Source organism: Trachurus japonicus, chromosome 19 (assembly GCF_045865225.1).
Source record: "Trachurus japonicus isolate A0001 chromosome 19, Traja_1.0".
Lineage (NCBI taxonomy): Eukaryota > Metazoa > Chordata > Actinopteri > Carangiformes > Carangidae > Trachurus > Trachurus japonicus.
Genome location: NC_140925.1, coordinates 7,206,794 through 7,495,151, shown reverse-complemented (window position 1 = coordinate 7,495,151; position 288,358 = coordinate 7,206,794). Strand labels below are relative to the sequence as shown.

The following is a 288,358-nucleotide window of genomic DNA, read 5'->3' as shown; positions in this document are numbered from 1 at the left end:
GGCACAGGAATGCTGTTGCTAAGCATCAGTCCAAAACCTATCAACCCTTTAAGGACTTTACTATTTTTGAGAGGGGGGTGGGCAGGTTACTAGAGGCCAGAAACTCCAGTGTGACACCAGTGTGAGAATTTATAAATCCTCGAAAACAATGAAGATATAAATCAGATACCAGATGGATTTTAATGCAACGTAGACTGGAATCGTTTAGCCTTCTTAGCGGGGTAGTTTGTTTCTACCCAACAGGGGTTTAACATCTTCGAGACTTGATTCATAAATAAGTAACTACTTGCTGTCTATAAACTTCCTCTGCCCTTTTAGGAAGAACGTCCACGTTGGATATGCCTCGCCGCATAAAAAGGCTATGAGTCAGTGCTAGCCACCACCTTCCTGTGCATAAATTCAATTCCCCTCATCTTGCCCTGGGTGAGGTACTAAATCACTGGCGGCGTTTGGGAGCAGCGGGGTGTCACTGAATGGCTGGGTAGTCAGCCTGTTATAATTCTGTCCATCAACCTAATTCATTATTTCAGCAGCTGCAGATTTCTACTCTGAATTTGAGAAAGTGACAAAGGAGGAAGCTTTCAAGTCAGACTTTGGTAAATGATCTGGAGCAGCATGTCGACTACACCCCTGTCATTCACCGCTTTGACGTGATGTAAAGTTTTTTTTTTTTTGGAGCAGTCAGGGTGAGGGAATGTACTGAAGCACCACGAGTCTCACTTGTAGGAAATAGAAGCGATAGGTGACCTCTCACTAACTTGTAATCCACAGAGTATTAGTCATAACAACAGTGGATAAATCCCCTTGAAAGAGTTGAGCCGTCTAAGCATGGCATGGGGCTGCCTGACCAGCAAATCTCCTTTTTCTCCCCTTTTTTTTCTATCTCGTCGTTGAGATGAAAGAGAAATGGTGCTGCAGATTACAGAGAACAATCATGCATTATTAGCAATAAAAAAAAGAAAAACACAGAATCGGCTTTGCGAGGGGCCACTCATTACCAATTACCCACTATTTCTGACAGCCTGGAAAAATTACCCACCAGTGCCTCAGACAGATTCCATCAGTGTTCACAAATAGCTACAACAATGTATCTGTTCTAGTTAGATTCACATCTTGTTCACAAAATGCAACAAATTAGAGTAATTTGTCTCGCTGACTTTGATGCTGTCAACAACATAGAAACTTTTGGGGTTTTTTGGTGCAGATTTATATTTTCTCCTCCAGAACACTAGTGCTCAGAGTGAGACTGGCTCGTTGTTGCGACAAGTCTTTTGATTCTCAATTAATCATTTGTCATTAATAGCAATAAGATTGAGTGTCTACGCCCACGCTGGCAGCTGTGAGATGCTATACTTAGACGCGGCAGTGCTTTTGTTTTCGATTCAGTCAGTATGCTAACATGCTGTACGCTAACACTGTTAATGCTGAAATGCATGTAATGACCCTGTTGTCCATCTTTGTTAAGGAGGTTAACAAAATATTCATTAACCAAGTGCAGCTAATGAGAATATAATTTGTTTTTCAGGTATTTGGTCATAAACAGTATAGGCTAAATTATTATTTTACTTTAAATAATATCAACTCCATATTAGCACCAATGTAGCTAAATAGCGTAGCGCTTGATGTTAGCTTTACAAACCAAATTTCTATATGTGAAAGGTTATTGTATATAGATCTGTTTTATAAACTACTGCACAATGTTGCTTATTGAAATCATTAGAGCACAAGCAGATAAAAAGCATTTCATTTCATTCTTTGCTTATTTACCGACTCGCTCACATCGTGGCATTCAGTGGGTAGAAGCGTCTCCCTTTATTGTAATCAGCTTTCATTCCAGCCCTTTTGATCCTTTGCTTTCTTTTGTGCGACACACCTCATCACCTTTATTTTCTGCCATAATTGCATGGGAAAGATCTCCCCTTTGATACTGTCTGCATGCCAAATCACTATCGGGGAAAGAGTGTCGAAAAGTGCCATGTGCGCTGTCTGCCGGGAGAGGAGAAAAAAAGAGCTCATACACCTGTGGAAGACAAACAGGGTTTTCAGAGATATGACATATCTATCATCGCGGCGCAGGATATGAACTGTTCTGTCATCTTAATGGTGAAGGGGGCTTTGCATAGTGGAACAGTAGGTGCTGAGAGACATGTGTTGCACACGGTGAACTGTCTGGCAGCTGGCATTCCCAGGTCACCATCACCCCCACCCTCCACCCCCCCAGGCCCCTGTCTCATCTCCTGGCTCTAATCTGCAGACACAGTCCTCTCCTGCAGGCTCATCACCGGGCTGCTGAGTGGAGCTGAACAGGATCCTCTGCTCCCCCTCAGGCCTCCTCCTTGTCCCCTTTACCACCACTACAACGTCAACACCCGACCCTCCGCCCCCATCACACAAGTGTCAGGTGAGATTGTCTACCGTCTCCTGTTAACACAGCTGCAAACTAAAGAAATCTCAGGCTTTAATCAGCTTCCACGGAAATATATAAATCAGACAATCCCTGAAAAAAAGATGAAGCTTTCAAAGCAGGAACATGTAACAAAAAGGGAACGTGTCATAGTCACTGGAAGAAAAAAAAGAAAAAAAGTTGGGGCTTTTACAGTTTTTGGCTCTTCAACAAAAAGCACAGACACACTGATTGCTTACTATCAGGGGATGGAAATGCAATTAAATTAGAAAATAAACAGCAGCACGGAGACTATAGGAAGGATTTTGAAAGTCTCTAACTTCATCACCTGACATAGTAATTGCTGAGTGATTGTTACTGATCAATAACTTGAAGGCTTATTAGGGTAGGTTTGTGCAGTGAGATGTTATAATTGTGTTTTTTGCACACTATATTTTCCGTCCAGCTCACTTTGAAATAAGATTTTGTCTTTTTTTTCCCTCCCTCCATCAGTCTCACTGTACTTGAGTAGACTAAATAATTCAGACTTGTTGCTTACCAAGAAAAACAAAATCTGTAAACATGCTTTAAATTATACACTGAACCAAGTCTCAAAAGCCTGCAAAAAAAGAAAAAAAAATGCCTGCACTGCATCTCCCCACACAGAAAGGCAGCCGCAGCCTTACAACATAGCAGCAAGATAAGCAGGGTGGATTCTACTGAGAGAATCTGTTATCAGGGATGGTGCTATGCACTGACATTAAGGATAATCATATCTATCAGCACACTGCCAAACATCCCCAAGTGAGCCTGGCGGAGAACAAAGCCTGCATCGTCTCTCCAAGCTAAGGTTACAGGCGGATGATGATGTACTTGTCACAGGGGTGCAAATGATCCTCTGCCCGGCCAGCTCCGAGTGCAACGAATAGAATCCACACAAAGATACGGGTATCAGCTGAACAGTTTAGATATCTGCTCATTCCTCTGCTTGATAGCTACAGCTGGCTTACTTGTTACAGTTCTCAACCAGGAAGCTGTATGGACACTCCAGTTGCATATAATGAGCTGTCTTAGATAAAATACAGCAAGAAGTGTTGGAGGTAACAACGGAAGCTGGATAATGCAGTCCTTCATCGCCTCAGCAGACACACCTGTCTGGGCGAGGTCTCCTCAAAGTCGCTGTTTGTCCTGGATTATCATTCTCTTATTTCACACACGATTTGAATATTATCTTTTGTGTACGCTTAGAGCAATGCCTTTGTTATTCACACTCACCTTAAAAAGGAAGGAGTGCTGGAAATTCAGTTGCACAAAGGAAAATCTATTTTGCACGAGTTCTATGAAAATAGCAAGTGTCAGGAAGGAAAGAGAAATGAGAGTCTTTGGTGAAACTCGCACACACACAATGCTGAGGATTATCTATTTTTTTTAGACCTATTATACCAATAAGACCACGGGTTAGCTATTATAGTCACACTCTGGGTATCTCATTACTGATGAGGCACAAAAACCAAAGCAAAACAAAAGCAAGATGAGCAGCGTGTTTTGGCAGCCGTGTCAATTGCTGCAAGTAAGTGCATATCCCACATTATGTTCAAGGCCATGAGAAAACCAAAACAAAAAGAGTTGGCAGGACAATTTGAGACTGACAAAGTAGTGGAGGATGAGTCAGTGAATGAATCACTCTCAATATCACAGACCAAAGCACAGCATTTGCAGAGTAGCAGGGAAGTGCTCCATCGGCAGTGATAAATTGCCTTTCTCCGCAGCGTCTTCCGCATGGTTCACATCAATATCCCATTCATTATGATGCATTGACTCCCATCACAGGTATCGGTAATGTATATTTTACAACATTTCCGGCTGATTAAACTGGTTCAGAAAACAAACTGTACAGGCGACCATACAGTGTACACATTCTGTAAACATTTACATCTTAATCTGTTTTGAATCCATCATGCTTCGAATGACTTCAAAAGGGGGCTGTTTGAAAGTTTTCTCTGCCACTGGATGGATTCTTGATGGGAGAGGGTGGTGTTGATTGTAGTTTTACAAAAACATAGGTCAATGTTGTCTTTATAAAACAAAAGGTCATAATACGCTCTCTGAGCAGCGCTATGTCTTCAGGGCAGACTGGAGGCCACAGTGAGTCGGGATGGGCTAGAGCTAGTTAGCATGCTAACTTCAGCAAAAACAATGATGTAATGGAGACAAGAGTTAAAGAGTAACTATGCATGATTTTTTAGCTTATCTATGCTACATAATAAAACCACTTTGGAGTAATTGTGATGTTTTAATAAATGACATGTAACTTGTTACGAGGGAGAATGGAGGCTCTCTGCCTTCCACATAGAGTCTCTTGGTTGAAAAACAAAAGCGCTGCTGCCCCGGTGTCCTAGCTCTCGTCTCTGCATACCATGACACAAACGCACCCCGCAATGCGCAATTTCTTGTTTATGACAGGTAACACAAATATACTCATCGTTACATTGTGTATGATAGGTATATAACGTTATGTACTGCTCTATTGATTGATTTCTCGCTGGTAAATGCACATGGCCAGGAGGAGGGTTAGCAAAACAGCAGAAAAGCGACCGGACATGCATAGTTCCCCTTTAACGTTAGTGTTGCTGTCCACTGCTAGATAAAGCTATTGGCAAATAAACAAATACAACGTTTTTTCTACAGTGATCAGTAAACAGTCGTTAGTGAAAATTAACATAACAATAGCAACCTACAGCTCCTTTCTGACAGCATTAGTGATTTCTAACCACCGTAGGCAACAATGCAACAAACCAAACAAGGAGACAGCTACGAGATAACATGGAGTTGTTAAAGCCAACATGTTAGCCAAAATGTTCTATTTATATTATTAGCAAAATCATCATTCCACTAAAGCCTGTTTTCTGTCTGATGAATTCTAGCATTCACTCTCCCTTTAACTTTGTTTGGTCCCCAAAACTCCACCAATAAGAACACCTAGCTTTTTAGCAACTTTATTTTTTTAGCCAAGTGTATGTGTTGCCAGATTTTTGTTATGTTGGTGTAATCTGGATTCTGCCTGAACTTGCTGCCTGCGGGGGTTGATGAGAGATTTAGTAAAAGCCTTGTTTTATAGCCTACATATTTCTTGTTTTATTTGTCATGTTGTAGGTGCTTCATCAATAATTGCCGTGGGATTAGTAGATCAGTTCATCCTGTTATTGTTTTTGTCTTTTAAAAGAGAGGTAGCTAGGTGTGCTCCTTGGCAACACTGATGTCCGTGTGGTTTTTCTCTTTAATTTTGTAGTCTTTCAAAACCATAACAATATCACTGGGATTAAAGGGATTTTATTTTATTTATTTTTTTACATTTTGGGAAAATACATTGTTTTTCTTTCTTTTGGGGAATAAGATCAGAAGATCAAGATGAATACAATGCCTATGGGAAGTGTACAGAGCAAGAGTAAGTAGGCTACATGGCACAGTTAGCTTAGCATTAAGGTAGCTTGTTCCAAATGGGTTAAAGAAACAAGATACATCATGTAAAAAGAAAAAGTTAGTTTTAGAGATGGTTGTATGTTAATTCTCAGTAGGTACACTAAGATGAGTAATCTGATTACATGCCTGTATCAAAAGTATCCCTCGGTGGTACATGAAAACTAATCACAGTAACTGATATGTCCCTGTATAAACACTGCTGTATTTTGTCTTCGTCACCTGCCACTACAGAGCCAGACACACAACCAGAACAACCTCACATGGCCCCTTTGGGTCACTACACACACACACACACACACACACACACACACACACACGCACACACACACACACGTGTACACACACACGTCAAGGTGTGGGCAGACAGAATGGGTGTGGAGTGCTTAGAGCCAGACGAGGCAGCTCGTCTTGCTCGCAGAGAGAAACAACTATCAATAGGATCACTCCACTTCACTCCACATGCTGGAGTCTAAACAAGTCTCTGTTTTCATTTCCATAAAGCCGCGCTCTGTCTTTTGTTCTGACAGAGATAAGATGTATAAATTATGAGCAGCTGACAAAGTATACTGGGGCGCCTCGGGCAGCTCATCAGTCATGCTCGGCCTGTCAGCAGGTAACTGATGGGGGCCCTACAGGCATAAAGCCCCCTTTTAAGCAAAGGAGGGGGAGGCAGAGGAATTAAAGCTGTTGTTGGAGTCCCAAGCACAACAGCTGACTCATATTTAAAGGAGTGAGGCAGACGCCAAAAGCTTCAAGCTTCAGAGTGTGTTTTGCGGCTCTCTCCTCAGGAGTGTGTGTCTTGCTGTTGTGCTCCGCCGGCATTACACAATGGCCGTCAAGCAGGAGGTAGGCACACAGAGAAAGTCGCCTTGAGAGACCACCCAAGAGGAGCCGGAGAAGGGTCTCTGCTAAGAAAGCTGTATGACTGTGATAATCTTGAGCTTAATCAAAACTACCAAATACATATAATCCTCTCCAGGCAACAGCAAAGCTCCCTGACACTGTACCCCATTTCTATAATGGATCATTGAGTTTCATTACAGTACTAAAGCCCAACCAGTAAAAGAATCTGATTGAGGATCTGATTTACTGGAGCTTTATGCACTGTGTGTATTTGAGAGATAATTGTAATGAGACAGTGTACTGGGGAAAAGATGACAGGGAAGAATTGATGTCTCTTCCTGCAGCCATGTGGGTGGGAATGAGTTGGCTTTATTTCAGTCGGCACTGCAGCTCTTATCTCCCCCGGTCACTGTCGCTTTCTGTCTTGTGGACTCTAATCTAACTAGGTGGATGTGCTGAACATAACATGAAAGAGAGAAAGTCAACTTTCTGTCCAGCACTTGCCTGAAGTAAAACAACAGAAGTGCCTGTCTGTGCCCAATGTGAGGGCCGATTAACACTGCTCCGTTGGCAGTTATTTCTGGATTACTGCTAAAAAAGAAAAAAAAAAGTAATTTGGCAATGAGATTTCACATAGTTCAAGAATACATAATATCCCTATATAAAAGTGGACTGATGTTCAGCTATAGGACAAAAAGCTCTTTTGTAAGAAAAGGGCAGCAAGTTCAACTGGTTTATGTGCTCTCATCATATTTCTGCAAACCAATCTCCACAGCTATGTGACGTCTGGAAGGACATAAAGTATCACACCTTCATTTGGGTCAGACAGGTACTTTACTGTATCAAATGATTGGGAGTATAAAATTCTCTGAATAGAGTCTTGATACCAGAAAAGGAAAGACAGCCCTGCAGCTCAGGAGATGTAAAATAATACAGCTTATCTCTGATGCCCAGGAGGAAGAGACTTGTCCACCGTTGCCAAATAATGGCATATTTCCATATGAGTCATTCAACATGACTGTTAAAGCTTAAAAAACATCTTTGGATCTGCTCAGAGCTAAAATAAAAATACCAAAAATATTTGACAAGTCCTTGTTTCAGTGAAAATGCGAATATATTTGCAATTCCAAGAATCAAAAATCAACCCGAATTCACCATCTCTGCAAGATCCTTGAGTTTTTTCTTTTTGATCCACATGCAATTGAGCTTCATGATTTCACCAAACCCCAAGTTTTCAACATGAAATATTCAAAGACCAAACTTCAAAGAGCCAAAGTCCAATAAAGGTCAAGCCTTGAGCTCAACTCAACCAGCTTCAGGAGCAGGACTTTGTTTCCCTATGACTTGTCTTCTAAGGCAGCAGTTGACTCCAAGCTGTACAGTATCGCTCAGCCCAGACTCTTCCAACTGACCTTTGTTCAAGTTAAAAACACGGTTCATGGAGTTTTCTGTCAGTACTTCAAGGTAGGGCTGACCCGATTATCATATTTTGATAATCGAAGCTTTGCGGACATAAAATCGGAAGCGGAAATAATGGCAAACAAACACTGCATATCTCCAAAATCAGGCAGGTTTCCAGGATGCCAAGTAGCCTACTAATTTCAATGTAACAACTGCCAATGAGAACCGGTGTCAAAAAGGAAGACAAAAAAAAAACAATCGATCACGGACTTCATGATCGATTTTCCATGGCAACGAACGAAGCTTCGAAGCTTCAATTTTTTTGGGTCAGCCCTACTTCAAGGCATCAAGAGGAGCATGAAGTTTACCCCATGGTCTCAATTCAGGGGATAGAAGACTGCCATTAGAAGTGTCCATGTATGAGAAGTTCATGAGATACTAAACCAATGCTAAACGTTCACGCTCACTGGAATTCAATGTATATTGTTTTTTTTTACAACTGACTTACAAAGGTGAATACATTCTTAATAACAAAAATAACACAAAAATAAACATATTGTTTTAAAAGTCATTTAAATTTGATGATTTTGAGCCATGATAAAACAATCACACAATCACAATCCCTATCAACAAAAATCTGACCAATATGTTGACTGTGTGATTTGCACCTGACCAGAGCATGACCCTGGGAGGCCACTCGTCATCTGTATAGGTATGAGTGTACGGTATGTGTTTGTGTGTACAGTACACATCTGTGAACATGCGGTCATCCAGGTAGACAGCCCAGATTAAGGAGGAAAGTGTGAGACGGATGGCCAATGGGAAACCTCCAATAACAAAGAACTTCAGTACAAATGGTCAATACATCAATCTGGAATGGCTAATTATAACTCACGGGCTGATTTTGATTGATCTCTCCAGAGAACAATTACCAACCTGTCCACATTAAACTGATGTATGAGTGTTTTAGGTATTATGGCTCCTGAAAGTTTAACACATTTCTCATTAGAACAGTGTTGGTACTGTACGGTGCACGTCCTGATTTAGGGGTGACATGAAAGTGAGAGAACACTTGGACAATGATAAGAGCGTGTCCACTTCAGCACATGCCCTTGCTTTGAAGGCTGCAGGGAAGGATTAAAGGTCATTTGTGTCCTTTCTTCACCAAAGGTGGAAAAAAAAAACAGTCTACATGCTGTCTGACAGGTACAGTCACAGCGGCATCATTAAAACAACCTTGTAGAACGATGTGTAACTTTTATGGTTGTTTCACAGTGTGTTATAATGACATGGGGTGCGACATTTTGATATTGAAAGAGCGTGAATATGCTGAATATACTGAATTTTGGATGCAACGGTGCGATTTAAATGTACAGCAGGTGCTGGGGTTGGGTGTCATGTAAGCAATAATACACACAACAATGTATTCTGAGTTCTGACTTATTAAAATATCAAATCATATCATTCATTTTCAAAAGTTTGCTTGTCATCCATTTGATTGATGTCAGTGAGAGTTTGTACAGTATTGTTGCCATGGTTTTCCTGTTAAAGCGATCTGAATTGGCCAAAAACAGGAATTTCCATCTTCAGAGTAATTTTTTTTTCACTCAAGAGAATAATGACAGTTGTGCAAATGACTAAAAATGGCATATGTTTAACTGACAAAGATCAAGATCTTGAGCTGTTATGACAGGGCTATAAGACGCTAAAGTATCACAATGTTAACATCGAGCTGAAGGAAGAAGGTGTGGGTGGATGGATGGATGAGTTAACAATGCATTTGGCCGTCAATATGGGAGACCGCTGTTCATTTCTCGTGTTCAAACAACAATCACTGTTGATTTTTAATTTAACACGGCAATAGAAGTCTTCTTAACTTAACCAGCTAGTTATTAATTTTAAACCAAAACTACAATCTGTAGGTAACCTTAGCCTTTTGGGCCTAAACCACAGCAGTGTTTAACCAGAATAATTTGCAGTGCTGACTTTTATTTCTCAATTGATTTACAGTAACATATAATTTACTGTCTATGCATATATTACAACATGATGTAATGTTTGCAATAAAATGGTAGACTTAATGCATGTCTACAGTGTTTTACAGGGAAATACAGAGTGTAAAAAGAAGGGAACTACTATGGATACAGAAAGGGAAAGCAAATGAGTGGGTGCTTGTGTGTGTGCGAGTTTGTACCAAAGCACCCACTCTATTCAGATCCAGCCCAAAAGAGTTGTCTCAGGAACAACAATGGTGGGTAACATGATCTTTCATTACACATTGTGTAAACAGTGTAACCTATCAGTGCTGTCAATCAAGATGATTGATTGTGGCCTGTCACAGGAGAAGAGTGACACGTCAGGAGAAAAAAGTTTTTCTCCAACAAAGCGCAGTGCATTCAGGCTGCCACAGAAAGTGGTGATTAATGTGTTCTCACTGGGTAATCCCACACCCCTGGCTAATGAAGGAGGAATCTATCATCTGCACCGCGGTGGCAGATGTCGCGAGGACAGCAATCCAAGTGCCTGGGAACAATTTACTTTCTTTTCTCTAATTGTTCCTGAAAAGTGTGACAGGTTTGGAGAAAAACACTCGAGTCGACAGCTCCTGGGGGCGAACACAACAACGCACAACAGCCACCGCTTCTCCCACCTTAAACTATCATTTACTGTGTGGTGGAAACACTGAAAGATAAGAGAAGCCATCAGACAATTTTCCACAGTATTTTTTGCTCTGTGCTGCCTAAAATGGTCTCAAAGGCAGTGAAAGAAGCGAGCTACTAGAACAAAAAAATCGCCTACACTGTATTTCTCTGTATAAACTAACCTCCGTGCTAGCAAGACAAAGTGCACGGGGTTCGTAAACAACTCATCTGTGCTTCATTAAGCTGGCTACACCTTATAATCAAAGCAAGAAATTAAACAGCAATTAGAGAAAAAGGGTTGAAGCTGAGGGATCATCATTCATGTCCCTGAAGGATACCATGTATTACAAAACAGCCAGTGGTGCAACATCAGCCAGAGGAGAAAAAAAACAGCCTTGGTTTTACTGTTGTTTGTAGAGCTGTTGTTTCCATTGGTTATTTAACTTTTATGATTTATGTCAGACATCAGGGAAAAAAAGTGGACAAACGCTCTCCACGGCTCCTCTTGGCATGTCGTTTTAGCACACTGATTAAAAACTGTTAGGTAGAGCAGAGCAGAGCGCCGTTTGTTGTTTGGGAACACGAGCTGCTATTTGCACAAAATGAGGGGAAAACAGCAAATCCAAATGTGTCACAGCTGTCTGTCCTCACATCATTTAATTTAATCTGGTTTCATGCCTGTTCACATTACAGGCCTGATAAAACAGCAACACTTGCAAACATCTGCTTGCTCGGGGAGCCTGTTGATTATTCATTCAGCTGGAGGTCAGATGGCACTCGGCTCACACAGCCTCACACCCGAGCTAATAAATCAATTTCTGGAGCAATTATGAGTAATCACATGTGCTTTAAAGTTTAACAGTCTGGTTTATGAGGTGCTGTTTTGAATGAATTATGCGAACAAGTTGAGTCATCGCCGTAATTGTGCTTGTTTTTTTCAATGATGACCTAAGTATGACCTCAGTACATACAGTTGCACCCCTCCCTCTGGCACTGTAGGTTACAACACATGGGGGCAAGATTAAAAGCCGGAGCTGCAGCGTGAACCTAAACCCTCACACATTCACTAAAGAGGAGACACATCAGTTATTCTGCTGACTCGATAAAAAAGAGAAATTTAATAAGCGCAGATGTTCTGTTCTGCACGTGTCTGGGGTGTTATCCTGACTAACGAAGGCCCAAAGTAGCTCCAAGGACTGTGAGCACTTTTAATAGTTGTTTATTTAAAGTAAACATGCTGTAGTTAGTTCTATGTTTTTCTAGCTTAAAACAGTACTTGCATGTCTATAAATTAATTGAAAGAGTCACAACAGTTGTTCCTCCTTTCTGCGCTGGGAGTGAAGTAATCCAATCCTCTGCTAATGTAGTGTCAGTGGAAGTTATTAAATGATCTACACAGTTCTTGTTCTGTGGGAAATTACATACAAAGGTTCAGCAGAATTAGTGTGAGGATTCAACAGTCTAAATGAGACAAATTATAGATCAAGTTTATAGTTCTTTTTAGAACCAAATTACTTGCAAGGAAACACTGTCCGCAGAGACATGAAGAAGGAACGATGTGCGTGTCTTTGGATAGTGGGAGGAAAAGCATCAGGTTAAATGAAGCGATGGTAGAAAAGTACATACCATTTAATAATGATGTATAAAATATTCATAAGTCATAATTAAAACTGCCACCCAAGAGCTGCGATGGTTAGCAGATGGTTTAGCCCATGTACAGCGTTCCTACTATACTTTGGTGAAACGACTGTAATGGCAGCGCCTGGTGCGAGCAGAGAAGAAGTGAAAAAAAAAACGTATTCACTTTAATCAAAGATCTAAATAAAACAAATTAGTTAAGGACAGAAGGAATGTTGAAGCTTCAATAAATGAGACCACACAACTGTATTTAAACTTATGTAAACTGTTTTGTAAGGGAAAATTAGTTTGTGAACACAGTTTACCTCAGAGCTGTTACACAGGAAAATAACTGTAAGCAGTTTAATTACAGCCACAACAAAGGAAGGAAAATCCTTCAGTGCCAGTGCCGACAAAGATAAGTCCTAAAGAAAGTGTCAGAGACAATACGTGCTGCTGTAGCAGTAAAGAGAGCATAAAGAAGATGATGTAGTCCTTTGACTGTGAACAGAGCTAACACCCAGCTGTTATCATAAGCAAAACAACTGGACACGCTGTCCTGATGATCTCATGGACGTCCAGTCAGATAAACACCAGTGTTTAGATTAAGCATCAAAGAGCTGCCACAAAGACTGAGTACCTGGCAGAGGTGCTGAACTGTGGGCTTGTTGTTTGAACAGAGAGAGCAGAGTGAGGTCAATAACTAACTTCAAATAGCTGAAAAATGTGCCCGCAGAGCTGGCAGGTGGTGCTCACAGCATTTCAGGTTAGATAGAGCCTGAAACGCTGCCAGTCCTAGACATGTGTTGTGATGTGAGTCCCATTTATATCACAGTCTTAGCCTTTAGTCACATTGAAGGCATTTAGAAACACTGACCGATGATCATTCACTGTTCAAATACAGCGAGATTGCAACAGTTTTAGATCAGTGTTATTGCCTCTGCAGCAAAACTTTGTCCAAGTTCTTTGTTAGAACAAGTGATGCATTTCTAATAGTTAAATATCATTGTGTCCTCTCTGCATATACAGCTGATTGTCAGTGTATTATGCAACAGCAATGTATATCCCTCGAAATATAGCCACTTTCAGTGTAGATCAAGCTTCAAGTTGCTAAAACACCAGAATTCATTGAGCTCAACAAATCACTAAAACCCATTGACTAGCGTTGTTTTTAGCCAAACAAGCAGCTCCATCCTGATGTTCACATTTGTGTTACTAGTTCAGTTCAGTGATCATTAGAAATGGTTTGCATGCTACACTACTGTTGCTACGTAGTGCTAACATTTCTGTTGACTCAGTCAGTCTTGTTGTTTGCAGAATGCTAATGCTAATGTAGCTAAATAAAAAAGATATCAGAAAACAATGCTACAAAGAAAAACAATAACATAGATGGTAGGTTAAAACTCCCTACATCAGCTGATCTATGACATCACCATAATGATAAATGACTGAGGCAGGAACTTATGAGCTCACTTTGCCTAAATGATAAAGCAGAAATGAAATATTTCCACCAGTCTGTGTTTATTCCAGATTCAGCTTGGTCTCCCACTGAAAACCAAATTGGATTTTTCCTTAAAGCAAAAGGGAAAATTTGTCAAGACAAGGTCAAAGAAAGTCACAGAGCAAAAAGATGGATTGGAAATAATTAAGATTTCAAAATTAGACTTGACCCTTGATTCAGACTTGCTAAATTGTTATAATAATATAATTTGTTACTTCTCGAAGCAGTGGAGAAAGTTGAAATAGACAATCCAATGAGCAAATTAAGACACAGATGTCAGATCCCTGAGAGGTGCCCTTTAGCGTCTAATAATGACTGATGAAAAAGAAAATGGTAATGTAAATCAATCAAATCATAAGTTACTTTGAGGGGAACAGTGTCCCTCCTTCATACAAGGTCAACCCAAGGTAAAAGTGAAAGGCCTGAACCTAATTAAGCAATTACAAGCTCTGTGTATGTGCTTTGTCGCTCCAATGTGAAAGACTGTCAAGTGGAAGAACGCTGCGCAGACTGGACGGATGCTGTCTACTTTGATGTGGGCTTATGCATATGAAATGAGGTCAGATCCTGGTCATTAAAAAGAACTCCTTTACACGGGATATCACGCTACGAGAGGCTATGTCTTCAAAGGCCTTTTACTTTGGAGATTTGTAAGGGATTATGACAGGGAGGCATGTATAAACAAAGCAATGTGAGAAGAAAAGGAAAATGGGTCAGATAATGCCCTCTGTCACAGTTATTACACATCTCAATTACTCAGGCCGTGGAGAACACTAGGAGTTATGGGGATCATTTGCCTGAGTAAAGAACGAAGGACCAGTCCTGCAGCCCGTCTGCTACAATGCCATTTTGTTTTGCTCTTCAGGATATTTGAACTTAGTTGATGTTGTTTTGCTTGCTTGTTTATTTTCTGTGGCCAACAAAGAAGCAGCCCTTTAGTCCCTATAAGGATCAAAACTCTGTGGCTATATAAAGTGCAGTGGAAACACAATGAGAGATATGAACTGGAAACCAGCGAGTTGAGCATCTGAGAGTACAGTATGTTCATTTCTCTCTAATAGCCAGTTGTCATTGCATGTGTTCATTCTACAATTGGAAAAGTACAGCACTTATATCCTTGGACCAAACCACTGCTTGTTGTTTACTAGTCTAATCATTAAGAACATTTTGAGCATCCCGTAGCATGTGATCTATCCATACCAGTTACAATGTACAGGTTAAGCAAACTGCAACATGAACTTATCTAAAGAAAAAGGTCGTCTCAGTTAACCACCTCAAGAAGTTGCTTGAAATATACTAAGTTGGCACCACTGCAGGCTGTAACACCCCACTACAACAGTTTCTGTCATAGATCAAACCCAACAGTGTATAAAGATTACCTGGACAAGGCCTTCTGCATGATTAATACTATACTTTTAATGTCAATAACTGCATATATTTTGTTGATGATTCTTAAATCCTTGTAGCTGGTCTTTGACTTGAATTGTATTTCACTGGTGCAATTAACAATATTTCCCTCTATTGAATCAATCTCTTTTTTTCAATACAATGAAAGATCATTTCATCAATAAAACTCAACTAATGAATTAATGGACTAATTGTTCCAACACTGGTATTATAGTAAGCACTAGATCCTTCTACCATTAGTGTAATTAGATCATTTATAATCTGGGATTTATGTTTTTATGTGTTTGCATTGTGCAGTGACTACAGATTAATATTTGCGTTGGCTTCACTACCCCTGACTTGCCTCTGCCCATCCATTGTCATCCTCTTGCATAATATAGAAACAATGGCCCATTCTTGGCCTAATGCGCAGCTATGTGACACATAATAAATATTGCATCAGAGGAGCCCGCAACACTGTCATTCAGGAGATAATGCTTTTCGTCAGCATCAAACCAACCACAAACGTCTCCAAAGCAAATGATTCCTTTAAGGTATTCCTGTATGGTAAATGATTCATAGTGCCTGCATTGTTAAAAACAGCACTTAAGGGGGGGACTGGTTAAAGTAAATATAAGTCATGGTGAAAAGGCTTGTAGCATTATCCAGGGCTGTCTGAAAGCATATTAATGCCCAGGGTTGTTAATGGATACAAAGGGCTCAGGAGTGTTTTGTTTGAATAGATCCATCCTGGCACCCTTCAGAAACTTTGAAAGGTCAATTAACATGACAGAGTAAGTCATTCTATATTTTTAATGGAATTATTCCTTCGTCAAGTATTCACTGATGGAGTTTTTTTGGGGAAAAAAGATCTTACAGTCAAGAATAAATTAATTCTTGTAATTGCTTGAAGGGTAACACGTGCGTTCTGTGCTTTGTTTGAAATACAATCAATGCTTCGGTGTTACAGTTAATTTAACTTTTACATCACTATTTCAGACAGGAAATCAATACTCTTCTCCAAAGAAACAGGAAATACATTTAAGAAGTACAATACGCCTTGACTGCTGATGACGCAGTTTCATGAAGTCAATAGCATCAATTTTCATTAATGTTGTGAGTGTATCAAAGTATGTGACATAATATCAATTTAATATAACTGTCATGTTGCATGTAGTCATCTGTCTTTGAAACAAAGGAGCGATGACTGGACATCTATCTGAACAACAACAGCCTTTGGTGTGGTGTTAGCTTGAATAGTAACTTGAATAACACTGTGAACCCCAGACACATACATTGTTCAACCCATAACCCATTTCCTGCCATTCAAAATTCACAAATCCTCTCAAAATGGTGGTCACGGACAAAAGGAGGGAGGTACAAGATAGGCTGAAAATTTGGCATGTTGTGAAAGCAACCAACTGCTTTGTCTGTGTTACTTTCCTCTCTGGGCCGAGGTTGTATAGGTCCAAAACATTAGGGTGTTGACAAAATGATGGATGAGGCATGGTAAAGTGGTTAGCGGTTGTAAAGGCTCTGAAAACTTCTTCCAAAGCACAAACAAATGACCGCTTCACATTGTATCCATCACTGATACATTGTCCTAATTGGAAAATGAGACCCTTGTTATCAAAACACAAAACCACAGACACAATGCATTGGAATACAAATTTCCCCTGACTACATTACTAAATCAACCCTTTAGCCATTGAACCCCAACATATTCAATGTTAGTAGGTAATATATCATCACATGACATAATTCTTAAAATATATGAATTAAACAATACATTGTGGAATAATTTAGGAAAAATATTATCTCGTTATAGTCTTGTTTTCATTATATCTGAGTTCCACCTGCTTTCTTACGATGTCACAAACTCAACAATCGCTACCAAATTTAGCCAAGGTTAGCATCTCCTAGCCAAGACAGCAACAGTTTTTTTTTCCAATTTATTGTTTCACTCTATCTATGTTTAGCATGTGGCATATTAATCAATAGCCCCAGTGCCAGTGACAACAGTAGGCTACTACTCCGACAGACTACTAGAATTGACAAGGGTTCACACAGGCGTTATGTTTGCTATTATCTGACCAATTCACGAAATTCCTAATGTTAATTACGGTTACAAAAATGTAATTTAATTAAATTAAGGTACAAAAACTGTACATGGTAGAAAATGTAAGATAATCAATAGCTGTATATCATGTTTAGTAGTACAGTAACAGGACTGTTACAGCATGCAAATGAATACTGAATGTACAAATCATTGAAATTCATTGCTGTATTCACTTCATTAGCTCTGAATGTATCAGTTTTTTTTAGATTATAAGAGATGTTGTTTACAGACAGTTACTGACAGACACACTATACACTGTACAAAGTATAATAGATTACTTGTCAACCCTCATATGGCATCTTCAATCTCCACTAGAGGTCTCTGTGGTTCACCCCCCTTCTCTCTATAGCATAACCCCATACAGGCACATGTAAACACAGACTGCTGCATCTATACTTTAAACACCAAGGATGATGCAGGAAAAATACAACACTGAATTTGATTAAAAGATACATACACCTACTAGGACACCATAGAGCAACTCAGAGAAATGCAAGAAGATAAACAGAGAAAATATTTCTGAGGCTCTTTTGTAACTTTGAAAAATCAAATTAACCCAGTGACCCAGAATCATACCCCAAACAAACATGGTTCAAAATGAGTCAAAGATTTAGGCCTCACAGAAGAATGAACTACAAGCATCAGCAGTAGTAGGATGCCTGGCATGGCAGGGCATTCTTCACACATTGGCAGCATGAGCGATGTGGGTCACTTAGCGAGTGGCCAGGATTCAAAACAAAGAAAAGGCCCAAGCAATGGGGTCCACTGGATAAATTTGTCAATGTCTTGTGCCTTAAGGCGCCCAGCCTCGCCTGACCCCAACCTCCATTCTCAAGATAAATACCTCTGTCACCATTCACCTTCAGTCCCTGGACACAAATTTAACTTGTCATCCATCATCCTTGTGCGAAGGTATAATTCCTCCCCCCACCACCAGTAATGAGTTTAAGACCTCCGAACAGGCCAGGGATAGGGCCGTGCCACTGCATATGACAAAGCATTTTGGAACCCTGATTTTTTTTTTGTGGTTATTATTTGTATAAAATGACTTGATCTCACACTCCACCAGAAAGCTTGCCAACTGGATAAATGATTGACTGTGACATTCATTGCAACTGTGGGTCCATACAAAGTTCAAGCCGTGGAAGGTGTAAAGCTCCGGGTATTTGTTTCCCTCAAATGGCCACAGCTGACAACCTTGTATGATAATGTGCCCACTGTACATCAACTTAATTGACACTTAAATCTGTCAGTAGCCTTACAAATGCCGACCTTCTTTGGGGAACAAATCCTTTTTAATGTGCATTCTTTGTGAGTGATTGGGTGCGTGCGTGTGTGTGTTGGGGAGGGATGGGCTTCAGGGGGGGTGGGGGAATGAGGGAGTGAGGATAGGAATAAGATAAAGACAGAAAGCTGTCAAGATAAACAGTGGAGTCAGTAAAGACAGAACTCTAATCTCTAGTGCAAGTAAAGCAAGCCACCTCCTTAGCACAAGATATACTACAACATGGAGCTAAATGGTGAATATTCCTCAAAATAAAGTCCTTAAATATTGATGGCCGTGAAGGTACACACTAAGAAAGAAAATCAAATTGCTTCCAAATCCCTTTTCACCGGTCTGATTAGGATATTTTTGCCATGTAATGTTATTAGCAGCCTGGTTAAAATGGAGCCGCTGTGCACTGGGGGTTGGCTTATTAATTGTTGTTTTCGTGTCACCACTGCTGTGTGCACCCATTGATTTAATCAGCTAAATTCACTGCCATGGGAGCTGAGGCCCGAGCCAGGTTTAACGCTATAGGTGTAATAATAATATATTGGCAATGAACCTGTCATTACGATTCATTTCTTGGAATGATTTACATATAGTATGTGCACTGAATAACACTGATTAGCCAAATGGGATGGAGTTATTGTCTCGCGCCTTCATTGCATTAATAGTGCTGTTTCATTAATTCAATTTTTCACTTCCTCCTTGTAGCCCCTAAATGTCTGCTCATCACGTGAGATTGCTTTGACTGGCTGACAGTTTAGGGCACAATAGTAACCCTATTATCCCCTGGACATTGATAAGCACTGAGTTGTGTGTGTGTGTGTGTGCCTTCTGCCTTCTGCTCTAAGGGCAATAATGACCTGAGGGCAGCAGCTTCTCTCTCCCTCACAGGTACAATCTTGTTTACCTCAATCCCCCGTAGACTCGCACCGTTTTTCTCCCCAGAGACCTGATCTGGCTTCTTTATCCTCACCCCAGTCACCTACCCAGTCCCTTTCTCTAATCACAAAGCATCTCACAGCTCTAAAGATCCGCGTTATCTGGAGGAGGCAAGACCTCTGGTACTCGTCGCAATTAACCTGGGGCCTTGTTACCAAAACACTCACTACAGCAAGTTGGTCTCCACGGGCAAATAGTGCAAACAAGGCCTGGCTACCTCGCACCCATTAATGATGTTAACGGCGATGACAAAGACTCAAGATAACACAAGTGCAGCTCACACCATGCACTTGCATGTTTCCTACAAGGTGCTAAAAGTGTGAAGCTGCGGCTTAAATAATAAAAAAAAAAACATAAATCAGATTTTCTGCCACCAAAACCACAAGGTCAGGTGAGATTTCGACACGATGTTGTGAAATGACGCCGCCATTATTCTAAATCCCCTTCCCAAGGTGGAGGATTGCAAATGTAGGCTCCTGCAGCCATCTCTCCTCACAGCCAATCCACTGAATGACAACAGACAGCTACAGTGATGCAGAGACGGGCGGACAGAGATGGATGGATCGATACACGACTGCATATGCAGACGTGTCTATTGATAAACTCCTGCTGACAACGGGCGAACACTTTGGGCTCATCGGTGGAAATGTCAGTCATGCTGGCCATTAGTTTGCATGCATTTCAGGTCGGATGTCCTCAACCTGTGACCGTGGGGTACTAAGGCCAGCCCACAAGGCCCGTAACATGCCAAAACACTTTTTTATCACTTGTCAGCTTGGCTTTCACTTGGTGTCAGTCCAGACTTCTCCGCCACTGTATGTGACAAGGAATAAGGCAGTCTTGATATTTGACAGTGATGAATAGATAATGTATGTGAGCAAGTTTAAAGGGCCCCATGTTGCTCCTCAATGGAGTCACTGTATGACAAAATGCTGCCGATTTTTTATATCACTTAATCTACAGTGGGGTTTGCTTCAGTTTTTTGATTAAGAAGATCTTTTTGATAATTAAGTGTAAAATGGAAAACAAAATAGATACATAAAATGGTAAATATGGCAACTCTGTTTGCAAGCTTTCTTTTACCAATAGTCCCAAAGCCTAAATCTATTAAATTTACAGTCATATAAGATCTTTAAAAAATAATTACACCATAATATTTCAGAGGAAAAGGCCAACAAATGTTTGATGTATTGGCCTTCATAACTGGTGCAATAACAATTGATTAAATGGTTTATATGCTAGGGATTGCTCTTGGTGATGAGTCCATAGAGACTCGTCACCCGACTCAGCAGCTCCCCTCACGTCTTGCAGCTCATTGGTTTGGTTCTCCACTCGACATTACTGTTCTGGTTCACTCTCATCAGTGTTATTGTAAGACACAGCAAGTGGCTCAGTTTTGTTGGAACCGAAATAGCAGAAAAAATCTATTATTCTAGGTTTAAATGAATAATTGAAATCAACGCATTGTACACTGGCAGCACAAATTCATGGTTTTACTGTAAATGCACAATCCAATAGTGGCCTTGCCTTTTTTTATGCCTCAAGTAATGCAAGATGCATTTCTAGTCGAGACTGTGTTGTACCTGACAAATCAGTGTAAAGTCTGGGCCATGCTCGAACCGCTGACAGGTAATGCCTCATCACTGTAAGGGCTCCCAACTAGCTTCAGAGTGGAGAAGTCATGTTTGTATTCTAACAAGGCCGTTCTGTGTTGGGAATGGCAGTCAAATCTAAATTCTGCTCAGGGAGCAGAGAGAAAAATGCCTGATGAATTTGTCAATACTGCAGGAGTGATGGGCCTCATATGTGTGTAATGGACTGGATGCTTCTCGGTACAGATTGCCTGTCGAGATAGGAAACTATAATGAATGGCGTGGGGGAGCATGGTTGTAAAAAGATAAGGATTTTTACCTTAATTTAAAAGACATGACATTGTTGATTAAATTCCCAACTCTTGTTGTTTTTCCATGGGAATTATGATTAACATATGATTCAAGATTAGTGCGCTAATGTTGGAGGATTAGATAATGATTGAAAATATAAATGTGTTTGTGTAAAAATGACGCACATACACATATAGGACTCGTATGAATGGAGTGTTGGTTGCTTATCCTGATGTACACCTCCACAGAAATGTAACCGCGCATTTTGCCAATGTAGACAACCGTAGCAACAAATATGATTGGTCCAATTGGTGGGATGTCATGTCCATGTCTCTCAGTGGCAGGACAAGCATAGAAAACTCACCCTCCTTCCGCCTCAGTCAGTTCAATGGTGACACAGCTTCACTGTCCTCAAACATCCTCCCTCTTCTCTGTGTTGCTGTTATTTCAGTTAACGGAAATGTTGTCCAACATTTCTCCAAATCCAACATGATCCACTCAATTTTGGTCTCAAAGAGTGGCAAATACACTTCACATCCAACTAGCACAATACTAATAATTATGTGGTCTACTTGCATAGCCTAGGTTATGCCTACACAGGAGAATAAGCTTTGCTCCTTGAGTGCAATTGAGACTTCATTGCATTCTTATTTTTTGAATTCAGAATCACCATTTTGTTCAAACTGAAAATACAGGTTGTACCCGTGAAGTCATGTTTTTTACTTGGATGAGGTAGATTTTAAAAAAAAAGAAAAAAAAAAGACTTGAATCAAGTCCTCACAAAAAGTAGATGTGGATTAATATCAGAGCTGAGCAGTGGATGCCCCCATGGTACAGTTTTTGTAGGAGGGTATAACAGAGAGAGCGGTCTGTGAAAAAGGGTTCGAGTAAAACCTTGGATGAATAATAGACTGCTTCCCAAGCAGCAGCACTCTTGGTGGTAGGAGGTTAATATTCTCACATGTCATTAGGTCTGCTGGCTCGACTGATGGCTCATTGAATCAGGCAGCAAATGATTTCCTCATGCTGCAGAGGACAGAGCACTTCAAAGGGAAGGGGTTGAGGTCAGGACAGCACTCCGCTTTGATTAATGACCGGGGCTCAGCAGAGGTTGCCTGTAGGTAAGAATGTGACGGTGAATTGGATGTGAAGGGGACCGACTTTCAGCTGGATTTGACCCACCTCCAGAAAAACTTGCAGATACCATCACACGGGTTGGGTTGATGGGTTGTGACTGAAAAGCCTCCTGACCCTCTGGCTCATACAATCATAAAAATGAAACTTGCTGGCTGACAGGCTTACCTGACATCGTAGCAGTATTCATTATTTCATATTTGAATAATGAATACAGAAACACCAGCTATCACCTTTTAAATGTAAATCTTAATGTGAATTTTTCGGCTTTTTAGAGAGTTTAGTTTCACTCTTGGTTGAGTAATTTGAACACCGTTAGATACAGCCATCCTTCATCTTCATGTCTTATTAAAGATATTAATCTAAAAGTTGATTCTTTAAAAAAAAAGAACTGAAAATTGAACCATCTGATTGCGTAAGTGGAATTAGTCTTGAGTGAGGATTAAACGCACCACCACCTGGGTTGTCACTCTCCTGGGCCCCATTATCACCCTCCTTATTAGTTTTTGACTCAGCAGAACAAAACGTGACCGCCTCAATCTTTGATCTCTCACACGCTGACACAAATCCTTTCAAGCCTCCCGACGTTCCTCAGCTAAGGTAATTAGCACTAATTAAAAGGTTTCCAGCTGCCTTGTGTGCATTTTTTTTGTTCCCCCACAACACATTGTCCTCACAGGTGCATTTCCTATGTTTACTGTGGGCATGTCACTCGCATTCCTCCCCACTTGTTCACAGAGCATGATCAAGGAGATTAAAAACTATTGTTTGGGGATGATAAAGGAGAGAAATGCTCAATTTATTACCAATGGGAAGTCATTATAATAGTTTAACAAATGAAAAAAGGTTGGGGTTTTCTATGACTCAGCCTCAGGCAAAGGTCAAGCGTGACAGGAGTGAGCTTGACAGGAATTTTAATTTTATATGTATATATTCTGGTCTGTTAATGTCTTATTGTAGTAACCGATTGTGGCTTTGTAGGTTGTTTTAAACAAATAAAACACCCTGAGTGGCCGAGACGTTTCCTGTTTCCTTGCCTCTGTGTTATTTACAAAGAACCAGCTAGCCCCATGATGGCCACTCTTGTAAATTCACTCACAAGTCAAGGAGCCCATGAACATCATTAACCATGATTTCCCAGCCCACTTCAGTTACATGAGAAGTGTTCTTTATTGTGTAATGAGCCAAGAATCTGAAAAGATTGCCACTTCAAAGCCTCTCTTGAAAGCTGTCGCCCATGCAGCCTGCTGACATGTCAAGCTGGGATTAAACGTACCCCCATAATCATTTCTTTGTTTTCAAATGAGTCCATTGTTTATCTGCACCTTGGGTGACAGCCATCAAGGGGGAGCACAGAGCCTTCGCAGGCAGGGGAAGTGGCGAAACAGACACTTCACGTGCTTGCAGGGGATTCTCTTCAGCCTATGCTTCAAGTTTTTTTTTCTTCATTGGTTTGGAGATGTTCATAGCTCTTGGGAATTCTGAATTAGATTTGTAACACTGCCAAGATTTCCTGCCAAAGAAAAGGCAATTTAGGAGATTTAGGAGAAAGAAATTTTGATATACATACAATTTTAGCCTGGATGTAGCACTTGTTGTATTTATGAATACATCCCCTTCTTTATCCTTCGGTTATAGCTCTGAAGTCTCCGAAAAAAGAGAGGGATAAAAGTCCTCATGCTTGCGATCAATCATCTTTTTTTCTTTCCTTTCTTTTACGAAACGTTTTAAGTTTGATTTAGAGCCCACAAGAGTAACTGTAAGTCTCATTCAAGTCTTGCCTCAATTGTTATGCGGGGAGATGCTCCCTCCATCTTGTGTAAGAAAAACAGGCCTTTGTCCAAGACCAGCAGTGTGTCATCAGCGCTGGGCCTCCAGTGGGGCAGAGACATTGAGCTCAGGCAGCAGGGGGACACTTCTCAGGGCCTTTAAGAACTACAGTAAATCTTCAAACAATTTATCCAAACAAAGGCCACTGTGTAGGGAGGGAGAAAAGACACAGGAAACAGATGAATAAGCAACATCAATTACCAGGGCCTGACCTTGAGAGCCCTGGACCAAGGCGCACATTTCACACCAAATGACTGCAGATTGGGGCTGACAAGCCCGGAGTGGAGGTTACTCAAAATGCAGTTGTTGGGGGGCCAGGGCAAGTCGTAGGGGAGAGAGGGAAGTAGAGTGCACAGAGAGGTGGAGGTGAGAGGTTAGGGAGCTAAGAATAAAAATAATCATAATAGGTGTCTTTTTTTTTCTTTCTTTTTACAGTGAAACAAAATGACCACTCGAGAAACACAGAAGCGGACGACCCAAATAAGTCTCTTGATAAGAAGAAGGCTGTGAAGACAAATGTCCAAATGGAAAAATTATTGGATCCAATCAGGACCAAATGAGCCTCTTTGAACTGTGACCTTTTTTAATAGCTTAAACCAGATTTAGATTTGTCATGAAGTTAAATATTTAAGTGAGCCTATATTGTTTCTTCCTATCTGGTTAAACCTACTGCTAGAAAGATATAACACAATAAAAAACAAAAAAAGTAATAAAAGATTAATTTCCTGGTTGGGAATGGAGGTTACAATCACCCCGCAATCTCCAGTCCTCCCCAAATTCATCATAGTGTCCCTATCATATCTATCCCTCCTTTAGATCCATGACACACAAACATCCGACCTATTGAAAAAGGCTGTCATCACTATCAGAGCTGAAACAACAAGCTGACATTGAACCACTGTAATGGGGGAATGGCCACTTGACCTCCTAACGCGCTCCCTGCGAACACTGTACTAATTAATTGCCCAACAGCATACCCTGCATGATGACACACAAAGTCATCCTGGACAAAACAATAGATTCATGCTTTCTGCATACCAAACACTAAATTAATTCAATCTGACTTGCCTCCAATTAGCTGGTGAAACGAGAGGCGCAAAGCCAAAGACGACTACAAACCGCTCACAGTTACACAAACCAACAGAGAGAGGTGCAGTGAAAAGATCACACACCTGGATGGCATGCACACTGTCGGTGTGACCATTACCAGAGGACAAGCACTTGAGCAATTTGTCCAATAACTGCTGACGTACGCTGAACATTTTGCAGGTTCCACCTTCTTAAATGGGAAGATTTGCTACTTTTCTGTTTCATATCATCACCGTCATGACTGAGATTGTGCGTCATTAACAGAGTATTTAACCCTGAGAGCTGTGATGGTCTTTTTTTCACATTTTATAAACAACTAATAGACTAATGGAAAAAAATAAGTGACAAATTAATTCAGCCGTAACTGCCTTATGAGCACTTTAATTAAATGAATTGAAGGAATAATCAATAGATGAACTATCTGTCTTGTGGTATGCATTGCTGACTAGTCTCCATATTGATTGTTTTTGAGCCATAGTAGTAAGGCTCAATGAACAAGTGAGGTGCTAATAAAGTACCTGAGCATTGCAGCTAAACTTGAAGCCATTAACAGAGTCTTTGCTCCCCGGGAGCGTAACTGAAGCCCTGACTGAATTAGTGCACCCTTTAATTACGAAGCAAGCACCTTAAATCAGAGTCTTGGATCTCAGTGAACTTTTTATGCGCCACATGCCCTCTCTCAGCAACTTGTAGTGAAAAACTGGATTAACAACCTGCCTGTTTCTGCATTGATTGTCACAACATTAACGGCATCACCCGGACTTTCTACCGCTGGAGGCGACCGAAGTGCAAGGCATTACTCACAATAATGCATATGTTATAATCACAGAGAACTTACTTAAAATTCAATCCACTTTGGCATCATTATCATGTATCAACATAATGAATGACTCCTTCAGAGTATGGTAATTATAATTTGATAAATCATCAGCAGAAAATTAACTAGATGTCAAAACATTCATTGGGAAGGGTGATGAATCGAGGATGATTGTGGTGATGAATTGTGTTAATCTGCGCAGTATGTATCCAGTGAAATGGCTAAACAGCCCAAGATGGATGGGGCACAGAAGCTGCAAGGTCAGACCACAAAGCTGCAGGAAGGGAGGGAATAAAAAAAGGGGCTGCGCCTGTGTGTGCATGTTTTACACTGGTCATTTCTTTTCCTGCCTTTGCTTCATACACACCAATTTCTCAAGGGAAGCCCGGAAATAATCAGTGGAGTGATCCATTGGTGGACTGACAGAAATATAATCAACACTGAATTTTAATAATTAAGTAATCCTAACTAATTTATCGGCCAAAATAAACATTATCTCGTTCCATTTTGTCAAACATTAGGATTTGTTGTTCTGAAATTAACATGTTTGGATATTAGGCCGCTTGTTTGGATGGAAACACCAAATCCAAAATGTTTACTGGGCTCTTGGAGCTTCCTATATGACTTATGACTATCTTTGGTGGGATACATTAAGTGGGGGCTCTGGAAGCTCTCCCGTAGAAAATGTTGAGCTTCAATTTATTATGGAGATGTTTTATTTATAGAAATGTAACCTCAAATCAGTCTTAAGGTGACAACTCAGAATATAATGGAATAAAATGGAGTAAGACTCGCAAATTCAATGTCCCATATTGCCAACAGATTACGTACTGCTGTTCCTTTGGCTGGATTAGCATTAGCCTACTTGCTATCTTATCTTAGCTAGTATGTCTTTATTCATAGGCAACTTTACATTATTAGTTACCAAACTAGTGAACAATACCTCTAAAAGTAAACTAAAAACATTAGCAAGTGGCTCAACACTTATTTGGTTTTGAGACCTTCTCTTCCCTTCATGGTTATCAACTTGCTGGTGTGGGCGCCAGTGGAGAGGAGACGCTGTGCCCCTGCTGGCTGAGATCACAACAGTGTGTGTGTGTGCTGGGGATAATTGCATTTGCCAGAAAAGATTCAGTGGTTGTATGAACTCTTAATTCATATTCATATTTCAGGAGTTTAAAAAAAAAAGAAAAAAAAAGATCCAGCACTGAGCAATAAAGACCCGGCCCTGTCTGAGGCATTACTGCGTCCATGAGCGACATCAGAGAGGTTTTTATTGGGCAGGACAAATGTGCGTGTTTTAAATCTACATTTATGAACTAACCAATAATAGACTAATTTACTAAGTAAATTATAGTACGGCTTACTGTTGTGCACTTGTTTTTGCTGCAGTAATACCTCAGGATACAGAAGAATTACTGCTCCTGCATCCTCCCCTCCACATACCCGTAATTGTGACTCCCTCTTGGATGTTCCTGATGTGAAAGATGTGTCTGCTAAGTGAGAGAGGTCAAACATGCGTCCAGATATTTATTACATGTGCTGAAACCAGATGGAGGCAACACATTCATCACGGCACCGTGTCACTGAAGTAACACCCGTTCCCCATAAAAAGCAGTTCCCTCTTCCCAGCATGGGCACCGACTGGCCTCGACTGGTGTTTACAGCGACCAACCCTGGGTTAGTCCGGCAGTCGGTCGCCTTAATCATCCTCCTCCTCCATCCGCCTCGCTCTGGCCGGCCCTCAACGGCCCTGGTTATTTTTAAAACTTTTTTTTTTTTTGCTTTTTATCAATACTTGCTGCTCCATAGCTGGGGGAGATATTAAAGCCGCAGCAGGGCAAAGAAGGGCGTTTCTGACACTTGCTCCCTCATTTATCAGTCCCCTTCATAGGCCCCATCAGTGACAATGAAAAGATTTCACAATACCGCCAGGCAGAAACTCATTCCACCAGTCATCCATCATGCTCAGCCCAGCGGCCGTTCCAATGACCTAATCGGTAATGCCTGGCTGCATGCTGGAGACTTCTTAAAGCCCCCCTTCATTAGGCCTAGTTAGAATGAGGCAAGTCATAGGGCTAAATCCTGTTACTAGGTGGGACTTGCATGCCTTGCAAGCACTTCCCACTTGGACAATGTGAACTACATCATTGTTTTAAAAAGCCTCGTGTCCACGGACCTCGACTCGAGCCCAGGAGAGACTGAAATATTTCCATCTGTGCATCAAGACGCTCTTGGAGCAACAATAAGAATTTCATATTTTCATGAGTAAAGAGATTTATCCCTTTATGTGTCCTTGGACAAAAAAAATAAAGCGTGCAACAAACGGGTGGAAAATACACACCATTAACTATCCAATACACAAACAGCACATAAAACCACACCGACTGAAACAACAGCAATAAATATTTCACTGCACTCCCAACAGAGATAATTTGTGTTTCATTTCAAAGTTGTATTTTTGCTGGGAGTGAGGTAAATCTGTCTAAATCTGCCTCTTACTGGCTCAGAGGACTTCTTCAGCAGCCTCCGCTTACCCCCCTCCCCTCCTCCTCCTCCTCCTCCCCCTCACCTCCGCCACCGCAGAGGGGTGGTAGGTGGAGGTTCAGCCAGGTCGCAGAGCTGCTGAGAATTTGGATCCCACTCCACGGCTCTGCCAGTCCTGAGTTCAGGCAGCACTCTGGTGAGCATTAGTTAACACACAGGAGGACAGCGAGGGGGTCCGGGAGCACTCTCTGACCCAACACTGGCTATTATAGAGACATTATTCCCTAACCCCCACAGCTGAGTTTTTCTGGCACGTTTCCCTTATCTGCACCACTCTTTTTTTTGCTGCTCCATCTATTATGACTGTCTAATGTGACCTGTCTCTGTAGTAAGTCACTCATCTTGCCAACATTTGGGTCAAATTAAGTCTCAACAAAGATCCTCATTGTCTTATATTTGAAAAGAATGTAAAACACACAACACTTCATCCTCCCATTGTGGTGCCAATACCATTAGAAAGGAAAATCAAGAAGCACTAGGGGCAAGAGCAGAACTTCACATAAAACGCTCAACTTCAGAGTTTTCATTCCAGCTAATTGGGCTAAAAGGTTTTAAAGACGTCCAAATTAGCCCTGAGACAGAGCATTTAAAGACCCCAGATGAACTCTCAGACCAGCTACTACAGTATGTGGAAATGTGAGGATTGTGGAAATTATGTCAATAGGAGACCCTGGACTAGCCAAATCTCTAGAAAGATCGCGCACACTGACTGCTGCGCTTTAGAGGTTACAGCTGGCACTGGTTGAGGATCAACCAAGAAATAATGAGAGAAAAATAACCTTTGACTTAAACTGGGAGGAGGAGGAGGAGGAGGAGGTGGGGGGTGACTGTAACTCCTTTTGAGTTTGAAATGGTTTGTATTGTGCTGCAATGTGTCTCGCCTTGTTTGTAGCCACGGGCAGAGTTGTTGTTTGTGGATGCTGTTTGGCAGAGGTGTTGAGGCTGTGTGAGACCTGCTGATGGGCCAGAGGGTTCTTGCCTGACCCTGTGGATGACACACAGGAAGATACAAGAGTGTGTGGCACTGTCGATGCCTGGCATACCAGTGCCAGTTTAACTGTGAGTTTTAACATGCTTAAAGAGATAGTTCAACATTTTGGCAAATTCGCCAATCGCTATACTCCCTATAGTCTTAGGGGTAGGTACATTACCTTTAGTTGTCGGTGCAAGCTGTTTTTAGCTACGGAGGCGAACTGTACAGTAGTTTCGCCTTTCCCTCATCAAACTCATCAAATATACAATCCAACAACTCCAAAACACTCTCATGGACAAGTTGTGACCTGCACATTCACCACGCTATAAGATAACAATGTAATATTACGAGACAGAGTTGTTTTCTAGGTAAATGCAAAGCCAGAATACATTCCAGACACGGCTGCTGGGCGGAGTGTCTTTGTTGTGTTTTCTTTGGGTTTGGTTGTGTCTCTCTGGCCAGCTGTAGGTGAGAAGCGGTGCATGAGAGCATACAGAGAAAACACAAACACTCACAATTCATTTCAAGTTTATTTTTTTCCCCCACTGTTCCAAAAGCTGAAAGCAAAAACACTGGTATAAATAATAACAATAAATCAGCTTAAAGTCTTAACATAATAACTGATGTGTCAGGAGTGTAATGAAAAAAACAAAAAAACATCTTGCATCCTCTGTTGATATGTCAGTTGTTTCACATTGATTAGGTCAAATTATCTGTGTAAATTATCAAACCGTCAATACTGAAACGATGTGGGGAGAATGTGTTCTGGAGTGTGAGCAACAAATATTCACTAAACCCTGTGAGGCTGGTAATGCTCATATCCTATTATTCTGCTAACTATCAGCAATTATCTCCCTGTCAAAGCTGCAGGTGACAAATTCTCCCCATATCCCGCCTGGCAGTATCATCAACCGGACATGAGCTTCATGTGATGGAAACTAAATCACTGGCTCTGCTCACAGCCCTGACAGACAAATGGGGTGCCTTGGAAAAGCTAGGCCCATCACTCTGGGCCGGGGAAGGAGAAAAAAAAGACTCTCCCTCCCAGCTGACCTTTTTTTTATTCGCTGAGAGAGGAGATTAAATACCACAGATTCTGTATGTATGGTCTGTTTCCAAAATATGAGAATTATTAATGGCTTTTGCGGAGGGCCCGTTTAATCTTCTGCCAAGTTGCAGTCATCGTTTTTACCTTGGGCTGGTTTTTTCTTACAGATGGTCCCAGAAAAACAGGAACTGCGCTTTATCCTCACAGCAAAGGCAAAGGAAGTGTGTGGGCAGCGTCTGGGCGGCAATAATATGACAAAATAATCATCCCTCTTGAGGCGACGTATCACATTATGATGCTAACAGTTCTTTAAAAAAAATTTACAACTCTGTGTGAATGGATGTGAACATTCTATGTACCCGGTAAGGATGCCAAACACACTTCAACAAATGAGCTCCCGTGGCCGCTTAATTGTTTCACACCTCCACCGAAGGTCTTTTCTCTTTGCGGCATGATCATTTTCACCAGCCGAGGATTAATATCTTGTGTTGTTGTTAGCGGTGTGCTAGTTTGGACCAGAGATGCGAGAAAGCTCACCTCCCCTGGAGAGCACATAGTTACGGCCACATGCCACTTTTCACATGCAGACCACAAATCAAGTCCCAAAGCCAGAATGACGACTCAATCGCAGGAGTATGACACAACTAGTAAATAATTCTCTTGTCTTTTTGACCCTGTGACCTATTGAACCTTGGCTGAACAAGTGACCTGACAAAAAAAGTCCATTTGTAACCGTTTTACAGTGTTTGCATCTCAAAGAAATGAGCTCTGGTGCCTGTGTCAGCAACTCCTTTGACTGCTTTACAGTTTACCCCCCTTTCATTCTAAGGAGGACATTGATGTTATGCAACTTGCTAAGCCTAAATGAAAAGAGAGCTAAGTCTAATGATGCAACTATAAGGGGCCCTACTCCCAACCATGAAACAAGTCATTAACTTCATTACAGGTAATGACTCTATGATGCTGTGACCAGGGTCACCTTGTGTATAAGATGAACAACTTAACCGAGTTTGCAGAAAAAGTTGCGTTGGTTGATTTTAGCATCTTGGCATGTAGCGTTGCAATAAAATGGAAAATCAAAATTATCAGAACCAGTTCAGCAGATCCAGATATCAAGTATTTTTCATTAAATGCATTTTTTTTTCTTCTTGTCAAAACTTGGCTGCAACAACTACCCACAATGCAACCAAACAGTAGTCTCGAGCCACTAGCCTGAAGCAGAAACCAGAAGCGGACCACAGGGGTCTGGTAAGCTCACTGATCTCCAACTCTAAACACCCTTCTCAGTTTTTTCATAGCGTGGCGAATGTGCAGGTCACAACTTCCCAACTAGAGTGTTTTGGAGTTGTTGGAGTGTGTATTTAGGGAAAACTGAAAGTTCTGTGTGCTACGTCTCTGCGCCCCTCTCTCAGAACAACATGCACTGACATATAAAGGTAATTAATGTACTCCTATGACGGGATTATGGCAATGGGCGTATTTGCCAAACATGTTGAACTATCCCTTTAAGACCTTCAGTCTTCAGACCCAGCTGACCTTCATGAGATTCATGCAGCTCCCTCTGGAGCCACAAAAGGCTGGATACAACTTTTTTTTTTCCATGTATGTAGTAGTAGTAGTACTCAGCAAGACCTGTAAACAAACTTTGATGTATAAAATCAATGGAGTGGGTTTGGTAACAATAATATCTTCACTGTCTTTATCTGACCAGTGATCTGTAGTGGTTTGCAAAAGTTCAGTGGGGCCAGAATGAAGACTAACACCTCTAAGGCTGAAACCAGCAGGGGCAGCTGCCTCGGGCAGAGGGATCATGGGTATTTGTTGAGTTACAATATAATGGTAAAAAAGTTTAGCTTTAAAGCAAAGCTTGGTCTGTGAATTTACAGGAAAATCAGTCACAGAGAGACTGAGATGCTGAGAGAAACAAACAGCTTAGGTGAAGCTGCCCCATTGGGTAGCTGCTAGTTCTTCTTGAGCTAGACTTCAGATCTGGAAAGACTTGGTCTTTGGAGTTAAAGTAGATTGGGTACAAAGTTAGAACACCTTTATGGAGGTCAAACCCAGCACACTGGATATACTACAACGCCCAGTTGGCCTGAAAGTTAAAGATCCTGTTGCTGGAAAAAGTTGCACACTGGGCGGCTTTGGTTGCCACGGCCAAAAAAAAAAATTTGGATGAATGAATAGGTAAATCCCTCTAGCTTGAGCTCACGTCAGCATTGACCTGTCATGAAACGTGATGCTACTAATGCCACAGTCTTCTTTAGGTTTCCTTTGAAAAGAGATTGAGTTATCGATACAGTAAATCCATCCACCAGCTCCCATGTGAGGGATCAAAGCCACTAGAAACTGCCTGTTACATAATGGTCTCTTTGCCCTTGGCATTCAGTAAGCTCTGGCAAGGAATCCATACTGAGGGACATTCGTGTCCCAGTGGGATCCAAAACTTAATTAATAACTTCTACCTCGCTTTCGAAGCTGCTCCTCCTATCTTTACCAATATATCACCTGGCAGCGTCCACATACAAAGAGAACTTCAGTAGCCTTTTCTCTCTGACCTTGGCATTTCTTCTCAGCCGCCGATTATTGATAATTTTCTGGCTGTGGTGCCTCTCCTCATTTGTCATGATTATTGCTGAATTTTTAAGCTGTCATCCATGAGCATGGATCAATGGTTGTCGACTTCCCCTTTGTCATATTGGCAGCACAAACAGCCCTTCCTCTCTAAATGAGGCTCTTCTTGCTTCTCTATCTATTAGCTGTCTGTCTTACTGGGCACTTGATCCTTTGTTAGGTCAGTCTATACATCATCCCACCAATCAAAGCCTGACACTTTTATATCATGCATGAGCAGGGACCAAGCAGATGAACACGAGCAGCGTATTGTTCGTGTTTTTTATTTTCTAAAAGGTTTTTATATGTATATTCACTAATAACGCCTAAATTTAAGCATATATAGTACTTGCTTCCCAAGGTCAATGCAGGACTCCTTAAAGATAACAGGAGATGCAAAATTCACACTGAATTGCATTTATAATAGGATGTATTTGACAATCCAATTGCTGAAGTGTCAAATATTCCATGTAATAAGACCAGATCTGTCAAACTGATTAATGAATTGTCACAGCAAAAGGAACCAGTTGTAACTGGTAGGAGCCACATAGCGGCTGACGGTGCGTCTCATTCGACTGCGTGATTTGTACCTGTGGCCGGCCCAGTGGCCCGCCGGCTTCACCCAGCTCCGCCACATCTGCACCTATTCCACCATATTCGTTCTTCCTCCCTCGACTGGCTGAACAGGTCTGACAGGCGGATTCCTTTTCTTTTCAATGTATTAAAGGCACTTTCCTGCTCTGACAGCATGCTCTGTTCTGCCACCTTCTAGCTGGGGCTTCACACTACTCTGGGCAGCCCCTGCGTCTTGACAGACCACTGTCACTTCCCATCATCCTCTCTGTAGATCCTGCTCTCCCCCCTCTAAGCACGCAGACCCACTTTCCAACCAGTGCAATTATTTTTTTTGACAAGCCATCCATCAGCTTTAACTTTAAAGCACTTTCCACTGATACCCATTGTTACAGTTCTGTGCCTTTTTATGCAGGCGGCAGGAGAGAATATGATACCAGACATTCAGACTACCCGACCATGTAAATCTACTTTGTTCTCTTCTTTATTTCCAATTTTCTGTTCCATTTTTGCCAAATTATGCATATTTGTTGTGCATAATATGCCCTTGTCAAATCCAATTAACATGTCCTCGCTTGCACAGTGAGAAAAGGTTATAATTTGGCAGTTGGTTGAGAAGCGGGGGCTAAAGTCAGACTTAAATGAGCAGCTTAACTGTTACTGTGAGGCATGACACAATACTCTTAGCGGGGTTATAATTTGTTTGCTACGAGCTGTGAGATACAACTGATAACAGCTGAACGTCTTCGGCTTAAAAAAAAGTTGGTGTAAACATTTCGGGGCGTCATCAGATCTAGTGCAAACTTATTGTCTTTTTGTACCTTCACATGGACACACAGCAGAGAGTCTTGTGGCTTGGGGCCGAGTCGCCATGATTAGCCGACATCAATACTACCACATGGCCAAGCTGATCCATCTTGCCCTGGCCTATATAATTAGAATGACAGCTTAGAAAATTTGGTCTGATGCAGAATCTGTCTTATGCCGCGAGGAGCCCTAATTACTATCTCAGTGTGAGAGTTAATGATGAGAGGTGGGAGCAGCATCTGGGGGACTCGAGGGGACGCTCTCTCCCTCAGCCTGTGACATTTGCTGTGTCCTAACAACTGGGCCACCTATGGCCCTCAGTGGTGCATCCTGCTGACACACACTGTGAACGGAGAGACAGTGATGTTTGGATGCCAGACCAGGTTGTAGCCCCCCCGCTTGTATCTTGATTGTCTGCTGCATGGAGTAGTTGTCTTGGCTGGAAGTTTGCACGCAGATCATGGGTCGGAAGAATTTACATGAAGGATGGAACCGTTAACAAGTGACATTTAAAATTCAAGTGTCCTGTTTGTCTTTTAAGATCATATGCGATCACAAGAGCTCTAGTTATAATCCAATATTACAGTGGGATATGAAGAGTCTAAGGGCAAGAAATTGATCAGTAGACTCAATTTTGATCATGACATAAATTATATTTGTTTAATTAAGATTTACAATACTGGAAATATGAGAAATGCTTCCAGACCTCAGGGCGACAGAGAGACAGCAAAGATTCATTTTGAAAAGTATCAAATTCACACTTTATACATAAAGCCAATTAGAATTAGTCCAATTAAGTATGAAGGTTAACTCTCTGCTGATCAACGAATCCATTAAGTGACTAATTGTTTCAGCACTAATGCACCCTCCTTCATACCAGCAGCGACTTGTGCCAAAAAAAAAAAAAAAAAGCTGCGTAACCACGGAGCTCTAACAAACAAACTGTTTTCCTGAACCTGTGCAAGAATAACAAAGTAGGAACATATGGCTCTGAATGACCCAGATGGCGCGATCACTCCTGAAGACTGTTAACTTATCTCTTCTATCATGAGATTTCTGAGATGTTCAGCGATTAAGCAGGTGTTGATAAGATCTAACGAGAAAATCCTCATTCAGCCTGGAGTCTATGATTTGCTGTTTATTGGCTATTATAAGCATTAAGTGCGCTGTGTAATCTCGCCCTACAGACGATGACATGTTCGCTATGTGCGTCTGCATAATCAGCCGGGGAGCTAATAACACGCAGGTTGTCACAGCTGTTAAAAACAGAGAGACACGCTGCCCTAAGTGACAATATGTCAGTGATTGTCTAGCAGATGAACCCGTGGATATTAATAAATCAAAGTGACCCCTACCTGAAGCCAAACAGATGCAACACCTGGACATGTAAATTCTTGAGTAATGGATGCCATAAATTTAAATCGGAAGACCTCCAATTTAATAACCGTGCAGACAGCTGCAAGTGGGAGCAACCATTTGGTTTAATGTAAAAGACAGTTTTGGAATACCAAGTATCATCTGCTCCCATCAATCAAGTCTAAAGTGTACAATGGTGGGCAAGCAAGTGAAATCCTGCACTATCATTTCTCTCCTTTGATTATACACTGTATATATCAAAGTGCAGTGTGGTGTTGTTAGGTATGTAAGGTGAGTAGTGTGTGTTTGTCAGTAACAGTAGCTGGCTGGCAGCAGGGGGTTAACCTCCTGGCTGCTGTCAGTGTATTAATCACCACTGATGTGTGTTGTAAAAGGATTGCTGCAGGAAATAAAGACACCATGGTGTCAGCTGCAGTGCCCTGATGTGACTCCATCAGACAAGAGGATGCTTATTGACAGGGTGAGAAGGGGGGACGGACAGAGAGAAGGAGAGAGAGAGACAGAGGGAGCAATCAGTCCTCCAGTCAGTCACCTTGGCACTGACGCAATGTCATGAAAGTCCACACCATTATTCCTCCGACCGCACAGGAGCATTATTTAAACTCAAACATATACCAGGGGCTGAATGTCAGCGGAAGGGCACCCACCCACACACCACACACATCTGTTTTTGTACAACTATACACACACGCACCCACATACACCCACACATATTAGTGCTGAGGCAATTAGATGATTCACACAAAATGAACACATAACAATATTAGGAATCAATTCATCCTTCTAGCCATTTACGTAGCAAGCGAAAAGGTCAGGCGCTCTCTGAATCCAGCTGCTCTGATGTCAACATTTTCTCTGTTAGAGCTGCAACCACATTCAGCTCATTAATTGATTAGGTGATCAACAGAAGATTAATTTAAAGGAGACATATTATGGAAATATCACTTTTTGAAGGCTCTTTAACATGTATTTAGGTGTTTGTCTTGCCTTCTGGCCCCCAAAATGTGAGAACTGACAAATGAAATCTGTAATTTTCAGGCTCCTGAGGTTAAAACCCATGTGGTTTTACAAGCTATTCCCTAAGTTGTCTGGCAATGATGTAACTAGTTTTCAAATTTGCATAATACCACCCCTACCTGGTACCAAGGGGCGGGGCGGGGCAAGCAGTGGTTCATTTGCACTTAAAGGGACAGGCACTGAAACCAGCCGTTCTGAACAGGGCTGCTTTGAACGGATGAAAAAAGTGCTGTGATGTTTGATCCTTGGGGTATTTTGATAGTAAACTAAACACTTTTTCAGACAAAAGAATCAACTATGAATTCATTAATTCATTTCACATCATGTTGAACTGAATTAAGTCTGGATTTGGATTTGTTGTTCAGATTAAATTGTCAAACTATTTTCATCCATAATTTCATAATCTGGCAATCACAAAAACAATCACATATCCCACCACACCAATTTTCGCAAATGAATATGATTTTTGTTTTTTAATTGCCTGTCCTACTGTATATCACTACTGTTTGTTCCAATGTAAAAATGCCAGAAAACCTTTTTCATAACCCCTGTTCTATGACAATGCTTGCCCCCAGGGACATGTCAGTACTGATGGTTAAGTTATTAAGTCTAAACTGACATTAGACTAACCATTTACTGTAGCACATGGTGAATTTTACAGTGCTACGTAGCATGATAGAAAACACCATGGTTATCTCACGCTTGGGTTAAGAAAAACAGAGAAGAGTGTCCTACTTTCTGGCTAGCTAGCTAGTCTGTAGCATAGCAGCTAACAGAAACTCATAGGTCCACAATTCTTACATATGACGATCACTAAGCTTCTCTATTTATTTTATAGCTACCAGTTTTTGTATTCATCATTTTTTCACTGACAATCAGAAAACCTGTGGAATTCTGGGACTGACAAGTCACTTGGTGATTGATGAATTGAACGTCCAATAACTGCCCTACAACACATACACACATATTTTCCACAGCAGAACTGTCAGTGGATCAAAGCGCTCAAAGCACCGAAGCCCTTCATCACTTATATACTGACAGCCGACACGGGCGCAAAGCCATGCACTGACATCGCATGACCACTGGCATTTCAGGCAGCACACGCAATTTAACTTAACTACAGGTTCCTTTTAAATACTCTGGAAACTCTACATTTCATGCTAGACAATGCCCACTGCTCAACAAATACAGATTAGGTTCCTGCATGGGCCAAATTCACAGTTTTATAGTTGCTTGTAGTTTAATGAGCAATAGCTCATGACTGCCTCAGTGTTCACATTAATTACATGCTCCTCAGAGGTCTGATTGTCATTACATGCCTCAAAAGCTAAAGTAATTTAATTTAATCCATTTGATTTCATTTGGCCACCAAAAAAAAGCAGTTGTGGGGAAATATTACACAAGAGGGATGAAAATAAAAGATACGACTCTGGTGGACTCACATAAAAGCAAGTTATAAAACAGCGTTGGCACGTGGTTCTGAAGCTCATAAGAAGAGGGAAAGACGTAAATTACCTAAGTAAATGTGCAATCTACTAAATTCAGAACACTGACGTTTGTCCAGATTTTTATACCATTGTAATTCTTAACGATTTCAATGAGTCAAACCAAAAACTGATACGAAAGACACAGTCATGGACTAATAATGCTAAGTGAGTTTTTTAAATGGGTTAATGTATTGGTTCAAGTTAGTCAGGGACGAGAATGCTATTTCAAAGTAAGAAATTGAAAAGATAAACAAGAATGTAATGAGGTCTAGTCCATAATTTCATGTGTATGTATATTTATACACATTTATGCAATATAGCCTACCTTTTATGAAATACATTTTTAATTTCCTTATACTCGAATTGCTAATTTTCAACATTACGTTTTTCTGTGTTTTGTATGTTGCGTTGTTGTCTGTTGTGTTATACAGTGGAGAAAGAGAGATGGTTAGATGATGTTATTCCAGACAGGCGGCAGCTCCAACTTACTTGACCCTTCTTGGTAGACTACCTTTCCAACCTGCCTCAAAAAGGTGGGTTATTTAAGAAACAATTAGGAGCATACACAAAGCAATTTGCAGGCAGTCTTACTCCTCAGGCTCAGCCAGTGAAGGGCCTTTCAGCGCTGATTTATCACGCTGTCGCCTTCACAAGGCAACATAATTAATAGGAGCATGGACTTCTAATTCCACCCGCTTCCACGGCCAGTGGATTCCATTTGATTTATGATGGCCGAGGACTTTGCATTTTATCAGTTCATTCGCTCGTTATTTATGCTGATGACCAATTTCAGTGGGTCGCCATCATCTAACTCACTACTAATCAAAGAGAATTAGGGTTCACTGCATTATTTAGAAGCTGCTAATTTATCTTCGGAACAAGGGGGAGAAACGTTGGCGCAGAGGTTCAACACTTGCAGAAACAGTACAGCTCTGCTCAACACTGCAGCCTTTATGTAAACATCTTCACATTCACTCCAATCAGAAAGTTTAAATGATCTCAGTGAAATAACATAATTATAAATGGTGTTTGATGGATGATGGATGGTTTGATTATACACATACACAAACTGGTATTTTAAAGTTGTCTCTGTGTAAGGTCATGTAGTACTGATAACGTCTTGTACGCGTGTTTTCCAAAAAGCCATCAGAAGCCTTCAACAGAAATCACAGAGAGCAATCAATTCAACAAACTCACATTTTCAAGAGACTGAATCACAAGAGCCCATTTCATTCCCCATAACCTATAATGGTTCATGGGTTCTTGTGCAAAAAGCTTCAAAGCCAAACTCCCCCAGATCTCACACAACAGCTGCAAGGTGGAACACGAAAACACAACTGGACTAGAAAGATTTTCTTCAGTAGCAAGGCTGAACAATAAGAGTGAATTATTGTACCGCTGAAATAATGGGTCATGAATGGCCCACAGATTAATACAATGCATTATAAAGAAACATAGATAAATAGGGTCACATTGCAGCGCCGTTTGTTAGAAAAATTACACCTGTTCCAAGTGTTATGAACCTGCAAATGCTATTCTGAAGGTTAAATTGTGTATTACTATAAAACAAATTGAGATGGAGAAAGCGGTTGGCAGTGGGACATTATTTAACGTCCTTGCAGGCAGTGCTACAAAAGGGTGGGATTAAGATGCAATAAACCTCACGGAGTCAAAGAAAAATAGCCCTTGTAAACAACGCAGTAAAGAAACGAGTTGCTTCACAGCACATGCAGTGGGTTTAAGGCTTTACATAAGTCATTTTAATGCTACAGCAAACTTTCCAGACAAGGATATTAGATTCAAAAAAATACCTTTAGATTAAGACTTGACCTTCCTACAGTAGCTGCAGCACACAGCTGAATGAAAGCCTGTAGTCAGTCTTATTTCACAGCGGGCGCGCTTGGCAGAGAGACGTTATCTCGCGTCAGTCTTATTATGTTTAATTATTCAGCACAGTGACTGATAAGGTGTTTTCTGACAGAATGAATCACGCTGTTCAGCAGTGACATCCACCACTGTAGGAGATGCTCAGACAGCGCCATCGACTGAGCTACATCCTCCCCGTTCACAAGGTGTATCATTTATATCGGAGCGGGGGGAGGGGGTAATAAGATGCAGAATTTACACAGGCCTGTCAATAGGCATGTCGATAGAAAGACACTTAGCATCTATCATCCGGAGGATCAATGCCATTTTTCAGCGATGAATCCCAGGAAATGATAGCTTTCAAATAAATGGTGGAAAGAGAAACACGACACTCCTTGGGGATAGATGTAGAGTGGTTCAATTTCCCTCTCTCGCTCTCTCCCTCTTGCTTGTTCGCTCGCTCTCCTCACAGCTCTCTGCACAGTTCAATGCAAAAGGTAAGACGACATTGCAATGAACAATCTTAGAAACAAGATGTAAAGAATCCCCTGGAGGATGTGAAGAACAAGACAGACAGCTAACTGTTAGCAGAGACTGACATCTCTGTCAATGTCTGAGATTAAAAGCGGTAAATAACAAGCAAGGATGAGACAGTGTCCATTTACAATTCAGCACTTGCTGGCATGTGTAAAAAAAAAAAGAAAAAAAAAGAAGAAGAAGTTGGAGACTATGAATATTATAGTAGGTCTGGCACTTTAGGGCCACATTAGGACTTATTAGGTCTTTCACTCTGTGATCCAACCAGTTGAATTCACCTTGTGTGGTTTCAAGTCCAAACTGCCCAAACTCAGATCCAGAAAAGTAGCGTGACACCAGATGTTCTCAGTTGTGTATTTCAAAATAAAAGAATGAAAGCAGTAGACGGTGACAGCTGAAAGTGATTTCACAGACATGGAAACAGAATGAAGAGAATAAAATGTTTGATAAATTGATGATAACTTGTAGAATAAGCTTTTGATAGTTAGTACGTAGTCAATGCTTTTTCCTGTCCTGGCTGCCCGTGAAATTTTGAATGAGAATTATATATTATTTTTGCAATTCTATGTGACACTTTTTATACTTCACTTCATTTTCCTTATCTGTCCACCGATCTACAGTACTGTCTTTGTCTAATGATACATGAGAAAATGAAATGTAATGCAAAAACAAAATTTGAATTTGGTTTTCTAGCTAGAATAGACCAAATGATTTTGTAAATTCAGTTTTTGGTTTCAAACATAATATGAAAGGAATCACCAAAAATATATATATATGATTTTTCTGTTTTGGTTACAGATAACCCAGTAATAACCAAACTAATGCTCCTATAACCTCTGATCTAAGTAAAAAGTAACAAGACACTCTTCTAAACTGGTGCTACAGCAAAATGCTAAGCTGCATGATATACTAATGTGAATCAATAGTTCCAATATGAAATTATCCATGATGATTTTGCAGAAACGAGGGATTTGGGAGTTGCACAGTGCCCTGAGGCTGATTGGCAACTTGCTAAATCAACACCAGAACTACAGGACATTAATGACATGATGACACAACTGATTTTTATCCTCGGTATCATCAGTCTAGACATGGTTTGAACCCATGCTCCTCTTAGTGACAGTTGGGAATGCTGTGGCAGCTCATTAATCACCAGGACAGCCTAGAGGAGCTATACTTAATCCCATGATGGTATCCTCACCATCCTGCACCGCTACTGATGCTCGTAAAGGAGAGGGACAGAGCAAAAAAGAAAATGATTTATACAAATCAATCATCCTGTACTAGCGCTCATCGGCTGTAACGCTGGCAGCCTGTCTTTACAGCTCCATTTTAAAGGGCGCCTGCCGACAGCCACACTGTCTGGCTCCCTAACCTTTCATGTTAAGAAAGACTGTCACTGACTGACACCAACTTTTTTCTTTTTTTTTTTTTGCTTCTCCCCTTTTCAGGTCGGTGCAAGGCGAGGATATTGGCATTCAAATTTGTGGCCGCTACTGTGAACAGATGTCACCTCTGGCGAGTAAGGGTAATGACACCAGCATGCCCACTCTGACTCCTGGGGCTAAACAACATACCACCACGGGGCTTCAGAGGGGGCAGGGGGCTGCAGGGACAGCCTCAACAAGTGAGCGCTTTACGAGCCCGCCGTCCACACTCCTTTTCCCTTCTCTGCAATTATCATCAAAGAACATCTGTTTGTTGTTCCTCAGGCACCCTCCCCCCCTCACAAGTGTCCTAGCCTCACCTTGACCCATACTTTCAATTGTAGTGGATGTTATGACTAAAAATAAACAGTGCGAAGGAGTGAGGCTACCCTTTGTGTGAGCAGGGCGTTCTCCCACGCCGCTGCAGAGAGGAAGGATATCCCCCGACGAACACGGCCATGTGCTCCTTCCACTCATTTGCCGCTGACAGGTACGTGAACGCCATCCAGGGCGATCTGCGGCGGATCAGATGCAAGAGGCAAGAGTCGCCGCATTTACTTTGTTTCCCAGCTTTAAAGCTGATCCCACTGTCCTTTCGCTGCTGTCACAGTCTGAATGACCTGTCGAAGGAAAGTTCAATAGTTCCTGGCAAGCAACCTGATACACACCGAGGTTGCGGTTTGTCCCATTTCTGTTCCCTCGACTGCAATCCATATCACAAGGCCATAGATGTCATCCAAGTAAAGACTGAACATGCTCGCTCACAACGATTAAATGCAACGTCACACAGCTGAATCAATTGTGGGGGCGGGGGGGAAGGTGTGGATTACTTAGTTTGTTCATAGTCCTTCACAAGATTCCTTAAACTGCTATGTAACAAGTGAGCATTCGCTGTGGATGTTATAATTCACCCGGCTCTCATCGGTTACTTTGGTCAATTAGCAGAGTTATGTGAAAGATGGCACTTCCTCGCCAAAGGGAACATCCAAAGTGCATCGTGATTTACTGCTTCTGATGTGCAGTGTGTGCAGACATACACACACTGCACACAAAAAGGCCCCATTGAATTATTGGAGATTAAGCATTTGGCCACTTTGTATGCTTTTTGTCTTCAACAATAAAAAAAAAAGTACGAGTAATAACTGTGCTGAAGGGGCTTCGACCTGCTCTGAAATTGTCACCTGAAATTATTGGCTGCTCTACAGAATGTCTGCAATGGTTTCTTCTTGCTCCCTGAGGATGTTTGTGCTGATTTGTGCATTCTTTCCGCCAAATTGTATTAGAGCTAAAAAATAAAATAAAAAAACAATTCCTCCCTTGTAGTTTCACTAAAGCAGCACGTCCTAATTTCTAATTTGAAATCTAAGAGCACTCCAGGATATTTCTGCTGTGTATGGTGCAGTTGATATACCCAAAGGGACTCGAAACATTTAATTTATAAAGACTCTTTGTAATGACGGATGATAACACATAAATGCGTCCCGAGGGAGGGCGCCAGCTGTGATCCTCGGAAATCAACTGTGACCTGTGAGGCAGATGTGATGACTTGTCTTCCAGGAAAGCTGAGAAAATCATCAGATGTCGGCGTGTACTTCGGTGATTATCTGTGGCTCAGAGTACATCCCATCAGACAGGCCATAACAGGGCTACTCCGGCGATCGCACACGATTTAAATGTAAACGCATTACTGTCACTAATTTCTGTCACACAGGTTTTGCACGCGAGACTTTTGCATTTCAGCTCCGTGCCACGCAACAAAGGTGGAGTCACGGTGACAGCATTACTGATGACTGCAATTAAATAATGCGTAAGACTATTGTGCTTTGTGCTGCACTTTTGGAAACTGGACGGGCTCCAAACCATCTGTGTTTATCAAACGTCAATGCGTTGCTAATGTGTAAAAACAAATACAGATATCCTGAACATCAGATATGCTTGTGTTATGGCTCTTTGTTTGAAAATCCCTGGAGAAATTTGATGGTTGTTCTAAGATTATTTCAAACCACACAACGCAAGACGGATGTATGTGTCAGGCCGCCCAAACACAGTCAGTCATGAGGGTTTATCAGTGTCAGTCAATGACCTGGAACCTACTGAACTCCAATCAGTTATCGGTACCCTCTCACAAATTTGGATTTGTGCTTGGAAAAAGTACAAGGCATCGGGGGTGACGAAGGTCTGACTAACAATGGCAAAAAAAACACAAGGCAGGAAGCAAATCCAATCTCTAAATACCTGTGTAAACTGAATGCTATGGCGTTGTTGTTTGGTTTTTCGAAAGAAAAAAAAAACAATATGGATGGTTATTGAGGGGAGGGATGAAAGGATGGTCAGCCAGCTAGTATGTGCTTCCTGATGCCCCATAAATCTTCCACTATCTTCACCGTGGCGATGGCAGAAAGGGATGAGTCGCTGCTCCCCACACCCACCTACCTCTCTCCATCTCATTCACATGTCTATCTGCCTGTTATCCATGCCCTTGAGCTGAGATTACTGATGCCCTGTCTTTTATATATGACACACCATGGGCCACAACGTTTCATCTAATGAATTAACCCAAAGGAAAAAAAAAAGAAGCAGTGTGTTCATCTTCACTGATATTGTGACTGTGTGTGGACGTCACGGTTCACCTGGTTCACGGGTGAAGTGTTATCTGACCTCTGCAGGACTCTGCGTTGTGTTATCTGGTGTGTGTCTCCTCATATGTCACACCTCACAGGACATTTTGAATTTGACTCCCAGTGGGTGGCTGTAAATATACATTTTTGTGAGATAATACTTTTATCATATTAAATATTAATCTTAATATTAATAAAAATGATACATAATTTGTTTGTTCATTGTTTTAAGGAAGCAGATCAACTGGAAGAATCATTACTTCAAATATTTATAATCGTGAATAACTGATTTCATGTTCTTTATGGGGAGATACTACACTACACAACCAATGAAGGGATGATGTGTTACTATTAGGAACCAACTGTAACCTTGATGAATTCAAAATAAAATTTACAGCTCAATATTTTGACAGCCATGATATAGGGAGATGAGTAAATGCATGTATCATCTGGCTCCAAACAAGAACCGAGTGGTTGCATCTCCCTTCATTCATAAAATGGCTCCATTAACAAGAAGTGAGGGTGATAAACCAATCACATGCTGTAGTGCAACTGGTGAACCAGTGACTTGCCGCATTTATTACAAGCTGCTCCATTTGACATAGGAGATTTGCCTTAAATATGAATAACTGCTCTTCATATCTCACAAACAAGAGGAACAAGCACGTGGAGGTATGTGATAGGCTACCTCAGCAGAAGATATGTTTTCTTTCTTTTTTGATTTACAACTGACACATTTATGCACAAACTGTCCTTAAATAATAAAAGATGTAAATTCACAAGTGACAAGTACAGATGTTCACCAAGAACACGTGTATGAGAATTTATGGCACCCTTCAACTTTACTGCATTGATTTACACTGTAAAAAAGTTACCTGTTAGCTCAAGGTAGCTAGTTCATTTGTTAATTTAAATATTTGTTGTAGTTGTAGCATCTTTCCAGCCTAATCATATTGTTTCAGGTTTTGGTGTGATGTTAGCAAATACTTTTGTAAGTGCCATTGCTGTATCATTTTGAGATGAACATCCTCATCTAAAAGATTAGCATATTGAATTAGCCAAACTTCACCTCGACCATTTTACTTTTTATCTGTATAAACAAATGTTGCGAAATGAGATAAACACTGTCTGTGGATCAAAAGAACAAGCAGAGGAAGAAAGTTTAAACCCAGAGACAATGCATGCTGGGAAGTTTGCTTAACAGTGATTTGTAAACATGATTTCATGGAGTTGGTGGGCCAATAGTTTGGATACTGATATTATAGGCCTGCATTAGACCAGCCTTTATTTCTAGGTTAGCGAATACTTATCATTGTGGCATTCACTTTTTAAGTAAAGACCTTAAGGTCAACACAAGTTTAGGAAATTGTACATACCAATGCTAACTTTGACCTAAATTATACAAACTAAACTAAAATGGAGGTGGACTCAATCTTTTTTAAGCCTGTGTGTGTGGAACCAGAAAGTGCAAAGAAGCTGTTTGACAACAACTCTTGGCGCACATTCAGAAAATGACACGAGCTACAGAAAGCTTCATCATAAAGAGTGACAGGAAGCCGTTGTTGGGAAAAAATATGGGGAAACCTGCAGTACACACGGCGCAGCATAAAGTGCCACTTCACCACCACAAATCTTATATCAGTCTCTAAAAACAGTTTGTATCCCATAGTGTTATGCTTTTTACAATCGAGTCACCTGGCTGATACCCTTCAGCCATTTTCCTCAGAAGCTGTCACACATGCCGCGTATAATATATGGCTGCACCAATGAGAACAGCTGTAGCCAATCTCCATCCTCTCTCTCCTGGAGCCCACTGCCTGTCCAGCATAAAATAATACATCAGCATTAATTGATTTCCTGTCAGTCTCGTGGAAAAGAAAATAAATTTTCATGTAGTCCGTTTCCTGCAGCATTATAATTTTGTACATGGCAAGTAATTTAAGTTTTTTAATTATGCATGAGAATGAAAAACCATGACAAAGTGTGCTGTCGCCTGGCCCAAGGCCACAGCTCTGGCCTTTGTATGCGCTGAGACAACAATAGCAGTAGCTTAAGTACACATAAATAATATATTTATGTGTTTACAGGCTACACATCTCTGTCCAAAAAACCAGTGCAAGAATCCTAGTGTCAAGGTCAAGGGCTGGTCATTTGTCTTAAAGTAATGACGTTCATTTGGAGAGCATGAATCATCAAACATGCACCCTGATGTCAGAGAGTCAAGAGCAGGAAAGTCAGGATCACTGCGATTCCCAGCCTGTGACAGGAAAACAGATAATGTGCTAACACAACTCTGAAAGACTGGAAGCAATAATCTGTTCCCTCGGAGTACGGCCGCTTCAGACACAGAATATATTTCAAAATCTGTTTATGACAAAAGCCCTGGCCTCGTAAAACAAAGGACAGAAAAGTAAAAGCTTCACATTAAAGATTTACGCACAACAGTGTTTGTGCTCAGCTCCTTTCATTGTTCGCTAGATTAATGAGTGGTGGAGAGAATGAGCAAGCATTTCCCTAAGTCAAGCTAAACTAGAGCTGGAGATAGAGCAGAGGGAGGGAGAGAGCAGCCAGCAGGGTCATCAGTAGGCCAGGGTCTTAAATCAGACCAAAGGCCGGGCCTGGTGTCAGCTCCGGACCAGAGGGGGAGGAAACTCTCCACAACAATGAGGAGGGGCTGAAGGGAGGCTTATTTGTTGTGGATTTTTTGGCAAATACCCGCTGGGCCTGAAAAAGCAGCTGGACAGAAAGAGGCTACAGTATGAAAGCCGTGAGCACATGCCTCTGGGTAAAAGGGGAACTATCGGTTATTCACTAACTCATACGAATGGCACGAGTTTAACGAGGTAACGCGTCGAGAATGATTACAGGCTTTGTTCATTCAAGAAAGCTTTGAAAAAGCTGTTGGAGTGATTTATTTGATAGCTGTTGTTTTCTTACCCCCACAACTGCCTCACATCTGCAAACTGTCTGACTCTGAAACTGTCCTGTGGCTAAAATTACGACGTGATAAATTGCATCATGAAAGATTTAACTGTTCCGACATTAAACAGCATTCGTGGCATAATGCAGCGCTACGTATTTCACCACGGACAAACACAGCATATCTCCTGCTCTGTGTGACATCTGAAAGCATTTTAGCGCCATTTAGCGTAACTCTCACCATCCGTTTTTTTTTTTGTACTTTTGTAGACACATACATCATCTCCTCTCCATCTCTCTCTCACTTGGTTTCATCTGTTTGTTCACAACTGCAATCTACATGCAATGAAAAATGCACGTCCGTATCCAGAGCACGCACTTTCCAGAGGATCAAAAGGATATGGTTGGACAAACAATCCGATATCCAAGGTTAAGAACACAAAGATAACAAATTGCTTGAGTGTCACGTTCAATTTTCAGGACGGCATTACCCGGCATTATCCATAACAGGATTTAAATTGTTATCAGGACACTGAACAATCCACTTTGGGTCCTACGAGCATCCTGCCTCTAGTGATTCATAGGGAGGAAACAACTATCACATTTTCCAGCGTCCCACTGCAGCAGCAGCAGCAGCAGCGGCAGCAGAACACCGGCGCACTTCATGTACTTGGATGACTGGTTGAATAAATTGCTTCCATCCTGGCTGCTGTTGACATTCATGTGGACGAGTGCTATCAGTTTTAATTGTCTTTCTTCCCTCACTCAGTCCGCGCCTGCAACTCCTTCCTGCCTCTCTGGAACACAAGGCCAAAATAAATTAAGTTCAGTCTGAGTTTTGGCCGAACAAGCTGTACGACATGACTGCGGACGAGAACTCTAATGTTTTGTAAATGTTTCACATCTGCCGGGAGTTCGTGGGATCTGCAGACTATCAGGAAAACATCAGAGGTGAAATCTGTGATGACTTAATTTCTCTGACCAAATAAATGAGTGTAATGTAAATATTATTAGTGTTCGCACATGACCCTCTTCTTCAATAAATAACCCTTAAACAAGCTATTTTCAGTGCTGCGCTCTTTCTTTCTCTCAAAATATCTTTACATACTACCGGCTTGCTTTGTGAAATGTTTTGAAGGAAATGTTCAGTGACACTGTTGAAAGGTAGATGGGAAGATCAATACCACTCTCTAATGTCTGTAAACTCAATATAAAGCTACAGCACGCAGCAGCTCAGCTCTAAAACTGCAAACTATGTGGTTTTATAGTGATTATTAGCTGGATCTGTTTGTTGTCCAAACTCCTTGTAGCCCAATGTATAAAGATAATGTCTCATTTTTACTCTTCAGCCTTTGTACAGAATAAACTAATGAGATGTAACATGTTAATTTATGTAAGTGCAGTTTTCAGGGGGCAGTGGTGATAAAGGAGAAAGGTACAGACACGTCCATGTTATCAAACTACAGCATTTACAGGAACAGCAGGTTGCAAATGTTTTAAAGAGTGGTTTGTGTTAAAGATGAGAATAAGATTTTGTGTACTGTTCATATCAAACCTTTAACAGGGGGAAATATTAACACATTTAATAACTTTAATCATGTGTGCACTGTCAGTCAATCGAAGAGCGACGGGAAGCTCGGTGCCGCGGCTCTTTTGTTTACATTTGGATCATGAATTGTTCCTTTAATACCTACCTGGCGTGACTACGTATGAATGCACTGTCAACAAAGCATAACAGAAACATTGATTAATTGAGTGATATACCTGCAGCCTACCTTTGTGTTAGTCGCCCCCTTGGTTTATTGATATACAATCCGTCCAGCTTTCTTACAAAATCTGAAAACAATCAGCGTGCGGCGCAGTACAATGCAGAGGCATTAATCACAAAAGGCAGCACTTTATTCCACACAAGCACAGGATTGTTGCAACAGCTGCTAAGCATTCTGGTAAAGCAAATGATTTATGGCTGTGTAGCAATAACGATGAGACAGAGTGATTACCATATCGACAGGCTCCCAGATGGATTATCCCCATTGATTACTTCATGGCCTGTTGGTAAGTATTTGTTTGAAACGCAAATGGGGCAGGGGGAGAAATGTGCTCGATGATCCTGCTCCACAGTACTGACAGACATATTTCTAAGCATCTCTGACCTTTTTCTTACCACAAACTGATATCAGATTTGCTTTTCATACTCCGGCGGCGAGGCCAGATCAAAAGAGGTAGGAAGTAAATAGTCCAGGTGATGAGCAACGCCAAAGCGAGTGTTCACATGTGTAAGATTTCACAGCTAATCACAAGCTGCTTTGATTCATGGCGCACCTCGCACCACTTCGCCGTATATCATACAGTATGATGCTTTTTTTTTTCTTTCTTTCTTTCTTTCTTTTCTTACCTCCTCACCACCCAGGCTTCCCATCCCGCAACCTCGCCAAGGTCAGCTGAAGGAAATGATACCGCTACACCACAAGATTTATGAGAGATCCACTCCGGTTTGCCTCCCTGTTTACAGAATACATTGACTCCCGCCGAGGAGCTGCACCCGTCCCCGGTGGTTTACAAAGCAAGAGCCCATCTATTGGGTGTCACAGAGAGCGTGAGCCCAGCAGCTCGTCTCCTGTGACAGGTGCTAATTGAGAACCAAACACTGGCTGCATCCAGTTTAAACCTCAGAGCTTTCTCTTTGCCCTCCTGTTTCCTCACTGGCTTGGGTAACCTTGGCCACCAGCACAAAGATACAAATCATAAGACTATGTGTCACAATACTAAAAGACAAAAAAAAATGAAAATATTAACTATAGCTGACCAGATATGGCTCCCAAAACGCACTTTTTTTAGTTTAAATGTTAAAGAGACACCGAGAAGTTCGCTTTTGGTTATAAAAGAGTCTCATATTAATGTGGATGAATCTACATTACCCACACTTGTTAATGGCTCCATTTTCTATAAATATATCGTTCTGTATATATACTTATTTTGATATTATTATTTAGTGGTCGACTCCCCAGCATTTCTGAGTTTCAGTTTCCTGGACGCTGCCCGGCGGGTCATGGGAATAACGCCGCCGGATCGCCGTTTATGGTCGGAACTACGACGGTATCTGATCGTCTTCGAACCTCCGACTTTCATTCTTGATTAATGAAAACATTCTTGGCAAATGTTTTCCTTTTGTCCATCTTGTGCCGGTCCAAGAATTTCACCGTGCGCGTGGAGGCTCATGGGAAATGTAGTGTGAAAACACTTCACTTTCGGAAACTCCTTGTAGTCCCTTTAAAGGGAGTGAATAAGTGTCTTCCATTGGGACTGTCAACTGTTCTTACTCCGTATGGGAAAATTTTAGGGTTTGGACGCTCCCAATTTGGACATTCTTTCTACCACAGAATCAGAAAATTAATAAAGGACAATTCTACAAAAAATCGATTATGACACTGTATTTGACAGTACAACATCAACATTTGTAAATGTTCCCCCTATCCTAACCCTAACTAACCTAACCCTAACTCTACCCTATAGTAACATGTATGAGGCTAAAAAACCAAACCAACTATAATGGCAGACAGTAGCGTGCACACCTCCACCAAGGCCAAACAATCCTACACACATCCTTTGTTCTCGTTAATAGCTTTATTTGTTCTTAGTCTTTACTCTTTACGCAGGCCAGCTGTATGGTTTAATGACCGGTGGTATGAAATGATGACGTCAGCGTTATACAACTTATAGAGGTTTACAGCTGTGTGAATTGTCTCACTGCTTTGTCACAACAGCTATTCTTATTGTGTAACTTTATTAGTTGCATGTCAAAGGAAATGCTGATGTAAGCATTTTCTAAATGCGGCTGGTGCCATATGTTCTCTTACTTGCTATTAATAAGTAAACGTGTGTTGAGCAAATTCAGCATTTTCTTCCACCAGCTCCAGATTATCAGCATCTATAAACTAATCAACACCATGAATTTGTTGACAAAAATGTTACAAAATGTCCCATCTGAGAATGTTAAGGAAAGTGATCCAACCCTTTAACCAGATAGGCACCATGTGTGTTTTCAGGCTCGTATCACCTCCCGCCTTCAATTTTGGTGCAAATAGGCTCATAACTTTTTGCCCAAATCCTGTCGACAGATTAATGAGTTGAAAATGTAACCTCACTGTTAAAGGTGGTGATGCCTAATACACTAAAAGGTCATAGGACTGAGGAAAACTGCAGAGTTAGGTAATAACTTTTAGTGGGTTTCATACTGTCAGATGAAAAATTGTTCTTATAAAAAATAAGGATTAGTGCCGATACAAATTTAGGGAAGAGTCAAGGTGTCTGCTTGAAGTAAAAGACAGATAAAGATTAACTTGTTGTCTGCACTCATCCATCTTAAATTCATACTATATAGGCAACACTTTGTTGTAGTACTGTACTCTGTATCGTGCTGAACCGGGAGCTGACTGTTGTGTGAAACTTGCATCGTGCAGGTATACGAAGTAAAAGCAAAGTTTTATTTACCCTGATCTGATTATCTGTTTGTGAGTGAAAGGAGATCATTCGTGGTCAGATTAAGTGGAAACGAGGATCGAGGGGTGACTGGCCTTCTCATGTCCTTGGCGGCCGTAATGAAGGGATAGTTAATGGGTGCTAGTGCGTCGCCCCTCGTTGGTGACAGGGTGCTGCCCTGCCCCATGCTCAGAAAGGACCGGGGCTTTAAATTGCTTCCATCTCTGAGACTCTGATTAATGAGAATAGTTCTAATCGGAGTTCCTGAGGCCAACAGCATTAGTCTTAATCTTCCAAGCCCCATCCAGCAGCAACACTGACATTTAATGTAGTGCTAGTGCAATAGTAATGAGAATTCATTCCCCAACATGGGAGCAAACTCTTCTACCCCCCACACTGGTCCTGGATTTGGGAAGGTTATTGGCCCTGAATTTCAGGGGTTATTAGTTCTCTTCAGGCCATGAGGTACCTAAAATATCTTGTGTTTTACAGTCCACTTTGAGGAAGGACAAATTAAACTGTGCTTGAGCACACAGACGATGTAAAGCTCCTTTACTCAGCATTAAACAGAGTCTGAAATACCGCAGGAACGAGGTTGATCCTGGTGTGTGTGAGGATTTGGTGCTTTTCTCAGTTTTCATATGACATTAAACAGGTTTTGGTCAGTTGCAGTGGCCACTCTTCACTACTAATCTATAAACAAAAAACAAATGACTGATCAATTGAAATATTATATGACAGATTATTGAAGCTGCAGCTGTATAGACTGGATTTGTCCGAGTCTGTGTTTAGGTCTGTATGTGTATATATGTGTGTGTTTGTATACAAGCAGGACTATGTGACAGGGAGTGTGTGCTTGCACTATGTGTGAAAAACAGGCAATCATAAAACAATTGTGTAAAATCAGGCAACTTCTATCAACTGAATGAAAGCCATTCCCACTGTCGGCCGCACTTGTACCGATGCAAACAGTCCTCCTGTGCTCAGTTAGCAGCAAGTAAATTGCTCTGGGATTTGTATTGCCGGAATGCTTTAGCAGGTAATTCCTCTCTGTCTTTCATTTTGTTTGTCTGTGTTAAGTTCCCACTCCGGCCCCATCCATTCTCACATCCAGTTCCCGGCTTTGTCCATCCATCAATGGGCGCACTTTGTCAGTGCTGACTTCATCCTGGCGGCTGCAATCACATCCGAGCAGGGCCCGACTGCCACCGGGGAGCTTTTTCACCTCCCATCTGCATCTCCCCGATCTGCTGACGGGGCCCCTGACGTGCAGTGTTTTCTATTGCACAGGCAAGCAAAAAAACACTAATGCTGCACCTCATTTCTCCAGACCGCTCCTGGCCTCGCATGGCAAAAGGAGAGAGAGAGGGAGAGACAGGGAGGAGAGGGAATGAGGTGAGATTGAGAGAGGCAGGGAGGTAAAGAGGGGGAACGTTTTCAAGAGGGATTGGTTCTCGGGTCAGGCCACAACTCAATTTGCCTTTTCTTCTCAAATACATCAATAGACATCACGGGTAGAAAATGTATCACTAATTAAGGCTTAATAAGCAGTGAGTCAACTGTACTTTGTAGAGAGCGAAAGAGGAAAAAAAGGAGAGGGAGTCAGCTATTCCTCATGGAGGCTTCAGTGGTCTTTCTACACATCTAAAGCTATGTGGTTTGATGGTATTTTGTTAAAGCAAGATTCAGTATTGAATCTGCTTTGCATATCTGAATCCTTAGCTTGCAACAATTCTTAGTATGGTTGTTGATTATTATTTTTCCCCATGTATTTTGGGGGGATGTGCCTTTATTTGATAGGCGATAGGGTGGAGATGTGGTACAGGTAATGGTGAAACATGAAATTGGATTTAGAAAGTCTAGTTTGAGTCACAGATTCATGATTATGAAGGCTTCTCAGACATCAAAATACTTTCTATTTCATCTTACATCATCAGGATCGAACGCAAACAGCGGAAATATAGAGTTGTAGTGAAGTGATGTATTGTATGAAGGTTGTACATACTTGCACGTATTGCACATTTTTGATTGGCTGGACACCCACGGAGCCTCTAAGGGTATCATAATCAAACATGAGCATACTTAAATGTTGATCATTGTTTTATTTTTTCCATTAATGGTTTGGTCAAAACAATATTTACAAAGTTCACAAAAAAGTTGCAAATAATTATATTTTTTGTTGATTAAAAATGGGAGGCGATAGATTTGATTTGTAAGACTCAAAACTCAAAACCTGTTTTCATTTAAATTTTCACTTTCATTTCACCGACTTGGAACTGGACTGGAAATGAAAGAAGTTGAAAGCTCTAAAAAAAGAAAAGAAAAAAAAAGACAGCGATTGATATAATTTCAGATTAAAGGTATTATCAGGTACACAGACTCCAACAGAATGAGGGTGGTCTAATGCATAGTCTGTATTTCTGTAGTTCAGCTGTTTAAACGAAACATGGATGACACTAACAATGATCTTTACAGGGCGGACTACACACAACGCCATGATTCAGACTCGTTTACATCAGGGAGCACTAATTAGACTGCAATGGAGGGTTATTAATAGGTTGGACTTTGCAAAATGATCTTGTTATAAATGGGCCCTGTCAAGACTTTCCTCAACCTCCAAATGAGTATTCTCACTTCACTGCCCCCATTGCAAGCATCAGCACCAACGCCAAATAACAAATGATTGCTATTAACTGTATTGTTAGTAATGACGCCTGAGAACAAACAAAAGTCCATAAATAACAATTTGCCCAGGAAAAATGAGCCTTTAAATAAGACAGATACCAAGCTGGGTAGTGGTAAATGACATCTGAGGGGCCTGGACAGAAAAGGAAGTGGCTGCTGTTTGAATAGAAGAAAGAAAGAAAAAAAAGAGGAAGGATTGATACAAAGTCTGATCCAAGGACTGAATATTTGGCTGCTCTCATGTGCCCGGTGCTTCCCATGCAACGGTGTAATGTTATTTGCAGATTACAGCTTACTCCACTCACAAAAAAAAAAAAAAATCCCCCACCAAACACTCAGCTGAGTGAGCTTAAACAACAAAGCGGCTCCTGCTCAAGTCGTTTACCCGGACACAAAGGCAATTCCTCATATTAATTAAGCGCTGTCACCGACGTGCTCGCTCCCTCTCGCCAAGCACATGTCCGCAGCTCTGATATGTGGGCTAAGTGTTTTCCCTGATGCCTCACTCTCAGCCTGCTTTTCACATAAAGCCTCTAGTGGGAGCTGCTGTTTACAGAGTCAGTTCCACTTAAGCAAATCCCCCTGCCATGTAAACAATATCCACGGCGACTAAACAGAACCTAGTGCTGCGTGTTTACGGCATGAAAAATGTTTATCCAATTAAGTGACATTTCAATAACATAATCCTAAAACCATGAAGGCTTTTAACAAGATTACATGACCTACCAAGAGGCAAGAGAGTCACTCGTTCTGCGAGATGCGGCTCAATAACATTAAAAGCAGCAGCAAAATACGGCCATAATTACTTGAAGTACAACCTTCCCAGTGGCCGGAGCCATGCAGTTCACAATAGCAAGGCAAGCTGCATGTGAGTAACTATGAAATGTGATATTGCAAAGCCCATCTTTGAAGGAAAAGAAGCTTATTATTGAGTCAAGGGGGATTTTTGTGCAAGAAAAACGTTAATTCAATTGCTCAAAAATGGGAAAACAAGAGTGTGGGAAACACCAGAATGTGAACAGAAACCGGTTTGATTCTCATAACGATGAGTAGTCGATGGAAACGTCAACCTTTTTACCAATAATTCCAAGGTGCACAACTCAAGCTAATGCATCAAAATAATGGGACACATAAAACTGAGGCCCCAGGTTACGGGGTAGAAAACAAATATGGAGAAGGAGGTATCAAAATAATGAAAGATTGTTTATGTATCGTGGCATGAAATGGGAGGTGTGTGTGAGAGAGAGAGAGAGAGGCAGCGGCGGGGAGAGGTGATGGTGACGGATGGACAGAACTGACAGTGCGGTATTCATCCTGCACGCTAGAGCGCACGTCCTGCTAGTGGCGGTCGACAGAGCAATAAATCACAGGCCCTCCATCCTGTATCTACAGCTTATTACATCCACCATGACAAATAAATAATAATCCCTGTCAGCACAGCCCTTTGCTCAAGGATTGAGTCTGAAAGCGTTTGCTCATCACTCCTATTCCTGAGTGAAAACACCAGAGCAGGGGAATTGAAAGCCATGGTTTACTGGCCCTCTGAAACCCTGAAAGACACATGGAGAGAAAAAAAAAAAAAAGCCACACAGCAGCCAAAGATCTGAAAAATATGAGAGGGTGCGGCAGAGTACAATAGAAACACAAACTGTTGTGCCATTCAGCGATCACCATGGTAATAAACATTATGATAGTCACAATATTAGATGGATTTATGATGGCTCTACTGTGAATTTCCAGTGGCGGAACGTGTATTCAGATCCTTTACTTAAGTGAAAGTACAAAAAACTGTGTTCAAATTACACATCATGATCAGCTAAATATACCACATTAAAAGTTAATGTTATGCAGAATGACGACTGTCAAGACATGCTTGTAATACAGTGCCATGCAAACAGTATTTTTATGTTGAACTTGGTTGTAGTTACCTACATTACATTCATTTATTCTATATCAATGCATCATAACCATAAGAATGTCATATAGTTATGTAAGTAATCAGGGCTGTAGCTTCTATTATGGCTTTGTCCTCTACTGTGAAGGTTTTAACAACCTCAAAAAGGACTTTATGTTCTACAATTAAACAGAAAATACATCAGGGGCTAGGTTAAGACTGGTGCTAATATATATATTTTTAAACCAGTATCTATAAATCTTACAGTTTTGCCACAGAAGGATAAATTATTAATCAAATAAAGTGGATATAGCATTTCTCCATCCAAAAAAACAGCTCATCGTCATCAAGCAGGTCTGAGGGCACATACGACTGTCACGTTTTAGCTAAATCAAATATAATTTTCTATTTGGATAGATCAAGCAGTTATCTAATTGTTTAATCAATGGATGTGCAGAGCTGCTGGCTGTATTGTTTGGATCAATAGAAATTGATTTACATGTGTCTGCAGAGAAACACATCCTCCTCGCAGCTCGTCTCCCTGTGCGCCTCCGCCTCCCTTCACATTATTTAGAGGACATGTGCTGTAAAGCTCATCTCAGGCCTTTGTCCCTCATGCCCTCGTGTTTCTGTAAATTGTATAAGACCATTTAATCTTCCTTAGATGAGGAACCATTTACTTTGCACCGTCCTTCAATAAAAATTAAAAGGGCTCATAAAAACAGGAATGAGAGTGGAACGCCCTCGACTAAATCAAAGAGCGTTGTTCTTTCAAAAGCCGAGGCTGAAGACTTCATGGGCATGTTTTATTATGACATTTGTAGATCACTCGAAGTGTTAAAAAGGAAATGAAATGCAGATGAGAGACCGCCGTCACAAAGGTTAGTGAACTGTAAATGGAGCTCTCCATCTTCCCTCATAATAGGTGTAAAACTGTAAACACGCTGAAGGATGTGAGGGTGTGTCCTGCACATCCTTTAGGGATAGTACAAACATTAATCACAGAATCACTCGGCCATGATTAATCACAAGTACTTGATCACACTGATCTGAGAGAGGGAATAAGAAGCTCATCATTACTTTGTCTCATAACACGGACTGTCACCATCAAAATGCAACCACACACACACAGAGACACACACACATACACAGTTAATTTTAATCTCAACAAATTGACTTTATCGTTTATAAGCCAAAATATATAAGATATAATATATAAAAATATAAGTTTAAGTTGATGTGTTTCTGAGCAAATAAGCGGAATATACGCAATACCTTATTTATAGTTCTCCATTACCTAAATTATTGGTGAAATGATAAGATGATTAGTCAATTAACAGAAAATCAATGTTGACATATATTGATATTTCATTAGTACAATGGTGGTGATTGGTGAAAAGTCAGAGGATGGACAAATTCAGTAGAATTCACCAATCTGGGCCCCAAGTGGCGGAACCAACCAACCAACCAACCAACCATGAAGTGATTAAAAATGGAAAAACATTAGCTTTAGCTATAGCTTCTGATTGGGCTTTTCTACATTCCCAAACTTTTATGTGATTGAAATAAATGTTCCCAACATTCCCAGGATCCTACATTGAGCAAGTCTCTGGAATCTTTGGGTTTGGGACTGTCTGTTGGACAAAACAAGCAACATGAAAATGTAACATTGGGTTCTTTGGTCATTTTTTCTTACATCAATCAAACTAAACCTTGTCTACTCCAATCCAAATTTAAGCTGACGTGGCAACAAAGGTTTTGTTTATCGTCAAAATGTGCCACCTAGAAATGAGGTTAGCTCACGTTGACGACCCGGCGACCTCTGACTGCGTGAGTTAAAACAGTACATCACGCAGAAAAAGACAAGAGCCCAATTAACGTGTTTTTGGGAAACAGTAAATCTCTCCAGAGCAAACAGTACACCTGAACTCACGGGAAAGGCCCAAATTCCACACAGCCAGAGAGTGAATATTTGGTGCAGCGAACCACGTGTCAGTCTCTTGACAGATGAGTCAGCTGCTGCATTTTCCTCACAGAGTTTAGTCATTGGAACCTGAAGGGATTGTGGTCTCTTGTGTGGGGCATCTTGAAATGACACCAGGAATTCCAGTTATTTCAATTTTAGATCTGATGGATCAGGGATGGACAGACGGAACAGAGAAGCACCTGGGTGGGGAGAAGCTTGATAAGAACTAGGCTTGTTTTCCACCGATCGCCCTGTTACATTAAGGAGGTCGGGAGTTCACGCCCCACTCTTCAACTCTTCAGGCTGGGCTTTGAACTCCTGACCCATCAGAGGGAGGGGGGTGGGGGGGTCCATGCACAGTAGCTGCATTTACAAATGCATGCTGACTCCATGCCAGCAAAGCGGAATGGAGAGGAGTCTGATAACATCTCGCTTTAGAAGGAGCTGCTTGGCCAGCCCTTTGTATTTATGGGCAAGTCTCATGGTTACCCCCGACCATAAATCATGTTAATTGGTTTACTGATAAAATGTCTGTCAGCCCCCATTCACATAGTGCTGCGGCACCCCCAGTTACTGTTTAATCTCTGTCCTGCAATAGTTCATCTGTTTAACTGACTGGAGGTGAGGGGGAGTGGAAAAGGGAGTTCTCCTCCGTATCACAGCGCCGCACAGCGTGATGCAAATTTCAGCCACCGCTCGGTCGACTTGAATGATGAATGACACGACTTTCACTGAAAACACTCCACATGAGAGGGTAAAGAAAAAACCAGCACATCCCCTTCCCAGGTAGTCAGATTTAATGTTTCCGGTTAAAATGTATTTATTGAAATAAAAATTAATGCCGCCTGTCTCTCTTGTCTCTTCTCTATACACAGTGGTCACTCTGTGATTTGTTTAATGACAGCCTAGTGGCGACAAATAAAAAACGGCCTGGGTTAAGACTTTTCTTCAACTGTATTGACTTTCTGGCAAGGACATTGAAGCCCACAGGACTAAACTGTCCCTCGTCAACAGATAGACCACACACACACTCTCATTTACCTGTCAGATTAAGATTAGGAGCGACTGTGCTGCCGGCCATATGGCACGAGAACAGGAACAGCGCCTACCTGGAGAAAGAACCGTTTGTCTCTGAAAATGTCAACGCTCATTAATTCTCAGAAATCAAGAACCATTAGCAAGCGAGGCGTACGGGGACAACTATGTTTATCTTACAGAACGAGACGACTTTCTTATTACCCTATACGACGACTTAGTTTCTACTGGGAAACTTTTCTTAACTCTACTTTTTTAAATGCAAGTGGTGAAAAAGAAACCAGCTGTGCTGATAGTTCATAGTTGGAGATAATTATACATAAGTTACTTTCCGAGTGGACTCTGCGCCTCCACACGGAGCTGAGGCAATGCAATGCAATCTACTCTTATTTGGCTGGCGTTGATCTTTGCATGATTAATGGTTTGAAAGGATCCAGAAAAAAGGTCAAATGCGGAGTTGGGGATGGAGCAGCTATGCGGGGTAATTAAGACAAACATGATTAATAACCCCAAGCTGCCACTGTGTTCTGTAAACAAGATGCAGCCAGATGGGATGCATATTTTGAATACTGTACATTAGTTTTCCAGACCATAAGGGCACACAGCTATTCAATGCACTTTTAAATAAGCCTAATATTAATGTTGTTAAAACACTGTTACAGCTTGTGATGTATGATGAGAGTGCATTAATGGAACAAACTTTATACCTCATTGACGCCGCACAATCCATCTAAGAATAGCATTACGTCAATGACTACAGTAATGGGATAGAAAAGTCATTGGACTTAATTGCTCCCAAGCTTTATTGTCTCCAGAATATGAGCCATAGATAAGGCGAGTACAGTATAATAGCTCCATCACGGGAACTTTCAAGACAAGCTGTGATTACGGTCCTGACTGAAAGGGGAAAAGTCTCCCACTCTTATTCAGTCCATTATCTCACCTTCTCTCCTCTCTCTCTGCCCACCAGTGTGACTGACAGTATAGAGGGATCAGGTCCAGCTTCCAGGGAAAGCGGGGAGACAGGTGTCAAAATGGTCCAGCAAGCAAATCTAACCCTCGCTAATCAGTCCTGTTGTTCCTCTACAATCCATGTCTAGTCTGCGGATCTCATTCCGTATGAAAAACAATTACGCCAGTTTGAAGTTGAGCGCGCACTAACTCACCTGTCTCTTCTGATAAGTGTAAAGATTGAGCAGAGGGAAGTGGGAGGGAGATGGAGAGGGCTGCGAAAGAGAAGAAGGGAAGGGATGTTTAGTGCGGAGTATCTTGTCTCGGGCGTCACACAGAACGGCAGGGCTGTATAGAAAAGACACTTCATGAACTGGAGGACACAACACCTTGAGATGCCACCCCCACCAAAGCAAAGAGGTTGTGTTTCCCAGCCTCATCTGTTTGCCTGTCAGACGATTATTTCAAACACTTTAACAGATCGCAATTAAATGTGGGAAAATTTTGGGCCATGGGCCAGAAATGAACTGATTTGTTTTTGGTGTGGATCCAGGAAGGATTTCAAAACATTGCAAAGTCACGATATTTGAGAAAATTCCCCTATTTTCTAATTAAAAACTGAGCTTTCTCGAATAAAAACAATACAAAGACATTTAACAGTGTAGGTTAAAGTCAGGCAGGTTACTATAGCTTTACTATAACTAACTATAACTTTAAAAGCTATTACTAAACTGAAACTAATCTTTCATTGCGTTTCTATAGGAGTCCATTCTTGGCGGACAGTGAGATGACATACAGAAACACCTTCATAAAGAACAAAGAAAATGAGGTTAATTAACTATCAATATCCAAGGGCTAGGTCCTTTACTTCAAAGGCGAATTGTTCCAAAAGGGGAGGAGGAGGAGGAGGAGGAGGAGGATATGTGAGCTTCAGAGAAACTGGGATGGACAAGGCACCACACATTCATGTATTGAAATAATAGCTGACAAAGATCCTCAGCATTTGCATCAGTGTAATGCTCAGTGGCACCAAAAGCAGCACCACTACCAGAGCCTCTGGTTTAATTCGCGGTGATGGGCCTGGGACTCTCTGTGGGCCGAGGAGGCCCACTGATGCGGTCGGCAGTCGGCCCTAATGCACTGGCTTGATGGGAGATGAGCGAGGGGGAGCGATCGCAGCCAATGGGCACTTGCTGAAGTAAGACCACAGTGACAGTTAGCAGCTGTGAGAACTTTCATTCTCACTCAGCGGGAGTCAGCGCTAAGTAAGAATGTTTGAGAGGTTTGACAGAGGGGTGTCGCAGCGCCGTGATTAAATGGCAACTATGTGCAGACCTCTGCAAGTGGCTGCGGGTGGATGATGGAGGTCAGGAGGATGGTGATGTCATTTACGGGACTCTTTGATCCACGTTTCATGAGTTTGGTTTGCATCCAGCATAGTCTATTATTACTGCTATTTAACTTTCTTTGACTGTTTTGAAGCATTGAAACCTCACAAAACCGACCTACCGCTGAGTTAAATGTTCCTTCTGCCTTTTTACATGTTATTTTAAGTTTCACTTAACTTGCCAAAGATAATTAATGATTCATTTTGTTATGATTAAATCTGTCAATTAATTGCTAGATTAAAATGAAACCTACCACTGAGCCCAAGGTGACGTCTCTAAATTGCCAATTTTCGACACAAAAAACAGCTCAAACCCAAAGATACTCCATATATTTATCAAACAAAACACATCGAGTCCTCACATTAGAGACGCTGGGACCAGTCCAACCCTGTTTGGGTTGGGGTTTAGTAAGACCAAGACAGTTTGTGTGCAGAACTTTGTTGAATTTGTGTCCCACTATACACAAACGTTGAAATGTGTAAAACATTCCACTGAATCATTCATTTTTATAAGCTTCACATAACATAATCAAATAGTCAAAATATAATTCCTCTGAAAGTTGATAGTGTTGAATTATCACCCGGCCCAATTCAGCACTATACTTAACAGGACGCCGTTATAAAATTGCGACAAATTGCAGTTGACTACACTCCAGTGTGTGCAATCCAAACCCCCAGGAAAAAGAGCAGTAAAAAAGAAAAAAAAAAGAAGCCACAACTCCCTGCGTGGGATGGCTTCACTTTCAGGGTCAGTAGACTTTCCAAAGTAACAAGGCGAGCATATGCCGCAGCGGTTCCCCTTATGTCCCAAGAAAGACCCAATTAATTCATCAATCTGTACACCTCTGTCACTGCCTAGTGCATTTTAGCCCCCTTGCCAGCAGAGCTCTATCCATTACTGGCCAGGTTGTTCAGCTCTCTCCTCGCCCCCCCCTCCGCCCCCCCCCAGCCCAGCCTGCCTGCCAAACAGCCAGCCAGGGTGGCTGTTGGGTAATTACACATTGCCTTGACAACGCACATGATTGTTTTCCTAGCAGTATATTACTTCATTAGTACTTCCCAATATGCCGTATTTTTTAAATGTCACTTTTTTTTCCTCTCCCCACCCAACTCAGTCCAATCTCGACTCGTCTGTATATCATAACAATCATTAATAACTGTCAGTCGGCAGCATCAGTTCAGCACTCGGGCTGCCTCATTAGCATGGCCCAGCATTTGTTCTGCAGAGAGGCTGATTATTTTCTACAACAGGCCAGGCCAATTACTTTAGTGAAATGGTATCACATAAATCAAAACTTAACAAGGTGGCAAATTTGAAGTTATCAGATTCCAGGAGACACCGTAACTAATATGTCACTGTCACAAGTGCTCTCTGCAGGTATGCCTCCGCCATACAAAATATATCATCCCACAGGATCTTAGAGGCTTTCTCAACCAAATTACCATATTCTGAAAAAAAAATAGATGTGAGAGCACAAGTGGTATGAAAATGTAAATGGTAAAGTTCAAGCAGGCTGGGCTTTTGGGCGTCAGAGAAGGTGAAGTGGATGGAAAGAGACTGATCCCGCTGTAACGTCTTCTAAGGCCATGGCGGGCTCTATAACACGTCAGCTTCCTCTCACGACTCAGACCTCTCCTTTTACTCTTTACATGATGGTGTTCATCCATCACATCATGACAGCTACATCAAACCAACAACAAACATGCAAACCCCAGCAATCTAAAATATGCTGATGCCACACGCAGACACATAAATACAGAGCACTTTGGCTCCGCTCTGAGTGGCTTTTTTCTCTGTTTAAATGTGATTTTCCATCTACTGGAAATTCCAACAGCCCAGGACGTGTGATAGAGTACACTTGTGTCCGTTAGCCGCTGACACGAGAGCGATTGCAGAAGCTGTGTAAATGGCTTTCTGTTTGTTTGCCCTTGTTTCTTCTACCCCCGCCGTCTCGCAGAAGCTCCAGAACGCGTCGCACAATGACCGGTTTCTACTCGCCGTTAGTTAGAGAGCCATTACCTCTCACTAAAACATTCACCTCATCTTGATGTTATTTGCTCCATTTGTTTTCCACTGTCTGCAGATCTGCCTCTGCTCATTCCTCATTTTTAAGTGAGGATTGAGGACAGATGGATGCGAACTCAAAGTTTCTGATCTTTAGCAGAAGTTATGGAGGGTTATCTTTGGCTGTATATCTCTGCTCTGGCAGCGCTCCCCTGGCGATGAAGGATTAACCACCGCAGCTGTCTCTTCCCCAGGATGATGCAGTGCACTGCTCCCCGACACGACAGCATCACTTAATCTTAATGTCCGCTTCTCCAGAGCGGCCGCACAGGACAAAGCCAATCAGCATCACATGCCATGGGGATGGACCTACAGCTTGGCCCTGGAGTTTCTCACCCTCGCAGGCCTATTCATCAACTTCAGCCACACCAATCCCAGAGTTCTCCTCTCGCAAACCGCAGCTGAGCCGGCCAGTGATGTATAGGACGATGAATGTGCGCGTGTGAGTGTGTGTTTGGAAGGGGGCGGGGGGTCTGGCGTGCGCAGGAGAACACTTATCAGATTGCACATTATGCACTGCTTTGTGTTCCTGAGGAAAAAAAAAAGAGGGACAAGAAGTAATGAATGCACTCAGCCTTCCTTCAGCCCGGACCACCTATTTGCTGTGTTTAAAGAGATATCTGCTCAATAGTGCTCTAGCATTAAGGATGGGGTAGATCTACAATAATGATTACTGTTCATTTAGATAAATTGCACTCAGGGAATCCATTTGTAAAGATCTGAATTCAGCTGGAAGCAGAGGAGGGGATACTTCATTTGTTCTGCATCCTCCCCTTTAACCATCACTGGGTGTGCAACCATACGCAGGGAAAGGTACTGTACCTCTCCCATAATCCCATACAGATTGGAGCCTTTATGATATGAAAACACACACAAAGGCCATATGCAAGACACATGTTACTCATCAACTTGAAAGCAAGAACGTCCTCCCTTTCTGCTCGTATGATGTTCGACATGTAATACTGTAAAAAAAAATATGGAATATAAATCAAGACCCCAGCACACGGGAGGGGTGGGGGGTTGGGGGGAGGCATGCAAAGTGAAGCAGATGTAAAACATTCAGAACTGATCATTGAGAAGACGTATTCATCCAATATCAAAGAACAAAGTAAGAATAGATACAGCTAATCCTTTAAAGCCAAATCTCGAGTTTGATCGAGAGATGATGATAATAAAAAAGGCTATATCTGCCGTATCGTAACGCAGACTCAAGAATGTAAAATTATGCTAAACAATATCAAGATGATAGCCTTCCCCTAGCAATGCGAGTACTTCGCCAACACTAGCTATCAACCCCTATTCTGAACCCGATAATAAAGAGATGACACTTTTATGATACCATAATTAACAGCGCTCTAGGATGAAATTAAATCAATATGCCCATCTAATATCATTTTCTCTAGTTATGCAAATCAAACATTCAAAGCCCTTGGAAAGTGATATGAATTGCTTTCACATTTCAGTTCACACATATTATCATATCAGACCTCTTGGGTTTGATGACACGAAGGATGGGGGGAGACTTAACGATGTGAAGACTGTGGAGAGAGGAGAGGAGAGGAGAGGAGAGCGACTCTGACTGCTGATTAGCTCGCCGCGACAACAACGTGATAATGCGAGCGCGCAGATTAGAACAATTCGACTTATTTCCAAGATAAAATAGTAAATCACACGCCGGCGGTTGGGGGATCGGAGGGTGGAGAAAAGGGGGAAAAAAATCAGCAGAACGATAAACCTCTGAATTAAGCAACCTCTTCGACGTCATAATGAGATGAATTATAACTTTAAATTCCCCAGAACACATGCTAGCGCCCTTTTTTAGCATCCCTGTATCTCTGCAGTGGGAGGCGAGGTGAAAGTATACGGCCTTTCCCTTTATGGATATGAGACAAAAGGGAGGCTGTGATGGCTGGGCGCAGACAAGGCGAGCAGCGGTGGAGGGGGAGCCTAATGGCCGTGATTAATGACAATGGGCCAGAGGAGAGCTGGGACACCGGCGCTACATATATCATCCCTTCTCATCAGTCTATGCACCTCTGTGGCCTCTTCCCTGCAAACCAGCACACTAAGAAAGAGGGGGGAGAGAAAAAAAACACCTCATCTGCTCTCAGTCACCATACCACCGAGAAGCTCCTCGTATGATTCTTTATGGACCTCGCAGATGATAGCTGAGCAGGGAAATGACATGTAGAATAAGATATAATGAGTAAAGGGGAGATGGGTGTGTGCGCGCGCGCGCGATCACTCATGTTTTTCATGAACTGAATACTTCCTGTGCTTAAGTCACATTTCCAAGGTCTAATCTTCCATATGGAGAGAGATGAGTTATTGGCTATTTATGAATAGAAGTGATGATGAATGGTGCTGCATTTATCTGCATAAGTAACTCCAAGGGCTGGCACGGAGGTTCAGGCGGCTATAATAAACATAGTTTGCACTCAGGGGCAGCTCTTTATTTATGAGACTCTGCGAATAGACATTATGTGGCCATCATCAGTTCCCCTCATTCCCTTGAGAAGAGGACAGGAAATAGCTCCTCTATATGCAATAGTTGGAGAGTTTAACTTGCTCTGACTAGGCTCACCACCACCAGTGTAATCAAGTCCACACAGGGTTTAGTTATGACCAATTAATGGACTACATTCTTCTGGGAATTATAACACTCTCAGGGACTTGCAGTTTTAATTAGGAGGCACCTTGTTGGATCCTTGTTAATACCTTCAACTTACTGAAAACACAGCAAATTAATCCCCAATTAACACTACAGGCAGATTTAGTCATTATGAAACTGCTCTCTGCATAAAGGGATGAAAATATTGCATTTTTTAAAAGTTTAATTGCCATTCTGTGCAGCCTCTGCAGGGCCAAAACAAGTTCAGCTTCCCACTGACCTCCACGTCTTGTCCTTTGTAACGTCGCAAAACAAGTTGAGAGCTGCCTCGCAAGGTTGATTTATGGTAAAATGAGTCTTTATTTTACCCAAAAACAGCGTCTCAATTTTACTACCTGTACAGCTGAGCGGCGCATGTATCAGCTATGCATGACAAGAATGTTGCGTTTTGCTTTACAGCTTTCCGACATGCCCAAAACAGCAAGTGACATCAGGAGAATTAATAGCCAGGGGAAAGATTAACACCCAGACTGACATAAAGGAACATGTAGCCTACAACTCCTCAGCCTTTCAACATTTCATTTAGTTTATTAAATGGCTCTGTTGCAGATATGAACCTGAAATCAAGTTATTCCTACAGTAGCTCATAAAGAAAAGCCATTATTCTCTTACATACAACAGTTTACATTAGTTTCCAACAATATATATTTCTGCAAAAGGGAGATTTTGTAGTTTCGCACCTGATCAAATCTAACAGTGGTGTTTCTGCACTGACACTCTCAGGAGAAATTCACACTGCATCTACTTATCTACTTTTATTTTCCTAAGAGCAAATCCTTTAAAAGAAAGCTGCGTTCAAACAGCTCTCCTCAGGAAACATCTTTAATTCTCAAACTGAATTCTTGTTTAATTTTAGAAAATGAGCCAATTGGTAATTAGTCATTACTCTAGCCACCCGCCTTTCAAAACTGTTTGCTACTGGCAATGGTTAAAATTTAGCTCTTCCCCTCTCTCCTTCCTTCGTTTTTATTGCTTATTAAATGCTCGATGCACAAACATGGCATCTTGTGAGAACACAAGGCGTCTTTTGTCTTACCAACTGTTTTCGCTTATTTTCCATGGGTGCTGCGTATAATTAATATCTCAGCAGTGCTGGGGGTTGTCATTTTTCAAATGGTTTCCCTGGAAATGTTCTACACCTCTTAATGGCCCTGCTAATGCTGTAGCTGTCATGTCTTGGACAGCTGCACTTTTACAAGACAAACTCAGCTGTGCCACAGGCCTCTCTGTGGACTTACTCACTCAAAAGCTTAGAGGCTGGTGCTGCCAGCTGGTGATAGTACACATAACGTTTGATTAATCTTTACCTTGTGCCCATGACTGGCGAGTCACCTTCCAATGGTGTCCCTGGTGTACCGAATATTTTTATTTTTTTGCCATTTTCTGACGGATGACAGATCGGCCAAATGTTCCCAAAATACAAATGAAACCAGATGACAACTTACAGGTGGCCTCCAGTGAGTCGAGGCAGTGAGCTGAGAAGATTTGGAGAGGGCATGTTGTATGCTGAATGTGATACGTAAAAGAATTTCTTCTCATATTTTATTGTATTTGCATAAAAATGAGCAACTCTACCTTAAGAAAAAGAGTTAAGCTGCTCTACAGGGTTTCAAATATGTCTCATGGCAGTGGTTCAACGACCCTTAAAGGGGTCCTGAGATAAATCAGAGGGTCACAAGACACATACAATCACAAAAATACCAAACCACACTTACATTTTGGGAAAAATTAATTCATGTCCTGTGGCTATCTTATAGCACAGACGATAAATTCAAAGAGGGTTTTTTTTTTTCAAAACACAGATTTGACTCGGCTCAAGGCATTAAAAGTAAAATGTATTATGAAAGAACTGAAAATCTGTTTTGAATTTATATTCAGTCTTTGTATTCTTCACTCAAGGCTTGAACAACATGTTCTCAGCCAACAAGAAACAGACCCAATAAATGTCAATGCTTTGCAAATAGTGAACTTACAGGCAGTAAAAGTTGAAGAAAAGGAATGAATTTAACACTGATTTATGAACATAGTAATATTTGCGAACCCATTTGCCTTCTAACTGTCCTCTCTGAATTAGTATTAAGTGACATATTTGGCCTTTTCACATGCAACGCTGAAGACAGCGCGGCTAACATCCCTCCATTACAGAACAGAAAAACAAAAGATCCACTGAAGACAAGATATGCCAGTCGTGATAAGTAAATCACCATGATGTGTGATATAATCACTCGGGAAGCACAAGTGCTGCTATTTTCTCCGTTTCAAACACTATCTCTCTATTCCTTTCCTGAAAGCAGATATTGTTGACTGTGCGATGGTTATCATAATTCATGAGAGTTCAACGCAAGTTCAGGACAAACACTTCATACGCTTGTTGCTTTCTAATAAGATGACACAGCACAGATAAAGACACTGTTTGGACATGTGGATCATGCATGCAGTTATGTGTATGAACGGTGGCGAGATGATGGAAATGCTGAATTCGCCGTAACGCCCGGGGACTCGCTCGAGGTTAGAAGAGCATGTAATAGTGTTTATCATAAAACAGGAAGTGTGCAGTCACAGGATGGACGACGCAGCCGAGACGCAACAAGTTTGCATTAAAAAAAAAAAAGGACACGAACCTCGGAAACCTTTAAAAAAGTCCCTCTGGAGGTTTGAGCTGAGAGTTACAAGTGCGAGCCGGAGTTGGTTTATGTCTCTATCTTTGTTTGAAGCACAGCATGATGGTGGCCCTTCAACCCCCATTTTCCAGAAGCTTAGACCTGGTTGTTTGATGAGGGCTTATCCCTCAGCTGACATATTATCGTTGGACAGGCCTCTGGCTGCGCCAAAAGAACAAGCTACGCAAAGGATTAGCCCGCACACTCGTGCTAATGCAGTCAAACTGTCAGAGAGATCAAAGCCACTCACTCCAGATTAAGACCAATTAAAGTAGGTGGCCCTACACAAATTAATAGCTGGAGCGCTCACCTGTTAAAAGGAGGAAAAACACAGAGGGGCTTTGTTCTCCCGAGCTGAGGTGAGAAAATATCGAGCTTTCCTGTTGTCAGTCGGTTATGTGTTATGGCAAGCAGTCAGCAAACAAAATCATTTGCTTCATGAGGTTATGTAAAACTGTGCGTGTTTATTACGCCGCAGTTCCACCCACGTGAACTCGGAGCACCACAAGTGAGCCGTTATGTACAAATGCAAACATGACAGTTGTGATTGCCGCCTTTAATAGAGCAATTTAAAATAATTGGCACTTTGCTTGAAGGCCACCTTCCCATTATTAGGGTTTGATTTGGCTTTTACAAGGCTGTACACTCCGTTACATAGTGCACATGCCCTGCAGAGTTGAGTGCCGCTGCCAAATCCATTATAATCTAGGTTACAGTGAGGACATCTTATTTCTTCTTTGAAGGGTTAGTTCACTTAAAATCAGAAGATCATAGTGCATAGTTTTGTTTTATGTGCCAAGGCTTTGAGATATCAGTCTGAGACTTCTGCCATCGCTCCAATGCAAGTTAATACATGCTTTGAAATTTGCAAAAACTTAACAGCAGCATCTCGATCCAGAAGAAAAAAAAACAACCCACTGGTTAATTTGAATTCCACATTTCTACAAATTCAATAGAAATAAAAATAGAAAGATGAGGTGTGTAGGTGAATCGGAGTAAATTTGTTTTCCATTCTGTTGCATCAGTGACACAATGTTCGCCAGCTGATTTCTCAAATTGTCATTGCATGAAACCAATAAGTAGATGCACCTAGAGCTGAGACACACACACACTGTGTATGTTTGTGTGTGTGTGTGTGTGTGTGTGTGTATCCCTCTGAGGTTTATTCCAATGATGCAAATGTTCATTCTCATAAGTATTTCAATACCGCGGACAGGACAAACAGATGATGTCTTGCTGGGGCTGCTGCAGCACAGAAGGGGTTAATAGCTCCAGTTATTACAGTAATGTGAACATCTCAGACTGAGGCATCTGAACCACAGCTGGTCAGATAGGCTGCGGGTCATCTGAGGGCCAACGGAGGCTCTGCTGATCAAGGCCTCTGCTCTCGACAGGGGGATGAATGATGACTGCAGAGTAAATGCCAAAACTATAAATTTCATCCCACACTGACCCAAAGCTCCTCTAAAGTTTATTTACATTTTCACATAGCATCTACCCTCGAATGTCAGCGTCAGGGGGGATCACAAGGCGGGATGAATTAGTGATCGCGGTGCATGCGCTCTAAAACACACATTGCCGAGAAAGTTCATTTCGCTCTGACATGTCCGTTGTGAGTGGCGCTGAGGAGCAGACTGAAAGGATCTTTCATTAACTTGTCTTTTCTTGTTACTCGCTTTCGACTCGATCCAGAGGAGCTGAGTAGAACCGGCTGCAGTGTCAAAACCGTTCTTCAAATACAGTTTTGTCCCGTCAATTACAAACACTAATGAGTAAATTTTGATTAAAAAAGAAAGGGGGGAAAAAAAGGAAGGAATTTAAAGCCAGATGGATTTTTATATGTGGAAAATAAATAAATAAGCTCAGCACCCCGTGGTTAACTTTCCAATGGGCTTTGCAGAGAGCTGTGTTTGATGTGGATGCCCAGAGTCAACTGTGTTTGGACAGTCATGGGGTGGAGCTGCCAGGCTTTTAACTGCTCCAGAGAACACAACCCACCACAGAGCAGCACATAGGAGTCCCTCTGTCCTGAGGCTGGACACAAACTATCAACTGAGAGAATGAGAGAGAGAGAGAGAGAGAGGGAGTAGAAGAAGCACAGTGGGATTTATTCCTGCACAGGCCTGGAGGCTAACATAGCAGAGTGGCTAAACCGGCGAGGCTGCCCCGAAGACGTTTGTGGCGTGACTCTGGAGGAGCATTTCATTAGGTCTGCTCTGCAAAGCTTTGCGAGAGATGAATATTACATCTTTTATTCAAAAAAAGTTTAATCCCAAACACTTGTCAGCGGCAGGTGAAGCGACGCGGGGCCAACAAAAGCAGATTTTGTGAACTAGAAAGCGATTTCACCTCAGATCTGTCAAAGCACTGGTGGAGGAGGGAGTGGGGGGAGTGGGTTATATATGCTGGGATGTATATGCAGAGGAAGTGGAAAGACGTCGCTGCTCCTGTGGGAGGCGTGTGGTGCCTAATTTGAGAGAACGAACGTGCTTAAGTTATTACTGCAGGAAGGCAATCTGTCAAAGGGAGGCTGTTTTGGCATGTTGCATACCGCTGCTGAGATCATAGAGTCAGATTCTGCTTGCAATTACTGCTGAAGGACCTTGGATGCAGGCAGGCGGCCATTAATCCTGCTTCTGGCCCTGGATGCTTTGACATGTCAAAATTCCCACTGTCCTCATGTGCCACAGCGCTGGGAAAAATGCACCACAGTGGCCAAAACCACACCAGTGGAGTAATTGATGCCATCATTAATGTAATTAGGTTCACTTAAGTCAGCAGTATGTTATGACTTACTTTGTGCTGTAACGTATGGGAATTTATTGGGGAGAGGAGACCACTGAAATCTACTTTATTAACAGTTTGTGAGTTACTGGAGCTGAGGATGAAAAAATGCAGCGGACCCACGATTGATTGAGTATTCAAAGCATTTCCTTAAATAAAAGTAGAACGCTCCATTACATGAAGCCTACGTGTTAGTGTCCTGGATTCAGACTTTTCTTTGAAGCGAGGCTGTGGAACTTTTGAAAGACGAAATAAAAACAAATCTTCCATTTATAAATTCATGAGCAATGAAAGTCACCTTTCCTACATTCATTAGACTCAGTGGTCTCACAGCTACGGCCTGACTTGGTCTGACAGGAGCTTGGACAGTAGCAAAGACATTACATTATAACTGTCAAATACGTGTAGAGTGAAAAGTGTATTTCACTATATTTATACAGCTGCCTTGGAAGAAGAATTCAGATCTCATACGTGAGAAATCCCTTTATACATTATGCATTATTTGTTATTGGAGCATTATGATTATTGAGGCATTAATGTTTCTATTACTTTAACATAGCAGGTGGTAATGGTGGGGCTAATTTGATCCACTTTATATGGTTTACATCAATATAATATATGGTTTATATCAAACTTGTATTCACAATCTGAATCTGCAAAAGCAGCAAAAGTAGTGAAATAAAAGTGAATATTTGCATCTGAAATCTTATTGAGTACAAGTATAGAGTAAAGAAATATAAAATACCAAAGTACAATTATCTCAAAATTGCATTCTTTCTGTCACTGTTATAAAGAAATAGAATATCCTCTGTGAAGTTAGTATAAGTTTATAATATTGAATAATATGAAATGGAAATCCTGAAGTCCTTCAAAATTGCACTTAAATGCAGCACTTATGTATTCTCTTTCCGCCACTGCAGCAGACTACATTACAAAAGTATGTGTGGCTGCTGAGTGTATTCAGTGTCCTTCCAGTTGACATCCATATGTAGCAACAATAGACTCCCTTAAAAACCTCTATTCACTCTTTGTTCCTGTCACAAAAGCGTCTTGTTTACCATACAAAGAATGTGGTTTCATCTGAGTGAAAGCAACACAGACGCGCTGGGAAAGGGAAAAAAAGCTTCAAAGGAAGAGATTCATCATCATGTGTCGCCCCTCCCACCACCCACGCTACACCTACACATCGCTGTGATCAGGTCATTTAGCTGTTTAATGTGGTATGGCATTTTATCCCCACCTTAAGCATCTTAGAGCAGTGTGTTATGCAGTGATTTCAGTGGCAGCGAATGCCTCACAGTTCCTTTAACCCTCTGATAGGGTTTAGTCTCAAAAGAAAAAAGGTCCTAGAGACACACACGCATGATAACGTTGACACTGCCAGAGGCCCGGCTTAAAATTAGAGGCTCAAAAACAGAAATGCTGCGAGTTCACATCGACAACTTTAAGTTCTGATGAGGATAAAGTGGAGTTCATGATAGGACAAATACTAAGAGCTCAGACCAGCAAAACAAAGTAGCTATGATGTTAAATTCACAAATGAACTTGTAGAAAACTCTGGCACGTCAATATCCGCTTGACATTCCATGAACTGGTGCACTAAACATTTTGTCACGCATCCAAATATCTGCATAGAGGCTCATGTTATACCCGAGCATCTGTGTCCGATCTGAATAACTAGCATGACTCCCGTGCAGATGGTCACAGGATGTGACCACCTCGTATCGCCTGTTCCCATCCATCTACCAGTAAATAGCTCCTTTGACACCCCGTGCCCGTTTTTTTTGTCCAAGGCGCCTCACATGATCGCCACCATTTTGAAAATAATACACGGAAGAAAGAGGGATGAGCAGAGGCCCCTTTTTTTTTCCCCCAAAAAAATTGCAAAACATCACACCACATGCACGCCACATCCCACAAGAACTTTTGACCCGTTTGTGGCAGGCCGTGAGTCACGAGTTAGTCTTCTTGATATCACTCCTTTGAAATCTTAATGTCCAACTGCCCTTCTTCATGGCCCCTGCTCAACAGCTAAATCAGATTTATAACTCCTGTCAAAGGCGGGGATGACAGATAAATTAATCTTCCCTTCACGAGTTTACATCTTGGGCATCTGGACTGCTGATCTTGCCCTAACAAGCACAGAGGTCTCGGCGAGCTGTCTTTTAATGTTGATGTTTTCATGGCTGGAGATGAATGGCTCTGTCATAGGAATCTATTTATACAGCAGTTATATGGCAGCGCCACCAGATCCAGGACATTGCACTTCCATGAGACGAGCACCAGCATCTGTTAGAGGAAGTCAGCAAATGACACTTCTTTGGATTTGGTGCACTGTTGAATGTAATGTGTGTCAATTACTGTGAGGTTAAGAGAAAAATTAAATAAAAGGAAAAAAAATGCCTGTGTTTTCATCAATAAACAAAACTGGAAAGCACATGGAATGTACAAGTCTCTCTATTTTATGATCTTTTTTTATTATGTTTTATATAACCGGCATATAAAAACCCTGTTGACTGCTGTCATTTCTAAAAAAAATCCTACTGTGTAGTAATAGCAGGACATTTCAGTCTTGTACATGACTACATTTAAATATCTAATATGTCATTCATCATTCATTGCATTGATTTGTTCTGCCAATTCATGCTGAACAGACCACATCTGAAACACTTTGAAGAGAAATGGGTGTGTCCAACACTGCTAACTTACCCTTTATAAAGGTTTTATAACCTGTGACATCTTTTCTGCTAAACCAGAGGACTAAAAAGTACAACAAAAAAAGAAATATACAGTATATAGAGCATTTATAAACATTTCTTTATCCATTATTAAAAACATTAGTTAGAATAAATTAATTGTTTATTTATTAGATGGGGGTATCCTTATTATTTGTAGAAGATTTTTTTTGGTGCTTAAAAAAGTTATGCCCTTGAAGTTATGCACCAAAAGTAAAGAGCATCATAAAAGGCTACAGTGACTCTGTCTGACCCAGATCCATACCAAAGACTGAATCTTTTGATTGTATTCTGAGATATCTTTAGAAATAAACAGCAGTGGAAACGTTTCCTGTTTGCCAAGCTGTATTGAACCTCATCATTAAAAACAAAACACACATCAAACTCTCATAGTTGGAGATGAACATGTCCGCTGTTATCAAACATTTTTTGCAGAAGTCGTGCAGAGTAGAGTTATTAGGAGGACAGCTGAAAGACAGGACCACCGGGACGGCAGAACTCGAGCTTGTCATTGTCGGCCCACCCTCCTCAGTACCTACCACACCTCCTCACCCCATCACATGAATCACAGCCACCACCCTCCACTGCCTCTGCAACAAAAGATGCTTTGAGGTCATGCTCCTCTTCTTTGTGCCCACCACAGCGCGTGAACAGAGAAAGAACAGAACCACTCTAGACAAGGACGACTTAAGAGGAGCTTATAATGAAGGCACGTCCATCATGAAAGAACATACTTTCCTTTATTGAAGAAGCATTCGCATCAATTAGACTTTGATGGGCGTATTATTTGTTAGTCATCTTTCGAGGTCTTGAAAATGAGAGTTATGATGGTAAAATAAAAATATAAAAATATTTGCCTTTCCTCATCAAACTGGGTAACGGTCGTCATTGATGATAATATGCCTGAGCTTTAAGCTGAACCCCCTTTTATATTCATCGCCCCAAGAATCCTCTGTGGGGGCTTAAAACTTCAAACACTACCTCATGAAAAAGTCAGGAGGTGTCAGACATGTGTTCCCCCTCCTTGCCCCCAACCCTGCTGGCTTGCCAACACCAAAGGCCAGAATTGATTTTGTGTGAAGCAGGACCGGCTCCACCCCCATCAGGGATCACCTGCCTAACCCCCCGCCTGTGGCTCTGATACAGCGCTAACAATTAGGGGAGAGACAGCGAAGTATTGACGAGATATCTGAGGTTTTCAGAGTAGATTTCACTAATTATGTCATATCACATGCGGCGGTGTACAACAACCGCCGACTGTGTTTTGCACAACGTGATTTCCTGTCAGAACATCTGAAGGAAGTTAAATTGTCACGGTTAAAATTTCTGCGCTCTAATTCCACATGGATGATCCTTGTGTATGAGCTAATAAAATGAGGTTTATGGAAGATTCAGGACAGATTATCTGAGGTAAGAACGCTGTCCTGCGACTCCACGGGCTTTAAAGTTAGTCCAGCTGTACATAAAAAAATGCAGTATGAAAGGTCATACAAGAGCCAACTGAGATAAAAGTCTGAGATTGCTTTCTTGTATAGTGATCCATTTACGATCCCCTTTAAATTAAACATTCTTTCCTGTTTGTCTGCATGTGTTCACGTTGGCTGGCAGCAGTAACAGAGAGCAGGTAAATGTTCGATTTCACATCTCTGATCTTTGCATTTCCGATTTTTTTGAAAACGCCCCTGGTAACGGGCACGCAAATGATTTGTCTGAACTCATTACCATCCGAGTCGAGTCTGGCTCTGAATTTAAAGACGGCTCTGATCAAAGGTTCAGATATTAAATATCAAAACATTTTTGACTAGTTATGGCTTCAAAAGCACGGGTGAAACTAATTACATTGTTGATTAATAACATTAACGACGGTTCAATCTCTTCGAGAGTCCCAGGAAGTCATGCCAATGAGCCGGCATGTATTATAGCTGGACTTTCAAACCAAATAACAAAACGTCTTCTGTGAAAAGGCCTATTCCCTAGTTTCATTATAGTACTTTCTTCCAAAGAGAACATAAACATTTTCTTTAAAAGGATTATTTTGGTTTATTATGACATTGGTCTCTTTAAACTGTTTTGCTTTGGCCATCGTCTCTATCAAGTTGTGATACTCAGCGGAGCAATTCCAAAGATACAGGAATGCAGCAAAACAGCGAAGAGCCACAACAACACAGTTAGCTAGCTAGCACTTTGCTTGGTGGAGACAGCACAGTAAAAATGTTGGTACTTATACAGTACATCATTGTGCAGCAAAACTGGGCAACCACAACAACAGTAAGTATCACGGGACAAAGTTGAACCACAGAATGTTTACGGCAGCTATTTTAGGTCAAGATTTACTGTTCGCATTTGTTCTCTCCTTCAAATTTAGCTAACCAGGGAGGTTTGTTTAAAATCTGATTGTTGGTCATTCTGGTGGCTTTCGTGTTTAAAATACTGACCATATAATCATAGCATCTATGTGGTCCGCTGTCAAATAAAGTTGAAAAAAAAAAAATCCTGCCAAAATATATTTTAAAAATGAAATAAAATCTGTTTTTGTTGCCCTTGCGTGGTTCGTTTCAGCGATGTCACCATGTTTCCAGATCTCAGCGTTGACTTTGTTGAGTACAATGTTAGTTTTGTTACTCAAATAATGGCCGAAAGACACAAGTTGTAATAAACTGGAATTATCCTTTCATTTTAAAGGTGTTTGCCCAGTATAACTGATGTCAGCACCAGTAAACCTCATCTATGTGTGAGTGAGTGAGTCATATGTTACAGAAACACCTTTTCCATTAACACACCACACAGAAAAATCAAGGCTCGAAATGAAATCCTAATGACAAACTAATATTTAATGATGTGTTTAAGTGCGAGGATCACAGTTTAATGCAGCTCACTCCAAACATTAGTGTTAATGGATATGACAGACTTTCATTTTTCCTGCTAACTGTAGATATGTCATTCATGTCACTCAGCAACAGTGTAATATTTGTCCGCAGTAAATGACTTAATAAAAGCACCTAAGAAGTTAAAAAAAAAAAAGACAGAAACAGGCTGGAAAACAAGCAGCCGTGAATGTGAATGTTATAACTGAGGTTTAAGCAGCCTGGCGTCTATGTGTGAGACATGACTTCCTTATTTTTATTAACAGTGGGCACTTCAGCCACTGGCTTGATGTCAGCCTCCCGTTCTAATGGACAGCCACAAAGCTGACAGGCCGTAAATCAGAGGAACTATAGAAAGCCATTAGTCCAGGGATACACAATAAAAAGCGGTAATGGTCTCATAAAGCCTGCAACACCGCAGCAGACATTCTGATTCTGTCTATTAAGGGGCTGCACGGAGCCTCGGATGAGTGAAAATAAGGAAGCCATTTTTCTTTTGTGCATTGTTGCCTGGGGTCTCGTGCTCGTGATCAATGTACAGTGAGACGCACTGCGCTGAGAGCTATTTATTTACACTGTACTCCAGCTGAGTGAATATCAAAGGAGAACATTGTGATTATGAAGAGCATCTATTGAGCTCCACGTTACAGACGCCTCATTGATTTACTGTGAGCTGGTTATAAATGCCAGATGTGCTCCGAGTGCTGGTTATAGTATCAAGAACAACAGTTTACATTAGTTGTTATGGTGAGTGCAATACGGTCCTCAAATCATATTTAAGGGACAGTTTGACGAAATTATGCAAACAGATTTTCTCCCTCACCCGCAGCTCCACTGCAATCTATGCGTATAGTTTTGTTTTATTCCCTCGTGTTTTCAGACATCCATTCCTGAGAGCGCTGCCTCCACCCTCGTACAATGGAGGCAAACAGATGTAGTGTTTACAGCACAGCTCTCTGCTTAGAGCTACAGTAAATTCCAGGCATCAGCATGCAATAAGGCTCGTTTCCTAATGCTACACCAGTGTCATGTTAATCCTGTCCGTCATTTTGAGTCTGCGTGCTAACATTTGCCAATTAGCACTAAATGTACAGTCTGTGGGGTTAATCCTGTGGAGACCATGAAATTCTGAAGCAAATTGAATGGGTATCGAACTAGATATTTCAGTCTGGACCAAAGCAGTGGACCTAAAGATTGATCCGCCGACAGAGAAAACCAACAGCATCATCCCCGGAGCCACGGTGCTTGCATGAATAAAAAATACATTTAAAAATTCAGCAGCGGCATCACTTTCTAGAAACAATGTCCTAGTTACCCTGAATGATCCACGAGCTCACTGTGAATAGATTTCACTGAATCCGCTTAAAAATACCCCATTTTTATGAGATGAATTTCTTCAAAACACATAGATCAAAAATTATGTGTGCACGCTTTGGTAGCAGTGTAGCTAAGGCAGGAATGGGGAGTTGTCTGACATGCCTTTAATTATGTTTACTTTTACCAAATGTTATGATAGAGAGTCAGTCCTCTGGTGAAATTTGACAAATAAATAATATGTTGAGAAACACTGCAGCAAATTTAGGTTACAGATCTTAAATGTGCCGCATATGAAGACTGGAGGCTGATGATAGCTTTCTGTGTTCGACATAATAAGTCTAATTTAGCAGAAAGGATCTTCTTGAAGCCCTGCCAGCCTGTTTTAGCTATTCAAAAAACGGATGCCAAACGTCTAAATAATTTCAGATAAAATTTCACCAAATCAGCCCCAATTTCTCCCCTCCGAAGATAAGAAAGTGTTTTGAGTGACATTTCAACAGGCTGTTCCTAACTTACAGCTAGATTGAACTCGCCTGAAGACAATGACAAGCTCCTCTCTGTCTGATGTCACTTCCCATATCCAGGCCGGCTGCTATCTGCTACTGGCTTCTGCCAATAATAACTCATCAAAACAACACAACCCTTCTTGGCACCAAAATAAAGGCAGCGGTCCACGTCTGTGCCACTCAGTTGTCAATTAAGACTCCTCTTCACACTGACACTTGTGACTTAAAAGAAACAGTCGAGAATGTGATGAATTTGAGCCGACAGATGAGAAGGCAGTATGCTGCGTTGCAGTACCATAATGCGCTTGAGATATGGATAACAACTGACACCACTGGCAGGTCTTATGAAGTTTGATTTCATTTGTCAGGCTGCTTCTACTTTGTCTTTTAGCTCACTTGCTCCCTCACTCTTCAATCATCGTGGTAATAGCTCACTCTGATAGCCCGGAGACACTCACACTCCCTCCCATTTAAAATGCAAAGCCACAAATATAGTAGGTGCTGCTATGGGCTACACTTTGTGATGGCATCATGTGTTGAATCTGATTATCTGTTTTTTGTGTGAATTTGTGTTTATAATGGCATGTAATATATGGATAAAGATGGGTACAAAAAAGGAACCTGGTTCTGGATGTCCACGGGGTGTTCCGATCTCCGAAATCCACACAATTTCACAACTTGGAGATGAATACATATCACATAAACCACAAACGACAGCGAAATAACCATCAACCTCGGTATTTGATTACTAAGTAGACAAATGGAGCAGTAAGTGTCCAAGCCTGTCTCGCCGAATACCTTGCATGCTTGTCTCCAGCCGACCACATGACGCTAATTCCTGACTGAAGCGCTCCTCCTGTGTATCCCTAATCCTGCCTGTGAAATGTGACAAGATCATTCTTTAGGCCTACTTTAGTCTGAATAATCTGCCCATCACAGACATTCATCCCGACCTGCACAGTGCTTCCAGTGTCATAACACGCTACCTGTACATTTTCACCCCGGCTTAGGCTCCATAAATTAAATCTAGACAAGTAAATGTGAGGGATCAGTGCTGCATGTGCACTGATGTGGGGAATATTGCTTGTGCACTGACAAACAAATGCACCGGGTTGTGGTGTCTTTTTTAACACATTTGAGGTTTAATGTAAAATGCAAGTGAGAGAGTAGGAATGAAATGTTGATTAATTGATTAATTCATTAGTGGATGAGGTGAAAATTAATGAGAAACTATTTTGATAATCAGGCAAAAAGAATATGCAGGGGAATCAATGCTTTTTCTGCTTCATTTATTTGCAATCGCAAGATCTTTGGGTTTGAAGCAACATTTTTCACAATTTTCTGACAAACAACTGATCAGTTTATGAAATAAGTAATTAACAAATTCATCAATGATGAGAAGAATCGTTAGTCGGAGCCCTAATGGTAATAAAAAAAAGAGCAAACTCAAGTCCTGCATGTCACACTTGGATGTCATGATGACAGTACAGCGGGTTTTACTGTAGCTTCTTGAAGTTTTCACAGAGTCCTCTACCAGTAATATGGCAGCTGTCAGGATGAACCGAGCCACTGGTTCCAGCGCTAACAGGGAGCGGAGGTGAAGTTAACTCCTCTCTACAGCATGACTACAGCCGCGCCAGGATCCCCCACTCACCTGACGGCAAGTGGACGACAGCATATAATCTCCATAGGCTTTGCTTCCTACTCCTGACCAGCTTTAACTAATTGAGGAGACAAAGTGAAAAAGACCCTTCACCGCCGCGATCTTGGCAGCACCTCAACTCTTCTAACTCTCTCTGTCATGCTGTGCTCCTGTCGTCTGACTTCCGGCGAGATAGTGTAAGTTCTTCGTGTCAGCTCCTAGTTGAGCTCTTGCAAATGAAGTCAACGCTACAGTGTTTGACACAGACGGGGAGGGAGGGGGAGGGGGGAGGTGGGGTGTGCAGAAAAATATCTTGGGTGTAGTCAAGGGGAATGGGTATGACTTCTAAGTATCTGAAATGTCCTGTCTTAAACACACAATATCTGTAATACTTCCTGACACATTCTCCTATAACCTCTTATTCTGCGCCAGCTTCTGTGGGGTCTTTTTTTTTTCCCCCTCCGCTTCTCTGGGTGCTAAAGAAAAGCAGTCTATTTTCTTGTCATATTTGCTTGAAAGGCGACTCTCAACTAGGAGTCTAATTTCCTGCACTTTAAAGACAGTCCACATGCAAGGTGCATTACCATGCTATCAAGGTGATGGGAGCAATTTCAAACTGTCAGTCAGTCATGGAAATATCAGAGACTTAATGTCTACTGCGACCTGTCAAAGGCTCCTGTGAAGTGGTGGAGAGTGTAATCTGACTCTTATTCACTCAACACCACTTACTTGTCACTGTGGCTCTCTGTTTTACTCTGGATGGTAGTCCATAATGAGAAGGGGATATAATATAGCCATGTATATATATCTGCTTAAATGAAGAGGTCACAAAGAAGAGAATGAACAGCGGCTGCACATCAACAGAGAGCAGAAAAACCAGAGTTTCAGCGCAAGTATGAAACTGCTGCATCTCATATGATCCCACACTTCTTGCTTCACAGACAGCAGTTAGTTAAGGCTGTTAATTTCCCGATAGACGCACCACTCTGTGTGACACGCTGGGACTGTACTTAACCATTATTAATGTGACAGGCCTCAGTGCAAAGCAAATCAATTAAACAGGAGCAATCACCATAGTCTGGATAACGGCCTTTTAAGACTGTTTTCATGTGACAAGGAGGTCCTCCATCCAGGCCTGTGCGCCAAGACCTGACAGGTCAAGAAAGTGGCATGAAACAATAGCACCTTCTAACCATCATCTCCCCTTTTTACCTGTCAGATCCAGTCGGCCTGTCTGGCTGCTGACGCGGCGCGCCCTGTGCCGCCTGCCACAAGGTGAATTTTCATGTCATGTCAGGGGAATTTCTTATTCCATTTGCCTGACATTATAATGTCGCATTTATCGACCATATCCTTTTCTGAAAGCTATATGTCAGGGGCTTTTGCACCTGAATTTTTTTGTCTTTTTTTTTTCCTTTTAATAGTTTCAGTTACAGGTCCTTTGTGGTGTTTTTAATGTACAAGCGCAGGTCTAAGGAGAGCAGAATAACAAAGAGCGAAGCTGTGACTTACCCTCGTGCTGCATGGATCAATCCTCCACTGCTGGCCTGCAACCTCTGGTAAAGAAAAACACAAAAGTATTGACTTCATTCAGAGATCAGTAATAAATTCATACGACAAATTAATAAAACAGATCAAGAGTCTGTTTCAAAACAAATACAATCAAATGTACATGTTTTTGTCTAATGACCTTGTTATGCAGATGAACCATTAGAAAGCTGTTATACAACATTATACAACACAGTAACAGAAGCAGCTTCTGTCACAGTGACTTCACCTTCAGAATTGTGAAGATGTCTCTAACATGTATGACGTTAAGGGTGCACAGTTCAAGCACCAAGACTAACTCTTAAAACAACTACATGTACAAAGAAGAAGTACTGCGGAAGGAGTGCAAGATCATCCACCTATTTAGCTCATTCAGATTTTCTAACCTGAATAAATTCAAAGAAAATACTTAAACAAAAAATATAACCTTGTCTTTTCAAGACCCAGATTTGTGGTGTTTTGTTTATCATTTGTCCAAAACCAAGGGTAAAGATAAAGACAGTCAGTACTGTAGCCAGCAGTGCAACTCTGCACAAAGAAATAAAATTAAATATATATATAAAAAGTTTTGTAAAGGTCATTATTGAAAGTGTGGCTAATGAAGACATTTTGACATTTTTATGAATAAAAAAAATATAATTTCTGGGGAATGAAAAGAAAAGGTTGCATTTTGGACACTGAACTGCACTGGTTTCGCTTAATAAAGAAATTTTGTATGAAGCTGAAATTCCTTCACTCAGGTTTAATTTCCTTTTTTAATATTTAGAAAAGTTTGAGTTTGGGCATCTTTTTATTGAAATTGTGTCAAGATGTGAACTCTGGGGGACTTTTTTAAAAGAAAGGGGGAAAAAACACAGTACTTATAGTCCTTAAACGAAAATATTCATCCTTAATCTTTAAATGCAATATACAGATAGAAGCTTGTTTCCTGTATAATCAGCGACCTGAGGTACCCAGCCCTGCTTGTAAACACTTATTTGCACGGACTCTGGGGTGATTCATAAACGTGTCCTTGTGTGAAAATACTTGCGGGAGATTTCAAGCTTTTTTTCTGTTTAAAAGTAATGAATTACGGCGACGAAAGAAAAAAAAGTGCAGCCATTTAAGGATAAAGCCGAGAATTTGGTGCCTGCCGCGGCGAGCCATCCATCACGTCCACAATAAAGGAGTTTTTGCCTGACGGTGGAAATTTATGGTCGCCCTTCTCTGCCCTAATAACTCAAAGCGCTGTGTCAGAGCCTGACAGCCGTTGCCGAAAACAGCACCCCTGTTATCAATCAAAAAACACTTGCATATGTTTAACTTTCGCCTGATCAGCAAGACATTTATAGGCTATTGAGTAATAAGATAAGTGGGTCTATTTCGATGGGAAGAAATGTGGAAGCTTTAATGATTAATAGCAGCCACAAGAGGCTTTTTTAAGCACTTTTGGAATAAAAGGGATGATTTTTTTTTTTTTTTTGGCTTGAATGTGCCGGAAATGTGGAGGAATATTTTTAATCTGTAAAACAAAACACTTGATAAATGGCATGATATTAAATAGATGTCTTTAGCAGAACTGCGAAAAGGGAAAGAAGGGGGCTTCTTATCTTCAATTAAACAAATCACAGTTTGGAGTTTCACCAGAGCAGACAAACTATAACAGGCCTAAATGATGATGGAGGAGTGAGAGGGAGAGACATCGCTTCTTCTTTCCACTTCACAAGGATTCACTGTATAGCAGTTGACCTGAATCTGACTGAGAAGAGGCAAAAAAAAAAAAAAAAAGTGCAGACAGCTGACAGATAACTGGCGTGCAGGACAGGGAACTGACAGATGACAGGCTGCGTGACAGAGAGGAGAAAGTTGCAGAAAATGTGAAACAAGGCGATGGATATCTGTGCACGTTGGGGCGAATATGTGAGCAGAAGAGCTCTCCGTTAGTTATTTTTCAAAGAAATTTATAGAAAGACCGAGGCATTCTGGGCTGGAGGTACCTGCAGTCCTTTTACGCAAATGAAAATGAGCTCAGATTCATTTATTTCTAGTTAGAACAATTAGCGTAAATGTGTCCAGAGCTGTCACTTTGCTCTATATCTTGCTTTTTTCTTATTCCCTTTTTTTTTTGGATGAGTTTGCATAGATTTTTTTTTTTAATGCATATTGTGCTCAGGTGACATAAAAAGGGGTTTTGGTGATCTCCATCCTCTGGTTATCCGTGGTCCACCTATCCAAGAAACCACACAGGGCGCAGGGGCGGCGCATGCGTCAAAGTCCCAATTACGCAGAGACGCATAATATATATATATAAAAAGTCAAAATTAAAAGCGCTAGGAGTGGGTGAGGTATGAAATAGACAGCCGTGTGAAGAGGAGACGTCACATTGCCTCAGCCCTCCGATCACCTCGGGATCTCTTTTTGATTGGGAGGCGGTAAACGGCTGTGATCTGCGGACTAATTCAGATGCTGCTCGCGAGGAGGCGGAGTGATCCCCCCTCCTCGCTGCACGTAAACCGAGTCCGCTCTCGGACCCGCAGCCACACTACTGTCAGAGCGACGCTGGGGATGAAGCAATGCGGCTGTGAAGCGCACGGATTCTGCCCACACACACTCGTCTCCGCGTCTCTTTTGAGGATTTAACATTGTTTCTTTGATCTGTGGCGAAGGCTCCTTCTTCTTCCTACTCTTATTCTGCTTTTAAACCCGTTTTGGCTTTCTTTTACTCTCTACACATGTATTTCTCAACCATTTCCACGAGAATTGGGTCATGATCACATCGCCCACGATCTCTGTCCTGAGAAATAGCACGAATCCAGCCTGGGAGAGCGGCTCCACGGGAGAGAAGGGCGCAGTGAAGATCAGCCACCTATCCGTCCACAACTTCGTCTCTCCCGCAGACCCTTCTCGCCAAGCCAGTCGTCTTCCCATCAAGGTTTTGAAAATGCTTACGGCTCGGGCAGGACACATTTTACACCCGGAATACCTCCAACCTTTACCGTCCACCCCGGTCAGTCCCATCGAGGTAAGCACCACTGTGATTTTTGTGAAAACGTTTGTTCTTTTTCCCTCTTTTCTTTTTTTTGCGCACACGGCTGTCCAGTCCAGTCGCTTCGGAGTGTTTGACTCCGAAACCACCGGACTACTCCGGAGAAAGATCAGTGAATTCATGTGGACAAAGTAACTAAAGATTGTATCCAGTGGCTCTGAATTGACTCTTTTATTGCAAATTTCTCAACCTGGTTTCGAGTTCCTTTCTCAGATTTTTTTTCCCCCTCATCTTATTTTTTTGTGCATTGAAATTATAAAGTGATCGAGGCGTAGAATTTGGACTCGCTTCTAAATATCAATAACATTTTGTATTGTTGTTTTGTATGGGATGGTTTTGGACGTGTTGCAGTTGTACAATCTTATAATGTGTCGCGTGTAAATCGGTTGTGTGTGTGTATGTGTGTGTGTGTCTGTGTGTGTGTGTGTGTGTGTGTGTGTGTATGTCTTACGCTCCCTCTTCATTATGCTGAGTTGTTGTGTTACATCCAGTGATAAGTTTATGCGCAAATATGCGGAGATTCCATGTGCGTAATAAGCCTAAACATAATATCTGCGAATGTTTTATGGCAATTTTATTAATTTGTTTGTGTTTTATTTCACAGCTGGATGCCAAGAAAAGTCCACTGGCTCTTTTGGCTCAAACGTGCTCTCAGATCGGGAAACCGGACCCGCCGTCCTCCTCCAAACTGTCCTCCGTCACCTCCAATGGATCTAGTGACAAGGAGACCAAATCCGGTCCGCTGAAAATGAGCGACATCGGTAACGAAGACAAGTCTAGCTTCAAACCTTACTCCAAATCCTCAGAGAAGAAGGACTCGAGCAGCAGCCTGAGTGGAGATAAAACCAGTTTCCGAGTTCCTAGCGCCACCTGCCAGCCGTTCACCCCCAGGACAGGCAGCCCCAGCTCCTGCACCTCAGTCTCTCCACTGCCGCCTGAAGGCAAAGCGGGGGACAAGGAGGACAAGAAGGAGTCTGATAGCAATAAAAGCAGTACGACGGAGAGTAACGGTAACCATAGGATAAGTGGAATTACCTCTGATGGCAGCCAGCACCTGGAGAACACATCTGGATCCAAGACTGTTACATCAGACTCTCCATCTGTGACCTCCTCCTCCTCCTCCGTGCTCGGCTCCGGACTGGTGGCCCCCGTTTCCCCCTATAAGCCCGGCCATACAGTTTTCCCTTTGCCACCTGCTGGTATTTCCTACCCTGGAAGTTTAGCGGGTGCCTACGCAGGTTACCCGCAGCCCTTCCTCCCTCACGGAATGACCCTTGACCCCACCAAATCTAGCAGCCAGCTGTTGAGCGCACAGTTCGCCAGCCAACTGGGATGCAGTAAAGCGGGGACGAGTCCCTTGGCTGGAGCGTCTCCACCGTCTCTAATGTCTGCCAGTCTGTGTCGAGACCCCTACTGCCTGAGCTACCACTGCACAAGCCATTTGTCCGGTGCGTCCAGCGCCAACTGCGCACATGACTCTGCGGCTGCCGCTGCGGCCGCCAATGCGCTCAAATCTGGATACCAGCTCATGTACCCCACGCACCCGCTGCACGGCGTGCACTCCTCGGCCCCGTCGTTCAGCGGACATCCCTTGTATCCTTACGGGTTTATGCTGCCCAATGACCCCCTCCCGCACGTGTGCAACTGGGTGTCTGCAAACGGACCTTGCGATAAGCGCTTTTCCTCCTCCGAGGAGCTGCTCAGCCACTTGCGGACTCACACGGCCTTTGCCGGCACGGAGAAGTTGATATCTGGGTACGCGGGGTCGTCTTCTCTGGCCAACGCCGCCGCCGCCGCTGCTATGGCTTGTCACATGCATATGCCCCCTAACGGCAGCCCGGGCAGCCCCGGCGCGCTGGCCCTCAGGGGCCCCCACCACCCCCTCGGACTGAGCAGCCGCTATCACCCCTATTCAAAGAGCCCCCTGCCCACCGGGGCCCCGGTGCCGGTGCCCGCTGCCACCGGGCCTTACTACTCCCCCTACGCCTTGTATGGACAAAGACTGACAACAGCCTCGGCCTTAGGATACCAGTAGAGACAAAGAATTATACATTTATAAAGGAGATTTAGGCCCAATGAGTTTTATATTGTACTTCATGCAGGGACTGGATCCATGTGGGGATCATTGTATTTATTTGCGATAGCTTCAAGCGTGACTAAAATAAAAAATAATTATAATATAACTTTGAAAAGCCTCAATGTGCATTATTTTATACAGGGGAGAATATTGGGTTTTGTTTTCCTGCTGTGCATCCATAAAACTCTTTCCCTGTACAACTTGTTTTTCTTTTATCCTTAAAAAAAAAACATTAAGCGATAATGGTGGATTTTAATCTTCCTACTCTTTGAAAAAGTTATTTTAATTCTGCGCCGCGTTAGAGAGCTGCCTGTGCCGCGTGACCTGACAGAGTGATGGACGTGGAAAATCAATGAAAGCAGCTTCTTCAGTATTGACTTCGATTTATTTTGTGGGGAGCCAAACGTTTGATGAAGCCCGTTTATACCTGGATGGCATTTTTAACGCCTCAGACAGCTCTCACAATGTCGTATATATATATAGATAGAGGAGATTCTTTTTTAAAACGAATTTACTATAATGTTTATATTGAGTTATCAGTTCTTACAAGGTCAAAAAGTTTTAATGAGGAATTTATCTCCAACATTTTTCAGTTCTTTTTTTTTTTAGCTTCAGACTGCAGGCTTTGTGTGTGTGTGTGTGTGTTTTTTCTAATGTGTAGTATTAATTTATTTAATTGAGCCATATTAGAGGGTGTGGTAAACATAACCACACATATAAAACCATATCCAGTTTTATTGTGGACAGTCATGGTAGAATCTAACACATTTTCCTTTTGTTTACAACCTCATCTTCGTGGGTCCTTGTCATGGTGTGAGGCTGACGCTGGGTTTTGCAAAGATGCAGAAACAAGATTTCTTCAGATTTCTGTGAGCGTTTATTTTATTAACTTGCAGTGACAGGAAGCCAAAAACACTCACAAGCCTCAGTGCTGCAGCCACAGTATGGACACAGTGTGCGTGTGTGTGTGTGTGTGTGTTCAGATGCAATATCTCTTGGGTCCATCAAAACATGCTGAATCCTCTCAATCATGAGCTCATGCATTATTGTTTCATTAACGAAGACAAACGAGCCACTGATAGCAGCGAGGAGCTGGCCTAAACAAAGATTTACGATGACACCAGATGTGGGACGTTTTCCACTGCTTTTGTGATCGCTGTAATGAAGCCATGAAGCGGAGGGCATGAAATAAAGCGAGGCCTAACTATTTAATCAGCATTTTAAAACAAATCAACTCAACAGTGTCATTATCCGTCCTCTCTAAATCAGGCTGTTCTCCAGCAATAAAATCACCATCGTTAATGGTCAGACGTCATATTCATCAAGTCCAGCCATCCTTCATGTAGATGAGTCCTAAACATAGCTCAGTGATAGATGGTAACAAAGCCCCAAACCCACAATTCAGCACTGCAGCCAGTCAGCCATGCAGTCGGCGTAGATCATATGTCATGCATCCTTTTTCATTTACAAACAGCACAACAATGTGATGTGAACAAATTGGATTAAGACCCGCGAACATTATTTCTCGCCATTTACCAGATGTGTGTGTGACACTAGTATTAACTCGCACATCCTCTCGTGTATGGACATATGAACCAGCCAATCAATTACTCAGATTTAACTTATCAGTATGAGATGATAGATACATTGTAGGGATGAATGCATGATGCATGTAAAGTCATCTGATAGTCAATATTAAGTCTAGGGTTTTATAGCCAAGTTGATTCTTGTGTGAAATCTTAATCACTCATTTTCTATGGATTTAAAGTATATTATGCTTTTATGTAGGTTATATAATGTAAGCATATTGCTTAAAAAATCAGTTTTTTCCATGACAGACATGGGAACTACACAAACACACACGCAGAATCCCAAATGACACTTATCAGCCATGTCTAAGACAGACAGATATATAAAAACTATCACATGCTGTTAGAAATATCAGTGTGATTAAATGAATGTCCCCCATGAATAAGTGTCCCTGTAACACTTTACTTTAACCTCATCAAGTATTTATAAGAAGAGTAAAAATGGTTGATAAACGTTTATATCGCCCTGTAATAGTCTATTAGTTGTTGTAAGCAGATATAAAACTTTATTACTACAGGCTACAACACACCTGTGGCTTTAGCCATACGTTTGGCCTGCTGTTTAAACAGATCGTGAAGTGACAATATATTAAAACATGTGTCATATATGTTGTCATAAAGAAAGTTGACAAATATTGTAAATTTTCAAGCACGTCTCCTAATGTCTGCATCCAACTCCATTATTACGGTATGTGTATGGGTGTGGTGAAGCGGTACAGTGTTTCTAAAGTTAACATGCTGCTTTGATCCCAGTATTAAAGTGCAGTCGTGTTGGTATAAGAACTTATGTTTTAATCTGCCACCATTGGCTTAAAGACAAAAAGTTAAATATGTCCTTAAATATGTTGTCAACCTGGACAACAGAGCCAGATAAATAAAAATGTTGTATAATGTAACCGTATATGACACTAATGCTAATCTACACTGCATAAAATAATAGGTTAGCTCCAACACTAGCAAGTTGCTCAATGTGAGTTTTGTTGTGCAATCAATAAGAAGTCAGTATTTATATTGCCGTACTGCATCAATAATGTTCAAATTTGGTTTAGCTGAAGTCTCACGATATATTTTATCTTCAGGAGAGAAAATAATTTAGGTTATGTAGAAGTTGCAGGGGGGAACGCGCTGCATGGTATGGATAGAGGTAATTGGTAGGTCTCTGTTTATTACATTAGCTGGCCCAGTGGGCTTCACATGCATCTATCCTACCATGCTAAAGTCTATCAATCTTTTTTCCCCCGTGACAGAGGATGTCTTTCCCACATGTTTGAATATAAAATGCTGTCAGGAGATGAGACGCTGGACGGCTTTGTGACTCCATGTTGAATCACAGGGTCGGCCCCACCTGTTCTTGCCTTGAACTGCAGCATGAGCAGGACCCACGGCCTTTTCACCTGCGGGGGAGAACAGATCGGCACAGCGCGGCCTGTCGCAGACACATGTTGATGTTAAAAATGGTCACTTTTGCACAGCTGCACGCCATGTGTTCAACCCTCTATGCTGTGTTATGGTTGAAGGCCGTGGATGTCATGCCTGCTATGCTGAGCTGCTCCCCCCCCCTCAGAACGGCCACGGTCGTGTACGGAAATGGACTTTTCACACGTGTTCATGCATCAGAAACACATCAGCCAGCTTTCAAACACTTGTTAAACATGTTGCAGTCATATAATGAATTTAACACCCTTTTGTCACCGATGTTAAAAGACCCAATCACGAGATTTTCCCCGTCTTTCATAAACTTTTGTTTCTCTGAATAAACTCCCCTCCAGTGCTTATGTACACTGGAAAGGCAGGCAGATCTCTGTTTACAGACACACAAGGAAAAAAAAACGATGACCTTTTGCATGTTCAATCAGCTGAGAAGTGTGTCTCCCATCATGCCGGGAAACGTGGTGGTTTATTTTTACAGCAGAAAGGCTTTTGCTTCTCCAAACAAGCCCCATATTTATCATCTCTCCATCATTTCCTCCCTTTGACAAGCAAAGTAAACGGTAGGAATACAAAGTTGAGGCTGGATCTTACTGAGCCGTTGACCTTTGGAGCTTGTCTTCTTCTATTAACTCCAGTGAGGCATCATAAAGCCAAGGAAGTGAGCATGGTGGACTGAGATTATCTTAATGTGGATAACTTGTTTGTGTGTGCTGTTGTATACTCACAATGAAGTCTTTTACAGTAACGAGCCAGCCAATGCGAAAGGGAGGAAAAAAGGGGAATTTTCCCTCGAAGAGAGTCTGTCAACACACAAAGCAAAGGAAAGAGCAACAGTGAGTCAAACAGTGGGCCCTTGTCTTTCAGCACTCAACATGCCCTATAATTTACACACCACTGACAGGGGCCATTTTGAAGTCTGTCATAGGCGGCAAACTTTTTGTCTCCACAACGTCTTGCTCACAGCGAGCTGACTTCTGCTAGGGTCCGGGTGATTAATGACTTATGGCCTTATTGTGTGGAGGTGGCTAATTAACTACAGGCTGACTGAAGAGACACGCTATGAAAACCCTCCTCTGATAACCCCAACTTTCCCCCCCTCCTGGTCTTGGCATGTGGAAGCTCTTACTGACAAATTTGCAAGAAGCAGACTAACGTTGAGCAAGATGAATGGCCTCTGCGAACAGTAAACAGCCTTTAATTTAACAGTGTTTAAATGTATGACACACTGGCATTGTTCTTCCTCGCTGTTCGTGCTCTTTGGTTAGGAAACCCAGCCAAAGTTCCCCCCACTGTTGGTTTAAAATTAGGCTTGGCATATTCATGGGATGGAGTTTCTGGGCGCTCGGGCTGGCAAACATGTGTTCATTGCCTCTTTAAGTTTTCTGCAGTGCCGTCAGCCTGACATTCTGAGACGAAGACAGTTAGCAGACTGCTTTTAAAAGACGCGAGCGGTAAGCCGATACAGTCACAAGTAAATAAAACAATTTAACACAGAAGAGAGAGGAGACAAAGGAAACACTCGCACACCAACTAACAATAGACTAAAAGCCGCACAAGCCGTTCTTTAAGGTCAGCGGCTCGTGTACCAGACACACCAGCGGCCAGAGATTGTGCAGCCATCTCTCTCCACTTTATCTCCCCCACTTCTTATTATTAGGTTTGTTAACATAGTGTGTTGCCATGTTTGCAGTCATGTCGACAGGCTAACTTAATCACGTTAATATCGAAGTTGTGTGCTTCGCCCGGCGCGACAGTTTTAGTGCCAGAATTATTGCCTTGACCTATGAGAGGAAATTAGCTGTGGACACAACTTGGAGACTTTTCTTCCTGGTGAAAGAAAAATATTTACCAGAACAGTGACAATGATGGAAAATAGCAGGGAACAAAAATATTCCTTCAAGAGCGCGGCGAAATGAAAAATGCCACGTAGGACCCAAAGTGGTGCAAAATGCATAATGCCAGCTGGCAGACCATTACAGGTGATGGACATTTCACTTACCTAAGTCAAATATAACAGACTGCTGTTCATTAATATACAGGAGAGCCTGCAGAATCGAGCCTGCCATCTGGTTAAATCGGCAGAGTAATCTACAGCTCGTGATTAGGGCTGAGGAGCAGAGTTTCTCTTTAATCTTTTTCAGCTTTCAAAAAAAATTCCATCTGCAGCATGTGGCACATCATTTTTCTTGAAGACAAATGGACTGTTTTCATACGATCCAAAATTAGATCAGCAGAAAACAATCAATCTTGTAAAGGGCCTGGGAAAAGAATTGAGATTTTGGATTCTGTTTTCCCCTTCTCTTGTCTTTAGCGTCTCACCTCTCACTTTTCATTACAAGACTGGCTCTGCAGCCATCAGTGTTGTTCTCTTCCCATGATGCTCTCTGCTCAGTGCCATCACATGGTGCATACAAAGCCTTGGACTAACGATGAATATGAAAATGTGCCTTAATATAGAGATCCCTTTTCAGCTTTGTTCCTTGTGGCGCTTCACAACAGATGGTGACCCATGAGAGTATGTGACACCAGAACCAAAAATCCACATTGAGGCAAAAAAAAGAAGAAGAAATACTTCAAGTCATCCTGTCTGCAAATTAGTGAGATGACACAACTGTCAGGTGTCAGCCTCCTGTGACAGTCGTGTGTACCCCCCCACCACCACGTTACAGGAGCAGCGATGCTTTCTCTGCACGACAAAAGGGAAATGGGTGCATGTTTTTTTATAGGAGACCTGTCTGTCAGCTGGCTCTCAAGTCATAACAAATCACCAGCACTCAGCTGAGGCTGAACATTCAGGGCGTCAGGGGGAAGACGGATGACCTGCAGGCCTTTGAAGTGCTCTGGCAGTTCAGATGGCTCAGCGGCGCTGACAGAGAAATATACACAACAGAGCAACCAATAATGAGAACATTAAACATTCCAGCCACCTGACAGGCTGACAAAAACAGCCTGGCCTCACATCAATCATCCGCTGAGACATAACCTTGACAATTAGTCCCCTCTGATACTCCCCGTAACCCCTGGGCCTGCACTGCAGCGTGACTCCACTGAAGAAGGAGAAAACCAAAGAGCTTAATCTAATTCCTTAATTCTGATTGGTAAAGACATAGCGGCGACAGAGACCACAAAATATCGGTTCAACAAATGATGGATTCGGAATCAGTTGGCAGGCTCTTTGTAGAGTAGGCCTAATGGCTCTCCAAGGATAGATGTGAAAATAGAAAAATGCACATATTGTAGTTCAATTATTTTCCTGGCTGCTTCTGAAGATATTTGGGCTAAGAACACAAAAAACTGCATCCAGCACATGTTTATGGCTCTGCCTGCTCAAATATGTGTTTTAATGATGCCCCACAGGCATTTGGAAGCTATATAAATCCTTGTAGCAGAGCCAACACTTATGTTTCAATATAACTCAATTCATAGATCAGAATAAAATATGACTAGTTCTTTAATGTGTGCCTAACAAGGTTTCATATCTTACATCTTTATCCATGTAAACATTATGCATTAAATGTCAGGTCTGCTATTAAAAACACTATAAATCCTGCTCACTACAAGACTTAATATTAATAATGTCTAAAAGCAAAAAGACACTGTGTCCTTTTTCTTTTAAGCGTGTTCCTCATTAGCCAGAACAGTCTTCAGTCATGCCCGCACTCTACACTCAAAATCCAAAGCAGTTGACCCCCTGAAAAAAAAGCAAGGGGGCCTTGTTGTCATCACTCCATTCACTCTAACTATGTAGTTACCATATGACAAATGAGCCATGTGAAATGACATTTCCCTTTTGCCTTCACACCTGTAGAGAAAAAGCAAAGCAATCGACAGATGGATGGATGGCAGGACCTCAAAACTACTGTATCTCCTTCTCATTTAGTGAAATGGAAAGAGCCAGGCCGATGACTGTTTACAGAAACTACCTGAGATGGAGCTGTGGAGTTCCAAGCCCTGAGGATGATAAATGGCTTCGCTAACCCTGTGGGACTGCAGACCCAAATGAGGATGGAGCTAATTGCCGTGCGAAATACTTTGGCATGAATGGAAAGAAAATGCAGGCGAGCCACAGCCAAAAAAAAGGGCCCACTTGCTGCTGTGAACTCCTAGTTGGCGTTTGCTTACAAGAGTTCACTCAGTGTCCATAAATCATGGACTGCTTACAGCTGAAACTGCTCTTAGTCATCAACATGCAATAGACTGAGTGACAGATTCCATCCTGACTACATTAGCCCCCGGTTCAAACGAGGCTCCTTTTGTTAAACTCTCCAACCATCTTGAACCTCACAGGAAATGAAAACCAGATGGCTGAGCATTGCTGTGTATAACATAAAGCCAAGCTCATATGGAAGAGAAAGACACAAGAGTCCCAAAAAAAAAAAAAAAAAAAAAGCGCATACATTGTTGAAGGAAATGAATGACAGGGTTCAATTTGAGGTATCCTGGGTTTTTGATATGCTTCAAATACTTCGACTGATATGACTTTATCCCGAGGTTATGATCCGCAGCACATTACTCCACAGACAAGAGAAATGAAATGTGGTTTCAGTCTGTGTTACACCCACACAGGTGAGCTTGAGTGCAAACTCCAAAGTCATAGCTACATATACTCTAGTCTGGAACTAGACCTCTCGTGAGGCTCCAGAAAAATATCATTTTTTGTATATTAATGACAAAATTTCTTTATATTGGATTGGGACCGAGATCTGTATCAAAATAATCAGTGATGGACAGTAATGAGATACATGTGTCTGATTTTCTTTCTTTTTTTCCCCCCCATTCACAAAAGTGCAACAGTCAAGATGAAGTAAATTAGTCACTGAAATGAAATGACCATATCTCACAATGTTGGAAACTTATTTTTTTTTAAATGTCTGATCTGCAACAACCAAATCACTTTTTACCTGGTCCACTGCCAAACTCAACACCAGCTCTTATATAAATCAGCTGCATGTGTTTGGCCTAAGTGTATTTGATGAGTTGTTGCAATGAGATAATTCTTTCATAATAGAACTTAAAGGATATATATCTGGCTTCATTTTGTTGCCGCCTACAAAGCCCAAAACAAAAAAAGGCCAAAATTAACAACACATCAGTGCATTTCTCAGACTCAGTCAGCATGTTTGTACCACTAAGTCCCAAATCGCTTTGTTCCAACTTAGCTCCAGACAGCTCAGAAATATACCATCATTTTTAAAAGGCTAAATTCTTTCCCTAAACAACATGGGCAGTGGAGTTTTGACAAAATGCTACTCTGCTCAAGAGTGCATTGTGCATTTGTTGGGGACAATTTTATATGCACTAATGAGTATTTACCGCAGCAGCAGCAGCAGCAGCAGCATAGTGTATGAGGGACTGCTTCAAAATGAGCTAAAATGCCCTTGTTCATCATAAAGAGGAAACCAAGTGCATCACTCTGGCTAAAAAACATCTTGTTTTTGGAAACAATAAATGTTCATGTGTAGCCATACTAGCCATGATGATAGCAATGATGGTCAGAAGGTCCAAACCCAATTCCTGCCAACAGAAGGTTTGGTGTTTTGGGCTATTAAATATCTGTCTATAAGTTCTTTAGGAAGATGTTCCAATGCAACTCTCCAACTCTCCTTCTTGACATGGTCAAAAAAACCTCATCTTGTTTCATTCAATGAGCAGCAACATAAAACAAAATGTTACACATTGGACTGGAGTGTACCGAAAAAAAGTAGAGGCAGATCTATCAAAACCTGAACCATTTCTCTGACAATCAAAACACCAACAGTTTTCACAGCTCCTCTCAACTCCTCGTCATCTCCCCTGGTCCTGGGAGCCAAGTCATGCTAGGTCTAATTCACACTCAGTCTAATCAGGTCAGTTACAGTCCAAGAGTAAGTACAGAGATCGCCAGTGTTTGTTTTGTTTTACATAATTTGGGTGAAATGGACCTTTAAAAAGAATGATGCAACATGACCAATGTTGCACAAAAGTTTCATGGTATAATAAAACACCGACTGTATAAAGATCACAAATGAAATTCTCCGGGGGACAAAACAAACCACCAGTTAAGTATAACGTAATCAGCATATCTCACATAACAGCTCATATTTATCATGTGCTTTTATTTGTAATCAGTGTGGTCAACCTCTCCCATTGCCTCCTGGGAATTCTCTTAATGACTCTGCTTCCAAATCTATTCCCAATTCCTTTAATTTCTAGAGCTTATAGCTGGAAAATGTTTACTTGTGTACACAAGTACTATCATGACTTGACCTTTCAAGTGTTTCTTTTGTAGTCTACAATGTAAAGGCCATGACGTGAATGAGGCTCAGCTGGTTGAGTAAACATCAAAGAAACACCACAAAGAGCTGCACTATGGCTATAATATGGTGGAAAGCAATTTATATTGCATAGTAAGCCTTTGTTTTCATTAAGGGAGATTTATATATACGTATATATCTATCTCAGGAATCTTTAGGTCATAATGGATTCCTTATGCGAGCTGCACTCAATTATTTCGGGGGGTTTTCTTGCTACCTTCAAGCGGACTGATGAAATATTCCCACCTGTCCTTCATGCCATAACATTATTTGTGTTTTTATTTTATGAGAAAAGCTGAGGGTGACTCATTTTAATTCAATTGCATGAACCGGAGGCACAATCTGTTTTTCATGTTCTCTGGCTCCAGCTGAAAACACCTGCCCTGTTCTCACAGCTAATGTATTAAGTAGTAAGTGCCGGAGCAGATGTTGTAGGGTCAGCGGGGAGTCCGGGGCCTATAGAGCGTTCAGTATTTATTAGACTGGATCAGAAGGCAGTGACATGAGCTGTCCACTCTCTTGATAAATCACATTTTACATACAGGTAGAAGCCGGCGCACGCTCTACCTTCCAAAAACACCTTTTCCAATTTGTCAACCTCTAAATTCTAGCAGAGCCGCGACCAGCAGGCCTCTCTACTTTTACTGTAGGAACACATTACCAATCAGGAGGAGACCTCTTGGAAAAATGCTCAGAAAAAAACAGTTCAACTTTCTCCCTGGAAACTGTAACACTGGAATCTTTTATTTGTGTTTGCTTTGCAGTCCTTCACGCAGATCAAAGCCCGCGCTTAGGGCCTCGGTGTCAGCGCAAGACATCGATGACATCTCCCATTCACACCGCGTCTTTCTCCTCACATCTCACGTGCACTCAGTCGTCACATCCCACAACAAAGAGAGACGCCCCGAGTTATCATCCATCAAACCGAGCCTTTTATGGCCCATCAAAAGACAATGAACTGCCAGAGTGAGAGGAGTGTTTGCAACATGAAGTGACAGCGAATACTCCAGACACAGATTAAACAGTGTTGGAAATGAGAGTGCTACATAATGTTTGGGTAATTTGTGAGAATTAGACATTATGATTCATCTTTATGAAGAGAGGGAAGCTCAAGATATAAGCACACAGCACGGGTCCCCACTCTGATAGCTTCGACATCTCAATTTACTTTGGTTTTTGAAGTATAGGTTTCATACCGTCACAGAGTGGAACGCTTTGTTTTCAAACACCGTCACATGTCTTTGATGCCTCGGCTCTAAGGTTTGAGCTGCATGTTAAGATATTAAACAGGGTTCTTATTTCCCCTCAAAGGCTTCCATCTACTATCAAAGTAAGGGCTGGTTTTAAGAATAAAAGAAGCTACTAGCAGCACAGTGCATCACTGTGTAGACCTGCAGCATACTGTAAACCATCAACAGCTCTTTGTATGTTATCTCCAATGGATTATTCCTCTCAAGTCAACCATCAAGCACTGTGGGTATGGCAACATATGCAGTCGCGGTGGTGTGTGCCACCATGAGCAGCTTGGATTTTGCTGAAGCGCTCAACAGAGGCCGAGAGAAACAGGACACCAGCATGATTATACTGTATCCTGTCTGTGTCTGATTTATTGTGACAGCAGAAACTCCCTACAGAACCATGTCGTCAGGTGCTAGGACTTGTGCTGTGTGGGATACTTGATAGGCTTCAGACTTTCAGTCAAGACCTTGTGAGAAAGTCCCCGGAGACGCTGCTGAGAACACTCAAAATCCTCATTACTATATATACACAGCCACATATCTACTAATGTTGAATGGAAACAGACCGCTCACGATTGGTTTGAAATGCAGCAGCTGTGGATTTTTTTTCTTGCTTCTAGAAATGTTAAAGGGATAATCCTCGAGAATCTCGATCTTCACCCCCCGGCTGCAAAATTTTCAGTTTCTGGCCTTGTCTTTATTTGTAATTTAACAGGAGATGTCAAAAACCAGGGAACAGGATTTCAATGGAATCTGGTGAATGTTGGAACAATTGATTTGTTTTAATCGCACAACATTGTGAAATAATACATGTTTGTTGCCATTTTCTCATGCACTACTGACCTAACTAGTTACCTGTCACGCATTTAATACGTCAGTATATTTTCTGTGCACATCTGTGTTCAAATAAATGCGTTCCACAACAATAATTAGACAACATGCAGACTAAATACTGTTGACTTTTGAGCGTGTTGTTGATGGACTCTTTTCTCCCACTGTGAAATGCATAAAGGAAATGGCTCACAGCTGATAAAAATAAAAATAAATTGTGGATGGTGGTGAAGTGGCTCCATAAAATTATTGGAAAACAAATACTAAGCATTAAATCTTAGGGTAAAACATTTTGACGTCTCTGAAGTTTAATAGCTCTCCAGAGTTGATAGAACTTTTGAGCCAACACTTGTTGTATCACTTCCTATTAGTATAAAACTATATCAGCCGGTGTGTGGATGCTTTTGAAAATAAACTGCTGAGAGTCCAAGATAATAATGCAGTAGATACTGTATGGATTTAGTAAAGATGTGGGACACAGTGACCAGTTTTTATTGAACTATCTATGTCGACAATTTTTCTTTTTGTATATTCATTTGTAATTATTGCAGTTTGAATGCACTGCACTGAAAACTTCGACAACTGGGCCAGAGATCAGGTATTAAAGGTCATGGAAGGTTATTCAATAGTTATCTAAACAAACGATTATGTTTTATGATAAAACCTTGGACCCTAGAACAGCTCGCTCTATCTCATATTTGATTAAGGTGTTGACCTGTCACTCTCCAGCCAGGTGTGATGATGCTGTTGACAGAGCTGCCTTTAAAAAAAAAAACGGTCTATATTGCCTTCCTGTGTAAACGTACACATCGGGGCAATGAAGAGGAGCTTCACCACTGCAGATGAAGGCAGTGGTGCAGGGTCAGGTGCAGAGGTGCTGATGCACGTCTGTCTGAGCTACTTCAGGGGTGTGGATGGAGGAATTACACTCCATGGCGACTGTGTGTGAACATCTTAATCATTACTTATCGCTCCATTGTCTCACATCACATGACACTTTATGTGCAGCCCCGTGTGCTATTTAAGGGACACCAGCGAACCTTTCTGCATATGTTGCAGCTCTTGTTTAGTAATTCCCTGCTGCGAAAATTACATTAACATTCTTCTAATTACATACTCCACAGTAAATTATTCATGATACTATCTTAGTTTGTGATCCCCTTAAGGAATAATTGAAAATATACTTAATTAACACTTTCATTAAAAGCCTCCCTGAATAATGTGCAATTGTGGCCTTTCTTCTGTCAACCGTTACGTGTAATTGTTGTAATATATGTTTGTCTAGGGGGAAGGAGCTAAAAAAAAATCTACAGTTTGTGGTGGTATCACCTGAACACAGCACTTTAAGCATGAAGGGAGGCATTATTCAGAATAAATGGATTATCAGGAAAACCAGCATAAATGAGTCAATAAAACTGTTAAGCAGCCAGCCAGCCAGCGGTGGCCAACATGATTAATCGCAGGCGTTCCAAGATTGGATTTATTTTGTCTTTTATTTCTCCTTTAATGACTAGCCGCGAACACCACTCTTAATATATCGCCCATGTTTCTAGATTACCGGTGACTAATGAGGATTCAAAATGGCCGTTATCTGCATTAATGTCTTTTTATTTGAAAAGTCAATACTGCCCGTGTGTGTGTGTGCCGGAGGAATATTCTAGTGGGGAGCGACTTGCAGTGATCCGTTATAAGCCTCCCAATTAAAAGGGTTTTGGAAAGCATTAAGGTACACTGGCATGTATATGAGTACACTTGTGTATCATTATATTTATAATTTTCTACCACTCATGATATTACTCATTCAAATAACCAGAAAGATTTTTGCTTTGCTTTTCCATTTATTAAACTGATCCACTTAGAAGTATATTTACAACCCCCCCCAACATACATCTGAATTATTAAAAGGCTACGACGTTGTCACCTATTTTCTCCACCGAGGGTCAATGTTGTGCATTAGCCCGTGGAGGTACAGTATATTCTTGGTGGAGAGCTCTCAGAAGGCCTAGTGTTGAACCAGGAGATATAGCTCAATTTAATGAAAGAGTCCGGCTCAGTAATGACCCCAGTGATTCATATATTTGTAAAGGAAATCAATCCCACATCAGCTAAGTGCAGAAACAGGATCTTCTGCGGCCTTAAATCTTGGCATTGGGTAATATACACTAAAATGAAGTGTATATTATGTCATTGATGTGCAGAATAAGACGTATGAAGTTCATTACAGAGCTGAAAACAGGTATGAAGACAAAACATTGACTCCAATAATGGGATTTGGAGAGAATGTAAAACGCAGGCCCAAGGCAGTGCTTTGTAAGACTGGACCATTGTGCCACCAGACTGTTGTTCTTTCCATCTATGATTTAACACAGCCGAGCACGCCTCAATGGCACCCGGGAGAGAACTTGATTTTCATGTTTGCCAATCTTCCTTTACACCTGCCTGTGGTGACCATAAATACAGTTTTATGCCTCCCGGAGAAATGCTTAAAGTAGCAGTTTGTCCAAGTCCTGCATGGACTTGCATGGCAATATTCTTGATTGATGACAACAGCAAAGTTTAGAAGACGCCCCGGAGAGTTTTCCAATCTCATTTGTTTGGGAGTTTTACATTTGAGCATAATTCCCGCTCTGCTGTATTTATGTGGGTTTTGGACTCTTCTGCTCCGTGTCATTTGTTCCCAATAGTTCACTAATGAGGGAGGGCACCACGAGTCATCTCCAAGTGCATTTCAGTGAAGGATGCTGAGATGTGGTCCTGCCAAAACATGACATGATGATGCGTTTAAAATTATTCTAAAAGGCAAATAAATTGCTCTTGATCAGGTGATGGATTTAAGCTGTGCATCATAATAGCTGAGCAACATGGGCTGCAACGATTATTTTCCTTAATGATTTTTCAATTCTTCATACTAATCAATTATTTTGTATATAATTTTCTCTTCATGTTATCCAGACAGACTAACAGTGGGTACAAGATGTATAAGACGCTGTACGATGCAGCAACAAGTAAAGAGGCTTTTGTATTTGAATTGCTAACCAGGGAATGTTTGATTTGTTTACACTGCAATAACTTAAGCTGTCACTGTCAATGTTGCATTTTTATGTCTCCACATCTTCTGAAACTGTCCAGCTCTTTTATTCTGTAGAAGTTTGACTTACTTCCAAAACCCATCACACAACAGAAAATCTCAAGATCATGAATAAGACGAGACAGACTGTTTTCCATTACTGCTTAAAGGCAGAAATTTTGAATATACAAAACTTTGGCTTTAGAGCAGGAGAACTGAAATCTCTCCAAAACACGACTGCACAATTCAACTACAACCTGCTGGTGAAGAAATTAAAGACACCCTGTGGAGCTTTCTTCTCTACAAACATAGCAATGCTTACTGGCAACAAACAACAGAACAGCATAAATTGGACATGTGCTGTCCTGCCTATAAACATGACGCAAACTAAATGTAGTAGTAAAAACATATGGCGGCATACCGCTTCTGGTGGTCACAGGGTACATTCAAGATTAGCACAACATGCAGTTACAGTAATTAAAATAAATCCGACAATAGTTTGAGTTCTTCCTAATTCTCTCCTCCTGTGAGTGCTGTTTAAAAGAAGCATGGTGTAATGACAGAACAAGGATTACAGTCAGTGTTGTTACCATCTTACACCTGCTAACCGCCTCATCAGTAGGCACTATACTAAGACTGACTGGGGGGTCTGTGTACAAATGGAGTGACCCTCTGCCATAATAAAACCCAGCTGGTCTATACATAGAAGTGAGATTGATATATGGTAACAGCATGACGGAGTAAAGCCGTCATAAATACTTCCTGGTGGGTGAGTCAGACATTGGATTGGTTGATTTTATCCTTATATAACAAACTTTTCCAAAATGATTTTCACTTCAACATGATTGCTACAGTATCATAAGACCATGGTATATTATCATTTCACAAAATTCAATTCGTATAAAAAAGCAAACTAGTTTGTATTACTATTTACCACTACTTGAAGAGTTTTGTTTAGAGTACATAGCAATAGATCACAGGTTTTCAACATCAGTGACTTTGTGTTTTATATGGGTTCTTTTGCTGTGTTGAGATTTTTAGAAGATTTTGTTACTAATGGAGAAGTTCTGATTTAAGTATCACTTTGCTCTAGTTTTTCAAAGTGGAACTTTTCATTTGTCAAACTTTAAACTCAGTCATTAATGACAAGTTCGTCAACAACTTAGGCCTCAGTGTCAGCACATTATTCTTATGTGAAAGATATGTGGAACAGGCATTGACGCACACACGGGGCTATTTTAATACTGAGGATTACATCCATTAATTGCTGTCATCACATCAATCCAAGGCCAAGCTAAAGGAGATGACACCCGGGCAAAATTAACAGCTTTCAACAAAGCTGTATGAACAATGTCATTTCTAAAACAAGTTAACAGCTGTTGGACTCTGAGAGCTTAGAGAAGAATATATTGTAGCTTAATGACAGACAGAACAAATAGAGATGTATGTGGCAGGGCTGATGTTTCCATGACTGAGTCATAATTAGCATAATTAACTGTAACTCTAAACTAAGAGAGCATTGAAGTTATAAGAAAGTAGGGGAAGGTGGCTCCTGTTTTTAAAGACTTTGAAAACTATGAATTTAATGAAACATAATCAACAGTTGAAGTAGGCACAGTTTCCACTCAAATTTTCATGTAACATGGTAAGTAGTGTCAGTGTGCGTCAAACAAAAAAGGTTGGAAACCACTGCTGTACACAGAAAGATTTCTCCATCAACTTGGGATCACAAAACCTTAGTGGACCACGGCTCTTTTCAAAAATGAATAGCCGTTCTTCCACCCGGATATTTCCATGATTAATGAAAGTACTGACATATAATGGGAGAACTGCCTTAACGCCTGTCGTGTGATTCAGGGTAGAAACTGACAGTGGTGCTCGGAGCCTCGGGAATCAGGCTGAATAACTGGCCCACATGGTTTACACACTTAGATACGCTGAAACGTAGCATTTAGAGTCACATTACAGCGCCTTATGCTTTTCCAGTCAATAACAAGATGATTGGTTGGCAGTGGCATGTCTAGTTAGCGAGATGTTGTTGCGCTTGACATTTATCATAGCTCCGGGGTCGTGAACTTGAATCATTAAATGTGAACGGCTACAGCTTCGACGACTGGAAGGCACTGTGTTTTCATGCTGAAACGAGTGACTAACTTCCGCTAAGCTAAACACATCTTTGTTCTAACTGGGACATTACGCACTAGGAGGGACATATACTCCGGGGTTGGTGAGACAATGGTCGCTTTAACAAGCAGATTATTTGCCACATTTGATATTAATACCAATTACTATTATAGATGGATGTCTTCCTGTAAATCAAGTCATGTGTTTTGTCTGGAGCGGCCAAAAAGGAACAATCATTCCTATTTAGACTGGTTAATTTCAGCGTATTCAGTTCTTGTGCCTGAAGGGCGTAATAATTGTACCCTACCAAAAAACAATTGGTATAAAGACTGAATTGTCCTTAACTATATAAATACCTCAACTATATAAATCACTCCATTGGGTTATCAAGGAGGCTGTTTATCTCTGCTTGGCAAGCTTGGCTTGACTTCAGATTTCTATTAGCGACATCTTGGTCATGTTTTCCGACCCTATGTTCAAAAACATTCCCACTGTGTGAGAGGAAGTTAAACAAGAAGACGGTTCAGTTATCAGATAGAATTAATTCAGGGTGCTGATTGTGTAGTTCAATAAAAGAATCCAAATAGCACCATTTCCACTCTTAAGCTTCAAGCAAATAGGATGCTCAATAAAAACATTGCGCTGGCCCTCTCTGTTAAAAAAATCAATAGCTAGAGGACAAAGAACCTATAGCCATCACTTAATTCTCTTATCAGTGTGATTTAGGGGACATGGATGATGTTAAATAACTGTAAATCCTTATCTTTGACTTTGTGGGTGGTTTATGGCAGTTTCAACAGCAGTTCAGAGACAGAATGTCCATACCTTCTGCTGGATACACAATTTATAGCTTTATTACTCTTTGTCTAAAAGAGCAGAGAAACATATAATTGAAAGGAAGAGATAGCAGCTAGCGGATGGAGAAGCCGGAGAGGGGGCATGCAGGAACAGAGAATCATCATTGCTAGTGACATATCACGGCGACAGTTTTATGGCTAAGGAGCCGGCCCTCTGTTTTTTGGGGCTCGTTTTTATGAAACGAGCAAGATCCAATTTTCTGATTCATCTGCAAACGGTCCGGACTGACTTTAGTATTCTGACGCCGAGCCTCAAACTGGCCTACATGAGCGTAGAGGTCACCGAGAGGGCTCCAGGAGCTGAAGTCATGAGTTTGCGCTCACACTGTCACAGGCCTGCTCATATTTTTGCCCTCAGTGACAACAAGCCTATTGTTCTCCCTGATAAGGCTTCAGTGTGCACAGTAATGGGAATTAAGCAGGGCATAAGTCACAGAGAAATTGGGTGACAGGAGATCAATAGATAGTGGTGAAGCCTCAGGGACCATTAGTGAAGAGGACCCCTTTGTTTGTCCACTGGTGGAGAGAGTTAGTGGATGCTCACTTCTGAATTAACTGTCTAAACTAAGAATACATTGAGCTCATAAAGAGAAGGAGGAAAGGTGCTTGGTGACACGAGTTCATTAGCCTGATCTGAGTGTTTTTGAAAGCAGTGGGATAATGTTATGAGGTCATATCAGCCTCCTGTTTTTTTTGACAAAACACAAGCAATCTATTGTTGTCACAGGCTGCAATGTAACCAGCTTGATGTTTGTCTGTGGAGAGATTTTTGGCAGTGCAATAGCACCACAACTGTGTAAGATGCATTCACAAAAAAACATCACAGGCGTGTAGCTGAAATCAACACGAAGGCCAAGACTGAAGATGGGTGTGGTCCAACCAATAATACAAAATATTGATGTAATAATGTCTTAATGATAAGTATGTGCTGTAGGTGGATTGGAATGTAAACATGTTGACAGGCTTTCAAGCTGGTGTGAAGTGCCAAATATTTTATAATTTCACATGAAAAATAACAAACAACTAATTGATAAATATTGTGGTTGATTAATTTCTTGACTTGACGTTCCAGCACAACAAGCAATTTAGTGATTAATCAGGAAATCTATTTGCTTTAAGAGGGATGCTGTTTTCAATGTTATTTCCTTTGTCTTCAGATAAAACTGTGTTACTGAGAGCGTGTGTGGCATATGTTTTCGTGGACTGTGGGAAAAGTGTACAGTGCGATTAGAGATGCCCTGCAGTCATACACTGGAGCTAGAGGAGGGAAATGCATTAGCCCTAATCTTTACAGTGTTCAAAATGATTAGCCAGAACATGTGACATCTCCGATAAAACAGATTCCCCATTAAGTTCTTAAGGCAAATGCATATTGTGGCCATCACTCCGAGACATTCCCACTTAAATGCATAGATAATTTGTTGTTGCATTGCATTATTCCTGCCCGATAACCAGACCCCAGCCGAGTGAGCAATGTGCCAATGATAACTAAAGATATTAATTAGTATATTACGATGGCGGCACATGCATTTTCACTATTAATAAATTCCAAGCCATCGGGTTATGATTTAATTATGAATTATGTAAATGGTTGCCATGAATCATTTAGGTCTATGCGTTTTATTAGCTAAATGGGAGAGCAGAGTGTAGGCACATCTCAATGATGAGGACCTACACACTCGGGTGATGACAGCGCAAGCACAAGAATATTTAGTGACTCGATCGCAACTCCATGTAAGTTCCCTGCTAATGGCAGAAAACAAGTCATATTGTTTAATAATTGACAAAAGACGTTGTTTAATGGCTATAAAAGGGTCATGTTTACCCATAGGCCCTAGGTTTTAAAAGTTCTTTAAGATCCGGCACTGACAAAGTCCTTCACATCATATATTCTATACATTCATGTTACATTCTTTGGAAGCTTTCTTTTCATATAAATATTGAGATTAATTTATTATAAGACAAAATGTTGATGACAGTTAACATGGTTATTTTAATTGTCAAGTCATTAATAATTTATTTTGTTGTGTAATCAAATTCTAATAAATAATTTGGTACAGTCCACAGTGATATCTTAGAGTGTCCAAAGCCCAACATTAATTTACAGTGCCCGACGAAACCTGAAAATATTCACAACAGAGAAGCAGGAACCAAGACTTTTGTTTATGAATATCCAAATATCCAATTGCTTTGGCCCTTCTTTGAACGGCTGCCCATATCTTCAACTTCAAATGTCACTAATGGCTAGAAGCAACCTACTGATTAAAACTTCCAAGGGTTCAACATGCATGGAGCTTTACAGGTTACATTACAGTTCACAAATTTACATCATCTTGAAAAGCATGCGGTTATCCGCTTTTTGTGACTGCAGCTGCAGCTTCTGCTTCACAGAGAATGACACTGGACAGACAGGAAACATAAATGATGACAAACTGACCGACCCTCCCCTAAAACAATAATCCCTAATGTGAGCATGATGTCACACTCAGCAAATGAAGTGAAACTAAAATGGCAATTCAGTCTGATTATGAGGTAAATAGTTTGTTACTGTTGACATTTTACACTTGTGTGACTATTTGTCTGACAGCCGTTAAGTGTTGTGTAGCAGCTTGAAAATGATAACATGAAGAGAAGAATGACTGGCCTACACTTTGCATTTATGCACATTTGTCCTGTTATTCTGTATGGATATCTACTTTTTTTTTTTTTTTTTACCACATTTCTTCTTGTCAAGTTGATGCAGTGCCAGGAACAAGGAGTATATTTGGTTTGAAGAGGGCTGTCAAATCAAACTGTCAGGCTGCACTTTTTGATGGAGTCGTATCGCTCGCTCATCTGTCAGTCAAAGAGAAAGACTGCTGCCAAAGTCAAATTCAAGAGTTGAGAGGAGCAGACTTACATGACATGTCATTGTCTAGGAGAGCAGAGAAGTCTGACGGGCAGAGTTCAGCTCTGGTTTAAAATTTGTAGGGCATGTTTGCTAAGTAATAAAGTGATTGATACAGTGGGTCACTTGAATTTCAACAATTGCTTTGAAACGCTCATAAAGATTCTAACGATCTGTGATAAAAACTGACTCATCATCATATACAAAGAGGGCCTACACATTTCAGAGAATATTAATCATCTTGGTGGTAAGGGACATCATAAAACACTTATTTTCGCAGACAGCAAACTTGAGTCAGGCTGGCCTATAAAATTCAATCATCATACACAAAGTCAGACATTGTCCTGGCATACGAGAAAATTCCCGGACCTGAGGAGTGTGTCACTCTGCTGGATTATTATAGTGTTTACTCACACAAGAGGCTTACCCCGAGGCAAGCCCCACACCTCAGCAGCCCAGCTGTAAGTGTCCCAGTCCCCTGGAGAAATACTCTGTCCTCCCCTGCTGTCCAGACTCTGTCAGTAACCGGCAGCAGCAGGCAAAGAGCCAGGACTGCCTGGAAACCTGAAGATCAGTGAGCAGAAGGATCGTCAGAAAGCAAGTTACCCGCCAGGTAGAACAGGTAAAGTGGGAGGTGGAATTTAGAGAACAGCAATTTGTCCAACTCTTATTCTCTGTGATTATAAACACTACTTTCCGCACACAGGAAAAACTGGAGCATGCATGCAATGGAATATGGAATTGTTGCCATTTTTTTTTTATTTCGGAGACACTTTTTCTACTCAGAAACATCTCCGTAAAATGCTGTTCACTGTTAAAGGAAAGGGAGGCAGAAATCTAGAAAAAAGCTTTGAGTTGAGTCCACACGGTTTTCATCCCCTCAGCCAGCGCAGCGAGTAGAGAAAAAACGTCTCTTTCTTACGTTTTAAAACGTCCAAATAATACGAATAAGGGCTGCTGCTCTGTGATTGGTCAAAATCAACCGTCACGGGTAGATTCTTTGCAGGCTGAAAACAGAGCCTAGGGGAGACGCAGACGTCTGATCTTTTTTCACATCACTTCATTTACATTATCCCCAAGGTTAGTGTGTAAGTTTTTGCCTAATACTGTCAAAAAAAAGCTGCCTCCCTAGCCTTTAAGTAGTACCAAAGACAGAGTATTAAAATGCATCAAGAACCTGTTGATGCTCAATAACCCCCTCTAGTGGGCATTTCTGTGTATTCCCATATGAATTGAGAGTAAGGATACATTTTATACATTTAATTTAAAGACATTCAACATTTTACACAAGAATTAATGTGAATGGCATACATTTAAAAACTTCTCACAAAGTATACATTTGTAAACACTACTTTGTTTACTCTAATTACAATAATTAAGGATTCTATTAATTTGAATTTCATTCAAGTGGACTGACCTTATATTGTGCTAGTCATGGTAAGTTTGAGGCATTCATTTAAGAGATATATGTGGTCCCAAGTATGTAAATCATTAGATGATAAATTCTTTTTTTTTCTTTTCTTTTTTCGCAAGTCACTGAGGTATTGATATTTGTTCACCACTCCAAATACTATCTCTTATCACTAATACATAGTAATATTGTTTGCCCATCACAAATACACCACTAATTCAGCTTTGTCATTGTCAGCAGCCACACCTTGTGAATGTACAGACGGTTTATACTTCTCTACAATTATTGCACTCATGTTTTATATATTATCTGACAAACAAAATGTAAGTATTTACTTTGTGTGGCAGGTTTTTCATCCTTAAACATGACAAGTGTTTCACCAGCTTATTCCAGCACTTTCATGTGTAACTGCAGCTGACCCCATATTCATGTCTCTCAGGTGATGTAACCATATCAACAACTAAGAAGTCTCACACAGAAGGTGTAACCCAATCACATGGTCACTAACTCACAGGGAGCTAAGTTGGTGTCATACCATTTTTTAATACTGACCTGAAAAAAAAATACCTTTTGTTTGGTGATATGAATTTATCAAACTGGGACTAATACAAAAGGTCACCTGCATAATCCACTTGTGAACACACTGAATGCTGCTGGCACCAATGAACGCCAAACTATTTTCTGCATTTCATCAGTATCATTTACTCAAAACAAAAACAAAATGTGTGGAAATTGTATCAATGAGCTTCATTACCATGACAACACTGCCCTCCTCTGTATGGATGCATAAATTACATGTCATTGCAGTCAGTATTTTTCTCTTTTTAGGGTCCGGGCAGCTAAGCTGCCGGGACACTATTGTATTCCTAGGAATTCTTCTTCTTTCTTTCTTTCTTTCTTTCTTTCTTCTTCCAAGGAAGTCATACTTCCCATGGGCGAAAACTCACCAAACTTCACAGAAACATCCGACCCCATGCCAGATTCACTCAACTCCAAGGACATGTGCCCCCCCCTCCTAGGGGGGGCACAATAAGCGTTTAAATTTAAAAACTTTAAAAATTCCTACCAAACCAACGGTAGATGCTACAGTGTTGAAACTTCACCACAATGTAGCCTCAATACTGCTGAAACTTTTGTCCACTTAAACTCATTACAAATTATGAAGTCCATCACTCTGTTTTTTTCAATAACTGTAAAACTTTTAAAATGTATCTCCTCCCACAATTTTTGCTCAATTGTCACCAAACTTGCTACAGAGCATCTCCAGACCGTCCTCCACAAAACTTGTTTCTCGGATTTTTGATTAAGCAAAAATTGAGCCTACAGTGCATGAAAACGTTTGACTGTAAACACTACTGTAAACATATACCATCAAATTCTTGCTAAATACATTTTCAAACTTCCTGAAAAAAAACGAGAATATTCTGGAGTCATGGTTAATGAAGTTTGGCAAATATCAGAATTTTAATTCAAAAACTGAATTTTTGAGAACATTTTGAATTCTGCTCTCATGGGAACAACTGCAATCAATGTGAGTGTGGAATTTTTAAACATCAGATTTTCTCTTATGAAGCAAAACACTTATCATTAAAAACAAATCACCAACATTTCCATGCTGTCAAGATGCAATTTATGTATTATCAGATTTTTGTTTAGATGACTGAATTTCTGAAATTTTGACCATTTCATCACAACAGCTGCCCGGGCACTGGCTCACCTGAGTGGATAAATGAAGCTACACAGCAGGTCTCACTACCAGCCAATTAGCTCAGCGAGTTAGGAGCTGGTTCTTGGTGTCAGAGGTTGTGGGTTCGAGACCCAGCAAGGGTGATGATGATGATGATGATGATGATGATGATGATGATGATGATGATGACAGATCAAAATGTCACATGTCCTCAAGCTGTTTTGCTGTCTAAATGCAATTTATGTGTTAACAGATTTTTGTTTAGATAACATAATTTCTGACTTTATGACCATTTTTGAAATCTGCCTTTACAACAGCTGCCCGGGCACTGGCCCACCTGAGTGGATAAATGAAGCTACACAGCAGGTCTCACTACCAGCCAATTAGCTCAGTGAGTTAGGAGCTGGTTCTTGGTGTCAGAGGCTGTGGGTTCGAGTCCCAGCAAGGGTGATGATGATGATGATGACAGATCAAAATGTCAGTTGTCCTCAACATGAAACACAAGACAATTGTCCTAATGGTGGCATCACAGCAAGCTTCTAATTTTAAAAATCCAAATAGCTTGGACTGGACTATGTGCGAAGGCTCCTAACATCTTAGAGTCACAGTAGATGTTTAACAAATACATATCATTACCTCAAAAACTGATTTTTCTTTTTACTGTGGTTTCAAATCTGCCTACACGACAGTGAATGGCTTACTCAATTTGAGAAGCCACTATTGCACTCCCACTTGTCAATTAGCTCAGTGCGATAGGCAACGGTCTTTGGTTCCCGAGGTTGTGGGTTCAACCCTCAACTGGTCCAAATTGGACATTATAAGGACAACTGTCTTGTCTTCCTATTCTCCTGTTTGTTGCTCAGAATTGCCAAAATTTGCCCAAAAGTAGCCCGGACCCGACCCATCGCTGCGCAGCAGCTATAATTTTGAGTATGTAACTGGCTGTTCATAGTGCAATATTTATTCAGACAGACTACATTGAAAGATTATCCATATGATCCATTCATAATACTGATCCCTCTGTTATCATAGCTACTACACATAGGCTTATATACAGACTTGACATCCGTACAGAGTAGGCGTACAAACACAGTGAAGGTTAATTTATAAATTACTATTAAAACTAAAAAATGTTGTTTCTGGTACCGTGGTACCTTTACGTAAGTTAAAGGTTGAGTGTGTAATTCTAATCCAAAATACTTTCAGGATATATTCATCATTTCTTGCTGTATGTTGTGTTTGTGTGCTGAATAACAATCCAAACTCCCTACAAAGCCCTGGCTCTGCAAATAGGAATTCGACAAAGACCGATAACGCCATAGCCAATCGGCAACGAGAGGCAAAAAGCACACCTGTCAACAATGGTATGTATCAACATCCTGATATGCCTCAGAAGGGTGCATGATCTAGGTAGAGGAAAAGTACTCACTAACAGTATTTAAACAAACTGTGAACTTTTAAGCGAGAGGCCTTTTGTGTACTTGGAAAAAATCTTTGATCTTTTCTTTCGAGTGGTGTAAATGAGGGCAAGAAATATATTGTTGCATTCACATTTTTGTTCTGTGTATCTTACAGTTTGTGTATTGTCAAAAGAAATTTGTTGAAATTAATATACAGTAGAAATTGTTGTAGTTCGTCATCTTGTATTAAAACAGAAGTAAGTGGTCCGGTCGTTTTCACTAATGCTGCGTTCCAGGCAGGCTTTTGAAATCGTAAATTACAGCTTCAAGTCACAACTTACGACTTTGTAGCGTTCCAGGCAACCCACTCGTGTTTTTCCGACCTGTTTTACCGGTGAAAGTCACTACAACGGCCACTCGTAACTTCCGACCGGTGAACTCGTACCAGATCGAACTGGTACGACTTCACGGTCGGAAAAATACGAGTTTCCTTGAACGCACCATAACAGTTGTCGTCCCTACGTCGCCACATTCACGGCGTCCCTTGGCTGCACACACAGCCCTGCATGCCGTTCTCTCTCCTCATTGGATAAAAACTGTAGGATACGATAAATGTTTTCTCCTCGGCTCAGAGCAGAGCAGAGGGACTGACAGACCCGTGTTTCAGACCAAACACTCTATGTAAGTGATTGCTGTCGGAAGATATAACTATTTAAGACTTATATTTACACAAATATATCACTTACTTCTGCTTTAACTGAGTGAGATTTTCACAATAAAAGGTCAAAATAAATATATGATATGTTGATAAAAAGAAAACTATATTCTTAGCTAATTTCAGCATTATTAAAGTCCTGATTTGTAATATTTCCTGACATCTTCCAATGAAAAGTGAAATGTATTTGCATGCAGCAGAACAGTGGGCGTCTGTTTTATAGCCCTATCATAAGGGCTGTCGCCGGTCATATGACTCGTGCAAATATATGACTTAACAAATTTTAAAGGTTGGTATAAGTAGGAATTCACTCACTCAGCCTCCAAAACCCAAAAGGGTTAGGGTTAAACACACAACTCTGAGGTGAGTGTTTTTGTTGTGCAGCGGTTTACAGGTGGTGGTGGTGGGTTTCATTTCTTGAATCGGGTCTTTGCTGTGCAACATATTTTTTTGGATGAATCTGTCGAGGTCGTTGGGTTAATCAAGTGTGTATTTCATCACCTTTTTCCTCATGTTACAATTACTTTATATATTTTACCATGTTTATCAAGCTTTTGTATTGCATTGTACAATGTTAAATCATGTTAAACCATATTTGTATTTATTATGTATGAACGGTTTTTGTACTTCACAAATGTATGCACATTAGCTTAGAACTGTAGTCGGAGAATGCCACCCTACAAGCCCCTGGAGGTTATTTTGGCCATTTCTCCTTCACATTGTCTTGGATTCTATATGTTAGGCCTATATCTTTTTTAACTTTTTGATATGTGAAATAAACAAACAAACAAACAAACATGTATGGTCATAGTATAGTAGCTGTAGCCTTTTCCTCCAAGTCTTGGTGCTAAACACAATGGCAGTCACGTTAGTTGTATCCAGACTCATAAACTTACACTGTACCTACGTGAATGCATCTGAGAGTCTTCCCAAGCTGGTGATATCGCCCTGGCCTTGGTCCTTCATAGCAACTAGTTGACCGTTCACCAACAGTGTGTGTAGGGTGAATTACATCAGCAGAGGGCAGTAAGCGTTACGTTTTTTGATTCTAGGGGAGCGGGTTTTACGTGCAGATTTGTTCTTTACATGGTCTCAAGGCCAGGGATTCATTTGTTTTGGATATCTTTGTTTTGAGTTTTGTATGAAATCTAGCATTGGACTTTTTAATAATTAACACTGGACAATAATCATTCTCACCTTTATACTGTGAACTTCAATTGGGGTGGTACCTAAATTATGCAATAAGGACTATAAACAATTTGTCTCACGACTTCCGGAAATAATATCTTTATTTCTATATGTTGCTGCAATGATTGCATTTCCTCACTGAAGTCATTCATGTCTGATCTAATCTAAACACCACATTACATTAAGTATACCAGCCAGACTTCAGTTCCTTGAGAGATGTAAACTGGATGGTAGGTCTCATGACATCATAATGCTCTTAAGGCCCATATAATTTACTTCATTGTTCATCTTCATCCTCAGGGAGAAGGAAATCTTCCACAATGAGCATCTCCAAAAGTCATTGCGGGGGAAAAGACAACCCACTGATGCAGTACGTCCTCAATCATTCAATGAGGGAGCATCCGGTTCTGACAAAACTCAGGCTGGTAAGGATATCCGGAATAATGCTGCCCTAACACATAATCATGTTTCATAGTGTAATTTGTCAAAGTAATGCAACTGGTTTCCATATGTTGCTTACAGAGGACAATGGAAGACTCCTGGAACATCATGATGGTCGCCTGTGAGCAGTCGCAGTTCATGGCAAATCTGGCCAAACTAATAAACGCCAAGAAAGCGTTAGAGATCGGTAAGGATGTTAGATTAGGTTATATTAGGACCATGTACAGATGTAAAAATCTGATTAGAAACCTACTTGCATGTGGATGTGGGCAAGAAACCGGTTTCTCCACGATAAATCTAACTGGGAAAGTCAGGTTTCTCTATCCCTAGATCAGAAGCCAACAGTAAAAGTGTCCATTATGTCTGTTGCCTTTTCATTTGCAGGGGTATATACAGGTTACAACACACTTAACATTGCACTGTCTTTGCCCCACGATGGAGTTGTCGTGGCATGTGACATCAGTGAAGACCAACATTGGAAAACCCTTCTGGAAAGAGGTACAATTCACATTAATGATTCACTGTCAAAGCAGTGTTAATGTTGTGGGTTTTGATATATGACATGTAATACTGCTGTATTATTCCCATACTACAAAGCACTGATCACTGCAGAGGATTTTCATGCTCCACAGGTAATAGACATGCTGCCGGAGTTCTGTTTGACACAAGTTTGTCTATCTGCATGTGGATTGTTTTGAAAGATTAAAACAAAAACAGCTATTATATCAGTCAGAGTTAACTTACAGCACACCACAAAACAATTACCAACTCAAATAACCAACAACAATTGTGCCAAGCTGGGCAGTCACAATATCAGATTTTCACTGCATGTTAACGAATCAAATATGAGGAGTCTTTAACCATATCTGTACAAAAGTGCACAAAAAAAGACAGACACTGCACTCTTTTACTTAATATTTTTTTCTTTCTTTCCTGACAGGTTGGAGTCGAGCAAAAAATTGATCTACGCCTACAGCCTGCGGTGAAAACTCTTGGTAGGGTAATGCATCTCTGTTCTTAACTCACTGTTCTTAATTTGACAGGTGTACAATTTTGTGATGTCAAAGTTAAAGCCTCTCAGGCGGCTTGTGCCTTAATTTTCCAGAAATAATAGTCATCTTAGTGGGATTAAAGGTATTTTACCACCACAACTGCTCTAATCTCTCTGGGGTTGTTGTACTGTCAGTGACATAGCTAGAGGTTTAACGTTTATAGGCCTTTAACCTGTCAAACTTAGTCTATTTCATGCAGAAATCACCTAAAGATCACAAATGGTCACTGTATCAGTAGTTAAAGAGGTTTTTGATCCCATAAAGTTTAAATTTCTATAGCTCAGATAGTTATAGTAAAAAGTTTAATTTTTCACCATGTGAAATTTCACCTGAAGTCACTTTGTCATTATCAGTAATCATCTCTCTAATATCAAAATGACAGGGTCCATTCATAGCAACCATGTACTTTAAAATGAAGTTGTGCCAGCAAGGACATGCAGTCAGTTTGTCAGTAATTTAAGCAGGTCAGCTGAACCTATTCAGGTGAATTACTGTCTGCTACTAAATAACACAAGGACACACTATGATTAGCTCAACGTACAAATTATACAGCTACAATCAGAGGGGGTCAAAAGGGAACCCAATGCAGTATGCAGTAGTCTTGTATAAATTAACACTGTCAAAGAAATGTACTGTAGCTGTGTAGTCTGAAATGTAGTTGAGTGGAAGTATAAAGCAGCATAAATACTTTTAGAGTAAATGTACTCGATTACTGTCTTAAACACACATAATCTGTGATAAAGTGGCCAACAGGGAAACATTCCTGAGTGAAAACCAACAGAGCTACTCAAAAGTTGCTCTGAATACATTATCAACACGTACCTCAACATCAACCAATCCTTCACTGTCTCACTGGCAGTGACAAAGCACAAATGTTTGCTTCAATGACTGTTAGCATGAATATATCAAAATCTAATTCAAAAATTCAGGAAAAAAAACCACTTCACTAAAGCTGTTGCCAAAAATATTTAAAGCTGAACACGACTAAAATGGAGAAATACTGCTTTTTTATAGTTTCTTTGGTAATGGGTTAAAATGATGGATCATTTAGAGTGAAACTATTTTACTACATTTGCATTCAGAATCTGAGAGGGTCTCTTCAAATGTAGCATCTAGCAGTGGGGATTCTTTTTATTGGCAGGAGACAGATGTTTGGTAACAGCTATTGCACATGATGTCATCTCAAGTATAATTTTCTCTTTTCTTTCCTATTCTTTCTTTCAGATGATCTCCTTGCTGCTGGCCAGGCTGAAACATTCGACTTTGTCTTCATCGATGCAGATAAAGTGAACTATGACAACTATTATGAAAAGTCTCTGCAGCTGTTGAGAAAGGGAGGCCTCATTGCTATTGACAATGTAAGGCCTTTTTTTTTTTTTACCAAAGACAAGTGTGACTTCTAGCAGTATCAAACAGCTAATCCTATGAAACACATTTTTCCTGCAGGTGCTGAGGGCTGGGATGGTGCTGAATCCATCTCCTGGTGATGCAGACACTGTAGCCGTCGACAAACTGAACAAGAAGCTGCACAGAGATACTCGGGTCAGCCTGAGCATGCTCACAGTGGGAGATGGGCTCACACTTGCTATCAAACTGTAGGAAAAGTGCCTGATAAGTGCAATTATTAGAGCTTTGCAAAGTAACACTTGCAGAGTTCACAAATCTGCATAATTTTGTAACCACAGCTTCTGCTTAACAGAGAATGACACAGGACGGACATGAAGCACAAATAATGAAGTGAAACTAAAATGCCAGTTTGGTCTGATTATGACATACAGCAGACAGACAGCAGACTTGAGTCAAGTGCTGCAAGCCCCACACCTCAGCAGCCCAGCTGTAAGTGTCCCAGCCCCCTGCAGGAATACTCTGTCCTCCCCTGCTGTCCAGACTGTCAGTAACCAGCAGCAGCAGGCAAAGAGCCAGGACTGCCTGGAAACCAGCAGAGGGTTTATCAGAAAACAACTTATCTGCCAGGTAGAATAGGTAAAATGGGAGATGTAATTTAGAAAACAGCAATTTCTCCAACTCTTGTTCTCTGTGATTATAAACACTACTTTCTTCACAGAGGATAAACTGGAGCACACATGCAATGGAACTGTTGCAACGGTTTGTGTCTCTGAAAATTATACCGTTCACTGTTAAGTAGTACCAAAGAAAGAGTATTAAAACGCATCAAGAACCTGTCGTGGCTCCATAACCCCCTCTAGTGGTCATTTCTGTGCATTCTCATGTTTATGTATTGAGAGTACAGTAAGGTACATTTTATACAGATAATTAAAAGACTTTAGACGTTTTACTCTAGAATCAAGGTAAAATATGAATGGTATATACATTTAAAAAGTTATTAGAAAGTATAGATTTACAAACACTACACTGTCTGCTCTAATCAAATTATAGACGTGTATTCAAACACTTTGTTAACATTTACGAGAAAGACGCCTTACTTTCAGTCTTCGATTTTTTATTTCAAGTGATGCAAATGGAGGCAAAACTATCATTGTTGCATTCACATTTTTGTTCAGTGTATTTTACAATTGGTGTATGTCAACAAAAGAAATAAACAGAAATTGATTAAACAGAAACAGTAGTGGTATCAGTTGTAGTACATCATCTTGGAACATGCACTATGACTAGCACTGCGAATAATTACATTATAAGTTGAATGATATGGTGGCAGAGATTTAAGTACATACTAGTTATGGTGCAGCTACTAAGTAATATCAGTGAAATATGCAGATGAAATCGATAGTGCTTGCATAAATATATGAGAATAGTCTAACTTCTGCCACAGACAAATATTTTATATGTGCATTCAATAGAGCATTTTCTTTTCAGTAAATACTACTGTAAATTACTAATTGTACTGTTGCTGCTAATTGGTGCTTATTTTCACCTCCTGTTAAATGATACCAGTCTGAGCTATATGTTATTCAACAGTTCAAAACCCACACACTTCACAAGTATTGTCACAGGTCACATCTGGCAACATTTAAATAAACTGACATTAATTTCATGATTACACTTTTACCATAACCATTGATCCCAGTAGAGTTAGCTCTGTCCAGTTAACTGATCTGAATTTTGTTCCCATTGGGGCCTAATATCAAACACACACAATTTCCAAATCTCTGAAATCTAAATCATATGATACGTTTATTACATTTTCGGGCATTATACATTAAATGCTGGAGTTGTTGAAATGCCCTCATGTCTTCCTTCTTGTAAATTTACAGATTACCCACAAAATTCTCAGCAACTAAACTCAGCTCCATCCTTTACTTTTGGCAGCCAACAATACAGTGTAATCGCTTTGCTCAGCTGGAAAAAAAGACAATGCATTGTCCAGTAACATTTCCTGACATCTTCCAATGAAAAGTGACATGCCTTTGCACGCAGCTATGAGTCTTAACAGTGGGCGTCCGTTTTATAGCCCTATCATGAGGGCTGCCGCTGATCATATGACTCTCGTTTTCCACATGACTAACCGAATTTTTAGGCTTGACTGAAGTCGGAATTCACTCAATCGCTCTCCCAAACCCAAAAGACGATCCTCGCAACACGCAACTCTGAGGTGAGTGGGTTTTGTCGTGCAGCTGTTTACAGGTGGAAGTGGGTTTAATTTCTTGAATCGGGTCTTTGCTGTGCAACGTATTTTTGGATGAATCTGTCGGGGTCCTCGGGTTCATCAACTGTTTATTTCATCACCTTTTTCGGCATGTGTGGTCATAGTATAGTAGTTGCACTGCTTGTTTTATATTTTCCTCGAAGTCGTGGTGCTCGACACACTGGCAGTCACATGATAGTTGTATCCAGACTCTTAAACTCGCACTGTACCGACGTGAACGCATCACAAAGTCTCCGCAGGTTGGTGATATCGCCCTGGTTTCGGAGCGTCGCCTTTACTTGTGGTATTACGGTTTAGTCCTCAGCCAACAAGGAAGTGCTTCAGCTTGAATCACTGTAATCGTGTGTGGGGTCACATTTGGAATGAAAGTCATGGCTTTTCGCAGTGTTTCCAAAGAGGCACTGGCTGGATCTATCACGCTGGGAGCCGTGTTTGTCACCGGCTATTTCTTAGGTGAGAAGGCGTCGTTTACAAGCTTTTGTTTTTATTCATAGCAACTAGTTCATTCACCTTTCACCAACAGAGTGTGTTGGGTGAATTGCATCAGCAGAGGGCAGTAAGGGATCAGTTGGGTGTTTTCTTTTTCCCCCCATTGTTTTAACTCTATAAGAGTGGTTTTATATGCAGATTTGTTTTAATACAGTCTTATGACCTGGTCTATGATCTGGTCCTATGACAGGATTTCATTTTTAAAAACTGCTTTGAAGTGAAAATCCAGCCCGTTAAGTAGTAGGTTTTAGACTGTGAGTTCATGTGGTCTGGATCATGGGGGGAAAGTGAATTCAGTAACCTTTGAATATTTGTGTTTCATGTTTTGAGTTTTCTACAAAATCTAGCATAAATTCTAATAATTGCAACTGGCCAATATTTATCCTCATTTGAACTACAGTAATATACCACTTTTTGAGCCCATCTTTATAACTATGCTATAAGGATTATAAACAAAGGTTTATGGTAACAAATCAATACCGGGAGTGCCCTGCAGTTGAGTCAACAAAGAACCATTATGAGCTTAGATTACATAACACACCAGTATGGAGTGAAATCCTGTGTTTTATCAGTAGAAAAAAAGAACTCATCTTGAATTCACATGAATTAAATCAAGTTTAACTAAAAAAGGAGTCCGGAGATGTTTGACGCAGGTTTAGATAAACAGAATTGTTCGGTTCAAAGTCCCCTTCCAGATTTTATTTACCCTCATAACAGTAATTGCAAAACTATGAAGGCTTAAAACAAAATGTAAATATCCACTGCAAAGTCCCATAGTGGGTATAAAAACACTAGTGCTACTACTCAGTGAATGCTGCAATCATATAGTGCACATGCAAACCACTAAAATAGGGACACTTGTGTCACTTGTCAGTCCAGATTGATTCAATCCCAATCTCTCAAAATAGGAATAGTTTCTTTGTCTGTATACATTACTTCTGCTGCAATGATTGCATTTACTCACTGAAGTCATTAAAGTTTGATCTTATCTAATCCCCAAATTACATTAAGTACACCAGCCAGACTTCAGTTCCTTGAGAGATGTATAAACTGGATGGTAGGTTTCATGACATCATAATGCTCTTAAGGCCCATATAATTTACTTCATTGTTCATCTTCATCCTCATCCTCAGGGAGAAGGAAATCTTCCACAATGAGCATCTCCAAAAGCCATGGCGGGGGAAAAGACAACCCACTGATGCAGTACGTCCTCAATCATTCCATGAGGGAGCATCCGGTTCTGACAAAACTCAGGCTGGTAAGGATATCCGGAATAATGCTGCCCTAACACATAATCATGTTTCACAGTGTAATTTGTTTAAAGTAATGCAACTGGTTTCCATATGTTGCTTACAGAGGACAATGGAAGACTCCTGGAACATCATGATGGTCGCCTGTGAGCAGTCACAGTTCATGGCAAATCTGGCCAAACTAATAAACACCAAGAAAGCGTTAGAGATCGGTAAGGATGTAAGATTTAACATCACATCCAGCATGCACATACAGTAGATCCTGGTTTAGATTCCACAAATCTTTACTCAGTCTTAATTTATCATATCTTAAATGTTTTACTACATGAATCAGTGATGCAAAATACTGCAGGTTGTTCCTTACAATGCAAGTTTTATGAGTAGATTGGTCCAGTGTTCAGGTATTGGATATCTGTTACAGTTTTAGAAAGGCTTTTTAATCTACTCTTGTCACTTTACATCTTTTTTTACAGTCAGGTTTGATTCACCGATACACTACCATACCAGTCATGATGCCTCTACATTTTGTCTGTTTTTGTCAGTTTTATACTTTGCTCCTGAAGTAATATTTACTTTTTACAGCATTTTTAATTTTGAAATGTCAAATGCATTTTCTTACATAGAGGTAACATCACTTCACCACTATCTATTACTGCAGTAGTTTAGTCTACATCGGGATCATGTACAGATGGTAAAAAGCTGATTAGAAACCTACTTGTATGTGTGGGCAAGAAACTGGTTTCTCCACAACAAGGAAAGCCAGGTTTCTCTACCCTAGATCAGAGGCCAACAGTAAAAGTGTCCATTCTGTCCTTTCTATTGTCATCCATCATGTTGATTTTGTTGCCGTCTCATTTGCAGGGGTATATACAGGTTACAACACACTGAACATTGCACTGTCTTTGCCCCACGATGGAGTTGTCGTGGCATGTGACATCAGTGAAGAGTACACCAACATTGGAAAACCCTTCTGGAAAGAGGTACAATTCACATTAATGATTCACTGTCAAAGCAGTGTTAATGTTGTGGGTTTTGATACATGACATATAATACTGCTGTATTATTCCCATACTGCAAAGCACTGATCACTGCAGAGGATTTTCATGCTCCACAGGTAATAGACATGCTGCCGGAGTTCTGTTGTGCATCTGCATGTGGATTCTTTTGCGTGATATTAACAAAAACAACTATTATACCAGTCCACTGAAGGTTACAGCACACCACAAAACAATTACCAACAACTATTGTGTCAAGGAAGTCACAATATCAGATTTTAACTACATGTTAGTAAGTCAATACGAGTATGAGCAGAGAGTCTGTAACCATATCTACAAAAGTGCACAAAAAGACAGACACTGCACTCTTTTACTTAAAATTATGTTCTTTTCATTTTTTTCTGACAGGCTGGAGTCGAGCAAAAAATTGATCTACGCCTACAGCCTGCGGTGAAAACTCTCGGTAGGGTAATGCATCTCTGTTCTTAACTCACTGTTCTTAATTTGACAGGTGTACAAGTTTGTGATTTGGAAGTTAAAGCCTCCCAGGCGGGTTGTGTCTTATTTTTCCAGAAATAATACTCATCTCAGTGCGATTAAAGGTATTTTACCACCACAACTGTTCAAATCTCTCTTGGGTCGTTGATGCACTGTCACTGGCATAGCTGGAGGTTTAACATTTATAGGCTTTTAAATCAGTCTCCATTTCATGTAGAAACAACCTAAAGACCACAAGAGGTCACTATATCAGTAGTTAAAAACAGGTTTTTGACGACATAAAGTTCAAATTTCTACAGCTCGGATCTGTATTTGTCAACATAAAAAATAATAATAAATGTTATAAACATGTTAATTTTATCTCAAGTCACTATGAGATTACTGTTGATGACAAACTAATAGCAACCATGTACTGTAAAATACACAGGCACAAGATGTGCCAGCAAGGACATGTAGTCAGTAATTTACTAATATAATTAAATTACTGTCTGCTACTAAATAATACTTTGATATTGACCAAAATGTTACATACAGTGTCAAAGGTTTGGATCAATACCTGAATTCCGATTTTCCTCTCAGAAAAAATCCAGTTCCTGCTTGTCCCTCCATCCTATGATCATATCTGTAAAAATGTAAAGGTGAATTAAGAAATAGCTTACAGTAAGTAAGTTACTATTATTTAGATATTTTGGCTGGGAGTGTAATGATACAGGTACAATCAGAGGGGGTCAACTTTTCCTTCAGGACAGATCTTGTTTGGGTAAACAAGAATGAAAATGTAATTGATTGGAAGTAGCATAAGGATAGTTCAATGGTTGGAAAAAATGTACTAAATGACTGTCCTAATAACATATTAATTTTAGGTGTTAGCTGGCAAACAGGGTAAAACATGAATTCCTCAGTGAAAACCAGCAGAGCTACTCAAATGTCTGTAGAAGTGGAATAAATACACCATATTATCAACAACACGTACCTCGACAACAAGAAATCCTTCACTGTCTCACTGAGGGTGAATAAGCACAAAAATATTTGCAAAAATTCAAGCTAGCACTGAAAATGGCAGGGCGCGCTAACAGCCACTTGAGGTAAAAGTTAGAAACTAGCTAACAACATTAGCATTCATTCACATTCATACGTGTCACAATCTAATTCAGAAACTATGGAGATAAGATAGTACAGTATTCAAGAGAACAAACAATTAGCTAATGTTAGGTTACTGTACTTACATTTACAAACTTCTTCACGACGCTGGGTGGCAGACAACAGGTTGAATGCGGGAATCGCTCTGGCGTTGACCAAGAAGTGGTATGGTTCACTTTAGGGGTGCCCGGAAATACTTAAAAAAGACACTTCAGGGCATGGACATGAGCGATATATTGTAATATTTACAACTACAGGAAGGAGAGGGAGATATTTAGGTTTCGCCCTTCAAACGATCGGTTTTTTTTATATATATATCTAATGTCCAATGTGTAATGTGGAGAGTCAAACTCCCCTACACCACTACCCCGTAAATCTAACCCATTTTTTACGCTAAAAGCCGGAGTGAGCGTAACGACGTTTGGGGACGTCAGGTGTTATAAATCGTGGTGAAGAGGACTAATTAGCCCTAACGATTTTACATTATAACCTGTTTTATTCAATTTAATTTATTTAAGCATTGATTAAGCATGATTTCAAGATCCTTGCTAAAACCTTACATTTTGTACCAGTCATGAAATTACATAATACTCTCTGTGTACATTATATAGGCCTATGCTCGCCTCTACATGTAGGCACATTTCACATTTGCACAAATTATAAGCACATTGTTTATCCATAGTGTTGAAGTGCATATTACCCTCTATATCACAAAAAAACAGCATCCATATCATCCAAACATCACAGAAAAACCTTTGCATTTGCTTATTGTTGAACTCATAAAGCTGCTCTCAAGCTGACATATTTTTCCTGTCGGGACCAAAAATATTTCTAATCACTGACTCTTTTGTTAGCGTGGAGATATAAAAAAAAATCCAATTCATATGTTCAGAAAAAAGACATCACTTCACTAAGCAGTTCTCTAAAATTTATGGAGACACATCAGCTATAAAACCGATGCAGTGTCACATTTAGCTACAACATAAAATTCTTTGAGAAATACTGCTTTTTTATAGTTTCTTTTGGTAATGGGTTAAAATGATGGATCATTTAGAGTGAAACTATTTTACTAGGCTACATTTGCATTCAAAATCTGAGAGGGTCTCTCTAAATATTTCTCATCTAGCAGTGGGGATTCTTTTTTACTAGCAGCAGACAGATGTCTTGTAACAGCTATTACGCATGATGTCATCTTTTGTATAAATTTCCCCTTTCTTTCCGCTTGTTTCTTTCAGATGATCTCCTTGCTGCTGGCCAGGCTGGAACATTTGACTTTGTCTTCATTGATGCAGATAAAGTGAACTATGACAGCTACTATGAAAAGTCTCTGCAGTTGTTGAGAAAAGGAGGCGTCATTGCTATTGACAATGTAAGGCCTTTTTTTATTTTTTTTTACCAAAGACAAGTGTGACTTCTAGCAGTATGATAACAGCTAATCCTATGCAACACATTGTCTCTGCAGGTGCTGTGGGGTGGGAAAGTGCTGAATCCATCTCCTGATGATGCAGACACTGTGGCCATCGACAAGCTAAACAAGAAGCTGCACAAAGATATTCGGGTCAGCCTGAGCATGCTCACAGTGGGAGATGGGCTCACACTTGCTACCAAACTTTAGGACAGGTGCCTTTTGAGTGCAATGATTAGTTTTACAAACTAACACTGGAAGGTGTGGGTTAGGGCACTGTAGTGTACTGAAATGTGTAAGTAGTTGAAACACACATGGCTGAACTCATGTCAATGCAGAGATCTTCAAACACTGTATTTTCAACTAATTTTAATGTCAGTTTTATTACAAAACAAACCAGTGTTTGAATGAAAGGGAGTGATTTGATTAAAAAAACTGTAGAAACAAACTGTAGATGCAGTTTCTTTTTGAGTGTGTCATTATTTAACCAAACAAGGGTCAAACCATTCTTCACACTGCCTAACTATGTACTGTATTCAAATTACAGGACAGGGTCATGGTTAATTTCAGGACTTTATTGCAAAGGTAGACGCACACAAACACACAAACTGTTTCCAGATTAGTGTCACAGTCCTGGGAAATGGAAAGAAAATGGATGATACACTCAGATAGTCTCTCACTCATGTCACACTGAGGGGGAAAAAAATCCATTTAGCATTTTCTTGCAACTTAATAGCAGCTATTTAAGGAAGTGGAGGTCTAAAACGCACCACACAGCACAATTAAGCTTCTCTAAGAAGATAAGTGAAGAGCAGCCAGTCTTGATAAGCATAACCTTGCCAATAGGCAGAACATCACTACCAAAAATAAATAAAATGTGCAAACAAAACAAAGGAGAAGGAGCTTAATTAAAAGTAGGTACTCTACTGTGCAAAATAACGGCTCAGATTTACATTCTATAGTATCACACTTGAGTAATGAAACAAGGTTCTGGTTTTTTAAACCATTCCTGACTAAGGAAGCCAACTTTCAACACCCAGAAGAGGGTTTTCTTTATGGAGAATAAATTGGCAGAGGGAGTAACTTATTAAAAAGTAGTTGTGACTGAAACATGGTTATTTATTCTAACGATGATGAAGGGAGGCTACTGGAAAGCTTTCCATCTTAACAGTGCTTGAGAACTCGGCTTGTGTTGTTGTTTTTTTTGGCTTCATCTCTTTATAATGTCTGTTGCTGACCAGACAGTAACACTCAGGTCAGATTCAGCTGATATTCCTTTTCTTCTGATGAAATGGCAGAGAAGATCCTCATGCCTCCAACTCCAGGCCCAGGCCCAGTTTGTGACCACCAGCATTGATATTCTTCCCATCCACCAGTGCGGAGAGGATGAGTTTCATACCTGACGTAAAAATGGTACACAATATAGCAAGTGAAATCAAGGTCTATGATGTTTAACAGTGTTTTTAATTATATATAAAAAAGTAGATATGGGTCTTACCAGGCCGCAGAGTCTGGGTGTATCCAATTCCTACCAAGCTGGAATTGTTCACCTTAGCCTGGAGAAAGGCATTACGTATGTAACTAGAAAGCACTGAATGAGCACATCTGGATCCAAAGCTCCATAAAAACACATAATTATAGTTGATAATCACCATTCCTGAGCCCATGACCCAATTTAACACCAAAATTCAACCAAATTTTCAGATGTCCTGCAGAAACAGAAAGGTCAATGTAACTTCTTAGGAACTTACCGATATGGAGGCACTGGAGTCTAACTGGTATTTGGCAGCGATTCCAAATCGAGTGCCGTTGCTGCCTGCTGTCCAGGCAAGATTCACAGCAGTCTCCAGTTTGTCATTGACCTTCTGGTAAATGGATCCACCAAACTCTGCACCATCATTTCTGCGGAAAAAGACAGAATAGGCTTGCATGTTAGAATCCTTCAAAAAGTTTGACCTGACAAAATACCACATGGTTGCAAAGCTATTCGTGTTTCCATGCAGTTAAGGTGCTCATCCTGTCTGCTTCAAATATTTGTTGATCCTAAAACATACACATTAGTGTGCAGCTGGAAGTCCCCAGTCTTGTAGCCAACTGCAAAGTTGCTGTGGGTCATCTTGGATTTGGCCGTGTCAAAGGTCATCTGGTAGCCAGCCAGCCAGCCCTCATAGCCAGCCACTCCTGCTCCATGGATAGTGGGACCAGCAAAATCTAGATCTACATCAACTCCAGCATTTAGGTATTCCCTTTTATAAGCTGTCTTGACTTTGCCACTCTTCTTTCTGTGAATGAAAAATGAAGAAGTGTTAGATGGGTGGTTCAGCAGGGATTTTACTTAATGATTTTTTTCAATTACAGTAAAAAACCGTCACTTACCCTGAGTTTGGTGAAAATGTAGTCTCAAAATTAAGTTTCAGCCCTTTGGTGATCTAAAAAAGAAAGTCATTCCAATGGTTACGCCTACTTTAGAAAGACATTGAAAGACGAATGAGATTTTCAGTAACATCAGGGTTTTCAATTTACCTGATCCTCAACACAGACTTCTGTTCCAAGTGTGTTTTCTGTGGTCCACTTCTCTGTGAATGTCAGCCCATATTCAGACCATTTGTACTTGGTTTCCAGGGCTCCAGTGACCTTGCTGGTGTCTATGTTGGATGAGCCGGACGTTTTGAATTCCTAAAGTGAATACAAGCAGGCATTACCTGAAAACAGTGCAGGTTGTTGTTGTATGCCATTTTCCTCTGCTTTTCTCACTAAATAACCTCATACACAGTCTTCTATTCAACAGCACTTACTTATTAAATACTTACCCTGCGTAACTGGAAATTAGCTTATAATACCTACACTACAGCAAACTCCTGTGTATTTGTAATAGCAGTTTAACTCACCACTCCGCTTGTAGACTTTGTCTTCACATCAAGCTTAACCAGTCCAAAACCTGCAGGGGACAGTGACAGCTTGGTAATGCATTTACAAACAGCCTACATGTCCTCTTTCGTTCAACAAATGTGCTCTTAGAAAAGTGCCTTTTATGTTGCTTCCAGTTACCGTATCCCTTATTGAAGATGTCCTTTGCTGATTTTCCAAGGTCTGCATATGCTGGAGGAACTGCCATTATGCCTGTCACAAATAAAAAATAAATAAATTAGTATAAATGATTACAAATGTCCATAAATGCTCTTGTGAATTGAAATTGTGGTTGTTTATCACAGGTGAGAAATATGCATATTGAAGCCCTTTAAGTGTAAAATATTGGTATTGCTTGACACCTGCACTACGGTCTCCATTACTCTGCTTCTGTAGTCACGACTCCTCATAGTCAAGGTTACACTGGAGACTGAAATACTTCACCTGTCTGCTTACAGTCTCCAGTATTCATCTTTTGATCGGCATGTAGCCTACATTAAAGTCATTTGTAAGACTAAATGTTTGATAAAGTCGCGGTTATGCGCATTGATATCAAATTTTAACTTAAATCAGAAGCGTTTCGTGTAGTTGTAGTTTGCTTTTTTGTAATGATTACTGTTCAAATAAGAATGAATCCTCGCCCATGAAAAGAAATATTATCTTCACAGTGACAGTCGGTGTATTATGAAGGAGTTTGGACACTGTGGTGGGGGGCGTTTTCTAGCAAGCAAACGGGACGCTTTGAGAGCCATCTTGCTGACATTACAACCTAATACAACATGAACAATACGACTGATTATATGGTTAGTTACTTACTAGGATTAGAGTTGGTGGTGGTGATGGTGCTGTCAACTAATGAGGTTATAAAAGACGCAGAAAAAGCGGCAGAGACAGGTGTAGGACGATATGGAGGAGACACCGCAACAAACACCCTCCTGACCTCGGCGGCGCCAGGACCCCAAAGTATGGCTGTCTATCCTGTGCCTGTCTGAAATCTGAGCGAGAGAATCATTTTATTATTTTCTACCTGGTTATTCGGTATTTTACTGTACTGTGGCAGCAACGAATTAGACTGTTTTCTTTTGCAAATATGCAAATATTTTTCTTGCAATAATCGTGCGCGACCACACGGGCAAGCGGAAGGACTACGAAATCACCATGGCAACCACTAAGCTATGATGAGTGCAACCATGGATCTATGGTGCAACTGTATATAAAAAGGTGCAACCACAGATACTCGGTGGTGCAACCATGAAAGTCTACGTGAATTTCCAGAATGAATGGGAGGAGGTTAAAAAAATAAATAAAATAAAAAATACTTTCACCTAATGACTCCATTCAAACTTTAAAATGTAGACAGAAGTATCATCTATTGGTATCTCACGTTTCGATTTCGGTTTTGTAGTTTATGATGAATCCCTGTTCAATGATCATCATGGCTATTTTTTTTAGTTTAGTTGTTTTAATCTTATTCATAATATATTGTGTAATCATTATATGTGTATTATGGTTATATTGGTTGGTTGGTTGGTTAAAGTTTCACCAAATAACCATCACATGCTTGTTATTGAAGAAAAGCTCTCAACAACTATATGAACAACTATATTCTATGCTTGGACATTAACACAGCATCCACATACCACACATTCATTATATATTTGATTATTAGGGGCAATAAGAGAAAAAAAAAGATAAGAATATTGTCTTTGATTTCAGCTCTTTAATGATGGAAATGACTTAACAAGACATGAAACAAGTTATGTGGCTTTGCATGAGCAATGAATGCAACAGCATCCTTCCTCGATGAAAGGTCTGTGTCATTCAGAATACTGATGTTCCTACAGTAATATGCTGTAATGAGCAAATCGATGACGTCTTTCACAAGTGGCAAGTTTCACTCCATGAAATGTAGAGGCCAATCTGAAATCAACATTACACTTAAATAGCACATTGTGTTTCAAACAAATACATAGTCAAGAGCAACTGTAAACATATCTCTCCATGTGCATGTTGCTGTAACTCTGTACATGAAATATAAAAATACCTATCAACATTTACAAAATGAAATAAATTAATATAAACAAATACCTACAAATTGAAGTGCTCTTTTTAAGAACTATTACCACAGATTAATGTCAAAGGATTAATATCCTGGAAAGCTCAAATGGTACTTGGATCTTGTCATTTACATGTTATGACGATTTAAAAAAGCACTATACAACTATCCAACAGTAAACATGATAGATTTGGGACCTTTCTACACAGACAAACCTATCGTGACACTCAAGGTAATTGGCAAATGGAATTATATTTAAGACAGCTGAAAAAAAAATCTTTCATTCCAGGTTTTTGGCTGAAATAAACATTTCTTAAATGCATCTTTTTTTTAGGACTGGTAAAGAAAGATCCGGCTGCATGAACAATAAAAAACAACAAAGTCAATATATGTTGCAGTTTATCTTCCGTAGAGCCATCAATTTCTCTGTCAGCATTTTTGCAACATTGTCAAAAAAAGTGAGCATAGTCTCAAGGAATGCAGAGGACATTTGTAATATCTGCTTTTCAATGTGATGAAAAACTGCTGTACAGGGGCTGGAAAAGCATTACTGTAAGGTAGATCTTTACATATTGCTTTACCTGTGGTCCAGTTACATTTTGGTAAATTGCGAAGTGGGATATAAAAAAAACTTTCAGTCAAGAATCAAGATCCAAATCTTGAAATGATTAGGCATTGTAACTGCACAAGTAATTGTTAATTGCTGGGAAAGATTAGGTACACTGCTGCCTGAGAATTGTCTGATGTGGCTCCGTTTTGTTATGTGCTCTCCAAATACTACGTCTATCTTAAGATGGGAGGTACTGAAAAATGCAATCGCTACATACAATGAGATCCCTTTAGAAGAAAAATAAGCAACCAATCAATGGGACATATTCCCACTGTACTCAGTTTTCAAATCAAGCAAAGAGTGTTAACAGGGCTTTTAAGAAACTCCACAAGCTTTTGTGGATTTCACTTAATCCTCATAAAAATGGTGACATAGGAAGTACGTTAGAGGCTACGTCCCAAAATACAAGAAGGTATGGCTCTGTGTATCCCATCAGTCCTCGGTGCTGACAGGATGACATCAGTCGACTTTGTTAATGAGGATATCGCACATGACCTCAGTTGGCAACTTGACAAAGCAGACAAAACAGCACAGGTTTGGTAATGTCTAACAGAACCGCGGCTGCTCCCACTCTTTATCCAATCAGCCGTCTCATCATAGTCGGTTTAGAGAAAGGCCAGCAGTACTCATTGGGCACTGGCCCGTTCACATTGCACTCAAAGAAGGAGAACATGGGGAACCAGATGCGAGCTCGTCGACTCTGCTGGTAAGCCCGGGTGTTGGCGAGAGTGTGGTAATACAGGAAGAGTCTGGTGGTGATGTAGAAGGCTATGAACACGTCAATGGAGTAGTGTTCATGTGCAGCCAGGATGAAGAAAATGCCAAAAAGATTGAGGACCCAGGACAAGGTGTGAATGAAGTTCCAGCTTCGTGGAGTGTCTATGTAGAGAAAGCAGAAGGAGCAGTTGTGAATATTTAGTTGAAAGTATAAAATACCAACCATTGCATAGCATACTCATGTGTGGAAGATTATTTCTGTCCAGGTTAAACTGCAGCAGCCTCCTTTCCAAATTTCACTTGAAATACCAAAAACCACCACTGTGTGGTGACAAAAGGACAATATTCAAAAAATATGGTCACTTCAGATTTTGCATTTTTTTGTATTTAACCTTGTTTTCACAACTTCAGTTCATAATATCTTGTGATGTTCATAAATGAAAAAGAATGAAGACCAATTTAAAAAAAGATTTATTGGCACCTCCAAATCAAGTTCATGCCATTAACTTGCAATGTTAGGGGAGAGGCCAAATACTTAATTTGAGGTTAGATTTTATTAATTGGGGACAAGGCATTTTAAAAATTGTGTTAAGTTCCTATTCATTATTATCAATATTCCAACTTAATTTGACCATTATATTAACATAAAGGGTTTAAAGGGCCTTTGAAGTATAAGGTTAAGTGATTCTGTTCCTCAGTGAATGTAAAATGAAGCTTCTAGACTGTGTCAACACAAGCTACTCACACTCTGTGACAAAGAAGTTGAGCAAGGTGATGACTACGGTGTGGCCACTGAACATGTAGTCACCACATGTATGCACTCCGGTCAGGGTCATCCCAAAACCACTCCAGATGGCCACAGCTCGCTGCAGTTTGGCCCACATGTCACCATAAATCTAGAAGAAAAGAGAGGGACACTGTGATCTTTCCAAGTGGCAGAAATGTAATTTTTTTTAGATACGATACATGCAAAACAGATTAGCGTTACCTTTCCTGAGCACTGCAGGTGCTGTCCTGGCACTGACAGGGAGGTGACAAACATGGTGATACAGCGCAGCATGAACACAGTCCCCATGAGGCTGCACATGCGTCGCAACAGGATGGACCTACAAATCATGAGAAATAATCATCACGACTCTTCCGTCTTTTTGATTTATGGGCCACACTGTGGGTGTCCCACAGAACGATCCCTGCAGTGACTACACCGCACGGCACTGATGCAAAGGACTGTCAGGACTCTACCTGTGTTTATGCAGCAGCAGCACAAGCAGCCAGATGTTACAGAGGATCACTCCGCATGCCTCAGCCATGGCAAAGGCCCATGGTATTCTAGGCACGCTATTGAAAAGGAACACAAACTGATCATCATAGATTACTCAATTTATCAACCTGCTTGATATATTTACTTACCGTACTATATTTGCAAAAACCATTTAAAAATGTTGTTGTGTACACACAAAATGCCAAACCTTCTTTCAAGAGTTTCAATATTACATTCTCAGGATCCATTCCTATTATTTAAAATTTCAACTCCCATCACTGATTCTAAAAGCAAAATATTCAGTCATGCTCTTACCAATATCACTGAGGCAATCTGGAGGATTTGTTACTATCGTGAATATCTGGCCTCAGCATGTTTTCCCTCTCCAAAGAAATACCAGCATGTCCCTGAACTCACCTTTCCCACTAAGCTAAGGCATTCCATGAAAAGCTCAAATCTGGTCATAAACAACAGGTCACACTACAAAGTGGGTCACTTAAAAAAACTTTCAAAGATCTCTTTGAACCAAAGCTAGCCCATCAGGAATATGTGAGGACAATAATAGAAACATGCTACAGGGAACTAGGACAGTTATACTGTCCACCATCTGTTGTGATATTCCATCCGTTGATAAAAAATATATATTTTAGTTTCATGCTGTCTTAGTCATTACACTGCTGACTTCTTTTTTTTTTTTTTTTTTTTAAGGCACTGAATAAAATAATGTCTTAGAATTTAACGTGAGCTGTCACACACCCACCTATCAAGGAAAATATCTGGCAGTGGAGGGTAAGTTCGCATGTCAGGCACCCTCTCATGTACTATGACCATGACAAAGGATGTGAATCCAAACACAAACACCACGTAGATGGAGCTGAGCACAGTCTTCCAATACTCTGGATCCAGACGCCTCATCTGCTGCTTGTACTTTCCGTTAGTGTACTGGTGATACTCCTCTCCCACTGGTGCTGTATCAGTGCTGTCACAGTCTCTGCCTGAATCTCCATTACACAACCAATCCAAACTTCCTCCAGAACCTGTAGGAGAGTGGCCATCAAAGGGAAGACCCAGCTCCTCTAACACGTCCATGTTCTGTTTCTGAAGTTTGCGGATCGACACCATCAACCGCTTGATGTCCCCCAGCACCTTGAGCTCCAGGGGCGGTGAGCGGAGGTCATACTCGCTAAGGGCGAGCAGACTGGTTCCGTCCAATCGGTGCTTGTTGCACAGCAGGTCCACGTAATCACAGAAACCCTCTTCCTTCAGCCATTTGGCGACATGTTTGGGCGTCCAGCGACGGACACTCAGCTGGGTCATTTCCTCCTCACTCTGAAGGCTAGAGAAAAGAAAATACAGTACAAACCGTTTAGTCCAACGCAAACAAGTGAGCTCCCCTTTGCCATCAATATCACTTCCTTATTGACTTCTGCCCCACTAAACAAAGGAAACTTAAGGAGAAGTGAGGCACACCTTTTTCCACTGAATCAGCACCATCAACTCCAAACGCACCATGCAAGAGTGCAACATAGGCAGAATATAATTTCACTTTGTGAAAAAATTACAGATGATATACAAGTATAAGACAAATCCTAAGTTTCACAGGCAACTTGAGCTTTCACAACGTAAGCAAATATGAGGCAAACAATGGCAAGGGTTTGCCATAAGTTCACACAATGGAAACCGCGCCTTTACGAAATGTACAGTAGGTGAAGGTGCAGACTAGAGACACTCCCCCCAGGCTAGACACCCACTGTGACATTTGTGCTAATTATGGGTGATTAATTTACGGCTATTATCCTTAATCTAATTATTGACTGACGCTGTCCTACACAGTGTAAGTTACGGAATAATACATGTTTTGTTTTATCTTAACTTCACAATCCATCAGTGATGTGTGCTCAACCTCGTCTCTTTAGTTTGTTCACTTGACTCTCGGTGTTTCTTCGTATTAAAGGTTTTAAGTACACAATGCAATAGTAAACTACTGAGGCATTCGTGATTTACAGCTACTCAAATCCACCTGCAGTGACCCACATCACTGGCTATCACTAAGATAGGCCCGGGAGCTAATTATATACTCCTAATTTCCCCCTCACTATCCTACAAGACAACATGCCAGTCTAGCAGCGGGCAGTGTTGATCACTATCGGTATGCCTGAAGTAGTCATGGACGCAAACGAGAGCATCATCCTCCTCCTGTATCACAACAAACCCAGCCCCAGGCGGGCTAATTCAGTGTTAGCTTTACATTAGCTATTATGCTACCTGTTAGCCGCGTCGCTGTAGTGTGTGTGCGCCTTTCGCTCGCTCACTCACCCGGACTGAGATGTTAACAGGAGAGGATACGGAAACGTGTTAATTCAGCTAGCTAGCTGTACGGCATCTCACAGGGATCTGAAGAAAGCGTTTTAACGTTTGCTGCGATAACGCGGGCTTGTTGGAAATCATTTCTCCCAGGCTTCGCGCTGGTTAGCATGACTGTTGACAACACAAGGCGGTAATGTCCGGAGTAACTGCGCACGTAAAAAAAAAAAAAAAAGCTACATTGACTCTATGGCTAGTCTAGCTCGTTAACAGTGGCACCTACCGGTAGAAGCGGGGAACTGCAGCGTCTTTAATTCTGCAGTGTTGAGATTATTTTGTAGAAAAGCGATTAATTCTCGATGCAGTTGAAGGCCACAACGTGAGATATCCTGGTAGGAAGTAAATTTCACTATATGAAGGTGTTAAAAAGTGTCAGGTTGATCAAGATTTAGAATATAGGTCACTGTTTTAATTTTAGACCAGGAGCACCTGTCCCTGTCAGTAGGCCTACCAACAAGGTTGTGTAGTAAAGTCTCAACAGAGTTTGAAAAGAAATATTGGCAGGCTACTATTGATTTAAAAAAAAAAAAAAAAGTTTCAGCTCTATAGGCAATTATAAATGTGCATGTAGGAAACAATGAATAATCAGCAGGAAAATAGTGCACATTGTTCTGCGACCCCCTCTGTCAAAGAACTGGTGAAGGTTTTGTATGGAGGAAAAAGGTTTGGTAACCACGTGGATGAGGTTTGGCCTAACCTGTTCATTGGAGACATGTAAGTCTACTACAGCATTGCTTGTCTAGACAGTTTATAGCACAAAAATAACCTCAGGCTCTGTAATCGTCTAATGTGTCTCTTATTGTAATTCCTGTTTCCTTTGTGCACAGGTCAGTGGCCAATGATCGCTACAGTCTATGGAAGCTGGGAATCACTCATGTTCTGAATGCAGCTCATGGGAGGATGCACTGTCAGGGGAGTCATGACTTCTATGGATCCACTGTGGATTATTATGGAGTGCCGGCAGATGACTCACCATCCTTTGACCTCTCTCGCTATTTCTCTCCCTCTGCTGACTATATTCAGAATGCACTTAACACCACTGGCGGTAAATACCTATCATGTTGCTTTAATGTCACTCATTTTTCATAGCAGGTTTCTCTGCGAAGTCTCATCGTGAATAAAATCTCACATTCAGCTCATGCTTTTAGGCTCACTGTAATCTTGTTCTTTACCAGCACGGGTTTTTGTCCACTGTGCAGTTGGAGTCAGCAGGTCTGCCTCTCTCGTCCTGGCCTATCTAATGATCTACAACCGTTACACCCTACTAGAGGCCATCAATAAGGTCAAAGAGCACAGGTGGATTTTCCCAAACAGAGGATTTCTCAAACAGCTTTGTGCTTTGGATATGAAACTACGCAAGGCATCACAAGAGCACTGAGTGAAATACCGTAATGGATTGATATTCTAACTTCCAAAGATTCAAATGCTTTTTGTTTTGTTGTTTTTTTCCTCAAGACAAATGAATGATTCAGTATCTACCAGTGGAGGGAGATGCTGTACTTTGATTTTAGTTTGTTTCAAGAACGATATTGAATCAAATCTATTTTCCTTGACTCTGCTGCTGCGTTTGATGTGAATCATACTGCCTTTTCACACATTACTGATCCTTATATTAATAGATAAGTGTAATCGGCCCTAGGCAGAATAATTCTTTTAACAGAAAATGAGGCATGATGACCTTTTGTATTATGTTGAAGAAAAATATATCCATTATTTTGTGAGTCAAACTTGAGAGGTGTATTCATTTTAAAACCTTTTGAAACTTATTTTGTGTGTGTTTCCATGCACAAAACATTAACCTTTCATTTCAAACCCCTCTAAACATTTAACATAGTACACGTTTCTACTTAATAAGAAAACACTGCAATTTATTGATTACATTTTGTATGTTTTGTCAGCCCCCCCTGGTTTGTTTTAACTCCTCAAATATTTATGAGCAACAAATGATCAATAGATAGTTCGTAACACGTTGGAATAATTAGAGTTAAGGTGATTATTAATGTCATTATAAAGTCACTTTATGAAGCATCTCTAAATGGTATGTAAACAGATAATCAGTGTCTGATTACATAATAGGTGTAACATGTTTTCATTAGTTGTGAACACATCTATTAACAGTTTTAAACTTGCCCGTGGATTATTTGCACATGTGTTTAAACAGCTAGTAAATCATTTCCACGTGTTTATTAACTGTTTATACACAGCCAGGTGATGGATGCTTCATAGGAGAGGTTGTAAAATATTGATGAGCACATTATTAAACACTTGTGTGACTAAGTAGAACCTTGCAGAGTGGCTAGCGCAGCTGCAAACTCTTTTCCACATGTGGTGTTGGTTTCATTGTCCTCTTAAGGAGGCAAAACCCACCAACTGTCATTTGTCTTGCCAGTGTGTCTCATGGTTCCAGTGGCCGATTCCAGATCTGATTCTGGTCTGGGTCTGGGTGGTCCAGCTTGAACATTTTTGCACAGTAGCATCTGATCTTAGAGCAAGAGCTTGTCGGCCTTGTCAGGAATGATGAGTGCCTTCCAACCACACTCCAGTATTATATTCTCAGAGCTCAAATGTCAATTTTATGTAACGCATTTCAGCACTTCAGCACAGAAACAAGCTCGCAGGCCCAAGGAATACATGCATTTTAAAAAATCTCACTTTCCGTACCGGCTTTGTTGTAGTGAAGGTGACCATGACAACTTGACAATCTTGAGAGCTCTGTGGTCTTTTACAGAATTTAATGGATTACAGAGCCCAGAGCTCAGAAACATCGTATTATTATTATAACAGAGTAAAATATAATTCTTATGGCCTAGTGAATCTTCTGGAGTTCATTATTAAGTGTTTCTTTTGGAGACAACTATGTGCACAAAATGATCAGAACACAGCTTCTCAAATGCAAACCAACTGTAGCAGCCAAACCTCCGCACACACATCCACCAGCAGGTTATCGTCATACTTTCCCAGTTTTTATGCACATATCCTGCTGAGTTTTGGTCTCACCCCACACACACACATAACTACACTATTCATCAATAAGCAGAAGCAACTCTTCAGATAATCAATCAATAACTGACTCCAGGTCAAAATGACCTGGAGACCTTTATTGACTGCTTTTGTGCACAGCAACACTGACATTTTAGAACACATCATTGCGCCCACATTTTGCATACACATTCATGACCCCGAACGAGGAAGTGTCATTACATTTCATGGCTTAAAAGAGAGGTTAATTATGTTTTTCTTCAATTTAAAAGCTGCAATGGGTGAAATTGACCTGCAACATAATAGGAGGGTTAAAAGAGACATTTGCAGCAATGAGAGTGCTGTTTGATGTCATGTGCAGCCGACGGCAGAGCTTAATGTTTTTTCCCTTTTCATCCAATTTGCTTTCACAAGATATTAATGTCAGAGCAGTAAACTAGTTGCATGGGGCTGTTACAGCATTTCTGTTCCATAAATGCAACATTATGGTGCACTTCCCCTCATCCAGTATAAGCAATGCACTTAAACATTTTCAACATAATTACATCCAATTATCACTGCTTTATGGAATGATTCATCTCTGTATGAGGCTTATTAAATTAGAGTCCCACAGCGGTGTGAAAAGCAGAGCCTGCGCTGCTCTGTTTGTTGTTTTGCCCTCAGCACGTGAAAGACTACACGCTAGGTTAAGCACTAAATTGGGTAACTGTCCAGTGACAGCAGATAAACACCTGCTCGTACAGCTCACCCTGAGCCGGAGTAGACGGGAACAACTTTAATACAACAAACATTTGAAGCAGGATTTGATCCAAGACGTGGAATTTGGACTCAAAATGTCAGCCCTGGAAGGCAAGAGAAAAGAATATCTGTCTGTGAAGGATCTGCAGAAGGTTTTGGACTCGTGTAAACTAAATCTTAGTCAAATTGACGAAGTCTGGCCAAACATATACATAGGGAATGTGTAAGTATACATTTTATTTCAATCTTGAGCCAGACTTTATGACTTTGCCTTTCAAGGAAATGTGAAACCTCTTACCTTTAATGTTAAATACTATCCCAAGGTCATTACCTTTTGCATAGCTCTTGCCAAATATTGTATCACTCTGCTATAAAACATTGTGCTCTGATGCTTAGCTTTCACATAAGTCTTGAACCTCTTTCTGTCTCTTTGTCTTGCTAGGGCAGTAGCCCAAAACAAGACTGCCTTGCAGAAGTTAGGTATAACTCATGTTTTAAACGCTGCTCACTCCAAGCGAGGCAGCATAGGGAACCAAAGATTTTATGGCAACGACTTTCAGTATTGTGGCATTCCAGCAGATGACTCGACACACTTTGATCTAGATGTTTACTTCCAACCCGCAGCTGATTTCATTCATAAAGCTCTGAAGACACCTGATGGTAAGGTTTCCTTTTCACATGAATTATGGTGTTTCTGCACATTGAGTTTTAAACACAATTTGCTAGCGATAAAAACTGAATAGTTTCCTACAAAAATATTGTCTTTTTTTAAATTCCTGCACATCAAATTTTTTATTTCCCTCCATAAATCCTTTATAGACCCATCCATTCAAATTCTGCCATCGTGCTGTCCTTTCAATGTCACCTGTCACCGCAATGTAGCCCAGCTTGTAATGGCATGTAAGTGTATTTTCAGCCAGCAGTAATAATAAGGGTCTTACCTTGCAGAATTTAAGTCTATAATGTGACCATGGCACCTTTCAAAGAACCTATCAAGCAGAGGACGAGTTGGGATTAAAGAGACAGTTGGGGCCCGACTGCAAAGGGACCTTAAATGAACAAAGGCGATGAATTGTGGGAACTATTTTTAGCTCACAGCAGGAGAAAAGAAAGGCCACAGCGTGAGATGGGCAGCCATGTATGATATTAATAAGACTGAGGCCTCTCACTAATCCTTCCTTCACACGGCTCTCTCCCTTCATCTTCTCTGTTCTTCAGGGAAGGTTCTGGTGCACTGCATCATGGGAATGAGCCGGTCATCGACATTGGTCTTAGCGTACCTCATGATCTACCGTCACCTCCCGCTCAAACAGGCTTTGCAGAAATTGATCCAGAAGAGAGCCATCTACCCCAACAGGAACTTCTTAGCTCTGCTGTTGGACCTGGATCTTCAGCTGACAAGAAAAAAGAAAACCTGTCAGATCCTGTAATCAAGACGTTCACACTATTTAGCCACACAGTTGAGAGATGGCGATGCTGATCAGCTCCTCTCCAGACTGAAATACTTCTACAGCTAATGACTGTCGTGAAATTTGGTTCAGCTAATGAGGGAATTTATCTCAGAGTTGTACTTTGAGATTAGCACAGATATATATTATATTAGCATGTTAAACATTTAAAAAAAGAAAGAAAGAAAATGAATGAGAAACCTTCATGCACAACTCCACTGCCTTTCAATTACTTATCCCTCAGTTTAAAGTTGACATAAAACATATTAATTAAGGGGCACAATCTGCACACACAAATTTCTAATTTCTAATCTAATCTAATCTATTTTAACACCCATGGGCTAGTTGGAAGCAGGATACACACACAGGTTAGCCTTTATACAGCTGAAGCTCACACTTCAAAACCTTAAGAAAGTTGCACAAAATCTGACAGCTGAGCCTGATAAACTGTGCAAACAAAAGCAACAACCTGACCTCTCCTCTGGCACCACCCTCAGGCAAATTTTTCAAATTTTTATTATTTGTGGAGTGGATTTATCAATGAGTTGCAAAATTATCTATTTACTAAAATCAAAATCTGTTGTCTAGTTTGTATTGAGCTTTACTACCTCCTCATGGACCTGCTAACATGGCTAGAGACTTTATTTCTTTTTGATGATAACAAATGTCTTAAGAAAAAGACAGTTTGGTTGTGGAACGAATTAAAACTTAATGTAATGTGAAGTGAAAATGGAGACAAGAGCACTAATGATATCGAGATTTATTGACTATTTATGTCTTGAACTATGTATTTACCTCTCAAACTTGTAAGATGACTTTTTCTTCAGCACATACAGCACAATGGACCAAATGTCTTATGGACATTTATTTTTTATTTTTTACAAAGCCTTACATTAAAATTTTCTTTTTAAAAAAAAAAAAAAACACTCTGTAGATGACTCACAAAAGAAGATTTCTGCAAGGGATCTTTCAAACTTCAAAATGGGAATCAATCCACAGCATGTGCGTCTTTAAGAAGACCAACCCATCATTGTTCACAGTTTAAAATTCCTTGTTTTACTATAGTTGAACTGATTGCTACTGTACATCAACAGTCCCTGAAATGATGTGTAGAACATCTGTAATGTCTGACACGTGCACCTACTGTATGGTAAATTGAAAGGAATGATGTTTCCTTGTGGCTTAAATGAGAAGCTTGTTGCAAGTGTGATTATTATGATAAAAAAAAATAGTAGAATGTGAAAACCCACACTGACTTAAGTGAAACGATTTATATTTTGCTCTGTATCGAAGATGTCCAGTTTTAATTTCATGTGTGTATATTATTTGGTTACAAGAGACACAATACATTTAGGATGTTTGGAAAAGAATGAAGTATACATGATAAAAAAAAAAATGTTCATCTTTCTACACTTGTCTAATTCTTTTTCTTATGCTTTATAGAGACTGAGTATTCCTATGTGTTTAAAAAGTTGGCAGGTTTCCGAACCCGGTGAGATCAATTTTAAGTGACTCTTTGTGCTTTTGCTTTTGATGATCCATATTAAAGTAAAAGAAATCAGAATCCCCCCCTGACAACCAAATGTCCAGGTGTCGATTTAAACACATTTCACTGTGGAGAAGGATCTCAGTAAAGACTGTGTCAGATTTAAGCTGCAGCACAGCAGCACTGATCTAATTCTCTTGCTATTGAAAAAGCGGTGTCCTATCCTCCCTCCTGTGCTGGCAGATCGGGTAACCTTTAAGGAATGCAGAAGATGATGCCAGAATTATTTTGGGCTGAGATTCAGATGTTAAAATAGCAAAAAAGGTTGCAGGGTAGATTACCAAGGAGAACGCAGACAGTTGTGCTGTCGACCTACATGTAGCTCTACAGAGAGACCTTGAAAAAGCAACGTTTCCAGCCAAGGCAAGTGTCTACTAACAATGTCTTCTTACGAATTTGTTGCAGATAGAGGGCCATGTTGCAAAAGGTTTTTGTATGTACAGTATTCATAAATGACACTGTATGTATCTTTTGTACTGTGTACCTTTATTTGCAAGGTAAACATGTTTATCAATGCTTGTATTGCCCAATGGATTACACTCTGTTCTGTCATTAATATGCTCACAAATCCAGGCAAACCACAACCAAAAGGCTAAACAGGGAAGTGTAATTCATAAACCACCAAGAAGAGGCCCGGAGGAGGTAAAAAAGCCATTTTTATTTGCCCTCCATGTTAACCGTGGGCACTTTCCCATACATAGCATCTTTAATTACACAGAAGTAGAGCAGGAAGGACAGGTTAGCCTAAGGGGGGAGGCTATGAAAGCAGTGCTGCACTTCAACATGTGCACCAGGGAAATCAGTTCTCTGCCCTGACTGTGGGAGGGAGGGAAGGGTTGTACTTATAGATCAATGAGGAGAAAGAAGAGCCTCCAGGTACTCTGGGCATATGTTGTACTTGTGCAAAGACACACTTTGCTCTGCCTTCAAGACTCATACACTCATATGCATGGAGCGCAAGCTGGGTGAGATGCAGTTTTTCTTGCATACACATGCCCTGAGTGACACACTTGCAACCATGCACTTGCAGAGATGGATAAAGCCATCATGATGTTTGAGTGCACCTCCATATGCCACGGCAGCTTAACAAAAGGTCACCGAAACAGATTTGGTCTCAATGACTCATCCCTGTGGACACAACAATAGGTCTCCAAACCCTGAGTGCCACATTATGTCTCCATACACCAGCAGAATGCAAATGATTAGCTGAGCTGCCATTGGTTTCTTTACTATAACAATTCATACACAACACTTGTACGTGCCCAGCCTGGAGCAGAATCACACAGCTGCTTAAATGGATGCTAATGTATACAGTATGCATAGTATAAGTCTCTCTAAAGCCCAGTGTGTAAATTGTAAATGCATAGGTTAGACTTGCCTGCAGAAAATGAAAAGCTGATGTTTATAAGCCTTGAATAACAATTTTCTGTATCTCCAGAGATAAATAAATCTACCAAGTGCTACTGAACTGTAGATAAAATAATGAGAGTATCATAAGGTCATGTTACATTATGTGTTCCTATGGTCCTTTGCTGCTGTGGAGTGCATTTACTGGCATGATTATAGTCTATATTTAATGGCTCTACGCCTGTGGCCCAACGTTATAATTAACAATCTTTGCTATAATCCCACACTGTATTTATTGTATTTATAGCTACCTAAGATGATGCCCTCACTTCAATAAAGCCTATTAGAAGTTATCAGTGGAGCTATTTTGCATTAACAGGAAAATCAGATGGTACCTACATTTCCCTTCTTAAACTGTTAATGAGCAAAACAAAGAAAAAACAACAACAACCTGTAGGACCTTTTTGATGATTTCTCAACATTCAAGAAGGTCCACATTTTAAAGCGATAACCAATTCTGTCTGTTGGAATATGAATATACCCTGTGTGGCAGGTTGTAGGAGCAGAAGTCAAGTATCCTGACATGTCCAAAGGCCTCAGCTGCCTGGCGAGCCCTGAGGGGTCAAACGGCAGGTATGAGACCCCCCCGGCCTCAGAGCTTCACAGGCTGATGTGGACAAAGGCAGGGGCCAGCAACCACCTGGATGAGGTTCAGCCCAGGATCTACATTGGAGACATGTAAGACTGAAATATAGAACACCCCCCACAAAACAATCCAACTTTCTTCCAGTGAGCTCCTACACAGTGAGGCTTATAAAGGATTTACAGTAGTTTTAATAATGCATCACTTGTACATAAATAGTGTTGTTTGTAGTGAAGACCACACAGAAAAAAACTCATAAGCTTGTCTGCCATAAGCCCTATGGAACATGTCTGGCTAAAAATGACGAGTCTGCTACCTGGCTAGACTCAAATAGCGAAGTTAGCAACATGCTAATGGAGTGAGGATCCAGCAAGACAGTTGGAAGGAGGCTACATTCATTGGGTGGCCGTAAACACTAACAGCCTAGTCCAAATAAATGGCAGTGCTGCTTCATGTAACCTTCATAATTTTCCAACTGCTCACCGATTAATTCTGTCAGCTAATAGCTAACAGGCAATCATATAAACCCATAGCCAGAGAAGTGAAATGAAGCATATTTGCTTCAACCAAACCGATATGCACTTAAACATAGTTGGAAATGCCTGACCGCCAAAAAAGTAGCCTTCACTATCCGGTTTGGTCATTAAGGTAATGGATGACACCCTGGTTACCTGGTTACCACCCTGGTTAACAGTTGTGTTAACTGTTTGCTTCCTCTGTCAAAGCAAATACTACATAAGGCTACACATTACATTTCATCATACTGTAAATATGACAACTTGTGTATTTAGGCCTACTTTCCTTATAGATAATGCTCATATGTATTGTTTATTTTCATGAACTGTGCTCATATAGAGACAACCAACCCTTCTTTCAGTTACCTGCACTGGCAGATAATTAGGCTTTGCCTCCTCTACTTAGGTATGCAGCCAAAGACAAGAGGACACTTCAGGCTCACCACATCACCCATGTACTTAACGCTGCTGATGGGAAGTTCAACGTGAACACGGGGCAGAGCTTCTACAGAGACACCAAAATCACTTATCATGGAGTAGAAGCTTTTGACATGGAGTCCTTTAACTTGAGTCCCTTTTTTTACTCAGCAGCCAATTTCATCAAGAAGGCTTTGAGCTCGCCCACAGGTGAGGAGCTCTCACTGTGCTCAAGGTATTCCTCATCATTTTTACACATTAACTTGGGGAAGACATTTTTTTCTGCAAGGTAAGGTAGTGAAACATTTGTCAGTCAATTCCCATTACAGCAGCCCCCAGTTGTATTAGTCATTAAAATGCAAATCAAACACTAAACATAATATCAAGCTAATATCTTTCCCCCACGGTAATCTTCTCATAAGCTCAGACCTTGGCCAGGAAAATTGGTTTTAAATGGATTGCCCTGGTAATTTGTAAGCAACACTTTTATTGGACATGGAAATTACACAATTATGTTTGTGGCCTGTGCCTGCCTGGCCTGTTATGCAAAGTGAAGTCAGTATCTGACATGACAGTAATAAGATGAGGCCTCCTCCTTCACATGCTGGCTGATCGGGGGCTCCAGTGTGTGGCGGTGCCTACAGTAATCCCCGGCAGAAATACACAGACGCCAAGACAGTTCAATTACGCGCTCCTCTGCGCCCTAATCCTCAGGCCCGATAAGAAACCAGGGATTACCGTGTGTAGAAACATTTGTTGCAACATTGTTGAAAACTTTTAGTCAGGAGTTAGAAGTACTCTTCTCTGTGATGTGCATGGTTTTTTAATCCACAGCCGAGTAACAAATTAGACAGTTAGAATAAAGTTCACCACAATAATCCAGTCATTGCATGGTTGTAAATACAGACGGGGAACCAGCAGAAACCGGCTGAGCTCTGAAATGATCCACAGGAAATGGATGTTGAGATTTTGTTTCCACTGATTTGTAGGTAAAGTGTTCGTCCACTGTGCGATGGGTCTCAGCCGCTCGTCCACGTTGGTCCTGGCCTATCTGATGATCCATGAGAACATGACGCTGGTGGATGCACTTAAAGCTGTCAGCGCCAACAGAAACGTCTCACCCAATGCTGGCTTCCTGGAGCAGCTCAGGGAGCTGGATAAACAGTTGCACTACCAAGGATCATCAGCAAGCGTCAATGGGCGGACTTGAGTTCAGTCCATAATTGTGCATTACCATGTTGCCAGTATTTTAGTTCCAACTTACTTTTTTTTTTTTTTTTTTAAAGATGCTAGTTCCCTAAACTGCATTTTAAGATAGGCTTCTAGTTCTTTTTTTATTGTTATAAACAAATCTCGTTTTAAGACCAAAACCATTTCATGGATTTATCTTTAAGTAATAAGTAGTGTTTGTCTACACATATTACTCCATTATCATTCAGAAAACAATAAAAAAAAAAAATACAGAAAAGAGCCATGGAGATTCACTGGTACTTAAAAAAATATATATATGTGCCTGTGCAACGCAAGCACAGGGACCATGAAGTCCACGGTGCTTTCATTGTATACCATTGACTGACTGTAGGTGGCAGTGAGGAGAGGATGTGGTAATGCAGGAAGGGAAGAAGACCACAAGCTTTAAAAAAAAAAAAAAGTCTTTACAAGCATTTTAGAAATCAGCAAATGCATGACCATCTTTGTTACACCTCTAGAATACAGACCTTCGGTTAAGGTAAACTGTTGCTTGTTGACGAAAAAACTCCTCAGGTCACCTTTAAGGTCCTGAGAAATAGACATAGAAAACATCAGCCATGACAAATCTGGGTAAAATAAATCTGTTATCACAGAATCATGACTTCATAGAAAGCTCCAAAAACAGCTACTGAGAGGAGCTGGAGCTGAAATTATTTAATCAAGATTAATTTATTGAGCTACAGTTATAGTTTAATCCAGCGTAGGTTATTTCTCTCATCAGTGGTAACAATACACCATGTCCCTGTGTCTGTAAAATCAATTAATTGTTGGCTTATCACACCATTTGTTGTTTCAAATTAAAAGCAGATATAACCTCAGCATTTAGCCTAAAATTTCCTGTATAGGTACAAATGGATGTGGTTTGAATTGGCTCGGTGTGGAAGCCGGATTAAAAAATAAATAAATAAAAAAACCCTTCTATGTTTTGAGTAACATTACAACTGTAAGCACTGCTGTGGTTCTGTAGTTAAAGTTGTCACAACACAAGCTGCCTGGCTTCTGTCACAGTCATCTGAGGAATAAATAGTCCACATTGCTCCTGCCCAGACTCTGGCATCTTCAGCTGTCTCATTCCAGCGGGGCTCAGCCTCTAAACAACACTCATATCCAGTTCAGATGGAAAACAGAGCAAGCCGCACCAGTATGCTTCATGTTTACTAAATGCCAACAGGAGGAGAAACAGGAGCATTAAGGACGGCTGCGGCACCTTCACAAGTCTTCCATCCAGGAACATTGAGTGTTTTGGGGGAGGCTGTCTAACTTTAATTTGTGTAATCTGTGATAATCATATGGCAACACCACCACCAAAGTGAAAGATGCAGATATGCGTCCAGAGGAGGAGCCAGAGTATCAGACACCACCCACCTGCGATCTGCTCAGCCTTCTGCTGAAGAACAGACGCCCCACTGGAGCTGTCAACGAGGTTTGGCCCAACCTCTACATCGCAGACGCGTGAGTGACATTCTCACTTCGGGGCCTCGCGGCAATATGGTGATCTGATTGTGAAAGTGTCGCTGCAAACAAGTCGTCTATTTGTCCAACTGATATAGAATCTGTGCATTTGAGTCACCAGTAATGCATTCACAAACATATGCTGCTCGCACGGGCAAGAGGGATCACAACAAACTGCATTTCTGGTATCATCTCTTGTGTTGTTTACAGGGCCACGGCTCAGGATAAAACCCTGTTAGTGAATCTGGGAATAACACATGTAGTGAACGCTGCAGATGGCCCCCAGCGCATTGACACGGGGCCATGTTTCTACAAAGGCACCAACATACTGTATCATGGAGTAGGAGCAGCAGACTGTAAAGATTTCGACTTAAGCCCATTCTTCACTGAGACGGCTGATTTCATTCATGGCGCTCTGAGTCAGAAAGGTACAGTAAGAGCCAGTTTGAGCCATAGAAAATGAAATGAAGACATAAAGCTAGGGGTGTAATAATACTGTATGTCCTATAGCTCAGTATACCGGGGGTGTAGAAATCTGACAATATGCATTACTGGATTGTAATGTTGAACAAATCTGAGAAATTATGGCAGAGAACTTCTGTTTATCTTGAATTTCATACCGTAAAATGCCAGAGTGAGTAAAACTAAACTGCCAGAGTTGAGGTGTCACCTTCTCTTGCCTGCAGGTAAGGTGCTCGTCCACTGCGCCCGAGGGATCAGCCGCTCGGCGACTCTGGTGTTGGCCTTCCTCATGATTAAAGAGAGACTCAACCTGGTGCAGGCAGCTGAGGTTGTGCGCAAACACAGAAACATTCTTCCCAATGTTGGATTTCTGAATCAGCTCCGTCACCTGGACTCCACCTTGGCCCTGCAGAGGAGAACAACATGACATCAAGAAGTGGAGTCAAGAGCCATGGGCACGACTTTTATCCAATGTGAATATTTAAATGTCAACAGACCACACCAGTGTTTTATTTTCTCCATTTATTTCCAAATATATTTAAACCCAGCCAGAAAACACATTATGTGAGATGCTTTTTACCAGTCTGCACTGTGTAACCTCAAAGCCTCGGATGAAAATAAGTGTAAACTCTAAATTAAAGTCAAGCCGGTTTAAATAGCCTCTTCAATAGAGCTGTACACTTCAAACTTGATACTTGGGTCATGTCTGAAATCACTCGCCCATTCACTCCTCCCTACTCACTTTCCAGGGCGTTCAATGGAGAAGACCACTGTGAATGGTACATATTGCATGGTTAGTTACCATTGGTTGTACACTATTTTTCAGGATGCATTGTGGGACACAATGAGCTCACTACATTCAGCTTGGACTACAAATAGTGTAGAGGTCTATGTAGTGAATAGAATTATTATTTTGGGCAAAGCCTTGGATTCAAGTCTAGTAGTTCTAGTCCAAAAAAATGAGGATTTCAGAATTGCCTTGACACTTTCTGTTGTCTAATTTGACCTGATAAAATCCTGAAAAAGTAGAAAAATAAAATAATAAACGAGCCACAGTGTATTATATGGTTTCGCTTTAAATGACAATGGCAGCCTTTGAGAGGAATTCTCCTTAGATGTGATAAACTGCAGCTAAAAACTGCTTTGAGGGGGAACATGTTCAAATGTCGTGTCATTTTAAACGTCAGCAGTCAGAGACTTGAAAGACGAGCATGTCGCTGCGACTGCTGTGACAGACTTGACTTGGACCTGTCACCACGGATACCGAAATAACTTAAAAAAAAAAAAAAAAAAGGTTTGGTTTCTTATTTTGTGTGAAAATGATTGAAACATGTAGGTTGTGCATTTGAAAGCAGTCGAATGTGTGTAAATGATGCAGTTCAGGAGCTGCAACACAGAAAAGCAGTGGAATCGTCCTTTAAGCTTGTGTCTAATACACAGCGCAATCAATATTACAGAGCCCATTAAAACAAATGTGGCACAACTGCCAAAGCCCCACGCTGCACTTGAACAACACAAAGACAGTGGTTGCCTATAAATAAACAATGCTCCACTTATTTATTCACATTTCTCAAAATACTGAGTCTTAACTGCTGCAATCCAGCGTCGTACAGTTAAAACTGTGATGTCTAAAGAGGCTTGATACAAGATGACAAAAATATGCCAGCATGGTTCTGAGCGTGTATACAGATTCAGGTCAGACTTTGAAAAGAGATGAAACGCTGAAGCCATCTTAATAAGAGATGCTCTCCAGAGCACGCTGGGAGACAGAGAGTGAGAGAGATGCTGTCAAAATAAAAGGAATTGGATATCACAGGTTTAATGATTTCACTGTCAGAATGAATGATGGCAAAGTATGAAGATATGAGGGAAAAATAAAGGAGTCTGATGGTGTGAAAACTCTGTCTGACATGTTAGCAGCTTCATCCAGCCATTCTGCAATACAGTCATCATCACACTCTCACTTTGGGGGCTTGCATTTAGATCACTGAATGGACCATGCATATCATATAACGGCGAATCAAAGACATGTGCCATCCTGTGAAAAACCTCATCTGTCTAACAGTCTGACACATTTCTGTTCTCTTTTGGCCCCCGAGAGGCTCCAGAAGATGCAGAACATCCTTAACGGGTGTTGTGAGGCAGCGCTTTACACGCTTTCTCCCGGCGTCTGTAGATATGCAGAAAGGCTAAGAGAGACTGACACAATTTCCAGGAGTTGCTCACACGGCTGAGCAAAAGCTCAGAGTGCCCTGTTCACTCCAGTGAATATGGGTATCCTTTGGCAAATGCAAAGTTTGGATAAGCACAGCTTCCTGCCAGCAGCAGAGATTAAAGTTGTGTGTTTAGAAGTGGATGGCAGGGACTGGCTGGGTGGAAGTTTTCCCCACAGGCACAGAATGTGGCAGCTAAGGTCAGGGGCCCGCCACATCACAGCCCTAAAAATATCCTCTGCATTTGATGCCCGTCACAGAGCGGTTATACAATCTGTGCCCTGACTTGAGCCTGCCAGAATTAAACCTTACCATGTTCTGCCTTTAAGGACGGCTTCACAACAAGCTGCCACAATGATGACAACAAAACGTTCAAGCAGGAAAACGAAGGACTCCGAACTCTCGGTGAGTGGAGCTGGAGATGCATGTGAGAGACACAAAAACAAAACCTGTATTTTCTGTAATGATTGTAGACGGAGAAAAGTGGAAGGAGGACAAAAAAAAAAAGCAAGTGTGGTATTTCTTTTTCCCCTTAAGCTAATAAATCATGTGTGAAAGGAAGCCACAGTGAGAAAATGGCTTCTCACAAGTCAAAGACTGGCACCAAGATAAATGTTACAAAGGCAGTGGAGGAATCCAGTCCAGTGGATGAATATGTCACACCTGGGGGCTATGAGCTGGAGAAAATCCTCAACCGTGGGAGTGTGGCTTACACTCATGTCAACGAGGTCTGGCCTAATGTCTACATTGGGGACGAGTGAGTAAAAAAGTATGAAATTATGAAACTGAATAAAATAATGGAGGATTAAAATAATATTCACACAGGCTAAATCATCTCGCAGGGAGACGGCAAAGGACAAGCACAATCTGAAGAGGCTGGGGATTACGCACATCCTGAACGCAGCGGAGGGGACGTGGAATAATGTGGACACGGGCGCTGGTTACTACAGCGACATGGAGGTCGTATACTACGGGGTGGTGGCGGAAGATGTCGCGACCTTTGACCTCAGCCAGTATTTCTTCTCTGCGGCCCAGTTCATAAAAGAGACACTGAGCAATCCTCAGAGTAAGAGAGAGAACAGATACTTACAGTACAGGATTGTTTCAGCCAAATCGCAGAACTGACTTTATGGTCTTCAACAGAAAATCCATCACTACCTGAGGAAAAAAAGGAGAAAGTTTTGTTAGTAGTGCTGAAAAATACTCAAGAAAATCTTGCTTTTCAAACTTCAAATTACACTTAATCCATCTTTATCCTACCGAGGTAGTAGCAAACTGTGCTTTTACCTTTACTACCTTGCCTGTTTAGTGAAAGGAATTTCAGTTTGTGAAGCCAAAACCAAATCTGAAAAACTCTTTTCTTGGGGCACTGTCCTGGTTTCTAAGGAATATCTACTGACCTTGTTCCATCAGTTTTTCAGAAGGGCAGTTCAATACTGCTGTTTTCATGGGGATTGTGAGAGTTTTTACTTCAGACAATGTTTCTTTTTAAGGACCACAAATGAAAGTTGGCTGCAGAATTCTGAGTCATAGAAAGACAGGCCACTCAAGTTTAAACATTTGGGTGAGCTCACCCTTTGAGAAGTTAACGCAAAAATGTGTGACGCAGCTGTTTTCTTCATTGTGTGTGTCCTGCCTGCAGATAAACTGCTGGTGCACTGTGTGATGGGGAGGAGCCGGTCCGCCACGCTGTTCCTCGCGTACCTCATGATCTGCGAGAACATGACGGTGGTGGACGCCATCGAGCACGTGAAGAAACGCAGGCGCATCATCCCAAACTGGGGCTTCCTGAAACAGCTGAGAGAGCTGGACATGCATCTCCTGGAGGAAAGAGACTCGACTGAGCAGAGCTGATTTTGAGACTCGTGGGTGAAGCCTCGAGTCACAGAAGTAGCTGGAACTGGAGATTCAAGACGAGACAGAAGTCATTTAAAAAGAAGTTCTAGTTAAATGGCAAGTCACGGGAGACAAGTCCAAGTTTAATCAAATTAGATCTAGACAAGACCTCGTCAAGCCTCGTCTCAACCATCACAAGTCAAGTTAAAAGTCAGGTTCAAGTTGAGTTCAAGTTGAATCTGCAAGTGAATTCTGACCATGATTATGACACAGGAAATTATATTCTCTCGTGTTTTTTTTTCAACTAATGAGATCGAGTCATTTTTATTATAGGCATAATGATTAAATATTCAGTGTGAGTTGTCATTCAAAGCCTGTCTGCTGGAGTAAGAGTTGAAATGTAAAAGGCTACGTTTCATATCAAGTCCGATTTTTAGAGTGAAATTTCAAGTAAATCAAATGTCAGAGCAGTCGAGTCTGAGTCAAGTTTCCTCTTTTACTGATGCTTTTTTCATTTTAAAATACTTTCCTGAAGAGAAAACAGCTACCTGGATTATCAGTGCATTCTCACTCTGCGACACGCCGGCGCCGGCGAATGTTTTACGAAATTAAAGGAGAACAATCAAGTACATGGTCAATCATAATTTATTCTTATGCTAAAATGTACAGCATTTTTAAGTGACTGACAAAAGGAGAAAAGTCATAAATACAAGAATGTCATTCTGTCCGATTTTTGTGCACATAGCCAGGTATTTCCCCCCTGTTCTTACCAGCAACTCTGTACAGGTACAAAGGCTACAAAAGAGCAATATAAACAAAAACACAAGTACAAGTTGCGTTTTACATGCAATCCATTAGCTTAGTTTGGTCTATTCACAGGCTCTATTCTTCTACACTTCGGTAAAATATAAATCCAACATTTTATAAAGATAGAAAACAAATCTACAGATGGAATGAAAACGTAGCTTTAAAGGCATTATGTAAAATATCAACTTTGGACTAAATTTATATTTTCTTTATTGTTATTCGTCGTTATAATCATTTAGTTCTTTTTAAATTCTGCCACACTTCTGGACATTTTGAAATGTTTTAGAATTTTTCAGGGTACAAACACTGAGATATGCTTTGTTATTTTGACAGAAATCAGTCTGCTTTATTAAACAGAAAGCTGCCTCAAGGAGATCTGTTACAAAAGACTTCAGAATTATACATACATAGCAATAAAACCTCTCAAACCGAACAGAAATCAGGACTAAGTTTACATTTTTTTACATTATTAGAATTAACAAAATATAGTTTCATCTTTCTCCCTGTGAAGGGAAACCTAATAAAGGCCAGATATCTTTAAAATGGCTTGCTATTAAGCACAACACTTGTACAGTACTACTCAATGCACTGTCACTAACAGAGACTGAAGCATGCTAGTTGTCACTTTACAAAATAAGTACAATAATTTAAATATACAAAGGCATGAGTATAGTACAAACTAATTGTCAGCACTGTTAGACAGGTACACTGAACAGGTTCAAACAGCCACTAACTCCACTTGTAGCAGGCACATTAAATGGCTTCATTTGAGGCTGCTACACGACTGCAAGACCACTGATGAAATCTCTACCTCTGAGCTCTGAACCCGCCTGCTCTAAAAAGACACATCAGAGACACTAACACTAATTAAATAGATTTTCATCGTAATGATGTAAGGCTTCCCATCTGGAGGAACAAAAATACTTTTTAACATTAGCTTCAAAGTTTTACTCACTGATGAAAATTTTTGCATTCTTTCCAAGTGCTGCTGCTGGTTTTTAAGTAATAAACAATAACAAAAAAAAAAAAAAAATACACCAAATGAAAGGAAACAAGGCCAGATCAGTGCATCTTTAAACAGCAAAATGCACACGAGAAGAACCAGCTCAGTCCTGCGGAGAGTTACCGCCTGATGAAAGGCGCCTTCAGGGACTGCTTGGACATGCCTGTGTTCATGTAACCATGGTGACCAGCTGGAGTGTACACCATGTTGCCATGTGGTGGAGCCTGCATGGGCTGCTGGGGGTATGGCTGTGTTCCCATCATGCCCATCTGCATAGAGTACTGGGGTGACTGGTTCATATAGGCATGGTTGCCATGGTAGCCGCTGTTCATCATGGGCTGGCTCATGCTGTAGCCGTTCATGGCGTTGAGGGAGGGCATGTTCATGGAGTTGACATTGTAGGCTGGCGCCGGCATGATATTCACACTCATGTTCATGCGTGGCATGGCGGCCAGCGTCCTGGATGGCGCCTGCATGGCCACGGTCTGCGGCGGCCGCGCGTACATCTGCTGCTGGTGGTGCGACAGCGGGGCCGACTTGGAGCGCGCCGAGATGTGGCTCTTGGAGGCCATTTGGGGCTGGATCCGCTGCGAGGGCGAGATGCCCATATTGCGCTGCAGCATCATGGGAGGAGGGGAGCTGAGATTCGGGGGCGGGGTCATGGTGGCCTGCACCTGCGGGTTGGGGACTCGATGCGCCGTCTGCGACAAGGACACCAGGCTGGAGTGCTGCGACGATAGCGAGGGCGTGTTTGCATAAGATGTGATGGGGTGCGAGGCCGAGTGGTTGAAAGGCAGCGAGTGAGGGTGGTCGATGAACGTGTTGGTGAACTGCTGCAGCTTGGCCAGGCTGAGGCCCGACGACTGGGAGTAGTGCCCGCCGCCGTACTCCCCCTGGTGGTTGATCCTCTCGTAGAGGTGGGAGGCGAAGTTGGGGTTGCCGGACTCGGGGATGTCCGCCAGCTGCATGGTGGTGGTGAAGTTGGTGGGGATGGCGCACTGGGCCATGGGCTGCTGCTGGCCGTGCTGACTGTGTTGATTGTGGAGACTATGCTGAGGGTGCTGATTGTGCTGGCTGAGCTGATTGTGCTGCAGGTGGTGACTGTGGTGGTGACTATGCTGGTTGTGGGGATTGTGTTGACTGTGCTGGCTTAGCTGATTGTGAGGACCGTGCTGATTGTGTTGGCTGTGCTGATTGTGTGGGCCGTGCCTGCTGTGAGAGTTGTGTTGACTGTGTTGGCTGCGCTGGCTGTGCTGGCTGTGCTGGCTGTTGCTGGGGGGCCGCTCCACCACCACGCAGCCCTGCGGCGACTTGACGTTGCAGTGCGGCGGCGAGCTCAGGCTGTTCTGCTGAATCATCCCGCAGCTGCCCGGGTTGACGGCGGCGGCCATTTGCTGGCTCACGGCGCAGCTGCTCTGGGCCAGGCCGCTGGGGGGGATGCTGCCGTAGGAGCAGCTGTTCTGGGTGGGGCCCGCCCCACAGATGCTGCCCCCCATGGTGGAGTCGTAGCTGCTGGGGTTCTCGTAGTTCTCCGTCGTGCTCTCGATGCTGCCCAGATCGCTGAAGCCGCTGTCCACCACCTGCTGCGAGTGATCCGAGACCGACGGCACGTCCATCATGGGGCTGGTCTCCATGTTGTGCAGCGAGGGCACCGAGATGGCACTGTGGTCGGGGCTGATCTGAGTGTAGCTGCTCTCCAGGATGGAGACGGCCGGGCTGTTGACGGAGCGTACCGACTGGCTGGGGTGGGACTGCGCGGAGGAGAGGGGGCTGCTGTGGTCCGACTGGGGGCAGTCATCCAGCGAAGTGAGCTGGGGGCTCTGGGCCACGTGGGCGTACGTCGTCTGCAGGCTCCTGCAGGGCTCCTGGCTCTCCACGCAGTCCTGAAACACGGTCTCCCGCTCGGTCTCCCGCTCAGTCTCCTGTGTCAGGGACTGAACAGCTTGGGCCGTCTCTGAGTCAATCTCTGCGCAGATCGGGGGATCCTCCCTCAGCACGGGGCTGAGTGTTTGCCTCTCCGCGGGCTGAGGAGGCGGGCGATCTGGACAGGGACTGGGCGCGCTCTCTTCCTCCTCTGACTCAGAGTCCACAGGGTTATCAGAGTCCACGGCTGCTACTGAAGCCACGGCTTCTGCTTCAGCTGGTGGTGTTGCTACTGTTGTGTCCGTCACAACCTCCGGGATGCTTTCCGCAGCCGCGGCCGGCTCCTCGTCACTACACGGAACTGTAGAAACCTGCTGACTCAACTCAGAGTCATTGTCTTCTTTTGGATCTAAAAAAGGTGGGGTGCACTCCGCCGTTTCTTTCGAACTCTGCTCCGACTCCGCTCCCTTGCTGCTCTCAGGTTCCGCCGCCTTCCTGTGACTGTCGTCTTCGTCGTCCGCGTCCTGGTCCTCTATTTGAGTCCTCTCCTCGTCCTCCTCCTCGTCTTCCTCGTTGTCGTTCTCCAGTGTTACGGCTCCCTCTGTGCCGTGTTCCGCGTCTTTGGCCGGGAACTCCTCCTCGTGTTCGCTCTCTTGCTGCTCATCCTCCGGCGGCTCCGGGGAGTCGCATCTGTCCTCGGGCCTGGGTGAAAAGGCCCCAGGAGAGGCAGCGGGCGAGCAGACCGGAGAGGCCACCGGTGACCCTTCAGGGGAGCTCGACTTCTGGGAGACGTGGTCGGCTGGACTCGGGGGCTCGGAGGGGAGCCTCCCCAGCGTCATGTCTGGACTGGCCGGGCCTCTGCCCGCTTTGCTGTCCTCGTCTGCGCTGACGATGTCCTGGTCTGGTTCATCCTTCGCTTCCTCCGTCTGAATATGGTGCTGCTCTGCTTCCATGGGGGTCTCGGGGGGCGTGTACAGGTTGAGCTTGAAGCCCATCTTTCGTTCGTTCTTTAGCCTCCACTTAGGAGGGCCACGCTTCACTCCTTTGGGCCAGCCTTTCTTCCGTTTCACTGGACGGGGTCTGTCAGGTCTCTTAGAGAGGACATCAGCTCCTGCAGAGCAAAAGAAATAAATAATTTAGAACATTTGAATGTTTTGCCAGAGGGATAGAACAATCAACGATTAAAAAATGAAGAACAACAGTTACAATATGGTGTAATAATGAGGATTTTTATGACAGTCGAGATGCAAATACCTTCACTCCAGTGTTCGAGATTGTCTTTCCGTGCATTCTTCTCCAGCCTCGGGCGACCTCGCCGCCGTTTCATTGGTATAATTGGTTGCTTGTCCTCCTGTTCCTCCTCCTCCTCGTCTTCCTCCATCTCGCCCACTCTGCAGGTGCGCTCCAGCAGGGGCATGGGACGCTCATCCTCCGAGTTGTCGAAGGGCTCGTTCAGCACCTCGGTCGTCTCCGAGATGGTTTCGGTTGTTACGCTGCTGTTTATTCTCTTTCTTTTGCGCCCTCTCTTCTTCAGCACGATGGTTCTCTGGAACGTAAAAAAAAACAAAAAACGGTGAAAACGGAGAAAAATCCTATCAAAGCTGTTCTGCAGACTAAAAAAACTAGGGCACTAGGTGGATGACCTCTATAAGGATAGAGCAGAAATTCATTCAGGCTTTTGTGCTAAATGTAAAATGTCAAAACCACACTGTGAGACTAAATGTTTGAGCAATGCAGCCTACTGTGGAAAACCACAAATGAGACAGGCAGAGTAAGGAGAAACCACAGTCTATATTTTACATTCTCCAGTCGTTTCCCACCAGCTGCCTGCGATTCAACCGCTCTTCTCTCCGAAATCCTTCACAGGAAGAATGTGAAATCAATACTGTAACTAATGCACTAAATAAACTTCAACAGCCACTGTCACTCTTTTTCTGGTTTCCATACTGTTTTTTTGCTGACAAGGTCTCCCTGACATCACGCAGCTGGCTGTGATATTAACTCCAGCACAAGGGGGCAGTGCCATATAGACGGAACAGATGTGAGAAGCACAGAGGAGGGCAGTAAATTAACCATGACCATTGACAATAGTACAAGTTTTAGCCCGCGCAGTCTCGACACCAGCAGTGAAAACACAATCTATTATCTACAGCTGCAGGCACACGGGGAGGCTCCAGATGACACGAGGAAGCTGCTGAACCCTCCAATGAATTCATGAATATTTATCAAACCTCTCCATCTCAGTAGAGTACACAACATGGTCTCTAACGAAGGAAAATATCTAATGATACACATTCAATTCCACTTTGTCCCCGGAATAAAAAATTCCAGATGATCAACAAGATACAACAGACACTAGAGGGAGGGGGAGAAAAAAAAAAAAAAAGGCTGAGCTGTGGTGATGCAAAAGAAACATGATTCATACCAACAAACAACAAAAGTCACCTTTCTCTTGGCTGCGAGCATCGCATGGGCTTTTGTCAGGATGGGTGGTGAGCCGTCGGAGCCGTCGGAGTCATCGTCGTCGTCGGCTTCGTCATCGCTAACTTCCTCCAACTGCTGGATGCGCCTGGTCCAGGACGGTGCGTGGCGGCGCTCGTAGGTCCTGTAGGGAACCTTGCAGTGGACCTTTGTGAGAGGCTGTCTGCTACCGTGAGTCATCATGTAGCCCTCTCTCTCCTCCTTCTCCCAGCAACTGGCCTGCTCCTTCAGCCGCTCAGCCTGGTAATTAAACAGACAAGACGCATTATCTCTGGGAAAAGGCGCACGCACGGCTCCTACATCTGAGCAATGAGGCTAATGGGAAAACAAGAGATTGGAATTAACATCATGACAAATGAATCACTGCTGATTTCTCCTGATAATAAGAGCAGCACGCTGATTGGATGTCCGCCCCGTCACGGATGAAACATTTCCGTATAGTAACCGTGGAAAGATTGCATTTCATGGAATATTCAGTACTATCAATTATGTAGTGAACTGATTTAGCGCAATTTTGCACAACATTAGATGCCTGCTGACAGCGAGTATGCCTTTCCCATTCATGCCCTCCGTTTGAACTCCACAGCTAATCAAACAAACATTCAATAACAGCATGGCGAGCATGTGTAACCAAATAACGAGCCGACTGAACAGAGGAAAAAAAACGTACATCCATCTCTGCCTCCCGCTCCTCCTCAGACAGGACGGTGTTGAGACTCGTGGAGGGCGTCCAGCGAAGGGCGTCGGGGTCCACCTCGTTCTGACGCGGATTTGCCCTCAGCCTCTCCGTGTGCCTCTGAATCAGCCTCTCTCGTCTTATCAACACGATCCTAGGTCATAATGAGAGAAACCCATGAGTTCACGTCCACAAAACCAACGAGCCGCGGGTAGACAGAAGGTAGACAGAAGGTGATGTGTGGTTAAATATGAGCACAAAGACGAGCTCTTTGGGACAGCAGGTGCTCCGTGTCCTTGGGGGTGCTTAACCTGACTTACTTCTGTCAATATTCAGCGGCATTAATGGATATGCTGTTAAAAATACCCACTGGCCTGGATAAGTCAGACGGCACACAGAAGCGGCAGCACAGGCTGAAGGAGACTGCGGCTCGGAAACTGACCTGCCATCCTGTCTGTCAATCATGCCGAGCTGCTGGAGAGTAGCGGCGATGTCATGTGGACACATCCCAGTGGCCCTGCTTATTCCTTTAACACTGATGTGTTTATCTGGGTGCTTATAAAGGTACTCCAGTATGACACTTTTCCAATATGCCAGGTAGGATAAGCGACCCAGATCTGACAGCGGTTTCTCCGGGGAGCCGGCTTGTCCTTCTTGCCTGGTGAGAAGGTAACCTAAAAAGACACGATTCAAACAAAAACAAAATGCTTTAGTCAAGCTGGAGGCGGCTGCTGCGTTATTTCAGATTGCAATTCAATCCCTACCCCCCCTCTCTCCCTCCTCTCCCTTATGGATTACATATTCATGTAAGGATGTGACACTGAACCCTGTTTAGGATTTCACCTTCAAATGGTATAAAGGGAGGCGAGGCAATCAGTTTTCCTCTCCTTCAACCTTTGTCAGAAGCTATGATACATGCTGGCAAGGGCAACAAAGCAGGTTGAAAGAGGGTAGTAAAGAGGAAACAAAGCGACAGAGCGAAACAGAGAAGCAGCTGGATGTCATTGCTCACAAGAGACTGCACTTAGGAGAGATAACGAACAAGAAAAAAAAAACCTAATACTAATATGTATCTGTGTGTAATTAGTTTTATAACAGCCCTGTCAAGGGTCATCCATTATGAGCGGCATGAAATTAATTAATGCCTTTTAATGTGCACCCACTACCGAGAACCAAACAAGCAAATCTAATCACCAAACAGTGAACACATAATATTCCAGTAATCATAACAATATCCATTACTAAAGCTAAGAAGAAGAGCCGGTGATAACAAACACTTAGCAATGAATATTTAAATAAATTAATTGAAATTTTTTAATTCCGTGTAATTTTACAAGAATATTATCGTTAATAAAACAAAACAAAAGAGCGACTCTGAATCCTTTGAATCACGATTTGAAAGAGAACATATTTTTTTTACACAGGCTAGTGCTTCGCTCTCAGCTACCTGAGACAAAGTGTTCCTCTAATACAGTCCAATATAACAGAAAATCTTAATCTAAACAACTTCCAGCTCCAAAGCTACATTTTCCAATAAAGCCTTCAAAGAGCTCAGAACTCAGCTGTGTTCAATCTCCCTTAATCCCTGTCTTTGTTATCAGCACACTCTCAATATCACAGATCCTCTCGCATCTCTGTGTCTCAATGTCTCCCAAAGTGAACAGGAAATCAAATGCTCCATTACCGCCTGCCCGCCCCACACTCGCTCCTTTTCCCTCTCTTCATCACACACAAACTCGTCAAAGAGACAACTCTTGAAAATAATAAAACGTCTATAATGACAAAAAAATAGAAGAAAAGAAGAAGAAAGAAAGAAAGAAAAAACGCTGTCTGCCTAAACACAGAAATCCACTCAAGGCAGCAACTGTTTTCATAAGTGGACCGCAAGGTTTTAAATATTGTATGTGTTGCATTTACTGGACTAAAACATAAAAGCAGCATCTACACTTCATCACAAGTCAAGGAGAGAGAATTGGGGCCATTTTTCGATGAAAAAGCTCTTCAGGCAATGCTTTGGTGAAAGACTACTGGCCATCAAATGATGTATGCAGACAGAATGTAATGTTTCTCACTCCTAATCTTCTGTGATTGCCTAAGCACTGAACATGAATGCTCTTGATTAGGCCACTTCAAAGCCTTAACCAAATAACAGCACCTTGCCACAAGCAACAAATTCACCCCTTAATCTGAAATTGTTTGTAAAGACCAGCGAGAAAAAAAGGAAAGACTCCAGTCCAGCGGTCTGAAAAAGCATTAAGGAACTTACTGAAATCAATAAGGAACCTTCCAAATCCTTGCCTTTGGTACTGAGGCATGATCATTATGCAGGAGACATTGTACTTCTGCTGGCAAAGCTTTTCCTGAGGGAAGGAGAAACAGATCAAGTATGTCAGAGCTCTGCTGAAGCTGGCAATTTACTGCACCTGCCACTGTCCTTGTCTAAAGCTGTGCACGTGCACGTGCACGCCGCGCACACAGTAGAGTGATGAGCTCACACAAAAAAGCATCCCTGCTCTGATTTACAGCTACAATAAATAATAACTATCTTTTTGTTGTTTAATTATGCTGTCAATTATTCTTTGGATTATTTGATTAATTGCTTTGTTTACAAAATGTGAGATAATGGTGACAAATGTGCATCAGAGCTCAGAGTCTCATCATAAAAAGACAGTCGACCTAAAAATGATGAAAAACAGACAAAAGCAGCTAATCATCAAATGTCAGAGACAGGAACCAGTGAGCGTTTGACATTTTTGTCTGACTAAGTGATTAGTTGACTCATCATTTAAAGTACAACTGTGAATAAAAACTCAATCCATGCTGAAAAAAAAAAGGACAGGTCTCTCTGTATCAGTATCACCATTCAAAAATGATGTGCGGTATTCCTTCATTTCCCATATAATCACTCTGTAATTCTTACCTTGGAGAAATAGCCCACAAGATGACAGCCTTTCTCATCATTCTTTGTAAGTATGTAGAAGAGGAAAGGCTCCACATCATAATACAAGGTCTTGTGATCCAGGAAAAGCTTGGCTAACAGGCAGAGGTTTTGGCAGAATAGTTTGCTGACATTTCCATCAACCTAAACACGGAATAAAAAGAGCAAGAGGACACTGTTCAAACAGTTCCCTTTTTTCCCTCCTCCTCCTCCCAGAAACCCATTCAGTGGAATCTCATGCAGCATACAGTTATTGCTTTATTGCTGTAAAGGGAGGCTGACCTCAAATACAGAAAGGTCGTCCTTTCTGTAGATTTCATTGGCTGGCGGGTGGAACCAGCCACACTTCTTTGTGTGCCTCTGGAGAATGTTTTTGCTTCTCATGTACTTCAGACAGAACTCGCACAGATAAAGCTTTTGTAATCTGGAGAAGACAAAAGGGAGAGCTGTGGTTTGTAGTTCAGCATAAGGCTTTTTTTTTCCCAAAAGGACACTGAAATAATATGCAACACCAGTAACAAAGGGACTGACATTAATTGTGGTGTTAAGTCAACAATACCTTGAATATTCAGGAGGGTAAGGCGACGAGTACCAGGTCTGAATCTCATACTTCCCGAATTCGATAACGGCGGGGCATCGCACCGAGTCTGTGCTCATCAGAGATCCAGTTCTCTGTGAAAAGATTTAACAAAAGGCAAACAGATAAATATAGTGACCCAGATAACTCAATGTTAGTGTCTCTCTTCACTGGTTCATATAGCTGTGTTATACATAGGCAAGACTGCCGTTATGTTCTCGTGTCAAAACAAAAGATATGCTAAGTCTAACCACAATCTGTCACTGATGTTGACTTACATACTTGAATATATATAACATCCAGTTGGGTTTACACCTGATTCACTAGCTCTTTGTACTTAAAGCATTTTCAAAGGGTTTTATTAGTTTTCACTATTGCTAAAAATCTTAAATATTCCAAGGCAACAGGAACCAAGGGCAGTTAAAGAGTGAGCAGGAGAATTTTCTTTTGGCAGGATGTTATAAAATATGGTTTAATCAATGGCAAAAATATATTTAAATTCTACAATACACATCAAGATAATCACGAAATTCCTTTCAATATAATAACGGTGTCCTTCTCCCTCATCCCTATCCTTAACACTTAACTCAACTGTCCATGTTAAATTGTCATGAGAGAGAAACAAACCTTGACATAACTGAGGCTGATAAGTATTTAACTCAAAAAAACAGCTGCAAACTATTTGGTAAAGCCTGAAACTGCTCAATACGTTGAGCCATTTCCCCTCGTACCCTCCTCACCTGCGTGGAGAGCTCCTGGACACGCGTGAACGTCTCAATGTCGTCTTCCGTGACGTGGTCTCTGGACATGGCCGCAAAGTCCAACTGGGTCTCCTGCTTCACACGCAGCTCCCCGTTGTGGCCTGTTACAGGCACAATAACACAACATCAACACATCAGATAGCACATCAGCACCGGCCTGTTTGAAGCAGCCGTGGCTGAATAATCTCATAAATGCATTCTATGCAAATGTGCTTATACTGTGAGTACTGCTGCTGAGCCTGTTTGAGGCCATGTCTCTGAGGAATTTCATAATGTATCATCTTTGCATGTTTTTATGAAAATCCCTAATGTAATGAAGTGAAACTAAATCACTCTAATTGCGTAACCGCTTTCATGTGCTTAGTCATCCACCAAGACAGTTTCCCATGAATTAAGAAGCAGATGCAGTGAAGAGAGCGAGTGTCGACATGAAAAGCAACTGATGTTGGAAAGCAGGCAGTAATTTTATGAAAGACATCAACACTATGACTTAACCACCAAAACAAAAACCCATTACAAGTGGAAGTGATGTGTCATTAACATATTTATGGAAATGTGCTGCTGGGGTAAGTAGTGTTTGTGCAGTATAGTGTTTGGAGCTGCTTGAAACATATATCCGTTTGTTTTTCTCCTATGTGTTATTTTTTTAAACTGTGACTTCACTCCTCAAGACAGTGAAATGTAAGGGTTACTGCACTTCTGGCTATAATCATCATGTCAGCTCTGAGTCAACTTGGGTGGGTGAATCACTGGGTTGTATGTGTCTAATGTCCGCTGGAAGTGAGGCTGAGTGGAGACAGTGATTTCAAGAGTGAGGGTGGGATGAGGGAGAGCGCTGATGTGACTACAGCCTCTACTAGGTAGCGATCACAGTGTGTGCACTACCGCAGAGGGTCAAGAACAGAGCAAGGAGCAACATGAGGGAGTTAGTGGGCCATGCACTATGACAAAAGCCAACGGGCGAGAGGATGGAAGCCACGTAAAGTCCGCAGCCAAGTCAAAACGCAACGAAACTGGGTTAAGAAACTAAAAGAATTCAAATTAGGCAGAGGATTAGTAGTCTGTTAGAATGTTGAGGGTGTCTTCTCAAAGAAAAGATTAGCTCTAGTCTGAAAAAAAAAACAAAAAAACATAACTGCGAGTGTTAAGCTTTAACAAAAAATGATAATAATAAAGAAGAAACTTAAAAGGTGTGGAGACGCAGGTCTTGGCTGGAGTTGCGAGCCTTGCTTACCATGATTATTCTCAGGCTTAATTCTTCCGTCTGTCAAGTCTCCCTTTCCTGGTGAGGGGGCTCCCTTCTGAGGGCTCACTTTATACCTCAGCCTGCCTAGTGTCCTGTGCTTTTTAAGGAAGGGATTACGTTTGAAACGACTGACCATCTTAAACGGGTGTCCTCTGGGTCGGCCCGGCCCTGCAGATGTGGAGTGTAACCTATTTTTAGTAAACTCGTTTTTTCCAAGGTGCTGGGGCCCCGTTTTGGACGCATGGGGCGAATCCTGCTTATGGTGCATGATGCGCTTAGGCGGCGCATAGCAAGGTAGCCTCTTTTTCCGCGACTGTCCCTGAGTAGTATATATGTGAGAAAGTCCGTCAAATAGTCCCTTAAGTTGGCTGCTATTGCAGAGACTACTCAGGGAAGGAACACTAGACTGGCTGGAAGAGCTCTGGGGCGAGTTAGCAGAGGTGGAGCTGCTGGAAACCTGCGAGGGCGGGCTAAGACCCGGCAACGTGGGGGCGGGAGGAAGTGCAGAGGACGAGGGGGTTATCTTTTGACTGGCATCAGCAGCGAAGGCAAACGGCTCTGGTGGCTTGGACAGTTTGGGCGGACGCTTGTCTCTAGAGCTTAACTGTTTGGCGGGCGAGTCTACGGCTACAGCTCGCGAGCGACGGCCCACGGGGGAAGGGGTAAAGAATTTGGAAAGCCCATCGATAAGCCCTTTGGTTTTCTTGTTAACGGTGAGTGTAGCTGGGGTGGAGGTGGGCGTGAGGGGGAGAGTGGAGGTGGGGGTGGAAGTGGTGAATTGGGTGGCGTCGACCGCACAACAGGGGTCTGCAACAGCCAATCTGTCTCTGGCGTCCTTCACAGATGCAGCATGACCAGATGAAGGTGTGGAACAGACGGTAATCTTTTGACCCCTACCAGGTGACCCCCTTCCTCCAAGTGCTACCATGCAGCCGTCACCACTGGTTACAGATCTGCAAAGACAAGAGCAACAAACTGGATTGTAGACGGTCACATCACCAATATCACATTTACACAAGTGCAATTTTGAGGTATGTGTATTATATGTCTTCATGCTTCTACCTGACTTATGCTTTTTACTCCACTGTATTTAGCTAACATACAGCTAGCAGTTGGTTTACAGATTTAGACATCATAACAAAAAGCACATTATCTTCTAAAATATTGGCTTCTATAGTAAAATGTTTATTAAACATTATTCTATTGTTACTTTTACTTTTCTTGAGCATATCTTTGACCACTGAGCACTGCAAATTACCTCTCTACAAGTTCTTCTTTATTTGTTTTTTCGGAACAACGGACACTTTTTGCATCCAGAGCAGTTCCAGTTGAGCAGAACTGGAGTCAATAAACACCAACTCCAATTAGTAGAGAAGATTTTACAGTTTCTTTAATTTACTTAGTAATTCCTTGGTTGTGTTTTTATTCTCTGGAAAGGATAATTCCAGTTTATAACAGTGAGTGTCTTATTTTGATATGTTGGACTGTCGTTTTTTTCCTCTACTGTGATAACATTGTGCTCGCCAAAGTAATTGCTCGGATCTGGAAACACACAGCCGTCGCACACAACCAAGCGTAGGTCAAAGCTGAACCTCAGAGTCAGCTTGTAAACTGTGATGGATGTTTGGGTAATAATTTTACTGTTGGGCTAACCTGGGGGTTTGTTTTGAAAATTGTGTTTCTGGCCCCGTTGAACTCTTTTTCAGCAGTGTTGCTGTGCTCCCAGATCTTTGCAATTAACTCAGTGAGCGTTGCGTTATTATTTTTCAACCGGAGTTTCCCTTTTACAGATTATTGCACACTCACATTCTTTGTTTGAGCTTATTCCTGGGCCTTCCGATTGGCTTTGCATATCGACGTTTGATCTGATCGGCTTTCTTGTGCAGCAGTTTCTTCCCATTCTCCTTCGGCCTGCAGACTTGGCAGACCCAGGTTCCTGGAGGGTGTCCAAACACAGAGAGTAGCGTTTGGGTGGGTTCATCAATTCAGAGGACATACAGTACATTCATTTGAAACATCTCCTTTAATACCGAGAACTGGCGAGAATCCCACCAGCTCACAATGACAATCAATTACTCAGCACAAAGCGAAAATCCATAAGAAAAACATTGGGTCAATTCTCTGTCCAGAGAGAAAGACTTCGTGTCAGCTTGTTGAACAAAGCTATGTGACTTGTATGAATTGCCTGCCAAATGTCCTACTACAGTACGTGCACCATCATTACAAGCCTCGCTGTAGGGTCAGTACTGTAATCCAGAGATAGCAAATCTCCCCGGGGATGCTGGAATAATTTGATATGCATGCAAAGCTCCTAATAAGCCACCGCTGCCTCACTGTGCGCTGAGTGACAGCCCCAAACGGCCGTCTGTGAAGAAAAGGCTTTGAATTGACAGCGGAGCGGGAAACAGAGAAGCCAGACAGTGTAAACAGCTCACCTTTTGGCATTCTTGAAAGCGGCGGGTCGCAGCATTCCATGTGAAAGCCCCGATCACATGAATCGCAGAATAGCATCTCATCCTGAAAGGAAACAGCAGGCATGTGTAAAAAGGGGTGTCCCTGTTGCATACATGTAACACCCACCCGTCATTTAAAGTCTTTTGGAAAAATAAACCCAATTGAGCACAAGAGAGGCTTTACAAATCTGAGGGAAAACCAACAAATCCTCAGGGATGCACAAAATGGGATCTACCTCCGAGCCAACAGCAGTGAAAATGGTGTGTGTTAAGATGTATGCGACATTATACTTACGGCATTTTTCCCCTGTATTCGACAGGAGCTGCAGGTTTTGCATTCAATACACTGCCACCGTAATCTCTTCACATTTGAGGTTAATTCGGGGGAAAACTTCAGACATGATGGATGCCCTTCAGATGCAATCAAAAACGCATTTTAGCATGACGCATTCTTACCGGCACTGACTGTGTCACAGAGCAACAGACAAGGCTTTCCATTTATTCACACAGTAAGGTTAAATATTAACATATTACATCATCAAAAAAACAATGGTGGGCCTGTATGTCCGCAACACTTTCCCCCCACCCTGCCGCAAGATGTGTCTAAAAACAGTATGATCAAACATCTGAGCCACTAATTACAGATAATTTGATCTTAATGAGGCAGAAACAGTAGCAGCACTCATTCTAATGGAGGCCGATCCATGAAAGTCATGTAAAAGCTCGCCTTCTCCCTCACCCTGCTCCCTCTCATGGTTGTAAAACAGCTGTTTTACAGTGAGAGCACAATTTGTGTACACTACGAGCGGTTAATGAAAACCACCTCGACGCTACTTAGTCAAATTTGAGCTATAAAAATGTCACCAGGAGAACAATTCCTTACGGCATTTAAAATAATTGTTCAAACATAAATGACTCCTTGGCAGAGGTAATTTTATGGGGGGTTAGCAGTTTTGTCTGGAACAAAAGAACAGTAAAGGAAATGCCACCAATCTGCAGCGGAGGAAAGGGTTGATCTTTGATCCGCTGTGCCTGGTGAGCGCTATAAGAAGAATCTGAATTGAGCGAAAATGATTTCAGATTCTAATGGCCACTTATGGAGCATCTGCCCTTCTTGAGCCCACTGAGGGTTGCGAGCAATTTGGTTCCCTTCAGCCGCTCAATTTGAACATTGTTCTTCCAATAAATCCCTTTAAGGGAAGTGAAAAATGAGGAGGAAGAATGTGACATCTGTTTAACCGCTGCTGAGAACCAGTGCCACCAGGCCTTGGGTGATATAACTTCATATTGTGAGATGACAGAAATTTGTCAACAATCACAGATTTGTACTCTATAAATCACGCTGAGGTGGCCTCAATGTGTTAGAAGATGCTGTAAATTGATGTGCTGCTCTATGGAAATATTGAATTTGTAGGATTTGTGCTGTCATGTTTCACTTTGTGCACATACTTAGTCAAATTATATAACTAACACTAAAAGAAATGAAAAGATTTCATATACTAATATCAAATAACTATGATTATAACTGTATTCCCCACCATAAGTCCTCACATATATCCACAGTCTTGCTTTTGAGCTGTGCTAAGATACTACTAGTCCAGTCTACAGTGTGTTATGGCAAGTGAGAACACCCAATAACTGAAGTGTTACACAAGGCGACTTACCACTGCTCCCACAGTCTGCACAGGACAGCAGCTCTTCTGGCCGCTTGTCCCGATTTGACTCTTTCGTTCCAAGACAGAAACTGCATATTGGGATGGGGTCAACCCGGAGCTGGGTGGGAACACAAACAGAGACAAACTGTTTAAAAAATAGAAGCAGGCACAGGCTGTGTTTGTTTTCGGACATTTTATCTTGTCAGGATTTTTGAGATCACTGTAGACATATTGCTGGTTAAGGCAAGGAGATAAAAAACCAGTGTGTGGATTTAATGAAAACAGCCATGAAAATATGAACTGGAAGCATAAGCTCAGAGAGTAAGAAAGAAAAAAACCCGAGTTGAGTTCTCACAGACTAGAAATGAATAATAAATGACTCTCATCCTCAGAGATATGCTGCGTTTGAGATCCACCTCCTTTATCCATTACATCTGAAGGGGTAAGTGATCTTAGTAATCATAGTTTAAGGGCTTAATCCAATTCTTAAAGCTTGCACTCCAGTCTGAAAGGATTAACCAGCATGTAATCAAATTACCTCAATAATAACACATGCTCTCATTGTTACTGCCATGATCCACTGTAAATGTTGCAAGTCTCAGAACAAACACTCATTTAAGGGCTTATGGAAAAGTTCAGAAGAAGTAAAATATGAGCTCAAGGTTTAAGAGGATTTCCTCATTGATGACTCCGAATGAAGAGAGAGGCTGTCTTCGCGGAGGAAACTGGGAGATACTTAGTGTCATCTCTTCATACAGCTGCCAGTCAAAACCTGAACCAAAATCATGACCAGACTTAAGTCGGGCTGACACATCGCGGCTTTCATAAGGTGTCCCTTTAAATGTTAGATCATATGCACCAGCCTCGAGAGGAGCATCAAACAAGCTGCTGCCTCCTTTCCTGTTTAACAGGAATTTCTTAACGGAAAATAACACTTGCAGGGTGTGACCATAAATAACCTACCTCATCATCAGTTTACACACTAAGGCCTCGTCAATTGACTGGAGCTTTGAAGGGCACTCTGGGGATGCCCATAATTAGTTCCTGGATTCTATGACGCAGAACAGCATCCTGACCTCAACCAAGTTTGCAACCTCCAAATCTCTATTGGTTCTTATCACCTCCCGATCAACAGCTCGACTAAAGGGGGATGTTGTTTTTTCCTCATTCTTCTATCGACGAAACACAAGACAGGAGCATCATGGCATCCTTTCAACCTGTCACACCATCTAAATGAACCCCAGAGGGAAATGCAGCAGGGATTCAGTGTGAATTTGGTCATTGTTCCCGGCTGTTGTATCAATTAGCTGCTACGGTGAGGGGAAGCAGTTTACTGCCACATCAATGATTACTCTATTTTCCAACCTGCCAGGTCAATATTTGAAAGCATGCGCTAGCACTCAGGGCTGACTTCTGCTCACACACAGCTGTGATTATGGACATAAAAACATCAAATTGCTACTGAGCAATGAGGCTACACCTCCAGGATACAACACCGAGGCTCAGATGTAATCAGGGATTTTCATTCTGTCTCATGCCAGAGAAGAAAAATGAAATACATCCAGCTCACATATAAGTTAGAAACACCTGCAACTGCAACTGCAACTATTATGCTGAACCATCCTGGTTATAACTGTTGTTTACATCCCAAAGGCACACAAACAATTAGATGATCAGCAAAACATTTTCCTCTAAGTTTCTTAAATTACATGATTTGTCTCTTTTATATCACTAGAAACAGACTAGGTTGGATTTTGCATTGTTGGTGTGACATTACAAGCCATTTGAAGGTGAGATAATGGCTTCCCACGGCTTGTACATAGTCTTATCAAAAGCACTGATCAACTGCGAAAACAAGAGGAAGTCACAGCCCTACATATAACCCTACAGTACACACTCTGTTAACTAGAGGCTCAACAGAGTTTAAGTCACATTCACACAGAGCAAAGTGACAGAGAAATATTAAAGTTTCTCTTGATCAGTTTGATCATGAGTCATTCTGTTATCACTGCTGAAAGACGCAGCCAGAAGCATTTGACAACAAGGCCTAAGTGCTGTCATTACTCCTTGTTTATGTACAAAAAGCACTTGTTGTGTGTCATTTTTATGTTTCTGTGTGGCCTGGAGAGGCAAAACGAAAATCACAGAGTTGAAGCGGTTCATGTGAGCTATTGAACTCTGATTCTAGGTGAACAAAAAAATATAACATGCTCTGTACAAGAGAGTCATAGATACAAGGGAGAAGATTCATGTAAAGAGCCTGAAATTAATAAGACATCATTGCTAATGTGCAGCCTGTGCATATTGCTGATGAAATGCTCAGAGCTGATAGGCAAGTGTGTAAGTCCTCGGTTCATAACATAGTAGTCTCCACTGACTGAGTTATGAAGTCTAATCCAGGAACTGGAGAATTAATTTCCATCAGAAAATATTCTTAGGCCTGGTGATTAAAACCAATAGCAATTTGCAATCTGCGCAGCGAGAAAAAAAATACGAAAATAGAGAAACAAACACAGCTGAAGAGATGCTGATGATTTACTTGGGGATTCTAAATTAAGTACATTACAGGAAATTATGCTGCTTCAAAAGAGCAGGCTGTCCTGAGTGAGGGGGTGGGGTCCTATTAGAACAGAGCTGGTAGAGAGAGAGAGAGAGAGAGAGAGAGAGAGAGAGAGAGAGAGAGAGAGAGAGCTCAAGTGGTTGCATAACACAGCAGGAAAAAAAACTCTCATTCCTTGCCTTTGTTCCTGCCAGAGTCTCTTCAGAATCTAATAAACTCTAAACCAAGACTGCTCTTTTTTTACCTCAAAGTTTCTCTTATTCTTAACACACATAGACGCACGCACACTCTCATACACACACACACACACATGCACACACACTCCCTGTGCTTCAACAACTGAACAGGCAAGAGATGTCTCATCCTTTGAAGTGAATGGTAAACCTGGACTGGGCTAGGTGATGTCATCAGGCCGGGAGCAATAGGTTGAAATGTTCCAAATGGAAAACAGCAGGCCTTCCTCAGCTATGAGAACCATTGCAGGACATTGTGTCTCTAAACAGTTCTCAGTTTCACTTTTGGCCAGACCACAGACACTGTCACAGTTGTGGCTGCAGTATCAAGGTGTCGCTTCCTGATTATTCACTGTGAAACTGGTGGGGAGGCAGGGTGACATCTCTACAGCCTGATGCTGCTCGCCACTTTAGCTGCAAAACATGTGCATCAACTATTTACCACACCTCACCTTGATAAGCCTCAACACACAATCTGCAAGAAAAAAAAAAAAAAAAAAAGCCTTCACAACAAACTATCTAGATGACTGTACACCGCACGCAATGAACACAATTTTCCATGACACACTACTCTGTGTTTCTTAAAGACAGCAAGCTTTTGCTGTCATTTTAGACGTAATATTCTATCTGCAGCGTGCATCATAGCTCACCATGAGTAATAGAGACAAAATCTCTGTAAAATAAAATAAAAACCACCCCCCTGAGGTGCCAAAGCAGCGGAAACAATGCAACCTGGAAGTTTGTTTATACGGTTTTATTTCCTCTCTGGGGCACCTCATTTAGCACAAAGGTCATAACAGCTGCATGTAGTCTGTGAATATTCTGTCCTACCACACATACTTCAGCCCCAGTTTCTCAATTCTACTTTGGGGGAAGCTAGTTTATGCTCCTGCCCTTGCAAATTAGCAATAAAATGTCCCAATTCTATTCACTAATGCTTCAAAACTCACAAGACAGCCAGCCACATCCCTTAAGGTCATTAGGCTAGAGTTACATAACCTGTGGGAAGCCTACAGCAGACTGCCCACCACACACTGTCAGCATGACTTTCTGATTATCCAAGCTCTCTTATTATGGAGACCAACAGAAACACAGCCCCAAAGGGACACACTCTAGATGGCGTTGCTTCTGATCTGCCAAGTTTGAGTGTTATTAAGACCACCAAATATTACGACCACAGCTGTAAAGGTCCAATCAAGAAAATTCCTGTTAGTGGTGTCCTGAACTTTTTGCCCCTCCCCCTTGGGTAGTAGTAGTATCATGGAAATGCCAGCATTTATGCTCCAAAGAGTCCTTAGTTCGTTTTAACTCGGTGACACATTAATAACCTCTAGTCTATTTTGGCAGGAATTTTACTACTGTGGTCACTGGGGGTGTGTCCCTTTAGGTCAACAGAAACGCAAGACGCAGCAAAGGTCAGGGTGACATGAGAATCAGCTCAGCATGAGGAAAAGGAGTGACAGCACGCACGCAGAGGCCAGGGTGTGTGTGTACCTGGTCTCGCTCGTGGGGGAGGAGTGTCACTGATGACAGGACCAAGGGGGAAGTGCTCGGACACCGGGAGCCTCTTCCTTCCACGCTGCCGTGGCTGAGCTTGTACCGTGGGCCGTTTTTTAACAACCTGCCGTTGTTAACTGACCGCTTGGCCGCCAGCCGTAACCTCTGCCGGAAAGCAGGGTTATCAACGATGATGGAGAGGTCGTCCTGGTTCCTCAGATACCTCTCTATGTTTTTTAGTGAGGAGCCATGGGTATCATCCAGGCCCTCAATGGCCCTCTTAAGTATTTTATTCCAATCGATATGGCGCAGATCGCTTGAATTCCATATAGATTCCTTTGATGGCACAGACACGTTTGCAGATGGGATTGATCCAACTCTCCCGGGATTTCCTGGGTCCTTGTAGGAGGCGCTCCCCTTATTTGTAACCTTGAGAATAGAGCCATCATGAACACTTAATTCCAACTGCTCAAGGACGGTCTTCTTGTCCAGTCCATGTGATGTGGCCACCGCATGACAAATTCTCTCCTCTGAGGGCCTCTGCTTTTGCCTTTTAATTTTCTGTATTGCTTCAAGAATCCACTCCGTGTACAGAGGGTTTGCAAGTTTTACCATGGTTGAACAATTAGACACACAAAAATGTGATGATCCATACAGATTCCCCCTTTCTGCTGCTGAACACTGGGTACATCCACATCCTTAATAAGGTCAAAAAGTTATGTTCCACGCCAGCATCCACATATTTCTTCTCAATCCTGGGTGTCTGACATTGAACTTGAGGAAAAGTTGGCACTAGTAAATTCCACAGTGGTAGAAACCAGCTGACCTGGAGCTTTACTCATTCAATCCAAGATCAAACCTAAAGGGAAAGAGAGAAAACCAAATCGGTCATTTTTAAGTAAAAAAAAAAACCCTCCAGTGTAATTATTTTTTCTTATTCACATTCTATAAACTAGGTTACAGCAGACAGATGGATATAAAGACTAAGCCAGAGGAATGCAGGACTTTTAAGATGTGCTAAAACATGAGAAACAGATGGATAAAAACAGATGCAGGAGCTGTCATGGCTGCTAAAGAAATTAGACTTAATCCATAGTCTGACAGTATAATCCACACACCAAACGAGATGTCCATTTCAAAAGAGACTATTTTTACAGAAAAGTAAGTTTTCACACTATGACAGGTAGATAGAAACTTCTACCGAGTTCTGGAAAAAACACCCTCCTCCACATATGAATATTTTCGGTTTCGGATGCCTTTCCGACATAAAGTTGCCATTTATATCCGTAGCGCCAAATTCCCAAAATGTCACCGCAACATTTCAAAGTCTACAACACGTAAACAAAGTAGGAAAAAAAGGGAGGAAAAAACGAGGAGAACGTACGTAAAGTTTAACCGTTACTTGTCCGCACGCGACTTTTGACAGCTCGACGTCCGCTCGAGACAAACTGATCAGCAGCGCGAGGCTTTAATGACAGCTCCGTAATCAATGCTCACTTTCCTGACAGCTGTCCTTATTACACAAAAAACGTTGCAGGCACGTCTGCAGAGCGACAGCGAGCCGTTTAACGACGAGAAGAAACCGAGTAATAACTACGTTACAAACCTAGAGTTGTGTTCCGCTGAGTTGAGCAGATAAATGACAGTGTTGCCAGCATTTACTGATGTCACCTAAACAGTCGCCATTTTGTTACAATGTTGTAGTTTACATGAATCCGACATGACGCTGATTACAATCCAATGGAGTCTCATTAAACCTTACCTACACTAATGTGCCCTCCCTAGCAACTTCAATATTGGCTGTAAAGACAAGATCCGATTTCTGGTTTGATAAAGCACATGTCAATCTTTATGTATGAGCTCACTCTAAGAGGCACGGCACTGGCTGTATGATCTGTCACTTCACTCAATTGACCCGCCTCTTAAGGTGCCTTCAGTGATGAATTGATATCATTCACCTCCAACGCACATAATATCTTAACTTACGGGTCCCACCGCAGCGACAGGATTTTTTAAGTTATAAATACACCATAACAAGCACAAACTGGCTGAGTAGTAATTAAATAACATAAATATTTAACCTCATTTGCAAAGCGTTTAACACCAGCCCACCTTTACTTGGATTCCTCCTTGAAACAGTTGGTTACACTTGAAAGTGATTTGGATCATTTTAGACTTTAATTGGCTGTTTGTTAAATCTATCATTTGTTTGCATAAAACCTGCAAAGGCTCAAGCGCCGATTTAAAGTGGAACACATTTCATTTTTTTAATTTTCCTTTTCTTTTTTTTCTTTTAAAGAAATAAATTCCAGGTAGCATATTCAAGACTCCTGCAGGCTAAATGTGTCTAAGCTATCGCCTTTTCCTCGTCTTTATCTTCCTCCCCCTTTTTTCATTATTTCCCGAGAGGAGCCGTAATTCTCCCGATGTTTAACGTTTAAACTATATGACGTTAAATTGGGGGGCAATAAATAAATGTTCCGCCAAGCTGAAAAGTAGGTTTTTTCCTGTTCGCTCCACGTCTGCCAGCGAAATTATTAACGTCCTGTGTTGCGCTGTGCAATGATGGCATGACCTCTTTATCACCATTAACTATCAAATATCTCCAATGAGGAAAAATAGTGAGCCCTGGAGGGAAAAAAGAGGTTCAGGGGGGAATACAAGTTAACACGACTGCTGGGAGAGCAGCTCCTTCATCACTGCTTCTCAATTAGGCTATGTATCGCTAGTTTCTTTTAGCTCCCATTTCTCAGCTTCAGCTCCGCTCTGCTTTTCCCATATTATATTAGGGAAATGATACACAGCCTCTTCGGATATTTTTCCACGCCGTTTTGTTAGATGTTACACAAACCGACCCACCTATCTGTAATCTGCCGCCACCGTGGGCGAGAAGGCACAACAAATTAACGCCAAGTTTCATGCAAGGATAAACATATAAGTAGTATGAAAGAAGGAAGAAAAAAAATAAAGAAGACGGGCACAGGCTACCGTAAATATTTGCTGGTAGTTTACCTCTTCAAGTTTTTCCCCCCCTCGGTTACTCCTCTTCATTATCGGGGAAACGTCGAAGGATAAATGTGCAGCGACATATCCGAGCGATTTCGTGGGATCTGATCTCTTAAAACGAAGGCTGAGAAGCTTGCGCCGAGACATGGAGAGGACCTGATAACAACTAATTGAAAGGTTAATCTACATAGCAGCCTGTGACAAAGTGGTACCCTCCCCCTTCTTCTTCTTCCACTGTAGACATCCCTACTTCAGTGTAGTGGAGCGGACCGTCGCCCCTTTAGTGCGCTCCTACAATGATATTGTCAATTTCACTTTTCCCCCCTCCATCAACATGTCCAGTGATGAGCCAAGAGGAACATTTTTTTTTTTTTTTTTTTACACTTCATGTTTCTGGTGGATTAGTCTCGGCAGGCTACATAACATTTTTATGTCATAACACTCCTATTAACATTAACTCCCTATGGGCATTTTTAAATTCCTATGATGTGCAGCAGATACAAGATCATGTGTGATTCAATGTGACATAAACACATAAATCCAGACTTTTACTTCCAAATGAGCTATTTCTTTGCACTGGCCAATTTAACCCAGGGCAGTATGGGATATTATACACCAACACCCTAATCTGCTAATTAACTTCACCATACCCAAGGAAGAGCAATAGTTGTTAGCAATAATGTAGATCATTAAATTTTCAGTCTTTGGATTTGCGCTCCCCTCGCTCATTCACCAACTCTTTAGCAGCATTAGAAATGCCAGAAAGCTCATTTTTCATGCAGTAATACAGACATAATTAGAGAGATAATTGGTAACTTCCCATCAGATTACAAACACATACTGTACAGTAGGCAGCTTTAAAAAGATCTCAAATGAAAACATTTTCCCCTTTTGGAAAGACATATTTGGTGTGTAATTTGATTTGGATTGATTTAATTCACGTTTTAATAGTCTTGCCATTGTATCAATATGCTGCGTCTTCATCAGTTGCACCTTGTTGATGCTTTCTATTTACCTGCTCACCTCATTTACACAGTTTCAGTGCATTCAGTATCTTTCTGCCATTCAGTCCTTGACATTTAAATCAATATATCAACTGGCAATTTGCTGTAAATACATGCAAATAAAGTGTTGTTGCACTGAGGTGATGGTGTTAAAGCGGCTGAAAGAGGGTTCAGATATGATGCATGTCGGACTGGTGTCATGATGGAGGCACTGACCAAACCTGCCTGTGTCTGGTTATAATGAATGCCACCCTGGGCCCCAGCAGGTCCTCCACTGCTGCATGGGTCCAGGGATAATTTGAATTGGAGCATGTGCCATTGCAATCTGCCCATCCCCCCCCTCAATCCCTGCCAACTGCCACACTGGTGTTCACAAACACTGCTGCCCATCTGCGGGGCAAAACACTGGCCAGGGCCCCAGTTACTCCTTTGCCTGCATTCAGAGAAATATATTCTGGTTGTGAACTCACTTTTGTAGACAAATATCACAAAGTCAAGGTTTTTCCTTCCCCTACTGTTTACAGCATTGTGTTGAACTCAAAACAGTAAATGAAAAGAGATTTTGCAGATTGCTGCTACACAATAAAACTGGCATTAAACATTTTCCAAATGCCTACGGCTCATTATCTTACAAAACAGATAGCATAGTATTATAAAATGTAAATTAAATGCACACATTCTATGTTTGTTTTCTTACATATTGCATTCATTGAGCAAAGCAAAAGTTTTCCAGGAAAAGTGAGAAAAGTATGTTTAGTAGTTTCCTTATTGTGGCAGGCATTCTCATTACTTAATCATGGCTCCCTCTTTTTGTGTTTGTGTTTTGCCATCTGTCATCTTGAGAAGCAAATGAACCAGCTGCCATGGAGTGTGATCTTGCCCAATCAGAAATGTGGTCCTTTTCAAAGCGCATCTGTGTGAAACCTTAAAAAATGCTGATGAAAAAAAGTGTCTCAAAGTTGTTAATAACATTTTGGCTGGAGAATGTTTTCACCTAGATGGCCTCGATTAGCATAGATGCATAAACTATGCCTCATTACAGAAAAACTGAGCTCTGGTGCGGCGAGAGTAAAAATTGGATTCCTGCTGACACGCTCTGAGAAAATAAAAGACAACGTGATGTAACAGGTTGTTCTAGGGCATCAAAAAATGTTTTCCTCAATCTCACTTCTTTGTAGAACTGATGGGTGTTGAATTGTTTTCCACAAAACACTTGAGACACTGCCCAACACTTCTGCTGGCCCATAGTCAGCGGGAGGAGGGGCCACCCTCTGATCCTTGTCTCCAACCCCCAGCGACAGCACAGCTGGGTCTGGAGGATCAGCCTAATTTTCAGGTCCCTCTAATGATCGCCACCAAGAGCAACCACTAATCCCTAAACTGAGAAAAATGATCTCCTGCAGCCCTGCAGAGCGGCTCCAGACCCCGAGAGTCCAGTTAGGACCCGATGAGCACAAGTTGGGGGGTGACTGAGCGGAGCCAGGACACCATGCTGGTCCTGCCTCCCCTCCCCTCCTCTCACTCCCCCCTACCCCTCCCATCCTCTGTGCCCTTCATAATAGGGGGGTGTTGAGCTGTCCAAAAGTGATTAGCATGAGCGAGCCTCTGGCTGATTAAATAATGGGGAAATCCACAACCCTGTGTGTTATGACATTGTTTTGCATTTTGATTTTTTTGTGTGTGTGTGTGTGTGTCAATTTAGAGAAATTTCAACAGCACGTAACCAAAATATTCCATGTTTAAAATGACTGTTTTTTCATCAGTTGTATCTCGATAGGATGAGTTAAATATCGTTTTTATTTGTACAATAACAAATAAACATTATTTCCAGTTTTGCCCTGTTAAAACTGTCATTTGTGGAAAATGGAAAGCCACTTATAATGGCACTCCATCCATGCTCTTTTTGCAATATTACAGGTAAATTATAAAGGAATATTCAACTGAAGATGAACTTTATTTTATAGTATACACAGACGATACTCAGCACCAACAGGCATGAAAATAAGTTCTAAAAAGTTTTTAGCTGTGAAGCTCCAAAGGAAGTGGCGTGATTAGCAATTTATTGGTGTAGCATTAATAATTAGAAACGTATTGAGCATAAGGATCAACAGTGTAGAAGCAGCAGTGATGGTTTGAGAAGTTTCTATGGGCGTCTCGATGGCTAGTTTTGGCCTTGACTCTGGGTCGTCATTACAATCGATTGGAACTCCATCATGACGGAGCAAGAAACGTTTTAGAGCCACATGTCCACAGAAACTTTTCAAACCTGTCCTGTAGGATAATCAGATCTTCAGTATGATCCAAACTATCTGCAAATAAGTCATTAAATATACAACTTCCTGTAAAGCTTCAAAGTTGAGTGTTTGGCTCAGTTGTGAAGAAACTATGAGACAAAAAAGTTTCCACCTTTCCCGCTTGTAGGTGCTGAGTTGTTGATACTCAAAAAAGTAGATTTTCAGTGGAATGCTCCTTTTACTGAGCGCATACTGTACTGTTTCCAACATTTGATACTAGTATGTTGTTATAATTGTATTAAAACATCTGAGCTGCTTATCTGAGCTTAACAAAATATCCAAGCTGCAGCACTTAGTCCCATGCAGTCAGTCACTGTAAATAGAAAAAAAAATGTACAGAAAATCCTGAAGAAGCATACATATCCAAGTATCTGGTGGAAAAGACAAATGATCAGTGCTCCGATGATGCATCAGTGAAAGTCTGGCTTCTCTGGGAAGGTGCACCCAACCCGTCTGATGATGACGTTGGCGGCGTAGTGCCCGGCCCGGATACACTCCTCCAACGACTGGTCTTGGACCAAGGCAGAAAGAAATCCTGGGTAGACAAGAGGAGCAGAGGCCAAACCTGTGAGCATTCATCACCTCCAAAATAGTTTGGGGAGCAGTTAGTACTAATATGAGCCAGGTACTAATGGCTTCTGGAAAAAGGGACATCGCTGTTTCATCCACAACAGGACCCAGATGATGACTGTTTTATGTGGTGCTATGATGAGCTCGTACAGAGTGAAAACAGCGGGCTAAATGTCACGCTCATATAATCTGGAGACATTACTGCGTTACATAGTTGACCAGAATCAAAGGTTAATTGGGAATGTACACAGAAGTCAAGCTGTGTAGAGAACAATTTTCATGACGTACCTCCCACGAAGGCGTCGCCTGCACCATTAGTGTCCACAATATCATTCTGGTCGATGTCCAAAACAGGGAACATGGTCACCTTCTCACCTGTGGACAGGACACAGGAAGACTGTTAATCACAGATGAACATTAGCATTTTAATTTCATTTTTTTTTACCCCCCAAAGTTTTGCTCATTATTTACTTGATTGTAATGTCATATTATCATAGTCATTTTGAACTTACACAGCATGGCTTTGTAATATCTGGTCATTTGATTTAAGCACTTTAGCAGACAACGTAGGCTAAAATGGAAGATTGTGTTGTGTATAATTAATATTCAGTGCCAGTTAAGGAATTCAAAGCTAGTCTTCAAGGAGGTCAAAATATAAAACTTTTAAACGTCTAAATCTAAATTTGCCCAGTACTTTGGTTTATGTTTGTTGGCACACTAATATAATGAGCTATGGTCAATATTGTAAACATTATATCTGCTTAGAAATATAAACATAGCATTGTCATTGTGAATGTGTTAGCATGCTGGTGTTAGCCTTTTTTTCCAAGTTGTTAGACCAAGTGTGGTCACAAAGAGCTGTTAGCATAGCTACAGCTATAAACTCAAACTATTTATTCAGAAATATTTAGTTGAAAGGACATAGCAGCTAATCGTAGCATCTGAGAAGCTAACACCAGTGAATGTGTGCTCTTTTTTTTCCTGAGTGATTTTTATTTATTTTGGTGAATACATTTTTGATGCAACTTTTTTGTTTTGTCGTTTTGACATTTGTGTAAATAAATATGGTGCATTGTCCTGTACTGACTTTGAATAAATGAGCCAAAAGCAACAGATGATCAAATACAAAGAATCTCAGTTCTCTGACAAATTAAAAACAATGCAAAAGTAGTTACTGTGACTCGTTCCAGTTCAAAACTAAATCCATTAAATGAGGGACTCTTATTATCTTCAGTGGATTATACTGCTTCAATTATCAGTAGCATATGCACTTCAAAGGGACTTCCAGTTTAAAGGAGAGAGGGGGGGGTAGAGAAACAAAAATCTACCAGATGACAAAGTCTAGAGGTGTAGAGTGACATTTAATCAGCAACTTATGTCAGAACAATCTAAACCACTCACACAATCTTCAAACAATCCAAGGATCTGGTGCCGATGTGAACCTTCAAAAAGGTGCAGGAGACAAAAGACTGACATGTGGATAAAAGGAACATGAGGAGGCTGACAGACCTCTTATTGACAAAAAAAAAAAAGGTTGGGAGTTTAAGGAGAACATGAGAAAAAAAAAATCAACAAAAAAGTTGTTTAATGAGGCTCCCTGCTAATCTAACAACGGCTCACAGAATATCTGAGCTGCAGACGAGACACCCCACCTTACCAATCTTTGAATACATTTCTGCCCTCATCCTGCAGGGCAAAAGACACACAACCTAGAGCTGAGCATATGTTGAACACCTGATGTCAAAGAAAATTACTGTAATACACCAACTGTGAGCGAAACTCAAGTTGAGGTTGAAAATGACATCTCACAAGAGCAGAATGTGAATGCATTAGTACAGGTCAGGTACTGAAGATCTATCAGATAAAGAGCAAGGTTGTGTTTCCATAAAGACACATTTTCTCTTTAAAGCAAAGCAGCTGATTGTCACTTTGATAATAAATTACAATAAGACAAGAATCCTTTTAGGATCAGCTAATTAGTAACATAACGACTTGGCTTAATTAATGCCACAGAGAAGCCTGAGAATCCTCCTCTCTCTTGAAATGATTAACCGCACATAAAAAAAATGTGCCAATAATAAATTCCAGTTCGTCAGTTACTCCACAGTTAAGAAACTCGAGTCGTTAGATCGGGTCGTGCTCACGCGATGCACTTTGCGGCTATAAAACCTGCATGCTACAACATCTGTAGCTGCTGCACTTGTTCAGCACAGGTTCTTCTGCTGTTTATTGTAGCCAAGGAGTTAAACGGAAACAACTGTGTGTAAATATGTTGACAGTAGCTAAAATAAAAACGGTTACTCTATCCGGCGCAGACCACACAAAAAAAGAGTGTGGTTGTTTTAAGTAAGGCAGTTTGCAATCAGGTAACCTCTCACCTTAGGTTAACGCTCATCTTTGTGATAACACTGCACCCAGAGGTGTCAGGTAGCAATTAACAGCTCTGTTTTTGGATTTGTCTTAAAATCCTTGTCGAGCAGCACTTTTATTGTACTCTGTAATCTGGGATGATTGTATTGATGTTTTTAAAAGTCGCTGTTTGACAAATTCAACTCGATGATATTTGCAAGATTTGTAATCTTCATAATCCAACTTCCACCCAACTTATTAACTGTCGAAATTTCATATAAACAAATTGACTGAAGCTCCACCTATTTGGACAATTCTGAAATATCTCAGATTGCCATTTACAGACATTCATGGTCCCAGAGGATGGACTGTAATAACTCTGCTAACCCACTGACTTTTCATACAGCGTTTGAGTTTGAGTTCTTATAATAAATTCCAATTAGGCTCAGCTGTACATTTTCCTCCTGGCAAATATTAGCATGCTAACATGTTGAACATTCAAACTGAATATCAACATGTGAGCATGTTAGCATGCAATGTAATGTTACCCTATTTTAAAGGTACTGTAGCCCAGACTTTACAAAGCAAAGTAAAAAAAAAACCAAAAACAAAGATATTGCGTAATTCATTTCCTACAAATCTGTACAACATTATCAATCTTTAACCCCGATTTGGCCACAAATCAACATCACAGAACTCACAAAAACTCACAAAAAACTCTGGAGATCTGGGAGACATGTGTCTGGGCTTGTACTGTGATGTTTTGGTCTTTTGAAAATGACAACAGAGAGATGTTTTTTCAAAAGCCTTTTGAACTGTTTGTAAAACATGCAGATGTGAACATGTGAATTTGAATTTCAGCACCTAACAGACGCCCTCTTCACACTCCTGACTAATTAGTCCACTTTGGACTGCATGATGGTTGATGGCACCTCCATAAAAACAGCACGACAGGAATGGTATATTCCTCTTGCCTATTTATCAAATTCAGTTTGCTCCCTAGCTGCTGGGGGAAAGTTCACATAACCTCACTGATCCGAATTATTAGGTTTGACTGACATGTTAACTCGAGTTACAGGCCAACAATCCCCCAGCCATCTGTAACAAAGATCTCATTGGCAAAAATATGTCATGGAAATGGCAATGAAAAAAAAAAAACTCCTGCCAAAATACTCTGACTCTGTTGTTGCTGGCTTGTACAATGTCTGAAAACATCACTTTACTGAACTCATTTCATATTTAACTGTACCGACATTGTCAATATTATTTTCAATGAATAAAACTTGGCTGTTTTTTTCATTAACATACAGTATTCTTCTTTCTTGGTTTGGCTAAATAAAAATGAGTGAAGCGACAGATTGGTGGTGAATACGTGGGAGTGTAGTATGGCTGTGCTTTGACAGGTAACCTGCAACAGCGGACAAAAAAAAAAAAACGTGAGAAGAAACTCAAAGGAATTCAAATACTTCCTTGCAGTAAGCTATAATTGTGTGCTTTTGTTAATTCGCTCTTCATAATTCCCTCATTACAACTCTTGAACGGCGGTGATTAAACTTGAGAAATTCTTTCAACAGGCGTCTCTTTGAAATGAGTATCAATTAAGTCCTTTATTATTGACTATTCTTTTGAACAATGCCAATTCACAGCGCAACACTGACTGAGAAAATGCTCTTGTGTAGAAAAAGAGACTGTACATGCAAATAAGATGACCTCGCCTTTATTGGAAGATGAGCATATGGAGCGTTGTTTTGACACGCTTCACTTGGTGGCGTTCCAGCGCTCAATATTGTCGCTTTGACAGAAAACAGGTGGATCAAATAGTTGGCAGGTCATTAAAATAAACTTTGATTTACCCACACTTGATCATCTACACAAGTAAAAACAATTAATACATCGTTTTTTAAAAGCCCGAGCTGCCAAGTGGCTCAATTACACAACTATTTTTGCTAAAAGGCATAAGCGAAAAGTACTCGGCAGAGTTTAAGTACAACATCTTTGTGTGAGAAACTTGCCCGAGAATACTTCTCCTGGAACGTTTCCTGCTGCGTTTCAGCCAAACTCTGAGCCTTCGGAGAGGAAAACGTTACCGCTTTCTTGGCAACCGCGACAGGTTAGGAGCAAGTTGACATTCAATCTGCTTCCCTATCATAACCAGCATCTTTGTTCACAACTGAGTTAGAAAAAAAAAATACATATGCCTGTAATTACTGTAACCACAGGCAAAAGATCATCGCCAACCAATATCCTTTCAGAGAGACATGAAAGAAAACACTTCAGCGTGAGATGCCAAGGGAAAAGGAGGAGGTCTCCCTCTTAGCACAGGCTGTTAATTGACTTGTCTATTATGAGGTACAGAACATAAACATCCTGCGTTTTAAAGAGACTATTAAAATGTCTTTGAGTACTTCTTTAAATAATTCTGCAACATTTAGTTTAACTTTGTGACAAATTACCATATCTTTTAGGAAAACAAAACATAACAGGAAAGAGTTTTTTTTGTCTTCTATCCAGTATTCACTTCTTTCCCTACCTCATTTGATTAACATGTATAGATCAGGTCCTCTTTTTTTCTAAGTTGAAATCTGCCTGCCTTGCCCCCTTGAGAGCTCTAAAACCCACAGAGAAGCCGAGTCAGGCTTTATCAAGTCCTTATCAGCGATTAGAGCGGCAACCCCTGCTGAATGATCGTTTATTAGATCTCCTCACCGTTAAGGTTCAGGGCACAATGATCTTAATTACTTCTTTAATGGGTGTATAAGCAAAAGCCCAGTGTAGTTCAGCAGTGTCAGTGGCAGCTAAATAAAGGGCCATTTCCTGTGCTCCCAGCTCTTAAAAGCCATGTTTGAAAGCAGTGGTGTGATGAAAGGCTCCAAATGAAGGGCAGTGGGGGGAAAAAAAGAAAGAAGAACAATAACAAATTGACATCTCTTTTTGGAGAATTATACCACGGGGGAAGGCATTCTCCCATCCTTAATCACTATAAAATGGTTTAACATGACATGCAGAGGCTGGCAAATGATCAAATCCTGACAGGAGGACAAATTGCAAACAAAATGAGAGATCAAGTTTATTAGAGCGCCGCCTCTGGGAAATGAAAATCTTTAATTCTCTTTTTACATTGACATTTATTTGGCTGGCATGAACGGTGATGTTCACACACACGCACATACACACATACCAATTCTGCTGCACCTACTACTGTAACTGCTCCACTGTAATGATAGAACACTCAATGACATTTATCATGTTTGCCTTTGTAGATGACATCTGAAACACATTGTCTTTCATCCCGCCTGCATTCATCATGTATTTTATATAAAGTTCACTGCGGCGCGCTGCTCTGTCTTCATGCAGGAGCAATGAGAGGAGCAGGCAGGAATTATCCATCACCTCCAGCACAATGGATGGATCCCTGTTCTTTTTAACTGTTGGGCTTCTGCTTAAACACTTCTTTTCAAATTCTCATGAAAGGAAACTCACTTCCAGGAATTCCACTTTCATAATGAAAATTCAAATGAGCTTGTTCAGCTAAAATAAATGCTACTTATCATTTACAGACTTTCGCTTGAATCCTATTGCGATGATATAATCACATCACCCTCTTTTTACTAAATTCTGTGGCTTGAATTAATGATTCCAAGCAAGTCGGCCTCGGTTTTACAAGCCCGAAGCATTTCGTCTGATGTAATGCATGAGGAGCGGCACACACAAGTAGCAATATAAAGTGCAACAGAGCCACTGTGCCTATTGTCGCCTTACGTAAGCCTATGCACAGGCAACTTCCACAGACTGTATTTAAATAAGCGCATAGCTTCTGTGACATCACATATACATACTGAGACGCTCAGAGTGGGCTGCTTCACTCTCACCATCTTGGCAGTGCATTTACTCACTACTCGTCCAAAAATGTGCAAAGAGGTGGACCATGGGTGGAGCAGTGCTGGTTTGTAGCACACCTGTCACTCACAATAGCTTGGCCTAAATTATGCACAACTTTAAACCATAATAACATTTTAATGGGAGAGTTATTTAATATATATATTAAAAACATTTTTTTTGTACCAGGCTTTAAACATGGTTATTTTTGCCTATAAAGGTGGTCACTTTAAAGGTATATTGTGTAGGAATGAATTACTCCCATCTAGCGTTGCGGTTGTATATTGCAAGCAACTCAATCGTATTTTTCATGCTGCATTCACATGAAATTGGGCAGACCGCAGACGGACAACAGGCGCTGCACGTAACGGCATAAACAAGCCTCTATGTAAACAAGTGGTCCGTCAGCACGAGGCAAAACAATACACGTGACAATATGTTGTCATGGCGACGTCGTGTTGTTTACCTGATCCACGTTTTACCGGCTTTCTCTCGACTTCTGTGACTAAAATGACATCTGGTTTGTTAGCGACGGCCGTCTGCCCGACTGCAGGTGAATGCAGCATCAGTGTAACGCTCCATCATCTCCGGTGAGTTTCCGTGGTTTCCTACCATCAGCTGCCACTGAACGTAAAAACATGGCGACACCACATGGCAGCCAGCACCGAGCTTACCCGCTCCATGTAGATATGAATGATATGAACGGCAGATTCAGAGCGGAAAGGAACACTTCAGTTTGTTGATGGGGGGATTACTGATTAATGAAAAACATACTTTTGAATGAAATAATCGATTTTCGTGAATAGATAACAGGAGAAGTTACACAATGTCCCTTGAACACAGGACTCAATGGGGATTGACTCACTTTTGGAGTGGTCATTCGAGGTACTGCAGGTTTTGTTGTTTCCATGTTAGCCTAATTTTTCAGCTCCAGGGGTATACATTCATTATCGCAGTTTGAAGGGTGGTTCACCAATGTAGTTTTTTCTTTCAGAGATGCACCAGTAAATCTGCAATTCTATTAAAATGTGTTATTCAGATTCACATATCCTGAATTTTACATCATGATTGCATGTGTGCGTGCAGTATGACTGCTATGGATATACAACACAAGGCTTGTGTGTGTGTTGACTGGAGCACAATTAACTGCATGTTGATTTTCTTCTACTATTTAAATTGAGCATTATATAAAAATATCGTTATCCAAAGTGTTAATCTTGTATTATCATGTCATGTATTATATGTCATAGTATTTTTAGCCATGTCAAGCAGCTTTAATAAAGAAGAAAATAAAATGGCATTATGTTACACAGTGAATTAATATGATATAAACCTGGATTAACATGTTTTGTTTTTGTTAGAGAAACAATCTCCGACACATTATCACCTTATATAAGCTAATATTGTGAACTGATTTTATGTTTTAGAGTCATGCTTTTGGCCACCTGATGCATTTAACTCCAACATTCACTCTCCTTTCAACTTGTTGTTCCTCTCCACCATCTCCTGAGGGAAATATCAGGCTCTTTATCAGCTGAATTCTCCACTATGTCTGCTTTGTCTGCTGTTTACTGCTGGACAGGTAGCTTACAGTGAGTTTATCCGAGCTTTATTGCTGAAAACAGCTGCCTACTGTGGTTGTAAATGGTGCTGATGAGAGTGAACCAGAAAAAATAAACTGTAAGGTTGTGGGGCTGTAAAAACCAAAACACTGCGTTAAGTGATGTGAAAAACCTCCGCAGAGCTGAGGACAACTGCTGAGTTGTGTAATAATTCTTAGTTCATCACTCCCTTTTCACATTACGCCTTGTTATTATACCCATTGTTTATATAAAAATATTGAGTACTCCCACTTTAACCTTTATTACACCAAGATAATCTCTGGAGAGCCCTGGTCAAAATGGCAGCACGGTTCGCAGGCAATAAAACCATCACAATATAAGAATATACAGAAAATTCCCATCATATTAATTATTGATTGTGTAATAACACCATCAATGTCGCACTGTACAAAGCTGCAGCTTGTAAATACTCTTGCCACCAGAACTGTATGAAATTGAGGACACTGGACACATGTGAAGACTGTGCCCTGTAGTGCTAACAGTCCTGCTGTAGCTGCAGTCCCCAGTGATGAGTGATATGTTGGAGTCTTTACCTGAGGCCATCTCTGCCTGTGCACGACTAGTCTGAACTGCAAGGGCAATGAGGAGAGGCACCCTGTGGCTGCAAACAAAGGCAAAGGCTCCCAGCAGTAATCGGAAACCATCATCTCTCCCTGCACCACTTCAACCTGCAACCAGTGTTGTGCTAGTTACTGAAAAACAGTAACTAGTTACAGTTACTAGTTACTTCATTAAAAAAGTAACTCCGTTAGTAACTCAGTTACTTCAACCAAAAAGTAATGCGTTACTGAGAAAGTAACTTTTTCGTTACTTTAAAACGTTTTTTTCCCCCCAATGCTCCCATTAAATAAAGGTTGATTGAATTCCCCTCTAACCTCATTTCAGTTCTGTACTGATGCTGATGAAAAAACGTTTTTTATCTTTAAAACTTTATCATCATCATGCTGCATGATGTCAGCATGTAGCCTACAGCAGCATGACAGAACTGCAAACATCTTGAGGATACTACTTTGACCGAGTTACGTTCAAGAACCTGTTTAATGACGGAAAGTACTAAATTCACTCCAGCGGTAATTTCTTTCGATCGATCAGCTGTGTTTACCCGGAGTGATCAGCTGTGTTTCAGGCGTCCGTCTGTCGCACTCCACCCGCTGCTGCTCGGTGGAGTGGCTGCTTGTGTCTCGCTGTGACTCTCGAGCTGTGTCCCAGTTGAGGGGCTGCAGCCTGAACTGACACACAGCTTCGGTCTGTGATGCTGCGTTAGCTACGTTACCTTAGCTCGCCGTCATGCCCTGACCTGACCGGTCCAGTCCTCTTCATGGAGCGTGTTAGATTACGTGTGGGACGCTAGAGGGCGGCCACCAAGCGCTTTGTTTTTCACAGTGTTGCAGTGTGCTCTGTCTTTCTTTCAATTCAATGAAACTTTATTGATCGCTAAAATGTAATGTGAAGTGTGTGCCGCTGTAAAACCTCACCAAAGGAACGGAGTAACGCAGCGTCTGGTAACGGTAACGGAGTTACTGATTTTAAAAAACAACGCGTTACGTTATTAGTTACTGAAAAAAGTAACGGCGTTACGTAACGGCGTTACTAATAACGCGTTACTACCCAACACTGCCTGCAACCACTGCTCAGTTACGATGACAGTGCCTTTTAATGTCCCACTAACATATATGCCCCTGTATCAAAGGAAATTGGACTGATTTGAAGACCGATTTTGTCAACCTCTCCCCAAGGTCGCTCTGGCAGCATTTTGCAGTGAAAAAAAAAAAAAAAAAAAAGCCAGGATGTAAGAGATGAAGCATTAAAAATTGCTGAGGACTGGCCTGGAGTCTGTCCAAGACAAAGTTAGAAGTACTTCACAAATCAATGCCTGCTCTCTGCATCCCCCACACTTCTTTTATGCTCTGAAATGACAGAATGTAGTGCAAGCATTCTTTTTTTTTTAACATCTGGTGTCAATATTGGAGGTTAACTTCAAAGAAATTACTGATAGCATTCGGCTCTCTTCAGTCAGCGATTGAGCATCTATTTAAGGCTGTGTTCTGCCGTTTTGAGATATGAGGTTTAAATGAAGGGTAAAGATGTCCAAAAGGGGCCAAAGTTGGGATTGCCTTGAGTGGTACTTAAGTGAAAGTATGTGCAGATAAGCCAAACAGAAATGGAAAACAAAAAATGGCCTACCGACAGTTGCGACAGTGTCGTCCTTGCCCTGAGTGAAGACCACCACTCGCTGCCTCTTTGCGTTCTCCTTAGGGAGGTTTTGGGTCTTTTTTGCGATCTCTGCGATGTCATCTGTCTGTAAAAAAAAACAAAACACAATCAGACCACTTGGTGAGTAGGTTTAATTGAATGACTGCATTATAGAGAACCAGGTGTGAGGAGTTTATTTAACAATCACACGTAGTGAATGAGAGGTCAGTTTTTTTTTTCCCAGTCTGGCCGATGGATCAAGTGATAATGAAACCAGATGGGCAATGAAACAAAAAAAAAAAAAAAAAAAGATCAATAGAAGCGCTCGATGACGCTTCCTCGCAGTTACAGGCGAACTGCAAAGTATTAGAATGTCATATTACCTAAGTGAGATGAAAATAAGCGTGTGAAGATATGCTGTTGTCAGATAAAGCTACTTCTGCGAGCTGAGGGGATATGTGGTGCGTGTACTGTATCGTTCTCTTCCCCGAAACAGGCCATTTCTCCTCAGCATCTGCACAGAATGGATATTCTCGCCTGGAGACGACAGAACTCTCCAGAGTGCTTGCCTTTGATCATGAGAGGGATAAAAAAACCCACACCTGTCAGTGCTACTTTATTATTAACTCATCATGATGTACTATGAGCAGGTGCAATGTCTTTATCGCCATCTCACAGTGGGGTGGACTCTTGCTTTTCTGTAACACAGCACACACTGAGGAGCTTGTAGCATTAAGGGGTCGTCGATGCCTCCAGCTTTTGTATCAAAGCTAACACTGGAGCACCTTCAGGGTGAGCAAATACTGTGGTTATGGGAGTAATCAGAGAGATAGGCTTCCAGCCCAATACCACCAGCCACACTGGCTCACTCAAACCAATGAGCTTTTACACCTCTAAATGCTTCCCAAACGTCCTTTAATCAGCCCTGAGAGGTCCGGGGAGACCCTGGGCCGAGGAAAAATGGGTGTAACACTCTAAGTAAGTGCTAATGGTGAGGTTAATACAGAGGCTGTTAGCAAGCGACAGCGAAAAAAAAAAAAAAAAAAGGCAATTTGTCACTGTGACTGGATGTAACCACAAGCACTCCTCCAGACACTGAATGCAAAACCACACAAGGCTCCGGCACATTGTCACCCTTTGGTTTTATGTTCCCTGACATAAAAAAGGCGCTCTATTCTACTGAGGTTCTAAGGGCCAGAGGTGGCAGGGTTAGCATCATGGCTGTTGAGCAGGGCAAGCTACACACACACACACACAGACACACACAGACACATAGACACACACACATATGGACAACTTCCTGCTTCTAGCCTGGTAGAAATACACCGTACTTACCTGGCGACTTCCTATGGCCAAATAATGCAGAGACATAACGTACGGCGTTGAGTGCAAAACAAATGAATCGACAAATGACATGGTCAATTTAGTTTACTGCTGACAAATGGCAATATTTACGATTGTGAGGCAATTGATCAGACATAAATCAACAAAGCGTGAAATATGAAAGCTTTACAAGGGTGTTAAATTGTGCTTCTGTGTTGAAGCCAGTGAGAAACTGATTGTCTGCACTGCAGGCTGCTTGAGACACACTGCCAGGGAAAGATTCAATTAGAGCTGCGATGCAGATAGTTCTTTGAGCATTTAAAGGAAACAGATCACAATCAGGCGAGTGTGTTCAGATCTGCTGATTGCTGTTTTGGAGAGGACAGGCTTTTTATCTTGTATTTAGACTGAAGAAGTGCTGCTGTCACTTTTGTTAGTCATCCATAATGTGATGATAACAGTGTTTTAGAATACATCCAAAGTGCATCATGCGGTGTTTTTGGAATCACAAATTGACAAGTGGGGTGCAGCTACAACAATATCCAATCACAGGCTGCGCCCCTTCCAGAGGGACCACACACTCCTGTGCATTAGGTTTGTGTGACAGCCGTTATTTCTTTCTTTTTTTTTGCTGTTTTTTCAGATGTAATGCAATAAAGTCTGTTTGAACTACAGCTGGATGACATTGCTCAGCTTTTGTTTAGTGCCTTGTAATCGAATCGTTTTACTGATGATTTGATTAAAGTATAATTTTAGACATCTCTGAGTGACTGATTGTGGAGGATGTTGTCAAAAAAGAGTCAACTCTTGTTTGTACAAATGTGGGATTGTGTTTGATGTTTGAACAAATGGAATTTCACATGAATTCGATTTGACACACACAAAAAACAACAACCACTTACTGGAAAATTTCGGGAGCTTTCAGCCACGTCTTGTGCGTAGTTTGCTTGGTTGCCATGGGGACAGTTCAATAATTTTCCACATAATTTCATTCGCGTGATAACAGGTTGTTGGATGTGATGCAAAAGACACATCTTTTAACTCTCTCCATCATAACTGAGCAAAACTCCAAAGCCATGTGATGTGTCTGAAAGCCCACAAAAAATCCCAGTAAGTTAAAATTGAGTGGCAAATGTTTTTTTTAAGATCAGTAACTGTGATTTTTGATTCCTGTGCACATACACACATTTATCTATATGAGGTTTGGAATAATACCCTGACAAATATTGCATTGGGAGGACGTTTGAATAACATATGTCCTGAAATCCTATTTCCTGTTTTAAAGCAGGAGGCTACTGTATGGCGCATTTATTGATATTTTTGAAGACTTGTCAGTGTACAGCTAAGATATGTGTGCCCGCTTGTGCGATGCAAGGAAAATTGTCATCAGAAAACGACAAGAGGGGGGGAAAAAAACAACTGTGAAGAAAGCCTCTTTGAACTGCATCCATCTAGAAATGCAGAAAGTACAGTACACACCACCGATGTTATCTGAGAAATCACATTCATCCAATACAATTTTTGCAGAGTGTTCTGGCAAATCAGGTTGACATGGAAAATGTCAAAGAATTGTAACTACTAGGAGAGTCTACACTTTGCCCTTTGTGGGTTTTTTTTTTTTTTTTCATCTGAGCCCCCCCCCCTTTCCGCCCCCCCTTCCTTTTTCCTGCCTTCATCCCTACTCCTCTCTTAAACCTGTCACTGCCATCAGGATTGCATTTCTATTCCAGTCACGTTGATCACACCGTTAGTGATTCTGGATGACAATTATTCACACAGAGCAGAGCCATATTCAAGGCAGCTCTACCTTTGAAAGAGAGAAGGCACTTAAAATACCTGAGCCCATTTTGAAAAAAACTCACACACACATACACACACTGGCTATTTGTGTTTTTGATTTCACATTTAAATAGCAGGGTGAGGAATATGCAAAAAAAAAAAAACAGGAAAAAAAATAGAGCAAGGCTGCATCCATTTCGCACTTACATGTACAAGGCAGCCCTGCTTATACATAGTGTATATTCTATGGGGTAACGAGCACTGTAATTTTCATTTTCATAATATAAAACCACAGGTGGCTGTAATTTGGTTATTTAAAGACTACAGTGTGTTTTAGTGTGGTGTAATGCTATAGCAGTGAAGAGAAGACATACAGTATCATCCCTGAGTGCAATGAAGATAATGAGGAGGCTTTTTAACCAGGCAACCTGATGAGCCCCGAGCCTGCAGAGAAAGGCTTGAAACCATGCCCAACTTCTCAGCTTCCCAAGAGGCTTTTCAAAATTCAATAAATAACATCTGTAGGCGATGTTGGGTGCAGACCTAGCAGAGTGCGTCATAACAGAGAGCTGGCTGAACAAAGAAACCATGACGACTGCCAGGTTTCCATAGCAACTGCTGCAAGGCCTGGAGAGTATAATAGCACATCAATCACTGTCCAAAAAGAACTTCATTATCAGCAAAAATAAACCTTTAGGATCTGTTTAGTGTGCAATTGCTGGTCAACTCACCTCAAAGCCCAGCTCTTTGGCAAATGTGGCCGCCTCCTGGAAAAGATTAAAAAAAAAACACACACACACACATAGACACAAAAATGAGTGGTTAATTACAGAGTCACAAACAGAGCAGAATGTCACACTCTAGACATGGAGGTAAAGCCATCTCGCCTCACACCGCTCCTCACATGTGAGGCCGTGTCACTTGAGAATAAGTAACCTGAGTTAGTGTTGCTCCGCCAACTCCTGATTTAATAGGCATACAGCCCACCCATTTAATCTATTGCCCCACTTCATCTCATCTTACCATAGCAGCATGAGATAACACCACGTCAGCCTCCAGCCATGAAACCACTACTGAAACCATGAATATGTGCTGGAATGTGGGAATCCCCAACACTGCAGGTGTCCAGCACTGAACTATACAGTATGTTGCTGTAGCTTCCTAACAGGTGCACTGTAAAGGATGCAACTTTTTGCTTCTTTACAACACGTCATGCAAACTTGATATTTTTGCCAATATTATCATATAATATATGATATTATTACCAAATACATGCTGTAGTTTTAGAATTTCATATCTATTTTTGTTTATAAATTTCAAACAGCCATTGATTTCCATTGATTACTGAAAACCATGGATATCATAAGCAGACTTTTTATAGTTATCAGTTATCTGGGGTGAAGGTCAGTCAAATCTAAACCTGTCAGGTCAAAATATGTTTAAACGGACAGTATGAGAAAAAAAAGCATATTGGTGTATTTCTGTAATAAAAATAAATGGAAACCAATGGATGCCCGGAAATGTAAAATAAAAAAATCTAAAACTGCATAGAATTCATTTGGAAACAACCAACAAAAAAGTACAAATGATTTGTTGTAAAGGTGCTTTCGGACAAGTTTCAAGAGTCAGTGAGAAATTAGAAAGTAATGCATACATCTCATCATTTTCAGCATAAACGTGTCTTAAGTGTGGTTACACAATTAATAAATGTCCCTACGTGGTAATTTTCAAGAGTTTCCTAATTGATTTTCTCATCAAGAGAAATGAGGAGAAACAGATGGAAGACAGTGGGTGTTTACAATGTTGTCATCATCCAAAAAAAGAAAATGATACTATACCAGTGCTTTTGGGCTCTCATACAGGACAGACATGAACGAAACCCAATGGATGCTTGGAATAGCAGGGGAATTACTACGTCCAAATATCTAAACCTCACCCATGTTAGTTTGAAATGTGGTTAGCCGTGATGCGCAGTGATCTGATTTGCAGTAAATAGGCCAAAACCAGCGGTATGCTCCTTTAACTGACGACAGAAGCTGTTGCTTGTCAGGTCAGAACGATGCCACAAATCATGAGAGACAACCCCTCGTGCACTAAATTCACTTCTGACCCCAGACGGGGCAATAAGTTGATGCTATGATTCTAAATAATCCAATTATGTGCAGGAGGGGGGCTGGTGTTGGAGTGACCTTGGGGAGAGGTTGACAACCTGGTCCTCAAACAGAAGGGGAGGAGATGACATGGAACAATAAGGTTACTGGTCCCTGGAGGAAACAGCCTCATGGCTCTCTGCCTTGGATCAACATCACAGCACCAGCAATATGTCAGTTCATCACCCTCCCCTTCTTCTCCAGCACACACAGAGGGGTGAGAGGCTAGTCAATTAGCCACTGTATAGTCAAGGAGGGGGGTTTCATAATGAGTAAAGGTGTGTAGTCTCTCTCTTCTCTTTCCCCTCCCCTGCTTTGCCTCTTCAATCCATCGAGGGCTTATAGGTCTCACATTTGTTTTCATTTATTTACAACCACATATTGACTTTTCCCTGCTCAGGAACGCTCCGTCACAGACGAGCACGAGGCATCTCGCAGGGACACGAGCAGCTTAGAAAAATGTCTTGTCAAAACAGTGATATTTCATCTCATAACATTTAAAAAGAGACACATGAATGAAGGCTGGAATAACGATGGTGCTGTCGAGCCGCGCATGCCTCTATCTCACCCTCCGTCTCTCTCTAGTTAGCAGCTATAATATTTGTGAGAAAAGCTTTGAGAGAGAGAGAGAGAGTGGGTGTTAGAAGAAAAGATAATTGAAGCAATGTCTACGAGCCACATGTGTACAGTGTAATCCCTTTTAGGAATTTATTAATTTCTATGAGCTGTTATGGATGCCAACATCAAAAATATTTGGTATTAGAAGCTCAGCTAAACCTAATGTATTGGTATGATAAATAGTGTAAGGTGGTAAATATGCAATTACCGAGACTACACGAGCAGGCCAATAAAAATGAAATGATAGGCAATAAAAGTCACTGCTCCTTAAGGGGCTTATAGCATTACTATTCAAAAATCTTGTGTTTCGGGCTGTGTGTGTTTCACATTTGACGTGGTGCTGTTTTGGTATGTTGTGGGAGACGGTTTTTCGAATGACGGCCCATGTGCTTCTACAGCTGTCGCAACAATGACAAGTGCTTCGAGTGACATCTGGGCAAAATCCTCCTCGTGCTCAAAAAAAGCATCTCGTTTGTTCGGGGATTGCTGTGATTGCATACTCGCCTTTGATGGTTCCGAAAGGAGAGAGGACTGTTGCAGATTTCGGGGGGCCAGTAAGTTCTCCTCCCTCTCCTCCTCGGGCAAACAAGGTAAAAGATAACAAGGCGGGCTGAGTGCATGAGCCCGCTGCAGCCATAGTTAGTATAAAGCTATCAGAATGTGTGAGATGTTACTGCTGTCAGAGGCTTAAACAGTCAAAGGGATATTTTTAGAGAGCTTAAGCTAATAATCCAGAGCCCAGTCGGAGGGGGGGGGCGGGAGTCTACAATTTCTTGCCAAGCAAAATGAAAGCGGAAATACACACTTCACGCAAAGGGCAGTTTTCAAAGCTTCACACTTTGTTTTCCTTGACACTATAAGTGACAGGAGCCTAGCAGGCCTGCTTTAAAGACAGTCTGTGCAGACACAGTGTGCTGTTATTCTGGGTGAAGTTATCCGTGCTGTTTTCTTCTTTTTTTAATGAGCCTAAAACGCTGAATCTGCATTCAGTATTTATCTAATACCTTCTCATGAATAGAAGAGTCAAGACGGCAGTGAGCGTTCTGGAAGCAAAGATGTTTTTTTTTGTTTTTCTTTTTCTCATAGATAATGTGAGTTGACTTGTGGTTGGGAACTTCTCACCCAGTTGAATCAACAGTTCAAACTAAGAGGAACACTGTTAAAATGTACAAAAAACAAACAAACATGAGGAATGAACTCAACTACAACTCCCAAAGAGAACTGTGGTTAAAAACGTTCACTATCGTGGTTAAAGGGGAACTATGCAAGTCCATTTTTATGTCCGCTGTTTTGCTAACCCTCCTCCTGGCTATGTGCATTTGTTTTCAACAAAGCCGTCGAGAAAGCAATCTATGGAGCTATGGATAACGTTACTGTATATATCATATACGATGTTACAACGTGTATATTTGTGAAGTCTTATCTGTCATAAACAAGACATTATGGGGTATCGCAGTGCAGCTGAGATGACAGCTGGGACCCCGGGTCGGAGGAAATGTTTCAGGGAAGAGATGCTAAGTGAAAGGCAGAAATCCTCCATTCTCCTTCCTAACAGGTTAGAAGTCATTTATTTAACCATCACGATCACGCCAAAGCTGTTCAATTACTGTAAGGTAGAGGTAAAAATCCTGCATAGTTCCTCTTTAAAACCTGGTAGATCATCCTCCTAATTTCACAATAAGATAAATAAGTCTACTTTCATGGTAGGGGTCAATCCATTTGTTTTTGAAACTGAAAACACAACACTAGCAAATGATCCTGTTTCTAGCTACCAAGCTAATGCTAGTCTAACAATAATTTTCTTTTTAGCTCTGTTGTTGGTCTCAGCCAACTGAGGAAAATATTTCAGCTGCTCCACTACATTGACACACAAGCTAATTTTATACCTCTGTTATATTGGGTCTGTGGTTGTATTGTACTTTGGGCTTTTAGAGCTTTTTCACTGATGTGATGTACTATGAAAGCTTGTACGAGTGAACAAAAATGAACTGAGCAAGAAAAAAAACTCACTATAAAGCTCCACGGAGATAAGGGAAACTAAATAGTTATATATATTTTTATATATATATATATGTATATTTTTTAAATTTAAGACAGACCTATTACTAGATTATTTTTGAATCAAAATGGACATATTACATATACTTTAAAGGCTTAATACATGTAGTAAGATTGTTAAGCTATTGTTCAATTATACCATGCTGCTTTGTTGGGGAATGTCGATGTCACAGGAAAATTTGAAATGCAAATTTACAGTGGCTAAAAATACTTTCAGTACAACTGGGCCTGTTGATTTTATTACTCTGGATCTCCAGTCATAACATTTGTTGCACGTTTACATTGTAGATAAGGACGCCAAAAAGATATGAAATTAAGAAACCAAGGACTCTCATGAAAAAAAAAACAGAAAAAATCACCAGAAACAAACCAAAGCAAGCATTTACTTTTGTCTCCTCTGTGTAACAAGTTGTTGAGCATATGTCACAGCAGGACTGAGAGTTGGGCGGGAAAAAAAAAATCCAATTTCAGTGTTTCCCAAAGAATCTAAATCAAAGAGCAAACCTCAGTGCTAAGGTTAATAAAAGTTGATAAGCTGAAAAGCGTAACTCCCTCAGGCCATTCAGAAAATAGGCATTTGCTTGACCGTGTTAGCCCAAGCTGATGCCGAGGCAGAAATTGAATTGTATTGTATGGTACATTGTGTGTGCGTGTGTGTATATGTGTTGGGAGGAGGTGATTGTCAGTACTGAGCAGGGTATAGCCCTGATAAGTTATTTACAACAACACCCTCTGTTTTCTTCTTCCTTTCTGGGCATTTCAATAAGAGCTCATTTCAAAGACATGAGTGTTTTCAGCCTCGAACCATTGTGGGAGAAAACCAACTTTAACCATTGTAGAAATCTTGTGTTTTTTTTAACTGGTTTAGTCGTCACACTGTGCAAACCAAAGGAGAACAAATTATTAGGTCTGGATAGATCAGCTGGAAATGACAAATTACTTACTGTAGAAACCTTTTAAACTAAACTGAGCATGACTGGGTCACGACACCTCAAATAATTCAGCAAATTATCACTGCTTACAGATATATATAACAATGGCATATGACATTTTCCGCCTTCCCTGAATGCGAGCGTATGACATCACTGAGGCGAGTCAGACAGCTTTTCATAAATGCCCAGTAAAAACAACATCTGGCATTCAACTCAAGCATTTCCAGCCAGATTACTGCAGCATACATTACAGGAGGGGGTTGGAAAATGAATAACTGATCGAGGCGATGGCATCAGTGGAGGTTGTAAGCGCCCTTGAATTGGCCTCGGGGTCACAAACATGACTCCTCCTGGATGTCAGGACGTCAGCCCCCAGCGTGAGTCCAGGTGCCGCTGAACAGGAAGCTGCCACCTCCGTGATGATGCGTGGGCCGATAACGACCGCGGGTGATTATCAATACGATCGGGGCGAGATGATAGCGCCTCACTCACGCTGAGTGGAAGGCAAGGCAGCGCCGCCTGCTACTGTGCAGGACAGATTAGGAGGAATAAATCACCTGTACCGAGCCCTCCTAAAGCTCCCAGGAGAATGTAGCAATCCTGCTCAAGCATGACATGTCACAAACATGAGGGTAAACACACACGCAGGAATAACACACTCCAGCGAGGCAGGAGTCGCTTTTTTTTACTGCCTCTGGGAATTTACTCAACAGCTACTGATGGAATTTCACTTTAGTTTTTTACCGAGCCATTAAGTGGCATGTTTCATCTCTACCTAGTTATTTTCTTACATTAGGGTGCAGATCGCACGGTTTTAATATGCACATCAGTTTTTGTGTTAGTGACAGATTTACATCTGCGGCGCACAGACAGTTTAGCTGGATTCCTAACTAGGGCTTCCTCTAAACTCCCAGATGCATTACCTCAAATTTGTCTTCCTCTCAAAGTTGTGAAAAATCACTTACACAAAACACCTGCTAGCAATTGTGATTTTTTTTTTTTGCAAAATAACTCCATTATTTCCACCTATGCTTTATGCAACTCGGTCCACTTTTCACCAGATGGCATATTGTTGTGAGATGGAGCATTTTACATTTGCAATAGCTTCTGCAGTGCAGAAGATGGTATTAATTTTCTACTTCAGTCAAATCTGTGCTTGCCTGAAGCTATGTTCATTATATAATGTAAACTGCATCTGCTTAGAAATGAGCCTTGTTTGATCACTTTTTTTTTTTTTTTTAAATTTCCAATCTAAATCCATTTCAACTGAGTATCTGTTGACCTGATAATCAGATTCAATTAAATTACTCATATGTCGTTTCCCTGTCACTACAGCTTCACAATGCATCACTTACACTACACCTACATTACAATTAAACGTGTTTGATGGCTGTATGGCTCAACATTAAGGGAACATAGTTTGCATGTTTTCCTATGATGATTTGTTTAGTGCGTTGTTGTGTTTTGTTTTCTGTGGGGAAGAGGCGTGACCGTGTGGATGTGCTGCGGTAGGATTTGGACAGGATTTGAACAGCCTCTCTTCATCTTCATGAGCAAAATAGTTTAGTTCATTCGTAGTTTCCGACTGACAGCAGCTCTTTAGAGGTTTTGGTTCACCTGCAAAATGCCACAGAAGTACTGTAGATGGAAAATGACTGTTGCTCGCTGTCATATCTCTAGTTAAGTCTGCTGTCTGCTGTTCATTTCTTTCTTTGTATTCTGTGGTTAAGTCATTCTCGACACTGCAGCTGTAGTTCTTTAAGGGAATGCAATGGAGCATTTTTTAAAAGCTGGCAAACAGATTGGAAAAACCTCAGGATTAGCAAAATAAAGGCCAATTCTGATTCTGCTCTTCGATTCAGAGTAACCATATTTAGAGAATTTGCTTCAGACATGAAGTTGATAAACAAGTATTTGACATTTACTCAGAATTAGCAGCGTTAAATTATGCCAATTAATTACTGTAGCTCTGCGTAAGTGGAAAATGTCAAATAGAACCAGGATCAAGGAAATAATCAAAATAAATTCTATTTCGACTGGATTTGTCCAAACTTGAAAGGAGGTGCGGAGTCGACCTGAGCTTTCATGTGACCAATTTCAACAGTGCCCATGCCTGCCAATCCATTACACACCTCTAGCAACAGCCTCTGCTCTCATCTGACTGAGTCTGCCTACAAGGGCAGGGGAGAGGTCTCTTTGCAAGCCCACAGGGACAGCAGCAGCACCTACAGCACAGGTCCAAAGGTTAAACAATCGGAAACATGTGCAGTACATAAATATCTCCGCTGATAGCAATCTCAGCTCGGGAGAAGCAGGGTTTGCATAAGGGGCTTAGAACAGAGGATGTAACCTCAGATAGAGCAGGAGGCATTCAGCCGGTCTGGTGGGGCTAATGGAAGCCGTGGCAGCAGCAGTAGCAGCTTTGTGCTGGGGGGAGTTAGTTATCAGACTGATGGCCTTATCAGCACTAAGGGCCTCTATCACACATCTCACCTCTGGGCTCTAACAAGGGGTCAGTGAGCGACGTCAAACTACCAGAGACTGGCTATCTCACAAGAACAACAGTGGATGAAGGAAAAGTGGAGGATGAACTGCTTTGCTCAACAAGCAGAGCTCATGCTGCAGCTTTTTTTATCCAGTTCTTACAACTCTTACTCCACTCAGACATCCACATTTAAGAATTTTGAGATTTTCAAGATTAATTTTGTATCATAAAAGTGTTATCTCCTGCTTATATCATGAACGCAGTTATCCTGACTCAACTTGACTAAAACCCTCTTGCTAGTTTGGGGTCAAAAAGTGATCAGGAAAATGCAATTAGGGCTGCCAGACTTCTTTGAATAATTTATCTGAGGAAATATGAGCTGCTGACACGACTGAGAGCTCATTTTGTTCTCAAGTGAAGTTTTACTTTTGCTCCAGTAAGTTTTTTTTTTATTGATTGTCTGGAAGCTTGTTTGGTCAAGGTCCACCTGATTGAATTTTACAGGAATCCAGGACTTCAACAAGTTAGAAGATTATTGTTTCTTAGTCAAGCATAAGAAAGCAGCTGAAACGCCGGTTTTTTTGATTCCAGCTCTTTGGGGCACATTTTCAGGGTCAATACATCGAATTATCTAAAAATTTAAGTGATAGAAATAATGTGTTTGGGTGAAACAGTAAATTAAGCAGCCGTGGAGCTTCAGTTCTCCGAATGCCCTCCAGTCATAAACCTGCTGCTGACGGCCTTGAAGATGTATTTTCTTAATCACTGATGAGATCCTACATAAGCACGTTATTTTCAGCCAAATTAATAATAACATCCTGAGTTTTTTTTTCACACGAGAGACTCGCGTATTTGTGTGTTCTTCTCGCTGGGTTTCAAGTGGGAAGAAAAAGGTGATGCCGGGTTATTTCCACACATCAGTCAGAAATCCAACAACACTTTGAGCTACGTTCTCATGCCGCAAATGAATCCAATCCGATCACAACACACACCCACGCAGTCCTGATTGAGTCACCTTTGAGTTTTTGATCTGAAGCTGAAGATTTTCTTTCTCACTTTAATTTTGATTGCTGTTTATTTAATCACCACGGAGCTGTTGCTGGTTGCTGTTTTTAACTGTTGTGCCGTCATGTTTGTGTAATCCAACATGGTTACTCTCTTGTTTTGAGGGGAATATGTGCAGCTGTTTTATTCTGTGTGAACTTTGCTTCAAAAAATGAACTGCGAATGGTGACGGCAATTACGATCCTACATTTACTTTTTCACTCTGGATACAAACAGCCTTTGTGGAAAAACACGCAATAAAAAAGAACTTTTGATGAGGTTGAACCCAACTTCCTTGCAGTCCATCAGTTCCTTGCAGCTTATTACCCAGTAAATTCAACAGACATTTGGTTGCAGGCCCTGCAAACAAAGGTCAAGAAAGCAAGCAGCTTTTTTTCTGCTCTGAACTGCTGAGAACAGTGACCATGCCCTCCTGTGTATAATAAACATATGAGCATTTGGCCTGCTCTATTTACCTCCTAATGAGAAACAAAGATCTGCTCTGGAGGGACTCGCATGCTTCAGAAAATGAATAAGCCAGGGAAAGAAGAAAAAAAAAAGAAGAAGAAGAAAAAAAGAAAAGCTCTCAGAATAATTCAAACCATTTGCGGGCACAGGGGACATGAGAGCTTTGTCTGAATAAATTGGCCATAGAAGAATTGAGATGATGTCCAACACGTTATCTGTTGATGTGGCATAAGATGGCCATTTGCCAGATGAAAAAGCAGGATGGAGGGGCGGCTGCCCTTCAACCGGGAGGCTAAATCGTCTCACATGCATGTGTACGACTATCATGTGATAGAGTTTAGAGGGAGAGACAAATAACCACATGGCTCCTCTAGAAGGAAATACTTGGCATGGTGCAATTAAAAGAAAACCCACAGCAAATTAGAAAAACAAATATTTCATTCAGTTAAAGTGGGAGCGATGGGCAGATTGAGCTCACCAACATTTCTAAAATAAGCCCATAGGTTCCATTAGCCAAGGCATGAGGCAAATTGATTTGGTATTTCGGGGAGGGGGGGTGGTGGGGGGGTAGATTATGCTTGTTGATTAAATCTTGTCTTTTTTTTTTCTTCTCCAGAATTGTCTAGCCATGAGGAGAACCAGGGAGTTCTCCAAATGAAACTGGAAAACATGACTGTATAGCCTGGACGGTGGGAATACAATCATGAGTAGACAAAGCTTGGTCTTCCCGCCAACTCTGTGTGGATAAGAGGATTGTAGATCTGGGGTGAGAGAGGGATGGAGGGTTGGAGGGGGGGTGGGGGGAGACGACAAACCAGCCAAACTCGGAGCAGCAGTGATTTGTGGGGAGGATAGGCATGAGGGTTGTAAGGGTATCTGGGAAGCACCGCCGGTTCAAACTTCTGCAAGTCCTTTCAGCAACAAGCTGATATCCCTGCGCTCTCTCACACTGTGACAGAAATACACTGGCCTCAGCGCCAGCAGAACGTGGGCACTATTGATCTGCTCCCAGCGCAATATCTCCTCTTACATCCATAATTATTCTCCTTCAGAGGACCGTGTGCCCTGGCTGCCCGACTGCCTGGCTGGCTTTCTATCCGCCTCCTTGTTAAAGATGCTCTATGGTCTCACATTTCGCGTTGCACTGCCAAAGACCCCCCTCTCTTAACCCCGGCATTTTCAAATATTTCATGGTTCAGTCCCAGGGTTGGGGAAGGCGGCTTCGGCACGGCACAATTACAGTGGTTAGTCGGACTCCTCTGGTGGAGCCATGCTGGCTCCCAAAGTACCATGACTCGCAAACAGACAGGCCAGGAAAAACAGAGGAATGTTGGAGAGATCATTCCTCCTCTGTACTGAAGCCTCTCTCTCTCTCCCTCTCTTGCCTGTATACAGAAAGGAACGGGCTAATGGTTTAATTGTAGGAGTTGCAGAATCCCTAACCCTTGTAGCAACACTTTATGTGATTGAGTGGTGGTTCCCGACCAATTTGCTTAGAGCGAACACTTACAAATGACATTTTCATTTAAAAGCAAACCCTAATGTTCGCTAATGTTACATGTTTAGGTTAAAGTCGCTGCATAAACTGATCCGTGAGTCAAGTTTGCCGACTGTGCCCACACATTTAAACAGGAGGTAAACATTGTCATAAAGGTTTTACAGGCTTCTCCTGATGCATGAGCAGAGCAGAGTTGTTCTTGGGCTGAGTCGACAGACTTTCTTGGTGGCTGCGGTACAAATGAACTGCACAAAAATAATTAAATGATACGACTCGTCTTCTGGCTAAAATGGTCATTTTCAATGCAAATTGTAACTCTGCAGTGTTTGTGATGCTCAGACATTTTTTTTTATTATCGTTCTCACTGTCTGTTTTGTATGGGGAAACATTTTTTGGTTCTAGCGGATGTTGTGTGACTTGCACCTCTGATTGTGACCACTTTTGCCAAAATTGCCAGCCGGCCAAGAGCTGTTCTTGGAGGCTTCTTCTGCTCGCTCTCATCAGATTGCATGATGATGATATAATTCAGTGTTTCCCAATGGGTGGGTTGCGGCCTGAGAGTGGATCATGGGTCATTTCTAAGTAGGTCGCACGAATGTGGGTCAACCCTGTCAAAAAAATAAAAACATTTTTTTTAAGAATGTTATGGATTTTCAGCAAAGCAGCCTTTGTATTTTCCCCATTTACATGTTATACTGTGAAACATTTTCCATTAGATTTGCATTGTTTTTAGTATATTTTAAAAGTTTGATTCATCTCTTGTCACAGTGCTTCTCATTTCATTGAGACCCAGCTGTATTTTTGTTTTTCTAGTCTGTATTTTGTGAATTAGAACTGAAGGGTGTAAGTGATGTTCTGTTGTGGTCAGCGGCAGCGCTATCTCCTCACTGCAAGGAGGTCCTGAGTTTTGAGTGCCAGTTTATGGTCTGTCAGAGCTAGTTTCTCAGACGTGCTCGAGTGACGAGTGAAAAACGGGAATGGCCACACTTTCAGGTTGTATGAAAGGCATCGCAGAGAGAGCGAGTGAGCGATGTGGTATTGTCTGAATACAACTGATAATGGCGACCACTTTCAGACAGACTCTCCAGAAAGACATTCGTACTGTTGTGCTCTGTCGTTCACATGAAAAGTGCCACAAATAGTTGTGTGACAATTGCAAATAAAAGAGCAGCTGCAGAGAGGAGTCCAATCCCCAGCTTCTTTTCACATCTGCACACCGCTGGTCAATCGCGGTGTGAAGTGGGTGTCAATATCACGTCGCCTGTCCTGAAAACTTACAGAAATTGTTGGGCACAGCTACAGTACACTTCAGTTCAGTGTTGCGGCCTTGTTACATTGTGACTAGGTGCGAGTTACAAGCAGCTCAACTCATGTGTGATTAGAGAAAAAAAAAAAAAGATATTATGATAAATTATACAGCAAAGATGTTCTTTTCTTCCTCTTCTCAATTTCAGTCATTTGAATCACACTGCATATCACTTTGATTGCCCTGATCCCCGGGTTGGGAACCACTGATCTCGTACTAGACAAAGAATACAAATAAATAAAAAGAAGCAAAAAATAAAACAAGGCAGATTGTGCATTAAGCAAATCATCACAGCTAATGTGCGCTATGACTCATCATACAACTCACTGACTGTACGCCACACTGAAGGTCAAAGTACTCTGGCGCCGAACGGAAGGCATGTGACTCATCACAGAAATAGCACATTCAATTAAAATTCAGTTGTGAAAGACACAAAGGAGAGCAGCAGCTAATACTTCATGTCTTTTCCTCCAATGACACATTGTGATTGTTCCGCTTCGCCGGCTTTAGAGATGGTTCTGTGTTCATCCTCCCAGTTGGCCTGTGGGGCCTTGTGAATAAACACATGGAGGTTAATGTCTCATGTTCTTCCCAGTTCTCTGCAGACAGCTCTGACAGGAGGAGAGAGAGAAGAGCCTAAAAGGAAAGCTGTTTCAGTAATACGCTAATCTAGCTCTCACATCTCTTTGTTTTAGGCAGTGAGACGGGATATTTTCCCCGAGCTACAGTTGAGAAGCACATCTCCAGTCCGCTGTGGGTGAGCTGTCAAGGGGAAATTCTATCTCCTATTCTTTCCTTTTTTTTTTTTTTTTTTAGTGAGAACACCCCTCATACCCTAAGGGGTCTTTAGTGAACTTGCCATCACCCACACATACTGGCAGCAGGGAGCACGCACTTCCACGGTCCCGCACACGTCACCGAGGCGATAAACAGCCAGGGGCCTCACCACAGAGATAAGGCTTCCAAGCAGTCTATCAAACAAACAAAGCCAAATGACGAATCTGGAGAGATGTTAAGAAATGACGCCATATTGCCCATGTATCTCCTCCGCCTGCCTGTTTTTCCATCCACACAAACACACACAGACACACACATATATATATATATATACACTTGTACAGCCTGTCCTGGAAAAATCATTAGAGCCCCCGCCACCCCACACATACGCGCGCGCACACATACACACACATACACAAACGCACACTGCATGCAGATGTAGAAAAACAGGGCTGAGAGCCAAAACGCCTGAGGGGCTTTTCATGACAATAACCTTCTGTAGAGCTGCTTGTATCCCTCCACCTAGATCACGGAGAGGTGCTGAGGGATGGATGGGAAAATAAGTGAGATAACCATACAAAATATTAGGCGAGGAACATTCACACAAAGTACAGAGGAGGAAGAAATCCGTGTCATTTTGCTCTCATGGCCTGGAGAGATGGCAGGCTAAATGCTCTTTTAAAACAGCTTGAACATTGAAATGATGATGGCTCCTTTTGCCTCAGCAAAGCACATTAATACATAGCCGAATGCCATTTCCACTTTTGTTAAATGGCTCACCTATTGAGTATTCAATTACAATGGCTGTCTCTCGTTTGGAAGACGGGGCTGGGACCCATATAAATAAGCTCCCTCTGAGTGTGGAGCTGCAGAACGCATTGGACAGCAATGGAAGACATGTGGAGCTCCTGTATGGGGGTGGTATATAATGTTAATGGCAGAGGAGCGAGGAGGTTGTTGGGTATTGGCTGTGGGGTGAAAAAAAAAAAAAAACTAAGCTCCTCATCTGTGGTACCGTTTTATTAAGGAAGCACATTTTTAAGCCATTTGTACAGATAAAAAAAAGAACCCAAGCACATGAAATGATCTAAATTGAGAAAGCCATGAATCCTGGCTTAGAAAAACATCAGTCAGGGTGATTAATTCAGTCTTGATTAATTGTTCCATTTGTCTATGATATGTCTAAAATTCCACAATACAAATCCGCCAGTAATGGTCCAATCCTTTCCCCCCCATTGTGTGGTTTATCTCTTATGCTCAAATAGCAAAAGCAAATTGTGGCTAATTTTATCGGCGAATCCACTGGCATGTGGTTTTTCCAGCAGTAATGATTCCCTCATTCGGGCCTAATTAACTGCAGCCATTAAATGGAGAGAAATGTAATGCCCAGGGTTCCATGTCAGGTAGTCAGAGGAGGACAGCACAGGAGGACTCAATTAGGCCTGTGCTGTTCCCAGGTTATCACACGACATGTTTGCCAATTAAGTGAAGTAGCGTCTGATGTCTATGTGCCTCCGTCGGCACCATCTCAGAGGCCCTGGCAACGGAGAAGCGACGTCGCTAGCCTCTCTCTCCCCCCCTCCACCCCCAGACAGACACTACACTATGCCCCAAAAAGGCAGTAATTACAGGATGGATGGGAGACTGTTATATAAGTGCAAAGCTGCTGATAGGCCAGGCAGGGCCCTGCTGATGCCAGGTTTCAAACAAGTACCAGCAGGATCGAGTTACAGCAGAATTACCCAGGGTAGACTCAGTCAGAAACACAGACGCATTTCAACATCAGAAGGAGGCAAAAAAAACAAGAGAAGAAACAGAGGCTATTGACATTTTTTGGAGTCTGTGGTGTTGCTGTTATGGAATTTCACATGATCAAAAGTGAATTGTGATCCGACTGAAATAAGATCCCAGTCATGACAAATAACCCAGCGCTCGTTTCTCAAAAACTTCAATCTTGCCTAAAATTATTACTGTATCGGTCGCTTTTCAAAACATGAGATCTTAACAGCTGCTTTAAACATATTTCCCCCAAGTGTGCGGCGCTCTGTATCGTGACTCAGTTTGAGTGTGGGAGAGAGAGGAGGAGACAGGCAGACACATTAGCCTTCCCTTATGGCACATTCTGCAAGGCTATAGGAGTCAGTCTGCATGATCCTGACTGTCACTGACTTGTTATGAAAGCATCACGGGCTGAGGCTGATCCATCACTTTGGGGGGTGGAAGTCGGGGCGAGAGGAAGGGCCGGGGGTGGATGGAGGGGGTGAGCGTGGGTGAAGCGGCCCTGTTGCCTGTCACTCACCATGCACCGCTGCATGACCGCCAACCTTGTCTGGCTTGTGCACAATGGGAGGTCTGGGGCTTGACTGTATGAGCAGTCATTCCCCCACTCCCTCTTCCCAGCAGCCAACACAGAGGAAGGCCAAAAGGAGTCAAAACACTCTGGACAGGCATTAGTCCTATATAGACCCTGGAAGACCTCACGGCTTGAGGCGGCCGAGTGGTGAATATCAGCTCTGTTTCCCAGTGAATCTCTTATTTTGGCGGACTCGGCCGGGTTCAATTCCGGAGAGCAAGCCCCGACAGAGTCTCCAAAAGATAATCTCCTTCAACAAACATACATTGCAATTATCCAGAGTCATTAAACTGTAATGACTGGAGGTGTGAGCAAACTTCTTACGCAAACAGTTACAGTACCACCCACCCGAAAATACATAACGCTTGCAAAATGTACACCGTGGTTCAGGAAGACAGAATCGTTCCTCACAGCAATTAGGGAGTGAGAGAGAGGTGCATATGTAAAAGGGGGGTTTTATATTGGGAGAGGAAAGAAAAGAGGAAAAAGCTGAAGTCAGCAACAGCCATAAATCCTCAAATGCTGAGCAGTTCCTTCCAGATCTGTCCTGGTCTGTGGACCCCATCTCTACCCAAAGACAGGGCTCTGTTTAGTAGCTTTAGCAGTGGGGAGGCGAGTTCAGGCCAATGATCGTACACCCCCCCTCCCCCCTCCCACCGGCCCCCACCCTGTCTGAAGGTGCAGTTTGTCCAGGCGGCCCCTCTGCCTCGAGCTCAGCTGGCCTGTTAGAGGATACTTCTCAGCGGCACCACGGTGTGTGACCACAGCTTGACCTCCAACCAGCTACTCCACTTCCACAGAGCCGAGAGAAATCAATAGATTAACCGGCATGAAAATGGTGATGCGATTGAGATGAACGATTACAGGGCTAATTCTCATTCATCTCTTTATGTCGCGGTGATGAGTGAGAAGTTAAATTGATACCGAGGAGAAAGACGGAAACCCTTAATCCTGACAGAAACACTAAGGCTCGGACGAGGATGAATTACATTTAAGTTCAAGCTAAACTAATGACCGCTGAGTCAAAGCCATTTCAATTAATCATGTCCCAGAAGCAGCAGCTAGGCAGCCTTTCATATTTACATATACATATGTTATATTTACAGTTAGGAAAGCCTTAAAGAATAAAAAAAACAAAAGAGGGAAGAGCAGGGGTAAAACAACAGCGTGTTTGGACAGCAGTCAAAGTGAATTTTAAAGGCACTACCTATGTATGCACAGCAGTGCTTTCTGCTAAATGCCAATGTCAGCATGCTAACATGCTCACAGTAACAGTGCTATCAAGCTGATGCTTAGCAGGTGTAATGTTTATCACATTCACTGTCCAAGTTTATTTCGTCAGCATGCTAAATAAACGCTTAAATAGCATTAAATCGTAAGTACAGCTGAGGCTCATGGGAATATATATTTTTTTTGAGGTATTGGTTGTTTGTTGGGCAGAATAAGGCAGATGATGATGATGGATAGAAATGTCAAGGGAGCATCAAAGTGACTGCAGTTCATAAATGGATATTTTAGTCAAAACTATAGATTAGGAGTCATCTTCTAGGATTATGATTGTCAGTCCAGTCCAGTCCAAAGCAAATTATCCATCGGTTGTTGACATTTTCAATCTGGACCCATGTGGTGGGCTTGACAGCTAAAAATGTTCGCTATGTTTGAATTTGCAATGCTTGAATTCAGGTTATTGAGTTATCCAAATAAACCAGGCAAAGATGACTGAGAACATAACCTCTTCTGTTGACATTAACGTATATAAACACAAAACACATGTACTGTACAATTTCATCAGAACAATGGATTGGCAAAATGCCTTGTTTCACTTACCGTCTCGTTGCCAAACAAGATGTCAACATAAGGCATGATCATCATCAAGGGCTCCTTAAAGAACTGGCTGATGAAGGGCGCCGAGAGGTTCATGCAGAAGATCTTGTTGTTTTCTGAGGCGTGCTTCGCCACCTTGAGGATTGACTCCGGGGACACAGTCAGGAAAAAACCCTATAAATAAAACAATAATAAAAGTCACTAACATCATATTTTCAGTGGAATCAAGCAAATTAATATGTACAGTAATGCTGCACAGGCTGCATTATCTGTGTTTTTGTAACACAACATTGGCCAGAATGGACTGAACCACAGGCCCTTATGGACTGAAACACTTTAACTACTAATTTGTGGGTTTTGGATTCTGACAAGGCAACTTTAGGGTGACAAGGCTTTCTGGAATAATACCGGAGCCAAAAAAAAAAAAAAAAAAGGCAGCGGCAGAGCTCAAACATTTATCTGAAATGTTTTCTTAGAACATACACTGAGCAACAAAGAGGAGGAAAAAGGGCAGGAAAAAATCCATCCAGGACAAAGCCTGTGGCTGGGCTCCAAGGCGCGTACTGGAGGAAGCAACATGCACGTATCCGATGATAGGGCAAACAAAAGTCTCGTCTGGACTCTCCTTACTTGGAAACAAGAGAGGCAGGTCCACTCATTGTGTGAATGAATACAAATCAGGTAAGAAAACACCTTTGTGTTTCAGGTGGAAACCTGAAGCGAGACTCTCCTGCAAGCCACACAAAAACACTCCTCCTTTGATACTGATCTTCTTAACCTTGTTTTTCAGCAACAAGCTGCTCTGTAAAACCACTGTGTCACAATAGGGGCAAGGGGGGAGGAAAGTTTCAGCACAGTGATACATTTAATCTGGTTGAAAAGCTTCCATTGTGGGCTACAGTGCAGTTCTCATTAAAGCGCTATGACATTTGCAGCGACGGAGGAGCGACCTCCATGAAAAAGAAAAGGGTATAATACCGATGAATAGAGGGCGACTATGTAGTCAGTCAAATGTACAAGGCATTACAATACAGCCATGCTAAGCAGGTGAATTCTTTATTACACATTCATGGTGTCATTCACTCTCTGGGCAGACATTGTCATTCCTCTGCAGTGCTGTGTGTCCTGTGGTTTTTTGGAAATGTCTTCAAGTTAAGGCCCAGGTCAGTGCCTGCGGTTGCTGTGTCATGGTACCATCTGTTGAAGACTAAAAAGGTGTTTTCAATGGGCCTGGGAGCACAGAAGGAACTCACTCTGGGCTAATGGCCCATCAGTGACCCTGACATTTTTCTTTTGCGGTGTGCCAACGTGTCAGAGGAAGGGGAGATTGTTTTCTGACACAAATGGTCTTTTTTTGGTAGTTGAAAATAAACTGTCATGGTTACCGTAATGTTAACGCTGATCAAAGGCCGGCGGCTCGATCAAATATCCGGAGGGGTGGTGAACTTTAAAAGCCATGCCACAGCTTCTCTAATCACACACCGGCTCTGTGTAATTCACTTTTAACCTCAGCACCACTGCCAGTGTCATCACATTGAATCGCCCAGAAGTCAGTGCTGAAATACAGTGACTGATTCCTCTATCATATCCATGCTATTAATAATCTTACTTAAGAGAGAAGGTTAGGATCTAGAAAGAAAACACCCGTGCATTCAATCAAAGATGGAGAGCCTCTCCAATTTTTGCATTTATTCTCATGAACAATTTATTGAGCCTAAACACATCATTAGTTATGTGGCATTTGCTGTGTGGAACATTGCCCATACACTTTCAATGTTTCATGAAATCTTTATAATGTTAGGCCCAGTTCTGCTGCACAAAAAAAATGCAGGAAACCCTGTAAACTAACCCTCAAAAAAAGAAGGAAAGGATAATATACAACAGTAACAAAAATATTTAGCTGATGAATCATGGAATCTAAGGGCTGTATCTGTCATTCAGTGTAAACGCTTATTAACATCTGTCAAAATTAATCAGCTCTGATGCACAGAAATTATCATTATTTCTGAATCAACCCATTTTTTTGTGCATGTCTCTGTTTTTGAAGTCAAAGTAATGCTGCAGGAATCTCGTTCATAAAAATCATACAAGCCATTTTTTCCACCAGGCTCCAAATGTTGTGACTCCAGTGGCTTGTGTGGCGGGGGGGGGGGGGGGGTTAAAACTGAGCCATGTGAAATTCCAGTTCCCAACAGAAGTCTGTGCCGACTTCGAAACAGGAGAAGTTAAGTCTTTAGTGCTGCGGTGTAGATCATGTATCGAGAATACCAGCTCCAGTTTCCCAGGTGTCAGAGAGCCTTGTGAAGTGGGGTGACTATCGCATTTCCAGGTCAAGATGATCAAAGCCATGGGTACACTTCGTACAATTTCCACCCAGCCAAAACATCCAATAAAGCATTCAGAAATGCATTTTCCTGGCAGACAATAATGCGGAGCGATGTTTGGCCGTGTCAAGTGGTAATTTGAGGGAAGAGTTGGAAAGGCAGGGCATCCATTTTCAATGTTTACCCTAAAAAGAGGAATGACTTCCACTTACTCACACAAAGAAAATGTCTAAATGCTACTCTGAGATGAAATTAGTGGTAATCTAACCATAGGTCCTCACTACACAGCAGCAGCGGCACGCTATCACACTTTCCCCTGCATTGTATCAGTGTTTTCCCCAGGGCTGCTCACATCTGAAAAGCTGGGTGTGATGAATGGCATGGTGTCACCGGGCTTAAAATAAAAGTGGACATCTGAAGGGTAAAAATGATCTATTTTGGGAAGGGCATTTTCATTTACACCAGCAGCAGAGGTGGTCATGGAAAAAGAAAGAGAGATTTTTTTTTTCTAGGTCTATTTTAATTCTGCAGGGATGAGGGGGAGTGTTCAAAGTACTGTGTCATGAAGGTTTTGTTTGACACTTCCTATTACTCAAGGAATGACAGTGGGAATTTAAACCATCACTACCTCCGTGAAAAGAGTAATTATGGCCACTGCAATCACACTACATTTCATCAGATCTTAGTCAAGTCTATTTGTACAGTCACATGTGTTAAATTTAGGACTTTATAATCTAAATCAATCCTTAAAGCTGTTCTCGTCAATATTTTTATATCAACAGTGGATGAAATCACTGTGAAAGGGGTGAGTTGTGGTGACAAACCTACAAAGAAACATCAACTTCTTTCTTTTTGTTGCTGTTATGACCCAAAACTTTACAATTGTCTTGGAGTCAAAAGTGTCAAATCTTTCCAGATGCAGCTGTTTTCATCAGCTGGTTCCTGGACATCGCTCCCAAAGGAGGAGATGAAGACCAAAAAATGAAAACAGCTAAAGGAGAACTATGTAATGTTGGATCAACATTTATAGCTCAAACTAAATAAATTGATATGTTGCAATGCTCCAAAATATATAAATAAAGGAATGCATCTTTAAAGCTGTGTTCAGACAACATTAGCCATGAAACTGGCACAGGGAGTGGGACTAAACACAAACTAAACCCTAATGCCTGTCTAACAAAACTAAACTTGATTCAAGTTTTACAAAGTAATGTAATTAAAGACAAACTCCAGCGGTTGATCAGATGTGAGACTGTTGTAAAATCTTTGTTTTGGCGTCTCATTATCCTTCAGAGACGTGACTGTTCCAACATTGTATTTCATCTTCTCCTCACTACCTGTTGTAAGTTAACACTGCGGCATAGACCCATAGTAGGTCATCCACTAATTGGAAGGTCATTGGTTTGATTGTCTGCTCCTCCGGTCCGCACATCCAAGTGTCCTTGGGCGAGATATTGAACCCCAAATTGCCGCCAATCTATCATCGCTGTGCGAGCATGACTGAGCACTGTACAGTACGTGTGGGAAAAAAAAAAACCTCTTTATGAATGAATGGGTGAATGTGGCTTGTTGTGTGAAGCGCTCTGAGCAGTCGATAAAGGGCTATATAAGTGCAGTCCATTTACCATTTGCAGCCCTTTGCGTTTTTCTTTGATGCAGCGCTATACCAATGTCAATACAGCCAAATGCAACAGATGAATAGAAGGATTCAAGTCTTGGTGCAAACTCCGACCGACTCATGGGTTATGTAGTTAACCTTTCTTCAGCTCTTGGCCAATGGAAACACTTCTGCACTGCATTTGAACATAAAAGCCATTATTGTCGCTGTGTTTCTTTACCCTTGTTGCGATGCCAGGCTCGCCTCGGCCCTACCTAACCAAAACCCCATCCCGAAGGTTAGCCCAGCACCTAACATAAACCTACAGTACCAGTCCCTGCGTGATGCATCGACGTGTAAGTCAAGTCTTGTTTCCCTCACCCAGGTGAACTGCGCGCGCCCCAATGTCCGTGGGTCAGCTCCGGCCGTCTCCTTTGACTTTGGTTTCCCGGACAGACTGCTCTTGGTTCAGTTGCTTTAAGTTCATTAAATGTGGGTTAAAAGAAAACAAGTGGTGGTGTGGTGGATGTCACTTCAGTCTCCTTGGTGCGTCGTTGAGTCACCTTGGCCTCTGCCTTCTTCCTACTTCCGGCCCAAAAACCCGACTTCTCCCTCGGGAGCAGCTGACACCAATTTTGAGAATTCCTTAACACCACGCCCCTTCCTGCACGTGCATGTCAGTGAGTCCCTAGCAACCACTCTATCGTACACCCCACCAGACTGACTCATAACAACTAAACCCTGTTTAGCACAATGTCACACTACTAGACTAACAAACCACATTATTGCTTTAATACACTGTTTACAATTTGCGATTGTTCTGCTCAATAACTGCTTCTCACCCAACAAAGCATATCACATCCTTTTCTGGGGCTAAGTGTTGGCCAGTGTAACTGGGTGGTGGGTTAATGTGACCGAAAGAACCCTATTTAGATAAGGAAAAAGTAAGACTGGGAAAAAAATATATAGGAAAAACCTCAAGAAGAGCAATAGAGTAGAGGGAGGCATGCAATAGTTACATCTGTTGAAGAGTAGCAATGGTTGCAATAAAGAGAAACAGGTAGCACTTTGTGTATGTACAGTAGCAGTGATAGAGCTGCAATATGTATTCACTGAAAAATAGCATATGTGCAATTTCGCAAGGCGATTTTATTTCAAGTATAGAGGCATTTGTTCTAGTAATAAATTCCTGGTTGTCAGGAAAGCCCTGTGAGCTAACCGGCAGTGTTTCAAAGCTTTTCAAAAGCTGCCCCGGCCATGCTATCCCTGTCATTACCATAGAAAGCCCCCCATCATGCTCTCTGGTGCACAGGGTTCATTACACAGAATTAGATGTCACACAGATCAGAGCGCGCGTGATGCCACACACTGCTCTCCTCCTCAGTTATCTCTGTAAAGCACTGTTGCGAGGTGGATCGATAGCTGAGGTTTGGAGCTTCATTAGCTCAGTATGACTCCATCTCCATCAAGACACCTCTGGCACGCTATGCTGGTGTTGCGAGATATATTTTACTCCCCAATCCTGAAGGTCCTGCTGTTTTACACCCAAACACACAGGGACAAACAAGACCTTCACTCGTGATGGGGGGTGTGGGGAATCTGTGTCAGTCTCTGGCTCGATAAACAGCAGAAAGAAAGAGGACAAACAAACAGAGGTAAGTGATTAATGGTGTCACAAAGTGCCTTGAGTGGAGGGGGGAAAAACTACAAGGATGAAAAGACCTCATTTAAGGCTTTTCATTTCGAATGAAAATGAGTGTGTGTGTGAGGGGTGGGGGGGGGGGCTACAAAGCAACTGGGATTTTCACAATGCTAATGATGTTTTGTTTGCATCAAAAACGGCCAGTTGGTTTTCATTTAGAAACAAGTTCAATTAAACCAACAGAGAAGATTAAATGCACGACAACCTCGCAACATGATTGAGCATTCCCTGCACTTTTAGGATGTTTGATCTGACTGCGAGGCGATTCAACGGCGCTGATAGCATCTGCCTCCTCTTCTTCTCTTCTCTCTTCCATTAAGAATGATGTTCTGGTGAAGCTTATCAGACATCTAGGAATTCATCCACTTCTTCTGAGGGAGCTGGAGGGAGGCCAACTGTACTGGAAACAGAAGGGAGGGCCGCGCTTTTAAAGGCTGCTTGGAGATGAGGGAAAGGGGGCTATCATGTCAGCCGGGATCTCCAGGGTAACATAAATGTGCCACAAACGCTGGATTTAACAACTGGGCAGAGACATCACTTACTAACAGCTGCAGTATTTATTTCTAAAACATTATCTCTGGTTTAAATATTACCCATTTCAAGCTAGCGGATATTTTTCCCCGAAGTCAGGAAGGTCTCTTGTGGTGTATGTGAAATATAGAGATGCAGCTAAGAGGTCCTGCCGATAACCAAACATACCTGGCCAAGGTCATCTTAATGAGCATGGATAAAACAAGACATTAGAGCCAACCACAGAACACTTAAGGGGAGCGTGTGTCACACTACCAGCCTGCAATTTGTACAACCATCAGAGACTGTAATTACATTAACCTCAGACGCCTCCACTCTGTAAAGTAATGCAGGAAACTACTTTCACAGGAAAAATATATATATATATAAAAAAAAGCTTGTTGTTTTTTTTTTAACTCCAACTTGAGGTTAAGGTTTTTCTGGCATCACAACATTGGAAGAATTGGTTTGATTTGAGTGTTATCTCACTAAAAGTAATTTGAGACCAGCTTCAGGGTCTTTTCAAATGGCTGCCTCTTGCTCTCCTGTTAAGCTCTACAGCTTCAAAAATGTGTTGGCCAGGGGAAGAGGCCAGCCTGAGCGGGAGCGCGGCATGCCAAGGAATGTACTTAAGATCTAAAACAGACAAGATTTAAAGCCAAGAGCATTTAAATGCCAATACTAATCCACAAAATAATTCACCGCAGAGCACAAACTGGCTCTCCCTTACAGATACCATATGTTACCTCTGTGAAGAGATGAAACGCAAAAGCGATGCCAGAAGAGGTGCTTTCTTCTCCTAAAACTGTGTTATCTTGGTAATGAAAAAGAAAACCATACTCTCTTCATGTTCTAAAAGCAAACCTATATTTCCAAGCTCTCCGGTTTCCAATGCTAATCTTGCCTCCATCATTGGGAGATTAGCCCAGAACAAACTGTTTGGTTTGCAGGGAGTTAAAATTTGCTAATGCATACACTCTCAAGTGTCCTTGTCTGCCACACTGCACTTAATTAGCATTTTAGTGTGAGCAGTTCTCTCTCCTTCAGTACCTCTGAAGGGGAAACATCATTCCCGACTCACACAAATACACAAACACAGGAACACACACACACACATACACATATATACACTTTTGGAGTCAAGTTGAGCTCCTGTAGTTTCTTACACGACTTGAGAGCAGGATGGGGAAAGGAAAGGAGAGTTTGTGGGGGTCGATGGAAAAATGGGATAAAAGTCTGTGATGTGAAAACAGATGTCGGGGCCTCAGAGTTGTCTCTTCTCAACTGGCTTGAAAGGACGTATTAATATATGGGTCAGATGTATAAAGCAGAGGTTCAGTGTTGGAGTGTCGACACTGCAGAGGGGTTTCCAGTTTCAGTGACTTGAAGGTTGTGCACAGACAGAAACCGAATCTCTGCAGACATTCTTGCTGCTGGGAAGTGAACATTTCCAAATGTGCCACTCTGTAGATGTAAATGAATTAGTGCACTTAACTTGAACAGTGAAATGAGGAACCAAGGAGACAATCTTTCACTGTTCGCAGTCGCTCTGGTGAAAGCTAGCGCACTAGGTTGGAAAATTACAGGTAATTGCTGAAGCCATTGAATCCAGTTTGGTTTTGGTTGAAAGACTAAAATAACAAAGCTCTGATTGCTGAAAAGACAAGGGCAGGGAGCTCGGAGGCCCTGTTGCTAAGAGTTAATTTGATACATATTTCTCCCCTTGAAATGTCTGAGGTACTGGCAAGAGACGGTGAAAAAAAAAATGAGTGAGAGGGAGGGTGAGACCCCCGCTCTGCCTGCAAATACTATCCATCTGCCATATTACATTTAACCAGCATGAAAAGCTAAGGGAGCGCCCTTGCACAATATTGTGTGAAGGCTGTCAAACTCAATGCAGGAGCCCGGTGCCCACTGCTCAGAGCTGAGGACGTGGGGCCGTTTAAATTCTGTCTAATAATAACTTCTGCGTGTGCTCAGCACCGGCAAAATAGGAGAACACGTGGCTATAGGAACTTTTAATTATTCATGCCTGTTTAAAAAAAAAATCATCTAATTGAAACTGTAATATGATGGCCCCCCGGATGAAAACACCAACAGCTATCAACAGCTTTTTGCCTAATCGCCAAATTAGAATTTGAAATGAGCAGAGAGAGGGAAAAAGATCCTGCAGATTTGCACTATGCAAACACAAATTTGACTCTTTTTTTTTGCCAAACATGCATGAATACTTTGTGTCTTCAAAGTGCTGTTGTGGGTAGTTTCTAAGGTGAAATGTTTGAAAGGAGGTTCTCCAGTGGGTTTCTATTGCTCTTCCATAAAGATGGGGAAACCACAACAGCTGGAATTATAGCAGGAAAAGTTGATATCCTTGTGGCTCAGTTCAATATCCTCAGTCCTACACTACCCATAATGCAACATGACAATGTCTTTTCACTGAACCCTGCCTAGCCAAGTTAATCCCTGTGACTTTCAAACTCTGTAGCTTGAATTTCGTAACATAGGCTCTGGGTTGATTTGTAAATCATAACCAAAGCCAAGTTCCTCCCGCACCACAGACATTATACGACTGTTTTCACAGGCTGAGGTAGTTCTCCTCACTACAAGTAAACTGACTTTTATGAGTAAAATCAGAGTGCCTCCCTAACTCCGATCTTGTTAAATATTTTGTGTTCAATGATTTATGTTGGACAGAAAACTCTTGAAAAATAGATTTTTAGTTTCAATAACATTCTGAGTAAAATAAAAAATAAATAACAAAACTTACCAACTATGTCTAACATGAAAAAAAAATCCATTCAAGCTTTTCTATATCTTTAGTATAAAAAGCTCTAACATGTATAAATTATACGAAGTTGCATTTTACAGATCTATATGAGCTGCAATGAGACAGAACTATCAAAGTAATCATTAAAAATGATTGTAATTAGGGTTAGGGTTAGTTAACAGTCTAAAATATTCACTTTATAAAAGGAGAAACTGGAGAAAATAGTCAATGTTTGGTATTTCACCTTCATAAATAACTCGTTGATACATTTTCTGTCTATTTAAGTCAAAGTCAAACATATTTCCTCACACCTTTCTGCCTGCTTAGTCTAAAATTATGTCGACCTGTCACCACACTTTCAGCGTCTTCAGAACTCGGTGACACAACACGGTGCTAACACTCACTACTGGTATTACTATAGCACAAAAAATCAAGCTAAAAAAAAATCAATTGCCTGGAGGCAATAAGTGTGAACTTTCATACCCTAAGCCCAATTTCCTTGAAAGTGGAGGTCCTAAATCAAATCAAGCCGAGCCAATGCACCGTGGAATTATGCAAAAAACGACACAGCTATATAAAATGACAACTGGTAAGAAATACTGTCAAGGCTAGGAAACTTTAGAGCCTGTTTATCCGCTCCATGTTTTTATCTTCCCGGTGTTGTGATGATGCTACGAGTCGACTCTGCTTGTCTTTGTTTATAGTCGGGCCAAGGAGGGAGAAATACTGAGTGCACACAGGTGATGTAAACAAAGACGAAGAGCAGAAACTGGGCGCTCGATGGAAAGTTTACTAGTCTCGTCAATACAAGATTAAGTTCTACAAGGACTCTTTTGTTGCTGTGGTATTTTCATTGATAAGAGAAGGAGTCTGTTCCTGCTTGAACTTGAAACTAGTTTCCCTACCCTCCTGTGAGTAGTGCTACTAATAATATATATATATTTTAATATTATTTCTCTATTTATTATTGTGTCTATTTATGTACTATTTGCTTTTGCATGATTTACATCTTGTGCATGTCTGCAGTAAGAGTGAATGGAATAAATGGTAATTCAGGGTGGGTGGGCCTGGGATGGGACAGGTATGAGGGAATTGGAGTTAGTAACCTGTCATGGAATGAGTGTTGGTTATGATTGTTGAGCATTATTGTCTGTAATCTTGTGCAAAAATCAATAAAGAAAGTTTGGATAATCTTGATACTAGTGTCCCTACCTGTGCACAGCTCATCAGGCAGGACTTCAATATCTAAAAACCTACTGTATAGACTGAAAAACACTGAAGGAGCTTTCAAGTTTTTAAAAGTGAACGCTTGATGATATCATTAAAAGTTGGCCACCATTCCAGCACTTACATTCTGTCTTTGACGTATTGTGAAACTTGGGCTAAACAGACACTTTCCTCCCTCGAAGCGCTCAAATATTAGCAGCGTAGTGTGCTAAGAGCTTCTCCCACGTGAGAGTAGCATCTCGGGCTCGAGATGGATCTAATCACAGCCAGGAAATATTATGAGTCTCTCTCAGGCATCAAAAGAAATCTAAAAAATCACAAAAATTCAGATGCTGTTGGTAGGCGTCAGGGTTGTCTGCCAAAAGCACAAGTAACAGGGTGAAGAAATGTGTTATATGTTAAATTAAAATTGTTCAGAGGCATTAGCATGCTGCTTGCCTTTGATAATTCAGACTACAAGACTTATTAGCCGACGTTAACTCTCCATAGTATAGATGACTAATACACATCAGGGACTTGTTTCATGGAGATATCTACAGGGATAAACCACCCTTACAAAAACCAAGGATGATTAATTCATTCATTACCATGGTAATAATAAGTAACACTTGTTGATCAGTGACAAAAAGGATAAGAAGAACCATAATGAATGATAAATCTCAAGATGTTTTTCTTTGTGTCGTTCCAACATGTCAGTGTACCAGATCTTAGTTTAACATCTCTGTCACTCTTGTCAAGTGTTGCATTAATACAATTACTTTTTCAGTTTTTTTTTTTTTTTTTTTTACTGGTATTGTGAAACTTGTTAGCAAATTTTCACACTGCAGTGTCCTTGTGAGCATTGTCTATTTCTGTCAAGTTACTGCTGCAATGAAAAGAGCTGAGCAGCTTGAAGCAGTTACTTGGTCGACCACATATTTTAATTTAAAAAGTCTTGAAGCAAGTTTATTAAAAAAAGAAAGAAAGAAAGAAAGAAAAAAATCAAGAAATCCCCATTTCCCCCATTTTATATCCAGGCAGTGAAGGCAGCAGCCTGTCTGAGAGTTGTTTTATTTTATTTTTATTCTATTTCATTTTTTTTCTTGATGTCTTTTTAATTAAATGTAAAATGCATTAGTGCCCTGTTGCATGGTGATCTGTGCTTCAAATAAAACTGGTCGATTGATTCATGGAAGTAAATGAAGCCTTGAAAGTTAATGTAATTCCTACAGTTGTTGATGACTTACAAAGTTGTGATGTGCTGTCAGGATGATACTGTCTAGTGCAGGAAGTGGTGCGGTTTATCACAAGGGTGTGCAACAAAGCAGGATAGACTGGTGGGTCAGAGGTTCAGCCTATAGATATACCAACATGATGACCCATAACACACCTCCAGGTTATGTCTGATTAAACTCCCCCTGAAGAAAAGAAACTAGACAAGAGCTTCATGTGATGGACGAGCAGCACAGAGTTCAGACTTAAACTCCACATACAGTACTGTTGGTTTGTGGTGAACTGTGCAGAAAATGAAAGTAAAGCAGCATGCAAGTGTGGGAAAATTTGCAACAATGTTGGTTACTAACTTTCAAAACCATTTCCTTCAATGTTTTTTTTAAATTTTTTTTTTTAAAACTTGTTTATTTATTCGCTGCTTTAATTTTGTTTTTGATCTAAGCAACCAAGTCAAATACAACAACTCCAAACTAACTTTACTTCTACTCCCTCTTCTCTCATGTAGGTACTGGGCACTAAACCAAGAGCATAAATTGGTCACTTGGTTTGTTATTACAACATTAACAATAAAACAAAATGTGGATTTTAAACCTCTTAAGCCAAGACTACAGAGACGACCAGTCACTCCACAGCCTGATTTATTATGACAAGAGACTCTCAGACGGACAGGAGAGTAATCCTCCAGCTTCTACAGCCACACCATTTTTCTAAAATTTCAAAGTGCTTGAGATTTCTAAGTGGAGCAGCCTAAATGAAACACACAGTGAGTGGAGTGCTACATAGGAAATGTGTGAATCATCTTTTCGTAATATAGTGATAGTACAGTACAATATGTGCCAATGTTCAGTGACTGGAGAATTCTCCTTCAAAGACAAAGAGACATTAACAAAAAATTTGGTTTCCAACATGTCAGTCTGGTTACTTAATATACACCCACACTTCTTAGAGCTTAGCCGCAACATGAAAAATTACCACTTAAGGGAAAAATAAACGTATAAAGCTGGTCTGAGGAGCAGGAGGTGGAAGGTTGGCTTCTAATTGCTGGAGGGGAGAGAAACCATGTTAGAGTAAACAAAGTCTGATCGATGGTGGGGATTATATCAGAAAGAGCCTTTGGCCTTTGGCCAAGACGAGCAAACACACTGGTCTCTGTCTCTGCTACAGATGGAAAAAATAGCCAAGGCAAAAAGCTGGTGAGTTAAAAGCATTATATTTCACAGAGGGGGGAGCAGATAGAGCGTAGTACAATGCCAGATATGACATGTAGCCAACTATATCACGTCTTGGCTATTTGTATCAGACAGAAATGCCAGTAGATAAGAGAGCAGTGTTGTGAGTTTGATGGAAGGCTGTTCCGGCTGGGGGCTTAGCTTTAGGTCAGGCTATACTCCCACGGCGCTGCAGTGCTGTGTGTGAAACCTCTCCATCACCACACGCACAAGTTCAATGCTCTGTTAGCTGGTCACGGCCGGGAAGAAATGTATTCTGTATACTGCCGGCTTCAATGTGGCAACTGCAATTCACATAAGCCACTTAAGGAAATCTGTCGAGGGAGAGAAAAAGGTATAAAACTGAGAGGGGCTTACGAGTTATTGGAGCCTTTTAAACACGGAGGCTCCTCATCAGACAGGGTTTCCTTTTTTCACCCGGTCTTGTAAATGAGTTCACTCCGTTGCCTTTAAAACCCCCCGTAAAGGTATTAAATCTGAAAATAACATAATTCATTACCTCTGTCTGAAACATGTTTAACTTGAAGATGTAATACGAGCACAAAAAAAAGTGCTTTGGTCTCGGTTGCAAGGATTTAAAATAAAAAAAAAAGTAGGTATGTGCAAAATATAAGCTATTCTGTCTGGGATGTCACTCAGCACAAAAGGAATACTAATGACTTTTGAATCCATTTAGTGACTCACTTCAATTTGTGATTTATATTAATGGCCCGTGTATTGCTTTCTCCACATCCAACAGGGCTGTGTTCTGCTAAATTTCACCATCATATTCATGTCGATAAGCAGGTGACGACTTGGAGAAAGGACTGATTATATTTGCTAATCCCCAAAGAAATTAGGCGAGATTGATGAAAGCGTGCATATACTCCGCACAAAGCCTTGGGAGTCTCTAAAAGCTGTTACCATGGTGGTATCCCATTAGAATAACAAACATTTCCCCTGGATGTTTAACATCGCTTCCCAGTGAGCACAGCCCTCCCTAAACCTCCCCTCTCTCTCTCTCTCTTTCTCTCTCTGCCTCGCTCTCTCTCAAGCACCTGCCTTCACATTTTCCACTTCTAAAATTCCACCAGCCGCTTGGAAAAAAAAAAAAAAAAGGAGGGTGAAATATGAAATGCAGTTACGAGAAAACTTGAGTGCCAAAAAAAGGACTTTTCTTCAAACCCGTAATAACTTTCCATGGGAATAGGGAGAAACTTAAAAAGAATAACACTTCCCCTTGATTTTCTACTCCTACCACTTTTTTAAGCAGGCAGTGAATTTCCTGGAGTGATAAGGGCTTAGCCAATGTAATCCTCAGAGGACCCTTCTCTGGCATGCCAGGAATCAAGAAACCTTTCCCTCTCTTGAAAAAAAAAAAAAAAGTAGAAAAAGACAGAAAGAGGGAGGCAACAGTAGGTTTGGGAACAAGGAGGAGAGGCAGCCAGCATGCCATCTCCCACACATGCTGGCGAATGCAAATTAGCAATGTGTGGAAAGAGCAGCCGGACTCGCCTCAGCTGGAGATCAACAGAGGAATATTGATATGACAATGCAAGGGGCTTCCCTGACTCAGACAGCAGGGGCCACCAAGGATGCTCTAATTGGCCTCACGGAAGGAGGGAAGGAAGGAAGGAAGGAAGGAATGAAGGGTGTGTGTGTGTCGGAGGAGGGGGGGGGGGGCACCCATAAATGTTTCACACAGATTGATTCATTATCAGTTTGCTCGACAGGCTGGGTGGCCCTCGTAAAAGTGTACCATCTTGAACTAGTAGCATGTAAGTCACTGTCATCACGGCAGGACAGAATATATCATCCTGACCTTTCACTTGAGATATTGAAATGAGAGCCAGAAACATGACTTGCCACGCTGCAGGACTACTACTCTTGCATTTCAAAAACGTGGGAGTAGAAGGATAGTGCAATGATAGGTGACAGTGCAAGGGAAAACATTAATAATTTACGAATGTCTCCTCTGTCAGGATATGCCAAGCTATGATGTGCTGTCTTTTTTTTTCTTCCTCTCTCTCTCTCTCCTTACACCACATGTCAAAGCTGGCTGGCAGGTTTGAGGTATAAATATTCTCCTGATTAAGGATTGACTGCTTGTGCAACATAAAAGCTGTGACACTTGTATTATCATGCAAAATAGATAGAAAAGGTTAAACTAATAAATCCACTTACTGGCTCGTGTAACTTCTGGTTTACATTACAGGCCAATTAACGGCTTCTGTATCATTAAAAAAAAAAAAAAAAGCTTCCACACACTATCTACTGTAACAGTTTGCTACATGAGAGGTCATAAAATTTTACAGTCAAAACTCTCTGATGTGGTTATAACTGACATTTTTTCCCCCCTAAATGATAAATGTGCACAGATTATTCAATATCCCACAAAAACTAATCTGTCCGTTAAAAAGGAACTGCAGGCTTCACAGACACGCAGAGCTGCTGAAGATCACTGGCAGCCATTTAAGAGCCGTGAGAAAGGCAGTTGAGCATCTCAGCTTCTCGCTGGGTGGTTGGTTACATGTGGTTGACACATTTGCATCTTCAAAAGATGCACACAGACAAACTCAATATGTGTGAGAATGTCTGGGCGGCATGTGGAAAACCCCAGTCCTCCTTCTGAAGAGGTCCCCCCCCCTCCTCCTCTCTCAAAGACTATACAACGTCTCCAGTCCTTTATCTGTCAAGCAGTTGCTTCAACAGCGAGTTGTAAACAAGTTGCTTGGACTGGATGCACAGAAAACAGTTGCAGTACGCCGCGCGGCGCTGTCTGCTCTGCACCGCGCTGAAAAGGCGCTGCAGGAAACTACAAATCAGGAGCCATTACACAGCAACAAATATGACAGGAACAGTGCTGCACATTATTTGAGCTCCAAGACTCATTCACTCACTGTCTCTTCCAATGAGCATGAACAATGCAAGCAGAGTGTGCATTGTGCTGCAGAGCAGGAGACTGTTCCCCTGAATTGGGGGTAAATTACAAAAGAGGTCTTTGCAAATTAGACGTGATGGCTTCATAATACGTCTGAAGTGTCAGCTTCTCCAGAAATCTATCCCCAGGCTACACTCACGGATTGACGCTTTGAACTTCCAATTATTCCTGCCAAAACGCTGCAATCACCACGCTGTAAAACAATCATCCTAGCATTACTAAACGCACAAGATCAATGTTGACTCAGTTGTTGGCAACAGCAGAGTTACCAACTTCAAGTCTTCTTTCATAGCATGATGTAGATAATCTATATCTGCAAGGAACACAGCTTTCTGTCTTGGCATTAAACAGTCTTTCTCTTTTTTTTATTCTCCTTTCAAATGCAACTTCTGCACTGAGGTCCTGGAAGAAGATTAATATCTGTGAAGTGTTTGTAGTGGGTTTTTAATCCTGAGAGACCATTTGTTACAGAAGGAGGAAGAGGACCGCAGGGGAACAGCTGTATTTCAAGAGGATCCATCCAGAGCGGTGTTCCCTCCTGATATTCATTTGCTGAGGGAATAAAAGTGCTATCTCAGTTCCATATGATTACAGCACAGAGAAGGGGCTCATAAACAGGAACACAAAACCCTGGGCAGGAACTGGCTCGTGTGCAACTGCTGAGCGGTCCCATATTACAACATGACCTCTTAACTCCTGCATAATTCTGCTTGTAAAGAAATAAATTACCTTTGTAATTTGGGACACCTCCAAAAGGTGCTACGGGGCGCTGTTTGTCCACAATATGCTGAGCGACTGCGAGTAAAAAGAGAAACTAAACCCAGGCGGGATGACCGGGTCGAACACCTCAGTTGAACCGGAAAAAATGACCACAATGGTTGAATGGAGTGAGACTCTGAGAATAAAATGGACCCTGAGGGAGAAGCAGACAGAGAGAGAGGGAAAAAAATGCTTCCTGTAAACACAGACTGAGAGTTATTTACTCTCAAGGCTAAATATTAAAGTGTCTTCTCATCCTTAATTAAGTCTTGTTTATATTTCCCCATGACGGGTCAGTAATATACATAGGATGTCTAGTTGAGATGCATCAATACCGTCTCCTCAACTGCGCCTGCTACATAATTAATACACACACTGACATGACATGGATATGATATGACAAGAGTATCAGAGGCGAGGAGTTAGAAAAAGAGCCGAGTGAATGCATTTTTCATGAACTGCAGAGCTCCCCAGCCAAAGTTCTAGACATGATGTTTCAGTCTCGGAGACGAAAAGGGGCACGGAGGGCAGGAGAAGCAAATATGTGGCTGTATGAAAACAAACCTGGGATCTCATATGCAATCATTCTCATCCTGATACGTCCATATCTGTGATCACACATCCACAGGTCCTGAGGACATTGATCAGCCTCACGTCTCCCCTCTTACTGTAGGCTATCAGCTTGGGGAGCTGTTCAAAAAAAAAAAGAAAAAACTCCAAATGTGATACAACATCCTCTCATCTTTTTACTTCCCCTCATGTCTTAACATCTGATGGGATGTGGCGTTACTGCAGCTGCTGATACTTAATAAAAAGTGAAGGTTGGATTTCTTTAAGGGTAGCATTTTCCATTTCTTTCACCATTTCTCCTCAGATTGGTGAGGCTATAAATAGCCTCGATCTCAAGTTGTGTGGAATAAAAAAAATAAAAAACCACATAGGTGTAAAGAAGAATTCATTTTGCAGTGTATTTGGACAGGGCTTCTGCTGCTACTGCTGCTGCTGCTGCTGCTGCTCTGCCGCTGGGATTGGGGCCTTACAGGGGCCATTCCTCCTCATTCAGAGCCATTACCACCCCACTGTCACTGTCAGTCTGTCCCCTCACCCATCACAGAGCCCAGAGCAGCCCCACAGCCCGTCTCAAACCTCACAACTAAATCACATTCTACGCACAAACGGCCGGGGCCGTGCAGCATCTACTGTATAATCTAATCTGTCCATCTCCTGTGTCCCCACACACACACACACACTCACACAGAGCATGTAAGTCTCTGGAAAGGCAGACCAACATCCCAGCACCTCAATCATGAACATTTCCGCTGTGTGTGGTGAAACAAGAGTCGGTAATGCAAATCAGAAATCAGGATTTGCCTCTATAATTGGAGCTTTATCAGCTCATTAAGAAACAGGGAGGCATTGCTGAAATGAGCATGCAATATTCCCATTAAAACAGCCAAAGGGAAGAACACTTAGAACATATCAACACAAGTCCTTGGGAGAGAGAGGGAAGCAGCTGTGATTGATAAGGTTACTATCTTGTCAGTTAAAAAAAAAAAAAAAAAACACCTTGGGGAGGCGGCAATTTAGCAGAAAGAACAGAGCAAATGCTCTCAGGTGGCCCTGATGGCCACTTGTCTGGCCCTCAGTGTTATGAAGCCCAATACAAAATGGCACATCTTATTAAAACTTTGACAGATTTATTATTACAGTTGTTTAACCTCTTTATAATCAAATCATGTTAGGGGTTCAAGGGTACAAGGAGACTCTCACCCAGTGAATTACAATCATTTCAGCTTGATTTAAATGCTCACTGTGCGGCCGGATCAGGTTACCCCATGCTGGTGCATTTCCTGTTCTTTCAGTGTCAAGTGCACATGGGGTATACTGAAAAATACTATTAATCAGGCCGGTCCTGTATAAGAAAAGAAACACAATAGAAAAACACTCTTGACTGCTGTGTCAAACGGAAATGACAGGGTTTAAATTGCTATTTTACCCTCCTCTTGTCCACTGAAATAGTCAAACCTTTGTACGTAGGATGAATTGTACACGTAGCACTCATAGATCCGGCTGGCAGGATACAAATTTATCACTATTAAAGTGAGCGGCCAAAGCCACATTAATCCCACCGTCTCTGCGTGACAGACAGGCAAGGGACGTGCTGGCATATTGTGTTTCATGTACAGTAATTGCTGCAGCGCAAAGTGCTCAGAGGTGAAATCGCAGCATACAGTATGAAGATGAACGGAGCGTGTCATTGGGCCCTACAGTGAGGGCACTGTCATTAGCTAAAGGACGGTGATGATTGAGTAACACTTTCTTAGTGCTGCAGAGGAAAAACAACCGAACCCCTTCAGCAAAATCAATACAGTTTGAGCTGTCGGAATGCAAATAGCGACTATTCTGGCTGCATGACACGGGATGATGCGCCATTACTTATTCTGGCTCCATTCAATGTCATCATTAGCCTTTACAGTGTCAAATCCGCTCAATAAAGGGCATTATTTCCAAAACGATAAGCGCTGCATTAATCCTTTTATGCTGCTTTCAGTAGGATAGAGTCTCCAATAGCTAATATTAATGTGCTAGGTGTCAAGAGTGAGATGGCTAATCCCGATAACTCAGGATGTACAGTCAACTTTGCAGATGGCTATCTGCCCTGGACTAGCACTCCTAATAGGTGCAGGAACAGGATGTGCTCTTAAAGCTGCACTTCCCGAACATCGTCTTCAAAGAAAACGATAATTTTCAACGGGGCTTTCTGAAGTGAGAAGATAAGCCAGAGAACGGGGGAGGACAAAATAAAAATGATGCTTGCCTCAGAGAGGAAAAATTGCTTCCTGATATAGTCCTAGCTCCCTCTTTAAAGCTGACACCTAGAACATACAGTTTATCAATTATACATGAAGCCAGAATCCATCTTCTGTTGGCAGCTTGTTTGGATCCGGCCCGAGCCCTCTCAGTGGTGAAATGTGTCTGGGAGCCCCCATCCCTCCTGTCGCCTTTTTCCACTCACCGCCTGTCCTTAAATCAATCCCTTTTTAGGCCTGAATTTATTTTTCCTGTAACAAATCTGTCTTGGCAAATGATGTCACATAAGCGGAGAGAATGACAGCCTGATGTCTATGCGGGGAACATCAACCTTGCTCCAGCAGCCTCCTCCCAAGGTGAGTAATCATGCTGAGGAGCGGTGCAGTGTGTGGATGCCAGCCAGAGTCCAAACAAACCCAGAGTCTGTTGCTCAAGATAAACAAACCAATTAGGCGGAAGGCATGTTATTCCTCAGTTGGTGGGATATTTGCTAGATGGAAAATAATCAATGCATTCTTATTTCCACAGGGTTGAGCTGAAAAGTCCTGAGTAGAATAAAATCTAGGCGGAGAGGGAGAGTAAAATTATTCATTAGAAAAAAAATAAATAATGGGACTAAACTAGCTACTAGTCATGTAATTAATCCATGCAGGCTCAGTGGAGAGAGGAGAGCACAGAGGGGAAGATTCATCATAGCTTTTCGCCCCTCGCTCCCAGGGATACATGCCCTTCTTGTGTGGATGAGTCAGCTTACATCTTCTGACAATTGTGAGCCAAGGGCTTTGTCAAAAGGAACCGCAGTTATTGTTTTGATTGGTCCCCCCTCGTTATGTTGGGAGCGCAAAATGCTTTCAAATGTGATTGCGCCACAGCATCTGAAAGTAAGGCACGCACATATAGAACATCAAAAAGGAAGATGTCTGCTTTTTATTTACCAAGGACAATCCTTTGGCACTTTGACGCTCTCCCTGGCCTCCCCCTCCACACTGGAACAAGCAGCCCTATCAGTAATTGCAGGGAGCAGCCCCGTTGGCCAGCTGAAGCATTAGACAACTGGGCTCACGGTGCATGACATTCAAGCTGGCCAATAACGACGGACATGCTAATCAAAGTGGCTCTGGCCTCCCCATCACAGTGCGACTGGAGGACTTTGCCCGGTTAGGGCGGATGTGCAGCTGCTCTGGCTGCGTTTCCACTCTGCCCCTTCAGGGCCCGGGCACCAGGCTAACCGCTGGCACTACAGTTTGCATGCCGAGGAAAATAAAATAAAAAAAAAAAATGGCGGCAGCGGCTAACAACGCCACACATGAAAAATAAATCACAGCCAGCTTGTTAGCATGGCAGGGAGAGAGGGAAAGAGGAAGAGAGAGACAGAGAGAGGAAGGGGAGGGGAGAAAAAAAAGAACTGGGTTAAGAGATTTAATGTGCTGCTGAAAATCTGACACTTGCCAGAGGTCCAAATGTTCCACCAGAGCAACGGCAGCCCTGCTGGCTAAGTCTCCATAAAGCCTCCAAAGCTGCTTACAATATACACTTGAGAAACAATAGATAAGGTCAGAGTACTAGCCTATGTCTGTGAGTGGCACCATGTATGAAAAATAAACATTTTCCCACCACATATGCTAACCCCAGACATGTTAACTCAAACCCAGGGGGGAAAAAAAGACGTTTGCAACCGTATTACTGCTGCTGAAACACTGAATCCATTAATTGTTTACACAACTGTAATTAAATTCAATAAATTGACAAAATCTAATCTTCTGAGACGTTTATCAAGCAGAAATTGTTTTCTCTGGTTCCAAATGGGCTGCAGTGATTTCTCCACTTCATGTCATCACTAATTGAATATTTTGGGGCTTTGGACCACTGGCTGGGCAGGCAAAATAAATAATTTTGTATAAACTTGAGGGCTGAGAAGTATGACAATTTTACAATTTTTCCTGTATAGACAAAAAAAAAATACAAAAAATTAACTGAAATTGAAATTGATTGAGTATGTTTACCCACTGTAAATAAAGCTACAGTGGTGGTTAGCGTAGCATAAAGACTGGGGAACAGTGGTTAGTGTAGTGTTAAGACTGCCAAACCAGGAAAATACACAAGACAAACCAAAGATATGTTAGGGTTATAGCTAACATTAACATAACTTTTGCTTACCAGTTTAGAAAAATTATGAATTCGGCATCTTCATCCCCTTATCTGCAAAGTAGCTTTCTTGTCTCATGTCTTTTCCTACTAATGAAATTAGCATGCTTACCAGCTAGCCCTAGCTGGGTAAGGCTAATGCTGAGTCAATGCTGTGGCAGCCGGTTTGCTCTGAAGAAGTGGAGCTTCTCTGAGGGCGTATTATAACCTCTTGCCTTGAATACGTAACAATGGCTGAAACTCTTGGCGCGCGAGTGGTGAGTCAACAGCCAGTAATTGTAATGCTGGCTGTCTAAGCAATGGCAAAACTTAAAAATATCTCCTTTAAAATTAATTTTTGGACCAAATTTCCATCCCACATGTCATAATCTGACGTTAATAATAGAAACTACTGAACAGACTGGCAATCACAGAATACAAACATGACTAGGCTACTGCTGAAACACTACTGAGTATAAAAGTTGATGTCTAACTTAATGAAAATCTTGAGAATTCAAACTTGAAATGAATTATCAAATCGTTACAAAGTATTATATTATCCTCAGAAGTCATTAGTCTCCTTTTTAAAAGAGAGAGGGGAAATATTACTGGCACTTTACACTGGATCTGGGCCAAACTGGCAGAAGGAAGATATGCACAGGCTTATTACAGACCATAAACAAATTACAGGCAACATAAAAGGGAAAAAATGAAAGCTTGCAGAAGGAAACAATTCTCAAAGAACAGTGTCCAGCATCTGCCGCACAGAGATGCACATCTGCGGGGATTCTTTATAGGCCGCTTTCAGTCAGAAACTGTCAAGCTGACCCGACTGCTGCGGATGGTTTGTGGTGAGGAGAATATTCCAGCAATATTTATTCAGTCAAGGCTTTATGCTCCAGCATGATAATATAACAGCGTCTGACACTTAACTCTGCTCACTGTCTTTGCCCAGGAGAGACACTATCCTAAAGCGTCTGCGGTTCCATCATGTGAATCTTAATCAGATACTTAGCCAGTAGAGCAGGTTTTTACTCTCCCTGGTGAGAGTATCAACACATGGCCATCAGGCACAATTCACGGCCGCAAAGTGGCTATTTATTTTCTGCTCAGCATTACTTGACAAATAATTACTCAGTCTATTCAATTAAGCCGTGGAACTCACACAAATGGCCACAACGTCCCAGTGTAGGACCGAAACATTATTCCGCGTTTTACAACTTGGTCTCATGAATAAAAAGGCGTGCACACACACTGGGCGCTTTGATGCAGAGGCAGCGAGGGGGGGGGACAAGGTGATGGAAAGTAGAAATATCATTAAGTCTGAACTATTTCATCCCCTTTACAGCGAGGCAGAGGAAAACAGACTTGTTGCCGGTGGAGCAGATGCACACAGTAATCTGGGGTGAAAGGACATGGTGTTTTCCCTGCTGAAGAAGAAAAACTGTTTTTACAAGGTAACGTGGGTGTACAAGGACAAAGTCGCTGCATGCTGGTAGAGTAATATGGACTACAGCTTGGAGGCATGCCAGAGTCCAAAAAATGTGTGCCTCCCCCCCACCAAGAGGCAATTACTCAAGATACAGTAGATTAAAGCGGTTTTTGTTTTGTTTTTCCTCGTTGTTGTTCAAATTAGGATGCTGGAAATAAAAACGTCCCAAAATAAAACCAGTGCAGCCCTGCCAACTTCTAAGTAGTTCCACACATATTTCTAACAATAAATACAAAAAATTAAAAAAATAAATCGCACGAACACACAAATCCAAACAAAAATAGATGCCACTGAGTGTGATGAGAACTTAATAACAAAATGAGGTGAACTCTGACATCCGGGATCTTTCTCTACAACAACTTCAAACATATTTGCTTTTCTGGTGCTCACTGTGTTTATATTGTACTTAAACAAACAAATAAATGGACCAGTCGGGGGAAAGTAATTAAGTATATTTACCCAGGTGCTGTACAGTATAATTTTTGAAGTGCTCTGTAAATGTTTTGCATTTCAAAGTAAACTATTGCACTGTAAATATTACTTCACTACACTGATCTGACAGTTATTACCTCTTAACTTTGTGGATTATGATTTTACATAAAGCATATGCTCATTTATGACATATGGTAAATTGTTATGACCATAACAGTTTATAATGTAATTAAAGTTAATATCCATCCTGAACATCTGCATTGAAAATCATCAGTAATAATGACGCCTTTGTTAAAATACAGTGCATCTCTTTTTCTTATATGCACAAACACATTCAATCAGAATATTCAACAATCAACATAAATAATTTGATACGTGGTGACTTTAATCAAAAAGTAAATATATAGGGCTTTAACTTTTCATGGAGTGTTTTTGCAGTGCAGTATATCTACGTTGAGTTAATCTGAAGTCTTCCTCCGCCTCTGACATTAGGTAGTAAAACCAAATCGGGAGTGAGGGTAATTGTAAACAACCTAAATAAATCCTAGTCGAGTGAAAGCCACAGGATGTCTCTGCAGCCAGCGTCGTTTGGCCTCTCCACCCTAATTTACCACGCTCCGCCCACTCAGGCCTGCAGGGCTGTGGAGCTGGCTGATCCTCCAGAAGTGCCGGGCCAGCCCATACATCCCACTGGCACGGGACGCCCCGCCGAGAGCCAATCACCAAGCCCGCACTCCTGACAGCTCATTACCACTCAATTAGGCAGGTGCACCTCCACGCACAGCCTTCTGACAAATACAGCCCTCCCAGATGGATGTTTAACATTCGAGAGAATTATATAGTGACAGCAAACACTAAACGCCTCACCCTTATCACTTGATTGCCTCAAGATTGAAATCCTATAATTGGCCCAGGCCAGCGGGAGAAAAAAATAAATAAGCCAATAAATATGATGCAGTCGGCTTGTAATTGAACAATTATGAATTCATATTCATAAGATGCTTGCTGGCAATTACAAAATGCCATCTGATTAGGCACAATTTGAAATGACATTGTTCCATGCTAAAGACACTGTGGTGTCAGCCTAATAAAGAGAAGACACATCATAGCAGTTGCTCGCCCACCGACATGACCTCCAGAGATGGGAGACATGCTGACACAGTGGCTTGGCCGGTGACGGACGGGACTTGGCACCCATCGCTCTTTGTCCCCTAAACCTACTGCTCACACTCACTCAGACAGAAAAACGCCACCGCCACCAAAGGCTGACTTTCAGATTTTAACACCAGTGGGCACAGATTGTGCACATAACAAAACACAAGCAAGGCGAAAAAATGTTGATCCCTTGAGAACAGATTCTAATCAAGATGAAATGATTTACAAATCTATTTAATAGGGCTTGCCAGAAGTCAAACTTGGCATGTAAATGCGGTGGGGATTAAATTTCATCGGCAACCAAGACTGTAACTGATCGCCTGCAGACAAAGGGGGAGCCTGCCAGTTTTTTTTCACCCCCCCCTCTTCCTCTTCCCCCCCTCCCACTTCTCTTCCCTCCCTTTCCTCTTTTCTCTCCACTGCCTGCATTTTGCCTCGTGATCCCTCCCTGGCTATGTGGAAGGACAGGGGCAGTGCAGAGTGGTGCAGTACAGAGTGGAGAGAAAAGGGAGAGAAAAGACAGAAAAGAGAGAGGTGAGAAGGAGGGAGGAGATGGAGACAGAGGAAAGGAGGAACACTGACTGGAGATTTAAAAAAAAAAAAAGAAGAAAGCAGTGGTGAGCGGGAGAAGTAGAAGGAAAGAAAAGGGAAGGATAGAGGAGGAGAGGAGATGAGGCTCAAGGTCAGCGTGAGGACAGCGTGGTCCTCTGAGTTGGACAGAGACACAGCCGCAGTCACCTCTGTGCTAATCAGCCCTTCGGCTGGCTGATGAGGTGTCAGTTAGTTGTGTGTGTGTGTGTGTGTGTGTGTGTGTGTGTGTGTGTGTGTGTGTGTGGAAAACCTCTCCCTTTGCTTTTTTGGCTGCAAATTGCAGGGGCTGGTGGGGCGGAGTAACAATGTGTGTGTGTGTGTGTGTGTGTGTGCCACTCTGGGGTGTAAGCAAGCTGACGTGCTGCTTGTGGTGCCAGTATTGCGCTTTTTTTCTCTCCCCCCTTTGCTTTTGCCCTCCCCTTCGCCTCTTCTTTTTTTCTTGCATATTATGCTACAGTGACTGAGGCTGAACTCAGCTTTCCCCTGCAGCGAGGGCAAGAACACAACTGCCAATTAATGCTATATGCAGTGTGCCAGTGTTAACAGTGTGAGGCATTCTACTTCAACTTGCTGCGCTGTTTGAGGGAGAGAAAAAAAAAAAGGTGGGCTAGCTGTTTTCCTCAGGCGTGGCCGTAGCCTCTCGCTGGCTAACGGGGATTCGCGCCGTTAGCTCAGGGGCGTAAACGAAACAGCGTCCACAGCTGTGATCGGGTTTGTGACCTGACAGCACTGCAGCTTGTGTCTCGTTGGGTGAGTTTTGTGTATCAGGCCAGTTGGCAGAGGCGAGCGTCTCCTCCGTCTATCCTTGGGTTATTTCTGACCATCTGTGCCCAGTCATTAACAGGCCTTTTCACAGTCAATTGTCTTGTTTGTCTCCCTTCTTCTTTATTTCTGCTACTCCCTCCACCACGTGTGACCAGGAGATGGCCTGAGTGGTTCTCTTTTTTTCCCTTCTTCTTCCCTGGATGTAAATGGCATAAGTTAGGACAGGCCATTTTATTAGCCGGGGCTAAGGAGAGCTGTGGAGCCATAGGTTAATTCAAAGTGGCATCATGGAGGATGCATCAAGCAGTGGAGATCAAATTACAGGGCAAAGCGCTCTGTGTTAAGAAAAACAAGCCAGTGGTATGCTGCTGCAGAATGTGTGCGTGCATGCTGTGTGTGTTTAGCAGCAAGTGTATGTGTGTGTGTGTGTGTGTGTGAGTGTCTGAGAGGCTGTAGAAAGAGAGAGAGAGAGGGGGGGGGGGCAAAGGAGACAGCAAAAGGAGAGGGAGGAGGTGAAGTGAGAGGGGGGGGCATCCATAGAGGGCCAAGCGGGGGATGGGGATGGAAGGAAAGGGTGGGTGAGGGGGGTGAGGGGGGGTGAGGCTAACTGGGCCAGCACGCACACATCACCCCCACCAATTAGAGTCACTCATCTCCCCTCCACACAATACATCACCCTCCATTTCTGATGTTTACAATCGTTGGGGAAAGAAACTGTAAACATCACTGCAGCAGCGATGGCATTCAGGAAAAAAAAAGAAAAAAGCAAAAAGAGAGAAAGAGAGAGAGAGAGAGAGAGAGAGAGAGAGAGAGAGAGAGAGAGATATCGTCAGCCTGAAATGCGTTTAGCCATTCCTTCTTCCCCCTCACGCCTTTGTTATTGGTCTTTGTGCAATGATTTGCCTAAGGACCCAGATTTCCTAGCAACAGCCTGCCACCAAACATTTGGCAGGAGTTCAACATTCTCTCTCTTTGTGAGAAATGGCAGTGCTGCCTCCCTGCTCTGCGTCTGCCACCAGCCCTGCTGCTGCTGCCGCCGCCACACCGCCGCTGCTGCTGGATGAGCCAGACTGGCTGCAGGAGCCCTCTAATAATTCTGTTTTCATCCAATCACACCACATAGTAGCAGGCACCTTGAGAGCCTCTGCCAGGAATCATCAATCACCTCTTTAACACAAATGCTCCAACAAACACAGGCGCACGTGCGGGGGCAAAACAACATGCTAACATACACACATTTGCGCCTTTTTTTTTTTTTGGTAATTAAATTTACAGATTAGCATGTTACAAGGGGGCGCGTATACGGTGCGGCAGACGTTTAATGGAAACCAACAAAGCGCATTAATACAAGACAGAGGTTGGTACAGTACAGTGAGGGAGAGAGGGGGAGAAAATGTACAATCTGGCTGTAAATTGGGTAAATACATCTGAGTGCTCTCGACAAGGTTAATGGAGAGAGGAGGCCTTAGTGAACACCAGTCTAGACACGCCACACAGTATTAAGTGGGAATAGCTGTGGCAGTGTATCTGGCTAAGTACTTTAGAAGTGCGAATGGGACTCTAATAAAGCGAATGATCCCCCTGTTTTGACAAAGAGGCCCAGGAGGGACGCTGAACACCACGTTTGAGATTCCGAGCACTGACAAACACCCATTTGTGGCCCTTCTATCCCCCCTCAAATCCCACGGAAGCTTTTCCCTGCGCGCAAGACTGTCGGATGTGGGCAAAACCCAACTGCCAATTTGCAGAGGATGTGCCATGTTTGCTAATGTGAAGCAGAGGCTAAAAATGAGACCACACAAACTCTGGAGGATGGACTGACTGATCTGTTTTCTGGCAGGAGCACTGACAGCTTTTTTTTTTTTTTTTTTAATGTGTATTTCTGCAACTGGGCAGCTAATTATGAAAACCTCCATCACTATTGTACTACAATGCACTCATGTTCAGAGTGGGCCTGTGGGGGCAAAAAGGGGAGCATTGTGGAGCTCACTTGGGAGAAGATGCCAAGGAGTATGTTGATAGCCGGGGCTGTAAGGCTGATTTATGCCGATAATGAACTGCTTAAAGACGTGGAATGCAGCACGATTTCAGGGCTATCATTTTGACTCGAGATCAGAGAAATTGTTGATCTGCCGGAATTAAATATAATCCCAAAGAGTGAAACATGAGCATGGCAGGCCATCCTACTCCAGAAGCTGTAAGTGAAGACATTACCTCAGTGGTGCAGCTTGAGTGTGTGTGAACGTCTGAGCGCACATCTGTCCTCCTCAATCTGTGCATGTGTGTGGGTGTGTGGGTGTGTGGGTGTGTGTGTGTTTTGTCTGTAAGGGGAAGACTGTGTAGGAGCGGGTAAAGCCGAATGAACTTGCATAATCAATTTTCACACTTTCACAGCACCTGTTGGCTTGTCTTCACGTTAAAAAGGAATGAATGAATGCATTACATGTAGAACAATTTCACACTGTGCTGCAAATAGGGAGAATGGAGCTGTATTGTCTCAATAGGTAACGTAGCTCATTTCACTTGACAAAGGATGAATGGATATATTGACAATGCAGAAGGCGCGCTGAGGCATTTCCTGAATAAAGCCTCTTAACATTTTGTCCTCTTCTGGCAATGGAGTTGGGGAACAGTCATTTTGAATGGAGAGGGTCTCACTTACCGCAATATAATAGACCTTGGCTTTCTTCACCAGCTCCCAGTTGCTGTCCAAGTCCAGGTGTTTTTCCTTTTTGTAGCAGTTTGCCGCTGCCAGGTTAGCAACAAGGGACCTGCCGAGACAGACCCCATAAATCTTCTGCCTCGCTTATCATCCATCTTAATTTTGTCTCAAAAACATCCCTAAAAACACTCGGGCCCCAGACTTTCCTTTGTTCTTTCATGATATAAAAGGATGATAATAGTTTCTTAGAATCTCTGAACCAAGGTGAAATAAAGTCATCTGGATCTCTTCATTTTACTTCCCTTTAAAGGAATGGGTTATCACAAACACCAAAAAAAAGGAAAAAAAAGGGAAGGTTAAGAAGGAGGCCAACAACAACCTCCAAATTACTCATATTAGCACATCACCTGGTGTTTGCCAAGGTGGGAAAACAACAGAAATGCATTATTAAATGAACACTTGAGTCGAGTAGAGAGTGGTGGGAGCCGGAAAGTGAAGCAGGTGGCATTATCGTAACATAGCTCATTAGCCGGTCCTCGCTGTCTCTTTATGAACGGCCATCAAAATGAGTGCAACCATCATCGCTATTTAGGGGGTGACCATATGACAGGAGGGTGCCGCCACAGTAAGAGATCTGCTCTCGCTCGGCGGAGGAAAAGCTGCTCGCCGTGGTTAGTGTCAAGGAAAAAGAGTAACAGTGTGCTAAGTTGATCAGAGTGTGAGGACGGAGGCAACGCCGTGACAGCAGGATCGGCGCTGCACTTGACCTGGGTTGTAGTAATGGACTCAAAGGTTAGAACGAGCATGACAGACAAAATGTGTGTCATTACTGTGAGGAAGTGCAATAGACATCACAGCACTCTCAAATAACAGCTCAATCTAAACAGATACTACTAAGTTGAAGGGGTTGAACTTCAGAGCAGCGCATTCGTCATTCCCTCCAGGAATCTGCACCATCTGCAATACGATTTTGTTTATTCAGACTGAATAATAATAATCATATTTGCTAATTTTACTTAGAATAAGCTTTCTGCATAAAAATAGTATGAAGGTTAAATATAAACAACAAGTCTCCCTGATTAAACTTTCTGAAACGACTGTAAAAGAGACTTTGTTTCCCCCACAACAGCTCGTCTGCTGAGGCTGTGGATCCTCCAAATGAGATTTGCTGGTTGGCAATTCAATTAAAGTTAATAAAATTGGACTATTTCAAAACTAACATATAAAATTATTCATTTAGTTGGTGGTGCCGGTATGGTCAGAAGGTTAGACTCAAATCAGCTGGTACTTATTAAGAACTGGGACTAAATATTCTAAATGTTAGCTCATTTTATCTCTATATTAAATTGGTCACAAATTATAGCAAAGTCATGTTTACATATTTGGGACGATAAGCATCACGCTAAAACTCTAAGATCCCGAAGGACCTGACTTGGTACATAAGACATAAATAGAACGATTTACTAACGCCTTCATTGTGATTATTGAAAATACAGTATTTTCACATGTTGGAACTAAAAGGGTTTTAGATTCGAGTGGGAGTGCTAGATTTTTATTTTCTTTGAAGACTTGCTCTAATCAAAGCCCGGGGGCTGTGACACACTGGCTCCCAATCCTTCAAAGACATCACCCCTCCAATCTGGCCCTGCCGGCGACCTTTCTACCGGCCTCCTGAGCTGTCTGTTAAACACCTGTAAGAAATATTACAGAGCTCGTCTCCCTGAGCACGGCACCTGACCTTTTCAGGTGTCAGAGCCCACATCAAACAAGCCCACTAAGACCATTCAGCGGGGCCGGCTCCCGGGGCGGTCAGGGTCCAGCCGTTGACTGACTGACAACTCCGGTAGCAGCGGATGAAGGGCTGCAGAGGAGGGGAGTGTTTAGAGAAGGAGGTTATTGATCCACACCTGGTCTATCATGAACTGGAGCCCTCACTGTTAGTGATATTTGTGTGTGTATGTGTGTGTGTGTGTGTGTGTGTGTGTGTGTGTGTGTGTGTGTGTGTGTGTGTGTGTGTGTGTGTGTGTGTGTGTGCAGGGCTTTGACCTCTGCTGCCTCAGACGTGCCGATGATGATGCTAGCGTGAGAGTCGTCAGAGAGGCTAAAGCCCCGTTTTACAGGCGAGAAGGCTGACAGGTGAGAGCTGGGATAGCCCAGCCATCTCTAACACATTGCTACTGTCAGCGTATAGATGGATGACAACCCACTGGGGCGGCAGAGACTGAGTGGGAGCCTGGAAAAACACACTCAAGCTGCGCTTTTTCCTTTTGATGTGTGAGCCGAGCTATGATTCCCTGTTATGACTTCCAGCCCCGAGGAGTCAAACGCCTGCCTGAGGATGTACAAATGAACGGGAGTGACTCTTTCGAATCCGAGCTAGGGGGTCACTTCTTGGTCAGGGGTGACTAAAAGACGGCTAACCTATTGTCCCCGGTGATGCAGGCCGCGCAGGTACCAGTCGGCTCCACATTTTGCTCGTAGTAATGGGCGTCGACGTGGGCTTCTTCGGCCTTCTTCTTCAGGATCTCCCCGAAGTTGTCGGAACCGATGCACCCGAAGAAGGTCGCCACCTTGTGGGGTTCCTGGATCATCCACTAAGAAAGAGAAAATTAAAAGAAGAAAAAAAAAAACAGCAGTTACAGGAAGCTCAGTTGACAAAATATAAGTCTGTTTGAAGGGTCAAGTTCAGCTAAGGCAGATGGCACACAAACTGTAGCTTCACAGCAAACATACTGCTTGTGATATATGAGGGCTGCGAGCTGTCGTAAACAACCCAAGACCAATTCCACTCCACACAGAGCCACTATTCTCATCCAAGCTCTCCATCCTCCCTGTGTGCTAAAAACAGTCTCATCTCCTTATTTACACAAACCCAATAATTCAAGGCTCCATCCTACTTATGCAAACACACACTCTCTGCGTGTGAGAGAGTGTGTACCTGCTAGCACAGGACATTCCCCAAACTGCTCGTCTGCCATTTTTTTTATTTTTTTGGTCTCGACAGTCCTGATGTACTCAGTGACTTTTACCTGATGAGAGAGGGGGGCTGCTCAAATTCTACAGTGCTCAGGTTTAACCTCCAAAGATTTATTGACGTACAGTACGTGCTGCTGTTTGCTCATTTTATTGCAGCCTCCTGTTTTGTTGCTGACGGGGGCCCCTGGTGAATGAGATGTTGCTGCTTTCGGGGATGACCTGTATATGTGTGAAATTAATCATTTCACACGACCAAATAGCATCTCGGTAGGGGAAGAAAAATGCATTTTCATCACCCTTTTCCTGAGATGCTCTCCTCTGTTATTTTGTAACCCCCTCCACCCTCCCTCTGGTCTCCAGGTAACTAGTTCAAGATGGAAAAAATAAATAATAAAAAAAAAAAACGAAAAATAAAATTACCAAGGAAAAGATTCATTACTTTACACAAGGCTCAGGTGCATTTTCAGACCAAGGCTGACAATTTACAAACACAGCTGATGTTGGAGGGATTTGGAGATTCTACCTGGTAAAATAAATAAATAAATAAGAATGCAAATAATATTCATTTTGAATTTCAGCGCTTCTTGTATTTTATAATGAGATATTTTCCCATCATAACTTTTCATCAGTGCTATCCTCACATTGTGGGTTTTTCGTGACCAAAAAGTTCAGAACCCACAAGTATTCAGTTTGGAGACAGGAGATAAGTGATAAGTGCTTGTGTTTAGCTGCAGCTGCAACCAGTAAATGTTTGGCATTTGTTTTATCTCGGTAACAGTCGGTTGATTAATTGTGTCAACAGACTGATCAATTAATCGACCTTCCGGCGCTGGTGCCTGCAAAATGAACAGTAATAATGTCACATATGCCTGCTGTATGGTGGCCCGTGAGCAGGCCTAACCACGTGTCATCTTGAGTCATGGTTCAGTCATTCAGCCGCCGCCGCCGCCCCTCCCCACCTGGCTGAAATACATGGACACACACGCACGCGCAAATCCACAGCGAAAGCTGACAGAAGCGAGCTCTTCTTCCCTAACCTCTTGCTGCAGGCACCTCACACTTATCAAGGTCACTGGCTCGGGTACACGTCAAGTCCAATCTGATTTTCCCTTCGCAGTGATGAGCTCCGAATCCAAGGTTAGGAGCTGCGGGCTGTAAATAATGACAGCACGGCCCCTCCATTTGCAGGCCTCTCAGGTGGGAATACAGAGGGCCACTCAGGGGCCCCATGTCCCCCTGATGACAGCATGGTGAATCACAGTGCAACCACCTCCCCCGAACCCCCACCCTCCAACCATCTGAGTTCTCCGGCTTCCTCCACCTCCATCTCTCTCTCTCTCTCTCTCTCTCTCTCTCTCTCTGACTGTCGGCTGTGCTCTCACGGCCAGCTCAGCTTGTCATTTTACAGGGTCATTAACAGACACACATACACTAACATGTGCATTGAGTACACAGTGCACCCACACAGGCAAAAAGCTGACACACACACATACAGTGAAATTCTCTCTCAAGTACCACAGCATCAAAACTCCCTCCCTTGCTAAAAAAAAAAATCCACCCCTGCTTTTGCCAGGAGCTTCTCTCCTACTCCAATAAACACAAAGCGGCAATAGATAAGAAGAAAATGTCTTCATTATGATCATGTAAAAAATATATCTTGCAGTTTTTTTCCCCTCCTCTCTTCTCCTCTGTGGCGCACAGGAGCGAGGAGTTATATCAATTCATTTCCATCCCTGGCACCCTGCAGACAATCCCTCTCCATTCCCAGATTATGTGAGATAATACCTCCATTATGACAAAAGCGCTATTCGCGGGGTCGCCGAGAGGTCAACCAACCCTGCGCTGGGTATTCATGCTTAGTCACATCCCAATTATACCGCAGTGGCAGAGGCAGAAATTGGCAAATGTACATCAAGGCGCTTCATTACTGAGGGCCGCTCCAGTGAAATTAAGCAGCAGATGAGACAGAGTGAGATTTGCCCCCAGGTGGCATGTTAGAGAGAGGGAGGAGGAGGAAGAGAAGAAAGAGGGGAGCTGAAGTAACAGATTTTTTCTGAAGGTGCTGGGAGCTTGTATCTCGCACAGCAGCTCATGTATATTTACTTAACTAGGGAGAACGCTGGTCCCCAAAGATTATGGAGTTCCCATGGTACACAACAGCGACATATCTCTAGGTACGTTTAGATACAGAGGGAAAAAACCTAATACAAACAAGTGAGGAAAAACATCCCTGAAAAGCAGAGGGTTAGATGCCGCACAGACGTACTCGCTGAAGGCAAAGTGATGATAAATATACATTATGTTAAGTGGAGAATAAGTATGCCGTCTCTTTCTGTTTGGCTTCCATTTACCCCTACTGCCAAAAAAAAAAAAAAAACCTCACCCCTCCAGACACCCAGCACTGGCCCCAGGGCCCCCAGATAGCTATTAATTATGACATCTCATGGTTGCAAGGAGACCCACTTGGAGAGCTGACCCAGGCCTGCTCCTCAACATCCAGCAGCTGCCACTCTTCACTATGGAGGCAGACGTTTCGCGTGGCAGCTTCCAGGAGGGCAATTACACAGCCCAGATGAGATGAGGCGGCTGAATGTTTGGGACTTGAGCGCTCAGACTGCCATTAGCACTATAAGCTATTACATTCCTCTTTCCATTTTTTTTTTTTTTTTTTGCTCCACTCCCTTCCCTTCTATCTCCTCACTCACTTGCTGCTGTATATTGATGAAGTGGTAATGGGACCTCTAGTTAGATATTCCGCACTGTAAAAACATTGTCTTGTTTCTAGTCTCCCTCAGGGGTCAATGTATTCTCCCGGAGTTGCTGGGAATCATTTCTGCTCTATTAATGATGCAATTCCAATGCAATTCAGATCTACTGAAGACGCTGCACAGTGGGCTTTTGCGGGGAGCTGACAGACGACGCTGAGAGCAGCTTGACAACAAAGTGGCGTCTTCTGCAACATCACTGGGAAAGCCGGCTGGTCGTCACCGCGGTTTCCCCCCCCTCCTGCTCACGCTGCTCGGTTCAGCCTTAAAAACACAAGGACAAGAGGAGAAGTCTCCCTTCTCCTCGCTTCACCTCACCAGCGGGCTCCTCTTGAGAAGAACATGTCCGTGCCTAATGATGGTCACATTAATTATAGGCTTATCAACCCCGGCAAAAAAAAATTCAATAGGGCTATTTATAGAGGCCTAAAATAGCAGAGGGCGAGGGTGCTGCACACTGGGGTGGCCTGTAACAGCCTCCTCTCACTCCTCTCGCAGCTTGTCTTTTAGAGCCAGAGGTGGAGGCTGATACCCGTGTTTCTTTTTACTGTGCAGTTAAAACAACTAGCAAACATCTGTCCATCAGGACCTGTCATGGCGAGCGCTTTTATATGAAGCACGGCGGAGCGGAGGGCCCTCGCCACGAGCGCTGACACTGATGAGGTCTGGCAGCTTCCATTAAATCACTCTTTCCTGTAAAGTGCCAGGCATCAAAGCAACCGGCTGAGGATTTTTCACTCAATCAGGTAACACACAAGCACTCTCCCCCTCTCCTCTCCTCTCTCTCTCGCTTCCCTCCCAACTCACACTCCTCCCTGTCCTCTCAGGGGCTGGAGCCTTCTGGTCAATAACTCCAATCAGTTCAATTTCATGCACAGTTAGCCATGTTGGGGTGCTAGGGCACTGCCCACGTCGGGGTTGCATATGTTGTTGTCGCTGTTGTTGTTTTTCTTTAATTTTTTCTCGTCCCTGGGAGGGTTGATAAGTGGGGTGGGGACCTGTACTGTGCAACAGTGGAGACTAGCCAGGGCTAGCATGGTTGTTTTAACTCTGCCTCGCCACAGCAGGCTCCCTGCCAAGCCATTAAAAGTCTCTGTGCTCTGCTTCAGTGACACAGCTGAAAGAATAGAGAGCAGGCGAGAGGGAGAGCTGTAAATGATCAACACGATAATGAGCTGATTATCAGTCAAAGGCATGGATAAGCTCTCTCTCCAGTAATTTCCTTTCAGATCAGTCAACCACATTCTCCTCTCTGCAATCAACACTCAAAGGGGAGGCATAGCATGTAGCCCGATGGGAATCTGGCCCAATATCAGCTTCAAATACCCAGATCCTTGTTGTCTTCTGATCAGCGCCTGGCTCGTCCCTTGCTGACACACCAGCATGGTGGGGAGGATTGTGTATCACTACTCCAAGTCTGCTTTTGTAATGGTTGTTTCACAGTTGTCATGCAGCTTTAGGTTCTGGCTGCAGGACAATATAAAACTGAATGATGCTCCACTGGTGTTCAAAAAAGTACTGTGCAATCTGTAAGTATTTAGAAAGTGTGTCATTTCCTTTTGTTTTGGCTCGACCTCAGCGTTGCATTTGAGATTTAACAGCTGAGGTCGAAGTGCGTGTGTGAGTTTTAACAACACGGATAGTCCTGGGACCTGTTGGAAATCGGCGCGCATCCTTCACTGGTGACCACATGGTGCGCTGACAGTCGCTTCTAAGAGGTTGAGTCAATGACGCCATCACAGTTTTTCACCTTTTGCTTTTTCCCTGTCAAATTCACGTAATTGCGACATCCCATTCATTTACACTTTTGATCCTTCACGCGTAACATGTAAGTTTCACACAGCACGGTACAACAAATTCATTGTGAATCTGTTTTTGGCAGCATTTATCACATGTTTTTTTCTTTTGTAAAGAATAAAACTTTTGTGATGTTTCTTTTCTTTTCTTTTTTTTCAAATTTGTGCAGTTTTTTGGACATTTTCCTGGCATCTGTGATTTTCTTTTTTTTTTTATGTGCAAACCTGAACTATCAATCGGATCATATCAAATCCGATATGCTGGGGGTGAAATGAACATACACAACAAATGCACCACTGTCCAAATACTCATGGGTCGTTTATGGTCCCAACCAAGTCTGAAACCTCAAAAAAAAAAAAAAAAGCCAGAACAGAGAGGACGCTACAAGTGAGGGGGAAATAAACAGTCTGTCTATGCTAGACACTGGTACACTACCCCAAGGGAGTGATGTTAGACAACACAAAACAAACGAAGGCAGCTCAGCTCGCGTGTCCGCCGTACACATGTGTGTGTCACAGACGGGGCGGCGGGCGGGGGGGCTGGGCGGGGGGGAGGTGACAGCTCCCAGGAACAGCCCCCGTTGATAAGCATCAAACTCGATGAAGCGCCGACACACTCCATAGGTTCTGATGTTTAACACGACAAGAATGTCCCCGACAGTATCTCTGCACCCTCTTCAGAGAGCTATCAAAGGGCAAGTTCAGTGAGCACACAAAATAAACACCTCCACATCCCTCCCCACCAAACACACACACACGTGCACACACACACTTCTCCTAACACATCTCACTGCCGCATCTTCGCGCTGCATAGGAATCAGGGATGTGTCGCTGTCTCCAGGCGCCAAGTTTATCTAAAAAGGAAACACCTGATTTTTTTTTTTTCTTCTGTTTTTTTGTTTTTGGGCCTCCCTTGTTAAACACACAACCTTGATTTTGTTTCTGTTGCCTGGGAGGGGTGAATTATTTACAGGATAAACAAGGTGATGTTGTTTCAGTCAGTCAGAGCCAAACTCCCCTATCGCAGTAGCAAAGAGAGAGGCAGACGGGTTTACCTGGCAGGCATGAAGGGGCTGAGCTGGGATACAGATGCCGGGGAGCAGCTTCACAATGGCGGGCTTTACAGTGATACCTATCAGAGGGGTTGGGGAGGAGGGGGGGGGGGGCAAAAGGAGAGGTGAGGGGAGGGAGGGGGGGTGGGGGGGTGGGCTGACGAAAGAAAATGCCTCCACACCAGATTCATGGGCTGGGAGTCCCAGACTGCTGGGTTGTCCTATTTATCTGCACAGACAATGGTGGCTATAAAAGCACATGAGCTGATTTACTGAGTATGTGTGTGTGTGTGTGTGTGTGTGTGTGTGAAGTGAGGGTGGGAGGGGGAGGTGGGAGGGGGGGGGGGGGTGTTATTAAGTGATCATAAAGTGGCATTTGTGTTTGAGGGGGGTTGTTGTTGCCATACAAGGTTTTGGGGGCGGAGAGATGATGAGGGACCTTTGCAGCTAAAGCCTCTAATCCTATCTGTGGTCTGTGGGCTCCAGCTGGGGGTGGGTGGGTGGAGGGGTGGGGGGGTGCAGCTGTGCTTGGCCCCTTGCACAGGTGAATCAGTTCTGCACAGTCGCCCCCCCCACCCACACACACACACACACACCCCACGTCACCCCACAACACGCCTCTCTACACCCTGTAACGCAGTATGGTGGATTTCCACGGTGCTTTGATCTTGTGGGGGTGGCACCGCCCCCCCCCCACTCCCCGGATACGGGTGATCTGTGCTACCGAAGAGATTTTTTTTTTTTTTTTGGAACATATGCCAAATGACAGCCCCGGTTGCGGGCTTAGCACAGGTCGGCCCCGGCTAAATTCAATGTGGCAGTGCGGAAAATTCACTTCAAAACATTAGGTGCTGCGAGGAAGTGGGCTCTAATGAGAGTCTTGACTGCATTTGGCGACAATGTAACGACGATCAAAATCCGTCAATGAAAACAGCCCCGGCCCCAGACGTTATTAACCCTAATCCCCCCCCAGTATACACCCCCAGTGTTGGATCGCTGACACATTTCTATATTCGTTTGTTTAATAGGAACATGGATGTATAGAAAGTGGGTCCCTGAGCATAAGCAGCTTAAAAGTTAATGGTGGTCATGCTGCGTTATTTCTGCCAAACGCTTATGTTTTCAAGGAAAACCATGCAGGCTGGCTGGCAACGGCAGACGCCTCGCATTCACACAGTAACAGGCAGACAAAACAGCTGTGCTCCCCAGCTTGACCTCTGACCTCGTCTGCACGTTCGCCGCACACTGACTCACATTTACCACGCTGCTTTTTGCTTTGACAGGGGGGGGACACAATGGGAGGATATGATTCGGCCCTGGGTGCAGATCGAAAAACAACATTCCTAATGTCTTTACGCACCGTAGCAAGATCCCACTTATCATATTACTCATGCCTTTGTGTCCTTTTCTGCAGGCAAAGAGGTTTCTCTTCATGTTACCAGCTGGAAATATCAGTGATGAGCTTCTCCGCTTACTAAGCTCACCGGTGTAAAGGCAGTTTGTGTGCAGATTCTGTGGCCGGCTGGCTGCACAGGTAAGCAGAAAATAGCTCTTAGCTCCGGCCTGACCTTGAGAAGGATGCCATTCAATCAGTGAGCTTGCCGCAGTAAAGGCCCTATCATTGCACTAATAGACTGAATCTTCCTCTCTGCCCGGATCATGGACAATGCATGGATGGCTTCCTCCTGCTTGGCAAGTTAAAGGGGCAATTTATTCAATAAATTAAACAGAGAAAATAAGCCATGATGAAAGAAATACTGCTGCTGCTCTTGGGCGGATATAGATTTAACCTGTGTAACAGTCTGCACACCTAATTTAATTTTCAGTTTATAGACATAACAGAATTGGATGTCGGCAATTGACAAAACAGTTAAAATGCAAGACTGAACAGACTGTGCTTGTGTTCTCATTGCCAAGAACGAACATCAGAGGTGGAGAGAGTGTGCAGCGCGCTCCTTATCTGCACCCCATCATCCAGCTGGAAGCAGACAGAGTCAACGTAATAAGGGGAAGATTTAAGAACGGTTGCCCGCTTTGAACTTTGAGGTTGTGCGATCAAATTCCACCTTATCAACTGGCAGCTTAAACAAGTTGTGTTATTTCTCTGACGGCTTACAGAGAGAGGGAGAGGAGGGGAACAAGCTGGAGCCATCATAACTGCTGGCTGCCGCGGTGCATCGTGACAAACAACGGCGAAAAAACTTGGGATTTATTGCTCTGATAACCTTCCAGATTTCTTCGGCTGGTGCTGTATGCCAGACAACTCTGACAGAGTTATGCATCATTAATCCCCATGAACACTGCCAGTGATAAATAATGCTCTGCATCCCTATGAAAAATAAGGCAGTTATTACAAAACCATAAAGAACGGTATTCGTATCATCACTTCAAGCAGATAATAATGTGAAGATACGATGTTTCGAGGATTCAAAAGCACACTCCTGGTGACAGTGAGCTGTATATTTCTGCTCGTCAAAGTGCTATTGGAGAAAGAACTCCCAATAAATAACAGCACTTGAGCGGAGCAAATCAAAGATCTTTATATCTGTGCCATACTGCCGCAGATCTGAGCGGACACTCGAGCTATCAAACACCATTTAGTACATGATAAAATAAAGTAAATAATGACTTGGCTTCATCTTTGCAATCATGAGCAGCAGCAGCAGCGCAGTAGCGAATCAGTTGGAGCACATCAACAAAAAAAAAAAAAATCAAGCGCTTCTCGTAACCTGTTACTCGACGTTTCCCACAAAGAGCAGCTTATTTCACTCATCTGATAATTTCTCAAGGCTCAGACTTGAATCCCGTCCAATAAACACAGTAATACTATATCCCCTACAGGTGTAAATTCTTGGTGGTTAAGCAGTGCAAAGAGAAACTAGAAGGAACTTCTTCTGATACAGAGATGTTTCCAGCACCAGATGCTGTGGGGCCCTCTCCTGTGAGAAGCCGGGCGAAGATCACTTACTTTCCTATTGAGAGTTGGAACATAAATTCAAACCCTGCTATAAATCAAATATAAATTTTCAGCTCCCCTCACTTTCCCGGGAACGGCTGCAATAACAATGTCATTCGACTCTGCCTGGTTACCATTAATGCTCTGGATTCCGTCCATGCTAATGATTTGGTCCTGTATCCTGTGCGTTTTTACAAACCTCGCAGAAAAAGAGGGGGGGGCGGGGTGGGGGGATATTACTGACCTATTTAACGCTTTGCAGGTTGAGAGAAGAAACTAAGGTCTGTGGCAGATGCTCTTTACATACACAGTATTTCCAGGCTCTTTCAAAATGGATTCTCCTTGCCAGATATAACACCCCGTGTGCCAATAATGTTAATATACCGAAACTCTGCGGCTACGACTTTCACATTTCTAGACAGTAAAGTTTCTGAGCCAGAAAGGAGGACAATGCACTCCAGTTAAATCTAACTTGAGTGAAAAATCTGATTTCTATTTAGATATTGTTTTGCGTGCCAACAAGCCCTTCCTGCTGCCAAAAAACTGAATTCGATCTTATTCAGTCTATTTTCTCCTTGAAATCACAGTCTCATAATAATCTTTAAAAAACTGAGCGTGGGCCAAGACTGATTCACCTAACTCCCAACCCACACTGAATATTTATTGGAAAGGCCACATATCACCGTCTGAGCGGTTTTCATAACCCAAATATATACACACTAGTATCAGAATCCAATTCATATATTTATTTCGCGCAGTGTAAACAGACTTTTTGATTCCAGTGAAACCATAACCCTCATACTAGAGCACAAGGAGCCGGTTCTGGTTACAGAGGCTGTTTAGAGAGAGCCATTCTGAGTGAAGCACACTTTACTTTTTAAGCAAAAAGCAAACCAATTTCAGCGCAGCACCTGCACCCTTCTAACCCTGTTGGCTTTGGCCAAGCAGAGTCAGTGAGTTTTTCAACACTACAGGGCTGTGTGCCTGCACGGATCTGCACTGACAGAAGGCTTTTAGAGAAGAACCAAGGTCACCACTACAGTAACACAGCACAGTGGATCCGCTCAGAGCCAGGGGGGTCGGAGAGGGGGGGTGGGCTGCTGTGTCTCTCTCTCTCTCTCACACCCTTGAAATAAAAAACAATGAGTGCAGGAGGATGCCCAATTCAATAAACTTGACTTCCCCTTGTAACCTCTGCAGAAAACTAAATAAGCAAGAGGCTAACAAACTGCATATGTTCCAGTGGTACTCAAGTATAAACCAGTTGTTTGCATGACAGAACCTCCTTCACTGCAACATTGATTATATCCACAGTCTAATGGCTGTGGTTTACAACCTAAGCAGCATTAATGTAGCTGAGGGGCCATTGAGCCAGAGGTCGTTTAAAACGATGTGGCAGAAAAAGTTTAATCTGCCTCAGCTCCTGTTTCAACGCAACATGACGCGATCCAGCAGCTGGCCAATCGCGTCCGTGCCATTTCCCGTGCTATTTTGTAACGTGAACGCTGCTGCGCTCCCGCTGTTTACCTTCAGATTGCGGTGACGAAAGATAAAACATTCGCTGCCATGATAACTTTCCAGACTTGTAAAACCGCTGTGGTGTGTTTTGGCACATAATAAGCTTTTAAACACGTAAATCCATTCCCCCAACTGGACTTCCCGGATCGTATTTCATTGTCTCACTGGTATCTGAAACATCACACCCTTGCAAATGCAACTCCCCTCCCCCCCCGCCCCAACTCCCTGTGCTGTTTAAAGCCAAGCTTTTCCTCGGTATGAACGCCGTCTTAGTGTTGTAATGTCACAGAGTGATGCCAGACATGCTAGCCTCTGTCAGGGGAAATGTATTGTAACACAGCTGCCGTCAGAGAGAAAGACAACAACATATCTTGAAGGATAGGAAAGCAAGTTGACGTTAAGTTTTCTGCTTAATAACCACGAAAATGGAAAACTGCTGCACTGTGAGTTGTAATTCAATCCAACAACACAACACAAAAATAAAGCACAACAGTCACATGTTGAATAAAAACATGCTACTCTTATTAAACCTGTCATCGACTCTGACAGGGAACGTTCTGCTTTTGGTGGAGTTGAGTTTGTTTTTCTGTCTGTGTGCAACTTAGCAGCATATCTGCAAATCTTGTTAGAGATTTCAATGAAATTTGGTGAAAAGTTGATTGAGCCAATGAGTCAGAGAACAAGTAATCTGTGTTTGGTGCACTTCCAGGAACTTCTAATGGACTTCTTAAAAGGATAAGGCTCAAATCCCAGTCCAAGGCTCGCTGGTGAAGATATTCATTAAAAAAAAAAAAAAGAAACAGGTCCAGTATTTTTTATCTTGTTTTTTCAAAAAAAGTACAGAAATGTCGTAAAACAACTGGGAACTGTAGTTGTTAGTACACATGACTTTAACAGAGGTTAATTGTGTGTTTGTGTTTGTTGGACACTATTTTCAGTAGCAAATGAGCATGTTTGATGCTGTAGTGAGTGTTTGCTGCAGCAAAAGAGACTCTGAAGCAGTGTCTGTGCTCATGGTAATGAAGGAACATATCAGCCAGAGCATCAATGTGGCTCATTTGTGTGTTCTGAACAGTTCCTGGACAACAATGGATCTCCATGGCACAGAGGAATAAGTTCGACTTTGGATCCCTTCATTGTTGGTTTTCATCTTTTCCACTGGCAACGAGAAAAAAACACAGATTATCATCAGACTTGTCCTTTCATAATTAAATATCGAACATTCTTGCTATGTTCTCCTGATCTGCTTTGATGCCGATCCAGATGCCGATAAAATTTATACTGTTAAAAAATAACACATTCATAAACATCTATTATTAAAAAAAAACATATTTAAAAACAACAATATTTCAGGGATAAGAGGATTATGAAACCTTGGCAAAGAAAGCAAAATATTCTATTTTAATCATCATCATTATTATTATTCTAAAACTATTTCAGACAGGTGTTATTATTTCAACTAAATAGTTTGTGTTCAGGCTGAACTCTGCAGTGTGATGTTGTACCTCATTTTATTTAAGAGTATTTCTAACATTTACCAGTGCCAACCACAATTACAAAAGAGCTTCACAAAGCACTCTTGTATTAGGCTGTATCACAGTGTACGGGCTTTTTTCCTCTTAGTGTATGTATGTGTTCACACAAGGAGAGGATTTTCTTTATAATTGTTAATGATGGGAAAGCCCCAGCAGGCTTCTTTAAAAAGGTTGTCAGGGAAATCACTACCAGCTGCCAGCCACTGGAATTCAGAAATGCCAAACCAGCACTTTGTGATTGGCATAAGGAAGTTACACCCACTTGGTAATAATATGTTTGTCTTTGGTGAGGTGCCAAATGGTCGGCTGCCAATGCAGACATGACAGGCTGATCAGATCAGTCTGTACAAAAACATCAGGCCAAGGAAAACTATAATTATTTGTCGGAGGTCGAGGTCGGGTCAGAGTAAAGCTCATAAATACAAATGAGATGTAACTTATAGAACAAATCTAATAATGGTGACTCGACTCAAAAAGTCATTTTGATGAATAAGGCTTAATTATAGCTTCCTGCCTCTACATATTTTTACACACTTCCATACCTAGTAGCCCCTTTGACAGGGTAATAATGGCATTCACTCAGTAGTGGAACAAATATTTAATGTTAATTCGTAATAGGAGTAATTTTGTGTTATTTTTAAATGACTAATAACTGATTCTGCTTCAGTTGAGCAGCGTGATACTGCACTGCTGTGACTATAGTGCTTTAAAGATTAAGTCAAGCAAACAAAAGAATGATAACCTTTCACAGGAAATTAGCTCAATCATGCATCTTCCGTTGACTTCGCCACACCTGCTCGGGTCTGCGCGTCATACCCTGCTCTGTCTGCTCTGCAGGTGCACTCTGGGTATTTACCCCAGGTTGCGTTTACCGCAAATACATGCCACGGAATGACACGCACCTCTGTGTCTTCATTTGTCTCCTCAACCTTCTTCTTACAATGTCAATCTACTCCAGTCCAGTCCCAGCCCGAGTCTTGATGATACATTTGCTTTCCATAAATCAATTTTTGAAACTCAGCAATTACCCCGCGCCACAGGGAGGCAGAGGAAATCTATAAGTCAGAGGTCCTGAAGATGCTCAATAGCCAGTCCTGTCACTACCTGCCTGCCTGTTTCAAAACCCACTGATGGACCTCAGTGGTAAAGATAACACGGGTCAATAACAGCCATCTGACAGGACGGACACAAGTGCAAAAGAGGAGCTGGGTGGTGAAAAAAACAGAACAAAACAGGAAACTACACATACATAAAACAGCTGCCAAAATCTGAGGCTTTTAAAAACACAGTTTTCTACATAATTTATGACAAAGCAATTATGCCTGTTACAAATTGCAGGCTAACACGAGCTGCACCTGACCTCTTTCCCAGTTTCAAATTGCCTACCAGTACGACAGAGTGCATATACAGTGTGTTAATTTTCAATGTTATTATGCTAGCAGTTAGCATGCAAGAAATCACTCCTCTGTTGTGTTCCAACAGGAAGTAATACTTGCATCAACATACGTCAATCAACCTGATGACTTGGAATACCGCCGCCGATTAAACTCCTCAAGAAGAAAACAAATTATCTTTCCAAAGATTTACTACTCGGGCTTTGTTTTCCTGTAGCTGTCTTGCCACCATCTGCAATGTGATTACATTTTTTCAGCTGTGAAGAGCTCCTTTGTTTCCCTTATGCATTGCTTCATAGGATAAAAAAAAGAAAAAGAAAATCATAGTGGCAGTGGAACATCGTGTCTCTTTAGTGTTGTTGTAATTCCTGTTGGTTGCAGATAGAGGTCAATACAAGTCATAGATTACTTAATGCCCCTTTAATAACTTTTTGATGGAGGAGGTAATGCTTCTAAAGACCAGCAGCATTTCCACTTAGTGACATTTACAGCTGAAGTACCTGAAAGACCCTTGAGACAGAAACTGTGAAACTGCGATATTCCACTTATCATTCACGCTGCTGCTTTAAGAGCAGCTTTCAAGAGCGCAGATTTAATTTCTTTACATGTTTACCTTTGCATCATCCCTGCCTACCCCTCCCCTGTAGCATTTCCCTCCTCGTTTCCTTCCCAGGAGACAAAGCAGGCAGACAGCTCTAATAAACAGTGGCGTGAAGCCTTACAGTGACGGCGTATGCCGAGGCAACCGATGTGATCAATTATCGAGTGGCCGATTCTCTTTAATTAGAGGGTTTAAGTATTGAGTTAGCCCGGGTGGGAAGCTGAGAAGCAGCATGTAAACCAACCTCATTACACTGCAGTGATTCACCTCCAAGGAGCTGTGATCCACGCAGTGTTTACACCATACATTTGTTTCTGTGGTAACATATCGAGTGGAGGAATGGCTCAGTGACAGACCCAGTTTTTTTCCCCTCCTCTTCTCCACTCTCTCTCTCCATTTTCTTTCTTTCACTCTCCCTCCCACTCGCTGCTGAAGAGGCTGTCACACTGGTTTGCCTTTTGTTGTGGAGAGTCTAGAGAGGTAGCACAATGTGTCCTAGTTAAAGCAGTGCCCCATCTGCCCGGCATAATTAGACAATTATGCTGGAAGGATCCGTCATTAATTCCTTTGTGGTGGCCAATTTCGCACCACAAAGAGATCTCAGGTTTAGTTTTTCTTTGCACATCTCTGTTCATTTACCCTGGCCACTGTTATCGTCCTTGAGTATTGATACTATGGCAACTTGGGGCAGGAAAATATTCTCCTGCCAATATTGACTGGTTTGTACAATTGTAGTGAAAAAGCCAAGGGGGATATTGGCTGCTGTCTTGCTCTGAATAAAAACAACCAGCTAGAAAACAGTGGAGTGAAAACACAAGCAGACACACAACAAACAACCATAGTTAATGTATTGAGGTTAATGAAATATGCATTATGTGGAATGATCGTTGTGGGGTGTCGAGACAAATCTGAGCGGGAGAACCTTCACATCAATTTTCAAAAGCCAGCCTGACCTACTAAAACACCACCAATTAAATCGGAAATCTACATTCTTCTAATTAATATACCTTCATTATATCCATGTCATGTAATGAGGAGTAATGAAATACAAAATAAACAGATTCAAACGTCTGCTTTATGGGGTCACGTCTGCTCTCTTGACAGTGTCAGTGCCACCTAATTTAGTCCTGATAACAAGCAAATGTTTCTATTATTTCATGGCCACAAAACACTCGTGTGTGATTGGCTGGCAGGTGCCTGCTCAAACTGAATTACAGCAATCCCTATGTAACAGCTGGAAATCTCAATGTTTCACAATGTTGATCATTAACAATGTTTCTCTGCCCTTGAGAAACTGCTGGATATGATTATGATATTTTTACTTACTAAAGTACCAAAACAGTAGCATTAACACTAGCGTGCATAGCATTAATGCTGCACATGCTTAGCACTTAACATGCTAATTTTTCCACACATTAGCATCATATGTTGTATTAGCAATGGTATATCACATGCCAACATCAATGCTGGCAAAGATTACATGATTAGCATTTAATATGCATACGGTTAGCTGACTCTTAAGTTGGTTATGCCGAAGTGGAAATTTGAGTAGCTTGTGATAGGTGAAAACAAAATCCCTATGATTTATAAATCAGTTCATTTCATACCATTAAACCACTGTGACTAAAAGGTTCATTCATTATCTACTAACAGGTGACATTGACATGATTATGAAACATCATCTTCAGACACTGCCAGACTGTAAAACTGATGCGTAGTGCACTCAAATGGAATAAAAAGGTAAAGAATTCATGCACACGTTTGTCAACAACAGCAAGAAAGCATCCCATTATGCAACAGAAGGCTACTGCTGGATGTGCTGCCACGCTACATCTGTCAGTGATATTCGAAATCTCAACTTCCTGCATGTTAATTATGTACAGAAGAGTGTATGCATGGGTGAAGGGAGGGGGGCAACTTCAACCCTGTATTCAGCTAACTAGCCATTATCCTTAATCACATGGGACTGGCTGACTGACTGAAGTTTCACCTCAGCCTTTTGTCTGCTGCCGTGGTGGAGGAACCTGCTGCTTGTAAAAAAGTACAATTTGTAAACTCCTTATCAAACATATGTGTAGTCACATTAACTGTTTCACGGTTCCACTGAGTAACTCAGCTTGACAGAGACATGTGGGAAGATGTCTTACAATGTAACTCAAATCTGATTAGAGCGGTGATCTAATCAGCCATGAATTCATCTGTGAAGACAAGCAGGCAAAGAGAAAATCACCGCAGAGAATTCTGTATAATTATCAAAAATCTCACAGCGGTACATTAAAATTCTAATTACGACATATTATCTTAATTGCTAAGGAGATGCAAATCAAAACAAGGTTAACGCTGCTCCCTTAACATGCAGGAGAACATGTGGTGGGAACCTCTTCAATATTCACTGAATCAGCTTGACTTGTTCGACATGAGAGGCTGTTATTTTGTAATGCTTCCCCCTCTTAGGGGCGATAATCCTAGCTGAGAGCACAAGCAGCAGTGGCGCAGTCGTGCAACAATAACACAGAACAAACATCTAATTGCTGTGCATTCATTTCCTTTTATTGTATCAAACAAAGCTGGTGACAGCTCATCACAAGCCCATTAACAATGACTAACTCGCCGACTTACAGCAAAACTTGCAGTCCAAAAAACCATGTACCTCCGAAATGTCAACACTTCAGGAAGTCAGGAAAACAGACTTGCCTGCAGCTTAGCGACAATGCACTTTTTTAGATAATCTAAAACCCCAAAGGGGGAGGCTCGTAATCCTTCGACTTATCGGGGAACAAAATAAAATCATAAAACCTGGAGATAGTCAATTCTCACACTCGGTCAGAAGTGGTGCAAGAGAAACAACCATGTATAATGTGAAACAAATACAGAAAAACAGAGAAAAAAGTTCTCAGGGAACTGTAAGTCCCATGGTACACAACAAATTGCTTGCCATAAATTGTACCTGACAGGTGCACACTGTAACTCTGCAGACATAAGACAGCCGGATGACAGCAGGCACAAGGGGTAATGGTGACAGGAGAAGAACATGCCATTGAACATGGATTTATGAGCGGGTCCGGGCTGAGGCGATCCATCAATGGAGTCACAAAGCATCAAACATGGTCACATTTAGGTGTTTTTCAAAAGATGTCACCACTCAAAAACATGTGCAAAAATGAGCAATATGCTGCTTTTTTAGCAGAGGAGAAACCCATTGCCACCCACAAAGGCGATTTCCAGACTCTTAATTGGAGTAGTTATGCTTTGATAGAGAGCTCCCATTTCTCCGGAGGTTCTCGCAGTGGGCTAATTACAGTATGCGGCAGCTTTAAACTAACTACAGCCATTTCTGAAACATCAGATTCCTGACAGAAAATAATAAACTAGAGGTGCCCTGTGTTTTCGCTAAAAGATATTGGAGTTTCTCTACCAATTGGCTTTGGGGACGGCGGTTACCCACATACTGTAAATTGAGTTTCTCTTTCTCACTTTCTCCCACAAACACACACACATACTGTGCAAACACTTTCACAGACACACAGTCCTTCCCGAGCTGGACAGAAATAAATGGAGACCCCAGGAGTTCCCTTTGGCCCCGGCCTTAGCAGTCTATAACAGAGCCGACAGCTCCGATCACTCCTGAGAAAGCAAAAGCTGCTCGGGGATCGCTTTACAATTCTCAGGGGCTCGAATAACCTGATCTTGAACTGATCCCGTGCACTGATCCTTTGGTATTGGGTTAGGAACGTGTGAAGGGGCCTGTTGAATGAGCTCGCTGGATATCAACATCCTCACTCCGTGTTGCTCCAGCCCGGCAGATTGTTTGACTTGATTAGTCTCTGCCCGAGTGTTAGACTACCCTACGCCAAGCCCTCCAGACACCGGTATCAATGTGTCAGAGGGAAAAGTGCTCTCCCAAGTCTCAAGGTGGAGCCCATTACCCTGAGTGAGAGCACTGTAAGTTAATAGGATTTGCTCCCGATCAAGAGACTGAGCTATTTCCTGAGGCTGTTACAGGCCGAAGCACAAAAATAAATGTTCTTTTATTCAACACTATTAAGCGTCCACCCTCCAAAAAAAGAAAAACCCCTTTCACCGACCCACCTCCACCACCAGCACCAACTACTCTGACCCCACCCCTCTTTTTTCTCCATGTTGGGATATCTGTTATTACTGCAAAAGGTGGTGCTCTCCATCTTTTTTTTTCTGTTGTTTTTTTTCCCCTCCTCTTTTCCCAAGCAGCCAGTAAAAGTAAAAGGTTGGCACTTTTTGTCTAAAGGAGCCATTTGTTCAGGTGAAAATGAAACTTGCATGGTAAGCAGAGCCAAGCCTGCGGTTGGACAGGGGCATAAGGGGATTCCAGATTAATCATATGGACTGTACACCATGAGGATATTCATTGAGGAGTAATTGCCAAGGGGCTTTATGTAATGTATTCTCCCCATGAGGTAAAACCTTGTAGCAGTGAGAAAGGATAACAGAGTAAGAGGATCATATAAAAATGTTTGCTGCTCCAACCTTTAACTCAGAGCTTAACCCTGACCTCGGATAGTAATTACAGAGTTAATTGCCAACTGATCTGAGGAGGAAGCTCCATCCAGCTCTACTGCAGATGTCAAACGGGCTTAAAAGCCTCCATCTGAGGTGCAACGGCTCATGGATTGTCTTAAATAATTTAAAAGGACAACTAGCAGCTTAGAATCAAGAGAAGGGGTGGGGGGTAGAAACTTGAGACATGATAGTATCACAATATTGTGTGTAGCAATATTGTATCGATTCAGAGACATCAAGTATTGATCTTTAATGATTAAATCTACAGTATGTAAACATTAAACATTTTGGGAACTACAATACTGCTTTTTAGGTCTGTGTTGGCAAGTCTGTAAAGTCAAATGAAGTCGGTCCCATTTTACATGAATAAAATAACTGAAGCAAGTTTTAAGTTTTCCTTTTAGGCCATCTAGTAATTTGCATCAAGGTATTGAAATCGCAATGTATCACGATATGTTATTGCAATTCTCAGAATATCGCAAAATAGCAATAATAACGTATGACTTTGGTATCATAATATTGTATTGCGAGGCTTCTGGCAATTTCCACTCCCAGCCAAGGGGTGTTTGGTGTTTAAGTGCAACACAACTAGCCATTAGGTATATCATAACAACGTCCCGTTTGGAAGTGTTTCTCAGACTGAAAGTAATTATTACATTCAAAATCAATATATGTGTTGATTTTGTTTTGTTGCTAAAGTTCATAAATTGGGCATTTTAGTCTACAAAATGGAAGAAAATAGTGATGACAGTTTCCTAAGCTAATGACTTCACATCGCATCTTTTGCCAGTCCAAACTCAATGTTATTCATTTTGCAAAGCTCTGAAAAGCGGCAAATTCTCCCCACATCTGAGTCTGGAATTAGACACAGTTTGACATTTTTTGCTTGATACATCACTTCAATTTTCTTTTCACTGGCTAATCAATTACTCTGAATCTAATCGTTTCAGCGCTAAATCATATCATAATGGAATCACATCTCGTCATTGTTTTACAGAGTACAGTTATCCAAATGATCGATTCATAGAGAAATGTAACTCAAAGCTAATGAAATTAGCTATTGAAGTTTTTGTTTGACACAGGGAATATTAATTTGGTTATTTTATGTGTGATTTTGCATAAAGTCTATATGGTCATACACGTCAATGTGATCAAAGTCTGAAAATATATCATGGAGTGGATTTTCACCAGCAAAGAGTGATAATTAAAGGGATAGTTCAACCAAAATTGAAATTTCACCCTCATGTCAACTAAGGGCTGGGAGAAGTTTCAGAGTCCTCCATGGCTTCTCTGAGCTACAGGGGGTCTCGGCGTAGCAGTGCATGTCCATATAAATGGATACCAACTGTCTTCGTAACAAAAAGACACACCAAAAAACATCCAAATACCTCCACGCCGCTCGTATAAACTTAGCCCTTAGTCGACATGAGGGTGAGTGAAATTTCAATTTTGGGTGAACTATCCTTTTAAATGTCAGTGTTCATCATTTTTCAGTGGATATGAGATTAAATGAGGATTTTGTGTCACTGTTATTTTAGAGAGTAATGTAACACAGTGTAAGTTCGTGATCAAAGTTTCTATATCATACAAAAAAAAATCTGAATCAAAGTTAATATAATTATATCATAAGTGAAACATTTATGATATATACTTAGAGAGTATGAAAATATTGTGATCACTGTAATGAAATCTGATTTCAGCCATATCCCTCACTGCTAACTGACACCACAGTATCCTCCTTTGGTGTGTATGACAACACACAACTTTGGTTTTGACAAGTCACAATAGGAAATAAAGCACATTAGACTGTATAATAAGTCTGACAGTCTGAAAAACAGTTTTCTTCTGGATTTGTTTAAAACCTTAAGAGAGAATATAACTGGTGCATTTCTCCACAGATCTGAGCACAGCTCACTCAGGAAACCTGAATGTCTTCAGTGAGTCAAATAGTTAAGTTGAGCCGGTGCTGCCATAAACCCGGTGGGAGAGCTTGGAATAATCTAGGCGATGTTAATGATGCAATTTATATGTGAGGGGACCGGTGTTTGGCAGGCTCTTTCCGTCTGAGCGGGCTGCACAACCCAGCGAGCTCCCAGCACCCCCTGCTAGATGGAGGGGGTGGAGTAGGAGGAGGATGTCAGAGCCCATGTGAAAAGAGGGAGCGAGCGAAGCACTGATAAGAGCCATTACTATTAGTGTCTGTCTGTCACCTGCTGTGCGTCATCCAGCCTTCTCTCTTTCTCCACATGCGCCCCCATCCCCATCGCTCCATCCCTATCCCTTTTCCTGCGGCACATCACTTCAAATTTGCACTCACCTACACATTTTCCATCCTGTCACAGACATACTCAGATGGCTTTAAAACTGAGCCAAGCTGCACTCTGCAAAACTACTGCGAGCTTTGTTTCAAAACAGTTGTGAATTAGTGGAGGTGCAGACAGCTGCCAGCATTTATTCGATAAACAAAAATCGCTATAGATGAATAACTGAATTGGCACAAGGGGACGCAATATTCTAGACATACCGTTTCTCAGTTTTTCCAAGCAAACACAAAGCCTAATTTGGTATTTCATTTATTACTTGGCACAATACTACGGCTCCTTAAACTTATGAACTCGGGAGAAATGAACAGTAATTGCAGGCTGTTCTTTATTTTCTTAAAACCTTTTTAACCAAAATATTTAAAGCTGTTTTTCTCAGTTGCTATGCAACACTTCAACCGCAAGAGTGGGAGCATGCTGAGAATGTGCCAAATAAATACTACTGCCACAGACATTCTGCGGGGAAATATGAGAGAGGGGCATCGTTCAGTAATCATATGAAAATGTAGAACAGTTGTGTAAAATGCACAATCATCCTTTCATTCATCAGTTACTTGACCTGTGTCAGTGGATGATTCCAACCAACAGTTCGTTTAATGAACCATTGTTTACAGTCTGAAAGGCTCTCAGACCATTACACAGCCATGTGAGCACATTTTTTTTTCATTGCCTGTGAACCAAATATCCTAAGTGCTTGCTTTTAACTGCAGAATGCAGCGACGTGGCGGGCGTACCAAGTGTCCTGTGCAAAATATCATTCTGTAATTTGACATGAGAATGCTGCCAGATATGTAGACTACTGTCTGTTTCACAAGTCCTTTCAGATTTCACTCAGAGCTCGCCTGGAGCCCGAGTAACTGTACAACAGCCAAGCAAAAAAAAAAAAAAAAAGCAAGCAAGCCAATGGTGCAGCCTTTCTTCCTGAGCCTGGAACCAAGGACTTAAAGCAAGGACACGTTATGCAAGATATCACATTCAATTCCACTGCCAGCCTCTGAGGCCAGATGATACACATTGAGTGAGTCTGTCTCTCGAGCCCTCAATGTTAATCAACACTCTTTCCAATGCATACTTATGAGTTACAATCTACTCCCCATGTCTTCCCTTTGGCAGCTTAAATTAAGTCGCAAATTTGACGGCAAATTAACTTCAACAGGGACAGTAATATGTCACCTATACAGCAATCTGTGCCATTTCTCACCAGGGCAACACACGGCTTGTGTATCTGAGGGGAAAATTAAATCAAACAAATTATTTTCGAGTGAAAGTCAAATTCAAGGAAACACAAGAAAGGAGGCGTCACGCGGCGGGGGCCATCAGCTGTTAACAAATCCCTGTGATGAGAAACCCTTGCATAATCGCTCAGTCAACCTTTATCACTGTGATCACAGAGCTTGAGATTTAGTGCATGCTGGTATTAGCTGTGACGTACAGTCACAATACAGTCGAGGTGGGTGGGTGGGTGGGTGGGTGGTGATGAGGGTCACATGCTCAGACTCCCTGTGTGTGTGTGTAGAGGGGAGGTGGATGTGGAACCAACAGAGAGCTCCCCACTTCATCATTGAGTAAATGGCACCACAGACGTGAGCCGCGACTTCACAGCTGCCTCATGGCGGGTGACATTGAAGCCCACGCATGAACACATCACTCATCAAAGCGAATGAGGCGTTCTTTAGCTTCCGCTGCTTGTGCCGAGGAAAACAATGGCAGCCCCCCACCTAACCACCCACCCTCCCACCGTCGCCCTCCTCAAGTGCACACTTGCACACCTGGAATGTCTAGAATGAGTGGAAATGGGAATGAAAAGGAAAGAGGGGGGAGAAAAAAATCCATTTGGTTTCATGCATCTCTCGCAAGAAGCTTAACAGACTGTGACCTTCCACTGCTTCGTAATGGGGAGGAAACGGCAAGACCCTGGTGCCATAAAAACGGCTCAGAGTGGGTGCCAACAGTGGTTCTGCAATTAACCTGTCTTAAAACAAACAAGAGGCTTTTGCTTTAACAACAGGCGCATACTTGAGAGGGTTGATTTCTGCAGCGTGCAACTCAAAGGCCCACCAGGGTTCAGGTTTTAATCGGTCATTAGCATGCTCATTTCGGCACAGCTGCGCCAAGATCTATGCAACTACAAGCTCGCTCAATGTGATCAAAAACCAAAACCAGAGCAGCCGAGAGCTCGCCTGTCGATCTCAGGCGCTAAAGAGCGATCCGCCATCACAAATGTGTCGAAAGCCCTCCGAGTCACAGACAAAGAATGTTTGTCTTAACGCTAAATCATAAAAGTGTGAGAAGAACGTCAGAGAAAACAGAAAAAAGGCAACAGTAAAATTACAAATGCCTTCTTTTAGCGTCGAAGCACATCCTCCTGAAAGTTCAGTCGCATAGTTTGAACACAAAAGCTCCACTCTTTCTCCTTAACTGTCCTCTTTGCTCTAAGTGGTACCAGACGTAGGCATTTCTTCATTTAGCCCATTCAAATGGAGGCAAGCTGCTGTTCTTTATTTATTTAACAAAACGAGCTGTAAAAGCCAAACATTAGGTCATGGAATATTTTCACCCCAAGAAATAAGTCAATGCCTTCAATGAGACATCAAACCCAGTTTAAGTATTCCTCTACAAAATATGAGCTGGTGAGGACCTTTTTCGAAGTCAAGTAGTGCTGTGGGATTTTTCTGTTTTTTAAATACAACTTTCAACAGTGTGGTGCACATGCGTTTCCAATTAAGAGTTCAGAGCCAACATCCAAGTCTGGGCCCCATTCACCCCTTCCACGACTGACCAAGTCTGAGGAAATGTTAAACAGGCATCATAACCATAACAGAGACGGCAGATTTTTCAAAAGCCTTTACTTTCTAAACAATAATTAAGACATCACAGTGAATTGATGATGTAGATGGCAAACATCACACACAATCTAAATACTGAAAAGGGAACATACTCAATCATAACTTTTTGTGACACATTCACAGCTAGGGCACTTATACAAAGCAATTTCTCCCTTTGGTGAACGGGCACAAAGGCTGCTTACAGCGCAAAGAAATAAAATATGTCAATGGCGTTGATTTGTGACGATCATAATGAGAATGCACGGTTTACACGAGGCACTCAGAGTGGGATCTACTTACCTGGCAGCAGCAATAACTCCCTATGAACCTGTCTCTGCTCAGACTTCAATCTCAGGGCCCCAAGGAGCTGTTGGAGGACTTTGATGTTCTGTCTAAATGAATTGACTGTGCTTCTTGATACAGCCCTCCAGTCAACTGACTCCCCCCACCGATTCTGTCACCTGTGATAAACACCATGCGTGCTCAGTGGTACCAAATTCCGGATCACATGCTCGGAGAGGCCACAGCTTTTTTTTTTTTTTTTTTCCATCCCCTTCAACTTTGTAAATGACTGAAAAAAATATGATTGTGGTTTCCCGCCGCGCCCTATCTGAGCAGAAGCCCTTTGATGTGTGAGGCTGTATGTGAGCAAGCAACGCTGGGCTGGTTTTTGTTACCTCACAGCCCTGCAACATCCACTAGGTGAGCCTTTATGTCAGATGCCCCTTCAGGGCATGGTGTTTGTTAGAGCTTGGGCAAAGACAACAACCTCTAACCTACTTCTATCATTGCACTTTTTTCTCTCTCTCCTTAAGAATCAGAGCCAGAGAGCTCTGCATACAAGCTTGCAACTTCACTGACTTGATCCAAACAGATCTAAAGCTTATAGAGGAGTACTGGTGCGCAGCTAAGGAAGTACAAATGTGTAGGGCTGCACGATTATGGCCAAAATGATAATCACGATTATTTTTGTCGATATTGAAATCACGATTATTAATCACGATTATACATTATGTTAGATAAAACATGTTTTTATTGCACTTTCTATTTGAAACAAACAATAGGCTATGGGAACAAGGCTTTCAGTTCAAAATAAAACGTAAAATAAAAATAAATAATAGCCTAAAATAAAATTTACCCAAGACAAAGGGCTAGCGAAAAATAAATGCCATTGCAGAGTGCAGAGGTGTCATTCTGTACAGTAGCGTACAGATACTTGTGTAAAAAACAAAAAATAAAAAATAAATCTGGTAGAAGTAGCTGCTGATTCAACTCCTTTACTCAAATAAAAGTAAGAAAGTACAGGCTCTGAAATGTAATTTCAAAGTATAGGTAAAACTTAATTTTTTGCCATCAATGATACACAGAGATGTGTGGGCAAGAGTCTGTCTAGCATGGACCAAAGCACAGCACGGGTGGTTCAGCAGCAATTTAGAACGAATTAAAAACATTTAATGAACAGACCAAGTGTTTTCACACAGGCAGCGTCCAGCAGGTCGGCCAGACTCAACTGTGCTGCCACCAAAACGGCCATAGATCGCCGTTACCAGCCGTTATGATCACGGTCGGAACGTTTTATTTACACGACGTATGTAATTAACACCAAAACGGCCGCGTGGGGTGACGGGGTCTCGGTCCAGCTTCGAGACCACCCCGCAGCCCGACCTCCATCCGATCCAGAGCGAGACGGCGACAGTAGACAGCCTGAGGTGCTGACTGACCAGACACAGACACACGTCATGTCTGTACTGTCGCCGTCTGCTGCCGACATCGTCTCACTCTCACTGCAGAGTGAGATCCATACAGCCTATGAGTGAGACGTGACATCGGGCGCAGGAGGTGACACAGTACAGCAGCATCTGAAGGCGCAGACCGGCCGGGACACACACTCTGGACTGTAAACAACATGTAAAGGGAGGATGCGCTCACTTGTTAGTTAGGCAGCTTCATGGAGCCCTAACCTCTTGTTCGCCCCCTGGTGGTTGGCGGACTATTGGTTGAGAAAGCGCTTGATTTGATATGCAGCACAGCCCGTTTTTTACATGTTAATAATCGTGACGATCATCTTAATTTAATCGTGGCAGCCAAAATCGTGATCGTGATTAAAATTCGATTAATTGTGCAGCCCTACAAATGTGTCAATACACCTACCTTGGGACTAGTAGTTTGTCATGATGTGTGCTTTGAATTTGTATAAGTAGTGACAGGAGGCATAATGCATGGAAATTAATAAAAAAGTAATGTCCCAGTGCTATAGATAGCCCTGAGTGCAACCAATCGACGACTGGCAAAACACTGCTACGGATGATTTCGATCAGAGCAGACCAGAGACGGTGGTTAGAGGAAAACAATACTTATCCATCTAAGCTTCAGCTTGGTCAATTCTCATTTGACTAAATCCAATTACCATTGATTCTGTATCTTCTTAAAGCCAAGGTTTAGGTTCTCCTTGATAGTGCAGAAATCTTAACTGGGATGAAGCGGCAGTATTTAACCTATTACAGCCTCCGATGAAGCGGCTGGGTTTTGGAGGAAAGTACAAGTTCTACTGGCGAAGGCATTGATCCTCCCACACCCTGGGTTTTCCCAGCGTGTGCAGCGATTCCTGTGCAAAGCCTCTGAACACTTCTCTCTCTCCTCCAGCGGCGATGGTGCTCCTGAGCAAACCTGCCCTGGATCGAGCATCTCATTTAGTCACTGGGCCCTTTGATGTGGATTCAGTGCTGCAGTGCATATCATTCGTGTTTGAAGGTTCAGCTTCCACAATACAGCAGGGTTTGAAGTTTCACATATTGCAGGTGCTACAATGTGATAATCTGGGAGCCGGTTATGCATTATACATTTTTCATAAAAGAACACCATCACCTGAAAGTGAAATGTGGAAAAGTCAGCGCTTCAAGGTATATATTGACAGAAACTGTTTCTGAGACTTCTGGGTGTGGGACGAAAACACTCTTGTTATCTTGAGCATTTCAGAATCAGCTCGACATCTCCCCTCTGAAGGGGGTAAATACCCAAATAAACAGAGTAGAATAACATTTGACTGGGGTCTGCCATGGCATTATAAGACCAATTTAGTTGACTGAACGCTTCTCTTGGGGCACAGAGGCCATGACGGCTCTTTTTCCGGGAAGGGCCAGCAATAAAAATCTCCTTCTCCATCTGATTTCACAAGGGAGTTGATACGCACCTTGGGGCAGTTCCTTCAATGTCTTCTTAAATAAAACATGAAAAACCCTTGTCAAGGTCTATGTCTTAACTGAGGCAGACCCATGGAGTTAAACCCATGGCTTTAGCTAGCGTAATGACAAGACAGGGGGAATAATCTGCTGAAAATTTTGAGAGTACAATTTTCAAGGTACAGTAGGGAAAAGATTCGACTTGAAAAGTGAGGCCATCGTGTTTTTTTAAAAATCCAACTGTAACAAGCGAAGAAGATTTAAAAAGAGAAAAAATCAAGTTGGCAGTTAATGTCTGAGAGTGACTGAAGTTTATGCAAACGCCTCTGATCTTGATAATTAAAGAGTGTTTGTATGGAGGTGCACAGCTCCGCGTCTCTTTTTAAAGGATGTTTACTGTCTCCAAAGCATGGAGATGGTGGCAGCCTGAGGGCCTGCCTGCTTTCTTTTTCCTCTCTCTCTCTCTCTGTATCAATCTTGTGCTAAATACACACACGCATACACAAGCACATGTGTACAAATGCGAACTCTACACACTCCACTGACATGTACAAACAAAAACCCACACACAAGAAGGAGTCGGCGCTTTCACAAACATCAGCCTCTCAATTAGCTTCTGCACTCATTTCTCCTTGGAAGAGAATTATTTTTCAGCTGGATGCCTTTTCTTTGTTTATTGTGAGCAGACCAAAGCCTTATCAGCAGTTAATCACTGCATGTCAAATTCACAGACTAACTGCAGTCACTTCTTAAAAAAACAACAAAAAAACAGATCTAGTGAATAATCTTCTCAAGTTCAGATTGCCATTTTAGATTTCGACAATCACCAATTTCTTTTAGATGCTCAAATATGTCTACTAGCGAGGGAGAAGATCAGCATTTGTTTGATATAATTTGTTGTGACATGTTAATTGCATCTACTTGTAATTCTCTCTAATTGATGTTTGATATGTCTCAGGAAATTAGGCCAGCTAGATAACACTGCAAATATTATGAATTCTTCCCGCCTTTCTCTCTCCCTGGCAGGTCTGATGAATTCACAACACCTAAAACTGTAATGTGTCAACTTGCTGTGCAGCTATGCTCTGTATTCCCAGGGCTGCCAGGCTGACAAATCTAAGGTTACAAGCATACCGCTGTATATTCAAAACACATTCAGGCACACTGCAGAGGGCCAGAGAGGACTAACCTGAGCAATTTTCACTGAGTTCTGGGTTGAGCCACCGGCATGGTATTCAACTTTGTTCCTCTTGACAATTTCCTCGAACCTGAAATAAAGAAAAGGACAAGAGTTGTTACAAAAGACAATGTCCAAGATAAAGCAAAGAGAGAATTTGACCAGACTGATAAAGGCTTAGTGTAAACACCAAATATAACCACCTGTTACACTGGCAAACAACAGGTTTCTCAACACCTGTCACATTACAACATGTGTAGGAGGAGGGATGAGAAATTATTTCACAAACACCACGAGTTATATAATCATCTATATTGTCGATTACAAAAGGTTGCAGGCAGGCCTATAGATGGAGAGCAGTTGTGACAGAAGATAAATATCTCAACAATAACTGAATGGATTGATATAGAATTTGATATTGATGCGTGAACCAGGCTAACATGCTAAATGCATACGCTAATGTTAGCATCACGACATGCAGAACACATATCAAACACTACATCTACATCTGCTTACATACTGTAGCATCCTATAACTAGTCTATACAATAAGTAGCATGTCATTAGTAGTTAGCATGACAGTCTACAGTATCATCCAAGCATGCCAGCTTTACCCTTTTGAATGCTAATCTCTTAATCCTAACATGCTAATATTACACTATCATAACAAATGTGTCATTACAACAGACTGTTTGCATGAGAACATATTATTTTCTGTGGCTCAAAAGGATTGTGCACAGGAAGTCCTTATTACCAACTATGTTTAATGCATAGAAAAGCTAGTAAGATAGCAAGCTGTTATCTTAACGAGCACAGTGGAACATCCTTAGCATAAGCTGAAGAGCAAAAACCAAATTAAAGCTAAAAAGCAGAGTGAGCACTGGACTAGCGTTCATTAGCAGGACACAAACACAACTCTAAATGAATGCTAATGTTGCTACATGTACAGTTGACATAATAGGATCAGCAGCACACGGTGGGAAGCAAATGCTGTATTATCAGGGTTAGAATCACAGCTGGTTTTACTCTTTGGTGTAATGAGGACATTGTTTTTGAGTTTACCCCCACAGCCCTGGAATATAAGAGATGGGATTAATTATTCAACAGTCTATATAAAACAACAATGCTTTCATACAATTTAACTATTTCAACTATTCATGCACTTTTAATTAACTGTTAGACCAACTCAGTCCCCATCACACGATATTTAGATGGTACTCTATGTGGAGTATATTTTCTATAATCAAAATGTAATTTCTACTTGTTTAAATTACTCTAAATACTCTTGTAGTCTTTTATTTTGGCTTGATCCTAAGACTCCCTGTTTGGTTCTGGTTATCTCCAGGTTGAGCGAATTTGTTTGTTTGTTTTTTAAATTTATTGAGCTATAAAGACAACATAGCAGTTATGTCAATTCAAGATAATCAACTTGAATGGGACACTTTTTTTTTTCACTATCCTTCAAGTGTGACATGCCAGGTGAAAGTTGTTTATATAAACTGCTTGACGGAAAACAGGCAGCTATAAAAGAACCGAGCAAATGCTGGATTTTGTTAAATGGGATACGTGACCACAAATGTTGCAAGAGTTGAAGAGAGGCAGTTAGGGTCTAAATGTCAGCTTGATAAAAGCAAAAGAGTAACATTGTCGACACATGTTTGTAGTTTGCCATCCAATATTAAAGCAAGATGAGCAGTGAAAGTCATTTCTGAAGAACCTGGACTGCTTCCTCAAAGGGGTGCGGGAAATAAAAGAAACTATTCATCTTTCACTTTGTAGAGATGGACCACTATTCTTTATTTCATAAGATATGTTTTCAGGGCAATTACAAAAATAACTTTTACAATTTCCTTGTGTACAATAGTCTCATAGTCACATAACTTGTTTAGGGAGAGACCGTATCTGATTAAATGTTTGATGTCTGAACCATACAGCAAAGTTTAGAAATGACTGTAACAGACTAAACACAGCGAGTCAAGAAAACAGACATGACATTGGGGAATGGGGAGTAAACAATTGCTGAGTTTTCAAACAGAAACCACAGGAACACTCTTGGGTCTACAGTGAAATACTGAAGGCGGTTCTATCATTTTTGTATTTTCCCATCTTACTGCCATTTCAAACATCAATAGCTTCAATGCTTATGCGTAACGTGATGCAAAGCTGGGCTATGCAGTGAGATAGAGCCTTTATCTGGGGAGCTGCGAACATGAATAATGCGTATTCTCCGCGTCGTTCGCACAAACAGCCTCCCAGGGGGTGGCTATATAAACGTGTCCACTCTGCTAAGGAAATTGACCTAACTGCAGTCAGGATGATTCGACACATTAGGAGGTCCTTGGCTTTTTTTCTCCCTCTCTCTCTCTGCTGTAAATTGAAGACTGTCCATTTGTAAGTGTATTTACATCAGGGGGAAAAAAATCCAATGACATGGTAAATAGTTCAAGGTGCACCATACCATTCCCACTGGCGGCGTTATGTGTAGTTCCACCCTTAAATTAACTGAGTAAGAGGGGTTGTTGAGAAAATGCTTGTGTGTAAATCCCAAGGGGCGCTGGTTATGTAAAGGCTCTGCTGCACAGTGCCAATGCATTTCCTTTTTAGGATTACAAAAACATCTCAGGGGAGGTCAAAGGTTGTACATTTAGGGTTAGAATGGCCGATTTTCAAGACTGAAGCAAGGAATGTGTTGCATCTGCTGTGAATGCACTCGCTGCAGACAAGAGTAATCTGTATGCAAAGTGCATCATGGCTTACCAACATGTCAGCCAGAGGTGTTTAATACTTGAGCACAACCTAGTTTAACTAGGCATGGCCGAATTTTGAGCGAGTGTGAAAGTAACCTTTACTGCTTCAAAGAAAGTCTGCATATCATGTCTCAAGGCAAGGGGTCTACCCAGGGCAGAATGTTCCTAATAAAGAAAAAAAACTTTCCATGCAAGTGGAAAATATGCTAACCGGGAAAAAAACTCCTTCCTGAGACACCTGTTATGACTCCTTGACAAAGGAAGAATTTGAGCACTGTGGGTGTTTATAACATGAAGGCAGCCGAGGGACTCCAGAACCCATTTCAAATAGACACACAGCTACTGAGGATTTCAGCTAGTTTTTTTTTCTTCCCTAGAAGTATTTGCTCCACCTTTCAGTGCAGACAGCATGGGGCCCTGCTCCTGGACGCCTCGAAAATCCCATCCGAAAAGGAGCAGCTGCCTCGAGACCTTTACACCCTCAAACATCATGTGATCCCATAGTAGTGACACCGTAAACGGCCCCCTTGGCCATTTAGGGAGAGAAAATCCCTTTCCATCTACTGCAGTCTAAGCTCACTCGGTGATGGGAGGGAGCAGAGAAAAAGAAATTGTTTTGAACAAAATGTCCTCAGCCAGTAACCTCTGCTTTTAAAACCTGCTGGTGTTGTTCGCTGGAAGAGCAATTCCAACTATGCCATGCATTCCTCTAATATATGGACAGCCTGTGTTATATAACATGTGCTTTTACAAGAGACTGCCCCTGACACTCTGGTTAAATACCACTCTTAACTAAAGGCACTGTGCCATTTTTCAATTTCATACCTTCCAATTTGAGACTAATAGAGGCACTTATTTATTCAGCTTAAATCAAATCATATTCAAATTAGGGGAATTAGGCCACTGAATGCAATATTTGTATTCAGAGGCTATGAGAGTCCTCCTTCAAAAACTAATACCTCCACATCTCTCCGGCTTAGCGCGCTCAGATTGTTAGGGCAGATCACACAAGTCAGGAACAACGTGTTGTTTACATTCCTGGAGATGGAGCCCCCACCGTTGATTCCCATCAAGGGAAATATGAGAGCTTCCAAAGTACTATGAGTGTTCTCTGCCCCGAGTGACTCATGAGTTCCTCTCTCACCTCCCCAAAAAACAAGCCAAGTAGATTATTTACATGAGGCAATAATTCAAGATTTGCTCCTCTAAGTCTCTTACATGGAGGGCAAGGCGAGCCCATTTACCCAATCCCTCTTCATTCGCCTTTGATGTTAGCCTATCTCGATAAGACCGGATGAGTGCCCTAAAATCCCCGTCGAGTGATTTCACAGGAAGAACAAGTCTCTGTTAATCAATGGCTAGATTGGATCTGGATCCTCAGGAGTGGTCCGCCTGAAAGTCCTCCCAAGTGTTTGAGTGCACACCAGGGTAATTCATCGCTAATGATCACCGTGGCACCCACTCTCCTACGCGCCATTCGTCCTTATTTAATTGCCTCGTTCACGTTTAAACAGCTTACAAATCACAAGGACAGGCAGGGAAACATGATCAAACGGCCCCTATCGCTAATCAGGGGAGGGTAAGGGAAGAAGTGAGAGGACTGGGGCTTCTTTTGCTGCTCTCCTCGGGGATTAGGAAGGAGGAGGGTTGTACAGGAACAGTAAATTATCTCTGCTTCAGCTCGAGCAGGCAGGTACATTTAAACAGGCAGATCCATCTTTCTCTCTCTCTGACAGAAGCAGAGAGGGGGCAATACAGCTAAAAGGCTCCAGTAATCCCAGTTTCAACACAGGCATCTGGAGTGGAGACAGGTTCCACCACTGATTAGATTCCCCAATCAGCGTGTGCATCCTACACCATGCCTTCCTTGGTAGTCTGGAGGCAGTACAAGTCCTGATGCACAGTAATTGTTTCCATAGGTCAGGCGGAGGAAAAACAGCTCGGGGACGTGATGAAAGGGAGATGGAAAGGGTGAGGAATATTGTTGTTTTTCCCCCCAATTAAATTGTTTGTCAAACCCTTCACAAAGGGTTACGCAGTTTATCTGTTTAAAATCAATACGCTCGTCTCAGTGTGAAAGCTTGTCCCGACACAAGACAGGCCCATTAATTATTCTGTTCTGCACGCTATCGCTGGGCTGCTCAAGGTTGAGTCTTATCTTTTCTTATTTCAAATCAATAATTATCTTCTACCGTGCTCACGCTCCCCCTCAGAAATAGATGTGCTTTTCATTCAATGCCTGTAGAGTCTCTCCCCCTCTCTCTCTCTTTGTAGCAACCGGTGAGGAACGCAGAATGAATAGGACATTCTTATCAGTGGAACATTAGGGCAGGATGGGAATAGATGGCAAAGAATGAGGCGCATAAAAGTACTGAACACAAATGAGTCATGATTCAAACAGCGAGCGAGGCCTTGTTCCCGTCCTCTGACATCTTCTAATAGACTACAGTAGGGGGATGAATGTTGATTTGCACAAAAGCGTTACGATATCGCCATCGTTCAGGTATCTCAATCCATTTGGGTAAATCCCCTATTCAGCTGAGAAAAACCTGCCACGAGTCCCTGGGCGCAAAAAAAAAAGCCACCACAAGTCTTTACAGTGAGCCTTTTTACATTATAGACTGGATGCGCAATTAATGACTGCACAATTACATGGTCATAATGGGTGAGTAATTGCATTAGAATGCAGAAACAACAAATGTGCATCCCTTTAATAATCGGCCGATCCAGCAGCGGCAGCAGCCCATTTGTTGGCATTAACTGAGGACTGCTGTTTGTACTTAATTAGGCTGCACTCAAGGATTAGGCGGCGAGGGCAAAATCTGGTCATGGAGGATGAGTTCATATTATTTCCTCTAAAATGTCACAGGTTTTTGGCTTCGCGCTGCAGAGGGTGGCGTTGTTTGTCACACTGTACTGTGTGGATGTGAGAGAGAGGGAGTGTTGAGTGAGTGTGTGTGTGAGGATATGAAAAAGAGAGAGAGAGGGACACATTGAGGGGAGAGAGTGGGAAGAGGGAGTGTGTAAGCAAGGATGGGGCTTCTGGTGTTCTCTTGAGGATTGAGATTTGAAGCCGGAGCACAAAGCCTTTGAGACATTCCCCTTATCTTGGAGGTTGATACCAGGATCTTGGTGATTCAGAGTAGCTCCGTGTGAATAATTCCACCAACACCCCCTACTGCGGGGACCATATGGCCCAGTGTGAACTTTAAACACACGGGGAGTGTTGCTGCTCACCAGCGAGGCCTCCCATCTCTGCCCCCGCGCGGGCTAGTTGTAGAGAAATGATCTGCACAGACAGGATACTAACTAGCCGACATGTATAAGGGCTGATGCCATCAGTGGCTTTTTCCTGTGTGGCTGCTGGGGAACAAGGACAGCGACTAAAAATAGCCCTGAGCATGCTTTTCTGAACTGAACATGCTGTATGTACTGGCTGAGACACCCACATTTTAATTATAAAATGCTCTTTAAAAGGGGGAGTTGGAGGGAGAGGAGGAGAGGTGGTGGTAGTGGCGGCGGTGGTGGGGGGACGCCCACATGCACAGAGATGTGGATTATGTTTGTTCCACTCCCTTTGACTTGTGATGTTTCCTTCTGGCACCACCTGCTGGCAGCCACCTTCAACAAGAGAGAGAGGCGTTTGCAGCTCCGGAGAGGCCGAGCCTTAATTATGATTGCATCAGCCATCTCTCATGATGCAGCATGTACGCTTTAAATGCAGGGCAATCACCCCGCATCGCAGCATGTTCACCTCTTTCATCAAAAAAAAAGAAAAAAAGAAAGAAAAGAAACGGCAGAACAGGATGTGATTTCCCCCCCCTCCCCTTTGAGTTATTTGAAAAAAAAAAAAAAGTTTTCATGTTTTATAATTCAAAAGGTCTAGATCCACATTTCTTACAGTTGAGTACAGCGCTGGTGAGCATGTCAGATTTATGCAAGCACCCCAGATGGGTTGGATTCATGCGTATCAATAAAACATCAACAGCAGCGCGGTTGGCGGCTGAACATGTTTCTGATGTCTCAATTACCAGTTGAGTGCCATTAATCTCTGCTCTCTCTCTTTGGCTCAGAGGTCGGCTGATGGATGCAGGCCCGTGACCTTTGCCCTCAGCGGCTGTGGGAGCTGCTTGTTCTGACCCCCAGCGGGCCGGCGGAGGTGAGTTTAAGTACTGTAGTACAGCTCTCAGCCTCAGCAACAGACAAGGGAGCTGGGAAGTAAAAAAAAAAAAAGAGGAGGGGAAGGGAAGGGAAGGGGGGGTAGTAATGTGTCTACACACTCAGTCAAGCATGAGTGCATCTAGTGAAGTGGCACCATGGCAAGCACATGCAGCTTCTGCACGCATGCTTGCATGTGAGCACACACACACAAACACTCACACACTCGCAGGGAGGAGTGTTTCTCCTCCTAACACACCAGGATAGCTCTGCTCTGCTGGGGGTTTCTCACGATATCGCTTCGTTATATATTAAAAACATAAAAATAAAATAAATAAATAAAAAAAGGGAGAGAGAGAGACAGAGAGAGAGGGTAGAGTCAAGTGTGTTTACAGAGCAGAATCTATCACACACACACCCAGGAGCCAGAGTGTTTAGCATGTACTCAGTGAGAGAGGGCCTTTGTTGTTTTCCTCCCAGTAAGCAGATTGAGCTGCACGGCAGCAGCAGGGGTGTGTAAGATGTACACAGACAGCGGGGTGTGTGAGTGGAGAGGCACCTCCACTGATCTCCTGTGTCGTGTGATGATGTGTGTGTGATGTGTGTCTCAATCCAGCGCTGATCCCCCTGAGTCAGCCCTGTCAGTGATATGAGCCTCCCACCCTCTCTCTCTCTCTTTCTCTCTTTCCTTCGCCATCCGGAATGCTAATAACAGCCAGCCACTAACGCTGCAGCCCTGAATTATTCATGCAGCAGAGGGTCACACGGCATAATGAGGAGTTTACTCTCATTCTGGATGCGATTGTGACGCTGCTAATCTGCATTTAGCACAGAGAAAGAGAGAAAAGGGAGGGAGGGATGGGTGGGGGGGAGGCGAGAGGGAGAGGGAGGAGGAGGAGGAGGAGGATGAGCACTGATGAACTTAATTGCTGTGAGCAAACAACCTCTGAAAAGAGTCACGCCATCATCCAGAGATGAGAAAGTAAACAATTAATTATCATCGGACAGAGGGAGTCATAAAACAAATGTTTGAACGACAGTAATATTCAGGAGCCAGCTGATCTTTTCTCCCCCCCTCAGAGGTGACAATACACTTACAATAACAATGACTCACTCATTTGACACTAATAATCATTAGCCCTAATATGATATGGTTAGCAAACCCAAGAGGGTTTGTGTGGATAGGATATTATGAAACCCTGGGTGTTCTAAAAAAAGAAAAAAAAACTGTAATGCCTAGTTATCCTGAAATAAAATGTCTATTTGCCCACATTATAATCTCCTACAGAAAGAGGCATGTTTTCATTAAGTTGACATGTTGTTTCCTATGGTGACTGCTTCACAGGAAAACAGCAGGCTACTGTTGCCCCCTGGTGGCCAATGACAGGTAGATAGCACCGCTACTGTTCAAAGATGTTGACTACAGAGAAAAAGGGGAAAGTCAACATACTGTATCACAATAAAACAACTGACAACAAACATCTTTTAAAAGGCTGATGATAAAAAAGAAAATCCAACAGCCTCAACTCGAAAGAGACAAAACTGGTAAGTAACATCAAGTTAACATACGAGCAATTTTGTTTTATCACGTGAGATAAACACAAAAAATGAATCATATATCTTTAAAAAAAACTTATTTCACTTAATAATTTCCAGCCAAATGATGGCAGCAGTGACCTAAAAAAAAAGGCTGCTATGACAATATTACATCAATATGAAGCTGAGCAGGCAAAAAGGAAGTTACAGAGAGTGCTTTGGTTAATTGGTCCGCTCTCACATACTGATTTCGAAACAGTTGCGGTGTCCTCTGAAAAAACCGACATCCTCTAAATATAACTCTTTCAATTGCAGCCCACTAACTTGACAAAAACGTCTTCTAAGTAAAAGCACTTCCAGGAGAGTACATTGACGTTTTAATGCAACATGACTCACCAAGCTCTACGCAGTAGTAGACGCTCCACAAGAATTGAGGAGCAGCAGTTCCTTATATGGGCAAAAGACTGATGAGGTCATGGGTTTGTGATTCTTGCAATGAAATGACACCGGATGATTTATGAACTGAATTTTTTGGGGGCATTTTAGTCTTTATGGGATAGATACAGGAGCAATGAAGAGGGAGAGGGAGAGAGAGAGTCTGAGGCCGGAAGTGAACTGGGGACATTGCGGTTATGTGGTATGTGCCTAAACCACAAGGCAACCAGGACACCAAGGAAGTTTATGTTTATTCAGCAGAGTAGACCCTGTCCTGTCAACAAACCGCACAAAAAAAAACCTACATCAACTTTCTATTGCTGTCTTAATACTTTCTGATTTCCTTTTCTCTGTCTGCAGTAGTCAACCACACACTAAAAGAACCTACAGTATTGTTTGGACTTTTTTAGCAAGAAGAACCAATTGTGCATCTTTGAGGAGCAAATCTCAGATGCAGATTCATCATCATTTGTCGTGCCTGTAAATATTTACAGCAGCAGGGAGACTGATTCAATATAAACAGCAATACCTGTGTTTGTTTATCATAATGAAGGAATACTGTATTTCCCCCCAGTGCAGCTCTGTCACTGCATCTTGTGATTGTTTCCTCAATTTCCCAATTAATAAAGTAACAAATAATTATTGTAATTATCTATAAATCTTATGTTTATTCAATAAATTAAGTTCATGTCTTGGGTTTCCAGGCTACAAAAGTCAAAGATAGTACATTTCTTATCATTTCCTGTCAACATTTACTGAGGAAACCAGCAATTGTATTTGTTTCTCTATTTAAACACTTAATAGATTTTAATTGATGGTAATTATTTTTCAATTATGAATTAATTCATTATTTAATCTATAATGACATGGACAACAAGCAAATCCTCATATTTGAGTTTCATGTGACTCACACATGTTTAGAACTTTTGTTTAATATATAAAAATCAATTAATAAATGATCAAATTTGCTAAACCATTCGCTCTGTTCTCTGTTGATCGACTAATCGCCTCCCTCAGCTCTAGTTTCCACTTTTAAAAACTGAGTGAAAAGGCATCAAAAGTCACAGCTGAGACTTACTGAAGGAAAAAAAAAACCATTAAGTCCCCAGCCAGTACTAACAGGGATGTTGATGGTTTCTACTGTACAGCAGGCAATTTCTCAGCCACAACAGGATTATATGGGCTCTGCTGTGACTAGATAATTGAATTAAGGCATGGCCACAGTGCACTGCATCCAATGATCTCTCTCCCACCAGGGTGATGGGGGAAAGAAATGAATCATGTTACACTCTGTAGATTCAGAGGAACAATAGTGTTAGCTGGCTAGCCTTGTAAGTCTATTGTGGCCTTTTTAGTTACAACGTTACTTGTCACAACACCACTCCAGCCAGGTTCTTCTTCATCCATGGACCAATGACCTTGTGGATGACCCCTATACAATTTTTTTTTACACAACATTATTAAGAAAACTGCAGTTCATATCTCAGCACTGAAACGCTACAGATCTGAACAGATAATGAATGACATTTTAAAAAATACCACATGTACATTTAGATGTATATTGATGGTGGGTGTGCTTCTGTGTGTGTGTGGTAATGGAAGGGACATGCATTGAAATGCATTGTGCTGGGAATTAACCACCAAAGCCGCATGTTAATCCTGCCCTGACCTTGTGCAGAATGTGGCGGGAACGGTGTCTGCGGGGCTAAAGATAACACCGCTGCCTTTGTGCTGGAGGAGAACAACACTGCTGATGATGCTGCTTTGTGCCGCTGCTGCCGCCCAAGGTCACATGTGTCCCTTTGTCAAGTAACAAGACCTGACAAGGTAGCCTATTGTAAGGTACAGACGATCCGATGCACTGATCTGTCTCTACGCATCCCTCCAGTGCTTTTCTAATTTTACAGTTACCTCGCTGTGATTTCCTGAGGAATCGATACGCGAGTCATTGCGACTGAATTTATTCCTTCTCGAGCACCGGACATAGTTAAATCGATGTCCACTTTCCTAAAATCATTAATCAGGGCACAAACCATCGCCGTGACAACATAATCCTCTAAAAATGTCATTTCTGTAAGAGGAAACGATTTCATCCGAGTCCGAGTACAGCTAGTTTGTTAAACATGCAGCTTGATATGAAAAATAAATGCATCAAAACTAATAACTCACCGGCTCCTTTGTCTTAACTTAACACCAACTTTCACTGAACAAACTTTCACATATTGCCACTAATAATAGAAACTGATGAATTTATCTATGAATGTAAATAAAAGCATCTATCATGAAAACAGTGCTGGTGGTTTTGAACCATTAAAAATCCCAGCTCATTCAGTAAACTGGGCCACAACTGCCGATTCAAAGTTTAAAGTTGCATGATGTGAGCAGAAGGTCATGGTCCCTCAATCTGCAGACCCGCAGGATGAACTTCGGTTGAGGAAATACCAGTGCATAAGTGCCCTCAAACTCCCATCAGACCATTAGATAAGAGAATGGTTATCTGACACCAAACAGATATGACTGGGTTTACTGGACAGCTTTGAGGTGGAAATGTGCAAGTGTGGAGCAATGAGTCCATTTGTGCACTTTACATACATGCAGTATCTGTTAAGGTCCGGAGGAAGTTATCAGGGTCATGAGAAAACTGACCAGTGAAGTCATGATTAAGTCACTACGAAGGGAAATAAGCTTTGCAACAATAACTTCACTGCCTTCAATTTCATAAATAGGTGAAAAGTTGGGCCAGTAGCCAAGAAACAATAGATTTTTGGTGCAAAGTTGAATTTGGGATTGTATATGTTTGCGTACATTTGTATTCTCCCCTGAATTACTGCTCTTATCTGGTTGAAAAGTTCAGTCTGGTGTGGAATGTGCCAAATAAGAGTCATTGATATCAAAGTCACTATTAAAAAGCTTGAAAAAAGACTGCAATGAACAACTATGGCAGTAAGCTCCACAAAGTTGTGTTTTTACCATCAAAGTGATTCATGATTTAAACTCATATAGTCAAGCACGCACCAAATGTTTACCTATTGTGCTCCAAATTTGGAGGATATGATTAAATTATGAATACGAAATCATTTAATCCCTTAAACTTCAAAAGAACACCTCCCTCTCATCATTTTCTTACTTACAGATGGTGTGCTTTTTTCATGTCTGCACTAAGATTAACACAGACAAATTCCCTGAGAGGAAACCATCTGCACTCTATCAAACAAAGGAAGTAAGTAGGACGCTGTAAGGTCAGTCAGTCATTGAGGCCGTGGGTGCTGCTTTAGTGTTAGTTAGTTAGTCTTCTTGTTTTGTTTACCTTCAGGTACGTTTTTAAGTGAGCAAGGCGCTATGTTCAGTCACACATGACCATGTTTTCGAGGAAGGCTATAGCATTACTGCTTGGCATCTGCTTAGAATGTGAAAGAGGGAGGGTCGAGAGCAGGAATGTGCATGCTTAGTAAAACCTAAACCTATAGGCTAAATTAGTAATTGTTATTTAAAAACCCAGTATCAGTCCTATTGCATGCAGTTTAAATAGCTGTGCTGATCTACTGAAGCAGCAGTAAATCTGCACATATCTTGGTTTTACTTTGGCACAAATTCAGTAAAGCAAAAAAACGTGGGCGTGTCAAGTTCTGAGGCTCCCAGTTACAGAGGCCTGATTTATGTCTTGGCTATTCTGAGCACAGCTTAACAGTGTTGAGATGGTAGTAGTGGGTATAAATGACTGGCGTAGCCCATATTTGGTTCCACGTAATTCTAACACTTCGCGTTACACTACTGAAGCATGTGGTGTCCCAGTGGAGATCTGACTCACAAGGCTTTGTGTTTGTCTTCCGCGAGGATCTGGTCATTGGGCTTCAGTCCAAACCTTTTAGGGAAGGATAGAAAAAAAACAAAAACATTAAAAGCCTGCGAGTGTGGGCTGGTTAGATAAAACACAGAACTGTGAAGATATCAGTGGGAATAAATGGCCTGCCCACTGCCTGGACTTACTTGTCAAGGAAATCTTTGTCCACGACAGCTGAAATGTCCAGCAAGGGATTTCCCATCCCAAAAAGCGTGTTTTCACTGTGGGGAGACAGAAAACATATTGTATCACCCAGACTCCCACACACACCAGACAAAACAAATGACCTGCTGTCATACAGACTGTCATCTGTTTCTAATTTGCTGGATTTAATCACTGAAACCTTGATGAGAGGAGGATCATGTGTTTTACCAACAGCTCTGATTCAATGTGTGTCGAGCACACATTGAGAAAGTGAAGCAACAGACACCCAAACAATGAACATGAACATGTCCAATTACTGTTATTACTTGGGGAGAAACCGCTCTTCGGTTTGCACTGAGAAAGGTAAAACTACCAATGATTTATTTTTTTCCTCATTCAAATGGAGATTTGGAAAAAAGAAAAGAAAAGAAAAAGCAGGCACTTCAGCAAATTGGATTACCACTTCCTCCACTACTCATTTACAGGCATGCGCCGCATGTGTGGCGTTCAAATGCTTTAGTTTAGAATAATGCATGTGTCAAAGAGGGAACTAACTATTTCTTGTTTGAGAGTTTGTTTGTTTTTTTCAAATCTAGCATTTCCCCCATTTGATTACTTCAAGTAGTAGTTGTAATACTACTTAAGAAATACTACACAGTGGTCAAAGTTTAGTCCTGACAACAGTCTTCATAACATGTTACCCAATTTTCAGAAACAGTACACAGATGCAGTGACTGTCCTCTTCAAATCTTCATGAGAATAACCTTCACACAGTTTATAATAGATGTTAAAGAAGATGCAGAGTCATTGAAGCCATTCCAAGTTAATTCATCCCTAAAAGCCTGGCATCAGTGGAGGACTTGCAGTACTAGTAATGTTTCTACATAATGAAAAAGACAAGGCTAAAAGCAGAATTGTTTCCTGTGGGGACACTGGACAACATCTGGCTCTTACCTTGCAGTTGGCATGTTGTCAGAAAACCCAGCAGCCTAACCTGATGATTAAATGACCAAGAGCTTCCTCCTCTCTGTCAAAGCAACGTGCTTTTTGACTACAGGAACTGAGGCTGCACTTTGGACAACACTGACTGGTTGGTGGAGGAAGTGGGCGGGCCTTAGTCTCTTCTAGGCCCATGATTGGCTACACATTTTCCAAATATCATCAAGCTTTCTGTGCTGCATTTGAGACCACTGGGAAAGAAGGAGCACACTGTGGTCTACAATTCCAGTAATAAAGTAATAAAACAATAACATTAGTGATGTTGATTTGTATAGAAAACTCATTTAAATTCCATTATCCAAATAAATACAAAAAACAGTTAAATATTTTCAATAACGTTTCTTTCAAGTATAAGAAAATAATTAAATTAATATGTTTTATAAGTAGCAATGCTAGTTTATCAAGTATATTATTTTTGACATTTGCTAATGGAACGTCTGGACCTTCCTTACACATCCTGATGAGTTTATTGTAATAAGTTAATGAAGTTCTGAGACTTTACAAATGGGAGATTCCCAAACTTACATACATGACACGATTACTGCATGTGGTCATTTTTAATGAGGTGTGCTGGACTAGGAATGCGCAAAACATGTGGTTTTCTAGGAGTAAACTCTCAACTTCAACGTATTGTGTTGTAATGTATTGGTGGAATAATACATCACCTGATCACATGCATCTTTGCAATTTCTTGTTACATAAAAGTAGCAATATGTTACAAGGCCAGAGACTGTAGGACCATGATTATCTCATTTGTCACCCCTACACTGCCTCTCTGAGAACTGAGATAATGTTCTTATCTGTCTTAATGTGTTTTAGAAAGGACATGACAGTGTGACAAAGCCAATACGTTTATGATTTGCATGCACAAGTGTAACACATAAACCTCTCATATGTGTCCTTTAGCATTAGTTTTATTTTGTTTCCTTCCTGTTCCTGTTTTATTTTCTGCATGTTTATGTTCCGCATGTTGTGTGAACATGCTGAAAAAGTCTGTAAAAGAAAACTTCATTAACTTCATTAATTGTGACCACAATATGGAAAATTAAATTGAGTTTCTGTTTTCCTGAAGGCAAGTGAACGCCTCACTCTTGCACTGTTCACTTCACATTATGCAAAATGTAGCTGTGTGTGTTGTTGCTGTTTTTCCCCCTCCAATATCAACAAGAGTGCAGCAGCTCTGCCTCACTGCCAGCTCTTGCAAATGTCAATGTTTTATAACGAATATCAACACGAAAACAGACGTGACATTTAAAACGCTGGACTGATGTTGACATTGTAAGACATATGGTACATTTTACACAAGCTTGCCTGCATGCTCTCTTTTTTATAGCCTCCAATAAATAAACATGAATTTACCGTGTTAATAATTTAAATAACATGCAAACCTGCACATGCATGACTCCTCCAATTATCAGCTTATTAATGACATCTGGTGAAGAACATCAGAGATTTTTCTTTTTAAACTTCTTAGCTAAGTTTGTCAGGTAGAGATTTAAAAGTAAAACATTTTAACCATGCAGGCTGCACAAACTGTCATGTTATTATATATAATTATTATTCTCTCAAAGGTTTAATTAATAATGGATAAATGTGTGTTTCCTCCCAGTCATGTGATGATAAACCCACCCTCCCTCTCTTGCTAGCTGCTGTTAGCACCGTTTAACCCCATCACTCACTTGTGTGAATCCAAATGCTAACATTAGCTTCACCTGAACATTAGCGTTGATTCAAAGGTTTCACCGGTTTAGCGCCTCGCCTCCCCGCTGCAGGTCGCACTACCACCGGCCACTCGGTGTGTGCATCCACGGTTAGCCACAGCTGCTAACCAACCACACAGAAAAAAAAAAAAAAACACCAACCCCAAAACACACACGCACACATACACACACAAATGGTTTATTTATTTACCTTAACGTCATTTTCCTCCCTGTCGACATGCTTGCTTGGCTCTTCCTCCTCAGACAATTAGGTGTGTGTTGTTTTCTCAGCGGCTGTGTTGACGCCGAGCAGGCTGGGAAACCTCTGCTCTCAGCCGGGGGAAGAGTGGCGAGAGGCTGCGGCTTGCTTCCTTCCACACGGATGGAGCTAGTGATAGTGATGGTGATGATGGAGGAACTGGTTAACAGCGGGCAACCTACTAGGAACAAAACAAAACTAGTGATATTGTGCCAGACTCACTCAGGCTATCTCATCCTGGCTGAGGCTGTGTGCATTTGACTCCCCACACAAAAAGGAAATAAAGATAATAGTAGGCTAGCCTCGTTATCTGATAGACTTGGTGCTCTTTTTACCTGTTCCACATAAATAAACTTCACAGTTTGCCCCTTTTTGTTTAAACAGGAGACTGACAGACATGTTAACTTTCAATGTGGATGGCTGCAGGGTTCATACATCAGAGTCAGAGACCCTCAAAGCTGCATTATTGTGAACCAGGCCCCAAGACTCATGTTCAAGGGCCAAATATCCATTGTGTAGGCTATTTGGCAATTATAAGTAATTTGTGTCACAATAAACATGGTGCATGTTCCCAAATAAATTCTACAACAAAATAGGAGCACACATCATGAAGTTACCCAATTTGAATTTGCAGATTCAGATGACTAAAAGATTCGAAATTACTTAAGACTTAAAAAAAAAAAAACTTATTCACAAGCAGATAGAGTGGTTCCTCAATGCAGTGGTTTCCATCCTGGCCTGGGATGTTTAATGCTTTCATCCCGATTCCCGCCTCTCTCCACCTTGTTTCCATGTATTGTCAGTCCACACTGTCAGTGTCAGTAGTCTGATGAAAGGCCATCAAAAATGGCATCCCAAAAGACATCAGAAGGAAAATACAAGGATATAAAAGCAAAAGAAACAGAAGCAAATAGAGCACATTTTAACAAAATACCTTACTTCACAACAAAGTGAGTGAAGAAATGTGTTTTTGTGGTTTGGGTGAATAGACAGATCTAGGCAGCATCAGGGGGAAACACAGTCGTTGACACATCAGGATAATCTTCTCTAATCAGCTTATATAATACAACACAACACACTACACCAAACTCTTTTCAAAAATAGGGCAATTTTAATTGTGCTCCCTGGCAATTTAGATAATGCCACACTTTGTTGTTATGTTCCAATGGGACACAATGTAGTTTGAGTCCCCTTCACGTCTAATGCAAATTCAAAATGAGTGTTTAACCAAATTCTCAAAAACTGACACAGCAAAAACAGGATGCAGGTTAAAGTCCAAAACAGAGAGGTGGTGTTTGGTTTCTGGGTCTCTTAAATATATTGGACCAGTTCTGTGTGATCTATTGTATGAAATTAGGTTTTTTGGATAGACCTATTTGGCAATAATAGGACCTGATGCACACAGAGTGCAAAAAAAACCCGGAGGCCCACAGGAGGGCTCACTTTTGTCTCAGGGGCCCTTGGTTATTCAATCCAGCCAAGAGAGAAAGTATCTGAGTCGAATAGACAAACTGAGTCATCTGAGAATCTGCACGATACCTGTGAGATGATACAGGTGATGAAGTGAGGTGAAACTAGTCAGAGTCATGATATTATTACATAAAAATTACATTGAATTTTTTGGTCAAATACAACACACACATCCTGATTGTCTCATTTTGCATGAGATTATTTTAACTCATACGACAAGTGAGCCAGAACATCCATCCATACAACTGCTGACCCACATTTACATTTCTTTTGCAGACTCAAAGTCCACATGAGTTTCCACAAGAATGTTTTCTGTATAGTGTAGTATTTTATCATAGCCTTTACACAGACCTTCTGAGCGCCCATCATCTTCTCTACCAGATACTGTACTTCATGTGTCCTCCAGGCTGTGATTTTCCCTCTCCTGCAGTCAGCAGGGTGACAAATAATTGGAGCCAGGTTCCTGCTGGACTCAGGATGTAAGGACATTTTACAAGTAAAAAACAGCATGCTGTGTTCTCTGATATTTCCTGGTTTTTAAGTGGTCTAAAATGGGAGAAACCTAGGAAACCCATTTGACCCAATAGGTCACAAACATGCACACACACACAGACTTCTAAGCAGCTCACTAAAAACCAGCCAGTCCTTGAAAAAGTCCCAAAATATAAACTCATATCCAACATCAGATTATTGCACCAGAATTTGTATAGAAAAATAGTAAATTACAATCAATAATTAATGCTATTTTTTATTGCAAATGACATTTCAGAAAGACAAAGACAATGAAGTGTGCTGTGGCAAAGATTGGCATCAGAAAGCATTTATGAAATCTGAATCTAGTTGTACATCCTTTATTGAAACCATTTGTTTTGACAGTTAAAAATAACAAAAAGTCAATGATTTTACTGAGATCTGTTTGTTGATTGAGAAGGAAGAGAGATGCAGCAGTTTATTGCTGCATAAGAAAAAAAAATATCTTAGTGTTATAACAAGAAACATTTCTCATTTGAGATCCTTTTTCACATTATGACAAGACATTGAGTCATGTTTACAAGATACCAATTTATTC

At 41.8% G+C, this 288,358-nt stretch overlaps 11 protein-coding genes, 1 long non-coding RNA gene and 1 pseudogene across 26 annotated transcripts; 8 read left to right on the top strand and 5 right to left on the bottom strand.

The window, feature by feature from the left end:
• Positions 1-81,737: 81,737 nt before the first annotated feature.
• Positions 81,738-109,306, bottom strand: LOC146967302 (uncharacterized). The gene is made up of 4 exons (XR_015034424.1): positions 109,169-109,306; positions 92,183-92,257; positions 83,300-83,343; positions 81,738-81,866 (listed from the first exon to the last, which is right to left on the bottom strand). It is a non-coding gene; the product is annotated as an uncharacterized LOC146967302 (long non-coding RNA).
• On the top strand, positions 85,644-88,543 carry LOC146967303 (zinc finger protein 503-like). The gene is made up of 2 exons (XM_085761223.1): positions 85,644-86,336; positions 86,965-88,543. Exons 1-2 carry the CDS (start codon positions 86,082-86,084, stop codon positions 88,393-88,395), a joined length of 1,686 nt encoding a protein of 561 aa, XP_085617349.1. The 5' UTR covers positions 85,644-86,081; the 3' UTR covers positions 88,396-88,543.
• Positions 109,307-115,417: 6,111 nt separating the features above from the next.
• Positions 115,418-118,378, top strand: LOC146967301 (catechol O-methyltransferase domain-containing protein 1-like; annotated as a pseudogene). The gene is made up of 6 exons (XR_015034423.1): positions 115,418-115,580; positions 115,678-115,783; positions 115,981-116,094; positions 116,537-116,591; positions 117,873-118,006; positions 118,095-118,378. The product of XR_015034423.1 is annotated as a catechol O-methyltransferase domain-containing protein 1-like (transcript).
• A 1,689-nt stretch (positions 118,379-120,067) lies between these two features.
• Positions 120,068-127,432, top strand: LOC146967300 (catechol O-methyltransferase domain-containing protein 1-like). Of its 2 annotated transcripts, none has more exons than XM_085762063.1 (7): positions 120,068-120,219; positions 121,896-122,020; positions 122,119-122,224; positions 122,874-122,992; positions 123,416-123,470; positions 125,881-126,014; positions 126,108-127,432. In XM_085762063.1, the coding sequence occupies exons 2-7, from the start codon at positions 121,916-121,918 to the stop codon at positions 126,258-126,260; spliced, it is 672 nt and encodes a 223-aa protein (XP_085618189.1). In that variant the 5' UTR covers positions 120,068-120,219; positions 121,896-121,915; the 3' UTR covers positions 126,261-127,432. The 2 variants fall into 2 exon arrangements, with proteins under 2 accessions (XP_085618189.1, XP_085618188.1); XM_085762062.1 differs by lacking the exon at positions 120,068-120,219 and adding an exon at positions 120,564-120,726 and having other exon boundaries at positions 126,108-126,746.
• On the bottom strand, positions 126,611-129,890 carry LOC146967299 (non-selective voltage-gated ion channel VDAC2-like). The gene is made up of 9 exons (XM_085762061.1): positions 129,774-129,890; positions 129,099-129,170; positions 128,939-128,988; positions 128,574-128,726; positions 128,427-128,479; positions 128,105-128,332; positions 127,802-127,952; positions 127,549-127,606; positions 126,611-127,449 (listed from the first exon to the last, which is right to left on the bottom strand). The coding sequence occupies exons 2-9, from the start codon at positions 129,163-129,165 to the stop codon at positions 127,358-127,360; spliced, it is 852 nt and encodes a 283-aa protein (XP_085618187.1). The 5' UTR covers positions 129,166-129,170; positions 129,774-129,890; the 3' UTR covers positions 126,611-127,357.
• A 772-nt stretch (positions 129,891-130,662) lies between these two features.
• Positions 130,663-141,054, bottom strand: samd8b (sterile alpha motif domain containing 8b). 3 transcript variants are annotated; one of them, XM_085762048.1, is made up of 6 exons: positions 140,963-141,054; positions 134,362-134,937; positions 133,583-133,678; positions 133,329-133,446; positions 133,086-133,236; positions 130,663-132,502 (listed from the first exon to the last, which is right to left on the bottom strand). In XM_085762048.1, exons 1-6 carry the CDS (start codon positions 140,965-140,967, stop codon positions 132,198-132,200), a joined length of 1,251 nt encoding a protein of 416 aa, XP_085618174.1. In that variant the 5' UTR covers positions 140,968-141,054; the 3' UTR covers positions 130,663-132,197. The 3 variants fall into 3 exon arrangements, with proteins under 3 accessions (XP_085618174.1, XP_085618177.1, XP_085618176.1); XM_085762051.1 differs by lacking the exon at positions 140,963-141,054 and adding an exon at positions 140,624-140,906; XM_085762050.1 differs by lacking the exon at positions 140,963-141,054 and adding an exon at positions 135,918-136,111.
• LOC146967298 (dual specificity protein phosphatase 13A-like) lies at positions 136,396-137,633 on the top strand. Its single transcript, XM_085762059.1, has 3 exons — positions 136,396-136,679; positions 136,793-137,010; positions 137,141-137,633. The coding sequence occupies exons 1-3, from the start codon at positions 136,543-136,545 to the stop codon at positions 137,341-137,343; spliced, it is 558 nt and encodes a 185-aa protein (XP_085618185.1). The 5' UTR covers positions 136,396-136,542; the 3' UTR covers positions 137,344-137,633.
• On the top strand, positions 139,296-141,135 carry LOC146967296 (dual specificity protein phosphatase 13A-like). 2 transcript variants are annotated; one of them, XM_085762057.1, is made up of 4 exons: positions 139,296-139,905; positions 140,125-140,162; positions 140,259-140,342; positions 140,901-141,135. In XM_085762057.1, exons 1-4 carry the CDS (start codon positions 139,778-139,780, stop codon positions 141,110-141,112), a joined length of 462 nt encoding a protein of 153 aa, XP_085618183.1. In that variant the 5' UTR covers positions 139,296-139,777; the 3' UTR covers positions 141,113-141,135. The 2 variants fall into 2 exon arrangements, with proteins under 2 accessions (XP_085618183.1, XP_085618182.1); XM_085762056.1 differs by having other exon boundaries at positions 140,125-140,342.
• Positions 141,136-142,697: 1,562 nt separating this feature from the next.
• On the top strand, positions 142,698-146,809 carry LOC146967295 (dual specificity phosphatase 29). The gene is made up of 5 exons (XM_085762055.1): positions 142,698-143,039; positions 143,250-143,318; positions 144,577-144,761; positions 145,588-145,808; positions 146,588-146,809. The coding sequence occupies exons 3-5, from the start codon at positions 144,607-144,609 to the stop codon at positions 146,806-146,808; spliced, it is 597 nt and encodes a 198-aa protein (XP_085618181.1). The 5' UTR covers positions 142,698-143,039; positions 143,250-143,318; positions 144,577-144,606; the 3' UTR covers position 146,809.
• A 532-nt stretch (positions 146,810-147,341) lies between these two features.
• On the top strand, positions 147,342-150,576 carry LOC146967294 (dual specificity phosphatase 29-like). Its single transcript, XM_085762060.1, has 3 exons — positions 147,342-148,301; positions 148,512-148,729; positions 148,988-150,576. Exons 1-3 carry the CDS (start codon positions 148,174-148,176, stop codon positions 149,188-149,190), a joined length of 549 nt encoding a protein of 182 aa, XP_085618186.1. The 5' UTR covers positions 147,342-148,173; the 3' UTR covers positions 149,191-150,576.
• Positions 150,577-151,164: 588 nt separating this feature from the next.
• On the top strand, positions 151,165-154,652 carry dusp29 (dual specificity phosphatase 29). Its single transcript, XM_085762054.1, has 4 exons — positions 151,165-151,381; positions 151,514-151,733; positions 151,819-152,042; positions 152,619-154,652. The coding sequence occupies exons 2-4, from the start codon at positions 151,552-151,554 to the stop codon at positions 152,828-152,830; spliced, it is 618 nt and encodes a 205-aa protein (XP_085618180.1). The 5' UTR covers positions 151,165-151,381; positions 151,514-151,551; the 3' UTR covers positions 152,831-154,652.
• Positions 153,440-176,894, bottom strand: kat6b (K(lysine) acetyltransferase 6B). 9 transcript variants are annotated; one of them, XM_085762046.1, is made up of 17 exons: positions 176,575-176,894; positions 173,560-174,421; positions 169,282-169,390; positions 167,913-168,028; positions 167,600-167,681; positions 166,971-167,100; positions 166,062-166,117; positions 163,898-164,019; positions 163,140-163,252; positions 162,863-163,004; positions 162,563-162,724; positions 161,909-162,002; positions 160,085-160,316; positions 159,637-159,796; positions 158,931-159,206; positions 157,740-158,031; positions 153,440-157,596 (listed from the first exon to the last, which is right to left on the bottom strand). In XM_085762046.1, the coding sequence occupies exons 2-17, from the start codon at positions 174,175-174,177 to the stop codon at positions 154,742-154,744; spliced, it is 5,559 nt and encodes a 1,852-aa protein (XP_085618172.1). In that variant the 5' UTR covers positions 174,178-174,421; positions 176,575-176,894; the 3' UTR covers positions 153,440-154,741. The 9 variants fall into 9 exon arrangements, with proteins under 9 accessions (XP_085618172.1, XP_085618165.1, XP_085618173.1 ...); XM_085762039.1 differs by having other exon boundaries at positions 165,153-166,117; positions 176,575-176,825; XM_085762047.1 differs by having other exon boundaries at positions 176,551-176,819.
• Positions 176,895-177,187: 293 nt separating this feature from the next.
• On the bottom strand, positions 177,188-285,956 carry adkb (adenosine kinase b). 2 transcript variants are annotated; one of them, XM_085762052.1, is made up of 11 exons: positions 285,772-285,956; positions 282,864-282,938; positions 282,685-282,738; positions 270,014-270,092; positions 241,792-241,964; positions 239,371-239,479; positions 211,095-211,265; positions 194,310-194,345; positions 190,468-190,582; positions 180,725-180,811; positions 177,188-180,401 (listed from the first exon to the last, which is right to left on the bottom strand). In XM_085762052.1, exons 1-11 carry the CDS (start codon positions 285,798-285,800, stop codon positions 180,277-180,279), a joined length of 1,053 nt encoding a protein of 350 aa, XP_085618178.1. In that variant the 5' UTR covers positions 285,801-285,956; the 3' UTR covers positions 177,188-180,276. The 2 variants fall into 2 exon arrangements, with proteins under 2 accessions (XP_085618178.1, XP_085618179.1); XM_085762053.1 differs by lacking the exon at positions 285,772-285,956 and adding an exon at positions 283,816-283,948 and having other exon boundaries at positions 179,352-180,401.
• Positions 285,957-288,358: the final 2,402 nt, after the last annotated feature.

Excerpts from the sequence above, each read along its gene's own strand:
- LOC146967303 (XM_085761223.1), top strand. The coding sequence starts at position 86,082 with ATGATCACATCGCCCACGATCTCTGTCCTGAGAAATAGCACGAATCCA. Across the intron at positions 86,337-86,964 it reads CCCCGGTCAGTCCCATCGAG|CTGGATGCCAAGAAAAGTCC; the intron begins GTAAGCACCACT and ends TTTATTTCACAG.
- LOC146967300 (XM_085762062.1), top strand. The coding sequence starts at position 120,636 with ATGAAAGTCATGGCTTTTCGCAGTGTTTCCAAAGAGGCACTGGCTGGA. Across the intron at positions 122,993-123,415 it reads GAAAACCCTTCTGGAAAGAG|GCTGGAGTCGAGCAAAAAAT; the intron begins GTACAATTCACA and ends TTTTTCTGACAG. Across the intron at positions 126,015-126,107 it reads GCGTCATTGCTATTGACAAT|GTGCTGTGGGGTGGGAAAGT; the intron begins GTAAGGCCTTTT and ends TTGTCTCTGCAG.
- LOC146967299 (XM_085762061.1), bottom strand. The coding sequence starts at position 129,165 with ATGGCAGTTCCTCCAGCATATGCAGACCTTGGAAAATCAGCAAAGGAC. Across the intron at positions 128,989-129,098 it reads CATCTTCAATAAGGGATACG|GTTTTGGACTGGTTAAGCTT; the intron begins GTAACTGGAAGC and ends TGTCCCCTGCAG. Across the intron at positions 128,480-128,573 it reads AAGTCTGTGTTGAGGATCAG|ATCACCAAAGGGCTGAAACT; the intron begins GTAAATTGAAAA and ends TTTCTTTTTTAG.
- LOC146967298 (XM_085762059.1), top strand. The coding sequence starts at position 136,543 with ATGAATAATCAGCAGGAAAATAGTGCACATTGTTCTGCGACCCCCTCT. Across the intron at positions 136,680-136,792 it reads AACCTGTTCATTGGAGACAT|GTCAGTGGCCAATGATCGCT; the intron begins GTAAGTCTACTA and ends CTTTGTGCACAG. Across the intron at positions 137,011-137,140 it reads TGCACTTAACACCACTGGCG|CACGGGTTTTTGTCCACTGT; the intron begins GTAAATACCTAT and ends GTTCTTTACCAG.
- LOC146967296 (XM_085762056.1), top strand. The coding sequence starts at position 139,778 with ATGTCAGCCCTGGAAGGCAAGAGAAAAGAATATCTGTCTGTGAAGGAT. Across the intron at positions 139,906-140,124 it reads AACATATACATAGGGAATGT|GGCAGTAGCCCAAAACAAGA; the intron begins GTAAGTATACAT and ends TTGTCTTGCTAG. Across the intron at positions 140,343-140,900 it reads AGCTCTGAAGACACCTGATG|GGAAGGTTCTGGTGCACTGC; the intron begins GTAAGGTTTCCT and ends TCTGTTCTTCAG.
- samd8b (XM_085762048.1), bottom strand. Across the intron at positions 133,679-134,361 it reads CCAGATATTTTCCTTGATAG|CGTGCCTAGAATACCATGGG; the intron begins GTGGGTGTGTGA and ends CCTTTTCAATAG. Across the intron at positions 133,447-133,582 it reads CTGCTGCTGCATAAACACAG|GTCCATCCTGTTGCGACGCA; the intron begins GTAGAGTCCTGA and ends CATGATTTGTAG.
- LOC146967295 (XM_085762055.1), top strand. The coding sequence starts at position 144,607 with ATGTCCAAAGGCCTCAGCTGCCTGGCGAGCCCTGAGGGGTCAAACGGC. Across the intron at positions 144,762-145,587 it reads AGGATCTACATTGGAGACAT|GTATGCAGCCAAAGACAAGA; the intron begins GTAAGACTGAAA and ends TCCTCTACTTAG. Across the intron at positions 145,809-146,587 it reads GGCTTTGAGCTCGCCCACAG|GTAAAGTGTTCGTCCACTGT; the intron begins GTGAGGAGCTCT and ends ACTGATTTGTAG.
- LOC146967294 (XM_085762060.1), top strand. The coding sequence starts at position 148,174 with ATGCGTCCAGAGGAGGAGCCAGAGTATCAGACACCACCCACCTGCGAT. Across the intron at positions 148,302-148,511 it reads AACCTCTACATCGCAGACGC|GGCCACGGCTCAGGATAAAA; the intron begins GTGAGTGACATT and ends TGTTGTTTACAG. Across the intron at positions 148,730-148,987 it reads TGGCGCTCTGAGTCAGAAAG|GTAAGGTGCTCGTCCACTGC; the intron begins GTACAGTAAGAG and ends TCTTGCCTGCAG.
- dusp29 (XM_085762054.1), top strand. The coding sequence starts at position 151,552 with ATGGCTTCTCACAAGTCAAAGACTGGCACCAAGATAAATGTTACAAAG. Across the intron at positions 151,734-151,818 it reads AATGTCTACATTGGGGACGA|GGAGACGGCAAAGGACAAGC; the intron begins GTGAGTAAAAAA and ends ATCATCTCGCAG. Across the intron at positions 152,043-152,618 it reads GACACTGAGCAATCCTCAGA|ATAAACTGCTGGTGCACTGT; the intron begins GTAAGAGAGAGA and ends TCCTGCCTGCAG.
- kat6b (XM_085762039.1), bottom strand. The coding sequence starts at position 174,177 with ATGGTAAAACTTGCAAACCCTCTGTACACGGAGTGGATTCTTGAAGCA. Across the intron at positions 167,682-167,912 it reads GAATACAGGGGAAAAATGCC|GATGAGATGCTATTCTGCGA; the intron begins GTAAGTATAATG and ends GTTTCCTTTCAG. Across the intron at positions 163,253-163,897 it reads TCCAGGAGCTCTCCACGCAG|AGAACTGGATCTCTGATGAG; the intron begins GTGAGGAGGGTA and ends ATCTTTTCACAG.
- adkb (XM_085762052.1), bottom strand. The coding sequence starts at position 285,800 with ATGTCGACAGGGAGGAAAATGACGTTAAG. Across the intron at positions 239,480-241,791 it reads TGCATCACCGGGGACAATAG|GTCCCTTGTTGCTAACCTGG; the intron begins GTTAGCCGTCTT and ends CTGTCTCGGCAG. Across the intron at positions 211,266-239,370 it reads CCAAGGTCTATTATATTGCG|GGTTTTTTCCTGACTGTGTC; the intron begins GTAAGTGAGACC and ends TTTTATTTATAG.